General features: G+C 42.5%; 1 protein-coding gene and 1 non-coding gene across 3 annotated transcripts; one reads left to right on the forward strand and one right to left on the reverse strand.

Moving 5' to 3' along the window:
* Nucleotides 1-3,700: 3,700 nt before the first annotated feature.
* LOC126471007 (uncharacterized) lies at nucleotides 3,701-135,532 on the reverse strand. 2 transcript variants are annotated; one of them, XR_007586288.1, is made up of 6 exons: nucleotides 135,443-135,532; nucleotides 111,384-111,508; nucleotides 73,559-73,642; nucleotides 38,703-38,820; nucleotides 29,571-29,695; nucleotides 3,709-3,835 (listed from the first exon to the last, which is right to left on the reverse strand). XR_007586288.1 is itself a non-coding variant. In XM_050099061.1 (5 exons), exons 2-5 carry the CDS (start codon nucleotides 111,478-111,480, stop codon nucleotides 3,808-3,810), a joined length of 327 nt encoding a protein of 108 aa, XP_049955018.1. In that variant the 5' UTR covers nucleotides 111,481-111,508; nucleotides 135,443-135,532; the 3' UTR covers nucleotides 3,701-3,807. The 2 variants fall into 2 exon arrangements, 1 of the variants encoding a protein (XP_049955018.1); XM_050099061.1 differs by lacking the exon at nucleotides 29,571-29,695 and having other exon boundaries at nucleotides 3,701-3,835.
* Trnat-ugu (transfer RNA threonine (anticodon UGU)) lies at nucleotides 32,226-32,300 on the forward strand. Its single transcript has one exon. It is a non-coding gene; the product is annotated as a tRNA-Thr (tRNA).
* Nucleotides 135,533-214,882: the final 79,350 nt, after the last annotated feature.

The following is a 214,882-nucleotide window of genomic DNA, read 5'->3' on the forward strand; positions in this document are numbered from 1 at the left end:
CTTTTGGGACAGAAAAGGTGTGATTTTTGTGGATTTCCTGGAAAGAGGCACTACAATAAACTCTCACAGGTATTGCCAAACTCTGCACAACCTCAGAAGAGCAATACAAAACAAGCGCAGGGGAAAGTTGGGCTCAAAGATCTTGCTGATTCACGACAACGCCTGGGCCCACACAGCAAATGCCACTCGTGAAGTTCTCGAATCTTTTAAGTGGGAGTTGTTTCCTCATCCGCCGTACAGTCCCGACCTGACACCGAGCGACTACACTACGCTTGTACGGCCTCTTTTAGAATACTGCTGCGTGGTGCGGGATCTTTACCAGGTGGGACTGACGGAGTACATCGTAAAAGTTCAAAGAAAGGCAACACGTTTTGTATTATCGCGAAATATGGGAAAGAGTGTCACAGAAATGATACGGGATTTGGGCTGGAAATCATTAGAAGAAAGGCGTTTTTCGTTACGACGGAATCTTCTCAAGGAATTCCAATCACCAACGTTCTACTCCGAATGCGAATGTATTTTGTTGACACCGACCTACATAGGGCGGAACGATCACCACGATAAAATAAGGGAAATCAGAGCTCGTACGGAAAGATATAGGTGTTCATTCTTTCCGCGCACTATACGAGATTGGAATAATAGAGAATTGTGAAGCTGGTTTGGTGAACCCTCTGCCAGGCACTTAAATGTGATTTGCAGAGTATCCATGTAAATGTAGATGTAGATGTCTGATGCTGTATGCGATACTGCGAAAGTTTCTATGAAGAAAGCAGGGGAGGAATTGGCGAAAATAAACCAAAAAGAAATAGACCCTGGCGGAGATACTCTTGACAGTGAATCTCCTACAGATTTTATTGACCTGTATGTGTTTGTAGATGGGACCTGGATGAAAAGGGGTCACACATCTCTGTATGGAGTTTCATCTGTTATTGGTATTGACTCAGGTGAAGTTTTTGATGTAGAAATTGTGCCTAAATACTGCGACCAGTGTGCAACAAGGAAAATGTCCAACAATGAAGACAGTGAGAAACTGCGGCAAGAAAATCATGCAGTAGCATGCTCTAAAAATTATAGTGGCTCAAGTGGGGGCATGGAGGTTGCTGCAGTTGTGAGGATGTTCTCCAGGTCTCAGGACCAGTACGGTGTTAGACATACTAACCTTGGTGATGGGGCCCCTCTTCGTTCAAAGCTGTAACACATAAAAATCGGTATAATACAACATTAGAAACGTTGGAATGTGTTCGACACACCCAAAAGAGGCTTGGTGGTAGGCTTCGTCACTTGCTGAAAGAGAAGAAAGAAGAAGTTCTAGCAATTAAGCCGACATTCAGGTTTCTTGCAGACCCTGATTTATTGAGGAAGTGTCTTCACGGAAAGACACAAAGTGCAAATGAACGCCTCAATAATTTAATTTGGATTTGATGCTCAAAAAGGACATTCTGTGGACTTAAGGTACTCCAAATAGGTGTCTATGATGCAGTTTTATGTTACAATAACGGAAATAATGGCAGAATTGAAGTGCTGAAGAGAGTTGGTATGGATCCTGGTGTGTTTACAACAAAAGCATTTTACACCATTGACGAGAGTAGGCTCAAGAAAGCTAACAGATCAGATGCAAATACAGGCCAGGCAGATTCGAAGAGGAGAGAAGAGAAACCTAGAGGATGAGGAGTATCAGAATGGAGGATTTTAAAGTTTAGGTAAACTTATTGCATGTAGAAGTATGAGAAGATAATCCTTGAACCTCATTTTCTCTGTTTTACATTTTTTATGTTATTAGAAGCATTTTCTCAAAAAGTATTTGCTCTGATGCTACGAAATTTTCAGGAACTGTTCGCAACGTGTTTCTGTCTCCCTGGAATTAAAAAATATGAAATCCTGCAATTACATTCTGATTTTTAGATGATTGTATGTAGAGAAAAAGTTAATTTTAGATATGCAAAATCAAAAACTCTGTTAATGATACAATTTGTACTATAAATTAATAACTGCAGTTCAGTGGTCTTAATAACCTTCTGGGGACACTACAGTAAAATTTTCAGATTAATTGCATGATTAAAATTCGAGTTATGACTTTTTATAAAAAAGACAATAAAAATTAAAAATTCAACTTTCTTTCAACATATTAATCCTGCATATTTTATTGTATTTTTCTGTTAACACACAGCTCTTTTGCTTTACACATGCAAAATTTCAGATATGTACATTTTAAATATGGCTGTAATTAATTTTTATATAAATGTTTACATTTTCCGTTACATCCCCCCTTAAGATCTGGATTCAGGAGGGCTCAAGTTCGTATTTGAATCGACTATGAAAATTTAGAGTTTCATTTCGCTAGAATACTGGAATGGTTGCTGCATAAGGGACGAGGCTGATTTTCAGCCTCATCTTTGTAAAATTTAAGCTTGTGGTTCGTATTTACTTATGTAGAAGTCAACAAGACGTTAAATCTTACTCTTCCTTACTCTCGAATATCACCAACAGGGCGACGGAGCTTAACGTATGCATCTGACGAACTAATCTTTTTCAGAAGTGTCACATGCTTTCATTCCTCACGAAACTGCAGAGAGTTGTGGGATTGAAAGGACACTTGCGCAAGGTCTGGTGATATGAAACTCCAAACTACGACTACTTTTCCTTTGCTGGTGGAAACTGTTCCACCACCAGCATTCGAACTGATAACGTCGGCGGCTAAGGCTCCCACATTGCGAAACCGTTTTCGTCTTCGAATGCGGATAAAGAGACGTGTGTGACAAGCAAAAATGTAACAAAGTTTCGAAACCCACACCCTATGATACTGATGATTGTATTATCTCAGCACAAGGTTTGCAACAATCATATTGTAACCTGTCTTTTGTACTTACTTCTGTTATCTAGAGTCTTTTATGCAATAGTTTACTCGTTGTGTAACTTTATACTGCCGTCTCATATTTTAGCGCTGCCTCTCAATCGCCAAGAAGATTATGTTTAAAGGCAGTCAAAACGTGTATGTAACGTTCTGATACCCCAACGAGTTTCAGTTTCCAGCTATATCTGACTTTGGAAAATAAAGGCCCCTTACACACACATTCAATTAGTGCACCTGTCGCTAAAATGTCTGAAACTCCTAATGAAACACTAATTAGCAACGCCGTGATATGTAATCTGAGAAGCCCTCTCAACTTCTAGTGTTTTAGGTGGGAAGTTGTGCTCGTCAGACGAAAAGTTACATAGCGCCTAAATTGATACTCTTATTATTTTTAGAAATGTCATGTTACTGATGTAATCTGTGGGGTTTTTCTTATAAAATATTGTTCTAGAAAGCAGAGATTAATTTACTAATCCGTACTACGAGGGTTTCTTGTCACCTTGGCACTATACACCAGCTTCAGAATATTGGATATAGCTACACTTAATCATGTATATCTCACATCAAATGAAATTTTCTGTGGAACCTATATTCCAAATTAATTTCTATGCATTGAATGTTAGCGACCACTTAACGTACAGCGAAAGTCTGATACACTTTTCCATTACAGAAACATTTGTTATAGTCATATCTAGTGTGAAGTAAATAGCACTACAGATGTCATTGAATCATACCATTCTTCTTTTATAGCACTAGTTAACAGCTATGTTCCAGATAGTACTGTATATCGCTGGAAATTCTGTTACATAAGAAGGTTGGTTGAAGGGTGGCATAGTACAATAATGCAAGTTTTGATTCTTTAATTTATTTGTGCATTTGTGAATTATTTCAGATTACATTGTACAGAGATAGTGAGTAAATATGGTGCAAATAAGTTTCTTGGTCCAGTGACTGTCCTAGTTTAGACCACCAGATGGCTTCTTGCTGAAAAAGAAAGATGTGTTTTAGGATTAACAGGGTACTTGAGTTTAAAGCGAGTGGCACATTTCACAGCAATATTTTAAATATCTACGAGCTGGTATTGGAATAAAAGAACAAAAGATTACAGTCGCAGTTATTTCTATTGCTCTTAGGTAATGGAAAGTTACGCCGTATAATTCACTATTTTTCTCCCAATTAAGGTGGAGCTCTTAACAGAGATTAGCATTTTACGCCAGATGTATTCTGCTGATTAGTAAGAAAAGGCATCATCAGTGACCTGATACAACATTTTACCCTTGAGCAGTGTTCTGTACTTTTTTATATTTTCCGTTATGTACATATGTGACTTTGTGCTGCGAACTGTGTCGAACATTTCTTCTACGTTGGTAGTGTCACGGTGGTGTGGTGTAGACATATCAAAAGGAGAAGGGACAAATATAATGAATTGCTGAACTCATGAACGTAAAGGTTGTTGCGTGAGTAAACATAAAAATATCAACAATCCATCAAATGCCTGCCAAAACGTGACGCCACATTCTGTGAACGTGCACTTGTCCACATCACATTTTGTTTTTAACAAGAGATCGAAAAGGAGCAGACTTGCTAGCAGTAATTCGAAAACAGAAACGATAATTTTCTTAAAAATTAACAGAGGAACCTAATTGCTTTAAATCTCCTAATTGCTACAGACGTAAGCAACACGAAGTTAAAGAAAACTGCAGAACATTAATCATAGTTGAAACGTATTACCATGTGAGCGATCACGCTTTTGTGAAACAGGTCAAAATGATCCCGCTCCTTTGTTCACTTGCATGCCAGACGAGAGTAAATAATGTCACTGTAAATGAGTAGTACCAGATTCATACCGTACTTACCGTACTGAAACGTGAAGGTATTTTTCTGTGTTCAGTGTCTATTCTGTACATCACAACGGAGCAAGAAATGTCGAAAATCAGAGCATAAGCCGTCAACTAGGAAAGTGCTAAAATTTCGTTGTTTTTATGTTGGTACCTGTTGGGCACAATGTAAGCCAAATGTCACCTTGATCTGCGGATTAATTTTGATAACAGGACTTTGGGAAGCAGTAAGAGAGATAGAGATAGAGAGAGAGAGTGTGTTCAAACGATTCAACAAGAAATTCCGTGTCATAAATTTTATGCTGGACCACCAGATAAAAATAATTCTGGAACATAACAGACCTTCCATCACAGTTCAGTTATTATCTGAAAGATTGGCTTGTAGCCCCTAAGTAATATCCATTAGAAGTGCCTATGAAATCACACCCAAAACTGTTAATATAAAACACCAGCCCAAAAAGGAGTCTTAGCAATGGGAAAACTGTGTAATCTGAAGCACTAATTTTTGGAATTTTCACAATATTCACAATACCTGGCAACGTATAATTTCTAGATCTTCCTATACATATCTAACTTTGTGGGTAGAAATTGTTTTGAGTTCAGTGAAGTTACAACTACTGTAGATAGGTATTTTTTTAGACATTTCAGAAACGCGCTTCAGAGATTCAGTCTACTCACTGAAAAATTTAAGGACGAAATTCATCAACTTAAAAGTGGACGCTTTCGAAAAATAAGCACAGTTTCATCGAACCAACACAGTCATTCACAGCCAGGGTGAGAAACCACCTCCACAGCCTCTTAATAATATAATGCTATGTTGCCATAGTTCAAAATCTAGTAATTGTTTGCTGGTGAGGAGGACTACATTCTAAAAAGCCATATATCGTGGAGCAGATATCTCACATGGTTTAAGAACCCGAAAAGCTTAAATAAATGGAACGCTAGATCGGTAATCAACTACGAACTTCGACAATTCTCGGGATGTAGTGCACCGTAATATTTCAGTAGCTGAACATTGCTCCATACTGTTTGCGGGTGTGTAGCGTTTCTGTCATGATTTGGATTAAATTTTTCAGTATTTAAATTACTTGATAATGCGTAACGTCACTTAATTTTGTGCTAAGATGAACGTATTCTAAGATGTCATGCATAATTAGCAGAAATGCAGGGGAGAGATCCACTTAGCCCAAGAAGAAACGGGTCACTGGTGGGGACATTAGAAGGACAACGTAAACTTTCGAATTGTTTATCAACATTCCATAAATTGTTGAGCAATAATAGATACGATAGTAGTAATACAACAAAAACAATAAATTGTATGAGCATGAAGCAGCTAGGGATTAATATGTTGAAGAAAATGAGCAGTGCATAAAAGAAACAATCATAACGCTTCTTAGAGGATTGTGGTGGTTGTGGAACTAACGCTGCAGAAATACTTCTTTTCGGTCACTGGCGGTTGTTGAACCAGACCAGGGAAGGAGCGTGGCATCTGCGGGGGTGGGGGGTGGGGGGAGAGAACAACACTGCGGTAAAGTCTCGAGGAGAATCATGGCTGCCGTTCATACAACAACGTAGTTGAAGTGTACCGACACCATCTTTAAAGTCACCCTAGTTCGTCAAAGATACTAATTTTAGAAGGGGCGTTTTAACTGTGTAGTGATGGTTAATTGTTCCGGTAATGTTGAAAGGCGCCAGTCAATCCACCATCCGTGTGATTTTGTAGTTTTATCAAGTTCTGCACAGTGCCGTTTCTCTGCTTGTGTTTTCTCATGTTTGTAGCATGCGAGGAGAGAAGATGACTCCGGGAACAGAACTGATTGAGTTCTGTTATCATTTTTATTACGTTTGATATTCAGCACTCTATGTGCCTCTGTTAAATGTACATGGATGATCCTAAAGATAGACGACTGCTAGTTTGTATGAATGTGGGGGTAATTGCAAACGTATACACATTGGTGAATTCAGGTGGACGTTTTTAGTTCTGCTTTGTAACAGGGCCTGCGAATGGTCGTCTAATTTTACGAAGGTGGCTCGGAAGGCCTGACTGGTGGGGGGGGGGGGGGGGGGGGAGGGGGGGAGCGTTTATCTGCCCGGACATTCTACACAGAGTACGCTAAAGAACTTGCCCCCTTCTAACAGCCGTGTACCGCAAGTCTCTAGAGGAACGGAAGGTTCCAAATGATTGGAAAAGAGCACAGGTAGTCCCAGTCTTCAAGAAGGGTCGTCGAGCAGATGCGCAAAACTATAGACCTATATTTCTGACGTCGATCTGTTGTAGAATTTTAGAACATGTTTTTTGCTCGCGTATCATGTCATTTCTGGAAACCCAGAATCTACTCTGTAGGAATCAACATAGATCCCGGAAACAGCGATCGTGTGAGACCCAACTCGCTCTATTGGTTCATGAGACCCAGAAAAATATTAGATACAGGCTCCCAGGTAGATGCCATTTTCCTTGACTTCCGGAAGGCGTTCGATACAGTTCCACACTGTCGCCTGATAAACAAAGTAAGAGCCTACGGAATATCAGACCAGCTGTGTGGCTGGATTGAAGAGTTTTTAGCAAACAGAACACAGCATGTTGTTATCAATGGAGACACGTCTACAGACGTTAAAGTAGCCTCTGGAGTGCCACAGGGGAGTGTTATGGGACCATTGCTTTTCACAATATATATAAATGACCTAGTAGATAGTGTCGGAAGTTCCATACAGCTTTTCGCGGATGATGCTTTAGTATACAGAGAAGTTGCAGCATTAGAAAATTGAGCGAAATGCAGGAAGATCTGCAGCGGATAGGCATTTGGTGCAGAGAGTGGCAGCTGACCCTTAACATAGACAAATGTAATGTATTGCGAATACATAGAAAGAAGGATCCTTTATTGTATGATTATATGATAGCGGAACAAACACTGGTAGCAGTTACTTCTGTAAAATATCTGGGAGTATGCGTGCAGAACGATTTGAAGTGGAATGATCGTATAAAATTAATTGTTGGTAATGCAGGTGCCAGGTTGAGATTCATTGGGAGAGTCCTTAGAAAATGTAGTCCATAAACAAAGGAGGTGGCTTACAAAACACTCGTTCGACCTATACTTGAGTATTGCTCATCAGTGTGGGATCCGTACCAGGTCGGGTTGACGGAGAAGATAGAGAAGATCCAAAGAAGAGCGGCGCGTTTCGTCACAGGGTTATTTGGTAAGCGTGATAGCGTTACGGAGATGTTTAGCAAACTCAAGTGGCAGACTCTGCAAGAGAGGCCCTCTGCATCGCAGTGTAGCTTGCTGTCCAGGTTTCGAGAGGGTGTGTTTCTGGATGAGGTATCGAATATATTGCTCCCCCTACTTATACCTCCCGAGGAGATCACGAATGTAAAATTAGAGAGATTCGAGCATGCACGGAAGCTTTCCGGCAGTCGTTCTTCCCGCGAACCATACGCGACTGGAACAGGAAAGGTAGGTAATGACAGTGGCACGCAAAGTGCCCTCCGCCACACACCGTTGGGTGGCTTGAGGAGTATAAATGTAGATGTAGATGTAGACATTCTTAATCGTATGGCCACGCGATTTGTCTCCTCAGATGCATGCGCAAGGCAAGAGCTTGCTCAAATTGTAGATGTTGAGCCTATGGAAAATTTTGAGCGAAGGAACCAGGCATTGCTTCTCCCACCTTCTGTTTGGAGTAGACACCTGTTACTGCTGAAAAATCCGTTGTGTCGAGAGGTCAGTTCACCCCCTCCCAGTTTCTTTCTGTCTCTGTGCACGAAGGTTAAGCAGACTGGATTTTGTGCACAGTAGTATCCGCTGTGCTGGTGTCTGATGAGTATCTTGTGCCACTTATATGTACACTTAGAAGGTGATTTTGGATGGGAGTTCAGTTTTTTCGTGTTAGGAATTTTCTATAATTTTTAAAGTCTTGTCTCAGAAGTACATGGTGTTTGAAAAAGAACTCCCTAGTTTTAATTTAATGGGCAAATTAATGAATAATTACATCAATGAGTACATATCATGAAAGAGAATTTCTTCAAGTTTTGTTTAATGTTAGTAGACTGCAACGTGGGATCCATGTGTAGTCCTGCACACGTTGAGACGATATTCCATTTCTCGCTACGTGTTCACCAACATTTCAGGTGTAACTGTCTATTTGGGGAAAGACATACTCTGTCAACATTTCACAGTAAACATCTCCGTTTATTACTTTTCCTACAAAAATGAAAGGACCAATCACACAATCATCCATCATACTGCACCAGACATTGATTTTGGGAGAGTCATGTTGAATAACTTCATGTGGATGTTCTGCCCCCCCCCCCCACCCCCCCCTCCCCCACTCCCCAATTCTGCAGTTATTAAGATTAACAGCTTCACTGACATGAAATGAGCCTGATCATAAAAGAGAATCTCTTTTAAAAAATTGACATCAACATGAACTCTGTGTGGAAAATCAACAGCAAACTCATACCTTTTGATTTTATCAGTGGGTTTTATTTCATGTAACAGTTCAATTTGTAGGTGTGCAACTTAAAGTCTTTTACTCGCAACATCATACACAGTACCTTTAGGCACTCCTAATTGTAGATTACGTCTGGCAAAGACTTCTTCGGGCACCGAACACACGAAATACGGATCTCTTCAACAATGTCTTCACAACTTCTCAGTCTACCTGGTGATTTTGATTTTAAAACGCAACCAGTTTCCTTGAAAGACTTTAGCCAATAACGGATAGTATTTGCTGTAGTGTTTCACCACCATGCTGACGTCTAAAATTACATTGCACTGTTATAACCGACTCAGTTTTCACAACCCAGACAACACACTTCGCTTTCTGTTGCGGATTACACATTGTTGCTGAGTTGCTCTGCACTGCACTGTACCCACGCCTGGACTGAACTGAGGGAACAGAGGAAAACAACAGCACTGCTGCCGTCTCAAGGTCAAGCAGACGTGCCAACTACAGGGAAGCCACCAAACTTGGAGAGTTGATGAATCAAACACCACAAACTAGAATAGTGTATGTCAATTTGTACAGATTCTAGGATACATTAAAATTAGGGAGCTCTTTTTCAAACACACTGTGTTATAGGGTTCTCATGAGTGACAATTTTGCTGTCACTTGACTAGATTCAGATGGGGGCGGCTTTGTTCTTTATCCATTCATGATTCACCTCATGCGTCATGATCCCGATGAAGTATTGTGGTGTTCGCTGGAAGTCACATGCCAGTTTTGATGACTCAACCTTTAGTGAAAAATGGTGAATCTTTGTGTGTGAGCACATGCGCGTCCACGTTGCGTTCTTTTGAGTAATGATGATTAATACAGAGGGGTCCAAAAAAATGTATCCACTGTTTAAAAGTCGATAACTGGCAAACTAATTGACGGTGTTGTCTCATCTTTGGTAGTGTAATAGTTTGTAGTTCCGGCAATCGCCACACAAGCGTTGCATTGCGTTGTTTTGTTTTGTCAGATGACAGTCGCCAGATAGTGTTTTGTTCTTAGTTGCACCTAGTTACTCGAGTAAACATGGCTGGCGGACGGCTTACAGACGAAGAAAAGAAGTCAGTTTTGAAGTGGTATTTTAAGTACGAAAACATTAATGAAGTTCAACGGCAATGGCGAAATGAGTATCAAACAGAGCCACCGACACGTTTAACCATTCGTCGCATTCGAGACAAATTTGAAGCCGAAGGCTGTGTTAAAGATGTACACAAACAACGATCCGGACGACCTGTAACAGTAACAAGTCCAGTTAACTCCCGTCGTGTGTTACAACAATTCACTCGCTCTCCACAGCAGTCTGTGAGACAGTATGCCTGTGAAACTGGAGTGAGTCGCTCAAGTGTTCGGCGAATTTTGAAGACAGCAAAGTGGAAGTGCTACATCCCACGACTGCTACACGCAATGAACGAGGACGGCCCAGATCGTAGAATGGAGTACTGCGAGTGGTTTACTAACATGGTGCGCAACGATGAAGAGTTTGCAGAGACGATTGTGTGGTCTGATGAAGCACAGTTCAAACTCAATGGTACAGTAAATCGCCACAATTTCATCCATTGGGCCGCAGAAAATCTGAACGACTATGTAGACAGAGTAAATGTGTGGTGTGAGTTGTCTTACCGGGGCTTGATTGGGCCATTCTTCTTTGACGGCACAGTTACCGGTGAGGTGTACCTTCAGAAGCTTCAGACATCCATTTTACCTGCCATCTGAGACTTGTATGGAGACGGAAGAGTTTACTTTCAACAATATGGTGCCCCAGCTCACTATAAAATCGTGTTAGGGCATATCTCGACGAAAATCTACCAGGAAGATGGATAGGCCGTAAAGGTGCTGTGCAGTACCCACCACGTTCCCCAGACCTAACTCCTCTGGACTTTTACCTGTGGGGAACACTAAAGGACGTCGTTATCGACAAAAGCCACGCACATTGGATGAACTTCGAGAATCCATCGTACATTTATGTGCAAATATCCAACTGAACACGTTGCAGTCAGTAGTTAGTGCTGCAGTTCGGCGGCATCGGTTGTCTGTGGATGTCAATGGTGACCATTTCGAACACCTACAGTGATATCTTTAAGTCGGACTTTAAGCTACACTTTCACCAAAAATGAGACAACTCCGTAAATTAGTTTGCAAGTTATGGACTTTTAAACAGTGGATACATTTTTTTGGCCTCCCTGTGTGACAAACGGCTTCCCCTTACAGAAATATAGTGTTAGGATTTTTTAATGTTAACTGTTATCTGAAGTTGAAGAGTCTACTCCAGTTTTTAAATAAATGTCAATTTGGAATCAACCAAGTTCGTTAAACTTATCCCCAATGCGCAAATTTTATCTACCTCCTGTGGTGATTAACCTCATTTATCCTGTATTAGGAAGCATTTATGGAAAATCATTACCTGATTGGCTGATGTGAAGTCCTGTAGTTAAATTTCCGTCACGCCATTTTTTTGTAATAGAATACAGGGCGAATTATTAGATTGGTGCATAAGCTCGTAGCGTGTTTCCTTAAGTTTAATGAAAGCAACAGGTACACATAACAAAGACATTAGTCATCGGTAGTACCGGGTGATCAAAAAGTCAGTATAAATTTGAAAACTGAATAAATCACGGAATAATGTAGATAGAGAGGTACAAATTGACACACACGCTTGGTATGACATGGGGTTTTATTAGAACCAAAAAAATACAAAAGTAGACAAAATGTTCGCCAGATGGCGCTTCATCTGATCAGAATAGCAATAATTAGCATCACAAAGTAAAACAAAGCAAAGATGATGTTCTTTACAGGAAATGCTCAATATGTCCACCATCATTCCTCAACAATAGCTGTAGTCGGGGAATAATGTTGTGAACAGCACTGTAAAGCATGTCCGGAGTTATGGTGAGGCATTGGCGTCGGATGTTTTCTTTCAGCATCCCTAGAGATGTCGGTCGATCACGATACACTTGCGACTTCAAGTAACGCCAAAGCCAATGAGGTCTGGGGACCTGGGAGGCCAAGCATGACGAAAGTGGAGGCTGAGCATACGATCATCACCAAACGACGCGCATCTGTCGGACATTTTGTGAACTTTTTTTTTTTTGGTTCTAATAAAACCCCATGTCATTCCAAGCATGTGTGTCAATTTTTAACTCTCTATCTACATTATTCCGTGGTTTATTTTCATATTTATACTGACTTTTTGATCACCCGGTATATTCTCCTTCACTATTTACAAGTCTGCGAACGCTGGGGTAACTTTTCGATTCCGCGAATATAGAAATCACGTGGTTTTGAGTCGAAGAACTCGTCGAGCCGTTTTCGGAGCGCATTTTCATCCGGAAAGAAAGTTCCATGAAGGTTGTTCGATAGCGAGCGGAAAATGTGAAGATAAGAGAGCGCATGATCAGGTGGATCAAGTGGGTGTGGAATGACATCCCAACTTAACTTCAGTAGAGTGTTCTCAGTGTAGAAGAATGCGGTCGGGGGTTATCGTTGAGTAGCATCACTTCACGGTCTTCCTGGTCGCTCTTTACGGATTGCGTCTGCAAGACGTTTCAGTTGTTGACAATAAATATCAGCAGTGATGGTTATACCTCGGGGAAGCAATTCATACTACACCAGATGCATAACCTTATCGTTTGTGGATGCGAGCAGGTCCTTGTACGTGGATTTGTTCCTTTGTTTAGGCTCAACCATTCCTTTCTTTTCCTTATGTTAGCATAAAGACACCATTTTTCGTCGCCAGTAACGATACAGGTGTCGGAGTTATTCACGAGCCAACTGATGACTAGCAAGGAGAAATGCACATACAGGGAGTTACAAAAAGGTAGGCCAAACTTTCAGGATACATTCCTCACACACAAAGAAAGAAAATATGTTACGTGGACATGTGTCTGGAAACGCTTACTTTCCATGTTAGAGCTCATTTTATTACTTCTCTTCAAATCACATTAATCATGGAATGGAAACACACAGCAACAGAACATACCAGCGTGACTTCAAACACTATGTTACAGGAAATGTTCAAAATATCCTCCGTTAGCGAGGATACACGCATCCACCCTCCGTCGCATGGAATCCGTGATGCGCTGATGCAGCCCTGGAGAATGGTATATTGTACCACGGACGTCCATAATACGAGCACGAAGAGTCTCTACATTTGGTACCGGGGTTGCGTAGACAAGAGCTTTCAAATGCCCCCATAAAAGAAAGTCAAGAGGGTTGAGGTCAGGAGAGCGTGGAGGCCACGGAATTGGTCCGCCTCTACCAATCCATCGGTCACCGAATCTGTTGTTGAGAAGCGTGCGAACACTTCGACTGAAATGTGCAGGAGCTCCATCGTGCATGAACCACATGTTGTGTCGTACTTGTAAAGGCACATGTTCTAGCAGCACAGGTAGAGTACACCGTATGAAATCATGATAACGTGCTCCATTGAGAGTAGGTGGAAGAACATGGGGCCCAATCAAGACATCACCAACAATGCCTGTCCAAACGTTCACAGAAAATCTGTGTTGATGACGTGATTGCACAATTGCGTGCGGATTCTCGTCAGCCCACACATGTTGATTGTGAAAATTTACAGTTTGATCACGTTGGAATGAAGCCTCATCCGTGAAGAGAGCATTTGCACTGAAATGAGGATTGACACGTTGTTGGATGAACCATTCGCAGAAGTGTACCCGTGGAGGCCAATCAGCTGCTGATAGTGCCTGCACACGCTGTACATGGTACGGAAACAACTGGTTCTCCCGTAGCACTCTCCATACAGTGACGTGATCAACGTTACCTTGTACAGCAGCAACTTCTCTGGCGCTGACATTAGGGTTATCGTCAACTGCACGAAGAATTGCCTCGTCCATTGCAGGTGTCCTCGTCGTTATAAGTCTTCCCCAGTCGCGAGCCATAGGCTGGAATGTTCCGTGCTCCCTAAGACGCCGATCAATTGCTTCGAACGTCTTCCTGTCGGGACACCTTCGTTCTGGAAATCTGTCTCGATACAAACGTACCGCGCCACGGCTATTGCCCCGTACTAATCCATACATCAAATGGGCATCTGCCAACTCCGCATTTGTAAACGTTGCACTGACTGCAAAACCACGTTCGTGGTAAACACAAACCTCTTGATGCTACGTACTGATGTGCTTGGTGTAGAGCAATGGGTCGCATGTCAACACAAGCACCGAAGTCAACATTACCTTCCTTCAATTGGGCCAACTGGCGGTGAATCGAGGAAGTTTAGTACATACTGACGAAATTAAATGAGCTCTAACATGGAAATTAAGCGTTTCCGGACACATGTCCACATAACATCTTTTCTTTATTTGTGTGTGAGGAATGTTTCCTGAAAGTTTTGCCGTACCTTTTTGTAACACCCTGTATATCCACCCGCTGGTTTTTGTGATGTTGGGCCGGTCGGAGTGGCCGTGCGGTTCTAGGCGCTACAGTCCGGAATCGAGCGACCGCTACGGTCGCAGGTTCGAATCCTGCCTCGGGCATGGGTGTGTGTGATGTCCTTAGGTTAGTTAGGTTTAATTAGTTCTAAGTTCTAGGCGACTGATGACCTCAGAAGTTAAGACGCATAGTGCTCAGAGCCATTTTTGTGATCTTGGCTTAGAGCTTGCAGTACCCACAAATCCGATTTCTGAACCTTTCCCATTGAATGAAAATGTCGCACGATGGTAGAATGATCACAGTTCATCACCCTTGCCAGTTCTCGTGTACGCTGACATGGATCATTGTGGATTAATGCGTTTAAACGTTCTTCAGCAAACCCCAAAGGTCTTTCTGAACGTGTTGAGTCACTAATGTCAAAACGATCCTCGTTAAAACGAGAAAATCGTTTTCTTGCTGTTCTCTGTCTAATGGCATTATCCCCATACATGGGGCAAATGGTTCTGGTTGTCTCCGCTGCTGTCACTCCTCTATTGAACTCAAGCAGAAGGATATGTCGGAAATGTTCCGATTTCTCCACATGAGACTCCATTTTCTAGCGTCCACAGCTCCAGTCACTATCTCCAAATGACGATATGTAAACTCAAATAGGAACAGTGAACTATAAATAAAAATAACAATCGATAAATAAACCCATAGCAACCAGAATACCAACATGTGAAACAAAAACGCTACGAACTTACGCACTAACCTAATGAATTATTGGTAATGTGACTTCAGACGGCTTGGCATTCAGTGGGAGTTAACAAATGGTAAGCACTGTCTTGTTCAATACGAATTTCATAGATACAGAATATCCATGTTATGTGGCAATAGTTCGTCCCACCGAAGCGCCTATTACCGATATTTAGACACTGTCAATAAACAGTGAGCTACTTTACTGTTAGCGCATTTTCTTGAATGCAGTTGACTTCGCGCATAGAAATACAAGCGAGTCTTAATTTACGTCTTTATTCCCTACCGCAAATGCTGAGAGCGCTATGTCCACTCTTTTCCGAACTCTTTTTCAGAAGGAATTAACAGGTGCCGAGCAGTTAGGAAGTTAGCAGGTAGCATATCTGCTGGAGTCGACTCGCCTAACACAGCACTGAAATGACATCGTGAAGTTGATGAACTGTTAACACCATCACAGTACGGCCTTTCTTGATTATATAATTCTGCCATACTAACTGTTACTTCACTGCTGGTACACACATTAGTAAATATTTTCTTTTTCTTTCAGTAACTTTAATTTGGACTAAACTTCTTCTAAGCAGTTGAGAATTGATTTTCGTAGTTAATGGTGGATGTGTTCTTAGTGGCCGATTGAGCTGATGTAGACTGGTAACATGTGTATCAAATATTTATTATGAAGATACCATGTTTTACGTCATTGTCAGCTGCAAGCAATGAATTATAGTCCCCTTTTTTAACGTCTAACAGACCTGGTAGGGAATACTACAAAATGACACTAACTGTCGATATTGTATATTCTGTCGCAGAGCAAACGATCAGTAGCACCTCGTCTCATTGACACACCCACTTCCTAACTCTAAATATGCGTTCTGTTTACTTTAATACTGATTGGTGCAAATCGCATGCTAATCCCACCTGTGGACCGGTAGACATTTGAATTTTAATTGACTGAATACATCAGAATTCTCTGGAGTGTGTGACACACACACCCGACCATTGTAGCGCTGAGAGCCGCCGAGCACCTGGTAAAAATGCGTCTCCTGTGGTGGGGCAGAAGCAAAGCTTAACATGGTTCTGTGGTTGCGGCGGAAGTGATACTAACAGAAACTGTCTGGATGATGTTGATTCCGCAGCTGTTGTTCAATTTATAAATTGCCATTCCAGTTGCTTTTTTAAAATTTTATGAATTTCACACAACCGATTTCGGCGTGTATATTATACATCGGGGCTCCGTTCGAAGCGGGTGTCATCGTTGAAGAGAATTCTACTCCAGTCAGTGAGGTTGCTGGTCAAAGACTTGTCTGGAGACGCCCCCGACAGTGGTGGGATACCAGTACGACTGTCGCTTGCCATATGGCCAGAAAACCACGAGCGATGATCTGGGATGCCATTTATTTTAATAGCAGGATCCCTTTTGTTGTCATCTGCGGCAGCCTTACAGCACAGCGGTAAGTCGGCGATATTCTACACTACTGGCCATTACAATTGCTACACCAAGAAGAAATGCAGATGATAAACGGGTATTCATTGGACAAATATATTATACTAGAACTGACATGTGATTACATTGTCACGCAATTTGGGTGCATAGAGCCTGAGAAATCAGTACCCAGAACAACCACCTCTGGCCGTAATAACGGCATTGATACGCCTGGGCATTGAGTCAAACAGAGCTTGGATGGCGTGTACAGGTACAGCTGCCCATGCAGCTTCAACACGATACCACAGTTCATCAAGAGTAGTGACGTGTTGTGAAGCGCCAGTTGCTCGGCCACCATTGAACAGACATTTTCAATTGGTGAGAGATCTGGAGAATGTGCTGGCCAGTGCAGCAGTCGAATATTTTCTGTATCCAGAAAGGCCCGTACAGGACCTGCAACATGCGATCGTGCATTATCCTGCTGAAAGGTAGGGTTTCGTAGGGATCGAATGAAGGGTAGAGCCACGGGTTGTAACACATCTGAAATGTAACGTCCACTGTTAAAAGTGTCGTCAAGAGGTGGTCGAAACAGAAACTTGATTCATCCGAAAAAATGACGCTTTGCCATTCGTGCACCCAGGTTCGTCGTTGAGTACACCATCGCAGGCGCTCCTGTCTGTGATGCAGCGTCAAGGGTAGCCGCAGCCATGGTCTCCGAGCTGATAGTCCATGCTGCTGCAAACGTCGTCGAACTGTTCGTGCAGATGGTTGTTGTCTTGCAAACGTCCCCATCTGTTGACTCAGGGATCGAGACGTGGCTGCACGATCCGTTACAGCCATGCGGATAAGATGCCTGTCATCTCGACTGCTAGTGATACGGCGCCGTTGGGATCCAGCACGGCGTTCCGTATTACCCTCCCGAACCCACCTATTCCTTATTCTGCTAACAGTTGTTGGATCTCGACCAACGCGAGCAGCAATGTCGCGATACGATAAACCGCAATCGCGATAGGCTACAATCCGACCTTTATCAAAGTCTGAAACATGATGGTACGCATTTCTCCTTCTTACACGAGGCATCACAACAGCGTTTCACCAGGCAACGCCGGTCAACTGCTGTTTGTATATGAGAAATCGGTTGGAAACTTTTCTCATGTCAGCACGTTGTAGGTGTCGCCACCGGCGCCAATTTTGTGTGAATGGTCTGAAAAGCTGATCATTTGCATATCACAGCATCTTCTTCCTGTCGGTTAAATTTCGCGTCTGTAGCACGTCATCTTCGTGGTGTAGCAATTTTAATGGCCAGTAGTGTACATCCTGTTTTCTTGCCAGTCATGGCAAACCATCCTGGGCTTATATTTTGAGCAAGATAATGCCCGCCCGTACACGACGAGAGTTTCTACTGCTAGTCTTTGCGCTTGCCAAGCCCTACCTTTGGCCAGCAAGGTCGTCGGATATCTCCCCAGTTAAGAATGTTATGGGGCATCAGGGGCAAGCCCTACCAACCATCTCTTGATTTTGACGATCTAATGTGGCAGTTGGACAGAATTTGGCACGATGTCCCTCAAGAGAACATCCAACAAGTCTATCAATTAATGCCAAACCGTATAACTGCTTGCATAAGAGCCAGAGGTAGGCCAACGCGCTGTAGACTTGCTCAGTTTGTGAAGATCTTTCTCTTGAATAGTCCGCCCCGATAGCTGAGTGGTCAGCGTGACGGATTGCCGTCCTACGGGCCCGGGTTCGATTCCCGGCTGGGTCGGCGATTTCCGCTCAGGGACTGGGTGTTGTGTTGTCTTCATCATAATTTCATCCCCATCCGGCGCGCAGGTCGCCCAAAGTGGCGTCGAAAGTAGTAATACCTGCACCAAGGCGAATGTGGAGTCGAATATAATAAGACCTGCACCAAGGCGGCCGGACCTGCCCCGCAAGGGGCCTCCCGGCCAATGGCGACAAACGCTCATTTCCATTTCTTGAATAAATCCTCCAATTTTTCTGAAACTATATCATTTGTTTGTCTGTACATGTACATCACAACTACAGATTTCCGTCCCATTTGGATAATTCCTTCATGGTGCGTCTTTTTCTTCTTCTTCTTCTTCTTAGAGCGTATGTCTTAACATTGGGCATATTCAGGTACACTTGATATTGGCCTAATATAAAGGCCGAAACAGGTTGTGTGAGCTTCATAAAGTACTAAAAAAGCAACTGTAGCGGCTTTTCCTTGACCACCAGAAAAAATTAAAAGTAAGACACAGTGTGTGGGGGCAGACACCCCTTAGCAATAGGCGGTTGGACTCGTCTCAGGCGTTGAAAGTTGGGAGAAACAAAAGTAGTCCACATGTTTGTGAAGAGATAGCACGCTCATGAAATTATTTGAAGAATCGATACTAGAGAGTGGGTACTGTAGGAATCAGTGTGTAGTACTATCGTAGCAATATTGTATGTGTTAGGGTAAGTGACGGGTCTGCGGTCACAAAGCCGCTAAAATGTGCTAAACAGGAGTCGTAGGCTTCGAGGTGTTTCGAGGCTGAACGCGTTGACAGAGGACGGACCTACAGCTGACTACAGTTCTACCTCAGTGGCGGAATAAGCTTTTTTATCGTTCATCTTATGTTGGCAAAGATAAAATCTGAACAGTCGCATAGGAAGCGACTTTAATTGGTGTTTTTAAGTCGTATTTTTGACTGTGAAAGTACCTGCTACGTTAGACGTTGGTAGCTTATACGAACAATATTTATGTTGCGTCATTGCGTCGTCTCTCGCCTTGCTGATCGTAAGTATGACTATGCTTATTATCTGGTTGTGAACTTCTTCAGTGTTGTGTTGAGTGATCGCTGATGACCATTTCGGTCGTGGCTGTGGGTGTCAGTTTTTATCGGCTTGGGGAATATTGTGGGTTCTTTGCCAAGCAGATCCAGAACTATTCTGGCGTTTCGTTTTCTAAGTCCCGTGCGGTAGCAGTAATATTGTAATCACCAACGGGAGTCGCCTGGGAGTTAAATTCAAAAATGTTCCGCGTCAGTCGGAGTTAGAAACTGCCATATATGCCACGGGAATTGTAGCGCGTGGCAATCTATTTTTGCATTTTTTAAATTCTCCTTCTTTCTCTCTCTCTCTCCGTCCTTACAGGCCTCGGAAGGCCCTAAGGTACTGATCGACTTGTCTGTTCGTCGAGCAATAAATTGAATTCACATCCTTCTACAGTATGGAGAGGGGAAATCATACTAGTTCGATTGAGACTAGGAAAATTACGCGAGACAAAAGTCCAGTACATACGGTACAAATTATGTTTAATTTCCTGAGGAGGGGGCAGTAGCAACAATTACCGTGTCTGAAACCCAGGGAAGCAAACAGATTTATGAGCAGAGTGAAAGTGATCAAGCTGACGAAAGCGAAACGGACATTATGCCGAATAGTTCGATTTCTGAAACTGTGGGAGACATGCCGCTGTGAGTTAAATAATGGCTAAAGAGAACGGGAGAAAGTGACGCAAAAGCAGAAGCAGTAGGCGTCGGGCTGAAGCAGATAGAGCAAATGCTAAAGCAGATAGAGCTGATGCAGAGAGGGAAAAAGCGAAGAAAGAAAGAAAGCAGTTGTGGGAGAAGATTGCAGAATTACAGCGGAGAAGTATTCACTTCTCTCAGGGATGCCCAAGATAGGCTACTCCAAGCCGAGACCAAAGAGACGCAAACGACTGAAGGCACGTGTGAAGAACTTGTACAAGGTGTGCAAAGTCTCGAGGAACGGCCAGTCTCGGTAGCGACCGAGCTGGTGCAATTCGTTGGAATGGAAGAATTTGTTTAAATGAAACACAATATGGAAAATTTGAAAAGAGGAACTAAGCGACTGCAAGTGGCGGAGGTGCTTGTAAAAGTAGCATATACAGGGTGGCGCACGAAATGTGTTACCATTTTGTTTTTGAATATAAACTTTATTGTCAATACAATCTGAAAGGAACATATACAACAACGAAGAGCGGTCCATGTAGATTTGTTCTAACTCAGCACATGCTCAATATGTCCACCATTTCGTTTCCTAACTTCCTTCAAACGAACAATGAAGTTAGTGATTACCCTACAGCACATGTCTTCCGTAATTTCACTGCAAGCTTAAAGAATAGGTCTTCTGAGCTCCATTAAATCACGTGGACGTTTCGGGAAATTTTTTCCTTTAGGTATCCCCAAAGAAAAAAGCCACATGGATTGAGGTCTGGACTATTGGGGGGCCAATTTTGTCCGTCATTAAAGCGACCTGGAAACCTGAGTGAAATGATCCGCATGTCGAAATGCTCGTGTAAAAACTCCAACACAGTGTTCGCAGTATGTGGCCTTGCTCCATCTTGCATGAACCACTGCGTGTTGAAGGGCAAGGCAGTAGCAAGAAGCTGTGGAATAAAGCTATTGCGAAGCATGCTCAAATAACTCTCGCTATTCAGTTTCTTCAAAGAAAAAGTGTCCAATAAGTCCGTGACTGGAAATTGCTGCCCATGCTGTAATCCTCAGAGCATAATGTCGTTCATGAAGCACTTGTGGGTTTTCAGTGGCCCAAAAGCGTACATTTTGTTTGTTAACCACACCGTCTAAATGAAAATGCGCCTCGTCTGAAAACCAAACGTTGTTGAGAGTTTCTTCCCTATCCTCAGCCCACTGAGCAAACAGTAGTCTCTGCTGCTTGTGTTCTTCAGTGAGCTTCTGTGCACAGGTCATCTTGTATGGGTACATATGGAGGTCACTTTTAAGAATGCGTTGAACGGAGCGTCCCAGTTGCACTGCTGCCTTTCTATACGATTTCCCGGGACTTCTCGGTACAGCAACTCGTACCGCTTCAATATTCTCCGGCGAACAAACAGGCTTAGGCCGAGGTCGCTTCGCTTCCAATTCTGTTCCTTCCTGTACAAATTTATCGTACAACCTGTGGATGGTCTTCTTGCAAGGGACCCATTGTGTGTTAAACTGTTGTCGAAAACCCCTCTGAGTCACAACAAGGCTTTTCGTTTCATGAAAAAGTAACACAATTGCCGATCGTTGCTGTGTCGTCAGTTTTCCATTGTCAGCCATTGCTGCTTACTAGTCTCCTAGCGGCAGTATCGTGAATTACACGTCATTTCGTAACTCATTTGTTTTTCCAAGCTCTGCTGGTACTGCTGTAGAGATCCCAGCGGGATATCTAGTGTGCGTTGTAAATTGTGAAAGAAGCAATTGGTAACACATTTAGTGCGCGTCCCTGTAGTAGGAATATTGTGGGCGAGAATTCACAGTCTGATAGGGTGGCACTATCCGGTACGGAAACGCTAGAAAGCACGAATAAAGATCCTGCACAAGGAGTGCAAAATCTGGGGGAACGGCCAAGTTCGGAAACGACAGAGCGCAAACAATGAGATTTTGAAAATTAGGAAAGAGAAACTGAGCGACCGTGAAAGGCGGAGCCGCTTTTAAAAGTATCTGAGAGTGTGAATATTGTGTGCAATGATTCACAGTCTAGTAGAGCAGCACTATACGGTATAGAGAGAGGCTGTACTAGAGAAGTGAGTACGGCTTTGGGGTCCGTGTCTAGATGTGAGCGGTCATTTAAAAAGACACTCCGTCTCGTTATGGAAAATTTTAACGTACAGTGTAGGCGGGGAACGACGTTTGGAAACGTGCGTGGCCATATTTAAAAATAGCCTGGTCTATCCGAGTGCAACTAAATTTTATTGGTAGCCACTTCAGTGGCGAAGTTATTGTTGGGGTGCTGCCAGTAATACCAAACTGCGCAACGAGCGTCAGCTTTGAGTCCGAAACAATGAGGTGATATGATTTGGCGGCGGAACACAACGGCTTGAGCATTGTTAAAACACCATCCCTTGCAGCGACGAGTTTCCAGTCGCGCAATATGTATGTCGAGAAAATTTGTGGAAACAACCGAGGTGTGGGTCATCCGCATAACAGCGGTGAGCAGAGCCAGTTATTATTTATATTATACTCGGAGCCCACAGACTAAAAATGAACGCTTATTGTTATACAAAAGAACGACGTTGAGGCTTTCAGATTAATTGTGTTTGACCTGGGAGTTTCCAAGCGTGATGAGAAGAGAGAGGGTGTTGCGTACGACACGTGCCAATACGAAAACGGTTGGAGTAGCGAGCGTGAGGAAACGAATGTAGAGGAACATTGTAAAGGCAATAGAAGCCATACTTCAAAGGTGAAGTGGTGTAGCAGGAAGCCACAGCAGTTTGAGGAAGAGACACCTCAGAAGTGACGGATTGCTAGCGCCGCCGATGGAGTGAGAAAACGGAGCCGTTGGTAATAATACACTACAGGCCATTGAAATTGCTACACCAACAAGAAATGCAGATGATAAACGGGTATTCATTGGACAAATATATTATAATAGAACTAACGTGTGATTACATTTTCACGTAATTTGGGTGCATAGATCCTGAGAAATCAGTACCCAGAACAACCACCCCAGGCCATAGTAACGGCCTTGATACGCCTGGGCATTGAGTCAAACAGAGCTTGGATGGCATGTACAGGTACAGCTGCTCATGCAGCTTCAACACGATACCACAGTTCATCAAGAGTAGTGACTGGCGTATTGTCACGAGCCAGTTGCTCGGCCACCATTGACCACACGTTTTCAATTGCTGAGAGATCTGGAGAATGTGTTGGGCAGGACAGCAGTCGAACATTTTCTGTATCCAGAAAGGCCCGTACAGGACCTGCAACATGCGGTCGTGCATTATCCTGCTGAAAAGTAGGGTTTCGCAGGGATCGAATGAAGGATAGAGCCACAAGTCGTTACACATCTGAAATGTCCATTGTTCAAAGTGCCGTCAATGCGAAGAAGAGGTGACCCAGACGTGTAACCAATGGCACCCCATACCATCACGCCGGGTGATACGCCAGTATGGCGATGACGAATATACGCTTCCAATGTGCGTTCACCGCGATGTCGCTAAACACGGATGCGACCATCAAGATGCTGTAAACAGAACCTGGATTCATCCGAAAAAATTACGTTTTGCCATTCGTGCACATAGGTTCGTCGTTGAGTACACCATCGCAGGCGCTCCTGTCCGTGATGCAGCGTCAAGGGTAACCGCAGCACGGTCTCCGAGCTGATAGTCCATGCTGCTGAAAACGTCGTCGAACTGTTCGTGCAGATGATTGTTGTCTTGCAAACGTCCCCATCTGTTGACTCAGGGATCGAGACGTGGCTATACGATCCGTTACAGCCATGCGGATAAGATGCCTGTCAACTCGACTGTTAGTGATACGAGGCCGTTGGGATACGGCACGGCGTTCCGTATTACCTTCCTGAACCCACTGATTCCATATTGTGCTAACAGTCATTGGATCTCGACCAACGCGAGCAGCAATGTCACGATACAATAAACCGCAATCGCGATAGGCTACAATCCGACCTTTATCAAAGTCGGAAACGTGATGCTACACGTTTCTCCTCCTTACACGAGGCATCACAACAACGTTTCACCAGGCAACGTCGGTCAACTGCTGTTTGTGTATGAGAAATCGGTTGGAAACTTTCCTCATGTCAGCACGTTGTAGGTGCCACCACCAGCGCCAACCTTGTGTGAATGCTCTGAAAAGCTAATCATTTGCATATCACAGCATCTTCTTCCTGTCGGTTAAATTTCGCGTCTGTAGCACGTCATCTTCGTAGTGTAGCAATTTTAATGACCAGTAGTGTAGAATTACGTGTGCCTACTCCAGACCGCAGCCTGCAGTCCTGATTTCATAGTAAACCAGATAACGCATGCAGACGAAGGCCACGTTTGCGTTTTAAACATACTGAAATATGGTTGAAGTCAGAAATGACTTCTTCGCCGAGATGGCCAATGTGGAAGGGACGGTGTGTCCGATCATAGAGAAACCAGTAAGTGTTTACAAAATGAGATTTTCACTATGCAGCGGAGTGTGCGTTGTTATGAAAATTCCTGGCAGATTAAAAATGTGAGCCGGACCTTGCCTTTCGCGGGCAAGTGTTCAGCCGACTGAGCTACCCAAGCACGACTCACGACCTCTCCTCACAGCTTCAATTCTGCCAGTACCTCGTCTCCTGCCTTTCAAACTTCGCAGAAGCCCTTCTGCAAACCTTGCAGAACTAGCACTCCTGGAAGAAAGGAAATTGCGGAGACATGGCTTAGCCACAGCCTGGGAAAGATTTGCAGAATGAAGTTTTCACTCTGCAGCGGAGTGTGCCTTTCGCAGGCAAGGTCCCGAGTTCGAGTCTCGGTCCGGCGCACTGTTGTAATCTGTCACGAAGTTTCAGTAAATGTTCACTTTAGTATGTCTTCCATGTAGTGTTTTTCTTGTCTTTGCAGGTTAAGATACGCGATTAGTTGCTTTTCTGGGGGAATATTTTGCCCTCTTCGCTTGTGGTTTGGGAGAATTTGTGTGTGTCCGTGTACACACGCGTTGTTGTGTTAATTGCTTGTCCCGTTTGATGCAGATCCTTTCATTGTCTGAAAGCTAATGCATGTTGCGGACTGTTGTACACTGAAGAACCAAAGAAACTGGTACACCTGCCTAATATCGTTTAGGGCCCCCGCGAGCATGCAGAACTGCCGCAACACGACGCGGCATGACTCGACAATGTCTAAAGTAGTGCCGGAGGGAATCGACACCGTGAATCCTAAACGGCTGTCCATAAATCCGTGAGAGTTGCAAGGCATCCCAGATATGCTCAATAATGTTCGCGTCTGGGGAGTTTGGTGGCCAGCGGAAGTGTTTAAACTCAGAAGAGTGTTTCTGGAGCCACTCTGTAGCAATTCTGGACGTGTGGGGTGTCGCATTGTCCTGCTGGAATTGTCCAAGTCCATCGGAATGCACAATGGACATGAATGGATGCAGGTGATCAGACAGGATGCTTACGTACATGTCACTTGTCAGAGTCGTATCTAGACGTATCAGGGGTCCCGTATCACCCCAACTGCACACGACCCACACCATTACAGAGCCCCCACGAGCTTGAACAGTACCCTGAAGACATGCAGGGTCCATGGATTCATGAGGTTATCTCCATACCCATAGATGTCCATCCGCTCGATTCAGTTTGAAATGAGGCTCGTCCGACCAGGCAATATGTTTCCATTCATCAACAGTCCGATGTCGGGGTTGACGGGCACAGGCGGAGGCGAAAGCTTTGTGTCGTGCAGTCATCAAGGGTACACGAGTGGACCTTCGGCTCCGAAAACCCATATCAGTGATGTTTCGTTGAATGTTTCACACGCTGACACTTGTTGATGGTTCAGCATTGAAATCTGCAGCAATTTGCGGAAGGGTTGCACTTCTGTCGCGTTGAACGATTCTCTTCAGTCACTGTTGGTCCTGTCCTTGCAGGATGTTTTTCCGGCCGTAGCGATGTCGGAGATTTGATGTTTTACCGGATTCCTGATATTCACAGTACACTTCAAATGGTTCAAATGGCTCTGAGCACTGTGGGACTTAACATCTGAGGGCATCAGTCCCCCAGAACTTATAACTACTTAAACCTAACTAACCTAAGGACATCACACACATCCATGCACGAGGCAGGATTCGAACCTGCGACCGGAGCGGTCGTGCGGTTCCAGACTGAAGCACCTAGAACCGCTCGGCCACACCGGCCGGCCACAGTACACTCGTGAAATTGTCGTACAGGAAAATCCCCACTTCATCGCTGCCTCGGAGATGCTGTGTCCCATCGCTTGTGCGCCAACTATAACACCACGTTCAAACTCACTTAAATCTTGATAACTTGACATTGTAGCTGCAGTAACCGATCTAACAGCTGCTCCAGACACTTGTTGTCTTATATAGGCGTTGCCCATCGTAGCGCCGTATTCTGCCTGTTTACACATATCTGTATTTGAATACGCAAGCCCATACCAGTTTCTTTGGCGCTCCTGTGTAGATGATGTAATGCAGCGGCGAGCTTCGAGAACCGTCATTTGTTTCAGAAGCTTCAACAGCGAGGGGTAATAAAATGTCATGTGTCGTTCCGTCACTTTCTTAATTTCTCTGTATTATCTTGTACATGTCACTTGTCAGTGTTTGATTGGCTGTTCCGAGTATAAAAAGCAGTGCTTTGTTATTATGAGTATTCGGGAGTAGTCTGTTTCGGGAGATCGTTAATCTCGGCCACTAATAGAGTTCGGAAGGGTATGGCCTTTATGCATTATTGACGGGAGAGGGCTCTTTGACGTGATGTTGCGAAAGTGTACTTGGGATTTCCAGCGGCTGCGAGTGTACGCCCTGGGGAAACAGCCAGCCGTCTGTGTTTCTTAGTGATTTTCCTTGCCAGCCGCAAGTTGAGGCAATGAGAGGGCTGAGTCAGGTAGCCTGGATGTTTATGTTGAGATCGTGTGTGTATAGGCTCTTACCGTCACCTTAGCGAATTGTTTCGTAAATGTAGCAAATAGACTTAGTCACCCTTGCGGAACCAATCATATAGAAACTCTAGTTCATATTTGCCTGTTACGAAGATTGATATAAAATGAGAATACCAACTGTAATTTTAGATGTAATTTTTTTTGGGTATAACCATGAGTTATTCGTCTTTCTTTCATTACCCAAAATAATTTGACATCCATCTTTTACGCTGTCTGTTTTCGGATTGGAAACAGTGCTTGTTTTCTTTTTCTTCTTTTTATGCAGATCGTTTCAAATAGTAAAAGTAACGCCACGGTACCGCTTTCACTTAAGAGTAAATGTCAGGATCGGCTGATGGATTTGTAAAGAAGGAGAAAAGCAAGATTTCTTAGGCTCACAGGGGTCTTCGAATGTTTCAGGAACGGTAGTGCGGTCGGTCCTGAAGACAACAGGTGTCCCAAAAGAATGCTGGATATTTGCCGCGCCGGACATTTGCCACGCCGGACCTTTGCCACACTTGCCCCTTCGGCAGGTAGCTTGAGTAGCGATCCCTCAGGTAAGGGACGCCCTTTCTCGTACTTCTTCTGTCCGCTTTCAAACCGCCGTCTCCACATCTTTCTCGATACAACCAGTACGTAAGGGACCTTCTTCTTCGACATCTTGGCGAAATACAGAGTTTATTTTCCGAAATATAAATATTTATAACTTTTAGGAAACGAAAGCAATACCGACGATTATATCAGTACATAATTAGTTCTGCCAAGTATAAATATATATCCCTCTGTCTGTACGGTAGCTTCCTTTCACGCTTACTGATTGCGATAGAAACAGTCCATTGCCGTGGGAGCAACAAGAAAGGAACGATGTAAAGAGAATGCGAATGTACGCTAATCATTTCTTTTTGATCATTGCATTTGTGCCTACTTTAATTACTACAACTGCACGCCCAAAAGACAATAAGGAAAGAAGAAATGGGTATGTGAATGTTTGAAAAGAAGAACGACATACTCCATATTAATTTATCCTCTAAAATCCGATATCCCTTGCGGCGAAACATTAGTTAATAAGGTGTAGCGGGACAATGTTCAAAACATGACTGAAAATACGTTCACTAAATAGAGATAAGAACATCTTTGATTGACATGTCATCTAAAGTCGACGTACAATTTTAAAATGTTAGAAATAAGGAAATGAAGTAATACAGAATGCTATGCTTGTAACGTACGTTGTTGTTCTACATTGTTTAGCTCTGGTATTTATAGGGCCACAGAGAAGGCATCCTAGGTTTTGGAGGGAAAAGCCGTAATTGTAATGATCTGCACAACAGAAATAAGAAGCACAACTTAAGGAAAAATAATGTAATGTGGGTTCCAGCTCACAAGCGACATTGAAGCAGATAGTTCCTGTGACTTAGTATTGGCAGATTTTATATTCGACAACCGGAATAAATTAATAGCTGGGTCCATTTACCGCCCCCGGTCTCAGATGAAACAGTTACTGAACAGTTCACAGAAAACTTGAGTCTCATCACAAATAGGTACCCTACTCATACAATTATAGTTGGCAGTGGCTTCAATCTACCTTCCGTATGTTGACAAAAATACTTTTTCAGACATTATTGTAGATATAAAACAATTCCGTAATTGTTCTAAATGCTTTTTTAAAAGCTATTTTGAACAATTAGTTCACGAGGCCATTCAAATTGTAAATGGTTACGAAAACACACTTGACCTCTTAGCCACAAATAATCCTGAGCATAACGACTGACACAGGGATTAGTGAACACATAGTCGTAGTGAGGCTCAATTCCGTAACAAAGAAATTCACCAAAACTAAACGCGAAATATATCTGTTTATAAAAGTAGCTAAAAATTCGGTTGGCGTCTTTCTAAGAGACAGTCTCCAATCCTTCCAAACTATGTAAGTGAAGACCATATGTGGCTTAATTTCAAAGAAATAGTATCACCGCACTCGAGAGATTCATACAAAATAAATTAATAAGATACGGAACTGATTCCTCACGGTACACAAAACACGACAGAAAGCTGCTGCAGGAGCACCGAAAAAGGCACGTATAATTTAGACGAGCGCAAAACCTCCAAGATTGGCGAAGTTTTACTGAGGCTCGAAATTTGGTGCGGATATCAGTGCGAGATGTATTTAATAGTTTCCACAACGGAATGTGGCGGAAAATCCAAAGAGATTCTGGTCCTATGTTAAGTAAACCAACGGAAAGGCTCAGTAAGTACTTTACTGCGCGACTGCGACGGTAATGTTACTGATGACAGTGCCACTAAAGTGAAGTTACTAAATGCAGTTCCAGGGGTGGGCGGCGGGTGAGGAGGACGAGGGGGAAACAAGGGGCCCAACCCTTCGGAGCAGGTAAAATCGTGGCAGATGTCCGGCGTGGCAAATGTCCGGCGTGGCAAATGTCCGCACACCGTCCCAAAAGGGTAGCGTCGAGGATAGAGAGAGGGGACGAGTGCACCGCTTACCTTACACTAATCCCCGAAAAGGCGGCAGGTCGCGTGCCTCTTGTCTCGGCGTGCCTCGGCCTGCTCGCCGTTTGGGTTGCCCCTCTGGCATTCCCAGCTAGGGCGAATGATGTACCCACACCGAGCTACCAATTTGTATAGAATTAGCCCACACAAATACTTATGCATAAATACTTGTTTCTATTGTTTTATTAACGACTGGACATGCACAACGCTACACACTGAGACATTATAATAACAAGTAAGGCACTAGCCAACATTTACAAGAGCTGATCACGCTCCAATGATTTAACGCTTAAATTTTATTTATTTATTTTAGTTTATGCATGTGTCTGGCCAAATGCAGCAGCCAATAATGGGAGAAATATTATTTCATTTTTTATAAACGTTCACATGTTCAAATAATTTGAAACACTGGGGATGTAGCCAGATAATGTTATTAATTCTTTTTACCCATTATTACAACCCTGTAATCTAAAATCCAATCTAAAGATGCAGTTGTACTAATTTTTCGTTGATTCAGGGATGAAGTTTCCCTTAGTTCAAATTTTTGCTTTTCCTCTTATCATTGGATAGAAGATTGCTGGGAGTTTTGGACCTTTTCGATTTCTGGTGATTAATTTGGATTACAATTCGTTTCTCTTGTTCTCTTGTGAAGCCATTAATCAGAGATGATCGGAGATCGCCATCCAGGGAGTTTTATTCTTTCAAGAATATGAGGTAACGGGGTGATGTGACAGTACTGTCACGAATATCGGTTTACGATAATAAGTAAAATTGGCATCTTAATGTTCTCAACTATGCTGGACGGAAATACACCGTTTACGGCTTCTGGTGTAAGATTTGCAAATTTCTCTTTGCTGAGGCAGGCCTGTACGGTACAGTGACGGACTTTGGTCGGTAGCATCGCTATGAATCAGGAATGGCTCAAGGTTTCCCCTGCTCAGCTGCTGGTTCACAGAAATGTTGTGGCCACACACTGGGCGATTTCCGTTGGCCACAAGGGGTAACGGTCTTGGAAGATTAGCAGACCGCACATCCCTTGAGCATTTCTGGTGCGACGAATCTGCGTTTCCTGTCAGAAGTTGCAGATATGCGACACCAAAATTGTGCCGTGTTCAGTGTGGGAAAACTCCAAAATCTAACTACCCAGACGATGTCAGCCGATTAGAAGGATCATCGGCATTGACGCTATTTGGGACCAAAGTTGTGTCACCAATGACATAATCTAAGACGTCATTAATCAGTCATGGAATTTCCCCCCCCCCCTCTCCCTCCCCCCCCCCCTCACAGAGGTCGAATGTCCTACGTATAAAATCCCCATAATTGAGTAACAATACTTCAGCAAGGCGCTTACATGAGATGTGGATCGTTCTGTTGTCTGTCTCACTTCTAGATTCTGTAAAGTTTAGCATTAAGGTTTCGCGAAATAATTGTCCACACGCCTCTGAATTGAGTCATCATAAACACAGTCTTGTGGAATTTCTTCTCCACCACATGCAGCGGGATTCCAAACAAAGCACCGAACACACCTGCACCACAGTTCTTTGTATTCCCGCCACAGATTCATCTTAAAGTGATAATTCAAATTATTTTTACTGTTTTCAACGTCAAATTCCGTATTGTCGATATGAAATTTTAAAAGCATAAGACTATAACTTCTTTAGGTGGGAATTTCACTGATTTCGATACGTTATTCGTTGATTTTATCATAAAACTGACACGAAAATTCAGTTACTTGCTGTATGTGTACCACCTGTCGCCATTTGTAAATCCTATGGAGACGTCTGATGTTAAGTATGCACTGTAAAGCACATAGTGAGATGGACTCTTAGATGCTAAATTCTGTTACAATATTGCTGTCATGTGTATCTTCTAGGTGATAATTACATTTAATTCTTAGATGTATATGTCCATCCGTAGGATGGAGATTGATTTGACGCAGAAATTCTCAGATTTATGTGGAAAATTTATTATCTTGTCGCTGATTTCAATGTGTTAAATACAGCTCCGAGATGTTACAACATGAACAAAATACGAGATGATTACAAAGGAGTTATTATTGAATGCATGAGTTCGTAGCAATGGATATTCCCTGTTTTCAACGCTGAGTTCAGCCCTCAAACTTTAATGAAATGACAAGTAAATCAATACCATTAGCTGCTGACGGGGGTTGATATACATCAACAGGGACAGTTAAAAATGTGTGCCCCAACCGGGACTCGAACCCGGGATCTCCTGCTTACATGGCATCCGCTCTATCCATCTTAGCCGCCGAGGGCACAGAGGATAGTGCGATTGCAGGAATTTATCGCCGGCACGCTCTCCGTGAGACCCACATTCTCAACTTAATAGTCCACAAGTGTGTGCCCCTGCCATTATACCCATTACTCGCGGCAGACAGTCCACCGAGTCCCGTAAGAGTTCAGGCAAATCGTGTGCAGCCGCACTGAAGAAGGTCATCAGCCGGTTAGCCTTAAACGATATGAAGATGGTATCTGTTCTTTCGGACGGGACTCGGTGGATTTTCTGCCGCGACTAATGGGTATAATGACAGGGGCACTACGACTGTAGTGTGTGCACTATAAGTTGAGAATTGTGTGTCTCACGGGGAGCGTGCCGGCGATAAATCCCTGCATTCGCACTACCCTCTGTGCCCTCGGTGGCTCAGATGGATAGAGCGTCTACCATGTAAGCAGGAGATCCCGGGTTCGAGTCCCGGTCGGGGCACACATTTTCAACTGTCGTCGTTGATGTATATCAACGCCCGTCAGCAGCTAATGGTGTTGATTTAATTGTAATCTCATTCTAGAAAGCTGCACGGTTCTTTCGGACATGTCCGAAAGAACAGATGCCATCTTCATATCAGACTCAGACTTTAAGGTGGGATGGCAGATGCTCTAGACCCGCCTCGTGTAGGAGAAAGCGGACACACCGTGGTTTGTTGCTTTCGTGGAACCGTGTGACGTCGTGCAGGGCGTGGCGAGGTCCGAGCAAGCAGTCTGCAGGACCACGTAACGAGACGTGATCTCTTGCATTCCTCACTGTATGACGTGCCTCCTGCTGCTCTATACTTGCAGGTGAAAGCTGGTTAGTACGTAGCAGTGCATCGTACGCCCTGCAGCATTTGGTGCCTGGGTTTGCCAACGGTTTGAAGACATCCTTGAAGTGTTACACAGCTCTGCGTGGTCTTTGGTGGAGGTGTCCAGCGCTGCCTGATGCGCGCGGAAGATACCCTACCCTGTGTGGTGGTTTCTTTTTTTTAATGCAGAAGTATGTGGATACCTCTCCCATGCCTACTAAACGTGATATTGACAATCATACAGGCTGCATCAGTGGGGTAATAAGTTTTTAAGTTAGAACGAGTGCTCTGTAGTTTAACAGTCAGCAGACTTCTCATAATTTTAAACTGGGGTAAATGGATTTTTTTAACATTTTGAACTTTTGGTAGCTGCTGTGGAGGAGTGAATTGTTTAAATTGTAATGTCAGAGTGGGGTTGGAGGTTATTTAAGCGTAGCACCAGTGGACATGGGACGTGCCCTTAGCGCTAGGATTTCACCCGGAACAAGTCCCGCCTATTCATCCCCCTCCACGCCTATCCGTAGTGTAAGGCCCTCCCCTAAACAGCCGCCAGTTCTGCAAACTGGATCTACATCAAAGTTGTTATCGCCACAGTCCAACACATGTTACACTGTGATGAAATTCAGTAATGATAAGAAATTTAAGTTTTTCTGGATAGTAATATAGTATGAATGTGCATTATTAAAGAAATAAATATATTTATAGAGAATTGAAAGCATCGCCAGCAATAGAAAAGAAAAAAATAACGTGATGTTCTTTAAGGGCAATAAGGACAAATTTTTATTAACTAATTCACTAATTATAATACGTTTATTTGAGGGTAACAGCAAACATACAATGCGAAAACAATGGTCTTGAATCTGTCATGTCGGTTGTAAAGCCACGGAGTCAGTGGAATAACTCCGTTGTCTAAAATCAACGTTTTGTAGAAATAAGTCAAAGTCGTTTTGTTTATGTAGGCCCTCATAGCAGCTCACGAAAATGAAAGAATATACGAATCCCATAAAGTAGAAATGCCTAATGAAAGCAGTAAGATATTTGTTTAAATTACATATTTCGTTAGTATTTGCATGGGTAATGGGTGATTTTAACTAATAAATTCTTCCAGTGCCATCCCTGCACATTATAAACGAGGTTATAAAGAAATGTGGCTGTTTCTGTGTGATTAGTGTCCTATATGCTGTTGCAAACGTCTCAGGAAAATAATCTGTCGTTATTCTTTGTCCTGTCTGTTTTTTAACCAAAAGAGTTATTAATTTCGTAAATGTCATTCAAACCATTTTTAAAAATAATAATGATGATGTGTATGTTTGTCACAGAGCAGTTATGGAGGAAATAAATGCTCCAGTGTTTCACGGCTGTAAAAGGTCCTTCATGCTTTGCTAGCTCTTCTTCCATCCCTAAAACTTTTCAGCAAAACTATTCAATGAATAACACGCAAAAACAGCTTGAATCGATCTAGCAAGAACAAAGTAATTTTGATGCCCTCTGGAAGTATGATGAACATTGGTGCTTGTTTCACATATACTGTCTGAGTTCTGAAACTTAAGTGTCAAGTATACTGTGGTTCCTCTTTCTCCAAGCAAATTATTCTTTGAGGGTAGGTTTTTCCTGTTTTAGCTTTGGGTGCTTTTTCTCACATAGAAGTACGTTTCTTCATAGGCTATTCATCTGAATACTGAGTTATCGTATTTAAATAATTCAGTGCTAAATTTTTTTCTCTTATGTTTGCTGTGGAAGTACCTGGCACAACTGAGGCCAATTGTGCACGTTTTTTGTAACGTGTCTTTTAACTATCTGGCAAAATTTAAGAGCTAGCAAGATATTAATTTAACATTCACTCTAAGTGCAGCCGAACGCGGTAAACCGCGTGGGTCAACTGCAACGATGCCCAGGCGCCGAACAAAGACCGGGAAAACTGGGGGTGACTGGGCGGGACTTGTTCCCGGTAAAATCCTAGCGCTAACGATTCTGGGACATGGGGGAAGTGGCCCAGCTCAGCGTAAAGCAGTGCCGGGCACCTTGCCACGGTTTGCGCGGCTCTCCCCGTCGGGGGGTTCGAGCCCTCCCTCGGGCAAAGGTGAGTGTTGTCCTTAGCGTAAGTTAGTTTAAGTTAGATTAATTAGTAGGTACGCGTAGGAACCGATGGCCGCAGCAGCTTTTTCCCACAGGAACTCACCACAAACTTCCAAGCGGTAGGTACGCTTACAGATGGTGGAGGCGGGAAGAGCCTTTTCCTTCTCCCAGTGTTTGTTTAAATAAAGATGCAAGTGGACAGAGCCAAACTTCGAGTTATGAGTCGCAGTGACCAAAGATCGCTGTGTGAATAGCAGGTTGGAGTAGTATGTCAAGCAGATCAACAGACAGGCCTATGCTGTATGACATTCCAAAGTTAAATTTAGGGTGACACTTGCTTAAATGTTTATGTTATAGTAGGACTGGGCCAGTGTCTCAAGTCTTGGACAGTACGCCAGAATTCCACGCAGTTATTACAGTTATTAACAGCCCAACAGATACGAGCTGGATTGAGACGTCATAGTTGAACTGTCCTCATATTCCAGCTCTTGGGTAGTTTACCAGAATTCTACACTGTTATAAGTAGTCCATCAGGTCTGAAATGCATTGTGATGTCATAGAGCCTGTCCCAGAATTCCAGGTTAGCCAGCGTGACAATGCACCATTTTGAATTTCCCAGCGATTTGGATTATGTCATCATAGAGCCAGAGCCAGTATTCCAGCCTCAGACAGTATAGCAGAATCTTATGCTGGTATAAATAGCCCAACAGGTCAGAGCTGGATTGTGACATCATAGAGTCAGGGTCAATATTCCAGGCCAGCCAGCATGACAATGCGCAATTTTGTATTTCCTGCCAATTTATACTTAGGACAGCAACCCTGATTCCGTACAAAACACACTAATGCAGGTAGTCTACTTTTTGAATTTACTGCCATTTTTGAATTTCACACCAAAATTTGAATTTCTTGTCATTTTATACATAAGGCAATTGGCCTTTGTCAAAGGGGGGAGGGGATGGGAAAAGCCCATGACTCATTGATGACGTCATCGGTGACACACTTTTGGGTCCGAATGCCCCTAGAATCCCTACTACCAATGAGTGGCAACACAGCATACACAGTGTACCAGCCTCTGGGCAGTTGATGGGTATACTGTAAGCGGTGGTGATCGTCACTGTAGTGAATGCTGTGAATCCTCTCCTCCGAGCGGTGTTTTTCTGCTAGTGGAGAGGAGCGAGAAGTGGAGGAGGCTGTGTGGTGACGCGTGGGAGAGAGGACACGTCGAGAGAGAGAGAGAGGTGCGTGGTCGCGGCCTGGTGCAGTTTTCGCTGAATCGAGCGAGTAAGTGTCGCTATTTTGGCGCTGCTGCTGCTTTTGCCCTGGGCATATCACAATTTGCGAGAGTAATTCCACAACTTTTCATTGTCTTTACTTATTTGGATCTCGGATTCGATTTTAACTTGTGTTTGGAATCTGAACAGATTTTGAAAAGCCATTCGTGGTTAAATAGCAATCTTCTGTTTATTTGAAGGATTCCGCCATTTGTCAAGAGGACAGTGTGTCCCAAGCGAGCTTCACTCAAGCAATCATTTATTGTACTTTTGAGCACATCAACGTGCATGTCTTTGTGAAAAACACTACTGGCCATTAAAATTGCTACACCAAGAAGAAATGCAGATGATAAACGGGTATTCATTGGACAAATATATTATACTAGAACTGATATGTGATTACATTTTCACGTAATTTGGGTGCATAGATCCTGAGAAATCAGTACCCAGAACAATCACCTCTGGCTGTAATAACGGCCTTGATACACCTGGCCATTGAGTCAACCAGAGCTTCGATGGCGTTTATAGGTACAGCAGCCCATGCAGCTTCAACACGATATCACAGCACATCAAGAGTAGTGACTGGCGTATTGCGACGAGCCAATTGCTCGGCCACCATTGACCAGACGTTTTCAGTTGCTGAGAGATCTGGAGAATGTGTTGGCCAGGGCAGCAGTCGAACATTTTCTGTATCCAGAAAGGCCCGTACAGGACCTGCAACATGCGGTCGTACATTATCCCGCTGAAATGTAGGTTTTCGCAGGGATAGAATGAATGGTAGAGCCACGGGTCGTAACACATCTGAAATGTAACGTCCACTGTTCAAAGTGCCGTCAATGCGAACAAGAGGGGACCGAGACGTGTAACCAATGGCACTCCATACCATCACGCCGGGTGATACGGCAGTATAGCGATGACGAATACACGCTTCCAATGTGCGTTCACCGCGATGTCGCTAAACACGGATGCGACCATCATGATGCTGTAAACGGAACCTGGATTCATCCGAAAAAGTGACCTTTTGCCATTCGTGCACCCAGGTTCGTCGTTGAGTACGCCATCGCAGGCGCTCCTGTCTGTGACGCAGCGTCAAGGGTAACCGCAGCCATGGTCTCCGAGCTGATAGTCCATGCTGCTACAAACGTCGTCGAACTGTTCGTGCAGATGGTTGTTGTCTTGCAAACGTCCCCATCTGTTCACTCAGGGATCGAGACGTGGTTGCGCGATCCGTTACAGCCATGCGGATTAGATGCCTGTCAACTCGACTGTTAGTGATACGAGGCCGTTGGGATCCAGCACGGCGTTCCGTATTACCCTCCTGAACCCACTGATTCCATATTCTGCTAACAGTCATTGGATCTCGACCAACGCGAGCAGCAATGTCGCGATACAATAAACCGCAATCGCGATAGGCTACAAAAGTCGGAAACGTGATGGTACGCATTTCTCGTCCTTACACGAGGTATTACAACAACGTTTAACCAGGCAACGCCGGTCAACTGCTGTTTGTGTATGACAAATCGGTTGGAAACTTTCCTCATGTCAGCATGTTGTAGGTGTCGCCACCGGCGCCAACCTTGTGTGAATGCTCTGAAAAGCTAATCATCTGCATCTCACAGCATCTTCTTCCTGTCGGTTAAATTTCGCATCTGTAGCACGTCATCTTCGTAGTGTAGCAATTTTAATGGCCAGTAGTGTATAATCTGTTAGATTTTTCAGAGTTTACTGCTAATTTCGTTGAGGTTCAAATTAGCAAGCATTTTCGTCTCAATCGCATATAAATATTCATTTTAATTGTGAAGCAATTTGGAGAAAATAAATCCAGTGTTTGAAAGAATTGATTTGTTTCCCCGTTCCCCCCTTTTTATTGTCCAACATTTCATTTCAGGTGACCCTCGCTAAATTATGAAGATGACCCTTTTTTTTTTGCATAGCAGAATTGTGCTCTTACTGTGACGGCGTTCCACTGTAAATCAGGTGCCCCTGCATGGAACGATATGTGATTAATTTGTGCGACAATGAACTAATGAGAACTGCTCTTATTTTCATTCAGTGCAGTTTTGAGGTCACAGAACTTACTGAATTACTATGATTCGCAATTTGCTGGGTTAAGGGAATAGAAGGATGACACCAGTTTCGATGTTGTTTGTGTGTTGAGCCCATAATCGTGGCAGCCAGATAGCACATTCCACTGCTGGGCTCCTGCGTGCCACGCTCACATCAACGATCTCTACAAGCTGCGTATTTCATGATCATCTGACATTTTCTTCTACTACTTGCCACATTTTCTGTGGCTACGCGTTATGTGTCTTTAATGCAGTGGTTTCCATTGGCTTCTGAACCCCATGCCGTTGATCGTGGCTGATTCTTCCGCCTTTAGGGGCATTTCCCACCCCAAGTGCTAGAGGTTGTCCTGTAATTCCTGCCCTCTCTTTGAAAAAGTTCTTTTGCTAGAGTGAGTGCCACTGTTTATGCCGGGAGTCTTCTGTCACATTTTTATTCAAATCTAAGCAGTGACTGGGAAAAACCTGGGACCGAGCAATCTTGGGTCAAAGACACAACCCAGAGATTATGGTGATGCATAGAGGAAATTGTGATGGGACGCATCAAAAGAATTTCACATACGCTAGCATAGAAATTACATTCATTCTTCTGGAACTTATGCAGTCAAATAAGATGTCACAGAAATGGGCAAAAACTCACCAGGAACACAAACAGTTGTCAAGAAAGACGACGTAATTTGCCACCGACTGACGGTCCTCGCTGTCAGAGTTGTCTGCATCTCTGGTGGCAACGTTCATGGTTCCATCGTCTGCGTTCCCTGAGACAGAAAAAGAAAAACACTCTCAATATACATACCTTGGTTCGCTACACCGGATGTCAACCATGTAACCGAGAAAATGTGAAGAAAAGGTTTGAAATTTGTCGGAAGTCGCTAAGGGCTGTCATTCTCAAACGCTGGCGAAGTAAATCGTGTCTAATTTGCTCTCCATTTTAAGCAAAAGCTAGATTTTCACGCATCTCAGTGTTTATGAAGTCGAATATTCTGAACTACGTGTCGCATATTATTATAATTTTGCAGCTCCATTCTGTGACATACACTATGTGATCAAAAGTATCCGGACATCCGCAAAAATATACATTTTTCATGTTAGGTGCATTGTACTGCCACCTACTGCCAGGTACTCCATATCAGCGACCTCAATAGTCATTAGACATTGTGAGAGCAGAATGGGACGCTCTGCGGAACTCATGGACTTCGGACGTGCTGAGGCGATTGGGTGTCACTTGTGTCATACGTCTGTACGCGAGACTTTCACATTCCTAAACATCCCTAGGTACACTGTTTCCGATGTGATAGTGAAGTGGAAACGTAAAGGTACACGTACAGCACAAAAGCGTACAGGCCGACTTCGTCTGTCGACTGACAGAAAAAAATGGTTCAAATGGCTCTGAGCACTATAGGACTTAACATCTGTGGTCATCAGTCCCCTAGAACTTAGAACTACTTAAACCTAACTAACCTAAGGACATCACACACATCCATGCCCGAGGCAGGATTCGAACCTGCGACCGTAGTGATCACGTGGTTACAGACTGAAGCGCCTAGAACCGCACGGCCACACCGGCCGGCTGACTGACAGGGACCGCCGATAGTTGAAGAGGTTCGTAATGTGTAATAGGCAGACATTTATCCAGACCATCACACAATAATTCCAAACTGCATCAGGATCCACTGCAAGTACTATGACAGTTAGGCGGGAGTTGAGAAAACTTGGTTTTGATGGTCGAGCGGCTGCTCATAAGCCACACATGACGCCGGTAATGCTAAACGACGCCTCGCTTGGTGTAAGGAGCGGAAACATTGGTCGATTGAACAGAGGAAAAACGTTGTGTGGAGTGACGAATCACGGTACACAATGTGGCGATCCGATAGCAGGCTGTGGGTATGGCGAATGCCAGCGTGTGTAGAGTCAGAAGTAAAATTTGGAGGCGGTGGTGTTATAGTGTGGTCATGTTTTTCATGGCGGGGGGGGGCGGGGGGGGGGGGGGCTTGCACCCCTTGTTGTTTTGCGTGGCACTATCACAGCACAGGCCTACATTGATTTATAAGCACCTTCTTGCTTCCCACTGTTGAAGAGCAATACGGGGATGACGATTGCATCTTTCAACACAACGGAGCAGCTGTTCATAATGCATGGTCTGTGGTGGAGTGGTTACACGACAATAACATACCTGTAATGGACTGGCCTGCACAGAGTCCTTACCGGAATCCTACAGAATACCTTTGGGATGTTTTGGAACGCCTACTTCGTGCCAGGCCTCACCGACCAACATCGATACCTCTTCTCAGTGCAGCACTCCGTGAAGAATGGGCTGCCGTACTCCAAGAAACCTTCCAGCACCTGACTGAACGTATGCCTGCGAGAGTGGAAGCTGTCATCAAGGCTAAGAGTAGGCCAAAACCATACTGAATTCCAGCATTACTGATGGCGGGCTCCACGAACTTGTAAGTCATTTTCAGCCAGGTGTCAGGATACTTTTGATTACATAATGTACACTCCTGAAATGGAAAAAAGAACACATTGACACCGGTGTGTCAGACCCACCATACTTGCTCCGGACACTGCGAGAGGGCTGTACAAGCAATGATCACACGCACGGCACAGCGGACACACCAGGAACCGCGGTGTTGGCCGTCGAATGGCGCTAGCTGCGCAGCATTTGTGCACCGCCGCCGTCAGTGTCAGCCAGTTTGCCGTGGCATACGGAGCTCCATCGCAGTCTTTAACACTGGTAGCATGCCGCGACACCGTGGACGTGAACCGTATGTGCAGTTGACGGACTTTGAGCGAGGGCGTATAGTGGGCATGCTGGAGGCCGGGTGGACGTACCGCCGAATTGCTCAACACGTGGGGCGTGAGGTCTCCACAGTACATCGATGTTGTCGCCAGTGGTCGGCGGAAGGTGCACGTGCCCGTCGACCTGGGACCGGACCGCAGCGACGCACGGATGCACGCCAAGACCGTAGGATCCTACGCAGTGCCGTAGGGGACCGCACCGCCACTTCCCAGCAAATTAGGGACACTGTTGCTCCTGGGGTATCGGCGAGGACCATTCGCAACCGTCTCCATGAAGCTGGGCTACGGTCCCGCACACCGTTAGGCCGTCTTCCGCTCACGCCCCAACATCGTGCAGCCCGCCTCCAGTGGTGTCGCGACAGGCGTGAATGGAGGGACGAATGGAGACGTGTCGTCTTCAGCGATGAGAGTCGCTTCTGCCTTGGTGCCAATGATGGTCGTATGCGTGTTTGGCGCCGTGCAGGTGAGCGCCACAATCAGGACTGCATACGACCGAGGCACACAGGGCCAACACCCGGCATCATGGTGTGGGGAGCGATCTCCTACACTGGCCGTACACCACTGGTGATCGTCGAGGGGACACTGAATAGTGCACGGTACATCCAAACCGTCATCGAACCCATCGTTCTACCATTCCTAGACCGGCAAGGGAACTTGCTGTTCCAACAGGACAATGCACGTCCGCATGTATCCCGTGCCACCCAACGTGCTCTAGAAGGTGTAAGTCAACTACCCTGGCTAGCAAGATCTCCGGATCTGTCCCCCATTGAGCATGTTTGGGACTGGATGAAGCGTCGTCTCACGCGGTCTGCACGTCCAGCACGAACGCTGGTCCAACTGAGGCGCCAGATGGAAATGGCATGGCAAGCCGTTCCACAGGACTACATCCAGCATCTCTACGATCGTCTCCATGGGAGAATAGCAGCCTGCATTGCTGCGAAAGGTGGATATACACTGTACTAGTGCCGACATTGTGCATGCTCTGTTGCCTGTGTCTATGTGCCTGTGGTTCTGTCAGTGTGATCATGTGATGTATCTGACCCCAGGAATGTGTCAATAAAGTTTCCCCTTCCTGGGACAATGAATTCACGGTGTTCTTATTTCAATTTCCAGGAGTGTATATGGATACTGTCTGCAAAATGTGTTGCGAATGGAGTTCGTAGTAAAGAAGTAGTAAGTTAAAAAGTCGTGGCTGATGTTGAAGATTTACTACTCGAACAACGAAAAAGTGGTGAGCGATAAACTTTTTCCTTTCATTATTTTGTGCGGGACGTCAACGGGAATATATTGCGTAAGTTTGAAATTATATGCAGTGTTTGTTGGAAGGCGCTAAGTTCTCTCATTCTCAAATAGTGGGAACCCCGGCCCAGAAACAACAGAGTCGAAAGTTACAAGCGAAACTCGTTCTGATACCTCTGACAGAGGATCACATGTACCGGCACTGTTGTTGCTAAGATTGTAGGATGGACAACTTTCAGAGATGGTAATATGGACCAAAACAAGACAAAAATGTCTAGTAAACACGGTCTGTAAAATATATACCTTAAGAGCTATGAACACTTGTTCAGTAGAAGAGATGTGTTCCACAGTAGCGGAGATGAACAAGTGCTCATAACGCTTAAGGTATGCATTTTAGAGCCCTGGTCATTTTTTCCTTCTTTTGTTCCATACTACCACCTCCAAAAATATGGAAACCAAAGAGTTTGTAGTGGAAGAGATGTTTTTCGCAGTATCGAAGATGAACAAGTTCTCATAGGCCTTAAGGAATGCATTTTAGAGTCCATGTTTACTAGACAGTTTTTTTCTTGCATTGGTCCAAGCTACCACCTCTGGAAATTTCCTGTGCTATAATCTTAGCAACGACAGTACCGGTACATGAACTCGTATTCCACTTTAACAGAACAATTGTCGCTTATAACTTTCGATTCACTCGTTTCCGGACCAGGATCCCTTAGTTAAAACTGGTACATTTACCCTCTCCACCAGCGCTGAAAGTTTGTAGTATCATTGCAGAATCATTCTGCATACACACTTTCTAACACTAAAACTCGTCTTACTTAAACCTCTTAATGAGTAGATGATGACAACATTTTAAACGTTCAGATTTGGACAATAAATGTATGAAATATTGAAAACTAAATTTTTGTTCCCCTGGAAGCCGTTAGAAAGGCAATCTGTGGATGTAATCGGGTTACCGCGCACTGGTTTACTAGGAAACTCCCCATCGCATTCCCCTCAGATTTACTGTTAAGATGGACCAGTGGAAAGCCCGTCAAAAACTGAACACAGATCAAGCATGAAAACAGGAGGAAGGTGTACTGGACTGTGAAGAAAACAAGCAAAATCGAACAGGTAACGGTCCAAACTCAAGGTGTGCAACATCAAGCAAATTTAAATAACCACGTCGTCTTGATTGTATGGTGACGGTGTTACTCTGCGAAGGGGGAAATTTTTTCTTTTCTTTTTTTTTACTGAATTATGAACTGTCCGTCCGGTCATTGATGTGTCTATTCGCTGTATTTAAACCTTTGTCTATGTCGTGGTGTAACGACCGTCTGCAACAGCGAGGTGTAAGGAAGAGACCTCTAGAGGTACGTACTACGTACCTCTTGTTTGTTCTACACAAGTATCCCACGTTATGGCTCTTGCATTCCGTTTTGGAAGTTTTGACTCTTCAATTCCTTTGTTGTAACATAGTTCACACCCGTTTATTTGTTGTTTTCATTTCTGTGAGAGGTCTATGCAGCATATCGCCTGCTCTCACTATCCATCACATTTAATTATGACGGTAATATATTCTTACCTCATGACTCAATGTATAGCATGACGATTGCCGAGACTACAGAAGCAAAGACACATCGATCACCGGACGGAAAGTTCATAATTTTGTGAAAAAAAAGAATGAGGCACGAGGGAGATTTGAGTCCAACGCTATGACCATACAACCATGACGCCGTGATTCTTACAGTGCGCTTGGTGTTACATATTTTGAGCCTGAACCGTTCGCTGTTTCTATTTTGCTTCTTTTTTCACAGTTCAGTACACCTTCTTCCGGTTTTCTTGCCTGATCTGTGTTCAGTTTTTGACGGGTTATCCAGTGAGTCATTTTACCATTCAATTTGAGGGCGTTGCGATTGGGACTTTCTCTCGTCAGTCGTCTAGTACTATGGATCTGAAATTTGGGTTTTGCAATGTTTGGATGGGGTCAACCCAAATAAGTAATGCTCATCGCATGTTTCACATTATAAAATAAATTTCAGAAAAGTAGAAGTTCATGTACCCTTGCGATAGAACGTTGTCATGTTAGTGTAGTACTGTATTCGGTTGAACGATATGTATTAATAGGGGCTGCAAAACAGGGAGAATAACCTGCGTTCCATGAATGTCTTGAGTTGTACTGCAGCTCGGCGGTAGCAAGACGGCGCAGCGTAGACCGACACGCGTGAAGGGGCAACCTGGGCGAGGTATACGTATACAGATATAAGCGCTTAAACTGAATGTAGTCTTAGTCTAATTTGGGACCACTCTTTGGAACGAACACCTAAAATTCTGGAAGAAAGTTTTCTTTCCTACGCGCTGGTGTTTTCCGTTGACACCTGGCGTCGCGCGAGATACTTAATGAGATGACTGTCTACATATTGCAAACGCTTAAATTGTAAGCACGTGCAGAAACACTAGAGAAAATGCACCTGGGCAGGGACACCTGATATACTCCTTACTGCCACTAAACTAGCATTCGGGTGGTGCAGGTTTCAATGCCCCTTCCGGCAGGCCATATTTTGGTTTCCTTCAAGACAAGCTTGTTTCGGCAGCCATTTTCAGGCTTTCGTCTAGATGGAGTGACGTCCATAAAACATCTTGGAAACGTAATTTCCTTTATTTACTGCGTTGTTAATATGAGTCATGTATTTAGCCTCTACAGAAATTTTGTGTTACTCTTTGACAGTTGTCAAATGATAGATCGTTCCATTGATGCATTATCTGTCATTTTACAACTGCCAAACAGTAACACGACTTTTCTGTACAAGGTAAATACATAACCCATAGTAACAACACAGTAAATAACAGAAATTATGTTCCAAGATGTTTTATGGACATCACTCCATCTAGACGAATACAACAAGAAATATACTATTTGCAGCAAATTTCGTATTAGTATAAGGAAGATGTCATATTATAACCTTATACAACATTTCTTTCCTTATCCTTGTCTTGGCGAGCTTGTGCTCCGTCTCTAATCTTGGCGTCGACGGGACATTAAACATTAATCTCCCTTTCTTATTTCCCTAACTAATAAAGTTATGCTTGCTGCAGTAAGGCGGGCATTGAATGTCTATTTCTGAATAGCTACTTTTTCTATCTTTTATGTCACAAGGTACCATTTATGTCAGTAAGTAATAAATTAATTACGTAGTTTTCTTATTTGGTGTTCCAATAAGATGATTACCTGGTGCATTTACATTTTTCAGTGTGTTGTAAGTAATTATAAATAACGCATCTGTTTGCATTATTAGTATGGTATGACCATAATCTGAGCAGAATTCGGTAAGGGCAAACAGTGACCACCTATTTGTTTTTCGTTTTGAGTAAACGGAATATTAATATTTTTCCCGCACAATGACACTTAATTCGAGTAGACTGCGTTCAACCAGTGAAATAAATCACTGGAAACAGTTTGTAGCTGAAGGTGTAGAAAGCTCAACTAAAACCTACGAAATTATACACAGTTCTTGAATATATTGACTTCCCTACGGATAAGGTATCTTACACTTTCCTGTAATCGAGCAACAACACACGCATACGTAGAAAAACTGAAAATAACGATTTAATGGACAGTGAAAAAAATAGCCAGTAGACAGAAAAGATTTGGATTTCATTATGGAGATCGTATGAGGTTAAGCTGGTTACCATTGTGCTTAAAGCTGAATCTTTAGATCATGTGTTTAATGTAGTTTTAGCATTTGACAATGGTCTGTGGACTTGAAATACACAAACCTTATAAAAAAATGTAAGACTTTCCCAAATGGCATGGAAAGGAAATTGTTGGACGCAGCTGTAAGGGGCCGGAAGACAAATAAGTCTAAAGTTGATGCTACCACAGTGTCTGTTACGAAATGGAAATGTTAATCGACTAAGCATATAGTTAGACGAACTGAGGGAGAATGCAGTAGGAAAATTCTTCGTAGGCTTCTTCTCAATAGAAACGATCTAGACAACGATTCATTTCAATTGGCTACAGGAAGCAAGAAGGGGAAAATACTGAATGTGTTAAGCTCATGACTGAGACATGTAGATGAGTCTAGAAGGAACCCATATCTACACTGGATAAAAAATGGCTGATGATTTGTAGTACGGAGGATCCATCGCACCATTACTTCAGAGCTCCATTTCCTGTTGCACTTGCGTATGCATCTTACGTGAAACGTGTTTACAAAGTAGGCAGAAGAATTTTTCTAAGGTTGGTTTAAAATACTAATGCTCTAAATTCGCTTGAGAAGAACTTCGTCTTTCTTTCACTTAAGGTTCAGAATTCCTTTGACCTGTTTCTTCACCTCAACTTTTGGACACTTGACATTTGAATATACTCAAGAGTGGATCTCAGAGGATCTTGCGTACGGTTTCCATTGAAGATGTGATATATTCTTCCAGAATTCTTCTAACAAGTGAAAGTCTTAGATTCGCGTTCCCTACAAATTAATTTACGCATCCATCCTCCTTCATACCACTGCATAAATTTGCCTATGGTTATTTAACCCATCCAATTTGTTCCAACAATTTATTATTTGTATTGTCTTTGGGCACTAAGTGAATTTTTTCCCTATTGATGGGCGTTCCCTTGCACTTATCATCCTGTATTAGTCATTTTACTTCAGACAATAAACAATGAGGGGCGAAAGCACAACTTTCACCTTAAAGTGGAAAAATAATACTGTTACTTAAATTTAAATGCATTCCACACATTGCCGGCCGTGGTGGTCTCGCGGTTCTAGGCGCGCAGTCCGGAACCGCGCGACTGCTACGGTCGCAGGTTCGAATCCTGCCTCGGGCATGGATGTGTGTGATGTCCTTAGGTTAGTTAGGTTTAAGTAGTTCTAAGTTCTAGGGGACTGATGACCACAGCTGTTAAGTCCCATAGTGCTCAGAGCCATTTGAACCAATTCCACACATTCTATTAAAACCACATTTTTAAGGTTGACGCGAAATGAACACAAAAATACTAGCAGAAGAAAGCCATCAGCATGGTACGCTCTTCAAGCAACATATAATTGCCAGTGCACTATAGTTACATACTACACCCATTTACATCCAAATCTAAAAAAACGAGCTCGTGTATGAAACAAACAAAAAAGTTACGAGAGTATCTCTTAGCTGAAGCATGGTGTGCTTTAATAGTCGAGCCAGGAGTTGTTTCTACCGGTAGACAGTTGCATCTTTTTAACATTCTACATATACATCTTCACATATAAGCCACAAGTCATTATACAGATCATGCCGGAGGGTAGGGTAAATTGTTATAAATTGTATCGCCTTTAAAATATACCACTAACATATCTAGCATACTATCTGCATGGTGATGCCGCATGTTGGACAGAAAATGTATTAGGTTGTATTCTGCTGTTGTACTTGAACAATTATACAGACAGTTGATTACTTTGGCGTGGAGTGGTTAAAGTATATTTTGTGCTCTGAGACAGTAAATGTTCGTTTGTGAAGCTAACCACTCATAGACCACAGACACTAGACATTGCATTTTTAAGCCACTTACAGCTTATTACAACCACAGATTATTACAACCACAAAGATGAAAAATGGCTTCGCACAAATCCTGACAGCAATATTAGTCAGATAAGTATTTCTCAGTTGTTACGAGAGTTATATGGCAGGGCTGCGACCGTGCAAAATGCTATCAGTGACTTCTCCAGAACTGTAATCTGGCCATCGTATTTACGTTTTTCCTTGATTCGGACCTCGTGGCGACTAAATTCAACCCACAAGCAGAAGCTAGAAATGAAGAAGAAGAACTGAGTGAACAGGCAATTCAAGAATTATCAGGTAAATCAAGACAAACTAATAGAATTTAAGTGTTCCTGAATCTTTCAACTCCCACAAAATAAATCTGTAGTAGAAGAGTGTCAGAAGGCCCACAAGATCTCCCCTACTCCAATTCTACAAACAAAGAGTAAGAGGCAGAATAACATCACCTGCTGTCGAGCTCATCCGTAGTCGTTACAACAGGCTCCTCCTTCACAAAGAATATGAGAAAACGAAAGTAGGTCTAATAAAACTAAAACTGGCGGAAGCAAAAGTGGCAAAACGTCTTCAAGTTGGTTCTGAGAGGTCTGCGAAATTGACCAGGAGAAAGAGATTAGGTTCCTCAAATACTATGTATGGCTCCATAACCGGTGTGTGAAAGTAAGTGCGAAGAAAAAGTGATTAGCTGCAAACTTGTACGCGTAGCTAATGCTGAAATTATTCAGTGTAAGTCCAAAAGTAACATAATATTTTAGATGATGATCGTGTATTGAGTTGCGCTTTACCAAAACTACAGTTAGATAGTTTTGATAAAATACATAAATGAACCCCCCCCCCCTCCCCCCCCCATGAACCATGGACCTTGCCGTTGGTGGGGAGGCTTGTGTGCCTCAGTTATACAGATAGCCGTACCGTAGGTACAACCACAACAGAGGGGTATCTGTTGAGAGGCCAGACAAACGTGTGGTTCCTGAAGAGGGGCAGCAGCCTTTTCAATAGTTGCAAGGGCAACAGTCAGGATGATTGACTGATCTGGCCTTGTAACAATAACCAAAACGGCCTTGCTGTGCTGGTACTGCGAACGGCTGAAAGCAAGGGGAAACTACGACCGTAATTTTTCCCGAGGGCATGCAGCTTTACTGTACGATTAAGTGATGATGGCATCCTCTTGGGTAAAATATTCCGGAGGTAAAATAGTCCCCCATTCGGATCTCCGGGTGGGGACTACTCAAGAGGATGTCGTTATCAGGAGAAAGAAAACTGGCGTTCTACGGATCGGAGCGTGGAATGTCAGATTCCTTAATCGGGCAGGTAGGTTAGAAAATTTAAAAAGGGAAATGGATAGGTTAAAGTTAGATATAGTGGGAATTAGTGAAGTTCGGTGGCAGGAGGAACAAGACTTCTGGTCAGGTGACTACAGGGTTATAAACACAAAATCAAATAGGGGTAATGCAGGAGTAGGTTTAATAATGAATAAGAAAATAGAAATGCGGGTAAGCTACTACAAACAGCATAGTGAACGCATTCTTGTGGCCAAGATAGATACGAAGCCCACACGTACTACAGTAGTACAAGTTTATATGCCAACTAGCTCTGCAGATGACGAAGAAATTGAAGAAATGTATGATGAAATCAAAGAAATTATTCAGATAGTGAAGGTAGACGAAAACTTAATAGTCATGGGTGACTGGAATTCGGTAGTAGGAAAAGGGAGAGAAGGAAAAGTAGTAGGTGAATATGGATTGGGGGAGAGAAATGAAAGAGGAAGCCGCCTGGTAGAATCTTGCACAGAGCACAACTTAATCATAGCTAAAACTTGGTTCAAGAATCATAAAAGAAGGTTGTATACATGGAAGAAGCCGGGAGATACTGGCAGGTTTCAGATAGATTATATAATGGTAAGACAGAGATTTAGGAACCAGGTTTTAAATTGTAAGACATTTCCAGGGGCAGATGTGGACTCTGACCACAATCTATTGGTTATGAACTGTAGATTAAAACTGAAGAAACTGCAAAAAGGTGGGAATTTAAGGAGATGGGACCCGGATAAACTGAAAGAACCAGAGGTTGTACAGAGTTTCAGGGAGAGCATAAGGGAACAATTGATAGGAATGGGGGAAAGAAATACAGGAGAAGAAGAATGGGTAGCTTTGAGGGTTGAAGTAGTGAAGGTAGCAGAGGATCGAGTAGGTAAAAAGACGAGGGCTGGTAGAAATCCTTGGGTAACAGAAGAAATATTGAATTTAATTGACGAAAGGAGAAAATATAAAAATGCAGTAAATGAAGCAGGCAAAAAGGAATACAAACGTCTCAAAAATGAGATCGACAGGAAGTGCAAAATGGCTAAGCAGGGATGGCTAGAGGACAAATGTAAGGATGTAGAGGCTTATCTCACTAGGGCTAAGATAGATACTGCCTACGGGAAAATTAAAGAGACATTTGGAGATAAGATAACCACTTGTATGAACATCAAGAGCTCAGATGGAAACCCAGTTCTAAGCAAAGAAGGGAAAGCAGAAAGGTGGAAGGAGTATATAGAGGGTCTATACAAGGGCGATGTACTTGAAGACAATATTATGGAAATGGAAGAGGATGTAGATGAAGATGAAATGGGAGATACGATACTGCGTGAAGAATTTGACAGAGCACTGAAAGACCTGAGTCGAAACAAGGACCCCAGAGTAGACAACATTCCATTGGAACTACTGACAGCCTTGGGAGAGCAAGTCCTGACAAAACTCTACCATCTGGTGAGCAATATGTATGAAACAGGCGAAATACCCTCAGACTTCAAGAAGAATATAATAATTCCAATCCCAAAGAAAGTAGTTGTTGACAGATGTGAAAATTACCGAACAATCAGTTTAATAAGCCACAGCTGCAAAATATTAACACGAATTCTTTACAGACGAATGGAAAAACTAGTAGAAGCCGACCTCGGGGAAGATCAGTTTGGATTCCGTAGAAATACTGGAACACGTGAGGCAATACTGACCTTACGACTCATCTTAGAAGAAAGATTAAGGAAAGGCAAACCTGCGTTTCTAGCATTTATAGACTTAGAGAAAGCTTTTGACAATGTTGACTGGAATACTCTCTTTCAAATTCTAAAGGTGGCAGGGGTAAAATACAGGGAGCGAAATGCTATTTACAATTTGTACAGAAAGCAGATGGCAGTTATAAGAGTCGAGGGACATGAAAGGGAAGCAGTGGTTGGGAAGGGAGTAAGACAGGGTTGTAGCCTCTCCCCGATTTTATTCAATCTGTATATTGAGCAAGCAGTAAAGGAAACAAAAGAAAAATTCGGAGTAGGTATTAAAATCCATGTAGAAGAAATAAAAACTTTGAGGTTCGCCGATGACATTGTAATTCTGTCAGAGACAGCAAAGGACTTGGAAGAGCAATTGAATGGAATGGACAGTGTCTTGAAAGGCGGATATAAGATGAACATCAACAAAAGCAAAACGAGGATAATGGATTGTAGTCGAATTAAGTCGGGTGATGCTGAGGGAATTAGATTAGGAAATGAGACACTTAAAGTAGTAAAGGAGTTTTGCTATTTGGGGAGCAAAATAACTGATGATGGTCGAAGTAGAGAGGATATAAAATGTAGACTGGCAATGGCAAGGAAAGCGTTTCTGAAGAAGAGAAATTTGTTAACATCGAGTATGGATTTAAGTGTCAGGAAGTCATTTCTGAAAGTATTTGTATGGAGTGTAGCCATGTATGGAAGTGAAACATGGACGATAAATAGTTTGGACAAGAAGAGAATAGAAGCTTTCGAAATGTGGTGCTACAGAAGAATGCTGAAGATTAGATGGGTAGATCACATAACTAATGAGGAAGTATTGAATAGGTTTGGGGAGAAGAGAAGTTTGTGGCACAACTTGACCAGAAGAAGGAATCGGTTGGTAGGACACGTTCTGAGGCATCAAGGGATCACCAATTCAGTATTGGAGGGCAGCGTGGAAGGTAAAAATCGTAGAGGGAGACCAAGAGATGAATACACTAAGCAGATTCAGAAGGATGCAGGTTGCAGTAGGTACTGGGAGATGAAGAAGCTTGCACAGGATAGAGTAGCATGGAGAGCTGCATCTAACCAGTCGCAGGACTGAAGACAACAACAACAACAACAACAACAACAACAACATAAATGATTTAGTAAATGGTAACATTGCTTGTAGCACTGGTAGGGAAAGAAACATAATTCAGTGTTTAATAGAGATACTGGGAGTCGACGACTACTCTTTGTTTTTTGTTTGTTTGTACATTACGTATTTTATATCTGTACAAAATATAAATTGCGTTTTGTAAGTAATATAAATTAGTTGGTCGCATAACTTCTACGCTTTTATGTAACCAAAGCAATTACTTTTGATGCAAGTACAGTTTACATGCACAAATATTAAAAAAATGTATAATTATTGTTGTTATTTTGTACTCAATAAAACGTTGTTCATCGTGATCAAAGGCAAAAGTTTCCTGTTATCATTGATAAGTGTGAAAGCTGTTTACGAGTAACAGAAACGTATTTCATATAATCTCGACGAAGTATTGAGGCGATATTTGATATGTATTCGTTTCACTTTTTTTTAAATTTACCTTTTATTTCAAGAATTTGCCCCTTCTAGCACTGTATGATAAATCTATATGTATTTTTTATTTTTATTACAACATGCCTATGTTTCGCGTAACAAATAGACAATTTCCATATTATACCTGAATCAAACACTGATAATTTAAATTTTGGTATAAATACTGTCTATTTTTAAGTAACAGACAGGAGGACAACTCTGTAGAATGAAAATGTTCTGTAGGTTACACAGGCCTTTATGCACTATGTGATCAAAATTATCTGGACACCTGGCTGAAAATGACTTACAAATTCGTGGCGCTCTCCATCGGTAATGCTGGAATTCAATACGGTGTTGGCCCAGCCTTAGCCTTGATGACAGCTTCCACTCTCGCAGGCATATGTTCATCAGGTGCTGGAAGTTTTCTTGGGGAACTGACGCCCATTCTTCACGGAGTGCTGCACTGAGGATAGGTATCGATGTCGATCGGTGAGGCCTCACACGAAGTCGGCGTTCCGAAACATCCCAAAGGTGTTCTATAGGATTTAGGTGAGGACTCTGTGCAGACCAGTCCCTTACAGGGATGTTATTGTCGCGTAATCACTCCGCCACAGTCCGTGCATTATGAACAGGTGCTCGATCGTGATGAAAGATGCAATCGCCAACCCGAATTGCTCTTAACAGTGGGAAGCAAGAAGGTGCTTAAAAATCAATGTAGGCCTGTTCTGTGATAGTGCCACGCAAAACAACAGCCTGCCATCGGATCGCCACATTGTATACCGTGATTCATCACGCCACACAATGTTTTTCCACTGTTCAATCGACCAATGTTTACGTTCCTTACACAAAGCGAGGCGTCGTTTGGCATTTACCAGCGAGATGTGTGGCTTATGAGCAGCCGCTCGACCATGAAATCTAAGTTTTCTCACTTCCCGCCTAACTGTCATAGTACTTGCAGTGGATCCTGATGCAGTCTGGAATTCCTGTGTGATGTTCTGTATAGATGTCTTCTTATTACACATTACGACCCTCTTCAACTGTCAGCGGTCTCTGTCAGTCAACAGACGAGGTCGGCCTGTACGCTTTTGTGCTGTACGTGTCCCTTCATGTTTCCGCTTCACTATCCCATCGGAAACAGTGTACCTAATGATGTTTAGGAGTGTGGAAATCTCGCGTACAGACGTATGACACAAGTGACACGCAATCACCTAACCAAATTCAAAGTCTGTGAATTCTTCAGCGCGCCGTATTCTGCTCCCTCACGATGTCTAATGACTACTGAGGTCGCTGATATGGAGTACCTGGCAGTATGTGCCAGCACAATAAACTTAATATGAAAAACGTATGTTTTTGGAGATGTTCGGATAGTTTTGATCACACAGTATATACTCTCACTTAGTTTCTGGATGGTTCACCGCTTCACATTTCTAGAGGAATCTCGTAAGACATCGACCGAATTCGCAACAAAGCGATCGAAATGAAGTAACGCCCAATAGGTATGTAACACATTTAACGCACAGGAAACGCGGTTACGATCTTAACTGACCAATGCTACTAGGAAAACTACCTAGCCTATACTCACTTAAGATAGTCTACAGTAGCCTACGGTAGTTTTATAATTCTAATTAAGTGTTAAGATTCCAAATTTGTTTGTTACTGGCTTACAAGTTAAATAAATATTGGTCATACTCAACAAATTTCTGTGTTTCTTGCCTTAGTAGAAAAAAATGTAGTGGTACACTTTATAATACCAGTGGTACAATTTAGAGCATCTACTTATGAATTGTAGCACTTTGTACCTATCCATTTATTGCGTTATATCTCCTAAACTGTGAAAAAGTTACGCTTGAAACTTTAGGCATATGTGTTTGAGAGAATGGGCTACAGATTATTGGTATTAAATTTAGATAATGTATGTTATATTTCATTGTCTTTCCTGTCCCACTCATAAATGGAAGGAAGGAAAGGTTATTGCCCATCCGTCTCTGTACGACCCTTAAAATAACTTATCTTGTCCTTACATTCCTTCTGCGAGATATAGGTGTCAGACAGTAGACGCGCCTTGCAGCTAGTATCAAATATTGGTTCTCTAAAGGTTCTCATTAATGTTTCGCTACGCCTGGTACTGCTGTACAACATCAAGACTGACGTATCAGTTTGTGGAGGCTCCGAGGAGATCAAAAGTTTCCGGACTGCATCTGTCATTGTCACAGGGACCCATCACCTGGAGTCATAGCAAGGGGTGCTATCGGGTGCAAAACATCATCATCTCTGGTTCGCAATGCCGGTAATTTCGACAACAGGTGCTACTTCTCTGAAGTGTTAGGGCAGGCGACGTGTCTTCTCTTCGAGGTGTCCGTGCATTATTTTTCCACATGGTAAAACAAGACCCCAATGTTGCCCTACTGTTATGTCCTGCTTCAATACAAAGAATGATCGACTGTTACCCTAGGCAGCACGTTCTCCAGATCTTTCATCCGTTTGAAAACATTCGGTCGTGAGTTGCCACGAGACAGTCACAATACCAGTCGTCAGCCACTATCATTAATTAACTCCGGCACAGAGCTGAAGCAGCGTAGAATGACGTAAAGTATCTGTCATCAAAGGTCAGTTCGAATCGATTCCCAGCCGGACTGAATCATGACTGCAGCCAGAGGGGGGCCATTCTGTATACAGAATTCCCAAGCTGTATACTCCCAAAACTGTCTCAAAGAGGACGATCGCACTGTAGTTCCTTCTTGAAATCGTCGTACGAACGACGAAATGACAGATTTCGAAATAAGTGACCGAGGGATAGAAAAGCAACTGAAATCCCACAACAGAGCAAAAGGCCTCTGGGGCAGACGGGACACCAGTTCCATTCTACTCAGAGTACACTGAAGAACTTGCCCCTCTTCTAGCAGCTCCTCTCTAGAGGAGCGAAGAGTTCTTAATGATTGGAAAAAAGCACAGGCCATTCCCCTTTGCAAGAAGGGTCGTCGGACAGCCGCAAAAAACTATAACGGTATATCGCTGTTGTCGCTCTGTTGTAGAATTTTGGAACATGTTTTATGCTCGCGTATTATGATATTCCTGGAGACCGAAAGTCTGCTTTGTAGGAATGAACGTGGGTTCCGAAAACAACGATCGTGTGAAACTCAGCTCGCTCTGTTCGTCCACGAGGCCCAGAAAGCAGTATTTACCGCCGTCCAGGAAAATGCAGTGTTCTCTGACTTCCGGAAGGCGTTCAGTACAGTTCCGCATTGCTGCCTAATGAACAAAACGCGAACGCACGGAATATCAGACCCACGGCGCGACTGGACTGAAGAGTTTCTAGCAAGCAGAACACAGCATGTCATTCTAAACGGAGAGAGGTCTTCAGACGTAAAAGTAGCTTCGAGCGTGTCCCAACAGCGGAGTGTCATAGGACTGTTACTTTAACGCTAGAAAATTGTAGCAGAGTGCAAGAAAGCCTGCAGAGGGTTGACGCTTGGTGGAGGGATTGGCTGTTGACACTCAACATAAACAAGTGTAGTGCATTGGAATTCATAGAAAGAAAGATCCTTTACTATATGACTACACTACTGCAAAACAATCATTGGAAGCAGCTACTTCCTTCAAATATCTAGGAGTATACGTACTGAGTGATTTAAAGAGGAATGACCACACAAAATTAAACAACGGTAAGGCAGATGCCACACTGAGATTCATGGGAAAATTCCTCAGGAAATATAGTCAATCAACAAAGGAAGTAGCGTACAGATCACTCGTTCGACCAATACTTGAATATTGCTCGTCAGATAGGATCGGTAGAAGAAATAGAAAAGATCCAAAGAAGAGTAGCACGTTCCGTTGCAAGTTCATTTCGTAAGTGCGAAAGCATCACGGAGATGCTAAGTGAACTCCAGCGACAGCCACTGCAAAAGAGGCGCTCTGCGTTATGGTATGATCTATTTTTAAAATTCCAAGTGTATACATTCCAAGAAAAGCCAACCAATAAATTGCTTCCTCCTGTGCATATCTCGTGAAAAGGCCATGCAGATAAAATTAGAGAGATTCAAGTCCACACGAAGGTTTACGAACAAACGTTCTTCCCGCGAACCCTACACGGCTGGAAAAAGAAAAGTGGGAAGTGACAATCGTGCACAAAGTAACCTTCGTCACATACCGCAAGGTGGCTTGTGGAGTATAGATGTAGAGGGAGATCGCCTAAAAATTCAGCACCATGTTCTTCGTGATATACACTATACGCACAATAAGTAAAATTTCGTGATTTACTATCCTTCCTGGTGTTACAGTTTAGTGGCCACCAGCATACCTGTATGTAAATGAAGATCATAACGATCCTTTCTGATGTACGCTCGCCGTCCAGGACAACGCACTGGGTTCTATAACTCAAAAATTATCGAAACATTCTCCTATTTGAGAGTCCATTCTGAATGCCCAGACAGTTGTTATCAGTCTGCAGTGTGATACAGTGTCGAGCGTTTTCTGGAAATCTGGGAATACGGAATCTGCTTGTTGGCTTCCATTCATGGCTCAGAGGACGTCGTCTGTAGAAAGGGGGATCTGTGTCTTGGACAAGCGATTCTCTCTAAACCCTCTCTGATTTATTGACAGAAATTTTAGAAGAAACAACCTTGGCAACATGTGGTGCCGCCCACAGGCTGTTTCGACTAAGCTGCAGAAGTTTCACTAGCAAGCACTTACACATTCTCCATACAGTCCCGATCTCTCCCCATGCGTTTTCCATATTTCTGGAGCCCAGAAGAAAGACATTTATGTCCATCGATTTATTTCGGAAGAATAGGTGCACGCCTAGGTACGATCATGATTTCGTACGCAACCGCAAACATTTTACCATGAAGGCACTGACCGTCTTGTGTCAGAGTGTGATAAATGTATTAACAGTTATGGAGATTACTTTTGAAATAGTAAACTGTTTACTCACTTTTATTCATCTGTCTCGTTTTGACTTGACTGGCCTTTATGTCTAGAATTCTGCTCTTTTTAGGGTAACATATATACTAAGACAAAAAAAGGACTCACACGATGGGACGGAAATCGGTAGATGTGAAAAAGTGGCACCCCAGATAATCACTCCTTGATTCAAAAATGGTTCAAATGGCTCTCAGGACTATGGGACTTAACTTGTGAGGTCATCAGTCCCCTAGACCTTAGAACTACTTAAACCTAACTAACCTAAGGACATCACACACATCCATGCCCGAAGGCAGGATTCGAACCCGCGACCGTAGCTGTCGCACGGTTCCGGACTGAAGCGCCTATAACCGCTAGGCCGGCGAATGTTTGAAGAAGCAACCTTGGCAACATGTGGTCCCGCACACAGGTTGTTTCGCTAGGATGCACTTACGCATCCTCCATACAGTCCCAATCTCTCCACATGCGTTTTCCATATTTGTGGAGCCCAGAAGAAAGACATTCATGGCCATCGATTTACTTCGGAAGAATAGGTGCACGCCTGGGTACAATCATGAACCGCAAACATTTTACCATGAAGGCATTGACCATCTTGTGTCAGAGTGTGATAAATGTATTAACAGTTATGAAGATTACTTTTGACACTGTTTACTCACTTTTATTCAATCTGTCTCGTTTTGACTTGACTGACCATTATGTCTAGAATTCTGATCTTTTTAGCGTAACATATATACTAAGACAAAAAAAGGACGCACACGATGGGAAGGAAATTGGTAGATGTGAAGAATGGCAATCCAGATAAGCACTCCTTGATTCGGATCGCATGGAGGACGACAGTCACGTTACTATCCCATCGTTCTCAGACGCGTCTCTAGACATGTTTTCGGCCTTGAATTTCATTGACTGGAATAGAATTGTTTTCAGTGATGTGTGCCACTTCCAACTGAGTCTCTCGATGACCAGTGACGAAATGTCTGGAGGCGCCCAAGACAATGGTGGAATAGCAATCTGACTGTCGCCCGCAATACGGCACGACAACCAAGAGCAATAGTCTGAGGTGTCATTTCTTTTCATTGCAGGGCCCCTTTGACTGTCATCTGCGGCACCCTTACAGCACAGTGGCACGTCGACGATATTCTACGTTCCGTTTTGGTATCCTTCGTGACAAGCCATCCGGGGCTTACATTTCACACGATCACATCCGCCTGCACATGGCAAGAGTTTCTGCTGCTTGTCTTCGTGCTTTCCCAACCCTACTTTGGCCAGCATGATCGCCGGATGTCTCCCGAACTGAGAACGTTCGGAGCATTATGGACAGGGTCCTCCAACCAGTTATGGATTTCGACGATCTAACGCTCCAATTGGGCACAATTTGGCATGATATCCGTCAGGAGAACATCTAACAACTGTGTCAATCAATGCCAAGCACAATAACTGCTTGAGTAAAGTCCTGAGGTGGACCAAATTGACTTACTCAAATTGTCGAGCTCTTTCTCTTGAATAAGTTATCCAATTTTTCTGATATTGAAATCATTTGTTTGTCTGTACGTGTACGTCATATCTACTGATTTCCGTCCTATTCGGATAATTTCTTCGTGGTGCGTTGTTTTTTGCCTTTGAGCGTATATTAGCAGTGGTGAATCAGGTTAAGTGTCCACACCCTCTCCGCTCGTCTGTGATTGGCTGCGGTCTTACGGCCGTAGAGTCACAAAGGTATGTCTCCGACCTATGGCTACCAGGCAGATTTTGATCATCCGATGCGCCCTACCGTGCATCCTGTATACTAACATTTGTGAAAATTGAACCGGATATAATCGCCCAAAGGAACACAGACTCGGAGGATGTGTAGAGCAGAGTAACAGGAATGAGTGATTAAGACTGCAGAGAGTTAAATGTTCCTTTCGGTGCCTCCGCGCCGTAGAGTTAAATTGCGTTCGCGGTTGCACCCACAACTCACTCCTGTCGATGTGCGGTGTTCGAGGCAAGTAACGCGCTCCGCAGAGTTAATCGGAAAAGTTTACTTGCGAACCCGAATCAGTTCTCTGTGATGCTAAATTAAAAACTAATCAGAAAGCATGAAGTATCAATATCGATCAATATTCTATAATTATTAAGAGTATATAGATCAAGAGAAGGCAGAGAAGTTTCAAATATTTCTGTAATTTGACATTTATTTTAATTTTCTGACATGAAACAAAGGCCATGGAGGTGGACATTCCTAACGGAGTTGTAAAAACCTCATCATACATGTGCATCCCTACTTAGGAAACTGACGGTAGTTGGTCAATCAGTGTAAAGTCCATAACACGTTTTAAAATCATCGTTTCGTCACGAATGAGTTTATCGCCACACAGTCAGCCGACTTGACATTGACTACTGGCCATTAAAATTGCTACACCAAGAAGAAATGCAGATGATAAGCGGGTATTCATTGGACAAATATATTATACTAGAACTGTCATGTGACTACATTTTCACGCAATTTGGGTGCATAGATCCTGAGAAATCAGTACCCAGAACAACCACCTGTGGCCGTAATAACGGCCTTGATACGCCTGGGCATTGAGTCAAACAGAGCTTGGATGGCGTGTACAGGTACAGCTGACCATGCAGCTTCAACACGATATCACAGCACATCAAGAGTAGTGACTGGCGTATTGCGACGAGCCAATTGCTCGGCCACCATTGACCAGACGTTTTCAGTTGGTGAGAGATCTGGAGAATGTGTTGGCCAGGGCAGCAGTCGAACATTTTCTGTATCCAGAAAGGCCCGTACAGGACCTGCAACATGCGGTCGTGCATTATCCTGCTGAAATGTAGGGTTTCGCAGGGATCGAATGAAGGGTAGAGCCACGGGTCGTAACACATCTGAAATGTAACGTCCACTGTTCAAAGTGCCGTCAATGCGAACAAGAGGTGACCGAGACGTGTAAACAATGGCACCCCATACCATCACGCCGGGTGATACGCCAGTATGGCGATGACGAATACACGCTTCCCACGTGCGTTCACCGCGATGTCGCCAAACACGAATGTGACCGTCATGATGCTGAAACAGAACCTGGATTCATGAGAAAAAATGACGTTTTGCCATTCGCGCACCCAGGTTCGTCGTTGAGTACACCATCGCAGGCGCTCCTGTCTGTGATGCAGCGTCAGGGGTAACCGCAGCTATGGTCTCCGAGCTGATAGTCCATGCTGCTGCAAACGTCGTCGAACTGTTCGTGCAGATGGTTGTTGTCTTGCAAACGTCCCCATCTGTTGACTCAGGGATCGAGACGTGGCTGCACGATCCGTTACAGCCATGCGGATAAGATGCCTGTCATCTCGACTGCTATTGATACGAGGCCGTTGGGATCCAGCACAGCGTTCCATATTACCCTCCTGAACCCACGATTCCATATTCTGCTAACAGTCATTGGATCTCGACCAACGCGAGCAGCGATGTCGCGAAACGATAAACCGCAATCGCGATAGGCTACAATCCGACCTTTATCAAAGTCGGAATCGTGATGGTACGCATTTCTCCTCCTTACACGAGGCATCACAACAACGTTTAACCAGGCAACGCCGGTCAACTGCTGTTTGTATATGAGAAATCGGTTGGAAACTTTCCTCATGTCAGCACGTTGTAGGTGTCGCCACCGGCGCCAACCTTGTGTGAATGCTCTGAAAAGCTAATCATTTGCATATCACAGCATCTTCTTCCTGTCGGTTAAATTTCGCGTCTGTAGCACATCATCTTCGTAGTGTAGCAATTTTAATGGCCAGTAGTGTAATTGACTCCCTTAGCAGACGACCATCAAAGGTTGGCGACTAACACACAGACCGCGCTCCACAGTTTGGGGCACCTTTACATCCTCCGCGCAAAACATGAAATATGTGATACGACTTAAATCTTCTTTTTTTTTATATTACTGCAGTTTGTATTCCAGAGTATTCGCTAATCCTCTCTCGCTGTAACACATAACCTTTATGAATAATAACAACAGTTTCAAATAGACACTGAGCGATCCGTAACAGGGCAGAGACACCTACCGTCGCATGTAAGGTTCGATAAATTACGTTAAATTAAACCCAATTGGCTCTTTCTTAGTAGTTCTACTAACAAGGGAAACTCCCGATAGCATCCCTCTCAGATTTTGTAATAAGAGGGGCCAGTGGACAACCCGTCAAATCCAGAACACAGGTCAAGCAAGAAAACAGGAAGAAGGTGTACTGAACTGTGAAATAAAAGCAAAATAGACACAGTGAACGGTCCAAGGACAAGAAGTGCAATATAGAGCAGCCTGAAACAGCTGTCGTGATTAAGTGGTCCACCTCCCTCGTGCCAATACTTTTTTTCTTTCTATGTACGCTCTATTCAAATTTGTGCCTGGGCCGTGTCGTAACGTCAGTTTGAACAGAGAGGTGTGAGGAAGGGACCTATAATGGCAGTAGATTCTGCACAACTATTCTGTTAGCAGCCGAGAGGAAGTGGCTTTCGAATGGGAACCGCAAACTTTTGATGACAAGGCAACAATTCAACCCAATCGTCCACAGTGGGCAAAAACGAAGCTACGTAGTTTCTTAGGCAGAATACAAGAACACGAAAAGATCATTTGACAGTCAAGGATTCTACATTTAAGCCGCATTTCACATTTCCTAAATCGTTCCCTTATCTATCTAAGATGATGTCTCCTTACCCTTTTCTTCTCCGATCTTGGCTCTGTTTCTTCTTCATCGTTGATCGAAAGTAAAATTCTAATCTTTCAATTTTCAGAGGAATATTTGACACGTATGCAAATGCTAATAGTTCACACTTGCATAAAATTAAGACGGGAATCGTGGTCTTACGCAAATTCAGCGCAAAGAATCTTAGCAACTGCTGTTCTCTTGTGAAATAAGTTCGTGGTATCAATGAACGTTACTTATAGTTCGAGCACAGGAGGACAGACAATGTCCCAGAGCGACATCTAACGCAGCTTGTATCTGATACCACAATAAACAGAAATTCTTATTTTAACTTGCTATAACTTTAGGAGATAATTGAAATTAGCGTTCTTGATTTATAATTTTAATCTGATTATTTGTATCTTATTTAGTAACATACACTGATGGAAAAAATTGCAACACCAACATATTATTAATGCGGAGAAATGACTGGAATACGTTTGTGTAGGTAACATGTTTAAGTGATTAACACCCAAGATCACAGGTTTATGTAAGCGCGAGATAAGCCATTGCAAATGTGAAATGCTGGTACATTAATAACTCGTGTAACCACAAGATTGTTGAATGCAAGCATGCAAACGTGCAAGTATTGTGTTGTACAGCTGCCGGATGTCAGTTTGTTGGATGGAGTTCCCTGCTTGTCACACTCGGTCGCTCAACAAAGGGACGGTTAACGCTGGTTCAGGATGACGCTGGAGTTGTACATTGATGATGTTCCATATGTGCTGGATCGGAGACATATCTGGTGATCGAATAGGCCAAAGTAACATGTCGACACTCTGCAGAGCATGTTGGGTTACAATAGCGTTGTGGGCGAGCGTTATCCTGTTGGAAAAACCCCCTGTTCGTGAACGGCACTACAACAGGTCGAACCAACAGATTGACGTACAATTTTGCAGTCACAGTGCTTGGGATAACCACTAGACTGCTCCTGCTGTCATACGAAATCGCACCGCGGACCAAAACTCGATGTGTAGGTCCAGTGTGTCTATCACGCAGACAGACTGTTTGGAGGCCCTCAACTACCTCCTTCTAATCATTACACGGCCATCACTGGCACTGAGGCAAGAACCATCTTTCATCAGAGAACATACCAGGCATCCACCCTGCCCTCCAATGAGCTCTCGCTTGACACCACTGAAGTCGTAAATGGTGGTGATTTGGGGTTAGTGGAGTACACGATACAAGGCGTCTGGCTCAGAGCTGACCAACTGGTGCTCAGACCGCTGCTGCAGATGCAGTACGATGCGCCAGAGCCATACGCCGAACACGATGGTCTTCCCTTTCGGTAGTGCCACGTGGCCATACAGAGATTGGTCTTCTTGCGATCGTACGTTATCGTGACTACCATTGCCAGAAGTCATGTACGGCAGCTACATTCCTGCCAAGTCTTTCTGCAGGAACATCCAGCTTCTGGTAGCCCTATTACAGGACCCCGTCCAAACTGGGTGACGTGTTGATAATGGCATCTTTGTCACCTTGACTAACATCAACTCACCACGTCCAATCCAAAACGTATCTACATCTACATCCATACTCCACAAGCCACCTGACGGTGTGTGGCGGAGGGTACTTTGAGTACCTCTATCGGTTCTCCCTTCTATTCCAGTCTCGTATTATTCGTGGAAAGAAAGATTGTCGGTATGCCTCTGTGTGGGCTCTAATCTCTCTGATTTTATCCTCATGGTCTCTTCGCGAGATATACGTAGGAGGGAGCAATATACTGCTTGACTCCTCGGTGAAGGTATGTTCTCGAAACTTCAACAGAAGCCCGTACCAAGCTACTGAGTGTCTCTCCTGCAGAGCCTTCCACTGGAATTTATCTATCATCTCCGTAACGCTTTCGCGATTACTAAATGATCCTGTGACGAAGCGCGCTGCTCTCCGTTGGATCTTCTCTATCTCCTCTATCAACCCCACCTGGTACGGATCGCACACTGGTGAGCAATATTCAAGCAGTGGCCGAACAAGTGTTCTGTAACCTACTTCCTTTGTTTTCGGGTTGCATTTCATTAGGATTCTTCCAATGAATCTGAGTCTGGCATCTGCTTTACCGACGATCAACTTTATATGATCATTCCATTTTAAATCACTCCTAATGCTTACTCCCTGATAAGTTATGGAAGTAACTGCTTCCAGTTGCTGACCTGCTATATTGTAGCTAAATGATAAAGGATCTTTCTTTCCATGTATTCGCAGCACATTACACTTATCTACATTGAGATTCAATTGCCATTCCCTGCACCATGCGTCAATTCGTTGCAGATCCTCCTGCATCTCAGTACAATTTTCCATTGTTACAACCTCTCGATATACTACAGCATCATCCGCAAAAAGCCTCAATGAACTTCCGATGTTATCCACAAGGTCATTTATGTATTTTGTGAATAGCAGCGGTCCTACGACACTTCCCTGCGGCACACTGAAATCGCTCATACTTCGGAAGAATTCTCTCCATTGAGAATGATATGCTGCGTTCTGTTATCTAGGAACTCTTCAGTCCAATCACACGTCCACGACCGTTTCAGCGTGTATTCAAAGCAATCCTGATTTGCGTCCTCATAGTGTTACTATTAGCGCCACACTTACCGAGTGGAGCGAAATTTGAATAGACATCATCTTTCAGATGTAGAAACACGGGTACCAATTTTCGTTTATGTCGTACAACTCTATGGTGCTACGGTTTTTTGTCAATGTATTGATAGGTCCTGCATTTTACCTTTCCACGTTGGCCAGCATGAAGTTAAATTTTAATGCATAAACCACCATGAGTGTATGGAATAGGACAACTACGAGAGGTTTGTCATTTCGTATGGAATACGGAGGAAGAAAAACTATGGTGATTCTGTTAAGGTTACAACAGAGGACTCTTTTAGTCGATCATTGGAGTAAACAGGACAGGATAAATTTATAACGTGATAAATTTAGTTGCGGTACTGGCATGACCCAGGTCCCACGAGGTCCTAAATCCTGGCTGTCTGGAAGACGTTGAAGAAGGCTATTGATGGTTACATACAAATGTTAACTCACCATTTCAGGTATTTTTCCCCGGGATGTTACAAACCTGGTGACCAAATAAAGGAACGTCATTTAAATCTCCTTTTCGCAATAAGGAGTGGTATGGTAAGAAGGGAGAGGCAGTGTCACTGGGTGGGAGATAATATTTCGAATTACGTATATACCATATTGATGGAAAATATGTTCAGATATTAGCGATAAAGCAGCGCAGTACCAATTTAATTTATGCATTATAGTGTGGGTGGTATTGCTAATTGCTCGCGATATTAGATTCCGGAACATATGAACAGAGGCTGTGAGTACCTCAAAAATAGACACAGTGCAGGAAGGAAATAATTGATTGAGGTAGCTGTGCACTCAGCTGCTAATTAAATGGCACATCACATGTGAGTGCACTAAATAACGAACTCTTTGAAAAGCCAACACGGCAGGCGGCTAATATGCGAAATGCGATGTGAGTGGCTCTCCAGCCGGAGTGGTCAGTCACGTGCTGCGGTAGAAATTGTCCACGTGCATTAATCAAATTTCACGTTCTTCAATCCTTTCAAGTTGCAGGGGAACAAAAACTGCTCATCTAATCAGCGGTTTCAGCTACTTCTTACAGGACTACCATTTTATTCTTCCACGTTCCAGGTGACGTTAACTCATACATAAATTTCAGATAACTGTTTTTTTAATAACTTTCATTACCTTTTGGTACAGTTGGATCTGTTATTGAATTATAAATAAAACAGTTTCAGTACTGACAACAAGTTCCGCTTGGACTATTATTGGATTCGTTTATCTCACAGTCACGATTTCTGGGAGTGCGTCATTTTCAAATGTTACCTGTGACAATACAAAATTACGCATATCATTTAAATAATGAAAATAATAAAAATTCGTCCTTTACAACTGAATGTTTAGTTTTTTTTACAAAATTCAGAATTTTTCTTATCTTCATGATAAACATAAATGAAGTAACAACTCTGGAGGAATGGCTGTAAATATTAACAGCATTGTAATGTACATTGCGATAAAAACCAATATGAAGTGCATCAATAAATGTATACTGTAGGACTATGGGCGTAAGTAAACAGAAAATAATCAAGGTATGTTTGTCAGTAACGCAGAGAGGTGTTTATTAAAGTGGATATTCATGAACAAAGACTAAGTCTTGACGTATTGTTAGCTATTCGTACGTATGCACAAAATTATCTTTGTTGACGGAGAGCAGGTTAAGCTGCTCAGTACAGTCAGGTGCACAATTTATTCTATGTCTCGCAATTTAAATCAACTATGCTAAAATTTCGTGAAAGACGCGGGTGCTGTTGCATGTTTTGCATGAGAATTAATGAAGAGTTTTAATTTTGAGCAGTTACGATTTACGTTCGTAACATTAATCGGTTCCCTTTCTCCTGTATCTCGAACCACGGACCTTGCGAAACTTATATCCGTGCCAAAGGTGCAACCACATCGGGAAAAGGAATTAAAGTTTTGGGAGAACAAGCAAAGACTTTAAGGTTTGCCAGTGACGTTGTAATTCTTCCAGAAACAGCAAATGATTTGTAAGGTTACTTGAACGGAATGGATAGTGTCTTGATAAAAGATTATAAGACGAAGATTAACAAAAATAAAAGAAGGGTGCTGGAGTGTAATCAAATTAAACAGGCGATGCTGAATTAGGTTAGAATATGAAACATTAAAAGTAGTAGATGACTTTTGCTATTTGGGCATAAAAAATGGCAATGGCAGCAGTAGAGTGGGGGGTGGGGGGGCGATATAAAACGCAGACCGACAATAACAGGAAAAGCATTTCCGGAATCGAGAAGTATAATATCTGCAACAAATTTGTGTGTCAGATCACTTTTCTGAAATTGTTTATATGAAGTGTAGTCACGTACTGATGTGACACACGGACGATCAACAGTACATATGAAAAGAAAATGGAAGCTTTTTAAATCTGGTGCTACAGAAAAATTCTGAAGGTTAGCCGGGTGCTTAGGATAACTATTGACAACGTACTGAGTAAAATTGGGGAAAGAAGAAACTGAGACACAATTTGACGAAAAGAAGATATCTACTGATAGGACACATCCTTACATAAGAAGGTATTGTCATTTTTATTTTTGGATTCTTCCTTTATTTCTTGGTAGAAAAATTCCATATTTAAGGTTGAATAACGAGTACACTGTTTTTGCTCTAATAGAACAAACACAGTGTACTTGTTATTCAACCTTAAAAAGGAATTGTCAGTTTGGTACGGAAGGGAAGTGTGTGTGGGGGGGGGGGGGGGGGTTGGTGGGTGGGAGGGTTTGTCAAGGGAGTAGCGTGGGAGGGGAGATAATTGAAGAGGGAGACAAAAGCTTGAAGACATAAACAGGTTCAGTTGGCTGAAGACTGAAATAGTTATGCAGAGATGAAGTAGCTCTCACAGGATAGACTAATGTGGAGAGCTGTATTAAACTAGTCTTCGGACTGAAGACAATAACAAGAACAACGACAACAGTAGTCGACGTCACGGGATATAGTAGCAATTTACAAGGGTCAGAAAAAAGGAAATTTAGGCTCTCGGGTTAGTGTGACAGTATTTGTCAAACAAGGTAATATGAGAATGATTTAGCGTGCTCCTATGGCGCAATGTATCAGGTGACAATATGTGTGGCTCCACTGCTAACAACCTAGCGGAAACTTGGGCAAGACACAGCACAAACATAAGGGTGAACGATGGGTAAGAGGGAGCGTGAAGGCCGACTGACACAAAGCAGTGGAACTCACCGTTGAAATGGACCAGGAGAAACAGGACATAAGCCTTACTGCGTATGGAACACGCAATCGAAGATAATGGCACCCAGCCTACGCTGAATAAGTTGCGTTGGTAAAAAAGTCTCAGATTTCCACAATAGTTTCGGAATGATGTTTCTGCTTTTCAGTTATGTATTGCCTTGTACGTTCAGTTCCGTTTTCTCGTTTCGGAAAAGAAGCACTCATGCCACGAGGAATAGAGTGAATAACAAGTCATTAGTGAAAGAACCTCCTTGATAACATCAACGATACAGTCTGTCCAGGTTTCATGGCGTTCTTTGAGACCACTAATAGACGAGAAAATAACATTTAGTCGACCTTGTTCAAAGCTAATCTTTGTGTATCACATATTTCTATGCTGATTGTCTATGTTTGGTTGTATGAGGGATCGATCATTAAAAGAATACAATATTCAAAAGCTAAGAATGTCACAGTGGTTGAAAGAGCGCGGCCATACTCGAAAGTGCTTGCCTCACCCCTTTGTTTGAGAACCGTTACTTAACTAAGTATATGTAGGGTTGTAGCGATCGTCATGTTAGTAAACTGATTTCTAACAGCCACTCTCCAGTTATTGTGATGTTCCTTAATCTTTCCAGGGGAATGCAGCTTCCTCCTCAAAGCCATTTCCAACGGAGCTGTGTCACTTGATATCTAGCTTTCCTTTCTTTACTTTATCCAACAGCCAAAGCACCTGATGAGGGAGGGGCAATGCTTAAAACACTAGACTCGTAGACGGAATGAGCAGGTTTATAACAGCTACCTGAAGAAATCACCTCATGCCTTTTTCGCTTTACCCATCATGTTACATAATGTTTTAATGACTTGGTTCAAATGGCTCTGAGCACTATGGGACTCAACTTCTGAGGTCATTAGTCCCCTAGAACTTAGAACTAGTTAAACCTAACTAACCTAAGGACATCACATACATCCATGCCCGAGGCAGGATTCGAACCTGCGACCGTAGCGGTCTCGCGGTTCTAGACTGCAGCGCCTAGAACCGCACGGCCCCTTCGGCCGGCAATGTTTTAATGCTTCGGCATTAATAACAATCGAAGGCTATTCGAAAAGTAGGGAACAGTCGGTCGCGAAATGGAAACCACAATGAAAGTCCGGTGAAGCTTTGCACAGATGTGTTGGGCACTGTCTCTAGTACGCCCGTAGATAGCGTCACGACGCTATTGTCAGTTTTGGGCATACAGTGAGTACTTAAAGATAATTAGAAAACAATGTCTGCCGCCAAGTACTGGTACATGTTGAGGGATTTCGTCTGATTTGATGTAACCCCACATAACGTAACTGTCATGCATTTCCTTCTTAGTGACGCTTCTCAGTTGCATACTGCAGAGACGATAAGAACGCTCCTGCAACGTTTACGGTGGGATGTGTTTGATCACTCGCCATAGACTCAGGTGCAAAAGTCATGGGATATCTCCTAATATCGTGTCGGACCACCTTTTGCCCAGGGTAGTTCAGCAACTCGACGTGGCATAGACTCAAGAAATCGTTGGAAGTCTCCTGCAGAAATATTGAGCAATGATGCGTCTATAGTCGTCCATAACTGCGAAAGTGTTGGAGTGCAGGATTTTGTGTACGAACTGACCTCTCGATTGTGTCCCGTCTCCGGTGATCTGGGCGGCCAGATCATTCGCTCGAACTGTTCAGAATATTCTTCAAAGCAATCAAAAAATTGTGCCCCATTGATATGGCGCACTGTCATCCATAAAAATTTCATCGTTGTTGTTTGGAAATATGACGTGCATGAATGGCTGCAAATGGTCACCAAGTAGCCGAACATAACCATTTCCAGTCAATGATCGTGTCAGTTGGACCAGAGGACCGAGTCATAACACGTAAACACAGCTCGTATCATTATGAAGCCACTACCAGCTTGCACACTGCCTTGTTGACAACTTAGGTCAATGGCTTCGTGGAATCTGCTCCACACTCGAACCCTACCATTAGCTCCCGCCTCGGTCGTCTGCTGCCATAGCCAACCACATTTAGACGCAGTGTCCTAACAGATATGCTGGTCGTACGTCCCACATTGATTTATGTGGTTATTTCACGCTGTGTTGCTTGTCTGTACGCGCAGACAACTCACACATACGTCGCTGCTGCCGGTCGTTAAGTGAAGGCATTCGGCCGCTGCGTTGTACGTGGTGAGCTAATCAGTGGAAACGCGTCAATGGTCCGACGAGTCAACGTTTTCGCTATTTCCGACATCGGACCGGGTTTACGTCTGGAGAACACCAAAAGAAGCCTACAATCCTGAGTGCTTGATTCTAACGGTTAAGCATGGAGGTGGAAGTGTGATGGTGTGGGCAGCCATATCATGGTATTCTGCTGATCCCATCATTACTCTCAAAGGCCTTGTTACAGCCAACGATTATGTGAAAATTTTAGGTGATCAGATGCACCCCAATGATTCAAATGTTGTTTCCCAACAATGATGCCATATTTCGGGACGTAATGCACCCATCCACACAGCCAGGACAGTACAATCGTGGTATGAGGAGCATGAAACTGAACTGTAGCGTCTTCCCTGGCCAGCACAGTCCCGGTTTTGAACACTATCGAACCTTAGCGGGCGGTATTGGAATGCAGACTGCGGAGCAGCTTTCCGCCTCCCTCGTCACTACGAGAGTTAGAAGAGGTTGTAATCGAAGAGTGGCATAACATTCCACTGGAGGCTATACAATCATTATATGCCAGTATTCCAAGAAGAATCTCAGCTGTATTACGGGCAATAATAAACCATTCCCAAGTAAGTACAGGTGTGCCGGACCGGCTAGCCACGCAGTCTCACGCGCTGCTTTCCCAGCAGGAAGGCGTGCCGGTTCCCGGCACGAATCCGCCCGGCGAATTAGTGTCGAGGTACTGTGTGCTGGCCAGCCTGTGGATGGTTTTTAAGGCTGTTTTCCATCTACCTCGGCGAATGCAGGCTGGTTCCGCTAATTCCATCTCATTTACACTGCGTGGGCGATTGCTGCACAAACACTGGCTCCACACATGCTTACACCATAATTACTCTACCACGCAAATATTTGGGGTTACACTCGTCTGGTATGAGAGGTTCCCGGCGAGACGGGGGGAGGGGGGGGGGGGTTCCGCTGGTGGCCGAACCGTACAATAGCCCTGGGTTCGGTGGGGGGGGGGGGGGGGGGCACACAATACACAAGTACAGGAGTTCACATTATTTTGCCTATCCCCTGTAAATGCGAGGGAATAGTCACAGTTCAACGATTACCAGGCAGACCTCATATACTGATGAACGGAGACTGTCGAGCATTGACGGGGGAAGTTGGAAAAAAAAGGCCATGACCTCAGTGGAAGGAATCACTTGTGTGTTCCACAGTGCCATCAGCAGTCTGCACAATTACTTTACGTAAGGAGTTAAAATATGGGATACAATGGACAAGCAGCTCTTCATAAGCCACAAATTACTGTAGTCAATGGCAAGTGACACTTGAGGTGATGTAAAGAGTGACACCACTGGACAGTAGATGACTGGAAACTAATAATTTGCAATGATGAATCGCGGTATACCCAGTGACAGTCTGATGGAAGGGTTGGATTTTGGCGAATGTGTGGAGAACGTTACATGCTGTCATGTCTAGTGCCAACACTGAAGTACAGATGAGCTTGTGTTATAGTATGAGCGTGTTTTTCGTGGTTACAGTGTAGTCCCCTTATTGCACTTAAGAAAACGCTAAATGTCCAAGGATACGAACACATTTTGCAGCAATGGTTCAAATGGCTGTGAGCACTATGGGACTCAACTGCTGAGGTCATTAGTCCCCTAGAACTTAGAACTAGTTAAACCTAACTAACCTAAGGACATCACAAACATCCATGCCCGAGGCAGGATTCGAACCTGCGACCGTAGCGGTCTTGCGGTTCCAGACTGCAGCGCCTTTAACCGCACGGCCACTTCGGCCGGCTTGCAGCAATGTGTGAACTGCGCACAGTAGAGGAACAGCTCGGAGAGCTGATTGTATCAGATGCACTCTGTCATTAAACTGATCTGTGAAGCAATGGTTTGTGAACAAGAATATTCCTAAAATGGACTGGCCTGTCCAGTGTCCTGACCTGAGCCGAGTGGAACACCTTTGGGCTGAGTCAGAAGGTCGACTTCGCTTCAGACCTCAGCGTCAACCTTACTACCCTGTCTGTTTTCGGCTCTTGAGAGAGGTGGGGTGCTATTCCTCCACAAACATTCAGATGCCCCAATGGAAGTGTCCCCAACAAAGTTCAAGCCGTCATAGATACGAATTGTCGACTCACCGTATATTAATGTCCACTATATGTGTCTGGCTACTTTGCATCCGAAGGAAAATTCAAACTTGCGACTCCCCTTTACGTAGCAGCGACGCTACCACGCGACCACGGAGGTCAGCTACCGAAAAATGTTTCTCAGTATTCTTATCTCGTGGAAATCATTCACAATGGTTTTGTTAACTACCTTTTGGAGAATCAAGTCGATATTACTTTCACAACCGTCATCTCTCCCCACAGTTACGTTAAATGACGATAATAGTTTCGCAACCACCCCAGATGCTGCTGGACTAATTTCTGTAATAAAGCAGATCTTAACCGTATGAAGAAGTGAACTAGCTACGACTTTTAAAGAACAGCAACAAAAGCATAAAAAGCAACTCTATGCGAGTGTTATAGTCATACACTATGTGATCAAAAACATTCGGACACCCCCAAAAACATAGGGTTTCCGTATTTGGTGCATTGTGCTGCCACCTGCTGCCAATTACTCCATATCAGCGACCTCAGTGGTCATTATACGTCGTGAGAGAGCAGAATGGGGCGCTCCGCGGAATTCACGGACTTCGAACGTGGCCAGATGACTGAGTGTCACTTGTGTCATACGTCTGCACGCGAGATTTCCACACCCCTAAACATCCCTAGGTCCACTGTTTCCGATGTGATAGTGAAGTGGAAACGTGAGGGGACACGTACAGCACAAAGGCGCACAGACCGGCCTCGTCTGTTGACTGACAGAGACCGCCGACGGATGAAGAGGGTCGTAATGAGTAATAGGCAGACATTTATCCAGACCATCACATAGGACTTCCAAACTGCGTCAGGATCCACTGCAAGTACTATGATAGGCGGGAGGCGAGAAAACTTAGATTTCATGGTCGAGCGGCTGCTCATAAGCCACACATCACGCCGGTATATGCGAAACGACACCTCGCTTGGTGTAAGGAGGGTAAACATTGGTCGATTGATCAGTGAAAGAACTTTGTGTGGAGTGAAGAATCACGGTACACTATGAGGCGATCCGATGGCAGGGCATGGGTATGGCGAATGCCCAGTGAAGGTCATGTGCCAGCGTGTGTAGTGCCAACAGTAAAATGCGGAGGCGGTGATTCCTGTAATAGATTGGCCTGCACAGAGTCCTGACCTGAGTCCTATAAAACACTTTTGGGATGTTTTGGAATGCCGATTTCATGCCAGGCCTCACTGACCGACATCGATACCTCTCCTCCGGGCAGCACTCCGTGAAGAATGGGCTGCCATTCCCCAAGAAACCTTCCAGCACCTGATTGAACGTATGCCTGCGAGATTGGAAGCTGTCATCAAGGCTAAGGGTGTTCCAACATCATATGGAATTCAAGCATTACCGATGGAGGGCGCCACGTACTTGTAAGTCATTTTCAGCCCGGTGTCCGGATACTTTTGATCACATAGTGTATCTAATACTGCAGCGTACAATCGCGGAGTTCAATTTAAATCCATAATGGCTTAAGAGTAATGAACTGTAATGCATGGCGACGGCAATGCAGCTTGAAAGTTGCGCAACTTGATGAGACGTACACAGACGGGTAGAGGAGAGATATAGCTGTATAGCAGGTATGTAATAGCGGACGTGACCGAAGCGGTAAATCATTATTGCAGAGACTGGACAACGGAGTCTTACCGTTTCTCTTGCCGTAGCGACTTCCGAGTGCGAACGACTCGGGCTGAGCGACGGCTTGGACGCCTCCCGTCAGCTGGCGCCCACCTGCACCCACAACCACACACACCATTACGAACCACATTCCATGCCGCACAGCACCATCAGAGCTGAGTTCCGCTGCCATTCTCCTTACATGTATTGCGTTGGTATAAACCTAATTATAAGTTCCGCGTTCTGTATCACAGTTTTATTAGAATGTACCAGTAGCAAAAATTTGTCAGCCTACCGCGGACCAAACATCACCCATATCACTCACTGTCCATATCGTACTGTTGAACATAGGAAGTATGTAAGAATGTCGTACTTTAAACTCTCTCTGGGTAAATGACGTTAAGAACTCCAGGAAGACAATGGATTACACAAATTATTTGAAATGTGCTACTCACGGCAAACGATATAATCAAAACTAAAACAATTATAGGGGAACTCGGGGCAGAACGGGACAGCAGGGCACAATGGGAAATTGCTCTTTTCTAGACTGGACAGTGTTGCAACCTGTTGTATGGGCATGTAATTATTTCTCCGAATGGAAGGGAAGTGAGGGCAGCCATTTTGATTTAGTTTGAAGTGCGAGATCTAAGTGAGCTGTTGTCCGTCACGTTACCGCTTGCGTTGTTCTAACGTTTGGTGAATTTCAACGCCAGGTAAGCTGTTAATTGTTAATTGTATACCCTAAAATGACACATTCCCTTAAAGTGCATGGCATTTGTTATACTTTAGTTATTTAATGCGTTTAAATACGTCAGTTATTACACTCCATAAAAGTTGTTAATCTCAAAAGTGCTCTTGGGGCGGAACGGGACGGGGCAGAATGGGATAGTGTCCCGTTCTGCCCTGTCATATTTTGATGCAAATAGAAATCAAACCGAGCCTGGATGTTCATCTATGCCAGACTCTCACAACCAGTTATGTTCGCCGAACGACTCAGCTTTCCAGATATCGCCCAAGGCTGTCATTCCAATCCCACTAATCTATCAAAATACTCGGCGGACTACAAGACGAAAAGGAAAAACCGTCGTATTAACAGATTCTCCTTATAAGAAGGAACTGCAGAATGCTTTCGCACCTAAAGTAGGCCTACAAAAAGGAGGAGGGTGCACAAATATAAACAATGTCAGGACAGAGACGTCAGGTGCAACGCAACTTAAGGCAAAAATAGCAAACTGTATACCCAAAAAAACCAAAACAGAGGACATCAAAGACCTTAAGGAAAATAAAAGGAAGAAGATGATGGAGAAGAGAGAATCAGAGAGAGAAGATGCTGAGTGTCTCTACTGTGGGGACTTCGTTTCTAATGAGGGCTGGGTCGCATGCCAGAGTGGGCACACAATTCATGTGCTGGCATAGACAGTGAAGATGAAGAGGAAATACTGATTTGTGACTACTGTCGAAAGGACTAGTAGTTAGTGGTTTGGTGGTTATTAAGCATTCTCCATTTTTCAGAATGACATTAAAATATTTTCTTATTTTGAAGAATGACTTTTTAATTGTTTAAATTACACATTCCTTAGTCTGAATTGCCTGTTATACAACATTTTGTCATAGTTTAATACGATATTCGTAATTCAAATTCAACGTTTATGCAATAATTTAACAAAAAATACCCTTCTACCATTCTGCCCCGTGGGTGGGGCGGAACGGGAAATGTGCAAGACTTTCTTTGCAAAATTGTAAAAAATGCTAAATGTGTTGTTTTAAGTGATTTTAAAATAAGGTACATTAGGTTACACTACAAGGTGTTTTTTTATCACTTTAAGAACTGTTTCCCTGTGTTCCCTTATTTTAAATAAATTGTTAAACATTAAGTATCCCGTTCCGCCCCGAGTTCCCCTATACACTGACGGAAAAAAAATCACGACACCAAAAAATAATTAATACAGAGTGATAGAGTGATAATATTTCGGGAATATATTTGCCTAGATAGTATGTTCAAGTGATTGACATTGCAAGATCACATATTAGCGCAAGCGTGAGATAAGCCATTGCAAAAGTGAAATGCTCGTTCGTCAATAATCAGTGTAACCACTACAATGTCGAATGCAAGCATGGAAACGTGCATGCATTTTGCTGTACAGGTGCCGAATGTCAGTTTGTGGGATGGATTTCCATGCCTGTTGCACTCGGTACGTCAGTACAGGGACGGTTAATGCTGTCTGCGGATGACGCTGGAATTGTCGCATCTGATGACGTCCCATATGTGCTCGATTGGAGACAGATTTCGTGATTGAGCAGGCCAAGGCAACATGTCGACACACTATAGAGCATGTTGGGTTACAACAGCGATATGTGTGCGATATTTGTCCTGTTACAAAACACCCCTGGAACGCTGTTCATGAATGGTAGCACAACAGGTCGAATCACCAGATTGTCGTACCATTTTGCAGTCACAGTGCGTGGGACAGCCACGGGAGGGCTCCTGCTGTCATACGAAATCGCATCCCAGACTCGACGTGTGGGTCCAGTGTGTCTATCACGCAGACAGGTTAGTTGTAGGTTCTCAGGTGGCTTCCTTCCAATCGACATACGGCCATTACTGGCACCGAGACAGAAATACCTTTCATCAGAAAACGCTACAGACCTCCACTCTGCCCTCCAATGAGCTCTCGCTTCACTCCACTGCAGTCCCAAGTGGTGGTGGTTTGGGATTAGTGGAATACACGCTACAGGGCGTCTAGCTCGGAGCTGTCCTCGAGGTAACCGATTTGTAACAGTTTGTTGTGTCACTGTGTTGCCAACTGGTGCTCAGACCGCTGCTGCAGATGCAGTACGATGCCTCAGAGCCATACGCCGAACACGATGGTCTTCCCTTTCGGTAGTGCCACGCGGCCGTCCAGAGTCCAGTCTTCTTGCGACCGTACATTCTTGTGACCGCCAGTGCCAGAAATCATGTACTGTGGCTACATTGCTGATAAGTCTTTCTGCAGTACAGCAAATGGAACATCGAGCTTCTTGTAGCGCCGTTAAAACACAGTGTGGCGTTGATAATGGCCTCTTTGTGACTTGAAAGGAATTCATGACCAACATCAACTCTCCACGTTCAATCCAAAAGACATCTAACGCACATTACCGTTTCAGCGTGTGTTTAAAGCAGACCTGATTTGCATAGTGGCGCTGCTAACGCCACTCTTACGCGACTGGTACGAAATTTCAATACACATCATCTTTCAGATGTAGAAACACGCCTACCAACTTTCGTTAATGTCGCACAACTCCTGTTACAATTTTTCTGTCACTGTATTTACTTATAAAAGTCATTGTACGTATGTAAGTATGAATGTACGTTGCACATTTCCTAAATCACAGTAACGATATCAGTCAATCTTGGTAAACGTATCACTTACAATATGTAAAGAAGCACTGTTGGGGTAAAAGGACATACTTCTTGTAGAGGTAGGAGTGAAGAAATGGGTGAAAAAAAGAGTAATACAGAAGCGTAACCCAGGAAGTGTGGAGTGATTTCTACCAAATTTCATATACACACATCAAAAAATGTTTTGCATCGCCCTGGTTCCCAGAACTCCTGAAGATAGACGTTGACAGTGAATACTGTATCACAGACACAATTCCTTTGACTGTTCAGAGATGTCACTAAACCCGCCCAGAGATTTAAACAACCATGCACGAGCAGCGCCTATTAGACGGAGGGGGTCCGACAGCCGATCAGTTCTAGTCATTCCACCAGGAACGAGGTACACGGCTCGTGTTGTCTGTAGTTCAACCATGCCTAGACCGTCAATACCGCGGTTCGATCACGTCCGCATTGTTACTTTGTGCTAGGAAGGGCTTTGAACAGGGGAAGTGTCCAGTCATCTCGGAGTGAACCACAGCGACGTTTTTCGGACATGGAGGAGATACAGAGAGACAGAAACTGTCGATGACATGCTTCGCTCAGGCCACCCAAGGGCTACTACTGCAGTGGATGACCGCTACCTACGGGTTATGGCTAGGAGGAACCCTAACAGCAACGCTACGATTTGAATAATGCTTTTTGTGCAGACACAGGACTTCGTGTTACGACTCAATCTGCGCGCAATAGGCTGCATGATGCGCAACTTCACTCCCGACGTCCATGGCTAGGTGCATTTTTGCAACCTCGATACAATGCAGCGCGGTACAGTGGGGCCCAACGACATGCGGAATGGACCGCTCAGGATTGGCGTCACATTCTCTTCACCGATGATTGTCGCGTATGCCTTCAACCAGACAATCGTTGGAGTCGTGTTTGGAGGCAACCCGGTCAGGCTGAACGCCTTACACACGCTGTCCATGGACTGCAGCAAGCTGGAGATTCCATGTTGTTTTGGGGTGGCATAATTTGGGCCATGTACGCCGCTGGTGGTCGTGGAAGGCACCGTAACGGCTGTACGATACGTGAATCCCATCCTCCAGCCGATAGTGCAACCATATCGGCAGCATATTGGCGAGGCATTCGTCTTCATGGATAACAATTCGCGATCACATTGTGCACTTCTTGTGAATGACTGCCTTGAGGATAACGACATCGCTCGACTAGAGTGGCCAGCATGTTCTCCAGGCATGAACCCTATCTAACATGCCTGGGGTAGATTGAAAATGGCTGTTTAAGGACGACGTGACCCACCAACCACTCTGAGAGATCTACGCCGAATCGCCGTTGAGGAGTGGGACAATCTGGACCATTAGTGCCTTGATGAACTTGTGGATAGTATGCCACGACGAATATAGGCATGCATCAACGCAAGAGGACGTGCTACTGGGTATTAGAGGTACCGGTGTGAGCAGAAATCTGGGCCACCAGCTCTGAAGGTCTCGCTTTATGGTGGTACAACATGCAATGTGTGGTTTTCACGAGCGATAAAAAGGGCGGAAATGATGTTTATGTTGATCTCTATTCCAATTTTCTGTACAGGTTCCGGAACTCTCAGAACCGAGGTGATGCAAGACTTTTTTTGATGTGTGTATAACTTTACACTGAAATGAATACCCCTAGCAGCACACAGGCGTTGATATAAGTCAACGGGGACAGTTGAAAATGTGTGCCCCGACCGGGACTCGAACCCGGAATCTCTTGCTTACATGACAAACGCTCTATCCATGTGAGTCACCGAGGACACAGAGGATAGTGCGACTGCAGGGACTTATCTCTGGCACGTCTCCAGTGAGACCCACATTGCCACATTGACAACTTATTGTTCCGCACTATATTCATAGTGCCCCTGCCCATTATACCCATTACTCGCGGCTTTACTGCCGATTCCCGTAAGAGTTCAGGCTCTGTTTGTGCATTCGCACAGAACAAGATGGTCAAATGGCCGGTGAGCCTTAATTATATATATATATATATATATATATATATATATATATATATATATATATATAATCATTTCTATTATCTGTATAAATATAAGGGGATATAAGCTTCCGTTTGAGGGCGTTGCTGCAGCGTATATGCAACGTAGCGTGACTCCGTTGCGGGTATATAAGAACCAGCATGCTGACACGGGATTAGTGTGGCATATATCTATCTGTGTGTGTGTGTGTTTGAATGCAGTATGTACTGTATATTATGTAAGAAATTAGTTGTAGTGTTGCATTGTACTGAATTAATACCTTCTTCGTGCTTTGTAAAGTTTTGAAGAAAGCTTTTTCAATCAACAAAATTGTACATAAATGTCATTTTAGAAAAAAAGTCTATTATGATGAAGAACCATTGTATCTGACGTACGGATAAATTACGCAGGTGTTTCTAATTTGCAAAAAATAAAATTTTACTACCTTCAAAAGTTATGTTGAAATCCAGTAATGTTTGTGGGAGTTTGAATCTTCCCTGAAGACAAATTATTCAGTGAGCTTGACTGATACTGCGCCAGGAGCTTAAATAACTTCAACGAATAGCTGCATAGTGCCAACAGCCTTGCCGCAGTGGTAACACCGTTTCCCGTCAGGTCACCGAAGTTTAGCGGTGTCGGGCGTGGCTAGCACATTGGTGGGTGACGGTCCGAATCTGCGAAGCGCTATTGGCAATCAGTGTATTCAGCCCCTTGTCAGGCCAATTGAGGAGCTACTTGATTGAGAAGTGCGGTTCGGGTCACTAAAGCTCACAGCGATCGGGAGCGCGGTGTGCTGACCACATGCCCCTCCATACCCGCATCAAGTGACGACACGGAGCTCGGTCGATATTGTTGTGCCTTCCGAGGCCTGATTGGATGGAGGGAGATACCTGTATACTGCCACGTAAACAGAATGCCACTTGAAAGCATTTAAAAAGTTCTCCATCGATTAGATCGATTAGAAACAGTGTCTGTTTATTTGCATATTCAACTAGCCTTTACCCGCGGCTTCGCTCGCAAATCAGTAGTAATATTATGATGAATAAATATCGGAGAAGCACAGCTCACGATGATCGTCTCCTCTGCTGTTCCATCGCACGAAGTCAGCTGTTTTAAGTTTAACGTTTTTATGTCTGGCATTACAGCTCTAGCGCGAATACATTTATTTCAGTGCAGTTTCTTTTAATATATCTGAAAGCCAATGTAGTCAGAATTGTCGGTACATGTGTCTGATGGAAGTTTGTTCAGCCGTTTACAGGTAATCTGTTACATAAAGTAAAGAGTTTTCTAGCCGCAACACGCTGCCTAATAAATATATGGTACATAACTGGATGTCATACTAAAACATAGATCTCAAAAACATCTGCCCAAGTCAGCGAGAACTTATGTTCATCTTTTACGGTTCACCCAAAACCACCATTTTTGTCATTCGGATTCGCTACGTCAGGCGTAATGAAAAACAAAATCAATGATTATGGGTGTACCGCAAAAAATAAGCATATGCTCTCGTGGACTTTTGTGTAGATATTTTTGAGATCTGCAATTTAATACTTTCCAGTTTGACGTAGCTCTTATTGCCAGCGCAACTTATTGCAAAAGAGTAGATTGCCAACAAACTTTTTGTTGCTTTGATTCACTATTATCGACTACTATCGCCTCTACATATTCGTTTAATGTTTTTAAGTAGCCCACCTTCTTTCTGAGGGTTCAGGCTATCTCTATACCAAATTCCATCAAATTCGATTCAGTTGTCCAGCCTTAAAAAGGTGACACACAGAGTTACTTCCGTGGTTGTAATATTGGTACCTTACTGAATGAGATTTTCACTCTGCAGCGGAGTGTGCGCTGATATGAAACTTCCTGGCAGATTAAAACTGTGTGCACTCCTTTCTTTCAGGAGTCCTTGTTCTCCAAGGTTCGCAGGAGAGCTTCTGTAAAGTTTGGAAGGTAGGAGACGAGATACTGGCAGAAGTGAAGCTGTGAGAGCGGGCGTGAGTCGTGCTTCGGTAGCTCAGATGGTAGAGCACTTGCCCGCGAAAGGCAAAGTTCCCGAGTTCGAGTCTCGGTCGGGCGCACAGTTTTAATCTGCCAGGAAGTTTCTTGGTACCTTACTGATTACTCATTGTGCTCTTTAACAAGAAGTAAATTGCTATACCATGACTGAAATACGCTGGTTCCCAATAAAAACGCCAAACAGATCACAAGGCACTATTTTCCAACAAGAGAACTTTTTGAAATGTTGAGGCGCACAGAACAACAAATGTACTGAATGTAAGAATCCTGAGGATGCTGAAAAATCGAAACGTGTAGCTTCAAATAAAGCTGTTTATAGTAACTGGTGGCAATTCTGTTTCTTACTATCTACGAAAATAATCCAGAGAGATCAAATATTTGTCGAAAATATCTGAATATATGGGCTTCAACGCAGCTCCAAAAATTTATTAATTTTTCGCCACATAAAATATGTAATTTTACTTTCATAGCGAGTAAAGCCTACACAATAGCTCATTTTCTGTTACGCAATCACGAAACGATAAACAATGTCATGTTTTATTGTACTTTTATAGTAAATTCTATCAAAAAAAGAAACAAGAAGCAAATAAACAAACGTAAGGTACACATTCTGTGCTGTGGGGAGATCGGTATGTCCACTAAGGCAGCTAAGATTGTAAATAATCTCCATAGCGGTTCAACAAATGTGCAATTTACTATACTGCGACCAAAGGGTACGAAGTGTGTTAATTTCCAATAAATGAAGGCATAACAGGACAAGTCACACTTACGTTCTGTTCATTCCAGGTTTTCTGCAGATCTTAAACTCACAACTACATGTGGCCGGTAAGTAAAAATTGTGATTATGCCGATATTCCCCGCATATATACAGGGCGAAGCACCTAAAACTTGCACCGCAAATACAGGGTGTTACAAAAAGGTACGGCCAAACTTTCAGGAAACATTCCTCACACACAAATAAAGAAAAGATGGTATGTGGACATGTGTCTGGAAACGCTTAATTTCCATGTTAGAGTTCATTTTAGTTTCGTTAGTATTCGCCGCCAGTTGGCCCAATTGATGGAAGGTAATGTTGACTTCGGTGCTTGTGTTGACATGCGACTCATTGCTCTACGCTACTAGCATCAAGCACATTTCAGTCGAAGTGTTCGTACGCTTCTCAACAACAGATTCGGTGACCGATGGATTGGTAGAGGCGGACCAATTCCATGGCCTCCACGCTCTCCTGACCTCAACCCTCTTGACTTTCATTTATGGGGGCATTTGAAAGCTCTTGTCTACGCAACCCCGGTACCAAATGTAGAGACTCTTCGTGCTCGTATTGTGGACGGCTGTGATACAATACGCCATTCTCCAGGGCTGCATCAGCGCATCAGGGATTCCATGCGACGGAGGGTGGATGCATGTATCCTCGCTAACGGAGGACATTTTGAACATTTCCTGCAACAAAGTGTTTGAAGTCACTCTGGTACGTTCTGTTGCTGTGTGTTTCCATTCCATGATTAATGTGATTTGAAGAGAAGTAACAAAATGAGCTCTAACATGGAAAGTAAGCGTTTCCGGACACATGTCCACATAACATATTTTTTTTCTTTGTGTGTGAGGAATGTTTCCTGAAAGTTTGGCCGTACCTTTTTGTAACACCCTGTATGTGGAAAGTGTTATTGGTATGCTGTTTTCACAGAATGGATAGGTAATAAGCGGCTCTTCTTGTTAGCTTATCAATAGAGATGGTAATAATACTTAGAAAGTGTATTTTTGTGCAAAACTACAATTTTTGAAATGGAGCACTACTTATTGACATTAACAAAGTAAAAGTAGGGTAAATTAAAATGTCGATGGTGTATGTTGCAAGATTTTAGTGCGAGTCGTTTACGAGATATCGCATTTTGAAAAGTTGCCACACTGGCACTTGTAAAATACTTGTGGTAACAGACACTAAAGAACAACGCAAGTGCACACAGTAGTTATGTAGATTATGACTAGTAACGAGACCATCACAGGTTGTGTTCAAAATGACCACCGGCAGCGGCTACACACGCTCACAGCCTGGTATGGAACGATTGCTGTACACGTGCTAGCATTTCAGCGGAAATGTCCGAGCAGGCTGCAGTAATATGTCGTTGCATACTGTCGAGTGTAGGGGTATGTCCTTGTAGACAGGTCTTTCAGGTATTCCCACAGAAGAAAGTCTAGAAGCGTCAAACCCAGAGAAAGGGCTGGCCAAGGTACAGGTCCTCTGCGTCAAATCCAACGATTTGGAAACAATCCTTGAATACTTTCAGTAGTTCTTCGTGTAGTATGGGCTGGACAGCCGTCATGTTGGTCCTACAGATTCCTCCTAATCTGCAGAGGAACGTCCTCTGACATCCGTGGAAGATGGCCTGTTAGGAGGTTACGATACTTGTGTGCGTTCATTGTTCCAACTATGAAAAATGTGCCTACGAGCTGATGGCTCACTATGCCACACCATATGTTTACACACCACGCACGATGACTTCCACCTGTCGAAGCCAGCTGGGACTGTCAACAGACCGATAGTGCATGTTTCGGCGGTTTACTTGGCCATGATTGGTAAATGTGGCTTCATCACTAAACAAGGTACATGATGCATCTGGAGTATCCTGTCTTAATGCCCATGTACAGAAATTAACATGATTCTCATAATCGTTTCCATGCAGCTCTTGATGGAGAGAGATGTGCGAGATGTGATTAGGATGCAGTCTACGTCGATGGAGAATGTGTAGGCACTTGCCTGACTCATGCTACTTCCTCGTGTAGTTGCGCGGGAGCTAACGTGCGGACCAACTGCAATAGAAGCAAGAACATTAATATCCTCCTCTTCTGTTGTTACTTGGTTCCTTCTGTTATGTTGTCTAGGTATTACACTACCATTTTCACATAACTATTTGAAGAGGTTGAGAAATAACTGCCGATGGTTACGTCTATTGGGATATTTTACCTCGTACACCGTACAAGAACGAACTGCATTCTTCTTACACTCTCATGAGCATGTCAACTTTTTCTGCGTTGGTAAATTCCATCGCCACTCACGACTGCTGCTTGGACTGTCACACCCTAACTGACTAACATGTAGCATTGCACTCAAAGAACACAAAAGCACACTGTAAGCAATGTAACAACATCGTGCCTAGCAACTACTCAGGTTGAATGGCACAAACAAGTACGATATCTCGTAAATGACTCTCACTAGATTCTTCCAAAAAACGCCACTGACATTCTAATTTTCCCTAATTGTAGTTTGTTAATGTAAATAGAAATTGCTCCATTGAAAAAGCGTATGTTCGCACAAAAAGTACACTTTCTAAGTACTTACAATCGTTTATTGGCGAAGTATGCGAGTCCCTCAGAACCAATCCATACTGTGAAAACCGCACATCAATAGCACTTCCCATTTCCGCAGTATTTACGGTGCACGTTTTAGGTGATTCACTCTGTATAATTAAAAAATAAATGTTCAGCATGTAGCCAAATTAATTTGTGATGCGAATATAAAATAACTCGTTCTACATTATTACGATATATCGTACAAATGATCGCTGGAACAGGAAACCAACTAACTAGCGTAACTAACTAACTAACTGTTGGTAGTTTTTTTCTATTTTTAGTTGAACTGGAATACCTTAAAATTATAAAGCGCTGTCTTCTCTTGTTTGTACATCCAGTACGACAAACGAAGACGAAATGTGAGTGAGTGTGGAAAGTGAGATGAAATACTTACAAAAGTGTATGTTCCATTATCACGTGAAAAGAGTTGAACCACTGTCCACGCCTTTATGCATACTTCTTACCCAGGCAGAATTACAGAGTTACTCAGGATTCAGATGAAACTACTGGGCGAAATACGCTGTAGATATAGATCAGATGAAACATGCACGGTGGAAAGAAATAGCCTGGAAAGCTTGTAACGGAGTTGCAGGGTAGATTGTGCTGAGAAATAACTAACGTGAAAAAAATTCTATACGTTGCGCCATTTCGGAGATATTTGACAGTGAGGTTAGCCAGTGAGGCCATTACACCCGCAAATTCAGGTGCCCCGGCAGGGACGGTATCTCCAACGTATTCTTCGTTTGGTTTCCTCAGAGCTAACAAGGGAGCGACACAATAATTAAACATGGGGTGATAGTAAGGATCGAACCCGAGCCAAAAGCTGAACAGTGCGCTATCATCTGCACAATGAGAACAGCTGCCACTAATTGTACCTGGTGGGCCGTTTGAATCTGCACACGAAACGGCCAGATTGACTGATTTCGATGCTAATTAACTCGGAAACGCCGCAACGTATCGAATTTTTCTCTTAACAACACATAGATATTTTGTGGAGATCCAACTGCATATTACTGCAAATTTTACTAGATATAATTTGGTCACAGACAAGTTAATCATCTGCGCAAAGTATGACACTGAAATTAACGCCTTCTGCTAAGTCAGTAATACGTAACATTCTACAGTTCTAGTCCACTCCTTTGGGGCACATCAGATGTTACTTCAGTGTATGTAGACTCTCCAACAGGATAACGCGTTGCGTTCTAAATTGTCAGGATGTTTTGGATCCGCTCATTAATTTTGTCAGATATAGAGCTTTTCGTAAGTGACTGTCTACAGCTGTTAGATAATTTTAAAAAAAAAAGCATTTTTGTGCCAAAAGCTGTACAATTGCATATTTATTCTCTACCGGTTTTGAATGTTACAATCATCTTCACAGGAGAAAAACAGTGTAGATCAATGGATCGAACATACATTTTCATCATATATGAGCCAACAAAATGTAAAAGATATATAGTTGTCAAATAGTCTGTCTTAACACAGATATAAACGGGCTGTGCCTATATGCACACAAAGCACCGCCAACTAATGCGAACTGATTGCTACACAGACAGCTGAAGGAATGAGAGATATTTGAATGGAACCGTCTTAGGTAAAGGCACGTCAGTGTTGCTGTGAATTCCCATCAGCGACCCTGTGTGTGAACGATCAGTCGGATACACTAGGGGTTCTCAAACAATTTTCGAAGCACCCCCCTCTTCTGAAACATAAATCCCCCATTTGTCTTTCCTTCCTCAGCACTTCACATGCCTGCCACAAAAACTGCCCACGCTGCTCACTTCTGTCTAATCATTTCAACTGTCAATTATTTATTTATTTATTGCTTATTTAGCCTGACAAGGTTAGGGCCTTAAGGTCCTCTCTTACATCTGACCAGGGACAACACATACAAAAAAATATTACATAATGCTCACAATATTAATAATTTGCAATATTAATAAAATTATAATTAGTAATACTAGTAATAATAATAATAATAATAATAATAATAATAATAATAACCTCAAAAATGAAGAAAAAATAATGGAGGAATTAAGAATCTTTTACTTAGTTGTTACATAACAACACAATAATAATAATTTGCTTCATCAACAAAATTAATAATTTGCATTACCAATAATAGTAATAATAGTAACACTAATAGTAATAATAAAATAATGGAGGCATTAAGAATGGTATTGATTAGATTAGCATTTTTGAAGTGAAGGCACTGATAATGAAAGAGGGAAGGACTGAAATGAAAGTGATAATGGCTTTTAGGAAAGAAGATAATTTCAATAGAAAACTCTGTAGACAAGAGGAGATCAAACTGGTGGGGAGGCAAGTTCCGGGATGGTTCCTTTGAAAGGGCATGGCCAACTTCCTTTCCCATCCTCCCCTAATACAATGGGACTGATGACCTCACAGTTTGGTCCCCTCCCCCAAATCAACCAATGAACCAACCAACCAACCAACAAACCAAACAACCATAATCAAGGACAGGAAATATTAGTGACTCTACAAGTTTCTTTTTTAGCTTGAGAGAAAATACTTCTTTATATTTTTGTACTGAACGAAGCGATGCTGACACCTTCTTACATACTGCAGCTGTGTGTTCAGTCCAGACTAAGTGATGGCCCACAGTTATCCCCAAATTCCATGCACAAGAAGAAAAGGTTTCTCTCAGTGCTTTTTAGGATTAAGAATGGAAGAGATTCTCTGAACTGAGGAGTAATAAATCTTTTGTGAGCGACTGAGATAACAATAAAAATAATTAGTCGAACATAGGAGAGTCAAAGATTTTTAAAAATTATCACAAATTTGTAATATTAAAAAAAGATGGAAGTTAATAATCACAACTAGTTTATAAATAACCACAGCTGTGTGTGCAGTTATTTGAACTGAACAGGTATGTGTATTCTACTACATATGGATTTCTTTATAAATTAGTTCCCAAAGTAGTTAGTTAAAGTTTAACTGTTCCATCTATATTTCTTTTAATCCATTTGGAATATTTTAATATTTGAAAGATCATGATGTACGAATGATGACAGAACATAGGCAACATTTAAATACCAATTTGAAAACTGTTATATCGAAACTGATCATTCTAAAAGAAAATAAACAATAGTAAAAATACACACGGTTCAAAAGTGTGGAATTTTCTAATGTCTGAACTTTTAGTGTGATGTGTGTGCTCGAATTTCTGAAGAAAGCAGATCCAGTCTTGGTTGGATCTTTGAGACAGTAACTTGCTGTTTCCCTTCCAGCTGCTGTTGAAACTATGTTTGTGCTCAGATGACAGTTTTATCCGGCTGGAAACCCGACAAGAATTTTATATACTAATATGCTAGGAAAGTCTACATAGTCACGTGTTTCATCCTGATTAATGCCTTTACAGGAAGTGATGACTCATACAAGTACGTTGATGCAAAGGATAATAACACATCCACTGCCCTCCTTGTTAAATTGGGATGTTCATTTTGAGGTTGCACTCAAAAATTTTCAAAAGTCTTCGATTTAAATTCGTTTCGAAGTGTTCTGTTGCCTGAGAGTTCTGTTAGTTCCACCTGTTCTACTGTTGGCAAGTGGTCTGTTATGATCCATCAAATATATCCTCGGATTGTTGAAGAAGGCTGCCACAATCTACTATGCCAATTCCACTAATTTTACCTACATCTATCTCATGTTCCTTCACGAAATCATTCAGTAGAAATAATGCGTAGGTTCAGACTCATTATACTCTAAGAAAAAAATTACACAAATCGATATATATGTATATAATAAAAAGTAATAATATTTAATGAATGTGGTTCTAGGAACAGATCACGCTCAAAAGAAATATTTAATCTCAAGTCAGTAATTCGCCACAGATTATTTAATTCAAAGGACATTGAGTAACGTTTCTTGATTTGAAAATGGCTTTTGAGTCTGTTGACAAAGAAACTATATTAATTCGAGAATTTAGCGTAAATTTTAAACTGGCAAACCGAATCTGTGAAACACTTACAGATACTGTCTGAAAGTAAAATTTATGGGGGGAATTTCACAGCCTTTCAAAATAAAAAGAGATGAACGACAAGGTGACGGCCCATCACCAGTTCTTTTTAATAGTGTGTTAGAGAAAACAGTGAGAATTTAGAATGAAAAACTTATTGAACTCAACATTTCACCTATAAGGTAAGGAAGAGAAAGCAAACAGATCGAAATCGACTGTCTTGCATTTACAGGTGATTTTCCTATACTTTCCGAAAATGTGGTATCTGCTATAACAAATAAATTTGCTGGAAGAAATAGCCAGCAGAATTGGCTTAAGAATTTCTGCAGAATAAACAAAATTTTTAACAAACGTTAAGGATTCCTCAAAACTTTTGAAAACAAATATTGGCCCAATAGAAAGGGTAAAAAACTTCAAATATCTCAGAGAAATAATCCAAGGTAATTCTTTGGAAAAATCTTCAATAGATGAAAGGTTGCATGAAATGGGGGAGCATATGGTATCACCAAAAACCTTTACAATAAAATGTGCCTATTCAAAAATCCAAAAATAAGGCATTACAACACAATAGTGAAGCCAGAATACAAATGTGGAAGAAAATGCCTGGCATTAAATCATAATTTAGATAAACTAAAAGTACTAGAAAGGCGAATTATAAAGAAAATATTAGGACCACAAAACACAGTAAGGCTGGAAATTATGAAGTAATTCTGAAATATACCAAAATATGGAAAATATTTCAAACATAATGAGAAAAAGAAGACTCATGTTTTTTGGACATTTATTTTGAATGCAAGACAGTAGACTAACTAAGAAGATTTTCGAATACCTGTGGTGTAAGAAGTTCACAACAAACTGGGTCAATGAATTAAAAAAAGATTTAGTAAGAAGCAATGCAAAAACAGTAGATATAAACAACAGAGAAGCCTTTCTCAAAAAAGTATTGAAAATAGAAAGATTCGAAAGCAGGGTAGCTAAAAAGACTGGTTGAAAATGGTCTGAAGAGAGAAAGAAGATACATAGTGAACAGATGAAAGCATACTGGAATACAATAAAAGAGGAAAGAATGAAAAACTGAAAATGAATGTGGTCCTCAGATGTCCTATTCACAGTAAAAAAAAAAAAATTAAATTTCAGTTAAACTGAAAATTCCAAATCATTAGATTCAGTATTATTGTTTTCCTTTTTTCTTAAACCATTATATCTGAATTTAACCTTTTCATCTTCAAAAAATTAATTATTAATTTCAAATATCTCTCTGCAAAAGAACTGTAAACTCATTATTAAGCTCCATACAAATTCCGTTTCCATATCTGGTATTAAAATATTCACATCCAGTATGTATGTAAAATCTGATTTGTTTCCTGTAGACAAAAATGCAGGTAAAGTTACAAAATATAAAAATGTTGGTCTTGATACTGATTAGAAACCTGAAAATTTGAAATGTCTATAATAGTTGTTAACAGTCCAAAAACTCAGACCAAAATAATGTGTCTATTAATGTTTAATCATTTGACAAAACATATCAAATGTATCTATTAAAAGCTATGAAATGTAAGAAATAGAAACATATAAATTTGCTTTATTTGAAAAATGGTGAAAATTCGCACCATTGTTATATTAAAAATTTATCTAGGCTTGTTTCAAGTCAAATTACAAAACATGAAGAATTAAAATTTGTTTGTGATATGTGTTTACTCTACTTCAACAGTAAGGAAAAATTAAATGGTCACATGTCAGTTTGCTTAGTTAACAAACCATTAAAAGCAGATTTACTAGAGAAAGATTCTTCTGCAAGCTTTAAAAATTGTCATTATACGTAGAAAGTTATATTCATTATTTATGTCAAGTTTGAAAGTTTGCTATTAAAAACGCCTAATTATCAACAAAATTCAAATATAATAAAAATATAAAATTAATTGAAAAATATCCTGTATTAATAGAGTTCAGCATTTTACTGACTTCCGGTTGTACTGTTTTAGAAGCCAATGCTCCCCTGTGTATCATGCAGTGTGTGAATTTTACAGAATTAGAAACAGCACACACTCTTGCTATGAACCCCCTTTGAGTTCCAGTAAATGCCTTCGCCCTATCTGTAATATGCCAACACAGTTTGTTGCTGACAGATTTTTACAAACAGAAAACGAATTTACAAGAATAAAAATATCTTCTCCTGTACTCGCCCCTTCCACAGATTTAAAAAATAGCTGGTCCAGCCGGTCTTCGTGAATTTCATTTTCGTAACACTAGCATTTAAAAACATGAAGCCGGAAAAGATTTCCGATATCAGTACTGTCACCAAGTTGTCAGACAAATTTTGGGCTATCATGAAGACGTGGTAGTAATTGATTTTTCATCATCTGAGAGCGGTATTGATTTCAGACTCAGGACAAAGCTTTCTCCATGTGTGATTTCGCACGTTTTGACAGCTGCGGGAAGAATTATCACCAATAATGTGTGGTCATTGGATTTTGCAATAGGATACCTCCAGAAATGCTCTTTGGGCTGTCTTTTAGGAACTGATTCCTGTTTTTTGAGGAATCTGACATTTTCTTTTAGTTGTCGCTCATGACGCTTAGAAAACGCGATGGGTTCACTTACATGCCCTGGATGTTTGGTCTACAGGTGTCTGTTCAGTTTTGTAGACTTCAGGCTATTGTTGCCTAGAATCTCCAAACAAAGAACACATTGCTGTCGTTCCTCATTATTCAGAAGAATGCTGAGAAGCCCAACGTCAGACAATCAACTTGCAATTTTTGCACTTCGGTTTTGCGTTTAGAACTAACGTTTGCTGATCGCAAAGGAGAAAGATGCGGAAGAAGAAAATATTTCGTTTAAATTCGGATCTATTTCCTTATTAGAACTGTATACTTTCGAAGGAGAAGAGACATTAGGTGAATCACTTCCATGGTATCTCTTGTTACCACAGTGAATCAGCCACTTATTCATTAGAATGGCAGAACTCATATCACTTTATTTTATGTCCGGTCAACTATCTCCACTGAACACGCATTAGAATTCAACTTCTAGCTAACTCAGTACCCTCGAAATGACTCCGGAAGCCTGGCAGATATCGAGTGTGCATTCACAGTGGCTGTGGTTAACGATGTGTTTTTGTAGTCAGTCGTGCAAGAAAGTGGCGGTACATTGTCAAGCAGTTTATTGTCAATTACGGTTGATAAATGTTTGGTAAGCAGGTAACCCTGCGGGTGATCGGTGACGGGGGCTGTGTGATGACATATTATTCGCGACGTTTCTCAGCATTCCCACTGACAGGATCTACTGGTCAGTTCTTGTGAAATAAGACAGCAAATCAACGATGGAGGAGTTTCCTTGGTTCACGGAAATAAGAATCTGACGCTAGTAATATTTGTTCGCAGGAAGTATTAACTTACGTAATACGAAATATAAATACTGCATTGCAAGCCGGCCGACGCTCCCCTTCCATTACTCTCTGCTCTGCCCGTCTCCCAAAGGGAGCGCCAACACTCCCCAACCCTTTGAGGACGGCTGAGGTGCAACAGAGGCGCTTAGTCTTTACACGTTTACACTTCCTTTATTATGAGTACATGGGTATGATATAATATTCGGAACGAAATAACTGTTTGAACAGCAAATCCGTAAGTGTGATAGGTGATCGAAAACTTTTGAGCGGTAGTGTACATTGCCTGTGATGGTAGCTTAGAATCACGTTCGGTCGTGTTTAGCAGTCTCAGTTTGGGGCTCGATGCGCTCCCGCCGGCTTTGTTAAGTAAAACAAGCAGTCTGGGTGTTGTGGTCTGTTTGCCGGGGAGCTGTGCTGCGGTAAGCCCCCCTGCTTGGCGGTCGCGCACGCTCTGCAAGGGGCGCGCGTGGGCGCTGCCAGGGGCTGATCGACAGTCTGCTGCTCCCTATTTCTGGACTCGCCCGGGCCTCCGGCTTCCACGCCCACCTGGGGCACGGTTTGCCAATTGCTTCTTTCTTCACAGCGCTCGCTTCCTCACGTTCCGTGCGCGTCGCTGTTTGCACCTTTATCAATTCCTCTGTCATCCATATCAGGTTGGGGTAAGGCAGCCCGGTCGATCCCTCGAGTAGAAATTGTTCGTCTCACAGGAAGAGGGAGAACCGCACGTGTGCAGCAGTACTGACTCGCAGAACTACTAGCGACTCGTAGCTGAAGAAGCATCTGCTGCGACGATTTTTATGAAATAACTAGCGACCTAACCCCGCTTCAGACGAGTAGCACTAACAAGGGAACGTTCTCAGGTGTCAATAAACGATGCTGATGAAACATGGCGTGTGTGTAGAGCAGGAAAAATAACGCAGTACGTATTTTTTGTTTATGCCCAATTTCACTTTTAAGTGATGAAACACACCCTGAAAGGTAATTTGGCATATTACGTCTAGAGGGAGTATTTTCGAAAGGAATATATACAAAAAACGTTTCTCATATAAAATTTGGTATGTAAGTAACATTATTGAAAACTATATAATCGAATTTTCTAATAATTTGAAATTTTACAAAATACCCCATCACTGTTAATTAATTTTGAAAAATTAAAACTTTTGTTACAACATAGATTAAAGATGCTTTCAAGCTTCATTTTTCAAAAATAATTTGCACACAGTGTGGTGTCAGAGTATTGCCAGCATACATAATTAAAATATCTAAACAATCATTATTAGTCAAGTTATTTATTTTTATAATATTTGTTTTCTATTTTAAATTTCTAATTACTGTTTTGCAGCCATTTTTGTTTTTTAGTTTACTATTTAACATATGTGTATTTCATCAATTAAAAATAATTACTAAGTCATTGTTATGATAAAAAAATCATTACAATAGTGATAATCTGTAAATAAATGTTTTAAAATATAACGTTGTTTAAACCATTCAGATAAAATGAACGCAATTTCTTCACACAATATACATGATGAAGAACACTGTAGGAATTCAAATTGCCGTGTGTGATCTTTTTAATATCCTGGTTTCTATTAGTATTATTTCAGTATATTGCTAAGCATTGGCGAAAAGTACTGATTATGCACTAGTGACTGCAGCTTAATTTCATTGTTTGTCAAGTGGAGATTAATGTCAAAATTATTCAACAGAACTAGATCTGAAGATTTTCTCACAAAGTTCTGCCAACATCGGTATCTGTACCCATGTCAGGACCGTACCTAAGCTGTCGAGCCCTTTGGGACCACCAAATGAAGAATTTCCTTGTACTGAGGTACGATGCTCTATATGGATCTTTCATATTGGCAGCCCTAAGAATTTAACAATAATACTGAGTTTTCTTCCTCGCTGGGACAGAAAGTGTCTTTAGAATATCTTTTGAATTTGTCAGATGTTTGTTTACCAGATTTCGATGCTGTCAGGACATTTGGAGCTTCCAAAAGAGATTCTCGAATTCTCGGTCCAAATTCACCATTAGTTTCTTTTAAAACTATGAAAGAAGGGTGGCCACTGAAAAAAAACCGTTTTGAACATTATACACGATGACAAGAAACTTGTTCATTTAATGATCCCAAAGGACTCGACGGTACAGGTATAGACATAGTACATATACTGCTCGATGTTGGAAGAAGGTTGTGAGATTTTCAGATGTTGGAAGAAACTTGTGAGAAAATTTTCAGAACTAGTTCTGTTGAATGATTTTGATGTCAATCTTCTCTTGACAGACACTATAGTTAGATGCAGTTACTAGTACATAATCCATTTTTTTCGCCAATGCTTACCAGTATAGTGAGATATGCCTGATACAAATCACGGTAGTTAGAAGATAACCCACGATAATTTGAAATACTGCTGAATTTTGTTTTATATTGTGTTCTTCGTCATGTATAATATGTGAAGAAATTTCTTTCATTTTATGTGCGTGGTGTACGAAAACGTTATGTTTTAAACATTTATTTACGGATTATCATTATTATAATGCTCTTGTATCATAATAATGAGTTATTTATTACTTTCAATTAACAACATACGCGTTCGTAAAATAGTAAACTAAAAAAACAAAAAATGAATCTAAAACATAAAATAAAAATTTAAAACATAAAAGAAATATAAGTAAAATAAATAACAAGACAAATAATAAATGTTCAGGTATTTTAATTAGGTATATTGAAAATGCTCTGACAGCACATTTGTACAGCTTCTTTCCCAAAAAATGGTATTTCAGAAACCAACTTTATTACACATGAATGTATGTAGCTTGAGATTTTCAGATGTTGGGTGAAACTTGTGAGAAAATTTTCAGATCTAGTTCTGTTGAATGATTTTGATGTCAATCTTCTCTTGACAAACACTATAGTTAAGCTGCAATCAGTAGCACATAATGGACTTCTTTTCGCCAAGGCTTACCAGTATAGTGAGATATGCCTGATACAAATCAGGGTAGTTAGAAGATAACACACGATAATTTGAAATACTGCTGAATTTTGTTTTCAAAAATTTCAAATTACTACAAAATTCGATTGTAAAGTTTTCAATAACGTTAATTACATATCAACTCTTCTACGAGGAACATTTTTTATATATCATCGTTTCGAAGATATTCCCTCCAAACCTAATATGCCAAATTACCTTTCGGGGCGTGTTTTACTCCTTAAAAGTGAAGTTGGACAAAACAAAAGTATTACTTCATTTGCCCCCTCTACACACCCACAAGTTTAACCAAGATCGTTTATTGTCACTTGGGAATGTTTCCTTGTAAGTATCTACAATCGGATAACTTGCTGGCGCAGAAGTATTTAATTATACACACAATCCTTCCTCGTGAGTCAGTCTACCTATTAATCAAAATCGTATCACAGTCCCTACAGCAGTTCCTGAGATCAGCCTGCAACTACAGACAGGAAAATATGCAAGCCCAAATAGCCGAGAGCGTTAACGTGCTGCTCCCGGGTAACGGGGAGGCGAACCTGCCCCGGATTGAATCCGCATCGCTGATTAACAATCGAGGGCTGGTGAGCCAGCCAGCCTGGATGTAGTTTTTAGGCGGATAACTAAATATGTACTGGTACTGGATATACATCCTAAAGTCCTTCCACCCTCCCACTCTCTCTCTGCCAATCTTCTCCTAGGAGTGGCGGTTATCGCTCAGACAACCGATTTTCTGTTATATCGGTTTTTTCCATGCCAGTTTAATCTGACTGTTAAAACCACTCAAAATAACCGGTTTCTGAAATAACAGATACATAGATTCACAAGATTAAATTAAACGAGCAAGTAAAGCTTTGTTCATCCACCGTTTGCTGCTTTTCTGGAAAAATGATAAGTGGCTGAATACTACAAAAAATCGCCAGTATGCTCCTACTGACTCCAGTTTTTTTTAACTGTGCTCAAAAATCATTGCAAACGAAACCTTCATTGCGAAAAGAAGTCACTTAAAATGAATGCGTAAATCGGTTGGAATCATTGTTACACAGAGTATAAAAGTGACCTCTTTAGCTGGTGGACCTGGGAGGATAGTAACTTCAGTGACAGTATTTCCCATAGTTTTAATCTGCAAATAGGTAGCGTTAGAAAGTTTCGGACGTTTTAGATTCCGGATTAGTGTTCTAATCATGAGTCGACAAGCCATAAATACACTATTAGTGCTTTCTGGTAAACCGACCGCAAGGGATAAAACAAAACAGCACACTATTCTGTACAGAATTTTTGCTTCAAATTGTGTATAAGGAGAAGGAAAATATGTGTGAGAACCAATCTGTCTAATGGTTTGCATGCCTTGCTGTCGTAGTTGAAACTGGAAGAAAGAAAACGAAACCGCACATTTTCACAGCACAGCACAGCATTTTCACTCTCGCAGTCGGTTTTAACAGAAAACTTTTACATTGTCGTTTAAAAATGTATTGTCTATGTCCATCTGAATGTTATTATTGTATTGTTTAATAATTTGAAGTAGATCATTTAGAAATTTTCGAGATTTTTAGTAATTATATATATATATAAATATATATATATTATCGTTATTATTGTAAAGTTTTCAATAACGTTAATTACATATCAACTTTTCTACGAGAAACATGTTTTATATATCATCGTTTCGAAGATATTCCCTCCAAACCTAATATGCCAAATTACCTTTCGGGGCGTGTTTTACTCCTTAAAAGTGAAGTTGGACAAAACATTATGTGCTACTGATTGCAGCTTAATTATAGTGTTTGTCAAGAGAAGATTGTCATCAAAATCATTCAACAGAACTAGATCTGAAAATTTTCTCACAAGTTTCATCCAACATCTGAAAATCTCAAGCTATTATTATATTATATATATATTATCGTATATATATATATATATATATATATATATATATATATATATATGTCAGAGTGTGTGTTGATTAGAGTATGATGAAAAAATTTTAAGTAAATCGGTCGAGAACTTTTCGAGATTTTTAGTAACAACGCTTCGCCTCCATAAATTAATATATACTTAAATATTATATATATTAAAAATTTGTAGTCTATGTCCATCCGAATGTTCATTAGTATGTCGTGTAAAAATTGGAAGTAAATGAGTCAAAAATTTTTCGAGATTTTTGGTAACAATGTTCCCCTTTCTACATTAGATTTATATTTATGTATGATACAAATATATCTGTTCATTAGAGAATCATGTAAAAATCTGAAGTAAATCGGTGAAGTACTTTTAGACATTTTTGGTGACAACCTTAAACAACGCCTTGTCTTTATATACTAGTACAATATACAGAAACGTTTCTCGTCAATGAGTCTATTATTAGTGAAAACCGTATTAAAATTCCAACAATAGTTCCTGAGATTAGTTGACATACATATACAGAAAAACGCTGTAGGGGACTTTAATTTATATTAAGTATATTGAACAAAGTACCTTCTCATGGACACCCAGAGTGTACTCTGGAAACTTACCTCTCGGGATAAACTTCTCACAGCAGCGGCCAGATTAGTATTTTGTTTGGCCTGTTGTTCCACCTATATAAATTTCTAAACTATATAAAATTCTAGACTAAAATCGTTGTGCCAATTCGTCTCTCCTACGTCCCAAACTTCATAAGAGCTCTCTAGCATAACTACCAGGACTAGCTCTCCCCCTCCCTGTAGAGCTCTGTGAAGTTCACGGAGCGAGATGGTGTTCTAGTAACCCGCTGGATCCCGCCGGACTGGCCGAGCGGTTCTAGGCGCTACAGTCTGGAACCGCGCGACCGCTACGGTCACAGGTTCGAATCCTGCCTCGGGCATGGATGTGTGTGATGTCCTTAGGTTAGCTAGGTTTAATTAGTTCTAAGTTCTTGGGGGCTGATGACCTCAGATGTTAAGTTCCATAGTGCTCAGAGCCATTTGAACGCGCTGAACTCGAAGGAATGACGGTTCAAATCCCCCTCTGGCCATCATGATTTGGGTTTCTCGCTACTTCCCCAGAACGTTTGAAGCTAGTTTTCTTGAAGCAACAGTCTAAAGCTGTCAAGTACTTGAAATAATGCATTGCAAACCACCTGCTGTACCAACATAGCTTTGTTCCTTTACCGGTTTCGGTTCATAAAACCACCATCACTGGAGGACTGTAACAACGCAATAAACAAGATGTAGGATACACGGAGAACGATAGGCAAATGTTCTGTAAACTTATTGTTGTAAGGTTACTTACAAAGCTTGACATTGGTGATTTACCCATTCATATCGGTACAATGACAGTTCACTAGTAATTTGCTTCTTTCTTGGCTCATACAATATTTGCTAATCATTACAATAACTTATGTCAGAATTTCACGACCATAGACTTGAAATATAGTAATCATACTCGTTAATTTACGTCTTATATCACAGCAAAGTGCGAAATATAGCATGATAAACAGAACTCACAAAAACATATGACCATCAAAGACCAAAGAGTATGTTTTTGTGAGCTCTACCTATGGTGGTACATTTGGCACTTGGCCGTGATATAAGACATAACTTGACGAGTATGATTATCGTATTCCAAGTTTGTAGCCATGGTCTTCTGACATGCAGTATGTGATCAAAAGTATCCGGGAACCCCAAAAACATACGTTTTTTATATTAGGTGCATTGTGCTGCTACCTACTGCCAGGTACTCCTTATCAGCGACCTGACATCTTGAGATAACAGATTGGGGCGCTCCGCGGAACTCACGGACTTCGAACGTGGTCAGGTGATTCAATGTCACTTGTGTCATACGTCTGTACGCGAGATTTCCACACTCCTAAACATCCCTAGGTCCACTGCTTCCGATATGATAGTGAAGTGGAAACGTGGAGGGACATGTATAAAACAAATGCGTACAGGCCGACCTCGTCTGTTGACTGACAGAGACCGCTGACAGTTGAAGAAGGTCGTAATGTGTAATAGGCAGAAATCTATCCAGACCATCACACAGGAATTTCAAACTGCATCAGGATCCACTGCAAGTACTATGACAGTAAGACAGAAGGTGAGAAAACTTGGATTTCACGGTCAAGCGGCTACTCATAAGCCACACATCACGGCGGTAAATACCAAACGACGACTCGCTTGGTGTAAGGAGCGTAGACATTGGACGATTGAACAGTAGAAAAACGTTATGTGGAGTGACTAATTATGGTACACAATGTGGCGATCCGATGGCAACGTGAGGGTACGGCGAATAGCAGGTGCACGTGATCTACCAGCGTGTGTACTGCCAAAAGTAAAATTCAGAGATGGCGGTGTTATTGTGTGGCAGAGTTTTCATGGAGGGCGCTTGCTCCCGTTGTTGTTTTGCTTGGCACTATCATAGCACAGGCCTACATTGATGTTTTAAGCACCTTCGTGCTTTCCACTGTTCGAGAGCAATACGGGGATGGCGACTGTATCTTTCAACACGATCGAGCACCTTTTCATAATGCATGGCCTGTGGCGGAGCGGTTACACGACAGTAACACATCTGCAATGGACTGGCCTGCACAGAGTCCTGATCTGAATCCCATACAACACCTTTGGGATGTTTGGAACGCCGACTTCGTGCCAGGCCTCACTGACTGACATCGGTATCTCTCCTCAGTGCAGCACTCCGTGAAGAATGGGCTATGATTTTCCAAGAAACCTTCCAGCGTCTGATTGAACGTATGCCTGCGAGAGTGGAAGCTGTCATCAAGGCTAAGGATGGGCCAACACCATATTAAATTCCAGCGTTACCGATGGAGGACGCCACGAACTTGTAAGTCATTTTCAGCCAGGTGTCCGGATACTTTTGATCACATAGTGTAAGTTGTTGTAATGATTGGCAAATATTGCGTGAGATAAGACAAAAAGATAAATGATTGTGTGGCATTGATGGCCTGGTGGCCCAATCCGGGGAAGTTCAGCCGCCGATTGGAAGTCTTATTTCAGGGGACGCCACATTTGGCGACTTGCCTGTTGGTGATAATGAGGACAACACAACACCTAGTCTACGAGAGGAGAAAATTCCCAGCCCGCCCGGGAATCGAACCTGGGCCCACTACATGTGAGGCAAACACGTTACGACTCAGCTGAACAGGCGACCTGAGATAAGACAGTGGCAAATTCATATTGAAGTGCCGTTGTACCTATATAAAAGTGTTACTCACCAATGTCCATCTTTGTAAATGACCTTACAACTACAACTTTTCAGAACATTAATTTGTCTGTTTGTCGTACATTGTGTTTAACTGAGCTGTTATAGCACTTCAGTGATGATGGTTTTATGAACCGAAACCAGTAGAGGCATAAAGTTGTGTTGGTGCAGCTGGTGGTCTACAATCCATTATTTCAAGTTTAAGGCTAAGGCCAGGATGGTTCTTAGGACAGAGCACGACCGATTTCCTTCCTAAATCCTAACTTGTGCTCCTCCTCTAGTAGCCTCGTCGTCGACATGATTCTCCTTTTTCTTTTGCCTTAGCCCCGCCGAATCTGGCATCGTTAATTTAACGGACTTCCTATCGCCACTCCGTTATGTTGTTCTACATCTCCTCGTAAACCACTGGATCGTTTTAACCAAAACTGGCATTCATTTCATTAATTGCCTGGAAATAATCACCGTGGGGGTAAGAACCACTCACCTGTGAAAGGGGATGGGGCGGGAGTGAAAAAGCAGTGTAGCTCAAGACACGAAACCATCCGTACTTCATTTATCCAGTATTTGAGGAAGAGAGAATTTAGAGACTTGCAGCAAACCTTTCACATAATTTCAAAGTTATACGAAACGTTTCCCGCTGGAGATCCCCATAAAATAATGAAAGGAGAAAAAGTTTATCGCTTACTACATTTTCGCGTTTCATGCAGTAAAACTGACACATCAACCATGACGTTTTAATTTATTGCTTATTGACTACTAACTGTATTCGTGAAACGTTTTGCAGACAGTATTCACATGTACTACTGAGTGTACCAGAAAAAGTACATCATTGTACGACACGTAATTCAGAAGATACGTCTTAAACACTGAATGCGTGAAAAACTGCCGCATCATGCAAGACGTTTGAATTTATTACTTCGTTGCTACTAACTCTATTCGAAAAAATTTCGTAGTAGCATCTACATTTTGCGCTGAATGTACCTACTGAAATATATCATTGTACGACACATAGGTCAGAAGATACGACGTCAAAAAGTGAGACGTGAGAAAAACCTGTCGCGTCACGTATTACATTTTAATATATTACTTCTTTGTTACTAATTCTATCACAAACAGTATCCACATATACCGCTGAATGTATCTAGAAAAATATATGACTTTACAACACATAGCTGAGGAAATGTGACGTCATAAATACTGAAATGCGCGAGAAACCGTCGCAACACGCATGACATTTTAATTTATTTCTTCTGTACTACTAACTCTATTCACAACGTATTTCGCAGACAGTAGGCACATATACCACTGGATATACCTGCAAAATTATATCAATGTATAGCACAGAGTTCAGAAGATACGACGTCATAAGCATCAAGCTGCGTGAAAATGAAATCACAGGGCGAAAGTTGATAGACATCCAGGTGAAATATGTGCACAAATAGGAATGAAATTTGTTAAATATGTATGAAATATATTTGACATGCGTGTATGTTAGCAAAACCACAGGTAAAAAGCTCATCCTAAACCCTTGGTAAGATTTCAATCAAATTTGGTACACAACATTAGTTATAACCTGAAAAGAAATGGTATAGGGGTAAGAACCACGAGACTCCTACTAGGGCGAGTTTAATAACATAGAGAGAGAGAAGAGAGGACGAAGAAATGGGCAGAGGGGGAAGGAGGGGACAGGCACAGATAGAAGGAGTAGGAGACTGACAGAGATAGGGGAGAGGGAAATGCAGAGAGAGAAGGGAGAGGAAGAAATGGACAAGAAAAGAAAGAGGTGGAGAGAGAGGGAGGTGGATGAGATTGACGGAGAGAGGGGCAGGAGGAGTTGGATAGAGAGAGGAGGTGGTGGAGATGTACAAAGATAGGGAGGGGTGGAGGTGATGCACAGGGACAGGGGGGTTTATAGAGTGATGAAGTAGGATAGGTGGATAAAAAGAGAAGTGTTGGATAGAGAGAGGATGGAGGCGGATGTGCATAGACAGAGAGACGGGACAAGAGGTGTGGACAAAGAAAAGGGACCAGAGGAAATGGATAGAGAGAGAAGAGAAGTGGAGATGGCCTAATAGAAGACAGGAATAAATAAATGTCCGGGCAACGCCGATTTCTCAGCTGGTGTGTTCAATAAGGAACAGTAAAAAGAAACCATTGGCTACGTTTTGGAAGTGGAAAAGCGATTCTGCGGACTTCAAGTGAACGATCTATAGAGATTAGCATTCCAATTGACGCCACCGAGTCAGGCGGTGGAGAGGTTATTCGACTTGCCTCATATTAGGGAGGACGGTTCAGATCCCCCTCTGGCCACTCTGGTTTGGTTTTTATTTAGTTCCTGAAATCGCAGAAGTAAATGGCGTGATGGTTCCTTTGAAAAGAGCACGGGCGATTTCCTTCCAAATCCTCCCGTCATCTGAATTTGTGCCCTAATACTAGTACTACCTGGATGGCTACAGGACAAGCTTTTAACAACATCAAAGTAGAGAAGTTTTTTTTATATTCTGAAAACAGTACGAGAAGAGCACTTTCATCCAGCTCATCACATTTGTAATAGGGATGAAACCGTTGACAGTTCAGTCCAAGACCATCAACGTGTTTTCACTTAAAGAAAGGCGCTAAGCCGGTGGCGTTACTTCAGCCGATAGAGGTTTGGGGTCAATTTCCGGAGTTTGTGTGTCCACACTGGTGACTTCATCCCGTTAAGTTGGGAAAAGTAGTCACTATGCAAGGCTTCATAAAATGTGTGTATTTACTATTCATTATATATTTATTACTTGCAATTATTTTGTGTGATGCCTTATAATTCGTAGATTCAGATTATGTAAGCGGCAAGCTTTTATCAATAACTATGGTTTGGTGAGAGTTGAATTTCCCTTAGAGTGAAAACTTTACCCCGCCTCCTCCTATGAGTGGCGGATATATGTTCCAGTTACGCAGCTGACTATTTAGGAAGAGTTACACAAAAATAAATTAACATCGACCTATATTTATTAACATATAAGTGGGAAATTAAGAGTGTGTCTCAGGGAACTGTGATGGGAGAAATGTTGCTTGTGAATCTTTACTATTTTGCAAATAGGTATAACCTCATACTTCATGCAGAACCCTAATCTGAAAACGAAACAAGCTGAATCCTAGATTACTAAAACCCGGTAAAATTCTCGATTTCAGATGGTATTTCTTTGCAGTTCCTGGACGCATGAGCGACATGTGCTCTTGAGTAACTTCATGGCAAACATTATTGTTAACAGTGGCTGAATTATTTATTGCCTGAGTAAAGTGGTTTGCTGACACTGGTGCTTTTATCGTAAATATTAGGAATGTTTAGTACTAGTGTGCCTGTTTTATAATAATCGGTATATTTGTTTTATCGCCGGCCGCGGTGGTCTAGCGGTTCAGGCGCTCAGTCCGGAAGCGTGGGACTGCTAAGGTCGCAGGTTCGAATCCTGCCTCGGGCATGGATGTGTGTGATGTCCTTAGGTTAGTTAGGTTTAAGTAGTTCTAAGTTCTAGGGGACTGATGACCACAGATGGTAAGTCCCATAGTGCTCAGAGCCATTTGAACCATTTGAACCATTTGTTTTATCGCTTTGAATTTATCTTAGTGTGTCGTCTTAGGTGAAATATCAAGCAGTTACAGTTAGTCTATTACACTGGCTCTCTTCAGTGCTAATATCTTCATTAGGTACTGAAATTAGCACAATATGAATGGTGCTGATTTTTATTTTGGCACTAATACACTCCTGGAAATGGAAAAAAGAACACATTGACACCGGTGTGTCAGACCCACCATACTTGCTCCGGACACTGCGAGAGGGCTGTACAAGCAATGATCACACGCACGGCACAGCGGACACACCAGGAACCGCGGTGTTGGCCGTCGAATGGCGCTAGCTGCGCAGCATTTGTGCACCGCCGCCGTCAGTGTCAGCCAGTTTGCCGTGGCATACAGAGCTCCATCGCAGTCTTTAACACTGGTAGCATGCCGCGACAGCGTGGACGTGAACCGTATGTGCAGTTGACGGACTTTGAGCGAGGGCGTATAGTGGGCATGCGGGAGGCCGGGTGGACGTACCGCCGAATTGCTCAACACGTGGGGCGTGAGGTCTCCACAGTACATCGATGTTGTCGCCAGTGGTCGGCGGAAGGTGCACGTGCCCGTCGACCTGGGACCGGACCGCAGCGACGCACGGATGCACGCCAAGACCGTAGGATCCTACGCAGTGCCGTAGGGGACCGCACCGCCACTTCCCAGCAAATTAGGGACACTGTTGCTCCTGGGGATCGGCGAGGACCATTCGCAACCGTCTCCATGAAGCTGGGCTACGGTCCCGCACACCGTTAGGCCGTCTTCCGCTCACGCCCCAACATCGTGCAGCCCGCCTCCAGTGGTGTCGCGACAGGCGTGAATGGAGGGACGAATGGAGACGTGTCGTCTTCAGCGATGAGAGTCGCTTCTGCCTTGGTGCCAATGATGGTCGTACGCATGTTTGGCGCCGTGCAGGTGAGCGCCACAATCAGGACTGCATACGACCGAGGCACACAGGGCCAACACCCGGCATCATGGTGTGGGGAGCGATCTCCTACACTGGCCGTACACCACTGGTGATCGTCGAGGGGACACTGAATAGTGCACGGTACATCCAAATCGTCATCGAACCCATCGTTCTACCATTCCTAGACCGGCAAGGGAACTTGATGTTCCAACAGGACAATGCACGTCCGCATGTATCCCGTGCCACCCAACGTGCTCTAGAAGGTGTAAGTCAACTACCCTGGCCAGCAAGATCTCCGGATCTGTCCCCCATTGAGCATGTTTGGGACTGGATGAAGCGTCGCCTCACGCGGTCTGCACGTCCAGCACGAACGCTGGTCCAACTGAGGCGCCAGGTGGAAATGGCATGGCAAGCCGTTCCACAGGACTACATCCAGCATCTCTACGATCGTCTCCATGGGAGAATAGCAGCCTGCATTGCTGCGAAAGGTGGATATACACTGTACTAGTGCCGACATTGTGCATGCTCTGTTGCCTGTGTCTATGTGCCTGTGGTTCTGTCAGTGTGATCATGTGATGTATCTGACCCCAGGAATGTGTCAATAAAGTTTCCCCTTCCTGGGACAATGAATTCACGGTGTTCTTATTTCAATTTCCAGGAGTGTATATTCGGTAATTTAGTGTGTGTGTTCAGATGCCAGTGATGTAGACCCTTACTTCGAAGCAGCTAACAAGGAATTGGAAGAAGAATCGCACTGTGACGAAGGAAGATCGAGCTGGGTCTTCTTTAGAATGTAATAATAGTGTCGAAAGCAGAAGCGTCTCTGCCCATCTTGTCTGTAAAATACTCTTGGAGTTATAATACTTTGTAGCTCGTGTAAAACATAAATTATGACTTCGTTTCCAATAATATTTTGAGCAGTAAAATTGTTATTATTGGGTATAAACTAGCGCATGTTGTACTTAATTTCTGTGTAACATATCGTTACTGATCCAATAACTGCAGTTAACTAGAGCGTAATCTACAAATTATAGTTTGCTTTGAATAAAATTTGGAGTAGTAAAATTTACGATTGTTTAGTTGCAGTGTAACCTTTTTCCCTCGTTAGTGCTGTAGGGTTAATGTTTAACGACCTGCCGACGACGAGATTGTTAAGGAAGGAGCACCTGCTCGGACTGTGGAAGGATGAGAAAAGAATTCGACAGTGTCCATTCTGAAAGATCCATCCCGATATTTGCCTTAAGCTATTTAGAGAAACCACGGAAAAACTGAATCTGGATTGCCGGGCAGGAATTTAAATCGTGATCCTACTGGATGGGAGCCCAGTGGAAAGTCGTTTAGGAAGGCACGAGTTCCAGTCCAGCAAAGTAAGCAGGATAGCTTTCGCAAAGTTTGGAAATCGAGAGAGTGGTACCAAACAATGAGTGGACGAAAACAGCTGTAATATTCGTCCTGATCTTCAGACGATACCAGTTTTATACAGGTTCTGAAAACTGACCACAAATGCTGGAAAATGGGAAACTTTTTAAGACCAACAGCTACGCATGGTAATTTGCTCGGTGTCTCATTGGTAAAGCGCCGACTTTTCGTCCAATGTTCTCAATTTCCATCCCCAGCCTATCCTAGGATTTTCGTTTATCACTAACCACTTCTTTCACATTTGGCAATCTTTGTTAATGTGGAGATTGGCGAGTAGGACCGTGGTTCTCGGTAAAAGTTAAACTGTATGGCCCCCTATAACTGGCTGAGTAGGCCAGTTCAAAGGTAAGGGGAGGGAAATGGCATTCCACCGCCAACAGGACCATGCTTGGGGGGGGGGGGGGGTTGTTTGGGGGAAGACACCAAACAACGAGGTCATCGGTCTCATCGGATTAGGGAAGGAAGTCGGCCGTGCCCTTTCAAAGGAACCCTCCAGCGATTTAGGGAAGTCACGGAAAACCTAAATCAGGATGGCCGGACGCGGGATTGAACCGTCGTCCTCCGGAATGCGAGTCCAGTGTGGACCATACTTAGTAAAACACTGTGATGTCCAAAACAACCTTCGTGGTGATGACGGCTTTACTGTAGGCCATCCAGCAGTGAGCAGTTTTCATGGGTGTTCTTTAGGATGCCAAGAACAACTCATAAACGGTTGAAAATGTTTCTAAAGCCTTTAAGACACTGAAGTTAGCGTTTACAGTTTACATCCCTTTTAGATGCAATGAAACTTTTAACTTTTGAGAGAGTAAACGGTCAGTGAATGCAGCGTTGGTGTTATTAATCCAGCAGGTGAAACCGCATGCATGTATGTCCTAAGAAACACTGCATCAAACTTTACAGACATCGATAAATACAGACACTGCGCTTTCAAAGCACCCTCACGAGAAAACTAAATAAGTCGCTACCTGTACGGGAATCACATCACTGTGGGAAGCAGACACTGAGACATGTGGAAGTTTGTGTATGTCCCTGAAGAGTGATGGGATAGGCTAAATGGTTGAGGCGACTTCTTGCGTAAAGCTGGAAATTCGGTTTCGAGTCCCGGTCTAGCAAAAATTTTCATTTGTTTCCAGTAAATTGTATAGCTGTGGTAGTCCTGTATTCGCAAATTGGGAACACATTTCCTGGTTCATAATTGTATCTCTGCTAGGCCAGTCCTTCTCTGTAAAATCTTACCTACACACTGATAAGCCAGAACATTATGACCACCTACCTAACAGCAGGTATGTTCACTGTAGTCACGGATAACAGCGGAGGTGCATCGTGGCATGGAAACAATGAGGCCTTGGTAGTTCGCTGGAGGGAGTTGGCACCACATCTGCACACACAGCTCACCTAATTCCCATAAATTCGGGGGAGGGGTAAGGGGAGGGGAGGATGAGCTCTGGCCCCACGTTCAATCACATCCCAGATGTGGTCGATCGGGTTTAGATCTGGCGAGTTGGGGGACCAACACACCAATTGGAACTCGCCACTGTGTTCCTCGAACCACTCCATCACACTCCGGGCCTTGTGACATGGCGCATTATCTTGTTGAGGACTGCCACTACTGTTGGGAAACATGACCGTCATTAAGGGGTGTACGTGGTTTGCAACCAGTGTACTATACTCCTTGTCCATCATAGCGCCTTGCACCCACGTGAATGTTCCCCAGGACACAATGAAGCGGCCGCCAGCTTGTCTCTGTCCCGCAGTACAGGTGTCAAGGAGTGGTTCTCCTGGAAGCCTACGGATTCGCTCTCTCCCATCGGCATGATGAAGAAGGTATCGGGATTCATCGGACCCTGCAATGCTCTGCCACTTCGCTAACGTCCAGTGCCGATGGTTACATGCCCACTTCAGTGGTGGTTGCCGATGTCATAGCACATGCATGGGTCGTCAGCTGCGGAGGCCCATTAAAGTCTGATGTTAGTTCCATACAGTTCACCACCTATCCTGTTTCACCAGTCTGCCCAGCCTACGATGCCCGAAATCTGTAATGAAGGGTGGCCGCCAAAGCACACGACATCTGGACATCGTTTCATCTTGATTTCGTGTTGAAGACACTAACCATAGTACTCCTCGAACATTTGACAAGTCGTGCAATTTCCGAAATTCTCGTGCCGAGTCTCTGGGCCATCACAACCTGCCCACGATCAAACTCAGATAGTGCGCCTTCCCCATTCTACATGCGTACGTCATGCTCACTGATACTACATGCACCGTGCATGTCTCTGACTAGCAGTCATTCCAAGCCAGCTGACACTGCTATCGCCTGGACGGGTTTATATCGTAACCACAATGTTCTGGCTGATAAGTCCATCCGTGCTATGCTGTGCATAGCAAGTTTATATCCATGTAATCTGTAACTTTCTCAAAATACAATAAATTATTTTTTGTGCCTTGGTTTTCTCACTCTGCTCCCATGCAGTGTAGAGTTTGCCGTTACTGTTACACTGGTTCATGATGAAGAAGTTGAGATATAACCTACTGAGATGATACGTCTAATACTGACATGCCATCCACGCAAGCGAGTGACACGTTTTAAGATTTGCTTACATACCAGCTACCTTCAGAGAATCGGCAATAACCAGGCAATAATCACATTTCTTTCAGACAGCAGGCTCATTTTAACAGAGCAATCTACAGCTGCATCTGCTTACATACTCCACAAACCACTACTAGTCTTTCCCTTTCCTATTCCACTCGAAAATGAATCGAGGGAAAACAACAATCTTCATGCCTCCGAACAAGCCCTCATTTCTCTTCATCTTGTCTTTGCGGTCCTTACGTGAAATGACGGCCGTAGAATCGTTCTTCAATCAGCCGCAAATTCTGTTTCTCTAAATACTCTCAATAGTGTTTCGCGAAAACAGCGTCGTTGGATCCTCCAGGGATTCCCATTTGAGTTCACAGAGCATTCCGCAATACTCGCGTGTTGATCGGACTTAGCAGCACGCTTCTAAATTGCTTCAGCGTCTTCCTTTAATCCAAAACACTCGAACAGTACTCAAGAATGGGTCACACTAGTATTCTGTAAGCAGCCTGTTTTGTAGATGAGCTACACTTATTAGAATTCTAACAATAAATCACAGTCGATCATACTCCTTCCCTACTACCAACCTTATGTAATGCATGAGGCAGGTCACCTGTTCACCTGTACGTATTTAATTGCACACCCATCTTTTCTGTCTCTATTTTTTTCACTCTCTCACACTATCGTATCCACACCCACACCCACACCCACACACACACGAACACACACACGCACACACACAAACACACACACACACAAAAGCGTTACCAGCGATGTGGTAGTCGTAGGATACTCTTAGCAGTGCCAGTTGTGTCGACAGTTCAAGCGACGCGGTCTATTGCCCGACGAATTTGTAGCAGTTGTGAAGCGAATGCCGTGAAGTGTTTCCTTCAGTTTAGAAATCGAGTTGAACTGCTTAAATCAGGGGAGTGCAGTAGGTGGTATAGCACTTAGCAGCCCTATCAGTCAAACAAATCAGTAACAGCTTACACTGTACGTGCTTGAGCATTGTATTGCAAAATTATGATCCGGTCCTACAGAAAGTGTCATCACTTCTTTCTCTGTTCATTTTTGGTACACAACCTACTACCAGCTCAGAGACAGAAGTGATGACACATTCTGCAGGACCTGGCCATCATTTTGCAGGACAGTGCTCAAGCACGTACAGTGCAAGCTGTTACTGATTTGTTTGACTGATGGGGCTGCTAAGTGCTATACCACCTACTGCACTCCCGTGACTTAAGCCCTCGTAAGTTCAACTCGATTTCTAAACTGAAGGAAACACTTCACGGCATTAACTTCAGAACTACTACAAATTCGTCGGGCCATAGACCGCGCCGCTCGTACTGTCATCTCATCTGGCACTGCTAAGACTATCCTACGACTTCCACATCGCTGGCAACGGGTTATACACAATGCTGGTGACTACTTTGAAGGCCAGTAAAACTTTGAAACACAAATCTACTTTGTACGAGCTGTAAATAAACAGTTGCCACTTTTAAAGTTCCAATCCTCGTATATACAGGGTGAGTCACCTAACGTTACCGCTGGATATATTTCGTAAGCCACATCAAATACTGACGAACCGATTTCACAGACCGAACGTGAGGAGAGGGGCTAGTGTAATTGTTTAATACAAACCATACAAAAATGCACGGAAGTATGTTTTTTAACACAAACCTACGTTTTTTTAAATGGAACCACGTTAGTTTTGTTAGCACATCTGAACATATAAACAAATACGTAATCAGTGCCGTTTGTTGCATTGTAAAATGTTAATTACATCCGGAGATATTGTAACGTAAAGTTGACGCTTGAGTACCACTCCTCCGCTGTTCGATCGTGTGTATCGGAGAGCACCGAATTACGTAGGGAGCGGTGATGGACCTTAGGTACGGAAGAGACTGGGACAGCACATTACGTCCACATGCTAACACCTTTTTATTGGTCTTTTTCACTGACGCACATGTACATTACCCTGACGTGGAGGACGCATAAATTGGCCAGCCCGTCCTCCTGATCTTACACCTCTGGACTTCTTTCTGTGGGGTACGTTAATGGAGAATGTGTACCGTGATGTGCCTACAACCCCAGAGGATATGAAACAACGATTGTGGCAGCCTGCGGCGACATTACACCAGATGTACTGCGGCGTGTACGACATTCATTACGCCAGAGATTGCAATCGTGTGCAGGAAATGATGGCCACCACATTGAACATCTATTGGTTCAGATGGCTCTGAGCACTATGGGACTTAACATCTGTGGTCATCAGTCCCCTAGAACTTAGAACTACTTAAACCTAATTAACCTAAGGACATCACACACATCCATGCCCGAGGCAGGATTCGAACCTGCGACCGTAGCGGTCACGCGGTTCCAAACTGAAGCACTTAGAACCGCACGGCCACACCGGCCGGCGAACATCTATTGGCCTGACATGTCGGGACACACACTATTACACTCCGTAATTGAAAACGGAAACCACGTGCGTACGTGTACCTCACCCCTCATGGTCATGTGCATGTGCGTCAGTGAAAAAGACCAATAAAAAGGTGTTAGCATGTGGACGTAATGTGCTGTCCCAGTCTCTTCTGTACCTAAGGTCCATCACCGCTCCCTTTGGATCCCTACTTAATTCGGTGCTCTCCGATACACACGATCGAACAGCGGAGGAGTGGTACTCAAGCGTCAACTTTACGTTACAATATCTCCGGATGTAATTAACATTTTACAATGCAACAAACGGCACTGATTACGTATTTGTTTATATGTTCAGATGTGCTAACAAAACTAACGTGGTTCCATTTAAAAAAACCTAGGTTTATGTTAAAAAACATACTTCCGTGCATTTTTGTATGGTTTGTATTAAACAATTACACTAGCCCCTCTCCTCACGTTCGGTCTGTGGAATCGATTCATCAGTATTTGATGTGGTTTACGAAATATATCCAGCGGTAATGTTTGGTGACTCACCCTGTATATATTCTCTCATACATACAAATCGAGAATTTGCTCGCACACAGACACGTCCACGTGCTTCGCTTACTCGTGCAGTAAATACAGCAATGGAAACAAGAGAATAATAGGTAATGTAAAATATACTTACCAGAGATTGGTTCTTCTTCGTAAACGTTATCGTAGAGAGAAATTGCTTGGGCCACGGCAAACAGCATAAAGGCCAAAAGGAGCACCCGAGCAACCATTTCGCTTAGTTCGTTACTCGTCGAGGTCCTGGAAAAAAAGAGGCCCATAGTTATAAAAATGAACTCTTCTGCTTGAAGAAATTTATAGTGGAAGACCTGAAATTTTAAATTGCCAATGATCTCCTTTTCTTTCTTAGTTTATAAAAAATGGACTGCATTTAGCGGCAGTAAAATGCTAAACATGTACTTGGTATGGGACGAGTTCAGTTCTAATTCAGTGATCCAGATTTATTAATCGCTGGTATGCTTCAAATTTCAGTCTACTGATGAAATGGGTTCTACCACGAAATGCCGTCAATTCCGGAAGTAGGGGAAGGTGAGTGACAGTGGTCATTGCATGTTTCTTACCCTGGACAGTGCTGCTGCCTGTTGGGAGTGCTCAAACTGATTTTAATATACACCATGTTTATTCTCAGTGAGTGAGACAGAGGAAGCTTGTTCTTTTTGTTTTTAGTAAAATCTTTCAGGCGTCTCATGCAAGGTGTCGATATTATTCTTGTTTAACTCACTTAAACGCAGAGTAATACCTTCATATAACACCGAGGTTTCAACAACGACTTTTGGCCAGCTGGGGTAGTTCCTAGTTATTTCTTTCGGTATCATAATTTCATCTGTGCACTACTAATGCCGACATGGCGTCCGATCAGGGAAAGTAGCCACATTAATCGTCGAGAAGAGTGGCCAAGGTAGTAATCCCCTAAATATTAGTTACTCTCACACACAATATTCCATATTTACTTCTAAATCATTTTATCTACAAATCTATTGTTTGTCATTCTATCTCTTTGTCACGATTTCTAAATAATTAATAAAAGAAGAGCTATAGGAACAAACGTAAATGAAGTTGGTGTCAAACAGTTGGGAAGTTTGTGGTGTGTGTCCAAGAAAGAACAAGAATAAGAAATCCCTGATTATGATTTTGAAACGGAAATGCGATTTTATAGAGTTATAGTGAACGATCTATGGATATTAGCATTCCAGTTAGCTGCGGTGAACAAAATACCACACCGTTTTACAAAGACAGATATGGCAGCCAAAGACAGCACTCTAATATCTGTCTTAGGAAGCTTACCTCGATGGCTAGAAGATAAGTTTCTAACAATGTCAGCATAGACGAGTTTTCTGATATCCTTAAAGCAGTGCAAGAAAATCAAATTCATGCTGCTCATCACATTTATAACGTGGATGAAACAATTGACAGTTCAGTCCAAGAACAGCAAAGTGTGTGCTCTTAAAGTAAACGCTATGTTGTTGTTGTTGTGGTCCTCAGCCCTGCCTGAGACTGGTTTGATGCAGCTCTCCATGCTACTCTATCCTGTGCAAGCTTCTTCATCTCCCAGTACCTACTGCAACCTACATCCATCTGAATCTGCTTGGTGTATTCATCTCTTGGTCTCCCTCTATGATTATTACCCTCCACGCTGCCCTCCAATACTAAATTAGTGATCCCTTGATGCCTCAGAACATGTCCTACCAACCGATCCCTTCTTTTGGTCAAGCTGTGCCACAAACTTCTCTTCTCCCCAATCCTATTCAATACTTCCTCATTAGTTATGTGATCTACCCATCTAACCTTCAGCATTCTTCTGTAGCACCACATTTCGAAAGCTTCTATTCTCTTCTTGTCCAAACTATTTATCGTCCATGTTACTTCGGCTGAAAGAGGATTGCCGCTCACTTTCTGGGTATGGTAGTCCGCACTGGCTACTATAGGCCGTTCCCGGGCGGCCGGCTGACGGCTGTAGTTGACGCAGCTCCCTGGTTGATCCTGCCACTAGTTGTATGCTTGTCTCAGAGATTGAGCCAAGCTAGAAAAAGCGCCACTGTCTAAGCAAGTAAGCAAAGCTCTGCGTTCTAGCACACACAGGCCAACCGGGACCGACCCAGCGCCGTTTCATCCCGCGTCAATAGCTGTATGGTGTGGCATGGGGTCAGTACACCGCTCTCCCGGCCATCGTCAGCTTTATTGACCTTGGGGTCGCTACTTCTCATTCAAGTAGCTCCTTAATTGGCATCACGAGACTGAGTACAACTCGTTCCAGTCCTCCCACCAAAGAAAAATCTCTGCCAGTGCCGGGAATCAAAGCCAAGTCCTCGGAATAGCAGCTCGACACGTTGACCACTGAGCTACGGATGCGGACGTACTGTGTAAGGCTTCAGAAAAATATTTATAGGTCCTATTTATATTGTTAGGGTTCCGTACATCACTCGGTGCAAACGGAATCATTCTAGGATCACTTTGTTGTTCGTCTGTCTGTGCGACTGTTAAGAAACCCCTTTTCTCAGGAACAAGTAAATTTGTCACATAGTAAGGTCTACAGTTCCTTATGGTGTAAGAAATGGAACTAAACTAAACTCCGCCCGAACAGGCCATGAAGATCCAACGCTACCGACCGGCCGCCGTGTCGTCCTCAGACCACAGGCGTCGCCGGATGCGGATATGGAGGGCATGTGGGCAGCACACCACCCTCCCGGCCGCATGTCATTTTACGAGACCACAGCCGCTACTTTTCAGTGAAGTAGCTCATCAGTTTGCCTCACAAGGGCTGAGTGCACCCCGCTTGTCAACAGTGATGGGCAGACCTGATGGTCACCCATCCAAGTGTTCGCACAGCCCGACAGCGCTTAACTTCGGTGATCTGAAAGGAACCGGTGTTACCACTGCTAAAAGGCCGCTGGTGTAATGCATGGAAGCTTCTAAGTAAATGCAATCAAAAAATACGGCCATTTATACATTTTGATATTCGAAAACTTACTCATCAAAACCTATAGGACACTTCCTGTTGACCAGGAATCATGAAATATGGCAAGTAGCAGCTTTTCACAGTGCAACTAAAGGCAGAAAATCAGGAATTGTTAATTTGTAATTATATCACAGGAAAAAAGTTTTTGCAATTTGATATTCGACTGCCTTTCTGACCGTCCATCTGTTACGACCCCTTTTTCTCAGGAACGGGTTGATGTATCAAGTTGAAATTTATGTCACATACTAAGCTATATGGTTCCTTGGGATATAAAATACTTGAGCTACTAAGTCAATGCTATCAAAAGATACGGCCTTTTATGTTACATCTGTTGATATTCGCAAACTCACTCATAAAACCCTGTAGGGTACTTCACGTTGACCTCAAATCATGAAATTTGGAAGAAGCAAGCTTTCACAATTAATGTAGGCCTAAAGGAAAAAATCCGAAAATCGTTAATTCGTAATCACATCACCCGAAAAAGAGATTTATTTTGTGATTTGTTATCCGACTTCAAACCAAAAATTAAAAGATTCTCGAAAGTCTTAGAATTCCCAGGACCAATATCTTGCCAGTATCAATATAAATAACATGCAAAAGGCGCCGAGATTCTCGATTCCCGGGATAAAGGAACTGTCTGTATAAATAATTAAGTTTGTAGGGAATCCTGAGACCGCGAGTCCTATCGTATCTGGGCATTTTTTTATTTGTAAATATTTGTTATGCTATCTTATAATATGTAGATTCGACGTATGTAAGCGGTAAGATTCTATCAATAATCACGGTTTGGTGAAAATTCACGTTAGCTCACATACTTCTATTAGTTTTAGAAAGAGTCACTGTATCGACTCCAATGCCGGTACTATGGAACTGTATGAAATACTAAAGGAAAAGGAAAGAAGATGACAAATATCGTCAAGTTATTTTTAAGACACCTTCAGCATTTGGAAATGAAAGTTGTACCGACAGATTCCATCAACTATAGCTAAAATGGTAGGATGTTGTTAGGATTTTTTCGTAACCAGGCATGAGTATTCCTCTCTGTTCCAGTATTACGCACGTAATCGTAACTTCTTCATAAAATAATATTGCTTACTAGTTGACAATCTACGGAAAGTTGAGTAAATTCGCGAGAGAGAGAGAGAGAAAAAAAGAAGTGCTTCCTACTATTTCGCTGTCGTCTATTCCGACAATTAGATAGGCTAACTGAACCAAGCATCAACAAATAGTTATTATTACGTGCAGAAGAATTTGATTGGTTTTAACATAAATTGCGAAACAAGTAGGATTATAAATTTTAGGGACTGAGTATGAATGACATTTAAGGGCTGAGGAAGTGTTGGATATGAATTATTGCCTTTGTGTCTTCTCGCCTGTTCCAGTTATAGTCGACAGTCTTCTATCATAAGCTTATAATTCGAATAAGCTAGTCTATTCTGAACTTGTAGTGTACAATATCATACCAAGAGTCATTGCTTTTGGTGTCACTTGTGCGGGTATGGATTGCCTCGGTATTCTGTCTTAATAACTAAGCCAAAATTTTATTATTTAAGCGGATATCTTGCTCAAAGGGTATCAGGGTATTACCTTCACTTATAATAAGTATTGTGGGTATGAAACACGAAGATTCTTTAATGAGATAAGATGGTAAGCTTCCTTAAAATCCTTTGCATATCTAAGTACCCTTGTACTAACGGATGACGAGCCCTAGTAATCCAGAAACATCTACGTTTCATTTTATAGGTAAATATAAAGCAGTCGGTTCGCGATTGTTTTATTCGGTTTATTTAATTAGTATAGAGGTAATAAATGCATGTGCCATATGTAAAAGTACTTGCTTCAACTAACGACATCTTGAATGAGAGGTGGAGCGCACTGCAACCCAGACACTCCCAGCGCTTGTTATTGGCATCTGTTAATTTTCAGCTGCCCGTGACAGATCCGTGACAACCACTGCAGCCAACAATTACTGGCGGTACCATTGGTCAGTAAAGCAACAGAGATGTAAGAAGGCTCAGCTGCTAACAAATTTCTTTTATAGTCCTGAGTATGTCGATAGGCGCCTAACATTTGTGAAGAACATGCTTTATACACATCTTTCAGATTAATTTTTGGTCACTGAGCAGTCACAGATATTTAACAGACTTCTTCATATGGCAGTGGTACGTGGTCTAATTTCGTTGTAGATATTTTCAGCCAATTTTTTGAAGCCATTATTTGCTCTCCGAGTAAATTGTAACGTATACCTTTCTAGAGACGTACTTCACGATCTCAGTTCCTTGTCCTAGTGAACGTCATTCTATCTGACAAGAAGCAATCTGTCAGAGATAAAAGATAATATGCGTTCCTCAGAAGCGAGAGGTTCGTTTTATTACCTTATTTTCGTGGCTAGAACTGTTAGTGAAGCGGTATCGTGTGCACTGCTCAGATCCAAGAATATTGCTGCCTACTACAAGGTAAGGGTTTCTGCTGAAATAGACTTAAGTGTCACCCGTTAGGTGGGAGAGAACAACTTAACACCCGCCTGATTATTAGTAACTGAATGCTGGTGCCTTAGTCAATATCGTAAATTATATCTCCTTTATTCATGTTTTTAGTTGAAATGGCTCTGAGCGCTATGGGACTCAACTGCTGAGGTCATTAGTCCCCTAGAACTTAGAACTAGTTAAACCTAACTAACCTAAGGACATCACAAACATCCATGCCCGAGGCAGGATTCGAACCTGCGACCGTAGCGGTCTTGCGGTTCCAGACTGCAGCGCCTTTAACCGCACGGCCACTTCGGCCGGCCTTTTAGTTGAAGAACAATGGTCAAAGCGTCAATAATTTTGTTTACAAGTAATAAATAATGATCATCAATAGTTTTCATGGGGAAATTATTGATGAATGCCAAGGCAGATGGAAAAAGGTGTAGGAGTTTCGTCAGACGATAGTAGTGAATGTTAACCTGATTAAGGCCCAACTGGACGGCAGCAAAAAAAAAAAAAAAAAAAAATAAATAAATAAATAAGTATATATATATATATATATATATATATATATATATATATATATATATTCTTCTAGCATTACCGACTGAGAAAACCAGGGCGGTTTGTCACTAACAATACAGACAAGACACGACACAAAACATCTTGTCAGAGTTGCACTTAGTCACAACATGTAACAGACCAAGATGGAAATATCTTGAAACTTCCTGGCAGATTAAAACTGTGTGTCGGACCGAGACTCGAACTCGCGACCTTTGCCTTTCGCGGGCAAGTGCTCTACCAGCTGAGCTATCCAAGCACGACTCACGCCCCGTCCTCATAGCTTTACTTCTGCCAGTATCTCGTCTCCTACCTTCCAAATTTACAGAAGTTCTCCTGCGAACCTTGAAGAACTAGCACCCCTGAAAGAATGGATATTGCGGAGACATGGCTTAGCAACAGCCTGGGGGATGTTTCCAGAATGAGATTTTCACTCTGCAGCGGAGTGTGCGATAATATGAAACTTCCTGGCAGATTAAAACTGTGTGCCGGACCGAGAAGTTTAATATCAGCGCACACTCCGCTGCAGAGTGAAAATCTCATTCTGGAAACATTCCCCAGGCCAAGCCATGTCTCCGCAATATCCTTTCTTTCAGGAGTGCTAGTTCTGCAAGGTTCGCAGGAGAGCTTCTGTAAAGTTTGGAAGGTAGGAGACGAGGTACTGGCAGAAGTAAAGCTGTGAAGAGGGGGCGTGAGTCGTGTTTGGGTAGCTCAGCTAGTAGAGCACTTGCCCGCGAAAGGCAAAGGTCCTGAGTTCGAGTCTCGGTCCGGCACACAGTTTTAATCTGCCAGGAAGGTTCATATCAGCGCACAGTTTAACGTGGGATCCGAACCGCATATCGTTTTGCCTGATCTTCGCATCATTAACAGGTAAAACCTAGGCTAAAGGTAGGCTAAAATATTCCGTGATCCGATCGGAATTCGATCGTGCAACCTTTCGGTTTTCAGGCACGCAGTTTGTCACAAGACGAATGAGATAAGGTCTGTTTCCTTTCCTCAGCGTAGCCATTCTAGTGAAAGGCCTTAAGAAGGGCTGTGGAACGTCCTTACCGTTGTCTATTATAGATGCTTGTGGAAACTGAAGTGATGTAAGGGGGGCCAATCCTCTCGAAGAGAGCGATCGAGGTGGCCTAGTGGCAAATCACGGTACTCGCATTCGGGAGGACGGCTATCCTGATTCCGTTTTCCCTGATTTCCCTAAAATTCCTTAGGTGAATGCCAGCATAGTTCCTCTGGAAGGGGAAGGTCGGTTTTTCCACCATCCTTCCCCTATCCGAGTTTGTGCTCCATCACTAATCACCTCGTCGTCGTCGAGTAGTTACCTTAATCTTTTTTACTTCATTTGCAAGGACGCTAAGGGGTCATTAAGACCAATGTCTCCATCCGACGACGAAATCACCAACAGCAGTATCAGACCTGTCTACACCTTGTAGCAATGCGGCCTTGCCACAGCGATTTTCGTTTAATTTTCAACATCTTACTATTCCTATACTGAAGACGTTTCTTCTCGAAATCAACATACTTTAATCCTCAACTCTTGCAGTCCTCACTTCCGTGTAATACTACAGTTTGTTGACAATTTTTACTTTTGGACCATCTAGTTACAACTGAATGAAACACAGTTTTCGTGCCATACGCTTTTCGCGGTTATTCGTTGCGTAGCGTCTTCAGTGGCCTGAAATATGTAGGTATTTTTGTTCATACTACTTAGTTTGCATTTTGGGGCAAACAAAAGGCGAAATGCATATTTCACGAAAACTGTTCAGTTGTAATTACACGATCCAGAAGTAAAAATTGTCAACATGCCGCAATACTTTAATCCGTATATATATATATATATATATATATATATATATATATATATATATATATATATATGTGTGTGTGTGGTTGTGTATTACGCATATACGGGGTGATTCAGCTATCTCTATTCATGTGTTTTATGCAACCTGCAATGCTTTCAAATACCGCGTGCAAAACTTTCACATTCCCTTGCTCGCAAGCTATTAGTCCTACAGAATAAATGAACAGAACCTTTTTGTAGGAAATTTAATGTAGATAGTTTTTGTACTGTGATACGTTTTCGCTAGAGGCGATAGTTTTCGAATTATTCAAGAAAAACATAGAAACGTGACATTCAAATGCGTTTTTCCTGAATAACGCTGAAAACCGTGGCCTCCAGAGAAAACGTATCTCAGTACAAAATTTAACTGCAACATATTTCATACAGAAACGTCTTGTTCATTTTTTCTGTATGACCTGTAAATTGCGCGTAGTGAGGGAGAGAATATGAAAACCTCGCGGATGGTTTTTGAAGATGTTGTGGGTTCCATAAAACCTATCGGTAGGGGCAGCCGAATCACCTTGTGTTTTCATTTATTTGGATTAATTTTTTGTGTCTTATAACTGTATTATCTGACAGCCTCTCTCATTTAGAGGGACGACATCAGGCTGATAGAGCTAGTATTTGTTTAGTAATGAATCTACATTGTTTCCAGTAGCGTTACAAGCGTGAAATTATGTGAGTATGCAGCTTCTGCGTTACAGGTGAAGACAAAACCGACAGTTCGTTAGACTTTCATTATTTTCCGATTTATTTTGCCTTTTCAGCGGAATAACTCTACAATAGTATTCTCTTATTTGAACTAGCTTTTCGAAAGCTACTACATTTTTGCGAAAACAAGATGTTTCAGAGAAAGCATGAGACATATTTCTACGTGCTTCATAGATGTTAATCTGGTTATGGAACGTGGAATTCGCGTATCAGACTTTACTAAACCCTTTAATTTTGTGATAATGCCAAAATAATCGTTGTTATTATAAAGCCATCATCCTGATTTAGCGAACAACAACACTGCGTTAGTTATACCGCTTAAAGCAACCTGTCATTCAGAACGAAGTCTCCCTGAGAGGAATTCAATGTCTGGATTCGGATTTTATGTTGCTCTTTTGGGTATAAGCGGGAAAATATCTTTTATCAAACTTACTGCCTGAGCAACGGCACTGCTTGATACATATATCTGCGACGTGAATAAGAATTCGCACCAGGAATTCGGAAGTTTTGCATATCACCCCTTTCCTTTCTCGTGTTAGCCACATCTCTCATCTCAAGCAGTTTTTACTTCATTAGATATATTATACTTTCTTTGGCTGGTAAGTTTATGCCATCATTTTTTAGCCGTAAGTATTTCATAAGCAAGCAGAGTAATAGTAAAGAATAGTCTGAAGTAGTTTCTGCTTCGTTTGTGTGCTTACGCTGGCAGGACTCTATCTCGATAATTCCTTCCTATCAACTACCTCTCCCAGTTAAACGTGACGTGAACCCACTTCGTGTCATCTTTCACAAACACCGCATTATACAGAGACTCTTTCCAAAGAGGAACTTCGCGCTCGGTCGTAACGTTGCTCTCTGTTACAGGCAGGTCTAGTTTCTTCAGGCATTGACTCCTTCGCTAATTAACCTGTCATCCGCATGACACCCTGGAGCTTGCACTCTCTGTCTGTCAGTCTGTCTCTCTCTCTCTCTCTCCCTCTCTCTCTCTCTCTTTCTCTTTCTCTCGTAACAAAGACAGAGTAACGTTCAAAACCAAATTCTACGTTATAGTCTGTTCACCTGATCTACATTTGGACGCATGTAATCAAGGGTAATGTATTTAATGTAAAGCTGTGCGCTTCAGTATTAGGACAAACAATATATAGTTTCTAAATACAATATAAATGTAATAATTGGAGCCAATTATGTCATTCAGATATATGGGAGTTACAAAATGTGGAGAAATGAAGTAGGGTAAGGTGACCTAAATATGATTTTAAAATATCCCAAAATTTGTCTATATTTTTGAAAGAAAAAGAGTAATTGTTAGGAGAAAGTTGTAAATGTTAGAATGTATTACTTGCTTTAAAACGACCTATTTAATATGTATACTAGAAAAAATAAAAATTGAGTATCATTTTTTGGAATGAAATTCTTAGATATGATAGGGCCGGTCCAGAGCATGATACACATGTGATATTGCTATGCAAACTGACGATAGAAGATCAAGGTCTTAAAAATGAGTTAAGGAACACACAAAACGATACATAGGTGTAACCTGGATTTTTCTTTGGGAAAGTTTCTAGGCTATTTATGGCTGAAACGTACGTCAGAGGGAAGAAGTGAATCAATGTCTTGTTTTTTTTCATGAACATCAGGAGGACCGTCAGACACGAAGCAAATTCCTCGTTTGATATTTCCCACCCCCGTAGCAAAAAGGAATTGGCAATTTCTCTATCACGTCCCTCTTATTAATAAGAGAAATGTCTTTTTCATTTAATGTGAAAACTATTTTGTCCTTATCCCCAGAGTCTAGACCCATAGCTCCTAGGTAATTTTCCAGTACTTTTTGTACGGTGCAGACATATCTGCTGCTGTATGAATTCCTCTTTCCTCCTCGCAATTTAGCCAAGGCACAGTCTCCTCCACCTACATGTGCAGGCTCGGTCATTACAATAGTATCTGGTGCGGATTCGTCAAAGGGATCGGTATCATCCATGCTGTTGTCACTCTTCAAAGATATGTCAGAATCAGAATCAGCATTCTCGGATTCGTTTATTTTTTGTGTACTTGCCACAGAATTGACCACAGTCATGGCTTTTCTGGCTCTCCTGATTTCGGTCTAGTTCTTTTTCAGCAATGAGTTTACTGTTCGAGGTGTCGTCTCTTTCAGATATGTTGCTGCCGCATGGGTGTGACGGCAACCCGCGTTACACCGTTGCTTGGCTGGTGGCTAGACAATAGGCGACAGTAATCACTTTTAAGAATGAACTGTATCATGTTTTGGAATAGAGCGCGTCATATTTTAGGATTATACTGACTGTTTACTAATTATCTCTTGATAACAAGTGTGTCAATAACGAATAATTCAGCAAATAGAGTACAATTTTCTGTGTGTGTATCACAAATAAGGTAGGTATAAAGTCAGTATTTGCGAATACGTGGCAAATGTCCTAGAAATTTGTGCACCTTATCCTATAGTTAAAATGGTGTTCCTAGAATTGGTAGAGTGTTGGGAAACTATAGTTTTTCTTCGGTACTTTGAAGACACTTGTACGGACTATACTGGAACACTGATTACGTATTTGGGATCCATATTTTGTTCAACTAACAAGGGATATGGAAATGCACCGCGAACATTCGCAGTCTTGTTTAGCTCGCGGAAAAGTGTAACAGAAACGCCTGAAATTGTCAGCCAGCAGTCACTTGCAGAAGTACGCTTAATATTACAAAGAAACCCACTTAGAAAATTCCAATAATCTGTTTTCACGACGCTGGCTACGACTATTCTTGAATTTCCTAAATATTACATTAATAAAAGCGTTTCCTGGGGCATATAAGAATGATTATTCCAACGCTTCATCAAGAAATGGAAGGTAATGGAGCATTAATGTGTAACAAAATGAAAAATATTGATTAGGATTTAGCATACAGCGGACGACAAGGTTATTAGAGATGGACCATAAAGTTCGAATGGGGAAGCCAATCGTCCGTGTCCTTATCAAACGCATCATTCCGAAATTCCACTTAATCGATTTAAGGAAACTACGGTAGACGTAAACCTGTCTGTCCGGATGATGATTCGAACCACATTGAGCCCACTGCTACTGTGGTTTCTTCTGCGAAGGCTAGATGTCATCGAGTAACTGTTCGTACCCTATCTTCACTAGTACCTTCCTGAAGTTCCCATTTCTCGATATATGATGATTAAGAACCACTGATTAATCAGTACTGACTGGAGCAGCCCTAAATTTTCGTGTGAGTCAACGTTGGAACAGTTGGAGCAGCTGATATCTTTCTCACATTTTGACCATTTATATGAGTTCAGTACTGGGAACAATACCGCGAGCTGTTCTCTAATTACAAACTCGTGAAAGAACATTGATTTTCTTACACTGGTTTACACGATGCCACCTCATCTGCTCATCCAATGTGGAATTCCTTAGTCTTAAAATATTGCAACTAATCTTCAGATCCTCAAATGCTTGATGGAGCTCCATTGCATCAAACCAACTGTGACTCAGCTTCCCATCGCGCAGCTAGTACGCTTAGGTTGGTTCTAATAGTAGGGGTGTATGTGTTGTGGTGCGTTTAGATATTATACACGCGTAGAGATGCTGACTCGTTGTGACAGTGAAGTGTGATAACCCTCTAAAACATTACAAACACCTGATTAACACGTTGAGCGCGGAGCCGATTTTACTGGCTTTCCGTTGAGGCGGCAGTCCTAAGTGCCGGCGACTGCTTGTCGTGTGTTGAGTTAGCGCAGAAACGGGCGCGTAATAATGCGCCTGCAGTGGCAGCAACCCATCCGACGTACTCGCCGTGTTTGCCACCTAACGTACAGGCGTTACCCTGAACAAATTCGCTCGGCAATTGCCGCCGAGCGAGGTAAGTAAATAAAATATAAGCACACCACTTGACGGTTGCTGAGTTGTATAAACGGACGTGGTATGCTAAGAAGACAACCGCCAAGAGACGACCATTCAGAGAAAGCAATAGAGGTGTAAGAAGTGCCTAGTTTCACAGCGATTATTTTCAAAAAGCGTTGTTGCCAATTGAAGCAAAAATGTCACGAGAAGAAGGGAGTGACTCATCAACTGCGTTATTTGTACCACATAAACGTCGCCATCATGCGACAGTGATAATTCGTCTGATGGTTCAGTAAGTGTTCACAGTACATGGTTTGATACAGGAGACAGCAGCCGAACATTGTGCATTTTACGAGTGCCCACGTTGCCAAAATGAGTGATGAAAATGTGCAACATTGTAACAAAGTCTAAGATTTTTGTAGACTTTTTGTCACAGATGAAATATTTGAATACATCAGTGAACAAACAATATAGAGGCTACACAAACGGCAATAGCAGCGTGTGCCAACAAACAAGGATGAAATGGACTGATTTTGTGGCTGGGATTGGTGAAACGTCGATCCATACATTTCCACTGGTCACAAGACCCACTGTTTGAATAACCATTACCGCGAAAGGTAATGAGTAGAAATTATTTCGAAATTCTTCTGAGAACGCTGCATTTTGCACACAGCACGAAAGTTTGTGCTTCAGAACGTATCTCAGAAGTTCATTTCATTATCGACGAACTGAACAGAAATTTTAAAACAATATTATGATCCTGCCGAAATACTATGTATCGACGAGTGTGTAATACCATTCCGAAGACGTATTATGTTCAGGCAAAATACTAGAAACACAGGAGATACATGTATGGAATTAAAATATTTAAACTGCCCTGCGACAATGGATACTGCTACAGTTTTAGAATATACACTGACAAAGTATTTGATAAAGAAACTATCACACCAACGAATGTTGTGTAGAATTTGTGTCAAGATGTATTCTTCGTCGGTAAGCTTCGAGTAAATCGCAATAGAATTCCCAAAGAAACTGTAACGACCAAACCGAAACGCAGAGAATTGAATGCAAAAGAAAATAGCCAAAGAAGTAGTGTCCTGAAATCAAAAGACAAAGGAGTCGTTTTGGCTCTTTCGACCAAACATTTAAATGAAATGGAAAACGTAACTACCAATAGAGTCTTTTATCGAACATCAAAAACGCTACTGAATGTAATAAGTGAAAAACTGCTATTCGACCTTTCCGATCAAGTGAGTGCATTTATCAATGCATTGAGAAAACAGTGAAATGGTATCGAAAGTTAGCATTCAATCATTTTTCTTTTTTTTTTTAACACCGCTGTTGTGAATGCGTTATATACGGGGTGACAATTATTGAACTATATGAAAAAAATATAAATTATTTACTAACTACGGTCTGTACACACTTTATTCAACATGTAAACGTCCCTACAGATATTCCGATTTAGGTTATGACATGTTCGATATGCCTGTCACCATTAGTGATGATGTGGCGCAGACGGATAGCGAAATTCTGCGTGACCCGCTGAACTGTCGGTACATAGATGCAGCCGATGACCTCCTGAATGGCTGTTTTCAGCTAGGCAATGGTTCTGGGGCCATTGCAGTCTATAGTATATCCCCACAAGATGGAGTTGCATGTATTCAGATCTGATAATATGGCGGACAATCGAGGCCCATGTCAGTGGTCCCTGGGTACCTCAGAACCAAAATACGGCCCTCAAAATGCTCCTCCAGGACATAAAACACTCTCCAGCTTCGATTGGGTCGAGCTCCGTCATGCATGAACCACATCTTGTCGAAATCAGGGTCACTTCGGATAATGGGGATGAAATCGTCATCCAAAATCTTCACGTACTGTTGGGTAGCCACCGTGCCATCAAGGAATATCGCATCGATTATTCCTTGACTGGAAATTGCACACCACACCTTCACCCTCTGAGGCTGAAGAGACTTCTCCTTCGTGAAATGCCGATTCTCAGTCCCCCGAGTGTGCCAATTTTGCTTATTGAGGAACCCATCCAAATGAAACTGGGTTTCGTCGCTAAACCAAACCATACTAATTCCCATCACGCCCCGTGGCCAACCGTGCAGTTTGAACGTCCTAACGCAAACCGTTCAGACGTTATGACGATTTTATTTCATATACACTGAAGAGCAAAAGAAACTGGTATAGCTGCCTAATATCGTGTAGGGTCCCCGTGAACATGCAGAAGTGCCGCAAGACGACGTGGAATGGACTCGACTAATGTCTGAAGTAGTGCTAGAGGGAACTGGCACCATAAATCCTGAAGGGCTGTCCATAAATCCGCAAGAATACAACGGAGTGGAGATCTCTTTTGAACAGCACGTTGCAAGGCATCCCAGATGTGCTCAATAATGTTCATGTCTGGCAAGTTCGGTAGCCAGCTGAAGTGTTTAAACTCAGAAGAGTGTTCCTGGAGGCACTCTGTAGAAATTCTGGGCGTTGGATTGTCGCATTGTCCTGCTGGAATTGCCTAAGTCCGTCGGAATGCATAATGGACATGAATGAATGCAGCTGATCAGACAGGATTCTTACATAGGTGTCACCAGTCATAGCCGTATCTAGACGTATCAGGGGTCCCATATCACTCTAGCTACACACGCCCCACACCTTTACAGAGCCTCCACCAGCTTGAACAGTCCCCTGCTGACATGCAAGGTCCATGGATTCATGAGGTCGTTTCCATACCAGAACACGTCCCTCCGCTCGATAAAATTTGAAACGAGACTCGTCCGACCAGGCAACATGTTTCCAGTCATCAACAGTACAATGTCAGTGTTGACGGGCACGGGTGAGGCGTAAGGCTTTGTGGTGTGCAGTCATCAAGAGTACACGAGGTGGTCCTTCGGCTCCGAAAGCCCATATCGATGATGTCCCGTTAAATGGTTCGCATGCTGACACTTGTTGATGACCCAGCATTGAAATATGCAGCTATTTGGGGAAAGCCTGCACTTCTATAACGTTCTACGATTCTCTTCTGTCTTTGTTGGCCCCGTTCTTGCAGGATCTTTTTCCGGCCGCAGCGATGTCGCAGAATTGATGTTTTACCGGATTCCTGATATTCACGGTACACTCGTGAAATGGTCGTACGGGAAAATCCCCACTTCGTCGCTACTTCTGAGATGCTGTGTCCCATCGCTCGCGCGCCGGTTATAATAACACATTCAAACTCACTTAAATCTTGATAACCTGCCATTGTAGCAGCAGTAATCGATATAACAACTGCGCCAGACACTTGTTGCCTTATATAGGCGTTGCCGGCAGCTGCACCGTATTCTGCCTGTTTCATATCTCTCTATCTGAATACGCACGCCTATACCACCTTTTTTGGCGCTTCATTGTAGTTCAATAATTGTCACCCTGTCTATTTCAAGACGTGACGGAGCAGAAAATATTATTCGCAATATTTCGGGAATAGATGGCAGATCCGTTCAGGCGGCATTCAGATGAAGGAACAACAGTTAGCGTCGCTAGAAGAAGAAGCGAACACGAGTTGGATACAAAGGAAAGAAAGACGCATAAAGTGCGTAGATATTGTTCTGAACGTTACCAGACGGACACAAAAACATTCGGGTGCAGTGCAGCTAGAAAACCAACTAAACAGGCAGTTACTTTTTGTAATACGTGCAAATCTAAACCCCGTCTTTGTAGTGAATGGTCTAATAAACTTTATTAAAATTACAGCATTTGTTTTTTAACCTTGATGCTGACGTCTTGATGGGATTATGTTGTCCAAAGGAAAAGTGCACTGTCAGTCTGTACGGACTAAAAAGGAACTCCATGAAAGAAATAGGCTACATCACAGATAAATTTACGAAACGACGTCTACAATTCTACGAACATCAATGTGGGATGGATAAAACCAGACACACACAGAAAATTTTCAGCATCGTAGTCCAAGTAAATTAAAGATCAGATGGGTGTAAGAAACGTAATAAAACCTAGAATAGCAGAAAATCTCACAAGAATAAATTAAGGACAGAAAAATTTGGAAATCACATTAGAAAGAACAACACTGAACAAGTCTCAAAAGAATAAACATCAGGGAAGAAGTGGACGGAGGAAATGGAGATATAACACAATCGATTGATGAAGAAGTTGTAGGAAGAGAAAAAATGAGGAAAAGGAAATGAAGCTGTAGCTGTCTCAAGTTCGCCGTTTTGGAGAATGCCGGACTGTTTCTTCATACTACCTCACGCTATATGCGTTGCATGTCTTGGACTCCAGACCAGTGAAGAAATTGTTAGGTTCCATTGTCACATACAGACAGCTTACCGCCGGGGGTGCGATATTACAACATAGAGTATCACAAAACTGTATCTGCAGGATGAAAGAAATGCATTTGAAAGCACGTCAGAGTTGGAAGGGTTACCTAGACTTTAGGCGTTTGCGACGTACAGAGGGAGATCAGCATTCAGAATTTTTGGGAGATGATAAAGTTGTAGAAGCAGCAGGAATAGGGACAGACAAAACGTAAAAGAAGTTGCTCAACCATTGACGCAATGAGTGCCCATTATGCGGAATCCAATGCAAGAATGACGTATAATAGGACCAAGAGACGAGTATGGAGTTGTGCAAGGTTCAATTTCGTCACCCCTCTTCTACAACATTTACATTAGGGACGTACATAACACAGTCCTGGAGAAGATGGGAGTTCTGCAATATGTAGATATCGATGTATATGGAGATTCCAGAATGAGATTTTCACTCTGCTGCGGAGTGTGCGCTGATATGAAACTTCCTGGCAGATTAAAACTGTGTGCCCGACCGAGACTCGAACTCGAGACCTTTGCCTCTCGCGGGCAAGTGCTCTACCAACTGAGCTACCGAAGCACGACTCACGGCCGGTACTCACAGCTTTACTTCTGCCAGTACCTCGTCTCCTACCTTCCAAACTTTACAGAAGCTCTCCTGCGAACCTTGCAGAACTAGCACTCCTGAAAGAAAGGATATTGCTGAGACATGGCTTAGCCACAGCCTGGGGGATGTTTCCAGAATGAGATTTTCACTCTGCAGCGGAGTGTGCGCTGATATGAAACTTCCTGGCAGATTAAAACTGTGCCAGGTACTGGCAGAAGTAAAGCTGTGAGTACCGGGCGTGAGTCGTGCTTTGGTAGCTCAGTTGGTACAGCACTTGCCCGCGAAAGGCAAAGGTCCCGAGTTCGAGTCTCGGTCGGGCACACAGTTTTAATCTGCCAGGAAGTTTTATATGGAGATTGCTTCTCTGAGGCTCCTCAGCGAAAGAAACATAATCTGGAAGGCGCATATAAATCATATTGGTCAGAAGCATTAGGGCTTATCAAATTTATAATGAAAATTTATTGAATTTATTGAGGATTGAGCGTCCGTACAGCCCTGCAGCCTTACCGGGAATGGTACGCCCAATTATTGATTGCGGGAGAGGTAGCCACGCATCTGCGACAGACAGCTGCCGTATCAAAATTAACAAATGCCAATACTTTGCGCTGGGAGTCTGCGTGGGAGCAATTCGCTCCGCCTCAGCCAATGCGCTATTAGTTGAAGAACAGGAGCTTCCAAGCCGTCCACGCAGAGGCAACTTACTATCAGTTTCCTTGCGAAAAAATCTCAAACCGGTTACTACAATTTTCAAGCGATTGCTTCAAATTTACTCATACAATGCTTGATTGGACTCGCTGCGTTACTGAGACATCCTCCATCAGTACAAGAGTTCTGAAACATGTAGATTGTTTTCAACAAGATTATCAGTCTGTCTTGACTACACAGTTTTAACGCTTCATACCCACTACAATTCTTCCAGGTGAAGGTAATAAATGACATTCCTTCTGCGCAAGGTACCCAATTAAATAATACAAATTTGTTGCAGTTTTAAGACATAATCCCGAGACAGTCTATATCTGCACTGATGGCACCAGAAGCATTGAATATTGGCAGCGCATTCTACACTCTAAGTTTGCAGACGATTGATTTATCCAAGCTAGCGACAGTCATATTACATTTCCGCTTGCTGATGGCAACATCTTCATACGTGTCATTAAGCGATTCACTATCTGCTTTCACGATTATGAAAAACGTTAGCGCCAGGTAGACATAAAACGCTATAGCATGTAAGATCGTTGGCGTGCTGGTATCGATGGGAGAAAAAGACACATCTTTTAACATTACTTGGATGAAATCACCTAGTGCGGTGATTGGTAACGAAGTTGTTGACCACTTATTCATAAAAGTTGCTAAAACAGATCCAGGGAACCCCTGTCTTAACCTTTTTGTGCAACATCTACCATTATAAAAATGACTCTGAGCACTATGGGACTTAACATCTTAGGTCATCAGTCCCCTAGAACTTAAAACTACTTAAACCTAACGACATCACACACATCCATGCCCGAGGCAGGATTCGAACCTGCGACCGTAGCAATCCCGCGGCTCCGGACTGAAGCGCCTAGAACCGCACGACCACCGCGGCCGGCTCTACCATTATATATAAAAACACTTTAATTTCTCTGGTAACAACGCTGTATCTATGCCAGGTCTAGAAAGTTTCTCCTAGTCGTGACATACTGTCAGACTATACCATACACAAGATAATAATTCAAATTTAGCTTGATCACAAACCTGTCTATGAACAGATGAAACGTTTATTAAAACGATTAAGGAAGGTATAGCGTAGTCTTACAGGAGGACCTGTGGAAGATTGATCGCCTAAAGCTATCTTCAGAAGAGTGCCGCGTAATTTCTTTTCAACAGAATCAGCGCCAGGGGAAAAAATTTTTGCGTCAACTTTCCAGTAAGAAATTATGCCCGAGCTGCTGCCTCACAAACTGCGTCAAACCATTCAGTTCCCACCACTTTCCGTTTCATTCCCGATAACGCAATAAATAGAATGTTCATAATTAAAGGCATGACGTGTGAAGAACAGTGACCACTTTTAACATCATGAAGAAAGTCAGACACCGTCTGGGTCACTTTTTATGTTTATCCGGATTACCGGTTTACTGCCATTCGCAACCATTAGATTTTCATCTAAAGACGACCTGTGGTAAAGGTCGAAATGGGTAACCCAAATAAACCTAAGAAAGTGATCCTGAAAGTATCTGTCTTTCTTCATTATAAAAAGAGTGATACTTGTGACAAGATATGGAGATGCTTACAGTCCGTGGATCAAGCTTACGTCGGTCTGCAATTAATAATCTGGATTTGCTTTTAGCAAGAGCAGCGTTCAGATCCCGGTGACCTGTCTGAGTTGACGTGGAATGTCTAAATCACTATCAGAGAATTTTAAGTTCGTTCCAGCAATGTGGCTACAGGTGGTTTCTCCACTTGTTCTCCTGAAATCTAACCAGTGTTCAATTCTGTATAATTTTTCTATCAACGTGAAACTGAAATCTAACAGAAACGGAAGATCAGAAATTATTTTCAGATTTTACAGTGCTTGTGAAAATGTTGGAACTCAGTAGGTTTTAAAAATATATCGTAATTTCACAGGTTACATACCCGAGATCAACGCGTACCGTTACCGCTAGACACAAAATGCCACAGACGATAAAGCGGAACAGAGAGACGTAAAGTCTTCGTGGGGCTTTAACGAAAGTTTATTCAGTGGAATACGATGTGGTATTTTGAAACAAATAGAAACTGGATCTCATTTTATCCATCCTTTGTTAATAAGGCAGTTTTCAGAGACGTTAATAGAAGTAAAGAAATAGAAATATGAAATAAGCATTCTGTCTTGATACGCTAAATTCAGAACACAGAAATCAAATTCTCGAGGTCTGCTTGATGGGAATGACTTTTCCGGAAGCTAAAGAAAACGAAATTTTTTATTGCGAGGGTAGCCTGTGCGCTGACTGTCGACGTAAAAGAATTTTAGAACTGGCAGCGAACGCTTTCTGATCTGATTACGTTTGAGAGGTGGGTCGTATAGCCATTAGTGACGGGGTTCGCACCGGAGCGAGTGTAAGGACCTTCTCGTATGATTGTATGGGAGGTAGAGGGCTTGTACAGGACAGTCCACTCTAGTGACTGATTTTAGTATCAAATGAAGGAATGTGCACTGTAGTCCGCCATAAGCAGCTTCCGCCATTTTCTACAGTTCTTGCTGTTGCTAGATATGAGGGTGTATTATGTGCAGCATCTGTAAATGCACATTTCAGCGCTGTATAATACATTGGAATATATTTTTAATTCTTCAGTTACAGAATATTAATGCAAGTAAAATTCTATACATTTTTAAAACTTATTATATAGCGTTTGGACGGAAAGCCATACATCATCGATCGTGCGCCATCTTGTAGCTTGCAATAGAAGGTCTTTTACTTGTGTAACATGGGATATTTGCAAATTAACTGAGTTTCGTTAATGTCTTAACAATTTTACCTGTCTTGAAAATGGAGGTTTGTGTTAGTTTCTAGTAGCTTCAATTTTGAAACGCATTTTACTTGTAAAAAATGATTGCTGTCGTTTGAGTATGAAATAATAAAATATATTAAACTTCTATTACAGAGCTGACTAGAGGCGAAAGTCTGAAAAGTGTCACAATACCCTCCGCTACCGTCAGTTTAAGGTGATAACCGCAGGCACTCGCTAACAGCTAGGTTTCTGCTCATTCCATACAGGAAAGTTACTTCCATTACACTCTTACGGTAGATATGGCCGGTATTTGTGCAATGCTGATGAGGATAATTAATGCAGACTAGGCGCTACACCTTCAGCAACCCTCGTATGTATAAGGTAATGAATCTCATCCAAAGTCAGCAACTTGCTGGAGTAGTTAACACCTCAGCATTTCATGCAATACGGCTGCAAGTCTTTGGACACAGATTGCTGTACTTTCCAAAGGCTCCAACCGTGTAACTCATAGCTTGTAGGTCCTCCTTTTGTTATTATTACGGGTTTCAATAATCGGCGAAGATTTTTGACCACTGATTGATAAGTTGAAGACATAATTTGTTTCCTTTCTTTTAGAAGCGTGGTAGACAGTCGTTAGCGAGCTTCTGGTTGAGTGTATTTTGTACACGTGTGACACATTCCATTACTTTACGTTACGTTAATCATATACCATGAATCTGATGGAGAAGGATGGGATGCGAAAAAAGTCGAAGATGTGCATTTAACTTAATTTAAGCGCAAAACAGTAAAATAACATTACAGTTCTAATTATACATGAACCTAAAATATTTAATTTAAAAGTTTCTGTGAAGATACACTTCAATGGAGCACAAAGTTCAGAAAGTTCTTTAATTCCGTTTTAAACTACACTACATTACTTCCATGACATTTAAAGTGATTAGGTAGATTGTTGAATACATGAGCAGCCATGTATCTGACTTACTTCTGTACTAATGTTAATCACTGAGGTCTTAATAGAGGTTGTTTTTGGTGCTAGTATTATACTCATGCTTTTCATTATTTTTATGAAAATAGAAACATTAGTAATAACAAAAGATATTGATGATATATGTGTTGTAAAATAATTGTCAAAATACTCTGTTTTTTGAAGAGATAACTGCATAATTTTGAATTAACACTAGATATAATTCTTAAAACATGCTTTTGTATTCTGTAATTACAATTCCTGTAACTTGAATGTCCACAGAAAATAATTGCGTAACTCATTGGTGAATGGAAATATGCAGAATAAGCCAATTTCATTGTTTTTATAGTAGTAGTTTTCAGTTGGATGGTTAAGAAATTATTCCAGTTTCCTTCAGACTTGTAGTCTACAACAGTTGATGATGTTTGGTAGTTGTTCGTACGGTACGCTTCAGAATTCGGTGGAGTTCTTCAGCTTACCACTGCGACAATGCCCTGTTCGAACTAAAATAAATTCCCTCCATTTACCCTTCCTGACAGAAACAACGTCTACAATTTGTTTTCACATTGCGCCTGCATTTATTATCTTAGATGCTTACGGACATACATTGTGCTCTGGGTGATGTGTCTGTGGACCTTCGTCCTTACCGTGCACTGTGGCTGGTGATGTTCGGCATTGGCGACTGCGGGTTGAGGTTCATTATTTGGATATTTCCGTGGTATCGCAACATTCCTGAAAGACTCGTTTACCACTGTGGAAACTCACTATATTTCCTCTTGGAGTATTACATTTTGCGCTACTTTTCATATAATTGTACAACACTACTGTCTTCGAGCTACCTCCTGAACTTAAGCCTTACTGGCGGTAACCTACCTGATCACTATATATAGAAATTCATTGTTGTTCGTGAGAACGATGGTATTTTCTCAGTTACTACATAATTCTACTCTGAGTGGTAATTCGGATAGAATCTTGTCAAAGAACAACGCAATGTCCAGAATTAGAAACCAAGCCGGTCCGTAACAAGAAACAGTAGTCGCCTTGATTAACGATAAATACCAACAGAGACAGCAGACATTCAGACAGAGGTATAAGCCGTCAGCACGTACTGAAAATCACGGGAAACCTAAACAGTCTGGAGTTTGAGTTCCCTCTAATGAATTAGTCAAGTGTCTTAATCTTTGCGCCATAATCTCAAATCCAGCACTGGAAATGTCGCTCCATGTTCAGAGACATCATTTCATATAAGGTGGCTGATAGATGCCAATTTTTCTGGGTTATAACTAGAGGACTGCTTTAAGGTATAATACGCTAAAGCAATAAAGTTTGTCGATATGCGAGATATCCTATACAGTTCAAGTACAATGAATTTTCTGTTAATTACTATCGAGTTCGCGTTAAAACCATCTATCTACATTTTAAATATGAAAAGATTTGCCACCTACTGCACTGATAAGTGAAAGCTTTTAAAAGAAATTGAAGAATAATTCATTCAGGATTGAAACATCTTATGGAGTCTTTGCTGCATCCATCCGCAGCTTTTTCAACAAGGTTTGAAGCTCATTTCCTGTAATATTCAGAAATATTGAAATATTACACTTCAGGTTACTGTACACAATATGATGAGTTCAGATTATTTTATCCTAAAGTTTCAGATTTTAAAAGTCTGCATAGAAACGACACTTGACGTTAACCGAATGAGGCGTAGTTATGAAAATGACTTATTTTCGTGGCTCTTGGAGCAAAATTTACGAAATATTGCCGACTAATCTACAAGATGTTTCATTTTAAGAACCTCCGCTACAAACAGTGGCAGTAATTAGGCAATGACATAAAACGAGGAATGTGCACAAAAACCTTAAGTAATTTTCTCAGAAAAGAGCAAATATTGCAATTTGTACTGAGATATTTTCGGTTACTTTCTTTGCTACCAAATTAACGACACGTAAAACAGGTAAAATCTGATTGGTGTCGCTGTCAGATGCTCGGAACGTGCACCGGTGCAACAAGTTTGGCGCTCGTTATCGCGTGTTTGCCACGATATTCTGCATTCCCTGATCTTTCCATCAAATAACGACAAACTATGCCTCATCCTGGTTTCTATTTTCCCTTATCCTGAGAAGTTTTTCGAATTTTACCTACAGAGATTTCCTTCTTCTTCTTTTAGAAGCAATTTACTTCTTCTGGAAACTGTGAAGGTGAAGATATTTATCCACAAGAAAACGGCCAAAATCGCTCCCCTGGGCCTTCTGGTAACCAGAGAATCGGAATACTATAGTAGAATTGACTTATTTCGCATGTGCGCAATATCATGTGCAACATAACATTTTTGTCATTTACTTTGGAAAATAATGCAATTTCTCACAGTTACTAGTCGGAGAATACGCAAGCGGCGGATAAATGTTGTTGACAGGATGAAGGATGGATGATGGCTGCGCGTCACTTACCGGCACTAGCAGAAGACAGCAGAAGAGCTGGTGGCTGGAGACGAAGCAACGGCTGCGGAAAGGCGGCTCAAAGTGGGCACTCCGGCGCTGCCGCCGCCTATTTCTACGCTTGCCCGCCGGGCGCACCCTCGGCAGCGCATGCGCACAACCTCTGCTTAAACAAAATCTGCGCGACCAATCGCGTGTCTTCACTACGGACACCGGCACTAAGTTTTCCTTGTTTTATTGTTAGTAGAACCGCAGACGTAATCGTTGCTCGTGTGGTGTGGGAGAATTGCAATTTAATTTGTAACTGGAGTCTGTGGTGGCGCAAACTTACAAATGCAGACGTCTAATGACAGAGTAACAGCGTGGAAAACGTTTAACGTGAAATGGAGGGTTCCGAAATATTTTTTCGTATTAAATGATCCGTTATTGTTCGTGCAGCGCCATTTTCAGTATTAAATTTTCGACAAATTATTCGATTAATTTCGCCATTCGAAAACGCGTCTAATAGCTAGTCACGATGTTCCGAATTACTGATAAAGGGCGAGCAGGAACAGCAATGTTTATTCCATTGACTAAATTGTCGTCGTCGTTTACATGAATGCGATCCTTTAAGTTCTGAAGCATCTCCAAAGGCTTCGTCTGCCTAAATCGGTGCTGTACAAACATCATGATCCACTGAAACAAATTCACCCAGTGATAATATCCCGCAGTCGAATAATGTAGAAGCTTTCCCACATATATCGTTACATTTCGACTCATTTCAATAGCCGCTGAATGTTGATGTGCTGAAGAATCTTGTACTTTGGAGAAACTAGCATGGCGAAAGGAATTTTTAATTGCTTTAGTGTGAGAAAATGCCATGCGGAATAAGACTATCTAACAATTTTATAGATAATAAATCGTTGATAAACAGACGAAGAAATCTAATTTTGCTTCGATTTAAGTAAACATTATCATGTAGTTGTTTTCGATAGTGGAATGCCGGCCGTTGTGACCGAGTGGTTCTAGGCGCTTCAGTCTGGTACCCCGCGACCGCTACGGTCGCAGGTTCGAATCCTGCCTCGGGCATGGATGTGTGTGATGTCCTTAGGTTAATTAGGTTTAAGTAGTTCTAAGTTTTAGGGGACTGATGACCTCAGATCTTACGTCCCATAGTGCTCAGAGCCATTTGATGATGGAATTTAAAGTTTTTAATAATGCCTTGATTACACGACTGTAAGTCATATGCGGTGTTCAAAGTAATAAATAAATAAATATTATAAATTTTAATATGATACCGGGGTATGCTTGGCAATTAACAACAGTAACTGGCACCTTATGCATTTCTTGTAAAAATCGCTTATCCCAGCTGAGAATACAGTCGGTTAGCATATTGACCACCATCTACGCTCATTTGTTCGCCGCGTTTTCCACTGATTATGTTGTTATATTTTTAGAACACGTGCTTTGGAACCTGTCACAACAACAAACAAGGGTAGCTTTTCAAATTCATTCGAGCTACGTCATACCGGTAGGGTAAATCTTTCCATGGAGCCCCTCGCCGTCTTCCCTGAGAACGATTGTCCCTTAAATGATATAGTTTTGGCCGGCCGGAGTGGCCGAGTGGTTCTAGGCGCTACAGTCTCGAACCGCGCGACCACTATGGTCGCAGGTTCGAATCCTGCCTCGGGCATGGACGTGTGTGATGTCCTTAGGTTAGTTAGGTTTAAGTAGTTCTAAGTTCTAGGGGACTGATGACCTCAGAAATTAAGTCTCATAGTGCTCAGAGCCATTTGAACCATTTGATATAGTTTTATTGGGTATGCAGCTGTAGAACAAGCGAGATTCGTTGGCGATTAAGACATCATTCATGTAAAATTGTTCGAGTAGTGAAGGTAACGCAGACTGAAACCAATCTGTAGTCGTAGCAAGTAACACGTTGCTAGCTGCACTGCAAACATTTTTTTAAATTTAATACCATACCTTTCATTTTCTTGAAACGTTCCCACTGTTGAATTTGCAGAAAATTAAAATTCATTTTCCACTTGTTTTACAAGTTTATCAGCTCTTTCCAGCTAAAAGAACTTGACGTACATGCATTTTGAGACTGAGCGTGAAAAGATTTTAGTTTTGAAGCTAGAACTACGAAGACTGGTATTTGGTTTCTCAGTCAGAAAATAAAAAATACGTGTTCAGCATTTTTGAAAATTCAGCCGCTAAGGGGGTAAAGTAGTGTGTGAAAGTTTATTTGAAAACAAATAATTACCAAAGAACTATTAAAGGATCATAAAGACTAATTCTATGACAATTGGTATTTGATTTGTCCGTTACAATTTTTTTTTTTAAATACGTGTTTCAGTGTTTCTAGAAATTCAACCCCTAAGGGAGTGCAGAGGCGATGAAAACTTTTAAGAAAATATTTCTTTACATTAAAAAATTTTAAAGCTAAATTTATAAAAATCGATATTTCACTTCTCGGTTAAATATAAAGAAGTATTTGTTAGAGGATGAAAGATGCTATGGAAATATCTCCACAAGAACGCAAAAGACATGATTTACAAAAACTTTGGATTCCCGCTACCAGAATCGCATTTGGGTCAGAAGTACATTCGGAAAAGACCATGCTTATGTGGCCATAATTAGCGTGAAAAGCTTAGAAGGTGTTGCCATTTATGAGCAACATAAGAATTCGATTAAAAAAAAATCTGTAGGCCATATAGTCTACTCCGGCTAATCAGCGCTAAATTAGTAAGTCAATAAATGTGGCTGATCTTGTGACTACAGATAGTAAGCATATTTATCACACGAGAAACGAAATTTATTCATATTGAACGATTTTTAGTTCATGTTAAAAGAAATTTAGAAATTGTATAGTTTTTTGCCAGAACCACAGTATTATTTTGTGTTAGTTATTTTTCTTGTAGTGTTAAACGTTTTTCACTACAGTGGGTTTAGGTGCAGTTTCCTATACAATATCACCGGTATGTTTAGGACGGGATTATCTTGGAACCAGAATATTTTAAATGAAGAACATCAGAACAGTAATAAGCATTCTGATATTTGGTACGGTCCACCCGGATTGCCGTGCGCGTTAGCACGTCGCTTCCGTGATTCGGATCGTACCCACGCCGATGTGCCAGCCAACTTAGACGTTGATTTTAGTCTGTTGCCAACATCCGACTAGGTGAATGTGGAGCTGGTTTTCAAGATCCAACTCAGTCATACGATTCGCAAACATTTACAAGGAAGTTCTCACATTTTACCACGGATAACACTAGAAGCGAACAGATGGGGTACACAATTTCCATTTCAGCATTGGAGGGGGTGCACCCTCTACCGCCAACACTGCCAAATCCAGGTTAACATGTCGACCCCGTGAAGATATGAGTTTTTTGTTGTAGGAAATTTCTTCCTAGTGTTCTCCTGTGGCAATAAGGTTGCTCGTTTTGTTATTTTTGTGAACAATTATTTTAATTTTTTTGGCCGCATGCCGTTTCTTCTGCCGCAATAATCATTTAACTTAAAGGAGAAAAGTCATCTGTGAATTGGGAAAATTTTGTTCTGTGTTATCGTATTTAACATGTGTACTGCGTTTTCTGAACGAGCTGAGAAACCTCCAAAAAAGCACACTCGAAAGAGCCGGTACACCAGAGTAATAGTCATTAGTGCGACGCGACGTTACTTGCAGGTCTGATTCACGCCGTCTCGTAAGGCAGCGAATTCGCTTTAAGGGGAGACGGAAGGCAATTTTTATCCCTATTCTGCCAATGCTATTTTACCCTTTGAATAGGTACATTTTTCAAAAGAACTATATGTGATAAAACAATGAAATTTTACTGCATACGTATGTAACATATATGCCTCAATTTACAAGTAAAATGAACATAACACACTTGTGGTTTTGAAGAAAAAAATTTATTCTTTCAGTAGTAAAATTTAACTTTTTTGTACATTAATTATTATAAAACAGTTTCTGATTGTTTGGTGGTTCTCAATTTACTTGTAATAACTTATTACCATCTGAAATACAAATTGACCAAATTTCATGTTTCTAACCCCATTAGTTTATCAAATAATGGTACCTGAAAGTAAAAAAATGTGGTTTTGAGAAAAATCCATTTAAAGTTTAATATTGCAATTCTAGTACAGCTATTGATGAGAATTACTTACCACTAATATTTTCCTGCACCGTACTGAACATCATCTGAATCATACTGATCTTGGTCCCTCTTCTTTTCTGTCTGGCTTCTTTTGTGCATTTTATGTTAGCAATATCTGCTTTACGGATTCTCTCTTTATCTATTTTCACCAAAGATTTTGCAATATTTTCGCTACATTTTATGCCCAATAATTCCAAAACATCCGGTTTTCTAATTACACCACCATTGAAGCATAAAATAGCATCATAAACACCAAATCTGAGGGGTGTAAACTGAACAAATACAGTTTGCGGTAACTGGCTCCACATGACAGAATTCACACATTCATTTAAATTTTGGGTTTTCCCATGAAGACATTTCTTCAACAAGGTATCTTTACAAAGGTCTCTAAATACGGGTTAAACTTCGTTCATTACTGATTCAGGTAAAGAGTGTTTGTGGTCATATCTGGCACTTCTCCTGTACTTGCTCCAAGTATCAGGATCATTCGGGCAAAGACCGTGCGTCAGGAAAAGCATCATATCTCACGAAAAAATTGTCGTATTTATATACAACAAAAACTATTTCACGTAGGAAAGATCAGGCATTTAAAATGTGCTAAAATTTAAAAATCGAATTTTTGAAGCCCACGTGCCTTCCGTTTCGGGGTGCACTCAGCCTCGTGATGCCAATTGAGGAGCTGCTCGACCGAATAGTAGCGGCTCCGGTCAAAGAAAACCATCATAACGACCGGGAGAGCGGTGTGCTGACCACACGCCCCTCCTATCCGCATCCTCACCTGAGGATGACACGGCGGTCGGATGGTCCCGATAGGCCACTTGTGGCCTGAAGACGGAGTGCTTTTGCACGTGCCTTCCGTCTCCCCGGTGTCCATGGAGGACTAACTGCCAGCGTAGCCTGACATGACGGAAACTGCTATGTGATTCATATTTAGCGCAGTTCCCAGCAATTTTTATGAAAATTTCGCTTTTAACATGGACATGAGCTGTGTCACTGTACTGTGCTTCACGACCAATCAAATCCCGTTAAATGAATCACCTCGTCCCATTCATATCACTGGATGGTTTAATATCACGGCAGATACAACACTTGCGAGTTTTAAGCAAAATACTCGATGATGTACCATAAGACTGAACAATGAAATTTGTATCTTTCGAAACCATGTTTCAGACTTACAGGAAATGAAAGCTCCTATTTACTTGATTTCAAGAGAAATTCAAACTACACGTAGTCTATGGAGGGCTTACAAGGAATGAAAGTTTCTATTTACTTGCTGTAATGAGAAATTCAGTTTACTCGTATACTATGAAAGACGTTACTTCTTTATTTTTCTTCGACTTTTAATATTAGCTACAACCTATACGATACGTAACTTAGTGGAACTTAGAGGTCTCGTAAAATTTAATTACCGAATGACACAACACGGGTAATTAACTTTCGTAATATTAGTTGCTACACTACTTGTTTCAGTGCCATACATCACTGTATGTTTATGTTTTTCTTTCTATCTGGAGTTAAGGATCTAAACTGAAGCGCCAAAGAAACTGGCATAGGCTTGCGAATTCAAATACAGACATATGTAAAGAGGCAGGATACGGCGCTGCAATCGCCAGCGTCTATATAAGACAAGTGTCTGGCGCACTTGTTAGATAGGCTACTGCTGCTATATGACAGGTTATCAAGATTTAAGGGGCTCCGGAAAGGCTCAAAATCATGAAAAGTTCAATTTTTACTTTTTTGCGTTTTCTGAATCTGCAGACTATTACCTTTTAATAGATATATAATTTATTCAATTCCGAAGACTACAACTATTTTTAAATTTTTTTTGAAATGTGTTCTACATGGGCGTGACCCACTGTGGCGCTGTTAAACTGCTGTCAAATGGTCTTATTATTAACGTCCGCGTTCATCAGGTACATTTTAGTGATGTGAGATAAACTATGTGTTGTGGCTAACCTGTGATGGTTCAATATATATCGCTGGTATGATTGTCGATTGTTTCATGTTTATTTACTCTGTCGTTATCTCGAAAATATTTGTAATTAATTCTGTTTCTTGAGTCTCTGTTTTGTTGAAGTGTAATAATGAGTAAAAGTAAAGTTATTAGAAATCCTCTGAAGGCTTTTAAGAAAAGGAGAAATGTTGGAAAGCCAAAGGTATGTGTTATTACTGTAAACAATAAAGACGATAACCAAGTGAGTGAACCTAACCTCTCATGTACACCTGCCCATAGCAGTCAAAGTGGGAAAGAAAATACTTCACAGAAGAAGCTTGGTTCAATGAGTGAAAACTATGAATGTTTTATGGGCGAATCGGATGTGAATGAAATATTTGATATGTCGGTTCTCAAAGGAATTTTTTCAAACTGTGTAAGATGTATTCATTGTAGTGAAGTTGGTCTGGAACTCTCCATAATAAAGCACGTAGGACTTGCTAGTGAAATACAACTGAAAAGTGATAAGTGTTCATACATGACCACCTTTTGGAACAGTGTTGCAGTAACTGCAACTGAAGAAAATGGTAGCAAAATCTACGTACACAACAACGAGCGATGCTTGCTTTAGACAAGGAACGCCTTCGGGCTGCAGACAGGGCTGTAAAGAGTCTAGAAATACAAGCAAGAGTAAACAGGAGGAGGAACAAGAGGAAGCTGGAGGAGGAGTTTGCAGAGGATGAAGATAATCCATCCTATGGACCTGGAATGCACTAAAAAGTTAATCCAATCTTTGTCGCTCGATTCCCAAAACTTTTATTTTCTCATACTAATTACATGTTTTCTAAGGATCTTCCAAACATATTTGTTTCAAACTTTCAGTAAATGTTACACAGTACCTTCTGCATAATTTAACACAGCCTTTTTCCAAAAAACTGTATATTTTTGAATATATAAATAAAAAATTGCAAAAAAATGTTGTGAATTTTCATTACAATTGAAAAAAAAATCATCTTTAATAACTGAACTAAAATTTTGTAAATCCCTGTGTTAAGTTGTAGCCTATATTCCAATAAATAATCTGTAAAAAGTTCAACTTCCTACCTCAAATACTTTGTGAGGAAAGATGTAATTAATAAGCGTTATTTTAACATTGCAAGTATAGGACGTTCCGGAGCCCCTTAAGTGAATTTGAGCATGGTGTAACAGTCGGCGCACGAGCGTTGGGGCACAGAATCTCAGAGGTAGCGATGAAGTGGCGATTTTCCCGTACGACTATTTCACGAGTGTACCGTGAATATCAGGAATCTGGTACAACATCAAATTTCCGACATCGCTGCGGCCGGAAAAAGATACTGCAAGAACGGGACAAAGGATGACTGAAGAGAATCGTTCAACGCGACAGAAGTGCAACACTTCCCGCAAACTGCTGCAGATTTCAATGCTGGGCCATAAACAAGTGTCAGTGTGCGCACCTTTTAACGAAACATCATCGATATGTGCTTCCAGAGTTGAAGACCCACTCGTGTACCCTTGATGACTGTACGATAGGCCGCGCAGGATTAGCCGAGCGCCAGCCTTAGTGGCCATGCGGTTCTAGGCGCTACAGCCTGGAGCCGAGCGACCGCTACAGTCGCAGGTTCGAATCCTGCCTTGGGCATGGATGTGTGTGATGTTCTTAGGTTAGTTAGGTTTAATTAGTTCTAAGTTCTAGGCGACTGATGACCTCAGAAGTTAAGTCGCATAGTGCTCAGAGCCATTAGCCGAACGGTCTAGGGCGCTGCAGTCATGGACTGTGCGGCTGGTCCCGGCGGAGGTTCGAGTCTTCCCTCGGGCATGGGTGTGTGTGTTTGTCCTTAGCATAATTTAGGTTAAGTAGTGTGTAAGCTTAGGGACTGATGACCTTAGCAGTTAAGTCCCATAAGATTTCACACACATTTGAACATTTTTGACTGTACGATACAAAACTTTACACCTCGACTGGGCCCTTCAACACCGACATTGGACTATTGATGACTGGAAACGTGTTGCGTGGTCGGACGAGTACGGGGAGGGACGTGTATGGGTATGTAGACAACCTCATCCGTGGACCCTGAATGTCAGCAGGGGATTGTTCAAGGTGGTGGAGGCTCTGTAATGGTGTGGGGCGTGTGCAGTTGGATAGGTATAGATACGATTGTGACAGGTGACACGTAAGCAAGATCCTGTCTGATCACCTGCATTCATTCATGTCCATTGTGCATTCCGACGGACTAGGGCAACTTCATCAGGACAATGCGACACTCCACACGTCCAGAATTGCTACAGAGTGACTCCAGGACCACTCTTCTTAGTGCTGGCCACCAAACTCCCAGGAATCAGCATTATTTAGTATATCTGGGATGCCTTGAAACGATCTGTTCAGAAGAGATCTCGACCCCCTAGTACCCTTACTGGTTTATGGACAACCCTGCAGGATTCATGGTGTCAAATCCCTCCAGCACTACTTCAGACATTAGTCGAGTCCATACCACGTCGTGTTGCGGCACTTCCACGTGCTCGCGCGGATCCTATACGGTATTAGGCAGGCGGACCAGTTTCTTTGGCTCGTCAGTGTATTTTGGTAGAATCGTGTACTTCAGGTTCTCAGATACCAGAGAGGTCAACGTGAAATGCGAATTACCATCTCCCTAAGGAAGCCCTTATTTTTCAACAGCAGAATAAAGAACTACAGGCTTCACAATGATATTCATTCCTCCTTGTTAGTTGCTACATACTCTACTCTGCGTTTACATATGTATCTGAATGTTTGAAGTGTTGCCGTATCAACAGCACCAGCAAAGACAGACGCGACATTTAAGTTCGCTTCTGTTACAACGCAAAACTAATAAAATTTTCAAATTGTGGCACGAGTCCTAGGAGGTAAGATACTGTTTTATTCATCTTACTGAATAAATATTTGACAGCATAAGCTAGTGCTGGTGTAGCAGCATTTTGTACTGCTTCAGATTTGTTGAGCACAGAGCGAGGCGTCCATTACAAATGAGAAAAGTGCGCCTCCTAAAAAAAAATCTCCTGTATTTATAGATGAGTAAATTTTTTACAGACATGCCGTACAGTGTCTGTGTTTGGTAGAGCTTCTCTCACAGAATTCGACGAGGAGGTAATCTGTAGCCCTTTCAGCTTTCTTCTCCGAATACTCTGTTAGAGCAGGTTCTTTTCAATCTGTCTTCTACGTGCATCACAGTCGAATATCCTCTCCTGCTAAGATTCATCCCTGTATTCTCTTTCCCTCTAAGTCTTTCCATCTTCTCCAGTATGAACAGTACGACGTCATACATTCCTAGTTAGAATTGGTGCTTTCGTAAAAGAAAACTTTATGAAGAAGTATAGAGAATACGATGAATATAATTATTGACGTAGCTGCAATTTTGTAACGTCTGGAGCACTTTTAACACCACTAACTTATAAGTCGTCTTAGCGTTGATGTTATTAACAGAAAACTACGGTCAGTAAATGTGTTCTAACAAGAATCTTTACCAAACGTAGAAGTCACATTCTCAGAAAACATAATAGAACTGACAGCATTAGCTTATTGGACTACATTGGAAACACTTCTCTACGCAAAATTTTGTTATATATTTGTTCCTTTGCAAGTCCACGTTACAGTTAATAAATCTCTTTACTGTCCGCAGTTTCTATAGAAATAAACCGTCCACTGCACGTTCTCCTATTAATAAGCTTATCAACAACATTTGTCCTTTGCCAGATAAGCGTAGAGGCAAACAAAGTAAATTTTATTCATGATGGCTGTTAACGACTGTTTGATACGAATTATTTGTCTGGAATTGTGTTTTATGTCTCTTTTATGCGGCGTCGCGTTTTCTGCACCTTGGCTAAATTACATTACATCTGACATATAACTTTTGAGTTGTTTTTATTTCCGAAATCTTTCTTTGATTTACAGAAATCTGTGAATCGGTTTTGCGCTCTGTCCTCATGCTGGAGAACGTTGGATAGTTCTAGTGTGCCGAGGACTAGTTGCACGGAATTACATCCACTCTTCATTTACATATGACGTCTAACTGTTACCGGCTTCCAGGATTCCTGGAACCCTGGAAACAATACTGCGTCGCCCCATTTCGCTTTAACAGCAGGCGCAGTGGCTCAGAGGCAATATCACATATAAAGTTCCCCTTACTCGGACGGTGCTTTCGGAAACCCGTAGCGTGCAGGTTCTGCCAACCAATGAGACCAAATTCAAAATGGTGTATTGCACCTTTCTACGTAAGAAAAGGAAGATTGCAGCGGAACATTATGCTGACAGAATTTTTAAACATGTATCATCGGTAGGTAGATCAATAAAACAAGGAAGTATGAGTTTCCTGTTGGACTTAAAAAATGCATAAACCAATGCACAATGTACGTAACAACACGAGAGACACGGGCCTAGATTTTTTTTTAACAGTTCAAACTATAAATTGGCTTACATTATTGACTTCTTGAGAATGAGCGTATACAAAGTTATTACAGAGACGGTAAAAAAAGTCTGCACGTCATATTACTTCTGATAAGATGTATTGGTCAAAATCAGAAACTAGATAACTTCGATAGGAGTATAGGAATAGTTATTATGGACGCTATGATAATAGGTATTTTTGTGACCACTCTTTTGAATGACGCGTAAATACACTACTGGCCATTAAAATTGCTACACCAAGAAGAAATACAGATGATAAACGGGTATTCTTGGACAAATATGTTATACTACAACTGACATGTGATTACATTTTCACGTAATTTTGGTGCATAGATCCTGAGAAATCAGTACCCAGAACAACCACTTCTGGCCGTAATAACGGCCTTGGTACGCCTGGGCATTGAGTCAAGCAGAGCTTGGATGGCGTGTACAGGCCCATGCAGCTTCAACACGATACCACAGTTCATCAAGACTAGTGACTGGCGTATTGTGACGAGCCATTTGCTCGGCCACCATTGACCAGACCTTTTCAATTGGTGAGAGATCTGGAGAATGTGCTAGCCAGGGCAGCAGTCGAACATTTTCTGTATCCAGAAAGGCCGGTACAGGACCTGCAACATGCGGTCGTGCATTATCCTGCTGAAATGTAGGGTTTCGCAGGGATCGAATGAAGGGTAGACCCACGGGTCGTAAACGATCTGAAATGTAACGTCCACTGTTCAAAGTGCCGTCAATGGGAACAAGAGGTGACCGAGACGAGTAACCGATGGCACCCCATAACATCACGCTGGGTGATACGCCAGCATGGCGACGACGAATACACGCTTCCAATGTGTGTTCACCACTATGTCGCCAAACACGGATGCGACCATCATGATGCTGTAAACGGAACCCAGATTCATCCGAAAAATGACGTTTTGCCATTCGTGCACCCATTTTCGTCGTTGAGTACACCATTGCAGGCGCTCCTGTCTGTGATGCAGCGTCAAGGGTAGTCGCAGCCATGGCCTCCGAGCTGATACTCCATGCTGCTGCAGACGTCGTCGAACTGTTCGTGCAGATGGTTGTTGTCTTGCAAACGTTCCCATCTGTTGACTCAGGGATCGAGAAGTGGCAGCACGATCCGTTACAGTCATGCTGATAAGATGTCTGTCATCTCGACTGCTAGTGATACGAGGCCGTTGGGATCCAGCACGGCGTTCCGTATTACCCTCCTGAACCTACCGATACCATATTCTGCTAACAGTCATTGGATCTTGACTAACGCGAGCAGAAATGTCGCGATACGATAAACCGCAATCCCGATAGGCTACAATCCGACCTTTATCAAAGTCGGAAACGTGATAGTACGCATTTCTCCTCCTTACACGAGGCATCACAAAAACGTTTCACCAGGCAACACCGTTCAACTGCTGTTTTGTGTATGAGAAATCGGTTGGAAACTTTCCTCATGTCAGCACGTTGTAGGTGTCGCTACCGGCACCAACCTTGTGTGAATGCTCTGAAAAGCTAGTCATTTGCATATCACAGCATCTTCTTCCTGTCAGTTAAATCTCGCGTCTGTAGCACGTCATCTTCGTGGTGTAGCAATTATAATGGCCAATGGTGTACCTGTGGCTATTTTACTATTATCATGGCATCCATAATAGCAATTAGCATACTCCTAACTGTTATCAACATGGACGCACACCTCATTTGCGATTTTACATCGCTAATGCAGCGAGATAACTTCGCTTTCAGGAAACTGAATTCCACAAATTTTCCATTGAGAGAGAGTTCGGTTTAACTCCGTCTACTAGAGACTTTAAGATCTATGTACTTGGTACCAGAAGCATTAAAACCGATACTATTCTGCACGGACTCTGTTATGAGCCGCATATTCTTTCCGATGACATGAAATGAAATGGAATGACTGTTCAGCGACGGTGTAGAAAGGAAGTTCAACGAGACATGCCAAAAACATGAATAAATCTGTAAATTTCTTTTGCAGTTTTTTCAACCAAATGATTAAAGACCGTTTAAAAACGTATTCATGTCTTCATGTCATCTGCAACCATGTGAGCGCCTGTTAGTTGCAGATGACCTGATGTTCGATAAGTAAAAAACGGCAACAGAAAAAAAGATCACAGAAAATATGTCGCAAACAGCGACAATAATTGCTTAAAACGTGCTGTAATGTACAATAAATAATGTAGTATGAAAGTAGCAATAGAAAACTATATTTCAAAAGACGAATAGTAAAAATGTAATAATGTTTTACTGTGTTTGTATAACCATGCTATTTTCTGCATGTTTTAGATTAAAAAAACCCACTGATGATGGTGATATTTGTTGCCGAAACTAGTTTGGGATAATAAAGAAACAAACGAATAACAAGTTGTTTTGCATCAAGGCGGACTCAATTTCTGATATTACTGTTTTTCTATGCAAACACGGACCAAATGGAAGAGTTCCAAGATAAAATCATAGTGTTGGAATAATATATAAATGACAACTCAACCGACACACACAGCTCACAGAGTCAAATAAATGCTTCAAATGGCTCTGAACATTATGCGACTTAACTTCTGAGGTCATTAGTCGCCTAGAACTTAGAACTACTTCAACCTAACTAACCTAAGGACATCACACACATCCATGCCCGAGGCAGGATTCGAACCTGCGACCGTAGCGGTCGCGTGGTTCCAAACTGTAGCGCCTAGAACCGCACGGCCACTCCTACCGGCTCATAGAGTCCGATCGGAGCTGCGTCCTAGGCACATACATGTCAACGGCGCGCTAGATATGCTCAGCACAACTGAAATCAGGTGTGAAGGGAAGGGGAGTAGAATGACGAAGACACTACACTTTCATGCCCATTGACTGCTCCATAAACCATTCTGATACAGTTCGGAAGTCTATGGCATGTAATTCTTTTGCGAAGATGTGGCTCCACTGCAGAGTACTACTGGCGAACACATGGATGCACGTGATTTGACGGTAGGTTCCTGCATCAGTCACCTGTGAGAGATGATGGCATATCTATCAGGATGCCTATTTTATGCCGTGGACACATCATCCACGCGAGAGTACCTCTGCTACCTGCTGAATTGTATCCCGTCGCCAAGCGGGATGAATACCCTAATGTGGATTTCAACTTACTACTTCCCTTCATGTGGGTTGTACCAACGTCTGCTCTAACGCATCAGTCAAAGTGATATTTTTTCCACGACTAATGGCAGTGATTCTCCCAATTATACTCATGCAGTTAACAGAGATACAAGTATGTCCTTTGTACACTACTGGCCATTAAAATTGCTGCACCAAGAAGAAATGCAGATGATAAACGGGTATTCATTGGACAAATATATTAGACTAGAACTGACATGTGATTACATTTTCACGCAATTTGGGTGCATAGATCCTGAGAAATCAGTACCCAGAACTACCACATCTGGCCGTAATAACGGCCTTGATACACCTGGGCATTGAGTCAAACAGAGCTTGGATGGACTGTACAGGTACAGCTGCCCATGCAGCTTCAACACGATATCACAGTTCATCAAGAGTAGTGACTGGTGTATTGTGACGAGCCAGTTGCTGGGCCACCATTGAGCAGACGTTTTCAGTTGGTGAAAGATCTGGAGAATGTGCTGGCCAGGGCAGCAGTCGAACATTTTCTGTATTCAGAAAGGCCCGTACAGGACCTGCAACTTGCGCTCGTGCATTATCCTGCTGAAATGTAGGGCTTCGCAGGGATCGAGTGAAGGGTAAAGCGACGGGGTCGTAACACATCTGAAATATAACGTCCACTGTCCAAAGTGCCGTCAATAGATTTCAACTTACTAGTTCCCTTCATGTGGGTTGTACCAACGTCTGCTCTAACGCATCAGTCAAAGTGATATTTTTCCCACGACTAATGGCAGTGATCCTACCAATTATACTAATCTTCATGCAGTTAGCAGAGATACAAGTATCTACATCTACATTTATACTCCGCAAGCCACCCAACGGTGTGTGGCGGAGGGCACTTTACGTGCCACTGTCATTACCTCTCTTTCCTGTTCCAGTCGCGTATGGTTCGGGGGAAGAACGACTGTCTGAGAGCCTCCGTGCGCGCTCTAATCTCTCTAATTTAACATTCGTGATCTCCTCGGGAGGTATAAGTAGGGGGAAGCAATATATTCGATACCTCATCCAGAAACGCAGCCTCTCGAAACCTGGACAGCAAGCTACACCGCGATGCAGAGCGCCTCTCTTGCAGAGTCTGCCACTTGAGTTTATTAAACATCTCTGTAACGCTATCACGGTTACCAAATAACCCTGTGACGAAACGCGCCGCTCTTCTTTGGATCTTCTCTATCTCCTCCGTCAGACCGATCTGGTACGGATCCCACACTGATGAGCAATACTCAAGTATAGGTCGAACGAGTGTTTTGTAAGCCACCTCCTTTGTTGATGGACTACATTTTCTAAGCACTCTCCCAATGAATCTCAACCTGGTACCCGCCTTACCAACAATTAATTTTATATGATCATTCCACTTCAAATCGTTCCGCACGCATACTCCCAGATATTTTACAGAAGTTACTGCTACCAGTGTTTGTTCCGCTATCATATAATCATACAATAAAGGATCCTTCCTTCTATGTATTCGCAATACATTACATTTGTCTATGTTAAGGGTCAGTTACCACACCCTGCACCAAGTGCCTATCCGCTGCAGATCTTCCTGCATTTCGCTACAATTTTCTAATGCTGCAACTTCTCTGTATACTACAGCATCATCCGCGAAAAGCCGCATGGAACTTCCGACACTATCTACTAGGTCATTTATATATATTGTGAAAAGCAATGGTCCCATAACACTCCCCTGTGGCACGCCAGAGGTTACTTTAACGTCTGTAGACGTCTCTCCATTGATAACAACATGCTGTGTTCTGTTTGCTAAAAACTCTTCAATCCAGCCACACAGCTGGTCTGATATTCCGTAGGCTCTAACTTTGTTTATCAGGCGACAGTGCGGAACTGTATCGAACGCCTTCCGGAAGTCAAGAAAAATAGCATCTACCTGGGAGCCTGTATCTAATATTTTCTGGGTCTCATGAACAAATAAAGCGAGTTGGGTCTCACACGATCGCTGTTTCCGGAATCCATGTTGATTCCTACATAGTAGATTCTGGGTTTCCAAAAACGACATGATATTCGAGCAAAAAACATGTTCTAAAATTCTACAACAGATCGACGTCAGAGATATAGGTCTATAGTTTTGCGCATCTGCTCGACGAACCTTCTTGAAGACTGGGACTATCTGTGCTCTTTTCCAATCATTTGGAACCCTCCGTTCCTCTAGAGACTTGCGGTACACGGCTGTTAGAAGGGGGGCAAGTTCTTTCTAGACAAGGAGTTGATTCTGATTGTGGATGATATGGCTGCACACTGATAGCTGTAGTCCCTCACTGAATTGGTGTGTTATTTTTCTGCACTTTGGTTTGTCTAACAGCTGTCCAAAAAATGGTTCAAATGGCTCTGAGCACTATGGGACTTAACTTCTGAAGTCATCAGTCCCCGAGAACTTAGAACTATTTAAACCTAACTGACCTAAGGTAATCACACACGTCCATGCCCGAGGCAGGATTCGAACCCGTGACTGTAGCGGTCGCGCGGTTCCAGACGGTAGCGCCTAGAACCACTCGGCCACCCCGGCCGGCAACAGCTGTTACAGTCCACCGTTGCCTACAGATATCACTATCATGCAGATATTGTTGCTCGCGCCATTTTATTCCAGCGTTGGAGGTTTTCTTCAAATCACAGTGTCGCACACCGAACATAGGTTTTGCAAGAGATTGAGCGACCGAATTCGTGCTAAAAGGAATTCAGTCAGTTGACAGTAGTGAGGGGGAGACTTACTTGTTTGGATTAAATTCCCTGGAGCGGGTACATAGAATCGGAGGAGAACGAGGAGAATAATCAACTCAGAAGATGCAATTAAATTCTAAGTTTTATTCTGAATCTCAGGTACAAAAATGACTCCCCTAGCACAGGTACCTTCACACTAGTAGCCAGGCCGACCGCGGTAGCCGAGCGGTTCTAGGTGCTACAGTCTGGAACCGCGCGACCGCTACGGTCGCAGGTTCGAATCCTGCCTCGGGCATGGATGTGTGTGATTTGCTTAGGTTAGTTCTAAGTTCTAGGGGACTGATGACCTCAGATGTTAAGTCCCTTGGTGCTCAGAGCCAACACTAGTAGCCAATTTCTTCCAGAGAGGAAGTGACTGTTAGTCACCGTCCTGTGAGCCTAATGAAACCCTTGTATAAAATCTAAGACCAGCAGAGACCTGCAACTAAGAAACGTCTTTCCAGCGACTCCAGCCTGTAACTTCAGTTGCGTCCGTCCGCGACTGTTTCTCGCTGACTCCAACGTCAAACTCTGTTGCTGACTGCGTACTGACTGTCTCTGGACGCCCAATGGGGTTTTGTGTCGTTTTCCCATTGACCTCGCTTGACCTTGAGATGACGTAATGTCGGTGGGCTTCTCATCTCCTTGTTGGTTACCCTGGTTCGTCTTTGTATTTCAGGTATCTTTCAATGGCTGAGAGTGGACGGGTTAGGGAGCCTTTCCCTATATGGTCTCGAACCATGCCCTCTTTCTCTCTCTCTCTCTCTCGCATCTCCCGCACTCTGTCTCACTTTTTACTTCTTTATTGTCTAAGTACCCTGCTTCATCAACTTTGGTCACATCACATACGTCTTTGCTTCCTAAGAACATTGCCAGATCAACTCTATCACCTAATTCATTCCTTTATCGTCTAAGGACCATACCTCATTAATTCTGCCACATTACTTATTTCGCAGGCCATCTTGTTTTCTCGCGCATCTGGTCCGACCTGTGGATCTCTGTGGATGTTTCTTCCACGCCCTAATTTTGTCTTTATTATAATTATTTTCAGTATTGTTTTCAACGCTTGGCTTTTCGTTGTGGAGACGACAGCGGTACTCGCCGTGCACCTTAACAAGGCGATACGTTGAAAGCACAACGACTGAACGAAGTAGAACGAATGTCCCATGCATCGGGAACAGACGTTATGCGCGCTACCCTCCTGTGCTTGAAGCTCAGGTTGATGGCAAGTATTAGATTTGACAACACCCAAATCACGTTCTATGCCGAAAAGTCCCATTCGCCATAATGACACAGCAGCTATCTCCGTTTTAATTGCTTGTAAGTGTATTAAGACAGTAATGCCCTCTTCAGTGAGATATTTTACTTTTTTTTTTGATAAAGTTACGAATATCCCATTTACGATTATATTTACTTCCATGGCCAGCAAGTACCTTTTTCAATACAGGTGTAATATTTACTTGAACAAGAACGAGGCAAACAATTTTAGGTCTTTGACACATGGTGTTCATATCAGCGAAACTTGATTTGTGTTATGGTAGTAGGAGGCATTGGGGTATAATCGGGTAGCTAAGGAGACTCAAAAATTATTTCAGTGAAAGATAAACAAAGTATGAACAATATATATGAACTACAAGAACTTGTTCTTAATGCATCTCAGCCCTGAATAATATACCAATAACCCTGTACCCTGGCGTAAACGTATGTACTTGGGAGAGGGGGGGAAGGGGGGGGGTAGAACCGGGCAACGTCACATTTTCCGCGTAAGGCATTGGACGCACCGATACTCATGCAATTTATCTACAATCCACCCGGTACAAACCCCATGGGCCCACTTCTCATGTTTGAAATACTTTACCCAAGCATCTGTTCTTATTGACGAGTAAATCTCTCTGCAAAGAACACAAGGCACCTCATTCTGAATTTCGTAAGAGCTGTTTGCTGCACTAGTCTTCAGACTGTTCTGACTGTATTTTATGGTCTAGATCTGGAGTCCCTTAACAATTTCTTAATATGCTCGGAAGATGCTTTTGTTGCAAAGAGTTCATTTTTATAGGAATACTCCGTGATCACGGCATATTTTCCTCTTCGCCTGGTTGATGATGGTCTCTCGTGATGAGGATTTAGCGCTTTAAACTCTTTGGTGGTACACTGAACGAAGGCGCAATTACACATCAGTCGAGTGACCAGCATATGGAGCAGAAGCAGTAACTTATTCTGTTGTATTTTGGGAAACTGGCGATATTCTTCCTGTTCTATCTGATGGTGAAATTCCTCTTCGCCAGATGCAGTTGCGTTAAGCGGGAAAATACCCGCCTTTTTAAACCTCGATGTGTCAGTTTGCATTGTTGCTCTTCTAGTACGTGCAAGTCCGAACAACTGAAGTGTTGGGAACTGGGTTGCCGCTGTTTCCTGGTGGGTGGTAAGACATATCTTAATTTCCTCACTGTAGAAACCGTTTAATAGTCCCACCTGAAACGAAAATATACCTCTTCAATAAGGGATAATTCATCATATTATTAATGACAAAAATAATCTCAAAATTGGCGCAATATAATTCTAAATTTTATATGTAATTATTTAACTGTATTTATTAAAACATGTTCACACAACTAGGATATCGTTAAAAGTATTAACTTCTTACGTAGCTCATATACACTGAAGAGCCAAAGAAATTGGTACACCTGCCGTGTCGCAACACGATGTGGCATGGACTCGACTAATGTCTGAAGTAGTGCTGGAAGAAATTGACACCATGAATCCGACAGGGCCGTCCATAAATCCGTAAGAGTACGAAGGGGTGAAGATCTCTTCTGAACAGCACGTTGTAAGGCATCTCAGATATGCTCAATAATGTTCATGTCTGGCGAGTTCGGTGGCCAGCAGAAGTGTTTAACCTCAGAAGAGTGTTCCGGGAGCCACTCTGTAGCAATTCTGAACGTGTGGGGTGTCGCATCGTCCTGCTGGAATTGCCTAAGTCCATCAGAATGCACAATGGACACGAATGGCTGAAGGTCATCAGACAGGATTCTTACGTACGTGTCACCTGTCAGAGCCGTATCTAGACGTATCATGGGTCCCATATCACTCCAACTGCACACGCCCCACACCATTACAGAGCCTCCACCAGCTTGAACAATCCCCTGCTGACATGCAGGGGCCATGGATTCATGAGGTTGTCTACATACCCGGACATGTCCATCCGCTCGATACAATTTGAAACGAGAGTCGTCCGACCAGGCAACATGTTTCCAGTCATCAACAGTCCAATGTCGGTGTTGACAGCCCCAGACGAGGCGTAAATCTTTGTGTAATGGTCGTACGGGAAAATCCCCACTTCATCGCTACCTCTGAAATGCTGTGTGCCATCGCTCGTGCGCCCACTATAACACCACAGTAAAGCTCACTTAAATCTTGAAAAGCTGCCATTGTAGCAGCAGTAACCGGTCTAAAAACTGTGCTAGACACCTGTTGTCTTATATCGGCGTTGCCGACCCCAGCGCCGTCTTCTGCTTGTTTACATATCTCTGTATTTGAATACTCATGCCTGTACCAGTTTCTTTGGCACTTCACTGTAAGTTAGTGTAACGAAATCATAGGTTAATATCATGTGGTTCCAGTTTTACGCCATTCCTTCTACCTGGTTTTACCTTAACTCTACTTTATATGCAAAATTCCTTCTGCATCATAAAGAAGGCGAACAACCGTTTAACATGGCATATGTCGATAAAGCCTGTTAAAAGTATTATTCATGGTATTTCTAGTTGCAACTTGTAATATAGCAATGCACGTTCCTTATTGAACACAAAAAATTACAATTTAAGATTCTCCCCCATAAATCGAACAAATTTTCTGCTCAACAAGAACGCAATTGACGCTACCAAGCCTCAAGGAGATACTGAAGTTGACGTCTGCTTTCGTCGTCTAATAGCCGAGAAACAATGTTACCAACCCGTAAAGAGTAATATGAGACTTCCCGGCTTCAACTCCATACCCGATATGCCCCAGATTCCTTTAAGTGTTATACGATCACTAATTTATTTTCTATTTTTCTGGTCAGAGAAGGAAAAACTTAATTATTATAAAACCTAAACCTAACAAAACCTAAGTGGCACACCCAAAAAAGACATGACACTCAAAGTAGTGTCTACCACATACACTGGCGAACCAATTATTATGAACGCCTGATTAATGGCGTGTCGGTCCAGCTTTGGAATGCAATACAGCAGCGATTTTGCGTGATAACTCCTTGGTGAGTTTCTGGAGGTATGTGGCACAAGATGTCTACGTATAGGTCATGCAGTTCCCGTAAATCACGAACCGGTGGTTTGTGGACACGGAGCTGGCGCCAGATAGTGTTCCAAAGGTGTTCCATCAGGCTCAGATTACGCGAATTTGGTGGTCAAGACATCAACGTAAGTTCGCTATCATGCTCCTCAAACTACCGTAGCACTGTTATGGCCTTATGTTATCTTGTTAGAAGACGTCAAGACGAGATGGTGGACAAGACATCAACGTGAATTCGCTATCATGCTCCTTAAACTACTGTAGCATGATTATGGCCTTGTGTTATTCTGTTGAAAGATACCAAGACCAAGACATCAGTGGGAGTTCGCTATCATGTTCCTCGAAGTAGTGTAGGTCGATTATGACCTTGTGTTATCCTGTTGGAAGTTGCCAAGACAAGATGGTAGCCCAGAGATCAACGTGAGTTCGCTATCACCCTTCTCAAACTATTGATGCACGACTATGGTCTTGTGTTATCCTGCTGGAAGATGCCATTGTCATAGGGGAAGATATCAAGCATGAAGGGTGTACGTGGCCCATGCTGCCATGATACTTTTGATTATTACCGTTGGTCCCATCGAAGTACAGGTGACTGTCCTCCATAGCATAGTACTACCCCTATCAGCCTGCGTCCATGGTGCAGTGCATGTTTCGAGCTGGACGACGACGTGTCGGCACAGGACCATCGATCTGGTGTGACAAGAGACGTGATTCATTCTAGCAGGTGATATATTTCCATTGATCAACGATCTAATTTTGATGATCTCGTCTGCAAACGTAATGACGATGTTGTTGGGTCAACATGGGAACACGCAGGGGTCGTTTAACAATGTGTGTCATCATATATGTCACAGATAGCTGACGGTCGTGCTTTACAGAGCGAGCAAGCCTTCGACCTCCAAATTCTGTGATGAGACGTGGGCGTTCAAGACCTTGCTGCTTAACTGTGCTTTTAGCGTCCTTCAGCCGCTTACCATAGATGACGTGTTTGCGAGAAATTTTGATTGACGGAAAGTTTGACAAGACGGTGGACGTCGTGTGTGTCGATGTCTCGCCGCATTTGTTTACTGAAAAATAGTTTTATTACAATTTATCCCACTGCACCGTGAGCTTCCACAACTATAGAAACTACCATCAAGAATAAAAACAAAATAGCACTGGCAGTTATCAAAATGGTAGTGGTGTTACATTTTTTTCCAGCCATATAGGGTGTTCAGAAACTATTTGTTCAAATTAATACAGGAGGTAGAGAACAGAATAGGAAATATAATTCGACTAGGAACATATGGTCTCTGAAGTCAACTTATAATATTAGGGAACATTTTGTTAGTGGTGCTGACGTAAGCTGTTATGCCTGTGTCGCTGACTGGGAATGTGTACTGTTATTCAAGTATTCACAGTTCGCATGTTCGGACACATGTGAATCCACGAGATACTCGGCCTCGTGCTCATCAACAGCGATTCAGCGTTGATGTGTGGGCCAGCATTCTGAGTGGTAGGTTGATTGGACCACGAATTCCTCCATTTCGTCTCAGCGAACAGAGATATCGCATCTTCGTGGAACATGTGTTGCCAGAACTGTTGGAGAATGTACCTCTGAATTTTAGATAAAGGACATACTTCCAGCACGATGGAGCGCTAGCCCATTGCAGCACTGCTGTGAGGAGTCATCTGAGAGACATCTTCGGTGAATCGATTGATCGGACGAGATGGCCCTGTGGCCTGGCCACGTGGTTCACCTTACCTCACGTGTCTGGATTTCTTTCTCTGGGACCACATGCAGCAGCTGGTGTATGAAATCGTTGTGGAAGCAGAAGACCTTGTCGCTAGAATTGTCGTCGCTGTTGGTGCCATTGCAGACATGCCAGGAATCTCCGAACGGACACTAAAATCAATGCGCCGACGATGTACTGGGTGTTTACAGGTCAATGGTCGCGCATTCGAACAGTTCTTGTGAATACCACTGCCGTAACTAGCACGCTAAACTACCATGTGAGCAAATTGTCCATAGCATAAGAAATTTCCGCCTGAGACAATATATATCACAACGAAATATATTTGTGTTTATGTTGTCTACCTCCTGTATCAATGTGAACGAATACTTTCGGAACCCCCTGTATATTACGCAGGAAGAGATTAAGAAGAAAATCAAAATGCTACTCGTAACACACAAGCGGGAGTGCAATGAAATTTAAAAAAATCGAAGTTCTCCGGTTCTTCCACGGATGATGTGAGCAATATGTTTCCACTTTGTGGTATTTTAACGAACTATCATTAGAGGACAAAGTAGAACGAAATAAATTTTCGCATGCTCATGTCTCCTTTTTCACTGCGAAGCCGAAGTAACTTTAAACAAACTATTAAAAGTTTTCCTCTTATTTTAAATTATTTCCTGGCCAGTGTCTTGTTTATTTTCTGGTTTAAACGCAGTGGCAGAGGTACTGTTAGAATTGCTTTATCTGCATTTGTATCCATTCCTGCAAGTTTCACAATAAAGCATACACGAAACGCGTCTGCTTCAAAAGCAAGTTAAATTGACAAAGTTTGTTGGCACGTGTACCTGCTTGTTTGGTTCATCCGTGTCCCTGGACAGTGTCTTGTTTTTTCTGCTTTAAACACAGTGCCAGAGTTACTGTTGGAATTGCTTTATCTGCATTTGTATTCATTCCTATAAGTTTCACAATAAAGCATACACGAAACGCGTCCGCTTCAAAAGCAAGTTAAATTGACAAAGTTTGTTGGCACGTGTACCTGCTTGTTAGGTGCATCCGTGGCTACATAACGGCGAATTTGACAAACAAGTTTGCTCTTTTACGAGAGCCTTAACAAGGTATTAAAGGTTTCCTTGCCCATTCGAAGAAAGTTGATGCAATCAACGCTTCTGAGAGTAATATTTCCTTTAGCAGAGTTTCATGGGCGAATCTATCTCTCATTTTAAGCCATTCTCTGGACTAGCGTCTTGTTTTCTTCTTTAAACATAGCACCAAAGTTAATGCCAGAAATGCTTTGTCTGCATTTGTCGCCATTCTCACTACTGTCAAAATACTCACGAACACGAGCCGCATCAGCTTCAAAGTGAATTTAAAGAGAAAAAACTGTGCTTATATGTGTACGGGCTTGTTTGACAAATCCACGGATGAACAAGGGATAATTTAACAAAAAATTTGCCCCTAGACTTTCTCTACATATTCACCCTACAATTTGACACACTTTTCCAAACGACCAATGACTTGGTAGACACCTTGTTTCATAAGTCTACATTTTGACTGACCAGGAAACTTTCAGCTCAACCTCATTCTGGAAACGTCTGCCACATAATGGTTTCTTCATCATAGGAAAAATGAAGAAATCACTGGCTATCATTCAATGAGAATGTGGAAGCTGAGTCAAAATGTGATATTTTGAAGAAACAGCATATGTGACTGTTAAATATGCACTCTACCAAAACTACGTCCGCCCCCGGTAGCTGAGTTGTCACCGTGACAGAGTGTCAATCCTAAGGACCCGGGTTCGATTACCGGCTGGGTTGGAGATTTTCTCCGCTCAGGGACTGGGTGTTGTGTTGTCCTAATCATCATCATTTCATCCCCCTCGACGCGCAAGTCGCCGAAGTGACGTCAAATTGAAAGACTTGCACCCAGCGAACTGTCTACCTGCCGGGAGCCCCTAGTCACACGACATTTACATTTTCACCAAAACTACGGTAGTTTTGGTACAGTACATTAATGACGTTGTAAATGGTAGCATTACCGGTAGTATTGGTAGCATTAAGAGGGTAAGAAACATAAATGAATGAGAGAACGCAGAGCCGACGAGTGCTCTTTGCGTTTGTTTGTTTTGCACATCATTAGAACCGCACATCGTTCAGTGTTAATCCACTGTGTATTTTATACCCTTACAAAATAAAAATTGTATTTTATAAGTAACAAATATTAGTTGATCGTATAACTTCTGTCCTTTATGTAACCAAACCAATTACTTTCGATGCGAGCATAGTTTACATGAACAAACATAAATATCCACGCAATTATTGTTATTTTGTACTCAACGGAACAATCTTCATCATGATCAAAGACAAGAGTTTCCTGTAATTATTGATAAGACCAAAAGTTGTCTATGAATAACAAAAAAAAGTTCTATATAAGCACGACGTAGTACTGAAGCGATGTGTGATACGTTTTTGTTTTGCATTTTTCTAAATTTTATTTATTTATTTATCTTGAGGAAATTGCTTTTTCTAGCACTATATGATAAATCTGTGTTTTTTTAATTTTTACTACAACATTCCTCTTTTTCACGTTACAAGTCAACAATTTTTACATAAAATCTGAATTAAACATCAACATTTTCAATTTTGCGATAAACACTGTTTATTTTTATGTAACAGACAGAAGGATAACAATGCAGAAAAAAATGTTCCGCGGGTTACGCGGTCCTCTGTATATCCTGATTCAGTTCCTAGACGGTTCACCGCTTCCGGTTTCTAGGGAAATCTAGTAAGACATTGATTACATACGCGAACAAAGCGATCAAAGTGAGGTAACTCCGACTGGTATGAAACACACGTAACATACCGGTAGCGCTGTTACGATCTCAACCAACCATGGCTACTAGGAGAACTACCGTACTGTACGCATACTTGCGATAATCTACGGTAGCTTACGGTAGTTTTACAACTCTAGTTACTGTCCTGTGCAGTAGGCAATGGGGCGTTGTCATGGAGCAAAAACATTCTCTTGGGCTGCTTCCGTGACGCCTTGTCTTGGCTGCCTCCTGTAGCCTCGTTGGAGATTTCGGTAATATGCTGGTGTGTCGGTTTTCCCCTTGTGAGCTTAAACTGTTAGCACTATAATATGGCAGTCACAACATACGCTCAGCATCATCTTGTCCGAAGATGGCAGTGTCTCCGCCTATTTCGGCGATGGCGTATCCATATGTTTCCACTGCTTGTTTGCTCCTTTACCTCGTGATCATACTGATGCGTCCAGCTCTCACCCGTGGTGAGTGGGCTACTAAACAAGTCATTCTGATTGGCCTGTAAAATTTCCGCCGTTACCTCACTGCCCCGATTCGGTCGGCTTTTAGAATGGATGTGAGGAATCAAGGAACCCATAATATCGTGCAGGATATTGGAAACTGACACGTGACTAATTTTCACGATTTCCACTGTTGCCTAGATTGGGATACGCTGGGCCTCCATTTCTGTTGCGATTACCAGTTCCTCACACAGAGATGGTGTGTCACTTGCCTGACCATACTGGAAACCTATGCTGCACCTAACCATTGTGTCATATTGTAACTTTGCGGATCAACGTTTTAATCTCTGTGAGTGTCTTCATGCATTTTGGTGGCTGTGTGTAACCATTAGCTGTAGCTATGTGAAACTTCCCATTTTGAGTTGTGTACGCTGTATGCAGTCTAACAAGGGGAGGCCACGACGTTTGGAACGCGGATTTACTGCAAACTCCGTACACTCGTAGTACTCCATGAGGACAACAAAATGTGTAAGCAGTAGCGCGTACTTCTCAAGCGTTATCGAGAAATTCGCTAGATAATTTCGGTCGTCGAATATATATCTGTGCGTGGCCATTTTAACCATGAAGTGGATGCAGCCGAGTGTTGCCGGCACGGTAGCTCAGCGTGTTCGGTCAGAGCGTTAGCTACCCTTTATAATATAAAAACTGCTACCCTTTATACTATAAAAACTGGGCGAACGGATGAAGGTACAAATCGCACGGGTGTCATCGGACGTCCGCCCTGAACAAATTCGGCGAGCAATACGAAACAAAATGCTTTTTTTTCTAAAAAAAATTGTTTGGCGTTCAAGCCGCTGGAGCGCTGCATCGAGTTCCGTTCGTCAGTTTTTTTTTCATTTTCTTTACTATTTATATTACAATCGATATAATGGGAAAAATACGTGTAATCGGATGAACTGTTATTAAATTTACAATGTAATTTGTCAGTCTACTAATTTTTATTATCACAAATAACGTAATATTCATAACTATCGACTAGTAAACGACCAAACGCATAAAGTGATACTGAAAATGTATGCTTGTCCGTGTCTTCAAAACTGTTCGTATTTAATCGAAAGAGAACGAGAAATTGCTTCTCGGGAGACGCTATTAAAACACACTCGATACTGCATAACCAATTATCAGCGCCCATTTTTAAGGAAATACTGCGTTATGCATGGTTTGCTTCCAAACTATCGTCTGAAAGAGAGGTTTTTAAAAATTTTAACGAAGTTTGTTTTTCCACGGAAAACGTCAAAAGACATTGCGTATGCAGAAACATAGCATTTATTCAATGCTGCTAGTGCCGTTTAACTTTATGTTTTCCATGTTTTTACGAAAAATACCATCCTGCAACTTGTACTCGTAATGTCGAAAGCGACGATTAATTGTACGTCTTTCGAAAGCCGTCTGTGTCGGTCAAAACTTGGAAGTAACAAGTCGTTTCGGGCTACTTCCAGGTATAAGAGATTTCTCAAATTACGGACAAGCATACATTTTCAGTATCACTTTATGCGTTTGGTCGTTTACTAGTCGATAATTATGAATATTACATTATTTGTGATAATAAAAACTAACAGACTGCTAAATAACATTGTAAATTTAATAAAAGTTCATCCGATTACACGTATTTTCCCCATTATATCAATCGTAATATAAATAATAAAGAAAATGACTGTGTTGAAAATTAAAAAAAAAAAACTGACGAACGGAACTCGATCCAGCGATCCAGCGGCTTGAACACCAAACACTTTTTTTTTTAAAAAAAATAAAACACTTTGTTCTATATTGTTCATTGAATTTTTTCAGGGCGGACGTCTGATGACACGCGGGCAGGTTGTTCGTTCATCCGTTCGCCCAGTTTTTTTTATTATAAAGGGTAACTAACGCTCTGACCGAACACGCTTTTTTTAATTTTTTATTTCATTTTGTTTGCTTCTGTTCGTTGCATCTGCTCGGGGCGGACGTCGTAAGACATCCGTTTAAGTTCGTTGTTGATCGAATAACTCAGTACTTTTATTAAAGAGGGCAGCTAACACTCTGACCGAACACGCTGAGCTACCGTGCCAGCACCAGTCGGCCGCAGCCGCTTAATGGTTAAAATGGCCACACACAGATGTATATTCGACGATCGAAATTATCTTGCGATTTTCTCAATGACGCTTGAGAAGTACGCGCTACTGCTTACACATTTTGCTGTCCTCATGGAGTACTACGAGTGTACGAAGTTTGCAATAAATCCGCGTTCCAAACGTCGTGGCCTCCCCATGTAAGTGAAGCCTACCGATCTGCCATACTAGATGTGATTGCTATATAATTATATAAACTTTTTCTTATTCCCTCTCTTTGGATTTTTTAAGGAAAATATTTGTATAATCTCTTACGACCCGAACTGGGGTCGCGTTGTTATCAGCAGGTCGAGTGAAGAGATGAGGTGAGTGATCGTGTATAGTGCTGGGGCGCTAATGAAACATCATTCAAATAACAATCATTTATTGGCGAGAGTTTCACAGTCACTCCGTCGTCTACCTGCTGAGTCGGCGCTGCTAGAAAGTGTGGGATTGCACGTCAGTGACAGTTTTTTTTTTAATTTTATTAACTTTCGGGACGCCCCCATTCAGCTAACTCAATAGTGGGATGTCAAATACTGTTACGGCGTGAAGTCAAGCGCCGGTACGCCAGTCCGAAACGAGAGAGCAGAGAAGGCTGTGAAGTAGACGTCAGCCAACTGCACGCTGACCGACCCCTCTCCAGGATGACAACGCAACGCCAGCGCACTCTATGCGAAGAGGACATAAGTGCTGCACCGACTGGTCGCGGCCCACTTCTACAACAGCACCGAGATTAGGTACTTCAAGACCAGCGACTTAGGAATTGTATATTCTGAGGGACACTGTTTATTTTGCATGTCGCCCTTTGCTTCCGACACTTCTATATTTCTCAAAGTTAAGTATTGCCATTTATTTTCTGTAATAAAACTTATTAATACGATTTGCTTGAATTGTTGTCTAGCGATCCGAGAAAGCAGGTTTCCTAGACACCCCATATTTGACGAGTAGGCAGGATACAACGATTATGACAATACGAAGGTAAGTACAGAAAACACCCAGTCCCCGAGCGGTGAAAATCTCCGACCCCGCCGGGAATCGGAGCCGGGCCCCTTGGCTTGGCATTCCACCGCACTGACCGCGTATCTTCCGAGGCGGCCTGCGAGGAACTTAAAGATCACAGGTCCTGGGTTGCCTGTGGTCAGTGCTGCGATCGCACCGCAGGAGGATGCGGCGGCCGCGCGTCCCCAAAGCCTGGCGTAGCTGTGGACGTCCGTCAGAGCATCAGCATTCTCGATGAGTGAAGTTGCGCTTACGCTCGGCCTCAGAAAGTCTGCGTGCCCCTGTTGTCAGTTGTCGAGATGGCGGAAGACGCAGCACCGACAAGAAGGACAGACCGAGTGGTGGTCGCAGTGAACAGCCAGCAAGGCGGTGCTTGTACTGCCCAAGTGGTGGCAACACCGTCGCCTAGCGCCTATGTTGAACACCTTACAGACGGTCAGATCGGTTCTTCATCCACGGAAGGTCGGCCCGGCCCCCATCTTCAGCCAGTCACCGTTGTGACTGGCAGGAATGCAGCTTGCAGATCAGAAGTCCACTCCACGGCCGGCCAACTGTGGACTTGCAGAAGTGGCCTCGAAGTTGGTGGCACCTTGTAGACACTTTTTGGATTCACCAGAGCATCCTGCAACTTAATAGAGCTGGTCTTGCATCGGTATCCGTAATGCAGATGGAATGGCCTAACTCTCAGAGTGAGCTTTAGAGGGGCAGAGGTTTTATAGCAGGCGATGACGTGATCAATCCCCATCTACATCTACATCTACATACATACTCCGCAATCCGCCATACGGTGCGTGGCGGAGGGTACCTCGTACCACAACTAGCATCTTCTCTCCCTGTTCCACTCCCAAACAGAACGAGGGAAAAATGACTGCCTGTATGCCTCTGTACGAGCCCTATCTCTCTTATCTTATCTTTGTGGTCTTTCCGCGATATGTAAGTTGGTGGCAGTAAAATTGTACTGCAGTCAGCCTCAAATGCTAGTTCTCTAAATTTCCTCAGTAGCGATTCACGAAAAGAACGCCTCCTTTCCTCTAGAGACTCCCACCCGAGTTCCTGAAGCATTTCCGTAACACTCGCGTGATGATCAAACCTACCAGTAACAAATCTAGCAGCCCGCCTCTGAATTGCTTCTATGTCCTCCCTCAATCCGACCTGATAGGATCCCAAACACTCAAGCAGTACTCAAGAATAGGTCGTATTAGCGTTTTATAAGCGGTCTCCTTTACAGATTAACCACATCTTCCCAAAATTCTACCAATGAACCGAAGACGACTATCCGCCTTCCCCACAACTGCCATTACATGCTTGTCCCACTTCATATCGCTCTGCAATGTTACGTCCAAATATTTAATCGACGTGACTGTGTCAAGCGCTACACTGCTAATGGAGTATTCAAACATGACAGGATTTTTTTTCCTATTCATCTGCATTAATTTACATTTATCTATATTTAGAGTTAGCTGCCATTCTTTACACCAATCGCAAATCCTGTCGAAGTCATCTTGTATCCTCCTACAGCCACTCAACGACGACACCTTCCCGTACACCACAGCATCATTAGCAAACAGCTGCACATTGCTATCCAACCTATCCAAAAGATCATTTATGTAGATAGAAAACAACAGCGGACCTACCACACTTCCCTGGGGCACTCCAGATGCTACCCTCACCTCCGATGAACACTCACCATCGAGGACAACGCACTGGGTTCTATACTTAAGAAGTCTTCGAGCCACTCATATACTCGGGAACCAATCCCATATGCTCGTACCTTAGTTAGCAGTCTGCAGTGAGGCACCGAGTCAAACGCTTTCCGGAAGCCAAGGAATATGGCATCCGTCTGATACCCTTCATCCATGGTTCGTAAGATTTCATGTGAAAAAAGAGCGAGTTGCGTTTCGCAGGAGCGATGCTTTCTAAAGCCGTGCTGATGCATGGACAGCAACTTCTCTGTCTCAAGGAAATTCATTATATTTGAACTGAGAATATGTTCTAGAATCCTGCAACAAACCGATGTTAAGGATATTGGTCTGTAATTTTGAGGATCCGTCCTTCTACCCTTCTTATATACAGGCGTCACCTGCGCTTTTTTCCAGTCGCTCGGGACTTTACGTTGGGCAAGAGATTCGTGATAAATGCAAGCTAAGTAAGGAGCCAATGCAGTAGAGTACATCCCCCCCTCCATCCCGCCCCCTTCCCCCAACCACACTGGTGACCGAACGCTCTCTCGTTTTCTGGGTCTGTCAGCGCTCACGGTTTCTCTAGTGTTTAACTTCAGGCTTTCAGAGCGTTTCTTTATGCGAAAATTGCATACTGAAAGGTGTTGCTGTAACATCTCTAAGTGAAGTTGCTACATTTAGCCTCTTGCAATAGCACATTCTGTCTGTTCCGCACTGTTTTCGAAATGATGAATCATTTGTTCTTGGCTTACCTCTTGCATACTCTGATGAAATTATCTTACAGCTTTTTTGTACTTCGGGCGTCTTGGGTCGAGATTCAGTTACGATACCGTTGCATAGCCGGCAGACGAGCCCCACGTAGCCATTTTCGTTGGTTCTTTAACAAAATTTTATTCCTGCACTCACATACTATTCTATTGGGCAACAAATCTTTTAATTCTGCAACATCGGTATGTCTTTTAACCAAATCAAGATTTGCATTCGTAACTATGTAAGATTCTTACGTCATGACTGAACAAATTACTGAATAGGTGCCTACCCACTGCTATCAGTATAGAGCAACACAATGTTTCTTAACATTTTTCCAAAATGAATAAACACCCACTGTTCCATAAACGCACTAGACAATGTCTGAACCTGGCCATTATCATGCCGGCCGGAGTGGCCGAGCGGTTCTAGGAGCTACAGTCTGGAACCGCGCGACCGCTACGGTCGCAGGTTCGAATCCTGCCTCGGGCATGGATATGTGTGATGTCCTTAGGTTAGTTAGGTTTAAGTACTTCTAAGTCTAGGGGACTGATGACCTGAGTTGTTAAGTCCCATAGTGCTCAGAGCCATTTGAACCATTTGAACCATTATCATGATTTGGCTTCTGAGGGTATTTTTGTTCCGTCGTTACAACTACAAGAAAATGTGTGTTTCTCTCACCAGACGCGTTTCGCTTTATTGATGTGTCATCAGCGGTCTGCAATTAAAGATATTTACAATTTGATTTATTTTCTAGATCGAAAAACAGTTCGTTAACAAATTCTTGTTTTTTTTTATTAGGGAACTTCTGTTTGGTTTTTCGCCGACATCAGGAAATGCCGCCCGCTAGCACGTTTTTCGTTTCTTTCGTCGTTAGGCACTGATAACTGTGGTGCAATTTTAAACTGCTCTGCAGAAATATGTAGATTTGACGTTTAACACAGCAAAATTTCGTACGCCACTGCTCACTGTTTAGATGTATACTTCTAAGTGTGTATCGAGTTTTATAGTGTTGCGAACCTCATCACTAGTTTTTCTTTGATCCGTTGTTGTTGTGGTCTTCAGTCCTGGTTTGATGCAGCTCTCCACGCTACTCTATCCTGTGCAAACCTCTTCATCTCCGAGTAACAACTGCAGCCTATATCCTTCTGAATCTGCTTACTGTATTCATCTCTTGGTCTCCCTCTACGATTTTTAACCCCCACGCTTCCCTCCAGTACTAAATTGGTGATCCCTTGATGTCTCAGAATGTGTCCTACCAACCGATCCCTTCTTCTAGTCAGGTTGTACCAAAAATTTGTTTTCTCCCCAATTCTGTTCAGTACCTCATCATTAGTTACGTGATCTACCCATCTAATCTTCATCATTCTTCTCTAGCACCACATTTCAAAAGCTTTTATTTTCTTCTTGTCTAAACTGCTTGCGTCTGCGTTTCACTTCCATACAACTACTTCCAGAAAAGACTTCCTGACACCTAATTCTATACTCAGTGTAAAAAATTTCTCTTCTTCAGAAGCGCTTTCCTTGCCATTACTAGCCTGCATTTTATATCTTTTCTAATTCGATCATCATTAGTTATTTTGCCGCCCAAATAGCAAACCTCATCCATTACTTTAAGTGTCTCGTTTCCTAATCTAATTCGCTCAGCATCACATTTAATTCAACTACATTCCATTATCCTCGTTTTATTTTTGTTGTTGTTCATCTCATATTCTCCTTTCGAGACACTGCCCATTCCGTTCAACTGCTCTTCCAAGTCCTTTGCTGTCTCTGAGAGAATTACAATGTCATCAGCACACGTCAAATTTTTTATTTCTTCTCCCTGGACTTTAGTTCTTATTCCAGATTTTTCTTTTGTTTTCTTTACTGCTTGCTCAATATACCGACTGAATAACATCAGGGGATATGCTATAAATGTGTCTCACTCCCTTCTCAACCACATCTTCCCTTTCGTGCCTCTCAACTCTTATAACTGCCATCTGGTTTATGTACAAATTTTAAATAGCCTTTCGCTCCTTGTATTTTACCCCTGCAACCTTTAGAATTTGAAAAAGTGTATTCTAGTCAACACTGTCAAAAGCTTGCTCTAAGTCTACAAATGCTATAAACGTAGGTCTGCCTTTCCTTAACCTATATTCCACGAGAAGTCGTAGGATCAATATTGCCTCATGTGTTCCTACATTTCTCCGGAATCCAAACTAATCTTCCCCGAGGTCGGCTTCTACCAGTTTTTCCATTCTTCTGTAAAGAGCTCGTGTTAGTATTTTGCAACAGCGAGTTATTAAGTTGATAGTCCGGTAATTTTCACACCTGCCAGCACCTGCTTTCTTTGGAATTGGAATTATTATCCTGGAAGTCTAAGGGTATTTCCCCTGTCTCATACATCTTGCTCCCCAGGTGGAAGTATTTTGTCATGGCTGGCTCTCCCAAGGCTATCGGTAGTTCTGATGGAATGTTGCCTAATCCCGGGGCCTTGTTTCGACTTAGGTAATTCAGTGCTCTGTCAGATTCTTCTCACAGTATCATATCGCCCATCTCATCTTCATCTACGTCCCCGTCCATTGTCCTCAAGTACATCTCCCATGTATAGACCACCTGTACACTACTTCTACTTTTTTTCTTTTCTTTCTTTGCTTAGGACTGGTTTTCGATCTGAGCTCTTGATATTCATATAGGTGGTTATCTTTTCTCCAAAGATCTCTTTATTTTTCCTGTAGGCGGCATCTGTCTTTCCCCTTCTGATATATGCTTCTAAATCCTTACATTTGCCCTCTAGCCATTCCTGCTTAGCCATTTTGAACTTCCTGACAATCTCATTTTTAGACATTTGTATTCCCTTTCGCCTGCTTCATTTAATGCAATTTTATATTTTCCCCTTTCATCAATTAAACTCAGTATCTCTTGCGTTAAGCAAAGATTTCTACAAACCCTGGTCTTTTTACCTACTTGCTCCTCTGCTGTCTTCACTACTTCATCTCTCAAAGCTACCCATTCTTCTCCTACTGCATTCCGTTCCCCTGTTCTTGTCGAAAGGAAGATCTGGTTTAACGTCCCGTCGACATCGAGGTCATTAGAGACGGAGCACAAGCTCGGATTGTGTTAACGAAAGGGAAGAAAATCGGTCGTGCTCTTTCAAAGGAACCATCCCGGCATTTTCCTGGAGCGATTTAGGGAAATCACGGGAAACCTGATTCTGGATGGACGGACGCGGGTTTGAACCATCGTCCTCCCGAATTTGAGTCCTGTGTGCCAACAAATACGCCACTCGCTCGGTGTGTTCCTGTCAGTCGATCCCTAATTCTCCCTCTGAAACTCTATACAACCACTGGTTGTTTCAGTTTATGCAGGTCCCACCTCCTTAAATTCCTACCTCTTTGCAGTTTCTTCAGTTTTAATCTACTGTTCATAATCAATAAATTGTGGCCAGAGTTCACATCTTCCCCTAGAAATGTCTTAGAATTTAAAATCTAGCTCCGAAATCTCTGTCTTGCCGTTGTATAGTTTATCTGAAATCTTCCGGTGTCTCCAGGTCTCTTCCACGTATACAACCTTCTTTCATGATTCTTAAAACAAGTGATAGCAATGATTAAATTATGCTCTGTGCAAAATTCTATCAGGCCACCTCCTCTTTCATTCCTTTCTTCCATTTCCTTCTCTTCCTTTTCCATTTATCGTATTCCAGTCCCCGAAAACTATTAAATTTTCCGGGGTACGAAGTGTAGACAACCTCCTAGATGGTGTACCCCGGGCAACGCTGTATCATGGTACAGCGGCGAAAAGTCTACACATCCACGGCGGCCGGACGCGACAACGCCTCCCGGCCCACACAGAGGCAAATAGAGCAGAGTCTTAGCATGAAGAAGCTGAAGGTATGCCAGTTCAACATAGAAGGCTACACGAGGACCAAGGGAGAAATCCTCGAAAAGATCTTAACGAGAGAACGAGTAAGTGTCGTACTCCTACAAGAGACCCACCTCACAGATGAAACCATCAATCGACTTAAAATACCAGGATTTATAGCTGTGAGCTACACTGGACACGACAAACATGGCATAGCCACCCTAGTGAAGAACGAACTCCTAATGAATTTGGACACCAAAGTGATACCAGCAGATCATGCGATAGGCATAAAACTGGGAGAGATGACACTGTATAATGTCTACAAACCTCCATCACAGAAATGGCCCACAGGTATCCTACCCGAGGCTAACCACCCAGCAGTTTACGCTGGCGATTTTAACTCTCAGCACACCACATGGGGATACCCGAGATCCACAGCTGAAGGGACTGGACTAAGTGACTGGGCAGACAACCGGGACCTACACCTCCTTTTCGACCCCAAGGACACAGCGACCTTCAAATCAAAGGCGTGGGGCACAACGTCAACACCTGACCTGACCTTCGTCACACGTGGAGCAACAGGTACACCCGTGCGAGCTATAAGAAGGGTCCTCGAGGCGTTCCCACGGAGCCAGCACAATCCAGTAATAGTGGAGATCGGACTATCAATCCCAGTCATAAAAAGCCCCCCAATCCCCCGGTGGAACCTGAAGAAAGCTGACTGGAATAAATATCGATCCTATGTTGAGAAAACGATAAATCGGATATCACCAAAACCTGAGAACTACAAAAGATTCGTAAACTTAGTACAAAAAGCGGCCCTAAATGCAATTCCACGAGGATCGAGAAAGGAATACACCCCCTGCTGGACGAAAGAGTGTGAAACACTACTGGAGGAATATGAGAAGACTGGGGACGAGGAGACTGCAGACCAACTGATCAACGCCATGAATGGGGAACGTAGGAGTAGATGGAAGGAGGCCATGGAAAATCTAGATTTTACCCACTCCAGCAGGAAGAGCTGGGTCCTGCTGAGGAAATTAGGCGGTGCCACAGCGCCTAACAGGCCGACTCTTGGAACCAGCGCATCTGAGATTGCAGCTGTCCTGAAACAGACCTCCAAAATCCAGCTAAAAACAGCCGAAAAGAGAGAAATTTCCCAAGAGCTAAGCAGTTTATTGCTTAATAACCCAACCAATATGGGCATTGTAAAAGAAGTGGAGACAGAAGAGATATCCCAGGCCTTGAAGCTAATGAAGACAGGAAAAGCAGCCGGACCTGACAACATCCTACCAGAATTCTTAAAGGAATTGGGAACTTTTGGAAGAAGGTGGGTGGTCAAACTTTGTACGGAATGCATAAGCACGGGGATTGTGCCTAAGGAATGGAAAGAAGCAAAAGTCATCGCAGTGCTGAAACCCGGAAAGACTGGAGATAATCCTAGGAATTACAGACCAATATCCCTGCTATGTACCTCCTATAAATTATTCGAGAGAATATTGCTGACTAGACTAACTCCATACATCGAAGCCAACCTCCCAACATACCAAGCGGGTTTCCGAGCAGGTAGAAACTGTTGCGATCAAGTGCTGTCCCTCACAACCTATATTGAGAAAGGCTTCCAGAACAAGATGAAAACTGGCCTGGTCCTCATAGACCTCACATCAGCTTACGACACAGTATGGATTGAAGGGTTACTGCTTAAGCTAACTAGAATCATAAATTGCAAGCAGACTTACAAACTACTCAAGAACATACTAACGAACAGGAAAATCAAGGTCTCACTCCATGGTACGAAGAGTAAGAGCATGGTTCTGAATAATGGTCTGCCACAGGGTTTGGCACTAGCACCCGCTCTCTTCAATCTATATATAGCTGACTTGCCAGAAAGTAAATCACGCAAATTTGCATATGCAGATGACCTGGCTATCGCATATCAGAGTAAAAACTACAACGATCTCGACGAAACACTGAATGCAGACCTTGAAGTCCTGAACACCTATTACTCCAAGTGGCACCTACTTCCCAACCCCAACAAAACAACCAGCACCATAATGCACCTCAGCAACAGAGAGACACACAGAAAATTACAGATCTCTTCGAATGGCCAAAGCATAAGACATGAGGATAAGCCTAAATATTTGGGAGTGAAACTAGACCGGACCCTAACGTACAGCTCACGCCTCGAAGACACAAAGCAAAAACTAAAATCCCGCAATGCTATCCTTTCGAAACTGGCCGGAACAACATGGGGATGTGGAGCGAGCACTTTGAGAACTTCAGCACTAGCCCTTGTCTAAAGTGTAGCTGAATACTGTTCACCAGTCTGGAGGAGAAGTGCACACGTATCTAAAGTGGATGTCCAGCTGAGGGAGACAATGTGAATAATCTCGGGAACACTCAGCGCCACCCCCTGTGCATGGCTTCCTGTACTAGCGAACATAGAGCCTCCAGAAATCAGGCGATCACAGGTAGCCCTAAAAAACTACAGGAAAATTATAGACAACCCGGACCTCCCTATCCACCAAGATCTGACATCGACAAACAGGCTTAAATCCAGATCACCTTTTTGGAAAATCGGTGAAGAACTACAAGCCTTTGAGCCGAGAACGGCCTGGAACGAAGTATGGTCGGCAAGTGAATTTAAGAACAAAAATTTAGTACACGATCCGAACAAGAAGACTGATGGCTTCAACCTACCAAGAAGAGTGTGGACAGCTCTAAACCGGGTCAGAACGAGTGTTGGGAGATGTAAACACCTGATGAACAAGTGGGGCCTGGCAGACAGCGCTGTATGTGAGTGCGGTGAAATACAGACAATGGACCATCTACTCGTGTGCAAAGTGTATGGCTATGGTGGTGAACTCATGGACATACATAGACTCAGTGACTCAGCCATAGAGTGGCTCAAACACATATCTAATATAGTGTAGAATTATATTGTTTTCTTTTTTAGTATATAGTGATATGAATATTGTAAATTATGCTTCTGTGATGCCGAACGAGTAAGTAAGTAATTAAATTTTCCCCTCTCTTGACTATTTGAACAATTTCTTTTAGTTCATCATACATTTCTTCAGTCTCTTCATCATCTGCGGAGGTGGTTGGCATATACGAGGGGCGTTTGAAAATTCCGCGCAAAGTCCTAAAGATGGCACCACCGGCGCGTATCGAGGTCATATTTAGTTAGTAGCACCTTTGGAAAGAACGCACACCAAGGTTCAGCCATATTGGTCTATTTCTTCGTGTTTGGTATTCGTTTGGAAGTCGAGTGATTGTCAAAATATGGACGAAAAAGAATTTCGTGTGGTGATTAAACATTACGTTATGAAAAGTAAAACTCCTCAAGGGACTAAAGAGAAGCTTGCTAAATATTAGGGTGACTCTGAACCTTCGATTAGAACAGTTTATAAGTGGTTTCAAAATTTTCGGAGTGGCCATATGGACACAAGTGATGCTGAACGTTCTGGACGGCCTGTGGAGGTTACGACTCCAGAAATCATTGATAAAATCCATGATATGGCGATGGATGGTTCAGATGGTTCAAATGGCTCTGAGCACTATGCGACTTAACTTCTGAGGTCATCAGTCGCCTAGAACTTAGAACTAATTAAACCTAACTAACCTAAGGACATCACACACATCCATGCCCGAGGCAGGATTCGAACCTGCGACCGTAGCGGTCACGCGGTCCCAGACTGAAGAGCCTTTAATCGCACGGCCACACCGGCCGGCGGCGATGGATGACTGAAGAGTTAAGGTGCGTGAGATTGCTAGTGCTGTGGGCTACGCGAAAGAACGGGTAGGTACATAATATTTTGCATAAACATTTGGACATGAGAAAGCTATCCGCAAGATGGGTTGCGCGATTGCTCACGTTTGACCAAAAACCGAATCGTGTGAAGTGTTGCAAGGATGGTTTGCAGCTGTTCAGGAAGAATCCGCAGGACTTTAAGCATCGTTTCATCACTGTGGATGAAACATGGATACATTACTATACTCCTGAGACCAAACAACAATTTAAACAATGTGTTACCAAGGGAGAGTCTGCACCAAAAAAGGCGAAGACCATTCCTTCGGCTGGAAAGGTTATGGTGACTGTCTTTTGGGATTCGCAAGGGGTAATGCTCATCGACTATCTGGAAAAGGTTAAAATATTACAGATGCATTATATTCATCGTTATTTGACCGTTTGAAAACCGAGTTGCAAGAGAAACGCCGGCGATTGGACCGCAAAAAAGTCCTTTTCCATCACGACAATGCACCAGCACACACGTTAGCAGTTGTGGTCGCAAAATTAATGGAAATAGGATTCCAACTCGTTTCACATTCCCCCTATTCTCCTGACTTGGCTCTCTTGGAGTACTATGTGTTCCCCAATTTGAAGAAATGGCTGGCGGGACAAAGATTTTATTCAAACAAGGAGGTGATTGCAGCAACTTATAGCTATTTTCCAGACTTGGTCAACTCCTATTATTCGGAAGGGATCAACAAATTAGAACAGTGTTGGACGAAGTGTATAAGTCTAAAAGGAGACTATGTCGAAAAATAAAAAAAGATTTACCCAAAACACGTAAGTAGTTTTTATTTTTGCACGGACTTTTCAAACGCCCCTCGTGAACTTGTACTGCTGTGGTGGGTGTGGGCTTCGTGTCTGTCTTGATCACAATAATACGTTCACTATGCTGTTCATAGTAGCTTATTCGTGTTACTATTTTTTTTGCTCATTATGAAACCTACTCCTGTATTACCCATATTTGATTTTGTATTTGTAACCCTATATTCTCCTGACTAGAAGTATTTTTCCTCCGGTCACCAAACTTTACTAACAATCACTATATCTAACTTTAACCTATCAATTTCCCCTCCTAAATTTTCTAACCTACTTGCCCGGTTAAGGGTTCTGACATTCCACGCTCCTATCCGTAGAAAGCCTGTTTCGTTTCTCCTGATAACGACATCCTCCTGAGTGGTCCCCGCCCAGAAATCCTAATGGGGGACTATTTTACTCCCGGAATATTTTTTTCCAAGAGGATACCATCATCATTTAACCATACAGTAGAGCCTCATGGTCACGGGAGAAATTACAGCTGTAGTTTCCCCATGCTTTCAGCCGTTCGCAGTACTAACACGGCAAGGCCAATTTGGTTGATGTTACAAGGCCACATCAGTCAATCGTCCAGGCTGTTGCCCCTGCTACTAGTGCAATGGATGTTGCCCCTCTTCAGGAACCACAAATTTCTTTGATCTATATTTCTTTCTCTCTCTGTAGTTCATTTTACATGTGTTGCTCTATTTAATTATATTACTGTGTATTTATATCATGTGTAAGAGAAGTGAAGAAGTAGTGATGGAATTCAAATTTTGTGTGGTGAGTAGGTGGAGGCGACGGGCAAAGGTGAGTGGACAATAAGTTCATAGTAGCGTGATGGCGAGTGAGTTGTAGGAAAAATGTGAGGGGCACGAAGTGAAATGAAACTGGGCGGAGGGAGGGGGGGGGAGTGTTGAGTGAGAGAGGGTGGAGGACACGGAAAAGGATCTTTTTATATGATTTCCTCATTTATTTATATAGTATCTGATTTCCAATATTTATTTGGTCATTGAGCATCTGTGTATTTTGTGTTAATGCTATTTGTATATGGAAATTTTCGTGGATAAGGAGGAGGTGTCTATCTTTATTGATTCTTACGATGCTCAAATCTTTTTCAGTAATAATTGGTCTGTGATATTCCTATTTAAGATGGTTTCCGAATTTTGAATGGTTTGAACCGTATTCCCATGTGTTCTTTATATCTTTTGCCAAATGTCCTGTCAATCATCCCAATTTATACTTCTTTACTGTCTCTGAAAATGAGCTGGAAGATACCAGGTTGTTGGTATCTGTCTGCATTTGATTTCAGCTTTGGTATATGTTTTTGTATTGAGTTGTTTGTTTTGTAAGCAATGTCTATGCCTTGCTGTTTTGAACATGTTACCTATTTTATGTGTGATTTTGTTATGATAGGTAATTCCACGCAATTGATGTGGTTTGGCAAGTGTTTTCATTAGCTGTGCCTTTATTTTTTTGTTTACAAAAACACATCCCAAAACTGAAATCAAAACCAGACAGATATCAACAATCTGATATCTATCACCTCAGTTGCAGAAACTGTGAAAAAATATACATTAGGATGACTGGCAGGGCATTTGACAAAAGATATAAAGAAAGCATTGAAATAGGGTACAAACCATTCAAGATTTGCAGACCATCTTAAACAGGAATACCACAAACGAAGCACTATTCAAAAAGATATGAATATCATAAGATCCAGTAGAGTCGTACACCTCCTCTCTTTCCAAGAAAATTTTTATATACAAAAGACATTAACACAAAATAAACAGTGATCAAATAAATATTGGAAACTATATAAAATAAATGAAGAAATCACATAGAAAGTGCCTCTACCGTCCTTCACCCTCTCTCACTCAACGTCCCCCCACAACCCCAGTTTCATCTCACTTCCTGCCACTCATCTTTTTCCTCCAACTCCTTGTTCATCACACTACTATGAACTTACTGACCACTGATATTTGCCTTTCGCCTTTCGCCCCCACCTACTCACCACACATAATTTGAATTCCATCACGATTGCTTCATTTCTCTTACACAGGATATAAATACGCAGTAATATAATTAAATAGAATACTATACACATAATGAACTACAGAGAGAGAAAGAAATATTAATCAAAGAAAAGCTAGTGACAATGTTGGCAACACTACAAAACACGATACACACTTAGAAGTATACAAATAAACAGTGAACAGTGGCGTACGAAATTGTGCTGTGTTAAACGAGAAAAATGCATAGTTCTGCAAAGCAGCTTAAAATTAGAACATGATTATCAGTGCTTAACGAAGAAAGGAACTAAAAACGTGCTATCACGGGGTATTTACTCGTGTAGGCGAAAACCCAAGCAGAAATTACCATAATAAAAAACCAAGAATTTGTGGACGAACTGTTTTTCGATCTAGAAAACAAATCAAATTGTAAATATCTTTAGTTACAGACCGTTGATGACCCTTTACTTCAATAAAGCGAAACAGATCTGGTGAGAAAAACACACATTTTCTTGCAGTTGTAACGGCGGGACAAAAATACCCTCAGAAATTTTAAAGCAACTACGGACAATATGGTCACACAAATGAAGAGTTTAATGGTATGGCTTTCCTGCGCAACAGTGGGACCGTAGCTCTACGGTGCAGTGCAAAAATAGTCATCTGCAACAAGATTAGCTGGATGAAATCTCGCTGTTTCTACGATTCCATAAATAAACCTCGCTAAGTGCGCTGGTAGCAACCGAGCGCCAGTAAATCACATGTTAGTAACCCGATTACGCGAGCGGCAACACGTGTCCGGATAATCTTGTATATATGTGAGTGGTCGGACATGTCAGACTGAACACACACGACTTATATATATATACATATATATATATATATATATATATATATATATATATATATATATATATATATATATATATATCTGTAAAAAAGAGAAGGGCGGCTGCTCGACGTTTGTTTCAATACGAATGCACAAACATCGTCCGGGGTCCTAAATCATTGTCATTAGTGATTTCAATGAACGAGGAAGGCTACATTGCAGCGTGCGATAAATTACAAATTTGAGATGGTCAGTACCATGTCCAGATGGCCGAAATGGCTAAGGCCACCGCTAATGAAAACCGGTAAATTCGGGTTCGAAACACAGTACGGCGCAAGTTTTCGGCTTTCACCATTGCATTACCACAGCACCCTGTGCGGCTAGCCGTCACGACTTCCCACCCATCCTTTCCCTTTCGCCAACCTTCCTGCATTTCATGTTTACACAGGTAATGTTAGATTAGAAATCATTTGAATAGGCATGTGGGACTTGACGCCTCAGTAACGAAATACTTGAAAACCACTGTGATTTATTTGAGTGTTAATTAGCGGAATTAGAGAACGTGAACATATATACGTTTCTGATAATTGTTATTAACAACAGGTTTGAGTATAGGGTAGAAAGCTCATGAAGTCGACCTTTTAGGTAAAACTTCCCCTTAGATTCAAAACTTTAAAAGGAAAAGAGTGATGTGATCCTTCCTGAGCTCGTGCATATTGCGAAGTGCTTAAACCAACAATGTTCTAGTGCAGAGTCCGCCAGAAAAATATATTCACACTTTTAAGGAACGAAAAGTACTACTTTTGTATTTATTTTACATTTGATAATTGATCACACATGTTGCACAACATTCAGTTTAGCACATGGTTACTTTAAATGTTCAAAATGTTCACCGTTGTATACACATAACAGAACGAACAGCGGTCGCCGCAACTACGCTAGTCAATGTTACAGTGGAGACCGCTGCACATGTCGCCGTAATCTCCTGGCGAAGTTTCTCCAGCATGCGTGGCTTACGTCGATAGACGTTATCTTATACAGTTCCCCACAAGTAAAGGTCCATAGGTGTTAGATCTGGCGACCATGGAGGGAACTGAATGGGCCCTCTTCGTCCAACCCAGTGCCCCGGAAAATTGTCATGCAGGAAAGCTCGTACAGCTAGGTGGTAGTGTGGTGGCGCCCCGTTCTGTTGCTAGAAGACCTCTTCATCAGCTCCATAAAGCGCACGTATACCTGGCAAAACTGATGTGCGTAACATTTCCAGGTACATTTCTCCAGTGACAGTAGTGTCAAAGAAAAAATGTCCTACTAAGCCTCTAGATGATAGTACACACCACACGTGAACCCCTGGTAGATTCACCGCTTTATCCACATAAACATGCGGATTTCCCGGTTTCCAGTACACACTGTTATGCCGATTCACGGTTCCATTAAGTTTAAATTGTGCCTCGTCTCTCGACACTACCTTCGTCACAAACTGTTCGTCATCAGTTACCATTTACTGATACCATTCGCAAAATTGCATTCGGCGATCAGGATCGTCATCATTAACCGCGTGCAGTAATCGCGAAATGTAAACTTTCCACTTTGCAGCTTTCAGAATTCTTCGTACACTTGTACTGCTAACCCCCACTTCACGTGCACATTGCGTAGCACACTTCGGTGGAGAATTAACAAACGTTTCCAACGCGAGAGCCGACGAAGCAGGACTTGTAGTTCTGCGCTGATCTTCCTTTGTGAATATCATAAATCGTTCCATGCAAATCAAACTTGTCAGTGACACGTTTAATTGTTAGGCACGTTGGCCGTTCTGTTTCAAACTCCCGATTCCACTGACGTTGTACTTCAACGGCATTATCAAACTTGAAGAAACACTGCACAATACATTTTCGATGCTTTAATGTCAAGCGTGCTCCAGCCATCTTGTTTCCTCAATACCGAGATGAAAGTACTAACATCTGTTGAGCCAAAGGCTCACTCGTAACACACTCGTAACTCAAATCGAACGACAATATCGATATCTCGATAGAGCCCGACAAAGAGAGTATACATTTTTCTGGCGGACTCTGTAATCAAAACACAAATTACAATACTGAAAAAGCTTAAACTGGAAATGCTCCCTAAACTCGACATTCCGTTTCCTGCTACGCCAGTGAGCGCGATTGTATAGCCAGATAGCACCTCATTCGGTATGTTCGAACTTGCAGCAACTGCATTCCCAAAATCAAGTCTCCAAACCAGCACGTCCCAAGTCAGTACATCCGATTCTACCAACGTTCGACAAAGAACAGCTCGCCGGCGCGTACTGGCTACTCGACAACAATATGAACTTCGGAATCCAAAGACTCTCCTCTATACATATACTAAGGAAATACACTTCCAGTGGCAAATATTACAAAGCTGACATCTCTCCTAATATACAGGGTGTCTCTTCTATGAGTCGTCAGGCCCATTTTCTATGGTATTTCGGCAGATATTTGCAATTTCTTTTCTGCAACGTGCAGCTGGAGTCAGCCCACCCAAATACTGCGCATCGCGTCTTTCATGCGACACCCGTCTTCGGTGGTAAGCGTCTGTTTGTTTCCAGTTACAAAGAAAATAATTCTTAAAGTGTAATTTTACGTGTTAATTGGACAGTGCGGTCCCAAATTAGCCTAGTGCGATATTCCTGTTATTGATGTGTACTGACAGGAACAGTAAAACAGGAAGAATAAACAGTACTCCAGCAACGAGAGCACAGCCCTAGGCCGCACTGACTGCTACTGTCATGCAGAAGCGTGTGTGTGTGTGTGTGTGTGTGTGTGTGTGTGTTGGGGCTTACGGGCGCTCAACGTCGAGGTCATCAGCGCCCTGACACACATTAAAAGGAACGAACAGAAGCGATATTCAGTCGCTGCTGTAGTAGCGATTGTTCTTCGTGTTTTACTGCTCCTGTTAATCCATACAGATAAAACTAATAACACATTAGACTAATTTTGGAACGCTCTATCGAATGATCACGTAAAATTCCACTTTAAAAATAATTTTGCTTGTAATGGCGAACAAACCGACGATTTTTGCCAATGCTGGCCGTCGCATGAAAGACATGATGAGAAGTCTCCAGAATGAGATTTTCACTCTGCAGCGGAGTGTGCGCTGATATGAAACTTCCTGGCAGATTAAAACTGTGTGCCGGACAGAGACTCGAACTCGGAATCTTTCCCTTACGCCGGCAAGTGCTCTACCAACTGAGCTACCCAAGCACGACTCACACCCCCTCCTCACAGCTTTACTTCTGCCAGTACCTCGTCCCCTACCTTTCAAACTTAACAGGAGTTCTCCTGCGAACCTTGCAGAACTAGCACTCCTGAAAGAAAGGATATTGCGGAGACACGGCTTAGCCACAGCCTAGGGGATGTTTCCAGAATAAGATTTTCACTCTGCAGTGGAGTGTGTTTGGGCCGATTCCAGATATACGCTGCAAAAGAAAAATTTCAGATATCTGCCCGAACATCAGAGAAAATGCACCTGACAAGCCGCAGGAGTGACACCCCGCACAAACCTTAATATGTAATGGCACATTGTTGCTGTACACTTCCAGCAATTCAACATGGACTGTTGCGGCACTTTTCCACTTCAAGTGCAGAAAAAGAAATAAGCTACTTTAGGAATAATGTACACTATTTTGTTTCGGCTCTCCTAGCTGCATGCTCCGGTCCTGTGGAGCGAGTATTCCGCTGTGCAGCAGGACTGCAGACCAGTACTTGAAAACAATCTAAATATTATTAACGACTTTACATTTTCGCGGTGATAATTAAAACTTCATGACTACTTCTTGTAGATGGTTTTTTCTTTGGATGCATGGACTACCGCAGTTGATACCGTAACGAACTTGCAAATATTCGCTGTCCTGCAAAATTCGAGAGTCGTATAATAACTTCTGTGACGATGTAGTTACTGCCTTTCGAGCCAGTTAACTTTCGTAAACTAACGCGAAGGATATAGGAATAATGAATACCCAGTTCATTTCATTTCATTATGTAACCTAAGACATGCTTCTTATCATAGTTTCGTGAGTCATTGCAAGCTTCATACTATAATACAAGAGCAATTAAAAATAAAAGGGAACTATCGTTTAAAACTGTAACACTGGCATGAAATCACGTATTAGGCGTATGATGTAAACTAAAGTACTTTATAAAGTAATCTTCAGTCTCAAGTGCATGTCTCCAAAGCGAAACACCAGAAGAAAAACAAAAACATGTGGTCCTCTTTTACGATTTTGTCTTCGTTGTTTTTCGGTCTCTTTCTTCCGCAGTTGCAGATATACAAGATTTATGGGTTAGTTACAGTCTTTGTAACTATAATGAAAGTCTTCGATGCTCAAGTTTTTTTATTGTTTGCTTCATTCTTGCTGTACTTCCACGTGCATGTTTTGAGTGTTCAGCACACAGCACTTTCACTGCACTAAATATTCACGTTTCTGTGTTGACAAGAAATACTGTCATGTCGCCATTTCGAAATAATAACACTTTCATTAGAGTTGAAAAAGACGGTAATTAACTATACTACTTTATCCTCATTTATTCGTAGTCGATGGTTTCCTTTTGTGTGTGTCAGAAATCGTCACAGATTGAGGTGTTCCAGTGGCTACGGCAGTGGACACGCATTCTAAAGGAGTGGCATTCGAGACCCTGATCGGTAACTCTGGTTTAGATTTTCCCATCATTCCCCAAGCCAATTAAGGCTAATTCTAGAGAAGACGATATTCTTCCGAGCCTTGCCCAATCACAACTTGATCCCCGTCTCTAACGACGTCGTTTTCGGCATTGTATTTATCTCTAACCTTCTAACCTTCCTTCCTTTTGTTTCAATTCACGGTTTGTAAGCCCTGACGTATACCAGATCTCATGACATACTCACAACTACATTAGTAACGTCTTAATATTTTTTGTCGGGTATGGATCTTATTTTATCTAGTTAGGAAAGGAAAGTTTTCTGTTTCCGGATGGTAATGGTTCCGCTACGTTACGTATTTATCATTTTGCTTCAGGAAACAACATTACAATCATTGCATAGTAAGCTGATTCTAACATATTGCATTAGTCCTTAGAAAAATGTTCGATCGTCCTTCAAAATGTACCATTCGTGCTTTCTCTGGTCTTGTTTTTGTGTCAGTCTGCATAACTGTAGGACGGTGTGTTCTATGAAGTAACATATATTTACACATTGTAATATAGAGATTTCTAATCGAAAATAGCATACGAAAGCGAAAAATATATGAAATAAATGTTCGTAAATCTATGTACAGTAATACGCAGTACTTTTCCAAGAAAAACCTTCTTAAACTTATCTATGAGGTTCCTTTCGTTTCCTCTAAATAATGTTTCGTCTTTTTCGTGTTATTTAAAAAATCCGGACTACTATTGATTCTGTCGTTAGCAGTAGCCAATGTGAAAGCAGATTCGTTATTTTTCGAGTTTCTGCTAACTTCATATGTAAATCGCAGGATAGATAGTTTTGTGTTCCCTTGTAACATCCAGAAATTGAATGAGAATTACCTTACGTAGGCACTTTGACGCAAAAAGCTGCGAAGTATAGTTGTCTGAAGCAACAGAGGTCTTTTAATCGATTTTATAAACTTTTGAGATTGCCTTCATACCAAGACTTTTCAATTTTTGTGAGATGTTGTTCACATATGTAAGATAAACCGTGACTTTTATTTTGTTCGCCTCTGCTTCTGTTTGCTTTTGACTTTTATCGTGTCCATTACCATTCGGTCCGAATATAAACATTTACTACTCTTGGAGAATCTTAAAGCTTACAATACGAGGTGCATTCAAGTTCTAAGGCCTCCGATTTTTTTTCTCCGGACTGGAAAGAGATAGAAACATGCGCATTGTTTTAAAATGAGGCCGCGTTCATTTTCAATACGTCCCAGAGATGGCAGCACCGTACGGCAGATGGAATTTTACCGCCAGCGGCGAGAATGAGAACTGTTTTAAATACTTAAAATGGCGACGTTTTCCTTACTTGAACAGCGTGCAATCATTCGTTTTCTGAATTTGCTTGGTGTGAACCCAACTGAAATTCATCGACAGTTGAAGGAGACATGTGGTGATGGAGTTATGGATGTGTCGAAAGTGCGTTCATGGGTGCGATAGTTTAATGAAGGCAGAACATTGTGTGACAACAAACCGAAACAACCTCGGGCTCGCACAAGCCGGTCTAACGACATGATCGAGAAAGTGGAGAGAATTGTTTTGGGGGATCGCCGAATGACTGTTGAACAGATCGCCTCCAGAGTTGGCATTTCTGTGGGTTCTGTGCACACAATCCTGCATGACGACCTGAAAATGCGAAAAGTGTCATCCAGGTGGGTGCCACAAATGCTGACGGACGACCACATGGCTGCCCGTGTGGCATGTTGCCAAGCAATGTTGATGCGCAACAACAGCATGAATGGGACTTTCTTTTCGTCGGTTGTGACAATGGATGAGACGTGGATGCCATTTTTCAATCCAGATACAAAGCGCCAGTCAGCTCAATGGAAGCACACAGATTCACCGCCACCAAAAAAATTTTGGGTAACCGCCAGTGCTGAAAAAATGATGGTGTCCATGTTCTGGGACAGCGATGGCGTAATCCTTACCCATTGCGTTCCAAAGGGCACTACGGTAACAGGTGCATCCTACGAAAATGTTTTGAAGAACAAATTCCTTCCTGCACTGCAACAAAAACGTCCGGGAAGGGCTGCGTGTGTGCTGTTTCACCAAGACAACGCACCCGCACATGGAGCTAACGTTATGCAACAGTTTCTTCATGATAACAACTTTGAAGTGATTCCTCATGATCCCTACTCACCTGACCTGGCTCCTAGTGACTTTTGGCTTTTTCCAACAATGAAAGACACTCTCCATGGCCGCACATTCACCAGCCATGCTGCTATTGCCTCAGCGATTTTCCAGTGGTCAAAGCAGACTCCTAAAGAAGCCTTCGCCACTGCCATGGAATCATGGCGTCAGCGTTGTTAAAAATGTGTACGTCTGCAGGGCGATTACGTCGAGAAGTATCGCCAGTTTCATCGATTTCGCGTTAGTAGTTAATTAGAAAAAAAAATCGGAGGCCTTAGAACTTGAATGCACCTCGTATTTGCACCCCTACACCCCCTCTAAAATATTTCACTGTGTTTTATCAACAGACTATTCTCATCAATGTACCTGTTTCTTCTTCATAGCGAGAATGTTACATATTTAGACATAGAAGCAATTGAACCCTGGAGAGAGAAACAGTCTCATGCATAATTACACCCTGAAGGAATCGATAGGGCTCATTTAAACGTAATATAGACCCCTCATTAAAGACGTCCTAAAGTTTTTATACTACCGCTGGTCTCTGATGATAACCTAACTTAAGTGACAATACGTGAAGTGGTCAGTAGCTACTGCACACTGAATTTGTAAGCAAATTAATAACAGGTGCTTCTTAGATTTCAGACTATATTGAGGAATTTCACAAAAATAGATCAGGCACCAGGTACATATAATCAAGGGAAGCACGGCCAATCATCTCTTGAGTGCAGACGCACACCAGACTAGAGCTCTACTGGAATCGGCGAAATGCCGCGAGGAATGAGGATAATGGGCAAGTGGCACTACGTGAATAAAGTGTAGATAAGTTGAGAAGTCGGGTTTGATGGGAACCTAGTCCTTCCATATGCGATGACCACTGTGTCTGCCTAATAATCAGGAGAGCCGGGAATGAATCCCTGTCTATCAAAAATTTTCAACTCCCTCCATCGATTTAAATGAACGTTCACTCGCAGCCAATGTCTGTAATTCCTTTGTGTCCTGAAATATAGATATGTCTTTGTTTTTGGTAGCTACTACTCTTGTCTTTAACTTTGTCTCAAGATGTCAGTTTGAACTAGCGAATTATTTGTTATACAATGGGCGAATAATTACTAAGTAATAACGCAGGAACTATCTTAGTCGAATCGTATTACGAGATGGATCGAATTAGAACTTCTGCCTCATGGACCGAGTCCGAAACGCATTGCACCCGTAACACCGATTTTTCACAACTACGATTACGACAGAAACACTTGGAGAGTGATGAAAAAACGAAAGAGATGCGAAGAAATTGAAGCTTTGAACTGATCTCTGAGACATGATCGTATACTTCAGATTACAGTAGTTCCTTCTTCAAATTCTAAGAAATCGTTTCAAGGCCATTTGGGGCACAGTTATTAGTCGGCAGGAAGGTACGATACAGAGTACACTCTTTACAAAATGTATACAGCGTACAGCTCGGGATAGAGGGCGAGAAGGGAAGAGTACTGAAGGTGGGGGTAAAGGGGTAGAGGAAGAAGTCATTCATCTATCTGATCCGTCATGAGTTCATTACCATTCTATTTTTTTTATTTAACCGACATAGTACAAAGTAATCGATACACTATCTTTGTTGTTTAATCCTAAATGGAGAATCAGTTCCTCGTTTCCTTTTGTGGTATAATTTTCTATGTCAGCGTAACTTCATACACGTACACACCTCAGCGAGTATGTAAGTGATTAGAGCTACAATTCTTTGTGACACGTAGAACGACCACCAGAGTGCATTAGTGTTTTTCGTGTTTAGTATTGTTCTCAGACCTGGTAGGGTGTATAACGGGCGTGAAAAACGTCAAATGTTATCATTGTGAAGTACGCGTGTGAGTGAGCGTTGTCAGCACCGACCAGAATTTGAAAGGTGCCACATTGTGGGTCTTCATTTGGCCTTCTGGTCGAATCGTGCAGTATCCATATTTGTGAGGTATTTGACCCCTAGGGAAGATCGCCGCAATGTGCATCGAGCACATCGGAAGCCCTTTACATCCGCCCCCGTCGTCCGAGACCATGTAATTCACTCCTGAAACATTGTGTGTCATCCATCTCCATTGGACCGTGACTAGCAGCAGTCGGACAAGGGAATTAGTGTCGCATGTGTAACCTGCCGTGAACACCAAAACACAAATGACTGCGTTTGGAGTGGTACCGTGACGGGAAGCACGAACTGCTGATAAATGGTATCGCAATGCTCAACGATGAATCGCAGTTCTGCATTCTCCCTGATCACCATCATCCTGCGGACTGGGTAGAGGTGCCATTCTTCCAAATTTGTAGAGGCACAGTGGTGTTACTCCTGGCTGAATGTCACAGCTGGTAGTGATTGAGAGAACTCTGACATTACAACGGCACGTTGTGGACAGCTTGCGTCCTCATGTGTTACCTCCCATGTGACAGTATCATTGTGCCATTTTTCAACCGGACAATGCTCATCCGTGGCACTTATCCCTCTGGACTGACCGCGTGGTGTTGAGGTACTCCCTTGGCCAGCAAGATCCCAGATATATCCCCGATGAACATGTTTGGGACCAGCTCCGACGTCAACTCCGTTTCAGTGCCAGGATCCAAGCTATCAAGGACCAGTTACAATAGTTGTGGGCCACCTTATCTCAGGAGAGGATATAATGGCTTTATGAGCCCCTCGCCAACCGAACCAGTGCATACATCCAGGTCAGATGGTGCAACGTCTTACCGATAAGTGGGCTCATACTGCTAAGTTCTTCATAAATTCACTGGATGTCGTAATCACTAAAGTAACATACTCCCTCACCCCGTGAACCTCCATTTAGTTTCCTCCTCCCCTTCTGGAAGCTTCAGTCTTTAGTCGGCAGTGTATATTTCATTTGATATACCTCTGCTTCTGCGCAGCAAGCTCAAATTGTGGGTCGAACTTTATAATTTTCAAGCTGATATTTTCACTGATTCGTTTGCTGAACTTTAGCAATGCTGAAAATTTCGGTAGACCAGTCCTCTTGTTCTAATCGTTCTGAGCTATGTGTAATTGTAACTGTCTTGAGCTGCAAGTCTTTTAAAAATCAGGCCCTTAAAAGTTTTAAAGGAAGTTTGACAACTGATGATTTGAAATTTGAGAAGAGGAGTAGTAATTAATTTTTACTTCCTGCATTAACTGTTTGAAGCTGGTGTTGTAAAATTATGTTCATGAGTCAGTTTGTAAATTTTTTTGGAATTTTCTTTCTTCGTCTGTGTACTGTATCTCTCTAACGTCACCTACAATTTCAATAACAATTTTAATCGTAATAATAGCCACCTGATCGTAATTAGAATATCTATCAATTACATTTGCTAAATATTTATCTCAGGAACTCCTTGTGGAACATGCAATCAGGTCAACCAAATCTGCTTGGTAGCAATAGCACTCCGTCATCAGGCCACAAGTGGCCCATCGAGACCATCCGACCACCGTCTCATTCTCAGATGAGGATGCACATAGAAGGGGCATGTGGTCAGCACACCGCTCTACTGGTCGTTACGATGGTTTTCTTTGATCGAAGCCGCTACTATTCGGTCTAGTAGCTCCTCAAATGGCATCACGAGGCTGAGTGGAGCCCGAAAAATGGCAACAGCGCATGGCGAGCCGGATGGTCACCCATCCAAATGCCGGCCACGCCCGACAGCGCTTAACTTCGGTGATCTCACAGGATCCGGTGTATCCACTGAGGCAAGGCCGTTGCCAGATCTGCTTGGTGCGGACCATTAAATCTTTTTCCAATATCTGAACAACTTGGATGGATTCTGTGAACTGGACGATGCAGCACATCGGTGTTGGTTTTGAGTAGGAAAGGAGTCAGGAAACAGCAATGAAACGTTTCTTTATACATGCCGTCGCAAACCGATAAACTTCGGAGGGTTGTAGAGAGTGTCTTGAGAAAAAAATGAGGAAAGAGATCCAAGCCCGAAAACGTTATCTAACGACGCTGCAAGTGTGCTAATTATAGGGTCCAACGTCTGCGGTTAGGTATCGCTTTCAGCTAAGATCGTGAGTTTGTATGCCAAAGCACAGCAAGCGAATGACGTTTCCGGACTTTGTTCCTCAAGACACCTTCTACAACTCTTTGAAGTTTATCCGTATGGTTTTGTTACAGCTTGTATTTTAGCATGTGTTTCTTGTGGAATGGAAAGAAAAGGTAAGATACAATAAATAAAACCTTTATTTTTGAAATAGTTAGCCATTATTAAAGTACGTAACAGTCACGCTCTCAAACAACACTGACTACATCATTCATTAATATCAGGAGAGGAGCACTGAAGTGCTTCAATCACTGAAAAATATTTAGCAATCGGTAGATACGTACCACACACGTACATACACTAAGCGAGTAACGTAATGACGTGAGTTGATGAAATTATTCCGCTTTTTCGGTATTCGTTTCAAGCCATTTATTTCGGTTGCGTACTAACACGTCTGTTATGAAGAACGGCATGTATAAAAACGCATCTGCTGCACCGCTAATGTCTAGGATATCTGATACAAGGGATATCAGCTAATTATTTGATACTTTTCTTGAATTAAGTCTTTTCAAGTAATTGAGGTATTTCAGTTGAAGCATGAGACCGAAATACCTTAATTGAGATCGCCAGTTTCACATAAGACAATGTTTTAATTACTAATAATTAACTAAAATATCGGCAAATGCACCGATAACTTCCAAAATACTTTGTATTGACAAAATATGATTCCATATTGGTACTCTCCTAACAAAACGTAATCATTTGGTGTGCTTAACAACAACACATTTTTCAATTTTTAATTTGGAACATTGTAGTGATGTTTTTATTTTGTACGTTTTTATCTATAGTCCTCTCATGTCATTCCTGTTCAATCAACATACTATAACCACGATTTGTACGCACATGGATTCGGCAATCTATGTGGGCTACCGTTCTTATTATGATGCAATGATTCTAGCCTAAAATAGAACTTCAACGTAAACTGATGTCACACCAACAGGAATTACTGCAGAGATTTTAAAATGTTTCCCTAATAGATAGGGAGATTCACGTGGAAGATTTATGTGTATAATTTATAAAAACAAACCGCACAGGAGAATTAAAGGGTCTCTTTTCTGGTACCCCATCGTTTTCCCCCATTGAGACGCAGTAGTGTGAAATTTGGCTCAAAGGTTCCTACAACCTTCTTCTACAATGATGCAAGAGTGTGCCGACCTACTATGTCGCCCTTGACCTCGGCGACGATTTGGACATCAAGGGGTCGACACTTGCGAAAAGATGACCAGAGTTCAGAAGTTCATATGAGGTGTAGGATACATTAATGATGTCAAACTCGCACCAAATTTCACCACAATTCTGTTCAACGCCATCGTGGACGAGTCTCGCGATACCTTCCACTTGCGGCCAGATTCAGGGCAAAACCTGCCAAAAACTCAGAATTTTTTTATTGCGTAATTTAATAGATGGAGACTTTAAGAGTGACACCGCGAAGTTTCATAATCGAACTCTGGGTAGAAATATGTTTTAAAACGGTTTGTTTGGACGTCTGCTCCTGCCACGTCCCCTCTTTCTACGCGGTGATCCACACCTTCTCTACGCTATAAATTTTTTGTGCGTTAATTTTTCGTTCACGCAATCGAAACGAACTGCAGATGAGTCTGTAAGGCTGTGAGGAAGATTATCTTATGCTCAAAGTGTGTCGTAACAGTGGATGCATATTCAAAAAAGTGAGAAAATATCGAATTTGACGTGTAAAAGGTACAGGAAATTTAAATGACGGATGATAATCCTCAACATTCCATTTGTAACATAATATGGTGCAAATATTTTCATGCAAAAACCAGTGGAAAGCCACACACCAGCAAACATGGTTTGCCATTTGCTGTTTGAGATGTTATAAAACCAACTTTCAGGTACCTAGCCAATCCTGAACTGCCGAAAAAATTAGTGTATGGGAAAACACAGAATACAAAAGACAGCTACAATCACCTTATTTTTATGGAAGCCTTGTCCAAAAACAGTATTTGTGTCCTCAACTGTTGTGAAGATAGCCTCATGTGATTCCCCTTTGGTGTTCAATAGTGGAAATGTAGGTAGGATTAAGTGCCGACAGAGACCAGGCTTCCATCCAGGAGCATTCACACTGAAGATTCTCAGAAGTGTCGATGAAGCGCGACTGGACAAAGCTCAGGCAGCAGAAGAAAAAATGCAAAAGTTTGGTAGGCAAAGGAGGTAGGAGAAGAGATTACTCCAGGAAGACGAGGAAGAGAATAAATATTATGGATATGGATAGCATTAGTAAATAGAGGTATAGCAAGATTGTCAATAACTGAAATAAAAACTTTAAATGCAAATTGCCATAAACTGACTTTTTGAGCTATAATGTACCCGTTCTCAGGAACTATAAAAGCTAACATCTTCAAATTTGGCATAGTTCTTAAGGATTACTTACTGAATAATCCTGTGCAGCACTTTTGCGTTATCTTTTCTCTAAGAAAATTTCTTCTTTAAAATCAGAGAAAAATAAAGCAGTCCTGGATAACACAAAACTGAAAAATTAATTTCGAAGCAACTATGACCTTAAAAAAATCTATTCCACACGATTTATTAGCGTCTTATGCAGATGTAAACTGCAAAATTCCAGTTTTGTTGCTTGATTAGTTTACGAGAAGAGGTACATTATAGATCAATGGTAATTAAAAATCCAAATCCTTGTTTGTCGGCGCGCATTTTCAAATAACAGTTGCGCAGAATATCAAGCATTATGTTGTACATAATAATCTCAAGTCTTACAGTTTTAGCTGTAATATTTTTCGAGATATATATTTTTAAGTACAAGAATGAATTTCGCTCTACGTCTGTCCTTCACCATATCAGCTGATCCCTTATATTGACGCTTCTGAGATGGAGGTCACAACCGCGACGCTCAGAGTTGAAATCATGCAATTTTCTTATGGGTGGCCGAGGAAAACGCTTCAGACACACCGTCGCTGAGAATTAACACGAAAAGGCCTCAGAAGGTGGCATAAAGGGCGGCAGTGAAACCATCTCTTCCCTTTGGCAGGTCAAAAGCGATAGTGTGCAACAGAACGACGCTGTTGACACCCTTTCGACACTGTGACACCACGTGGACGATTCAGCCCTTCTGTAAGGACATCGTAGGTTTGTAACCCCATTGAACGTGTTCTGAACCATTTCGAGTGTAGTGCGGCTGCAATTTTTAGTCTGGTAAACAGGGTGGAACCACTAGCGACTGTTCAAAACCATTCGAAGACATTTGAGAGTGATCCGCAGAAGTAACGGGTGTGTATGCTTTTTCAGCCCACCGTCATCTGGCGTGCCCACAGGTGAGGGGGGGGGGGGAGGGGGAGGGGGAAGATGGTCGAGGCGGTGCGCACGAAATTGACACGTGTGTGTGCATGGAATAAATTGGCATAGGGTCCGACTCAAAACACGCAACACCCCCCTCTCCCCAGTGCGGCAAAACCCTCAGTGTGACCCTTGCACCTTTGTTATACACTTTTAAACATGTACCTGTACAGTGACAACCCTTGATCAATTTCTAGGCACCTGCAGGCAGATAACCCCTTCGACACCTCTGAGATTCCGCATGCCCCTAAGCAGGCGCTAGAGCAGCAGTATAGCGCCACTAAGCTGTATGGTGCCTAATGGGTTGCCTGCTCGCAGGCGTCTAGAGATCAGTCAATGGTTATCTCTGTACAGGTACACTTTTAAAGTGCTAAAAAAGTGTGTGGGTGGCACCTACGGTGTTAACGAACAGGGAGTCTTAAAGGGACACTTTCCCATTTTATTCATGCACACGTCACTGTTGCCTCCCCCCACCCCTGTGTTCACAGGAGGGCTGGAAAAGTATAAACACCCTTTGTTGCATCAGATCACGTTCAGACTTCGTCGAATGGAACTAAACGATACCCAGTGGTTACATCCTGTATACGCCGGCTCACCTAGGCTCGAGTCGTCGCTCCTGCAGCGAGCAGAGATGTGGGCACGCCCGCTGTTCCGAGGAGCGCTGAATAGAGCGATGGGTGTGGCGGATCGCCGTTCGGCCGAGCCTGCTCGGCCGACGGCCCCATCCGGCCCCTCATTTATGACGACTGGAGATGTGTGGCAGATCGCCGTTCGGAGGAGCTGCTCCCCGGCAGCCTCGTCAGACCCGCCGCCTAGAGCGACCTGGCCACCGTCCATGGACAACGACTTGGACGGCGTTTCTGGTGAAGATGATGTCACAGTATATGACGCAGTCCCGGCCGACGAGAGGGCTACAAGGGTGACAGCCAGCGCCATGCACCGCCCAGAGGGTGAGCGGCGCTAAAGAGCAATCTCCTCAGCTCCAATCGGCGCCAGAAAGGCACCCAAGAAGAAGAGGCAGCTTGCTGTCTCAACCTACGGTGGCAAAAGACGCGCCATACCAGATGACAGCGTGGCGGGCGCGACCTGGACTACCGTCACGTCTCGGCCGGCGGCCAGACCCAGGACGACGCCTTCCCCTCCGCCCACATCGACTGCAACCCGCTACGGCGAGCTTGCAAACGAGAAGATGTCAGAGCAGCCAACAACCGAGCAGACGGTGCCCACGACCGCTGCCCAAGCTGGCCGCTCGGGAGAAGAAGACGAAGCGACCGTCCCCACCGCCGGACGCTCCAAGCGACGGCCGCCGCCGATAGTCTTTGAGGTGGCCAAAGACTACAAAGGTTTCCTGCAGCTCGTGAAGCAGTGGACGACTGCAGAATTCACGGTGCGAGCGGGCAACCTTGCGTGGCTGCAAGTCGCAAATACCGACGACAACATCAAGGTCACGTGCGAGACGTCGAACCAGGGCTTGCATCGGTACACGGACGCCGCCGTCTCCGAGAGGCTGCTGAAGATAGTCGTCAAGGATTTCCCCAAGGCGGCTGAACCGGAACTCCTGAAAGAAGAACTAGCGGAGCTTGACTTCAATGTGCGCAACGTGATGCGAGTCAAGTCCCACGTCACTTCTCTGCTGGTGATCGCCACCGACACACAGGAGAACAGGCGGATCTACCTGCTCCGGCAGTAGGGTTGCAGCCCCACGATGTCCTTCGAGAAAAGGCAAATCGTCTGGTGGTGTTGGCAGTGTCAAAGGTTATAAAGAACTACGTTCTGTAGCACATCACAGTGTAAACACTCATTTTCGACCACGATATTCGTGTAAATGAACGCCCCAAAAGAAGGGGTTGTTCCATTGACGCCCTGTATGCTACACTACTGGCCATTAAAATTGCTACACCAAGGAGAAATGCAGATGATAAACGGGTATTCATTGGACAAATATATTATACTAGGACTGACATGTGATTACATTTTCACGCAATTTGGGTGCATAGATCCTGAGAAATCAGTATCCAGAACAACCACCTCTGTCCGTAATAACGGCCTTGATATGCCTGGGCATTGAGTCAAACAGAGCTTGGATGACGTGTACAGGTACAGCTGCACACGCAGCTTCAACACCATACCGCAGTTCATCAAGCGTACTGACTGGCGTATTATGACGAACGAGTTGCTCGGCCACCATTGACCAGACGTTTTCAATTGGTGAGAGATCTGGAGAATGTGCTGACCAGGGCAGCAGTCGAACATTTTCTGTATCCAGAAAGGCCCGTACAGGACCTACAACATGTGGTCGTGCATTATTCTGCTGAAATGTGGGGTCTCACAGGAATCGAATGAAGGGTAGAGCCACGGGTCGTAACACATCTGAAATGCAACGTCCACTGTTCAATGTGCTGTCAATGCGAACGAGAGGTGACCAAGACATGTAACCAATGGCACCCCATACCATCACGACGGGTGATACGCCAATATGGCGATGACGAATACACGCTTCCAATGAGCGTTTACCGCGATGTCGCCAATGACGGATGCGACCATCATGACGCTGTAAACAGAACCTGGATTCATCCGAAAAAATGACGTTTTGCCATTGGTGCACCCAGGTTCGTCATTGAGTACACCATCGTAGGCGCTCCTGTCTGTGATGCAGCGTCAAGGGTAACCCAATGGTCTCCGAGCTGTTAGTCCATACTGGTGCAAACGTTGTCGAACTGTTCGTGCAGATGGTTGTTGTCTTGCAAACGTCCCCATCTGTTGACTCAGGGATCGAGACGTGGCTGCACGGCCCGTTACAGCCATACGGATAAGATGCCTGTCATCTCGACTGCTAGTAGCACGAGGCCGTTGGGATCCAGCACGGCGTTCCGTATGACCCTCCTGAACCCATCGATTCCATATTCTAATAACAGTCATTGTATCTCGACCAACGCGAGCAGCAATGTCGCGATACGATAAACCGCATTCGCGATAGGCTACAATCCGACCTTTATGAATGTCGAAAACGTGATGGTATGCATTTCTCCTCCTTACACGAGGCATCACAACAACATTTCACCAAGCGACATCGGTCAACTGTAGTTTGTGTATGAGAAATCGGTTTGAAACTTTCTTCATGTCAGCACGTTGTAGGTGTCGCCACCGGCGCCAACCTTCTGTGAATGCTCTGAAAAGCTAATCATTTGCATATCACAGTATCTTCTTGCTGTCGGTTAAATTCCTCGTCTGTAGCACATCAGCGGCGTGGTGTAGCAATTTTAATGGCCAGTAGTGTACATCCTGAGCGACAGTATGTTGAAACGTTTCCTTAGCCATTCAAAAGAAAAGTGAGTGATTTGAATGTTGGGCGTGTCAGTTCTGACCTCCGTCGCAGAGCCGTGAAGAGAAGAGGTGAGATGTGCGTATGAACACCTATGAGGAGCTTTCCATGGTACGACACGTCCACGGTAGCGTTAGGCAGAATTGTAGTGAAATTCGGTTCCAACGTGGCCTTATCAACCCACCTCACACCTCTCACGAACTTCTGAGCTTTAGCCACTTTTTTGGATGTGTTGCTTGAAGCGGTGCTGAGCCCGAGGGTGACGTTGCAGAGCGCCACGCTTTTGCACCACTACAGAGAAAGATTGTAGGCGTGTTTGAGCCACATTTCACACTTCTGCGTCTCAATGGGGGAAAGTAATGGTGTTTGAAAGAAGAGACCCTTTGATTCCTTTGCGCAGTGTAGTAAAGTAGAGGGATGAATTTATGTATTGTTATCTGTTCCGTTATTCGTTGGTATTTGGAGTGACATCTCATGGCAGTGATGGGAGGTACGAGATGAGCAGCTACAAAGAAGGTTGTGTGTGTCGCGAAGAACAGTAAAGAAAACAAACGCTGCAACTGCAGAGAAGAGCGAAGCTTGTTCATTATCTATACGTATCTATTCTATACATATTAGAAATTAGTCTCCCGCAATGTCTTTTTGTCTTTATGTGGAATGTTACCTCAGGAACTACTATAGGATTTTGATACGGTTTTCTCTAATAGACAGACTGACTCACAAGAAAGGTTTGTGTATATAATTTATTACCGCTACGCCACACAGCATGGATGCCTATTGCTACTCGTGTAAAGCCAAGGCTCGTCGCTAGTAAAAGATAATTTGAATTTAAATAAATGGTTCAAATGGCTCTGAGCACTATGGGACTTAACATCTGAGGTCATCAGTCCCCTAGAACTTCGAACTACGTAAACCTAACTAACCTAAGGACATCACACACATCCATGCCCGAGGCACGATTCGAACCTGCGACCGTAGCGGTCGCGCGGCTCCAGACTGTAGCGCCTAGAACCGCTCGACCACACGGGCCGGCAATTTGAATTCAGATACATGTTGTAATTGCTGTATAGTTTGACTGACGCTACAACTACACTACTCGCCATTAAAATTGCTACACCACGAAGATGACGTGATACAGACGCGAAATTTAACCGACAGCAAGAAGATGCTGTGATATGCAAATGAATAGCTTTTCAGAGCATTCACACAAAGTTGGCTCCGGTGGCGACACCTACAACGTGCTGACACGAGGAAAGTTTCCAACCGATTTCTCATACATAAACAGCAGTTGATCGGCGTTACCTGGTGAAACGTTGTTGTGATGCCTCGTGTAAGGAGGAGAAATGCGTACCATCACGTTTCCGACTTTGATAAAGGTCGGATTGTAGCCTATCGCGATTGCGGTTTATCGTATCGCGACATTGCTGCTCGCGTTGGTCGAGATCCAATGACTGTTAGCAGAATATGGAATTGGTGGGTTCAGGAGGGTAATACGGAACGCCGTGATGGATCCCAACGGCCTCGTGTCACTAGCAGTCGAGATGACAGGCATCTTATCCGCAAGGCTGTAACGGATCGTGCAGCCACTTCTCGATCCTTGAGTCAACAGATGGGGACGTTTGCAAGACGACAACCATCTGACGAACAGTTCGACGACGTTTGCACCAGCATGGACTATCAGCTCGGTGACCAAGGCTGCGGTTACCCTTGACGCTGCATCATAGACAGGAGCGCCTGCGATGGTGTACTCGACGACGAACCTGGGTGCACCAATGGCAAAACGTCATTTTTTCGGATGAATCCAGGTTCTGTTTACAGCATCACGATGGTCGCATCCATCTTTGGCGACATCGCGGTGAACGCACTTTGGAAGCATGTACTCGTCATCGCCATACTGGCGTATCACCCGGCGTGATGGTATGGGGTGCCATTGGTTACACGTCTAGGTCACCTCTTGTTCGCATTGACGGCACTTTGAACGGTGGACGTTACATTTCCGATGTGTTACGACCCGTGGCTCTATCCTTCATTCGATCCCTGCGGAACCCTACATTTCAGCAGGATAATGCACGACCGCATGTTGCCGGTCCTGTACGGGCCTTTCTGGACACAGAAAATGTTCGACTGCTGCCCTGGCCAGCACATTCTCCAGATCTCTCACCAATTGAAAATATGTGGTCAATGGTGGCCGAGCAACTGGCTCGTCACAATACGCCAATCACTACTCTTGATGAACTGTGGTATCGTATTGAAGCTGCATGGGCAGCTGTACCTGTACACGCCATCCAAGCTCTGTTTGACTCAATGCCCAGGTGTAGCAAGGCCGTTATTACGGCCAGAGGTGGTTGTTCTGGGTACTGATTTCTCAGAATCTGTGCACCCAAATTGCGTGAAAATGTATCACATGTCAGTTCTAGTATAATATATTTGTCCAGTGAATACCCGTTTATCATCTGTATTTCTTCTTGGTGTAGCAGTTTTAATGACCAGTTCTGTACGTGAAAAGTCATCATTGTAAAAGAAGCTGGCTGATTTGAAGGTCTGTAGAGTGCGACGGTGACAGCAACACAGGATGTTAATGTAAGGGGCAGACAAATGAAAACGAGACAGGTGGAAAAAAAGTAAGTTAATAGTTTGTTATTTCAAAAGTAAACGCCATAGACGTTAAAACATTTATCTCACTGTGAAGAGGGACGTTCTATGCCTTCATGGAAAAATGTTTTCCGTTGTCTGCGGAACCATGATTATACCTTTTCGTTCTAAGCTAATCGACAGCCACGCTCGTCTTTCTTCGGGGCTCCAAAAATATGTAAATCGCACGGGGAGAGATTGGGACTATGAAGAGAACGTGTAAGGGCTACACAGCGAAATTTCTGCAGCGTAGTCGAAACAGCCTTGGCAATATGTGGGTGGGCCCACATGTTTTGAGAATGCTGCGGAAGTTTCTCTCTAAAGCCCTTACACATCCTCCGTACAGCCCCAGTCTCCCGCCGTGCGATCTCTCTTATAAGATCAATCTGTGTTGTCAAAATGACGTTATGTTGCCCCCTTGCTTACTAAGATTACGATGTAAGCGTCTCTCTCGCAGTAGATGAGCCAATATCGTCTGAGATTGCTCTGCTATTCACAATATCGGCTTTCTGCTTTTGTCATTCTGATTGTGACACAGAGCGTCGGCCTGTTGCCTTGACCTGGTGGTGCATTCCAGGTAAATAGCTTTGATAAACCCAATTCTGCAACACATCTGAAAAAAAACATGACCACACAGCCACAACCATTACAGACAACCTGAATACACTACACACTGTGGGCAAAGAAAAAAGAAATTAATCTGGTAGAACTTGAAATTTATATCTCTGCCTCCCACTCACCACATCTCATTCTCAATGAAGAAGTAGACCTGGGTAACAATCATTTCTATACATTTTTAATGAAACTTGTAAAAACTAAAACTGTTACTCATTGCACCATCACAACTAGTTAAAAAACAATGACTACGTTACATAATTTGTCAGAAACCATTGTATATATTATAGATAACAGCGTGGTTTCATAATTGTGTAACAATTCCATTGTCATAACCTGTAATACCAGTTACAGTTTTGTGTTTCTAACACCTTTCAACTTTTTAGATCTAAAGACTTTGACCATAACCTCTGTTTTTCTTTGTAAACACGTTAGATGTTGTGAGTATATATTCTTCTGAAATTATTAACATCTATTGTACTGAAGGCATAACATGGAAGAACAAATATTTTCCATGATGTACAACATACAGTTTATGTAGATAATGTGATGTGGAAATGACATGAATACTCCAGCCTTATGTAAGTACTATAATACTTTACAATACATGTCGTAATTGCGAATGGCCGGCCGTTGTGGCCGAGCGGTTCTAGGCGCTTCAGTCTGGAACCGCGCGACCGCTATGGTCGCAGGTTCGAATCCTGCCTCGGGCATGGATGTATGTGATGTCCTTAGGCTATTTCGGTTTAAGTAGTTCTAAGTTCTGGGGGACTGATGACCTCAGATGTTAAGTCCCATAGTGCTCAGAGCCATTTGAACCAATTGCGAATGTGAACCACGATCAGCTGTATGTTGGAATGACGACAATGGAAATCTGGGTTCGAGTCCCAGTCTGGCGCAAATTTTCGTTGTCATCGTTCCAATATAGCGCCAATGGTGGTTCACATTCTCAATTGCAAATGCATTTCCACTATTTCTTGACAGCTCTAGTCGCTGCAGTGCCTGTCCCATCGGACATGTATGAATACATGATCGTAATTCTTAATAACACAGGCACTGCTATTTCGTATTTATTCCCCAATACGAGGCCCTTAACTCTAAATAAATATGTCCTTCCTGGACGGGAATATACGTAATGTACGAGTGCATGTTGTGACACATAGACAACGTATGGAAGTTTAGGTGTGGCTGTGATTCGTGCGTGGATAGCTGAATCGCTTAAAAAGTGGGAAATCCGGGTTCGAATACAGGTCTGATACAAATATTCATTGTCGTCATTCCAGTATGCAGCCAATGGTGGCTCCAATTCACAATTGTGAATATAATTCCTGTATTTGATGGCTGCAGTCGCTGCAGTGCCTGTTGCTGCGAACATGCGCGTATGTCTGATGGAATATTACATTGTACTTCGTAATAACACAGGCACTACTATTTCATATCAGTAGCATTCATTATGGATAAAATTTACTTGGTGGCTAAGGTACCAGCAGTGTTCACGAAATCTGTTTCTATTGCAGATCGAAAGTTACTGTATATGGATATAGACAGTATGTTGTAGTGTTGCGATCAATATGAAGTAATAAGGTGCCATTCCAATGCATTTTTCACTTCTAGATATGCAGCCCATAATCCTTGTGGCATAAAGGCAGCCAACAAAAATCTTATTAGCCTCATGAAACATGAGGTGAATGAGTCACAGGTTGTGGAGTTTGTGGGGCTTAAATCTAAAATGTACACCCACCATACAGAAACAGGTGCCAACCAAAGGCAGACGAAGAGCGTGTCTTATTCTGCCTCAATGGCTCTCACAATTGACAATTACAAGGGATATCAGCATGAAATTGCAGATGCTTCTCCACATATTGTACATCAGGTGAGGATTTGGTTGTGAGACCGTGTGATAGTCACGGTAAAACAACTGAAAATTGGACTGTCGCAGTATGACAACAAATTGTTGATTTGTATTTTTTAGTACAATTACGTTAGTGACTAACACTATTCACTTGAATGATAGAGTGCATGTATTTATAGTGTATGGGTGGGTGAGCGCATATATATATATATATATATATATATATATATATATATATATATATATATATATATGTGTGTGTGTGTGTGTGTGTGTGTGTGTGTGTTATGTACAGTTCATGTTATATATATATTTTTATTTGTTACCCATGAAAGAAAACACCCCTGTCGTCAAAGAAAAAGGACAATCTATTAAAGAATATGGATGTATCTCTAATATTGTATCATTTGCATTAACTAATGCAAAAATATCCCTATTGAAATAATATATCAGAGAATGCTAACTTCTTTTTTAAAGACTGCTATGGGAAACATACTGTATACACTGATGAGCCATCAAATTATGAACACCGGCTTAATAGCTTGTTTGTCCCTCTTTGGAACGAAATACATCACTGATTCTGCAAATCAGGGATTCGACATTTTTTGGTAGGTATATGGAGGTGTGTGGTATTAATGTCTACGCACAGGTCATATAATTCGTGTAAATAGCGGACCACTGATTTGCGTACACGGTGATGGCGCCCGATATCGACCCAGTTGGGTTCCATAGGACTTACATCAGGCGAACTTGGTAGCGAGACAGCAACGTGAGCTCACTATAATGCCCCTGAAACCACTGTAGCAAGGTTCTGGCTCGGAGAGACGGACAACTATACTGCTGAAAGATGATATCGCCGTCGGGGAAGACATCAAGCAGGAAAGGATGCAGTTGCTTTGCAGCTGTCAGCATGTCTTTGATTACTACCACAGGTCCCATGCAAGCGCAGGAGAATGTCCCCCAAAGCATAATACTGCTCCTACCAGCCTGCGTTCATGGCGCACGTTTAGAGCCGCAATTCACCTCGATGACCTAGTGTAGCAAAACTGTGATTCAACTGGAGATCCGACGTATTTCCATTGACCGAGGTCGAATCCCGATGCTCCCATACCTACTGCAGTCGGAATTGACGATGTCGTTGGGTCAACATGTGAACACGTAGGGGTGGTCTACTGCGGAGCTCCATGTTCAACAATGCTCCGAAACACTTGGGCGTGCACCAGCATTGTGTCCTTTCGGCAGAGATGCCACAGATCACCATCTATTCTACTTTACAGACAGACAAGGCTCAGAACTCCACGTTCTTGAAGAGTCGTGGACGTCCAGCCACTTAGCGCCTAGTGGTAGTTTCACCGTCCTACCTCTTTTCGTAGATGCTCACGACAGTAGCACGTGAAAATTCGATCAGATTTGCTGTTTCCGAGATACTCGTTCACAAGCTCTGCATAATAATAATCTGCCCTTTGTCAAACTCACTTATCTCAATGGATTTCCCTATTTGTAGCCCATATCTTCGCTAGGGTGATTCCCTCGTCCATGTCTGCTCCGCTTACATACTGCTGACAGAAATTAGAATTATATTAATACCTTCAGCTGCTGACGGCCGTTAATATATATCAACGGGGACAGGTGAAAATGTGTGCCCCGAGCGGGACTGGAACCCAGGATCTCCTGCTGACATGGCAGACGCTCTATCCATCTGAGCCACCGAAGGCACAGAGGATAGCGCGACTGCAGGGACCATCTCGCGCACGCCTCCCGCGAGACCCACATTCTCACATTGTATGTCCACACACTACATTCGTAGTGTCCCACCCCAACACACTCATTACTCGTGGAAGACATTCTTACCAAGTCCCCTAAGAGTTCGGAGAATATGTGTGCATCGGCACAGAAGAAGAAGGTCATGGCCGGTATTGCCAGAACTATGTACTTATATGGTTATGGTGTCTGTTCTTTCGGACATGTCCGAAAGAACAGACACCATATCCATATAAGTATACTGTTGACAGAGTCCGGGCAGGGTACAGTACCCGACGTGCAGTGACCAATATTCGTCCAACTTGCTGGGCGAGTTAATTCGTTTGTTCGGAAGGGAAGGCTGACACTGTCTTCCAGCTTTCAGCCAGTCGGCGATGACAGAATCGAGGTGCACGTCCTGCGATCGTTCTCAAACGATCTTACAGAAACTCTTCGGTAAAAAATTTCACTTTTTCCTTTACTTGTAGCTTTATATGTCAGGTTCATTATGAACTGCCCATCATTTCGTTAATGCTCATAGTTACTGTGATATTTACGTGGGAGCAAGACATTGCGAAAAATTCGAAAAAGTTTGCAATGATTAATAGGGGTCGCCATGATTTTGTGTTTGGTTTATATTACACAATATGTTTCTGGGCATGACGTTTAGCTAACACACTGAATTTTTCTTTAGACTAGGGTGGAGGTGTTTATCTGTCACCAATCTCGAGATGTTAAGTCCCATAGTGCTTAGAGCCATTTGAACCACTTTTTGGCAAAAGAAGCAAATATTAATGTATCAACAAGAGAAGTGTGTATATTTTACTCAAAATTCGCCACTCGTGAGGCTTCTCTGAAAGTTACAAATGGTTAACAAGCCAGGCAAAAATAAATACTAGTATTTTTGCCGGAATTATTTTTAGATACGAACCAAAGCAGAGGTGACAGATCTTTGTGAATGGTCACCACACAAAGGTGGACGTGGAGGGGCCCCGCATAATATTTACAAAAAATGCGAGAGTAGGCTTTAGTTTCGAACGCCACTTCCCCTCCAGTGCTCGGCATTTCCCCTACCAGCACCAGCCCGCAGCCCCCACTACTGCCACTCTCCTGATGCGTGCCCTGCTGCCTGCACATCTACCTGCCATGGTATTCTCCATGGACTCTACCACGTCATGTGCCTGCAAAGCCACCAGGTGGCAGTGTGCAGTAGTCACCATGTTTTGGCTTATCATTGTATATCCTTTTCATGCTACTAGTATTATCGTAAAAAGTTTTTAGTCATTATTATAAAACAGTATTGGTGTAAAACATATCTAGTCATTATTGTTATTAAATCAGTTACCAAAGACAGATGTGTCTTGATATTTCCGAATCGATTTTATTGAAGTATCTCTGCATAAAAGAAAAAATATTGTGTGTATATATCTAGTGAATAAACGAGAACTTATGTTGCTACTATCGTATACACTCCTCTTGATCTTCTTATTTTAAAAAATAATCAAAATGACAGATTCAGTGCATGTAAAAATGTGCATAGCCAGTTGGGAAGGGTATGATAGTAATGAAGACACTATTTTTTAGTGCAACTATCTTACTGAAAGCTACAAAGGTTATATGCTTCTTTACGTAGTATGAATGGTCTACTTCAAACGAAAAATTAAGTTTCAGAGGTAAAAAAAATAATAATTTGTTTTCTATTTTAATTCCAGATTACATTGCAGGAATATGAAATTTTTAAGTACACACATATTTCTTTAGCAACATGGAATAGTGGTGATGCATCATCATACATACTACATACAGAAATACAACACATACCGCAATTACTAGCGAAAACGTCCTCTGCAGTGTTCTCATGGGTGAGCTCTGTAAGTACATACAATGCATTCCTAAAAAATCCGTACTGCTTCTCCCCGCATCTGAGTCAATCATTCAAAAGACATTGTATGGTAGAGCTAGCAAACATCAAGTTTCTGAATGTCGATTCCTGAAAGTGAGTGCTCTCTACACTATTCTCATTGTTATGCATTTTCATTGTTTTTGGATAGTCCCCAACACGTTCTGTATGACAGTGCAGTAGTGCAAGGGTCGTTTGAGTGTTGAACTGTGATGTCACTCTTGAAAAATTCTGACATATCTGCCACCACTCACGGGATGAAAGAGCAACCTTCATGCTGTAACGTTACCCATATCTAGGCAAGCTAATCAGCCTCCTAGAAGTGCTATGTGGTAAGGTGAAATTTTATGCATGTCTGAACGCTTGTGGGTCCAGAGCTCAGGAAGCGCTGCTGCCAGCCCGGGTGGTTGAACGTTTCCTGCTAGTCATTGGCAGAGACAATAAGCGCGTTGCCGCGAACGAGTAAATCACAGTGCTGGTAATTAGGAGGTTTAGACTTACATTGCTTTTGTGCAGAACATGCTCCAAAAACTGGCGAAGTGTCAGACGTTCTCAAAGATGGCCAAGATTCGACAATAACTCACATCAAATATTAATGCATATCTGAATACATCTGCGATCTCAGAAAAATAAGGCACGTCAAATGACACAATAATATCTGAGTGTCTTTAAAACTACAAAAGTTAATATCTCACAGCGAATAAACATTTTTCACAGTGACTCTTTGAATTAACAACTTTTAATCGCTTCATCCGATTTCAACAAACGTTAGCGCAGATGATAGCATTGCACTATAACTATCATCTCTGACAGCTACGTATCTGTATCTATTTTATTTATTGATTTATGATGTCTTTTACATCATTTTCATCATGCAAATGTTTGGCGGAACATTGTATTCTCTACACTTAGCAAATGAATGCAGCATGAATGTCTCATATTTTGTCATGCTTGTGTTTTTATTTAATGAATAGTTTGATATTATGCTAGTAACTTTATTTAAATTTCAGTAATAAGTGCTATTAAGAAACTGTGTTAATTTAAAAGTGGTCAGTAGCATATGTAAGCGGACACCACGATTAAAAAGAGAACCAAAAGACCCCTCTGTCAAGTTGGCACAAGTAATTGTTTGAATAATATTTAGCGAAAATCTGTAGTCATTTGAAGTGAGCGTACTTGCGCAAGAATACAGATTTATTTATTTATGAACCATGGGTTACTTATGTTTGTAAATGATCTGAATGTAACCGAATGTTTGGAACGTTTCTTTTATTTAAATATTGCTGTAACATATTAGGTTAGTTCGGGGAAGTGGTCATGTTGAGTCAGATCATATCTGTAGAGCTTAAGAAAGATGTACTGGGTGATCAAAAAGTCAGTATAAATTTGAAAACTGGATAAATCACGGAATAAAGTAGATAGAGAGGTACAAATTGACACACGTGCTTGGAATTACATGGGGTTTTATTAGAACCAAAAAAAAATACAAATGTTCAAAAAATGTCCGACAGATGGCGCTTCATCTGATCAGAATAGCAATAATTAGCATAACAAAGTAAGACAAAGCAAAGATGATGTTCTTTACAGGAAATGCTCAATATGTACACCATCATTCCTCAACAATAGCTGTAGTCGAGGAGTAATGTTGTGAACAGCATTGTAAAGCATGTCCGGGGCTATGGTGAGGCATTGGCGTCGGATGTCGTCTTTCAGCATCCCTAGAGATGTCGGTCGATCACGATACACTAGCGACTTCAGGTAATCCCAAAGCCAATAATCGCACGGACTGAGGTCTGGGGACGTGGGAGACCAAGCATAATGAAAGTGGCGGCTGAGCACACGATCATCACCAAACGACGCGCAAGAAATCTTTCACGCGTCTAGCAATACTTTTTTTTTTTGTTCTAATAAAACCCCATGTCATTCCAAGCATGTGTGTCAATTTTTACCTCTCTATCTACATTATTCCGTTTTTTTATTAAGTTTTCAAATTTATACTAACTTTTTGATCACCCTGCATTTTGGTGTGGGACGGCCTGCAGCCCATGGCAAAGCAGGTAGTTACGGAACGTACGGGAGTCAAGTGGAGACCGGGACTTTCCGAGTGGAATGCTCAAGGGAGCGATTCTGGACATTTTTACGCGAGTTCTGGAAGGAGGCAGATCTGCCCGTGATATAGTGCTTTGTTCGGTAGTGCGGATGATAGATTCTGGGCGGTAAACGGCCGCTGCTGTACTCCAACTTCTGAGGGGACTTTATATTTCGAGAAGTCTGAATGTGCTCCAGGGCACGACTCTAAATTTTGCCGCTTGATTTACGGAACTGAGAATAGGCAGAGCATGAGTTACTATTCATTGTATCGCGTGTGTTAATTTGTGAACCGTCATGTTGAACTCTGAACTGTTTTGAACTAGAGAATCTTTCGTGTGTTGTAGTCACGAAATGGACTTAGTTTTCGCGAGTCTTTAACAATTATTTAGTTTTGGGATTTTGCTACAGTTCTCGTAACGCTCTCAGCGTAATTTTACTGCATTTGATAAGCGTATCTCCCGTCTGTATTTTAACTGAATATCGTAGGACCACTTCCTGTTTATTTGTGATGTCCTTTCTTCAACAAACATTATTCAACATTATTCTCTGTCGTCTTTATCAATTACAGGCTTTAGAACAGAAACCTTTTGATTAAATTATTCGTTTATCTTTTGTTTTATTTATCTTTGTATTTTATTAATTCGCAAATCTAGCCAATGAATAAACTATTTGACTGCAGGATCACAGGTAAATGTTATTATTAGCAGCGAATTAGCTACGGGGCATGAAAGCAGACGTGCGTGGCTCGACCGTATGACTACATCAAACTATTATTTTTAAAACAGAGCCATTCATAGCCCCAGTATCTCAAGTACGAGTAACCACAGGTAAAGACGCAACTGTTTTGCTCATATGGATTGCTGTTTGGGAGAGCAACTACACACAGCACTAATCTTTAGGTACCGTCGCGATGCCAATACATTGATAATTTTCAAATACTACCACCGTTCTGAACTCTTCACCAGAGAACATATCCCCAACCACACGCTTATTCCCACTCACATTTAGACTGTACGTTGCTGAGAACAGCATCATTTTAATTGGTGATGTACGCCATCGTAACCTCCCGACTAGGGGTGACGACGTTGGTGATAGCAGAAAATTACAGTCCTGGAAGAAGATTTATTTTTATTTACTGCCAAAGTATAAATCATGCCGAATTTCGGGGTATATAAATGTTAATAAACTTAAGATTTCGATAATTTTCGGAGTTTCTGACTTAGTTACTGTAGCAGATATTGTAACTGACACAATGTGTTACATGTGGTTTTCCCTTGAAGAGGAGTATATATTACATAAATTTGTCGTAAATTAACTCCATTTTTGTGTTTCTTAACGATTATAATTAACATAAAAAAGTTTTAGTAAAATAGTAATTTTTTACCATAGATTTTTCTGTTGCCTTAATAGTATTGTATATTTTTTTCAATTCTTATAGGGAAACAGTAATTTTTTAGGTCAACAAATTGAAACATAGTCAGCAGGCTTAGTTTCAACTTAGTTGTTCACTGTCCTGCAATACATTGCACCAGCCGCAATGCAGTCCCATTGTGAAAGCTGATTGGGTTGGGTTGTTTGGAGAAGGAGACCAGACAGCAAGGTCATCGGTCTCATCGGATTAGGGAAGGATGGGGAGGAAGTCGGCCGTGCCCTGTCAGAGGAGCCATCCCGGCAATTGCCTGGAGTGGTTTAGGGAAATCACGGAAAACCTAAATCAGAATGGCCGGACGCGGGATTGAACCGTCGTCCTCCCGAATGCGAGTCCAGTGTCTAACCACTACGCCACCTCGCTCGGTCGTGAAAGCTGATCTCGAACGCGGTGATGAGTTGGTTGACGTTCATAAGCAGCTGAAGTCGCCCTGACTACTGTCAAACAATTGGCAGCTGTTGTGAATCGGTGTGTTGGAGGAGCTTCCGATAGTCACGTACCTGTTGTACCGGTACCAAAAGTACCTCAGCTACTACCCTCGCCTGCGGATCCTGTCTTCTCTGCAGGAAATACGAGATCTGTCGTTACCCGTCCACCTTAGAGTGGAGTATCGAGCGAGATGGCGCAGTGGTTAGCACACTGAACTCCTCGCATTCGGGAGGGCGACGTTCCAAGCCCGGGTCCGGCCATCCTGATTTATGTTTTCTTCAGGCAAATACCAGGATGTGTCCTTCGAAAGGACACGGCTGATTTCCTTCCCCCATCCTTTCCTAATGCGAGCTTCTGCTCCATCTCTAATGACCTCGTTGTCGACGGGACGTTAAACACTGATCTCTTTCTCCTCCACAAGGGGCGTGTCAGTGGTAGAGCTATGCGTTCTGTGCAGGGTCGACGGGGACCAAGGAGGACTTGGGGTCCCTAAGCACCAAGACCGAGGCGCTGCCTTTTACTGAAACTGAAACTGAGTCAGTGGGTCTCACTTCACTTGTTTTGGGGAAAAATGCTTTCTCCTGTATGAAGAGGAGGCAAAGACAAAACAGGGCAGGCGCATATTAATCGTGACCGGGCCAAATATCTCACGAAATAAGCAACAAACGAAAAAACTACAAAGAACGAAACTGGTCTAGGTTGAAGGGGGAATCCAGATGGCTTTGTGATAGACGGCGCTGTAATAGTCAGAAACGTATAAGTACGTGGTATTACGTAACATTCCGCCAGTGCGGACGGTATTTGCTTCGTGATACATTACCCGTGTCAAATTAGACCGTTTACTAATTGCGGAAAAGGTTGATATCGTGTTGATGTATGGCTGTTGTGATCAAAATGCCAACGGGCGTGTGCTATGTATGCTGCTCGGTATCCTGGACGGCATCATCCAAGTGTCCGGACCCTTCGCCAGATAATTATGTTATTCAAGAAAACAGGAAGTGTTCAGCCATGTGTGAAACGTCAACCACGATCTGCAAAAAATGATGATGCCCAAGTAGGTGTTTTAGCTGCTGGCGCGACTAATTCGTACATCAGTAGCAGACAAATTGCGCGACAATCGGTAATCTCAAAAACGTCGGTGTTGAGAATGCTACATCAACATCGATTGTACCCGTACCATATTTCTATGTACCGGGAATTGCATGGCGACGACTTTGAACGTCGTGTACAGTTCTGCCACTGGGCACAAGAGAAATTACCGGACGATGACAGATTTTTTGCACGCGTTCTATTTAGCGACGAAGCGTCATTCGCCAACAGCGGTAACGTAAACCGACATAATATGCATTATTGGGCAACGGAAAGTCCACGATGGCTGCGACAAGTGGAACATCAGCGACCTTGGCGGGTTAATGTATGGTGCGGCATTATGGGAGGAAGGATAATTGGTCCCCATTTTATCCATCTAAATGGTGCAGTGTATGCTGATTTCCTATGTAATGTTCTACCAATGTTACTACAAGATGTTTCACTGCATGACAGAATGGCGATGTACTTCCAACATGATGGATGTCCGGCACATAGTTCGCGTGCGGTTGAAACGGTACTGAATAGCATATTTCATGACAGGTGGATTGGTCGTCGAAGCACCATACCATGGCCCGCACGTTCACCAGATCTGACGTCCCCGGATTTCTTTCTGTGGGGAAAGTTGAAGGATATTTGCTATCGTGATCCACCGACAACGCCTGACAACATTCGTCAATGTGCGAACATTACGGAAGGCGAACTACTTGCTGTTGAGAGGAATGTCGTTACACGTATTGCCAAATGCATTGATGTTGACGGACATCATTTTGAGCATTTATTGCATTAATGTGATAATTACAGGTAATCACGCTGTAACAGCATGCGTTCTCAGAAATGATAAGTTCGTAAAGGTACATGTAGCATATTGGAACAACCGAAATAAAATGTTCAAACGTACCTACGTTCTGTATTTTAATTTAAAAAACCTACCTGTTACCAACTGTTCGTCTGAAATCGTGTGCCATATATTTGTGACTATTACAGCACCATCTATCACAAAGCGAAAAAAGTGGTCCAACTAAAACATTCATATTTCTTTACGTACTACGCGAATATGTAATAAAAATGGGGGTTCCTATTTTAAAAAAAAACGCTGTTGATATCCATTTGACCTATGGCAGCGCCATCTAGCGGGCCAACCATGGCGCCATCTGGTTTCCCACTTCAAGCTAGATAAGTTTCGTTCTTTGTGTTTTTTTTCGTTTGACGCTTATTTCGTGAGATATTTGGCCCGGTCACGATCAATGGACCACCCTGTATATATATATATATATATATATATATATATATATATATATATGTGTGTGTGTGTGTGTGTGTGTGTGTGTGTGTGTGTGTGTGTGTGTGTGTTCAGTAAACTAGACAAAAAAAGGAATAGTGTCATATCTCAATGAGGAACCTGAAACATTCAGCCAGCGCAGGGCCTGAGCATGTAGAGTAACTACGGCTGAAGTCGAAAAGAGTAGTTTACCATGCACTGGACACATATGTATACAGTACAACATTTCATAATGGGAGTGACTCTCCGTGGTATACAGTCACCGTAAGGAAACTTTTAAGGAAACGAAGACTACTGCATATGAGATGTAAAACAAATCAGAGAACTACAGCGTGGGAAATGCTGAATGAAACGCCTTTGGCTGCCGATAGAGCAAAGTGTAAAGCCTTCAGTGACTACCGTAATAGAATATCGTTAAATGATCTTTCACTAAACTCAAAATACTCTGGTCTTATGTATAGGCTGTTAGTGGCACCAAACCGTAATAGAATATCGTTAAATGATCTTTCACTAAACTCAAAATACTCTGGTCTTATGTATAGGCTGTTAGTGGCACCAAAGTTAGTCTCGACTCACTCGCAGGAACTGAAACTGAGGGTAGAAAAGCAAATTCTGGGATGCTAAACTCCGTTTTCAAATATTCCTTTTCAATGGAAAACCCAGGAGAACTGCCCCATTTTAATCCTCGTACCACTGAAAAATGAGTGTAATGAGTGTTAGCGTCATTGGTGCTGACAAACAGCTGAAATCGTTAAAATTGAAGAAAGCTCCAGGGTCCGATGGAATCCCTGTCAGATTCTATACTAAATTTGCGCCTGTTTTAGCCCCTCTTCTAACTATAATCTATCGTAGATCCCTAGAACAAAAAACCGTGCCTAGCAAACGGAAGAACCCACAGGTCACACTAGTTTGTAAGAAGGGAAGCAAAAGTGATCCAAAAAACTACCACCCAACATACTTGACATAGATTTGTTGTAGAATCTTAGCACATATTCTTAGCTCAAACATAATGAGGTATCTCTAACAGAGCGACCTCCTCCATGGCAACCAGCATGGATTGCGAACACATCGGTCATGCAAAACCCAACTCGCACTTTTCTCACTTGAAATACTGAAAGCTTTGGATCACGGCAATCAGGTAGATGCAGTATTTCTTGATTTCCAAAAAGCATTTGACTCAGTACCATATCTACGCTTATCGTCACAAGTACGATCATATGGGGTACCAAGAGAAATCTTTGACTGGATTGAGAATATTTTGGTATGGAGGACGCAGCATATTATCTTGGATGGAGAATCATCGTCAGATGTAGAAGTAACTTCACGTGTCCCCATGAAAGTTTGTTGGAACCCTTTCTGTTTATGTTGCGTACTAATGACCTTGCGGACAATATTAACAGTACCTTCAGACTTCTTGCAAATGATGCAGTTACATATAATGTACTGTACTGTACTATGTAAGTACTGCCTGAATGAAGCTCCATAAATATTGTCAGGCCTTGATAAGATTTTAAAGTAGTGCAATGATTGACAACTTGCTTTAAACGTCGAGAAATGTAAAGCTGAGCAGCTGACAAAACGAAAAAACGTAGTATCCTATGACTAAAATATCAATGAGTCACAGATGGAATCAGCCGACTCATACAAGTAGCTGGGTGTAACGCTTTGTAGGGATATGAAAAAGAATGATCCCATAGGCTCAGCTGTAGGTACATCAAATGGTCGACTTCGAGTTAGTGGTAGAATACTGGGTAAACGCAATCAGTCTACAAAAGGGATTGCTTAATAATCCCTCATGCAATCCAGTCTAGAATGTTACTCAAGTGTGTGGGACCCATATCGAACAGGACTAACAGGGATATGGAACATATATCGACAAGGGAAACACGAATGGTCAGATGTTTATTTGAGCTATGGGAGAGTGTCGAGAGATGCTGAAGAAAGTGACTGTCAGACTCTTGAAGATAGATGTAAACTTTCTTGAAAAAGCCGACTTACAAAATTCCAAGAACTGCTTTACATCATGACTCTAGGAACTGATCTCAACTCCCTATGTACCGCTCACCTAGGAATCGTGACGAGAAGATTAGATTAATTTAGTCAGGCACAGAGGCAGTTAAACAATCATTCTTCCCACACTCCATATGAGATTGGAACGGGCAGAAATCGCCGGCCGGGGTGGCCGAGCGGTTCTAGGCGCTACAGTCTGGAACCGCGCGACCGCTACGGTCGCAGGTTCGAATCCTGCCTCGGGCATGGATGTGTGTGATGTCCTTAAGTTACTTAGGTTTAAGTAGTTCTAAGTTCTAGGGGACTGATGACCTCAGCAGTTAAGTCCCATAGTGCTCAGAGCAATTTGAACGGGAAGAAATCCTAGTAACTGGTACAATGGGATGTATCTTATGCCATGCACTTCACAGTGGTTTGAATAGGTTAGAAGTAAATGTAGATGTAGATCTTGCTGCTGCAATATATCTCCCATGCACTGCTGTGGCAGAGACTCGACGTTCGGCGATGAATCAGAGAAGCCTTAAGTCTGATTGTTCTCTATCAAAATCTTTCATTTGCTAACTGTGCCTATCAGTAGTTAGTGCCTTCAGTAGTTAGAATCTTTTATTTAGCTGGCAGTATTGGCGCTCGCTGTGTTTCAGTAGTTCGAGTAACAAAGATTTTTGTGAGGTAAGTGATTCATGAAAGGTATAGTTTATTGTTAGTCAGGGCCATTCTTTTGTAGGGATTATTGAAAGTCAGGTTGCGTTGCGCTAAAAATATTGTGTGTCAGTTTTGTGATGATCAGAATAAGTAAACAGAGAAATGTCTGAGTACGTTCAGTTGTGCTCAGCTGTTTGAAAATCAAATAACGTAAGAGGTTTATCAGCACAGTAATTCATTAATTTTTCTAAGGGGAGGTTTTCAGACCTCATGATGCTATGTACTACAAAGAATGGGGGGGGGGGGGGGGGGGGAGCTTGTGGTGAGGTACCAACAGTAATGCGCTATATAAGTGGGAAAGGGGATGCCACCATTTTGGATCATAAATTATGAAACTGAGAATACGATAAAGCATTTTGTCATAAACTGGACATGCATAAGCACAAGCACACAGGTGGACTACTTGGCGGCCATTTTCGATCATAAATTACAACAATAAAGTTGACAGTTGTAGGTCATTAATTACATCCGAAATAAACAAAACTAAGAGTGCAAAAGAGCAGTTTGCTTACATTAGGATTATAAACTGCACCAGTTTCGTCATGTAAGGACGGTAGGCCAAGTGGCTGAGACCATTGTTGTCATTTACCTCCTCGACCCATACTACATTATTTTCAGTACTTTTAATCTTATCACATTTTTCTTTTTCTGTTCAAACCATACATTTATTTCTATTTAGTTTGTAATTCTATAACTTTTTGTTATTATTATTATCATAGTCATATATGTTTTGTGAGATTTTCAAATACTTAAACAAGAAAAGGCAGACTGTGTTGATCCTACTTCTATATTTTTATAATACTCCATTGTGTCATTTGTATTAGGCATAATGTTAATGTGGGATAGACTCTCAAGTACGACGGTACTGCAGCAATAAAATTAAAAATGAATTCCAGATAATTAAAACTCGTTTCTAAGATATGAGGGAGCTGGGTGTTTTACAATAGAAAAGACCAGAGCACAAGGCCATTGAAACAATGATTAGACCGATATTTAGATACAGTTATGAAAAGCGAAAGGAATATTTCACCCTCTCCTTAGGAGGAAATACAAAACTCACGACCTGGACAGAGATTCCCCAAACACTATTTGGAGATCGCACTGTCAAAGTTTCGGAGTGTTAACGATGAGGAGTGTTAGGACAACCAAAATACAAGGCTTACTTGTATCGCCGATATTTACTACTGTTTTCCTTCATATGCGTCTGTAGGAAACGGTGAATTATACAAGAAGTCAGTTTCTGAAATAATTTTTAGCAGAATACGCATTCCAGAAGTTTCAGAATACGCATTATTCAGGATCAACTTGATCTGAGGTGTAAAACAAACAGTTGAAATTTCTGTTCTCGCGAAATCGTAAACGCGGTTGACAACTTGACCTGAAATATTGCTGAAGGGAGGGGTAGGGTGCTGGTAACATTTTCTTACCGCCTTTTGAGCTCAAACCGTGACGAAACAGTCAATTATCCTAAGAAGTGGCTTTTTGTGGAAGAAAATTGTCAGGCTATCATACCATATGGATTTTCGATATACACTCCTGGAAATTGAAATAAGAACACCGTGAATTCATTGTCCCAGGAAGGGGAAACTTTATTGACACATTCCTGGGGTCAGATACATCACATGATCACACTGACAGAACCACAGGCAC

Source organism: Schistocerca serialis, chromosome 3 (assembly GCF_023864345.2).
Source record: "Schistocerca serialis cubense isolate TAMUIC-IGC-003099 chromosome 3, iqSchSeri2.2, whole genome shotgun sequence".
NCBI classification, from domain to species: Eukaryota; Metazoa; Arthropoda; class Insecta; order Orthoptera; family Acrididae; genus Schistocerca; species Schistocerca serialis.

What these genes read in the sequence shown, in the direction of transcription:
- LOC126471007 (XM_050099061.1), bottom strand. Translation starts at nt 111,480, where the DNA reads ATGGTTGCTCGGGTGCTCCTTTTGGCCTTTATGCTGTTTGCCGTGGCC. An exon ending in CGAAGAAGAACCAATCTCTG is followed by an intron (nt 73,643 to 111,383) that starts GTAAGTATATTT and finishes TTGTGGGTGCAG; the next exon opens with GTGGGCGCCAGCTGACGGGA. An exon ending in TCGCTACGGCAAGAGAAACG is followed by an intron (nt 38,821 to 73,558) that starts GTAAGACTCCGT and finishes TTTCTGTCTCAG; the next exon opens with GGAACGCAGACGATGGAACC.